The following is a 288,358-nucleotide window of genomic DNA, read 5'->3' on the forward strand; positions in this document are numbered from 1 at the left end:
TGTATGAATTTAATGTCCTCCCTTTCGGGCGGCGAAATGCACCCGCCACCTTCCAAAGACTTGTAGATGGTTTCCTAGCGGGATTAGGAGAATATTCAGTCGCCTACCTTGACGATGTGGCCATATTTTCGGATTCCTGGGCAGAACACCTGGAACATCTACAAAAAGTCCTTGAGCGCATAAGGGAGGCAGGACTAACTGTTAAGGCTAAGAAGTGTCAAATAGGCCTAAACAGAGTGACTTACCTTGGACACCAGGTGGGTCAAGGAACTATCAACCCCCTACAGGCCAAAGTGGATGCTATCCAAAAGTGGCCTGTCCCAAAGTCAAAGAAACAGGTTCAATCCTTCTTAGGCTTGGCTGGTTATTACAGACGATTTGTACCGCAATACAGCCAAATCGCCACCCCACTAACAGACCTAACCAAAAAGAAATAGCCAAATGCCGTTCAGTGGACCAAAAAGTGTCAGAAGGCCTTTAACAAGCTTAAAGCGACACTCATGTCTGACCCTGTACTAAGGGCCCCAGACTTTGACAAACCGTTCCTAGTAACCACGGATGCGTCCGAGCGTGGTGTGGGAGCAGTTTTAATGCAGAAAGGACCTGATCAAGAATTCCACCCTGTAGTGTTTCTCAGCAAAAAACTGTCTGAGAGGGAAAGCAACTGGTCAGTCAGTGAAAAAGAATGTTACGCCATTGTCTACGCTCTGGAAAAGCTACGTCCATATGTTTGGGGACGGCATTTCCACCTGCAAACCGATCATGCTGCACTACAGTGGCTTCATACCACCATGGGAAATAACAAAAAAACTTATTCAATGGAGTTTAGCTCTCCAAGATTTTGATTTCGACATCCAACACATCTCAGGAGCTTCTAACAAAGTGGCTGATGCACTCTCCCGTGAAAGTCTCCCAGGATCAACTGGTTAAAATCGTCCTTGAGATGTGGAAAATATTGTTAGTCTTTATGTACTTGGTAGTATATTTAGAGGTGCGTGTGTCTTATTAACTCTGTTTTTCCTAGAGCTCCAGGAAGAAATCCCAGCCAGCGTTTCACCCTAGCTGAGATTTGGGGGGCGTGTCATAAATATAAAGGAAAGGGTAAACCCCTTTAAAATCCCTCCTGGCCAGAGGAAAAATCCTCTCACCTGTAAAGGGTTAAGAAGCTAAAGGTAACCTCGCTGGCACCTGACCAAAATGACCAATGAGGAGACAAGATACTTTCAAAAGCTGGGAGGAGGGAGAGAAACAAAGGGTTTGTGTCTGTCTATGTGCTGCTTTTGCCCGGGATAGACCAGGAATGGAGTCTTAGAACTTTTAGTAAGTAATCTAGCTAGGTATGTGTTAGATTATGATTTCTTTAAATGGCTGAGAAAAGAACTGTGCTGACTAGAATGACTATTCCTGTCTGTGTGTCTTTTTTGTAACTTAAGGTTTTGCCTAGAGGGATTCTCTATGTTTTGAATCTAATTACCCTGTAAGGTATCTACCATCCTGATTTTACAGAGGGGATTTCTTTACTTCTATTAAAAGTCTTCTTATAAGAAAAGTGAATGCTTTTTCATTGTTCTCAGATCCAAGGGTTTGGGTCTGTGGTCACCTATGCAAATTGGTGAGGATTTTTACCAAACCTTCCCCAGGAAGTGGGGTGCAAGGGTTGGGAGGGTTTTGGGGGGAAAGACGTTTCCAAACCTACGTTATTTCAGGAACCCAGATAAAGTTTGGTGGTGGCAATGGAAGTCCAAGGGCAAAGGGTAAAATAGTTTGTACCTTGGGGAAGTTTTAACCTAAGCTGGTAAAAGTAAGCTTAGGATGTTTTCATGCAGGTCCCCACATCTGTACTCTAGAGTTCAGAGTGGGGAAGGAACCTTGACAAGCCCCTGGAGCATCCCACCTCTAGGCAGCTGTTATGTATTTTACATATGGGGAAACTGAAACCCAGCAAAGTTGTGCTCTTCCCATGGCCATTAGTAACAAGACTTTGCATCCTCAGTAACTTACCCACTGCTTTACGCCTTCCCCGTCCCCAATAGATGCAGTTTAAGTCTCTATGTCTCCGCTAGAGCTGGAGGGGTAACTTCCAGCTCATGTAGACTAGAAATACCCATACTAGATGTATCCTGTGTTTCAGACAGGATTGTACTTGAAGCACTTTGCTCCTCCCACCACTTGTGTCACTGAGGGCACACTGCTGTTTATAGTGTACTTGTTCAAACAGAGCTAGGGCTGGTATGTCTACTCGAGTTGGAAATGACCCCTTCCATGGCAAATGTACCCTAAAAGTGAGACAAGACAAACAAATGCCAGGCCAGATGCAGGAAAACAGTTTGGGAGAGGCATGGAGAAGCCAGGCCTTTGATTGCCTTGTGCGCTCTCCATTCCTGGTGCAGATGGCAGCATCTCGGAAGTTTTACAACTCCGCATTCTTCTAATGGTGTCGCTGATGTTATATGGCCAGGATGGGCCTGTGGAATTTGTAATAATAAAGCAAAAACTCAGTACAAAGAATATTTAGAAGAGATGAATAAATGAAAGTATTGCTCTTTTTTTCAGCAACATGCAAATGAACCTGGCAGTACATCACAGTGCAGCCATGTGTTTACTTCACAACCTCCAGCAAGCAGCATTCATTATACCATGCTGTAAATCCAGCTTCTTTGTTTGCTATAAATTAGGGAGAAAGTGGACTGGATTCTAATTTATGATCCTCAGAAAAGGATTTACCAGAGTGCTATCGCACAGTTTGCTACAGTTACAAAGGCAGCGACATGCACATTACATGGGCAGGAGCATTTTAATCCTTGGACAGCTGGAGAGGAATTACTGGCATGTTTCAATAATTCTCAGAAGCCTCCGAAGAAAGGTCATTAGTAATCAAATAATCAGTTCAGTTAACACTCTTCAGTAGCTGAAGTCTATCAGATTAAACTGCCCAAGATTAATGGTTGATCTCACTATTGTCTGAAGCCACCCGCTTCAATATGATGTTGTTAAGGACAACAGACCAAATTCTCCATGAACTTTCTGATGGGGAAAGAAGGAGCAGCTGACTTGCAGTGGGCCTTTTCTGAGGCTGGATATGGGGAAGTTATGCTACCTGCACAACTGGCCTGGAAGACTACTGTTACAGGTCATCAACTGCTAAAGCCTGAGCTGACGGGGCCTGAGCTGACAGGGCCAGTGAAGCAATGACCATCACTTGGGAGCTGGCAGAGGTGATACCACAAATGGATGTATTAACCTAGCATGCAGTTTCTCTGATCAAATGCTTCTTCATAACTCCTCATTGGATACTGGGTATGGGACATTAAGCACCAATAAATGAAATCCCTTAAGAGACAGGCTGTATCATCTTCCTATCACATACTTCAAAGCTGCAGGCCTGGCTAAGTTTCTTAACCCTCTTTTGCTAATTGTAGTCATCCTGCCCTGAGTGGTAGTGTTTTTGTCTCTTTCAAGTCTACACAGGATGATCTGGGCATGTTATATTACTTTGGGGCCAATTTTTAGGCCTGTGTCTACAATCCAAATGAAGTCCTTGGCTTCCTAGCTAACTAGAGTTGTATGGTAGCTCTCCTCAGCTTGTCTCTCTTGCTCCTTCAGTAATGTGAGAATGCCCTATACACAGTGGTGAGCTGGAGCTGGTTTGCACCAGTTCGCTAGAACCGGTTGTTAAATTTAGAAGCCCTTTTAGAACCGGTTGTCCTGCGAGGGACAACTGGTTCTAAAAGGGCTTCTAAATTTAACCGGCCAAAAGTGGCGCCTTAGGTGCCGACTCCACGGGTGCTCTACCCCTGAAGCACCCAAGGGGAAAATTTGGTGTGTGCAGAGCACCCACCGGCAGGTCCCTGCCCCACCCCCGGCCCCAACTTACCTCCGCTCCGCCTCCTCCCCTGAACGCGCCACCCCGCTCTGCTTCTCCCTCCCCCCCGGCTTCCCGCAAATCAGCTGTTCGCACAGGAAGCTGGGGAGGGCTGAGAAGCAAGCCATGGCTTCCTGCTCAGGCCCAGGGAGGCAGAGCGGAGGTGAGCTCGGGCGGGAGTGGGGGCACGAGGAGGGTCGCCCGCGCTGCAGCAGGTAACCCAGGGGGTGGGGCACGCAGGGGAATCGCTCCCCGCCCCAGCTCACCTCCACCACACTCGGCCTGAGCGGGAAGCCACGGCCTGCTTCTCAGTCCTCCCCGGCTTCCCGCCGAACAGCTGATTCGCAGAAAGCCGGGGGGCGCAGAGAAGCAGAGCGGGACGGCGTGTTCAGGGGAGGAGGCAGAGTGGAGGTGAGCTGGGGCCGGGCTCAGGGCGGGGAGCTGCCGGTGGGTGCTCCAGCCCCGGAGGACCCAGGGAGTCAGCGCCTAAGGTGCCACTTTTGATGTGATCAGTGGAGGGAGTGGCTGCTCCCACCGCCCCTAGGAGCCAGAGGGACCTGCCGGATGCTTCCTGGGAGCTGCCCCAGGTAAGCACCACCGGGACTCCCCACCTCGTCCCCCAGCAGGTGCCTCTGGCTCTTAGGGGTGGGGTGGGCACCCACTACGGTGACCCACAAGACCCTCCTGCATGGTTCTGGGGGCAGTCAGGGGACAGGGGAGGGGGGTTGATGGGGCAGGGGTCCTGGGGGGGGCGTCAAGGAATGCGGGGGATTTGGATGGGACAGGAGTCCTGGGGGGCGGGGGTGGGCAACGACCCCCTCGTGGGGTGAGGAGGGAACCCGTTAAGATTTTGGCAGCTCATCACTGCCTATACATGAAGTGTGGGGGTGGGGCTGGATGGCTCTGAGCGGGGTGATGTGCTGGGGCTCTATGGAGGGTTTCAGGGTGTGACCCAAAGACCTCTGAATGCCAACTGACAGAGGGTGCAGAGGGGATCCCCTGGGTCAGGGATATGCATAATAATTCACAGATGGTGACCTGCGAGGTCTCTCTCTCGAGCCAGTAGCTCACTGAGCCTCCTAGTTATTGCACAGTGTACGTATGGATGGTATCTGGGGAGTTATGTGTCAATACTGAAAACTGTGTTCTTAAGGTTCGTAAGCTAAGACAGGTCACCAGAAGGGGATAAACAGGCTCTGTTTGGGGGCGGGGGTAGTAAATGCTTCTCTCTCTGTCTGGTAACTGCACTGTGCAGCGTATGTCTTATGGTGTAAGTCTATTTACATTACTGAGCCTAATGCTAATGAAGAAATTGTGAATTCACATAAGAGATCTGCAAGGAAAATAAAAAACAGTGGGGGTGGGGAGTGTCCTGCTTCTGAATGAAGACAATGGATTTTGGGAGCATACCTCGGGGTACAGATATTTATCTGGGATCTTTCACTGAGGAGACAAGTTGAGAGCATGGCTTATTTCATGAAAAAGGGATCACTCTGTACCTGGCTGAAAAAAAGCAGCTAAACTGTGACTCCTGTGAGTGTCCTGTGGAGCAGGACCTGGCCATTTGAGGGGGACGCCCTGAGGACTCAGGAGTTGGAGTGTGCCAATTGCTAATCTGTAGAGAGACAGCAGGGCCTGTGGGGCATAGAGGGCAGCACTTGTGTTGATGTGGTCGGTAGAGTTGGGGAGCTGATCCCTGGCAGGCACAGACAAGGCTTCCTCATGCTAAGGGCATGTGGTAGTGAGATGCCCACAACCCTGGGCACCTCCAGGAAGCATCCCACCTGATCCCAAGGAGAGAGAGGCTGGAATGTCAAAACAGACTGGACTTGGCTGTCTCTGTAGAGCCCCTGCAAGGCAAAGGTTTTTCCTCGAGGCATGCTCTGGGTCCTGCCCATACTGTTCGACCCCTGAATGCATCTCCGTCAGATCACGCAGTGAAAAGCAGCAGGTGGTGAAATGCCAAAGCAAACCAACCAAAGAACACAAGCTCGGCCTTTCTAACAGCACAGAGGGCACTTGCTGACACATCCAGTGCCACCTCTCCTGCTTTCCCAAAGGATCTGAGATCAGCAGCAATCCCTAGAGGCTGAAGGACAGAGCAGAACAGGAGAACATCTCCTGAACTCTTGGGGCATGACACACTGCAGTATACTGGCTGGAAAATAGAGTTACACCACATCTGCTGAAATTAATGAGGGAGATAAGCGTGTGCCAAGTACTGAAGGGAGGCTCCATGGCTTGGCTCAGGGGATTTAGAGAAATATTCAGAAAGTGAGACACAACAGCAGTTACTGAGAGAGGCCAGTGTAGGCCTGGACTGAGGAATATTGAACATCCTGTGGTCACTTTCTGACAGCAGGGCCAGGGAGCGGGTCCTCCAAAAGCTAGGACAACAACAGAGAACTTTTTGGGGTGGGGCTGGGGCAGCTCTTTCCTGACCTCAACCCCCCACATCCAGCTGAGATGGAAAGAGCTAAAATGCTGTGGGCAGGGGAGTCTGGGTTCAATTCCCTGCTCTGCTACAGACTTTCAGTGTGAACTTGGGCATGTCACTTAGTGTCTCTGTGCCTCAGTTACTCCTCTATAAATGAGAATAATAGCACTGCCTGCCTGACGGGGGCTGTGAGGATACATATGATAAAGGTGCTCAGACACTACAATCATAGGTGCGGGAAGTAAGGCTGCGGGGGGTGCTGCAACATCCCCAGGTTTTATGCGGGGCCACTGGCCCTGTGCCCCGGGCTCCACTCCTTGGCTTGGGTTCCAGGGGCCAGCCCACTCCCTGCTCCCCAGCCGCAGGCACCATGCCTGGGGCCCTGCTCCTGGCCCTCCACCTGGGTCTTGGGTCCCAGCCACCGGCCCTGTTCCCAGGCCGCTGGCCCCACATCCCATGCTCTGATCCCCACTCCTAGGCCTCCACTCCTGGGGACCCACACCTGGCCCCCTGATCCCAGGGCTCCACTCCCAGGGCTCAGCCCCATGGTTGGGGCTCTGCTCCTGGCCCTGCATGTGGGGTTCCAGCTGCTGGCCCCTGCCTGGGGCTCTGCTCCTGGCCCCACCCCCAACCCCAGCTGTGGTACAGCCTCAGCCTCCTTACCTCTGTCTGGGTCCCCCCTTCGGAGTCACAGCCCTGCTCCCAGCCTCAGCTCGAGGAGTGGGGTGCGGACAGGGGACTGGCTTTCAGTACTCCCACTACTAAAAATGTTCCAGTGCCACTGACTACAATAATGGGTGCCGTACATGTACTAAAGCTAGAAGACAGGAACTGCCTAGTGGTTTCTTCCTGAAAACACCATCTTGGCCACCATGGATGTAAAAGCTCTTCACACCAATATTCCACATGAGGATGGACTACAAGCTGTCAGGAACAGTATCCCAGATGAGGCCACGGCACACCAGGTGGCTGAACTTTGTGACTTTGTCCTCACCCACAACCATTTCAGAATTGGGGACAACGTATACCTTCAAGTCAGTGGCACTGCTATGGGTACCTGCATGGCCCCACAGTATGCCAACATTTTTATGTCTGACTTAGAACAATGCTTCCTCAGCTCTCGTCTCCGAGCACCCGTCTTCTACTTGTGCTACTTTATGACATCTTCATCATATGGACCCACAAGAAGGAGGTCCTTGAAGAATTCCACATGGATTTCAACAATTTCCACTCCACCATCAACCTCAGCCTGGACCAGTCTACACAAGAGATCCACTTCTTGGAAACTACACTGAAAATAAGCAATGGTCACATAAACACCACCCTATACCGGAAACCTACTGACCACTATACTTACCTACATGCCTCCAGCTTCCATCCAGGACAAATCAGACGATCCACTGTCTACCTTAAGCCAAGCCCTAAGATACAACCGCATTTGCTCCAGTCCCTCAGACAGAGACAAACACCTACAAGATCTCTATCAAGCATTCTTAAAACTACAATACCCACCTGGGGAAGTGAGGAAACAGACTTACAGAATGAGACGGGTAACCAGAAGTCACCTACTACAGGACAGGCCCAACAAGGAAAATAACAGAACACCACTGGCCATCATGTACAGCCCGCAGCTAAAACCTCTCCAGCACATCATCAACGATCTACAACCTATCCTGGAAAATGATCCCTCACTCTCACAGACCTTGGGAGGCAGGCCAGACAGCCCCCCAACCTGAAGCAAATACTCACTCACCAACAACTACACACCACACCACAGAAACACTAACCCAGGAACCAATCCCTGTAACAAACCCCATTGCCTACTCTGTCCCCATATCTACTCTAGCAACACCATTAGAGGACCCAACCACATCAGCCACACCATCAGGGGCTCATTCACCTGCACATCTACTAATGTGGTATGTGCCAGCAATGCCCCTCTGCCATGTACATTGGCCAAACCAAGTCTCTACATAAAAGAATAAATGGGCACAAATCAGACATCAGGAATGGTAACATACAAAAGCCAGTAGGAGACCACTTCAATCTCCCTGGTCACTCAATAACAGACCTAAAAGTGGCAATTCTTCCACAAAAAAATTTCAAAAACAGACTCCAATTAGAGACTGCTGAATTGGAATTAATTTGCAAACTGGACACAATTAACTTAGGCTTGAATAAAGACTGGGAGTGGATGTGTCATTACAAAACTTAAATCTAATTTCCCCAATACTAATTTCCCCCTACTGTTACTCACACCTTCTTGTCAGCTGTCTGAAATGGGCCACTCTCATTACCACTTCAAAAGTTATTTTTCTTCTCTTAGTATCCTGTTGTCAATTGAATTGTCTCGTTAGACTAACCTCACACTTGGTAAGGCAATTCACATCTTTTCATGTATTTATGCCTGCTCCTGTATTTTCCACTCCATGCATCTGATGAAGTGGGTTCTAGCCCATGAAAGCTTATGCCCAAATAAATTTGTTAGTCTCCAAGGTGCCACAAGGACTCCTCATCGTATTTCTAACAGTGTTTTTTCTAAATGTATTTTCCTCATTTTAAAAAGAATAATGAAGAAACAAAGAAATCCCACCCGTGTGCTAAACAGCAGTAGAACGCCTCTCGCTGCACAGTATGAGTCATCATTGAAGAAGGCCCTCTGCCTCCTTCTACTGGCATATTGTTAGTTTTATCATATAACACACACCAGGGTGCCTTGGCAAAGTTAATTCCAATAGACTCATTTGACCTAGGCAATGTTGCAGGGGTGAGATTTTATGTAATGAGATATAAATACAATAATAATGCATGGCACCCATATAGCACCTTTCATCTGAGGATCTCAAAGCATTAAGTAGGCTTCCTGAAAGCTCTGGGACATAGGTTTTGTTGCACTTGTTTACAGAATGGGTCCAGCAAGGTGAGCTGACTTGTCCCGGGTCAGTAGCACAGCTGAAAATGGAACTCGGGTCTCCTGACACCTTCTAAAGATGGTGGCATCTGGAGCCTTCCATATGTACTAGAGTGTCCCTTTGCATAGGAAGTTCTTGGCACTGAGCAGTTATGTTAGCACCACAGAAAGCTCTTTTCTGACATCCCTGCTTTACTCAGAGAATCTCCAGAGGCAACCCTCTCCCATCTCCAGAGAGGTTTAATGAATCCTTTCCCTGTGGGATTTGCATTGTTTTTCCAGAAATAAGAAATGGAAATAGCATCTTTAAAGGAAACAAAAGGTAAGTGGGGAAGTTTGAGCTTGGAGGACAATACAGATATAAAGAGTGAACCTGTCAGGGTTCCCTCCTCACTCTGAACTCTAGGGTACAGATGTGGGGACCCACATGAAAGAACCCCCAAGCTTATTTCTACCAGCTTAGGTTAAAACTTCCCCAAGGCACAAATTCTTTGCTCTTCGACGGTACGCTGCCACCACCAAGTGATTTAACAAAAGAATCAGGGAAAGGACCACTTGGAGTTCCTATTCCCCCAAAATATCCCCCCAAGCCCTTACACCCCCTTTCCTGGGGAGGCTGGAGAATAATATCCTAACCAATTGGTTACAAAGTGATCACAGACCCAAACCCCTGGGTCTTAGGACAATAGAGAAATCAGTCAGGTTCTTAAAAGAAGAATTTTATTTTTAAAAAAGGTAAAAAATCACCTCTGTAAAATCAGGATGGAAAATACTTTACAGGGTAATCAGATTCAAAACACAGAGGATTCCCCTCTAGGCAAAACTTTAAAGTTACAAAAAACTGGGATAAACCTCCACCCAGCAAAGGAAAAATTCACAAGCTAAAACAAAAGATAATCTAACATGCCTTGCCTGGCTTTCCTTATTATTTTTATAATATTAGAGACTGGTTGAGGATTGATTTATAGGAGAAGGAGTTTTCTGACCTGAGGCTTCTCTGCTTCCCAAGAGAACACACTCAAACAAAGCCTCCCCGCCACAAGATTTGAAAGTATCTTCTTTCCTCATTGGTCCTTTTGGTCAGGTGCCAACCAGGTTATTTGAGCTTCTTAACCCCTTACAGGTAAGGAGGAATTCTAGGCTACCCTTAGCTGTATGGTTATGACAGAGCCATACCCTATCATGCTTGATATTACAGATGAACACAGTTCCCATAGCGGCGATGCTGTGACAATGAACTTCTAAAGGGCAAACTTCACAATTCAGAGGAAAATGGTGAGCAGCAGGCTGCCTGAAGGGTAAAGGATAAATCTTTAAAAGCATTGAATCTGCTTTGCAGCTATGTAAGACAATGTTCTAGCAGGACACAGATGGCTCATGCATCCACGAGCAGGAAAGAAAGAGGAAAAAGAGGACAGTAAAACCCATATGCTTAATCATAGAAGTGCCCAGTTTATTAGAGCTCACAAAGCATCCTTAAAAGAAATGAAAATCATGCTTAAATTGCACAGATAAACTGGAACCATTCAGTGCTTGGTCGGTCCTAAATTGGGAGTGAAAAGGGAAAGAGATGAAACAAAGAACTGATTGCCTGGGATATTCAGCTAAACAAAAAAATCTTCTGTAGATCTGATAGACCCAATGCTGCATGAGTTCAGGGGATGAGTAAATAAGAGGGCGGAGTCACAGAGCTGTTATATACGTTGGTATTTTCTGTAGTGGAGTATGGGGAACTTTCCATCCCAAAAGCATTTTGTTTGGGAAGTCTGAGTGGTTTCTAAGGAGAAGGAACTCAATTGCAATAAATCATCAAGGCTGGGTGGTAGTCATCCAGGAATTCCAAAGGAAATACAGTGTGAAACATCAGAGACCCTGACAGAGACATGTTTACTCCTCTACCACAGAAAACCACGTGGAGAGAGCAGAGATCTACCAGGAGATGGCAGGAAAGTGGCTTGCGGAAGAGGCACACTAGCATCCCATCTGATATATGCACAGTCTCTAAATGTGGAGGGGATCGTGGGTCTGGCATATTGCCAATAGCCACACTGTATTTGGGGACTTCCTCCTTGTCTTCTTTCAATGTGACCTGCACAACAAGTGAAGTAACAGTGTCACCACTAGAGGGAGCTGTCGTACTAACATGATGGAACACTGCTCCGTCCTGTTCATCATTGCAGCTTCCCTTTGTAAAGACTCAGGCTAATAATTCTAAGAGAACTCCATTAATGTTGTCTGATGCATTTTCTCCTAACTTCAGCAAGAACATGTCCTACAGAGTCACTACAGCATGGGTCGGCAACCTTTCAGAAGTGGTGTGCCGAGTCTTCATTTATTCACAGTAATTTAAGGTTTCGCATGCCAGTAATACATTTTAACGTTTTTAGAAGGTCTCTTTCTATAAGTCTTTAATATACAGCTAAACTATTGTTGTATGTAAAGTAAATAAAATTTTAAAAATGTTTAAGAAGCTTCATTTAAAATTAAATTAAAATGCAGAGCCCCCCCCCCCGCACCCGGTGTCCAGGACCCAGGCAGTGTGAGTGCCACTGAAAATCAGCTCGCGTGCCGCCTTTGGCATGCGTGCCATAGGTTGCCTACCCCTACACTACGGCAAACATATATGTATGTATGTTTGTGTGAGTCATTAAAAGCTTGACCTAGGCATAAGTAACCAACCACATCCACGCTTACCAATTCAGCATTCCTTTTATTGTGTTTGTAACTTTAAAGTGAGAGCAAAGGTTACATTCTCATGACATCAGAGCATATTTGCCATAGAGAACTGTTCTCTTTTGAGAGGTGCACTTTAGTTGTATGTCACTCAGGGGCTACTGAACCCCTCATTTTCCTTGATGCGTGTATGGGCCTGCTTGGTCTTGCCATCAACAATTGGTCACTCCTAGCTAACAAAAGGAGTGGCTTTTCTGTCCGTTTGTAATAATTTGCTTCATCTCTTCACAAGCTCTCAGCTGCTTCTTAACGGAGTCACTGTTGCTTGGTTTGAGTAAGTGAACTGCAATTAGCAATCCTCTTTTCAAATGTCTGCCCACTGGCCTCCCTGGGTATATTTTTGTATACAAAAATAGCCAAAGAAAGATTCTGATTGTCCTCCTTTACTTTCTCGAGAATATGTCTGGCAGTCTGACAAGTTCATTCTGCTAATCCTTAGCTACTTTGGACTTAGCGTAGCAGGCAAAACTTTTTAAACAGTTTGCATTTTCACACAGATATTGTAGGTCATTATCTGAAGACATCTGATCAATAAGGCAGATTTCAGATGGCTGTTCTTTTTGTTTCACTCAGCATATTATAGTCAACTCTCTGCCAAACAGTAGCCAGTGTCAGGGCTTTGCAGGTCAGTTGCCTGTTGGAGGAGACATCAGTTACATAGGGTCTGGGTGTTTTCAAAATATAACTTGTATAACTGTATACACCAGTCCCTGAACAGAGGTAGAGGCTGCCCTAGCTATAGGCAAACTAATCAGCTGCCTAGGGCTGGAAGATTTCTGGGAGAAGAGATTTGTTTTGTAATGCTTGATGGTGAATGAAATGATATTTGAAAATGAGTGCTAGGGATGTAGTCTCTGTGAGGTCCGCGCATGCACAACTATGACTGTTCCTCCTCCCCACTGCTGCATGCCACAATCTGTGCATGTGCAGGAAGGGTTGAATGGAGGGGGGTTGGGGGTGGCAGCAAAGTTTTGCCTAGGGTGGCAGATTGCCTTGAGCAGAGGTGGTCACAAACAACTGGCAGGTAAATCCCTCTTTCAGGAATTGCATCCTAAACCTCAATGCCAGGTTCCCAGAATCAAATCTGCCCTAGGAGTTTATTCTAGATAGAGAGATTATGGCAGAGAGCTAACTCTCCTGCTGTTTGCAACAGCTCTCCCAAAAAAGAACTACATCACAAACCTAACAATACAGAATTTCTTTAAACGCTGCCCACTGCTAGCACACCATGAAAAAGAACCTGTCAGGATAAATGTACCAGCACCATGTGTTGACTCTTGCCATAACATTGTAGTAGATTTCACTCAAAAGAGCTTGAATACTAGTCTGCTTCCGCTAAATGGTCTTTGCATTCAAAGTACGGTAAAAGAGGTCAGTCAATACATTTTGCCAGTGTCTCATCTAGTTGAGTGTCAGGTCTTACTTCTCTCGGCCAATTAACCATTTTCAAAATACTGAGCATTCCCCATTGGTATATAATCTGGGAGTGATATTGCTCTAATTGCATTGCTTATTGGGATGAAATGATGTTTGTCTTCCAAATGGGCCTCTTCAGCTTGCTCTGCCTCCAGCTTTAAGCGGTCAGTACTTAGCAGATGATTAGTGGCTCTCTCCCTGGCACACCCCTGAAGGGGTCTCCAGGGCCTAACACTTCCGAACCAAGGTCCCAGTTCTGCTCCTGGTTCTTTGCACATGGATTGCTCCTGCACATGTGCAGAGCCCCAGTAGTTCACACTGGTTGAACTAGCCCAGGATTGCCCAGATAAAATGCAGGGGTGTGATGGGGGGGCTATAGAACCATCCCAGTCTGGAAAGGTTAACTTGCAGCCAGAGGCTCCCTGGTTCACCTGTACTGGCTGCTAGGCCTGGGTGCAGGATTTAAAATGGAAGCAGCCCAGCTGCTGTGGGGAGGAGGGGAGAAGGGCTGATGGGCTGTTCTGTGGGTGAGCTGGCAGCCTGACTGGAGACAGGCTCTGAGGAGCTGCAGCCTGCCTGAAACCCTGACTGAGGGGAGCAGTGGGCTGGCTGCTGAGCTGTGGGTTGGCTGAGGCCCAGGGGCCTGTGATTAGAGAGGAGGACAGTCTAGAGCAGCAGATGTGAACCTGTGATGATCTGGCAGTCAGCTGAGCCCAGCCATGTTGAAGGTTTGGTTGTTTACACATATCTGTTAGACCTTGGTAAAGGCCTCTTTGGCTCCAGAAGTGGTCAAACTCTGTCAAGTGGTCTATCCAGATGGCCAGGTCACTCCTGTGGCTGGAGTAGACCAAAGGACAGTGGGGAAACTGAGGCAGAGTTGCTGCATCACTACCTCCAGCCACAAGGGGGCAGGCTGTTGTGCCAGATTTGCTATGAGGAGATATGGAAATTGAAAGAAGGGAGTTGTCTGGAGGAGCTGGTTAATTACACTAGGCTAGAGCAAGGTCTCACTGAGACAGAGAGAAGGGCGTCTTCATCCTAAATAAGTAAATACAGTTTGACAACTACTACCAGTCCTGCTGTCTGGTGCGGTGCCTGAGGAGGCTGGCTTGGAAACACTAGCACATGTTAGAGTCTGATGAGGGATTGGTACTGTGTTCAGAGAGAGAGCTCAGTTAATCTATCAGGGTGAAATTCACCCCGTGTGGAGGCAAGCACTTAGATCACCCTCATTGATGGCTATGGTGGGGTATGGTTCCAGTGCGCCCTGGCTGTGATACTGGGAGACATTGCCTCTCCCTGGATGAGGCCAGCAGATGGCATTTCCCAGGGTGTTGCTTTGCATCTGATTCCTTTCAGTGTCAGTTGTGAGGGGTCTGACTTGGGCGATTGCTCAGTGCTCCCCAGCGATACTGCATATTGCTCTGCCTTTTGCCTCGGAGCAGGATTGGTGAGGCATAAAGGAGGGCATTGCTGATACCAGAGATGGCTGAGAGAAAGCCGTACTTAAACCCTAATGGAAGTGAACAGTCGCTGGTTTGGAGAGCAGCAGTTCCCCAGGCAGCCTTGACTGGGCTTCAGAGGGACACGTGTGACTTCTGGCAGAGCCTGACTTTATACACTCCATTCTCAGCCGTGGCCCAGGGAGCTATTTACCATTTAAAAATGATTACCAGGTGGCTTGCTGTTGTCGTCATCATCTATTTAGTGTATTATGGTAGCACAACTGAGCCCCCGTGATGGACCAGGACCCCATTGCACTAGGTGCACTAGAACAAGAAGACAGTCCCTGCCCCAAAGAGGTTACAAACGAAGCCAAGAGACAGTGGCTGGCTACAAACAGAGAAGGAAGTACCAGGAAATAGAGACAAGCTTGCAGCTTTTCCTTTCTCCCCGCCTCCGACCTGGTGCCCATCACACACCCTGCCTCTGTGATATGGAGATTGTGCTCTGTACGTAGATCTGCTGAAGTGACCAATCCATCACTCTCCCAGTTAGCATACAGGAGGACGGCCCCGTTACTCCTGCCTCCCACTTCTTCACTCCCTGCAAGCATTAGTTTCCCTGGGAGTCCTGCCCCATTCTATCCCATAGCAAAGCGATGTCCTACCAAGCTGTTCAAAGATGGTGCAGATAAAGCCGAATGTCAGCAGGGAAGAGCCCTCCATTCAGCTGCAAGTGGAAGGTTATACTGACTCTACTGTCTCTGAATTGGTCTGCCCACCCCTAATTCTCCTAGACCTTTTGTGTGTTTTGTTTTTTGGAGAGGGATGGGATTTATTGGGATAGAGGTGATGGGGATCTCAGTTCATCTATGTTCTTCTCTTATGCTGTCAGCCTTCTCTGAATTTCCACCACTGCATGTGAAGCACGGCTTGTGGCATCAACATGCTGAGCATTTCAGCTGGCTTGAAGGACCATGGGGCAATATCGGCTGTGACTGTTTCTGATCGGTTTGGAATAATCTGATGTATGGGTCATTGTAGACAAACTAGTAGGGGGGAAGCTTCCTCTGATGACTTCCTTTTGGCAGGTTAAAATGTTTGATGACTAAATCTAAGGTGTGGAGGAGGGCAGTTGTGTGGCAGCTGCCATCAGGCCATGGGGACACTACAGTCAGCTTTCTCACGTCTCTCTCAATGTGTGATGCCAGGCATGCAGCAGCACCAGCCCTTTGCTGTCACTTCATCCAAACGTTCATCCAACAAGGGATGCCAAACGGATTTGGCTGGGCTCAGTGCTTGGTGAGGAGCTGGAGTTTCTTGCTTAGTTAAGCTGTCTTGGAACTATTTATTGGCTCCTGCTTTGTGTGAGATTTGTCCTATCTTCAAACACCTTGGGAAAAAATAAATTCAGTTATAAATCCTCAGCACATCTACTCTGCCAGATGAATGATGTCAGATCATCTGTCTCTGCTCAGATGCTAAGGCTAGTCTATAAGGACCAGAGTGCTGGAAAGGCCAAGAGAAGCTCTCTTTGTCTTTGTCCCTCCAGACAAAATGATTATGTTGTTCATGCAGCTGAAACTGCTGCAAACTCTGGTGTAGATCCTGCTATAAAAGTCTCCTTTTAGAGCCCTGAATTGGCTTGCAAGGATGTTTTTCCCCTTAGCTCTGCCCAAACGGGTGTGACTAAATAGAGATCTAGGGCTAATCTACACTAGAAGCACTACAGCGGTGCAGCTGCGCCACTATAGCACATCTGGTGAAGATGCTTTAAGCTGACAGGAGAAACTCTCCTGCTGATATAGCGCTGTCCATGCCAACGTTGCTCGGGGGAGTGGTTTATTCACACCCCTGAGTGACATAAGTTATACCGACATAAGTGGTAGTATAGACATAACCTTAGTTAGTTGGGGGAGTGTCTAGTTTTGGAGTTTCCAGAGGGGTCATCTGTGGGTGTAGTTCTGGGTAGCTACCCTCTCCTCATGCCCTGAGTTGGCTTTTTGGAAGGAAAATCCTGGCAATATGAAATTAGAAGGTATCATTAAGAGGCACCAGGGGAAGCCCTCAGCTGATGACATTTGCTGTATTTTTTTCCTATCAAAGGGCTTGTTCTGTCCCATTGTGCTGTCTTCACATCAGATTGCCAATGGCTTTGCTGATTGGATCCCAACTCTTTCATACAGGAACCAAATGGCAAAAGCCAAGTCTAGTCAAAAGCAGGACTCTGATGGCCACATTGCATTTCTGAGCTGGAAGCACTGTTACCTGGATACTCAGTGCTGCCTTCTACTTTCTGGAACAGGTGGTTCTGTGTGTGCATCCTTCCAGCTTCAGGAAGGCATTGAGTGTGTCTGTAGCCTTCATCACTACTGTAAGCGTAGCTGGAGTTTTTGTAATGCTCAGACTGGTCTTACGAAACACTCTTGTTCCATAGAAGCCTGTGCTCATTCCTGAGACCCTACAATCCAAGTAGGCATCTAGATAGCCTGCCATTTTGCTGCTTAGTGCCCCGAGCCTGAATTTAATGCGTGAATGGACTATAAGGTGGATAGAAAGCTGGCTAGATTGTTGGGCTCAATGGGTAGTGATCAATGGCTCGATGCCTTAATGGATGATTGGCTCGATGATGGATCAACGGCTTGATGTCTAGTTGGCAGCTGGTATCAAGCAGAGTGCCCCAGGGGTTGGTCCTGGGGCAGGTTTTGTTCAACATCTTTATTAATGATCTAGATGATCGGATTAATTGCACCCTCAGCAAGTTCGCAGATGACACTAAGCTGTGGGGAGAGGTAGATATGCTGGAGGGTACGGATAGGGTCCAGAGTGACCTAGACAAATTAGAGGATTGGGCCAAAAGAAATCTGATGAGGTTCAACCAGGACAAGTGCAGAGTACGGAAAAATCCCATGCACCACTACAGGCTGGGGACTGACTGGCTAAGGGGTAGTTCTGCAGAAAAGGACCTGGCGATTACAGTGACGAGAAGCTGGATATGAGTCAACAGTGTGCCCTTGTTGCCAAGCAGGCTAGTGGCATATTGGACTGCATTAGTAGGAGCATTGCCAGCAGATCGAGGGAAGTGATTATTTCCCTCTATTCGGCACTGGTGAGGCCTCATCCGAAGTATTGCGTCCAGTTTTGGGCACCCCAATACAGAAAGGATGTGGAAAAATTGGAGAGAGTCCAGCAGAGGGCAACAAAAATGATCAGGGGGCTGGGACACATGACTTACGAGGAGAGGCTGAGGGAACTGGGTTTATTTAGTCTGCAGAAGAGAAGAGTGAGGGGGATTTGATAGCAGCCTTCAACTACCTGAAGGGGTTTTCCAAAGAGGATGGAGCTCGGCTGTTCTCAGTGGTGGCAGATGACAGAACAAGGAGCAATGGTCTCAAGTTGCAGTGGGGGAGGTCTAGGTTGGATATTAGGAAACACTATTTCACTAGGAGGGTGGTGAAGCACTGGAATGGGTTACCTAGGGAGGTGGTGGAATCTCCATCCTTGGAGGTTTTTAAGTCCCGTCTTGACAAAGCCCTGGCTGGGATGAGTTAGTTAGTGTTGGTCCTGCTTTGAGCAGGGGGTTGGACTAGATGACCTCCTGAGGTCTCTTTCAACCCTAATCTTCTATGGTTCTATTATTTGCAGGTGTTGTACAGGCGAAACAGCGCTGCTGTCTGTCAGAGTAAAGTGTCACCTTGTGACACTGGAATGTTGTGTCCTCTCCGACGTCTGTGCTGGGTTTAAAAAAGTCAGTTAAAATTGTTTCCAAGTTGATGGAACGCAGAGTAATAGCCCTGTAACACCCAGTGCTTCCAGCACCAACCCGGCTTCCCACAGTGAAGAGAGACTGGCTTCCACACCAACTAGTTCTGAGTGTGTACATTACTGCTATCAGCTGTAGGTCCCATTCTTCCATCTGTTAAAGACAGTCCTAGTCTCAGTTTGCCTAAATCAACCCTTCTTTTGCCTGTCCCCAGGGCTCTGTGTAGCTCGCTGCACAGGGTTATTGTTGTGTGCCACACCTGAAAGGGATTCACTTGATCCCCTTCATCACCTGCATAGCCAGGGGACAAGGAAACCAGCCACCAAGAGGAAATGGTCTCCTGGATGCAGCAAAGGAGGCAGGAAGCAAAACCAGATTGTTGTCTCTATTCAAGCCCAAAGAGTGCATCCTCTCAATGATGTGGGGATGGGGGCTCCCCTTTTCTCTCAGCCGACAGAGAATGCTGGGACTTGTAGTCCAGGGGCTGCTGGGACTTACAGGTGAGCCTGGCAAGGCATGCTGGGAAGAGTGCAGGATATTTAAGCAGCTCTCTTTCCTCAGAAGAGGGAGAGACTGTTGTGGAAATTGAGTTCTCCCAATGACTGGAGAAACCCTGCCTGCCCAAGCACTGGGAAGTGACTGAGTTCTCCATACAGATGCTGGGAAGAAAGTAGACCCTGTGGAAGGGCTGGTTTCCTTTGCTTTAGAGTTTGTTCACACTTGGCCTCTGACTTCTGGGGAGAGTCAGGGGAAATGCTTACAAGGCAGAAACCTCTGGGCAAGGGCCACATTACTTTTAAGGGAACGCTGGGGGAGGGGGTGGGGACTTCTGAGCCACTGTTGTGAGCCACTCGGAAGGCTTTGTGCTTTGATAACTGGAAAGTCACCTCATGATGCTGGATATCCAGCCCACTGTGGGGCTTATGCCCCCTGCCACACTTTACACATTGGTCTAGGAACCACTCACCACAAACTACACATGCCCCATGACCCAGCTGTGACAGCCATGAGACCTGGCACGTGTAAGGAGTTCAAAGGACTATATGGAAATGTGCCAGATGGACATGGACTTTTGGGACAATACGTGTTAAGTGGGTTTCCTGGGGAATCGCTGGTTATGCAGAAACCCAGCCATTTGAAGGTAGGGCCTGAGGAGGGAGACATTGGCTGGTGATGACCTGGTCCCAGGTCTGAGCTGTGTGAAGAAACAGCCGAACTCTCTAGTGGGGGTCTGGTTCCTGATCGAAAAGCTGACATGAACTTGGGACCAAGGGCAGACCCAGCTGAGGGGTTTGAGAAAATGATTCCTACCAGAGCCCGAGTTGCTTTGTGAAGGCTGGTTGTTAGTTGGTGTACGCTGTTAGAACCTGTGCAGAGAGTTACCCACAGATGCTGGACCCCGGTCAGACCTGCTGGGGAATCAATGAGATACAGAGGGCCTGCAAACCTAGTCCCCCACAGACTCTGAAGGGAGAGAGATGTGGGTTTCCACCCCAAGAGAGGTGAGGTCCGGGACCCTGAAACTTTAAGTGGGTGCCTTCAAGGAAGACCATGAGGAGTCAAAGGTGGAGTTAACTGTGTCACCAGCTACAGTGCCTCCCGCCATTAAACCATTCTTTACACCAGGGGTGGGCAAACTTTTTGGCCCGAGGGCCACATCTGGGAATAGAAATTTTATGGCGGGCCATGAATGCTCGCAAAATTAGGGTTGGGTTGTGGGAGGGAGTGAGGGCTCTGTTTGGGGGTGCAGGCTCCAGGGTGGGGCCAGAAATGAGGAGTGCAGGGTACGGGAGGGGGCTCTGGGTTGGAGCGGGGGAGTGGGGTGGTGGTGAGGGCTCCAACTGGGGATGTAGGCTCTGGGGTGGGGCTGGGTATGAGGGGTTTGGAGTGCAGGAGGGTGCTCTGGGCTGGGATCAAGGGGTTTGGAGTGCAGGAGAGGGGAGAGGCTCAGGGGTGCAGGCTCCGGGTGGCGCTTACCTTAAGCGGTTCCTGGAAGCAACAGCATGTCCCTTCTCCAGCTGTTACATGGAGGCATGGCTTGGCCACCAAACATATGGTATTTCCCTCTACAGACACCACTCCGTGAGATAGACAGACCAGTAAAGTCCCCCACCCCCACATACTAGGAGCACCGCTGTACTTAGCTTAGACCTTGTCAGCACTGGGGATTTCAGCCACTACCATAGCTGCCCCATTGCAAATTTTATGCCACACCCACAGGTGGGTTATTGGCAGCAGGGACTGAACTTCTCACTCACAGCAACCCACAAGCCTCAACTGTTCTGTTATCTGAGGCTGTAGAAGGCTCACCAGCCTCTGTGTGAGTGTGACGTTCCCCTCTGGTGTTATCTGGACTGGTAATCTGCTAGGTAACTCCAATCCTTGACTCTGGGAGCCAGCCTTACCCTGCTTTGCTGTGAGAACCCCCACTCCTGGGCTATTTCCCTCACCCAAAATAAACAGAAAATAACAAAACTGTGACCTCCTCCTGACTGTTCTTAGCCCTGCACTTAAGACTCACTTATAATCACAAATATCAGTGCTTAAAGCGTGAACTTCACTTGAAGTAACAAGCCGTACATACACCCTACTCGCTGCGGCACTGTGACATTCCCCTCTGGTGTTATCTGGACCGGTGATCTGCTAGGCCTCTCCAATCCTCAACTCTGGGATCCAGCCTTACCCTGCTGTGCTGTGAGAACCCCCACTCCTGGGCTGTTCACGCACAGCCTCTGGCATGTAAGCTGCTCCTTTGATTGTGCAACTGAATGACACTAGCATCTCTGGTCCCAGACACAATCCTAGAAACCTCCATCTCGCAGTGTCCAGTTATGCCCGCTGGACACTGCAAGCTTATATGAGTTCGTCAATTTAACAAAGAAATTGATATGTACCAGGCTTGCTATCCCAAGGGGAGTCTCTGACATGCTTCAAACTAAACACACTGCTTCAGGTAGAATAAAGAAACAGATTTATTAATTACAAAGATAGATTTTAAGTGATTATAGTCAAAGCATAACAAGTCAGCTTTGGTCAAATGAAATAAAAGCAAAACATATTCTAAGATGATTTTAACACTTGCAATGCCCTTATAAACTTAGATGGTTCTCACCACAGGCTGACTGGTTGCCCTTCAGCCAGGCTCTCCCCTTTCATCAGCGCTTCAGTGGTGTGGTTTCTGTAGACGTATGTCAGTGGTTCTCAAACTTTTGTATTGGTGACCCCTTTCACACAGCAAGCCTATGTGTGTGGGACGCCCCTTATAAATTAAAAACACTTTTTTAATATTTAACACTATTATAAATGCTGGAGGCAAAGCGGGGTTTCAGGGTGGAGGCTGACAGTTCACAACCCCCCACGTAATAACCTTGTGACCCCCTAAGGGGTCATGACCCCCAGTTTGAGAACCACTGATGTAGGTGGAAGAGAGAGGAAGAGCATGGCAAGCATCTCTCCCTTTTATCATAAGAACATAAGAACATCCATACTGGGTCAGACCAAAGGTCCATCCAGCCCAGTATCCTGTCTACCGACAGTGGCCAATGCCATGTGCCCCAGAGGGAATGAATCTAACAGGTAATGATCTAGTGATCTCTCTCTTGCCATCCATCTCCACCCTCTGACAAACAGAGGATAGGGACACCATTCCCTACCCATCCTGGCTAATAGCCATTAATGGACTTAACCTCCATGAATTTACCTAGTTCTCTTTTAAATCCTGTTATAGTCCTAGCCTTCACAACCTCCTCAGGCAAGGAGTTCCACAGATTGACTGTGCGCTGAGTGAAGAACTTCCTTTTATTTGTTTTAAACCTGCTGCCCATTAATTTCATTTCTTATATTATGGGAACAAGTAAATAACTTTTCCTTATTCACTTTCTCCACACAACTCATGATTTTATATATCTTCCTCATATCTCCCCTTAGTCTCCTCTTTTTCAAGCTGAAAAGTCCTAGCCTCTTTAATCTCTCCTCATATGGGACCTGTTTCAAATACCTAATAATTTTAGTTGCCCTTTTCTGAACCTTTTCTAATGCCAGTATATCTTTTTTGAGATGAGGGGACCACATCTGTATGCAGTATTCAAGATAAAAAGAAAAGGAGTACTTGTGGCACCTTAGAGACTAACAAATTAAGTACTCCTTTTCTTTTTGCGAATACAGACTAACACGGCTGCTACTCTGAAATCTGTCAGTATTCAAGATGTGGGTGTACCATGGATTTATATAAGGGCAATAAGATATTCTCCGTCTTATTCGCTATCCCTTTTTTAATGATTCCTAACATCCCGTTTGCTTTTTTGACTGCCGCTGCACACTGTGTGGACGTCTTCAGAGAACTATCCATGGTGACTCCAAGATCTTTCTCCTGATTAGTTGTAGCTAAATTAGCCCCTATCATATTGTATGTGTAATTGGGGTTATTTTTTCCAATGTGCATTACTTTACATTTATCCACATTAAATTTCATTTGCCATTTTGTTGCCCAATCACTTAGTTTTGTGAGATCTTTTTGAAGTTCTTCACGGTCTGCTTTGGTCTTAACTATCCTGAGCAGTTTAGTATCATCTGCAAACTTTGCCACCTCGCTGTTTACCCCTTTCTCCAGATCATTTATGAATAAGTTGAATAGGATTGGTCCTAGGACTGACCCTTGGGGAACACCACTAGTTACCCCTCTCCATTCTGAAAATTTACCATTTATTCCTACCTTTTGTTCCCTGTCTTTTAACCAGTTCTCAGTCCATGAAAGGATCTTCCCTCTTATCCCATGACAACTTAATTTACGTAAGAGCCTTTGGTGAGGGACCTTGTCCAAGGCTTTCTGGAAATTTAAGTACACTATGTCCAATGGATCCCCCTTGTCCACATGTTTGTTGACCCCCTCAAAGAACCCTGTTAGATTAGTAAGACATGATCTCCCTTTATAGAAACCAGGTTGACTTTTGCGCAATAATTTATGTTCTTCTATGTGTCTGACAATTTTATTCTTCACTATTGTTTCAACTAATTTGCCCGGTACTGAAGTTAGACTTACCGGTCTGTAATTGCCAGGATCACCTCTAGAGCCCTTCTTAAATATTGGCGTTACATTAGCTATCTTCCAGTCATTGGGTACAGTAGCTGATTTAAAGGACAGGTTACAAACCATAGTTAATAGTTCCATAATTTCACATTTGAGTTCTTTCAGAACTCTTGGGTGAATGCCATCTGGTCCCGGTGACTTGTTACTCAAGTTTCTCAATTAATTCCAAAACCTCCTCTGGTGTCACTTCAATCTGTGACAATTCCTCAGATTTGTCACCTACAAAAGACGGCTCAGGTTTGGGAATCTCCCTAACATCCTCAGCCGTGAAGACTGAAGCAAATAATTCATTTAGTTTCTCCACGATGACTTTATCATCTTCAAGTGCTCCTTTTGTATCTTGATCATCCAGGGGCCCCATTGGTTGTTTAGCAGGCTTCTTGCTTCTGATGTACTGAAAAAACATTTTGTTATTACCTTTTGAGTAGCTAGCTGTTCTTCAAACTCCTTTTTGGCTTTTCTTATTACATTTTTACATTTAATTTGGCAGTGTTTATGCTCCTTTCTATTTACCTCACTAGGATTTGACTTCCACTTTATAAAAGATGCCTTTTTATCTCTCACTGCTTCTTTTACATGGTTGTTAAGCCACAGTGGCTCTTTTTTTAGTTCTTTTACTGTGTTTTTTAATTTGGGGTATACATTTAATTTGGGGGATACATATCATGTCCTTTCTTCCCTCTTGGCTTTGCTCCCCCCCCCACTTCAGAGTCAGGTGATCATTACCTCATTGCAGTCCCAAACTGACCAAAGGAAGGGGGGTGACTCACTCAAGAGTTTGTTGTTGTCTAGGCCAGTGTCCTTTGTTCCTGTGAGGCTGGGCTGGGTTTGTCCCATACATGCCCTGGTGAGGTGTGAACTTCCCCTCCCATTCTGGAAAGCTTTTGCCTGGGCTTGCTTTAAGCCATGGGGACACATTTTCACCCTCATAACTATATACATGAAATTACAACCTATAACAGCACTATAACAACAATGGTCAATGCATCATGAGCCTTCCGAAGACACCCGACATGAGAAACTTTGCATTAGATACCACACAATCATATTATAAGGATGAACATGGGGGTGCTGGGTGTTCCCCTGAGGTACAGAACGTCACAGTGTGGACTATCCACCACTAGAGGACAACAGAGTGCCACTCTGAGCCAGTTACACAAAGCCACAGTTAGCTGCAGTTTGGACCAGTGTCACAAGGAAATTTAGATAAACACATGAAGCCCTGGACACTGAGCTCTCTTTTTAACGGACAGTGTTGTTTGACGCCCTTGCAGCTTTTCAGCTGGAGGCTGGAAATGTAGTTGGTTCTCACACTTTTTGGTTTAGTTTGGTTTAAAAAGGAACAGGCTGGATTTTGCCAGCAGGATTTGCCATTTTGCAGAGGGAAGAGTTTGCCAACACGCCTGCTCAGCACAAAGCTGAAAGGTTACAGACTGCTTATTTTGAATTGTTCCCATTGCCTGCTGCAAAATATAACCTCCACCAAACAAACAGCTGAGACAGGCACCAGTAACCCAAGCATCTGGCCTGATAAACCTGTTGAAACATGTTACTGAATCTGTGTCCAAATTTCCAGACAAGCCTTCTCCATTGACCATGGCTCCTGCCTATGTCGATGAGTTATCTATCCTAATGGATTATCCCACATGCACCCTAACCTAATTCTTCATTCATTTCCTCCATCAGCAACAACTGATCTCGCTGCTTTTTGTAGCCCACTTTCGTTTGCTGCAGGATCAGCAATATATCCACCTGACAATGAGCCTGTCCCATAGGCACTGGTGTCAGCATTATCTTCCAGGGATATTGAGCTGTTCTCCAAGAGCAGACTTAACCAAGAGGACCACTGTTTTACAGATTGCAGCTATGCCAGCCCTCACTCCATCAGAATAATAGAATCATAGAAGATTAGGGTTGGAAGAGATCTCAGGAGGTCATCTAGTCCAACCCCCTGCTCAAAGTAGGACCAACCCAAACTAAATAATCCCAACCAGGGCTTTGTCAAGCTGGGCCTTCAAAACCTCTAAGGACGGAGATTCCACCACCTCCCTAAGTAACCCATTCCAGTGCTTCACCACCCTCCTGGTGAAATAGATTTTCCTAATATTCAACCTAGACCTCCCCCACTGAAACTTGAGATCATTGCTCCTTGTTCTGTCATCTGCCACCACTGAGAACAGCCAAGCTCCACCTTCTTTGGAACCCCCCTTCAGGTAATTGAAGGCTGCTATCAAATTCCGCCTCACTCTTCTCTTCTGCAGACTAAATAAGCCCAGTTCCCACAGCCTCTCCTCATAAGTCATGTGTCCCAGCCCCCTGATCATTTTTGTTGCCCTCCACTGGACTCTTTCCACTTTTCCCACATCCTTTCTATATTGGGGTGCCCAAAACTGGACGCAATACTCCAGATGTGGCCTCTCCAGTACCGAATAGAGGAGAATAATCACTTCCCTCGATCTTCTGGCAATGCTCCTACTAATGCAGCCCAATATGCCATTTGCCTTCTTGGCAACAAGGGCACACTGCTGATTCATATCCAGGTTCTCATCCACTGTAATCGCCAGGTCCTTTTCTGCAGAACTGCCCCTTAGCCAGTCGGTCCCCAGCCTGTAGCAGTGCATGGGATTCTTCCATCCTAAGTGCAGGACTCTGCACTTGTCCTTGTTGAACCTGATCAGATTTCTTTTGGCCAAATCCTCCAATTTGTGTAGGTCACTCTGGACCCTATCCTTACCCTCCAGCATATCTACCTCACCCTGCAGCTTAATGTCATCTGCAAACTTGCTGAGGATGCAATCCATGCCATCATCCAGATCATTAATATAGATGTTGAACAAAACGAGCCCCAGGACCAAACCCTTGGGCTCTCTGCTTGATACTGGCTGCAAACTAGATATTGAGCCCAACGATCTAGCCAGCTTTCTATCCACCTTACAGTCCATTCATACAATCCATATTTCTTTAACTTGCTGGCAAGAATACTGTGGGACACCGTATTAGAAGCTTTGCGAAAGTCAAGGTATATCACATCCACTGCTTTCCCCATATCCACAGAGCCAGTTCTCATCAGAGAAGGCAATCAGAAGTTACTAGATCGCAGGCCCTGGTTCTCATGGGAGACTTCAATCACCCTGATATCTGCTGGGAGAGCAATACAGCGGTGCACAGGCAATCCAGGAAGTTTTTGGAAAATGTAGAGGACAATTTCCTGATGCAAGTGCTGGAGGAACCAACTAGGGGCAGAGCTCTTCTTGACCTGCTGCTCACAAACCAGGAAGAATTAGTAGGGGAAGCAAAGTGGATGGGAACCTGGGAGGCAGTGAGCATGAAATGGTCGAGTTCAGGATCCTAACACAAGGAAGAAAGGAGAGCAGCAGAATACAGACCCTGGACTTCAGAAAAGCAGACTTTGACTCCCTCAGGGAACTGATGGGCAAGATCCCCTGGGAGAATAACATGAGGGGGAAAGGAGTCCAGGAGAGCTGGCTGTATTTTAAAGAATCCTTATCGAGGTTACAGGGACAAACCATCCCGATATGTAGAAAGAATAGTAAATATGGCAGGCGACCAGCTTGGCTTAACAGTGAAATCCTTGCTGCTCTTAAATACAAAAAAGAAGCTTACAAGAAGTGGAAGATTGGACAAATGACCAGGGATGAGTGTAAAAATATTGCTCGGGCTTGCAGGAGTGAAATCAGGAAGGCCAAATCACACCTGGAGTTGCAGCTAGCAAGAGATGTTAAGAGTAACAAGAAGGGTTTCTTCAGGTATGTTAGCAACAAGAAGAAAGTCAAGGAAAGTGTGGGCCCCTTACTGAATGAGGGAGGCAACCTAGTGACAGAGGATGTGGAAAAAGCTAATGTACTCAATGGTTTTTTTGCTTCTGTCTTCACGAAGAAGGTCAGCTCCCAGACTACTGCACTGGGCAGCGCAGCATGGGGAGGAGATGACCAGCCCTCTGTGGAGAAAGAAGTGGTTCGGGACTATTTAGAAAAGCTGGACGAGCACAAGTCCATGGGTCTGGATGCGTTGCATCCAAGAGTGCTAAAGGAGTTGGTGGATGTGATTGCAGAGCCATTGGCCATTACCTTTGAAAACTCATGGCGATCAGGGGAGGTCCCAGATGACTGGAAAAAGGCTAATGTAGTGCCCATCTTTTAAAAAGGGAAGAAGGAGGATCCTGGGAACTACAGGCCAGTCAGCCTCACCTCAGTCCCTGGAAAAATCATGGAGCAGGTCCCCAAGGAATCAATTCTGAAGCACTTAGAGGAGAGGAAAGTGATCAGGAACAGTCAGCATGGATTCACCAAGGGCAAGTCATGCCTGACTAATCTAATTGCCTTCTATGATGAGATAACTGGCTCTGTGGATGAAGGGAAAGCAGTGGACGTGTTGTTCCTTGACTTTAGCAAAGCTTTTGACACGGTCTCCCACAGTATTCTTGCCAGCAAGTTAAACAAGTATGGGCTGGATGAATGCACTATAAGGTGGGTAGAAAGTTGGCTAGATTGTCGGGCTCAACGGGTAGTGATCAATGGCTCCATGTCTAGTTGGCAGCTGGTATCAAGTGGAGTGCCCCAGGGGTTGGTCCTGGGTCGGTTTTGTTCAATATCTTCATAAATGATCTGGAGGATGGTGTGGATTGCACCCTCAGCAAGTTTGCAGATGACACTAAACTGGGAGGAGTGGTAGATACGCTGGAGGGTAGGGATAGGATACAGAGGGACCTAGACAAATTGGAGGATTGGGCCAAAAGAAATCGGATGACGTTCAACAAAGACAAGTGCAGAGTCCTGCACTTAGGACAGAAGAATCCAATGTACCGCTACAGACTAGGGACCGAATGGCTCGGCAGCAGTTCTGCAGAAAAGGACCTAGGGGTTACAGTGGACGAGAAGTTGGATCTGAGTCAACAGTGTGCCCTTGTTGCCAAGAAGGCCAATGGCATTTTGGGCTGTACAAGTAGGGGCATTGCCAGCAGATCGAGGGACGTGATCGTTCCCCTCTCTTCGACATTGGTGAGGCCTCATCTGGAGTACTGTGTCCAGTTTTGGGCCCCACACTACAAGAAGGATGTGGAAAAATTGGAAAGAGTCCAGCGGAGGGCAACAAAAATGATTAGGGGACTGGAACACATGACTTATGAGGAGAGGCTGAGGGACCTGGGGATGTTTAGTCTTCAGAAGAGAAGAATGAGGGGGGATTTGATAGCTGCTTTCAACTACCTGAAAGGGGGTTCCAAAGAGGATGGCTCTAGACTGTTGTCAGTGGTAGCAGATGACAGAACAAGGAGTAATGGTCTCAAGTTGCAGTGGGGGAGATTTAGGTTGGATATTAGGAAAAACTTTTTCACTATGAGGGTGGTGAAACACTGGAATGCGTTACCTAGGGAGGTGGTGGAATCTCCTTCCCTAGAGGTTTTTAAGGTCAGGCTTGACAAAGCCCTGGCTGGGATGATTTAGTTGGGGATCGGTCCTGCTTTGAGCAGGGGGTTGGACTAGATGACCTCCTGAGGTCCCTTCCAACCCTGATATTCTATGATTCTATGAATCAGGTTGGTCAGGCATGACTTGCCCTTGGTAAATCCATGTTGACTGTTCCTGATCACCTTCCTCTCCTCCAAGTGCTTCGAAATGGATTTCTTGAGGACCTGCTCCAGGATTTTTCCAGGGACAGAGGAAAGGTTGACTGGTCTGTAGTTCCCCGGATTCTCTTTCTTCCATTTTCTAAAGATGGGCACTATATTTGCATTTTTCCAGTTGTCCAGGATCTCCCCCAACCACCATGAGTTTTCAAAGATAATAGCCAATGGCTCTCCAATCACATCAGCCAACGCCCTCAGCACCAGTGCATTGCATCTAGCCCCATGGATTTGTGCATGTTCAGCTTTTCTAAATAGTCCTTAAACTGTTCTTTCACCACTGAGGGCTGCTCACCTCCTCCCCATACTGTGCTGCCCAGTGCAGCAGTCTGGGAGAAGACCTTTTCTGTGAAGACCGAGGCAACAAAAGCATTGAGTACTTCAGCTTTTTTCACATCATCTGTCACTAGGTTGCTTCCCCCACTCAGTAAGGCTCCCAAACTTTCCCTGACCTTCGTCTTGTTGCTAACATACGTGTGTTAGGGGGCTTATTCCTTCACCCTCTTACTTCCCTGGTCCTTCTCGCATGAACAGAGAGCAACAATACCCGAAGTCCAAAGATGCAAACAATTCGATGTTTATTGGGGTGAACTTCCAGCAAGCATGATTCCAGTTTCCTTCCTTAGTGTCCCCCTTCCCAGCTCTGACACCACAGAGCCTTACACCTGTGTCCCTGTTCCCATTCCTGCCCTTAGCAAAACATGATTCCAATTTCCCCACCTCCATTCCCTGTTCCCATTTCCCCCAGCTCCTGATTGACTGCAGACTATATAGTAAAACTTGAGTTCTGCTTTGCTATACCTTAACCAATCATTTTCCTGAAATTTAACTAACCAATCCTAACACATTGTAACATGATTATTTAACCAATTATATCCCACCACCTTAATTAGTTTACACACAGCAAAATTAATTATACTGCAGACAGAAACAATCACAGAACCAGACAGAGATTATACAGACAAACAATGGCAAAGTGGGAACTATAATGACAAAACAATACAGAAGTGAGGATTTCACAAAAGACCAAGGCAAAAAAAAGCATTGAGTACTTCAGCTTTTTCCACATCATCTGTCACTAGGTTGCTTCCCCCACTCAGTAAGGGTCCCACACTTTCCCTGACCTTCTTCTTGTTGCTAACATACATGTAGAAACCCTTCTTGTTACCCTTCGCATCCCTTGCTAGCTGCAACTCCAATTGTGCTTTGGCCTTCCTGATTACATCCCTGTATGCTCGAGCAATATTTTTATACTCTTCCCTAGTCATCTGTCCAAGTTTCAACTTCTGGTAAGCTTCCTTTTTGTGTTTAAGCTCACTGAAGATTTCACTGTTAGGCCAAGCTGGTTGCCTGCCATATTTGCTATTCTTTCTGCATATCGGGGTGGTTTGTTCCTGCGTCCTCAGTAAGGTTTCTTTAAAAAGGCTCTCCTGGACTCCTTTCCCCCTCATATTAGCCTCCCAGGGGATCCTGCCCATCAGTTCCCTGAGGGAGTCAAAGTCTGCTTTTCTGAAGTCCAGGGTCTATATTCTGGTGCCCCCCTTTTTTCCTTTTGACAGGATCTTGAACTCGACCATCTCATGGTCACTGCTGCCCAGGTTGCCACCCACTTCTACTTCCCCTACCAATTCTTCCCTGATTGTGAGCTGCAGGTCAAGAGGAGCATGGCCCCTAGTTGGTTCCTCCAGCACTTGCACCAGGAAGTTGTCCCCAACACTCTCCAAAAGCTTCCTGGATTGTCTGTGCACTGCTGTATTGCTCTCCTAGCAGATGTCAGGGTGATTGAATTCCCCCCATGAAAACCAGGGCCCGTGATCTGGAAACTTCTGTTAGTTGTCCGAAGAAAGCCTCATCTACCTCATCCTCCTCGTCTGATGGTCTATAGCAGACGCCCACCATTACACAACTCTTGTTGCTCTTGCCTCTAAACTTAATCCAAAGACTCTCAACGGGCTTTTCTCCAGTTTCATACTGGAGCTCTGAGCAATCATACCACTCTCTTACATACAATGCAACTCCTCCACCTTTTCTCCCATACCTGTCCTTCCTGGACAGTTTATACCCATCTATGACAGTGCTCCAGTCATGTGAGTTACCCCACCAATCACATCATATTTCCTTGACTGTGCCAGGATTTCCAGTTCTTCCTGCTTGTTTCCCAGACTTCTTGCATTCATGTACAGTCACCTAAGATAACTAGCTGATTGCCCTACTTTCTCAGTAAGAATCAGGAGGCTTCCCCTGTTGCACCCTCTTCCTTGTGTTTCCTCCCAGTATCCCAATTCCCCCTTACTTCAGGGCTTAGGTCTTCATCCCCCAGCAAACCTAGTTTAAAGCCTTCCTCATTAGGTTAGCAAGCCTCCCTGCGAAGATGCTCTTTCCTCTCTTTGCACGGTGGATTCCATCTCTTCCTAGCAATCCTTCTTCCTGGAAGAACATCCCATGGTCAAAGAATCCAAAGCCCTCTCTCAGACACCACCTGTGTTACCATGCATTTATTTCCACAATTTGATGGTCTCTTCCTGGGCCTTTTCCTTCAACAGGGAAGAATGTTGCGGCCACAGAGAAATGTCTCAACATCTTGAGCGTCTCAAAAGCAGGACTTTAGCTTACCAAGATATTCAAAAAGGAGCTTTTTTCAAGCACTGAAGGAGAACAAGAAGGGATCAGTGCATCACAGAAATTGGGGCTATTGTGCATGGAGCAGAGCAAAAGAGTGCACCACAAGAAAACATAGGGGATGAGGTTTTCAAAGCTAACTATAAGATTTGGATGTGCAATTCCCATTCAGTTTACTGGTACTCAAATCTCTTAGGCAACTCTGAAGGCATGGGGCAGAGGTGGTGCAGAACATCCTGGTGAACACTGATGGAAGAGCTGATAGTTGTTAGCAGCTTTATCCCCATCAGGAACAGAAAGATTCTGCCTCAGTGCAGGCAGGTCTTTCTTCCTTATGCACCATGCTGTGAATACAGGGATGCTGGAACTATGGGTGCGGGGGATGCTGTGGCATCCCCTGGCTTGAAATAATAATAACAATCCAAATACATGGTTTCTGCCTTCAACACCCTCACTATAAAAATTGTTCCAGCACCCCTCTGCTAAATGATAGCTAAATGATGATCTTGTCTCAAGAATGAGCTAGGTCAGATTGATGGAATTCTGCAGGAGATTTTTCTGTGCATTTGTTGACAAGAAGTTGAAGACTTGTCAGAAATCTGGTCTGCAAACTGCACAGTAAGCATGCAGCACCGTTTAGAATCTGCTGAGTGAGGGTGCTGTGGGAGAAATATGTCACAAAAGTCTCCAAGAGTTCAAAGTTTGTGTGTGTAAATGGCTCTCTGAGATTACTGTATGTCTGAAGCATCCCCAGATGTCTTCCATAAAGATGCAATTCATTTGCATACTCTTTTGCTTACTGGTTCAATCACCCACCCAACTGCATAATCCCTCCCCTAGATGCAAGATCAGCAATCGGCAGCAAAAGACATGTTGTGTGTACTGCCATTTCATGCACGTCCATGGGTGGGATCAGAAGAAAAACAGGGGCCACTTGCCTTCGAACCAAAACACTCCTTGTGCTGACTAAATAGAATGGTTCTTTTGTTCTGCTTTAGAAAAACTTCAGCGCCCCATGAGAATCTTTGGCCACGTTTACTCTGGAAAGGGTATGCAGGTAGAGCAATACTGGGCTAGTTATTCATGTGAACCCTCCTAGTGGAGACACAAGGATGCGGGCAAGATTCTTTTATCAGTATAATTTATATCAGTTCTGTAAACAAAATAAGCTACACTTGGTAAAAGCACCTTTTTGCTGGTATAACTGTGTGTACACCAGGGCTTTTGCCAGCACAGCTATGCTGGTTATGGGGTTGATTCTTTTCACACTCCTATGACATGGCCATGCTGGCAAAACTTTTCCATGTGGCCCAGGCCTTACGTAGAGTCACACCCAGTAATGAGCTGCCAAAATCTTAACAACGGGTTCCCTCCTCATCCCACAAAGAGGTCGTTGCCCACCCCTACCCCCCAGGGACTCCTGCCCCATCCAACCCTGCCGCATTCCTTGACGCCCCCCCCCCAGGACTGCCCCCAGAACTGGGCAGGAGGGTCTCGTGGGCCACCGTAGTGGGTGCCCACCCCTAAGAGCCAGAGGTGCCTGCCGGAGGGTGAGGTGGGGAGTCCCTAAGGTGCTTACCTGGGGCAGCTCCCAGGAAGCATCCGGCAGGTCTCTCTCGCTCCTAGGGGCAGGGGAGCGTAGCTGGGGAGGAGCAGGGGGAGCGGCTGCTCCCCCACTGATCACATCAAAGGTGGCGCCTTAGGCGCCGACTTCCTGAGTGCTCCGGGGCTGGAGCACCCACGGGGAAAATTTGGTGGGTGCAGAGCACCCACCGGCAGCTCCCCATCCCGCGCCCAGCCCCAGATCACCTCACTTCTGCTCCACCTCCTCCGCTGAACGTGCTGCCCCGCTCTGCTTCTCCGCCCCTCGGCTTCCCGCGAATCAGCTGTTTGGCTGGAAGCCTGGGAGGACTGAGAAGCAGGCAGCGGCTTCCCACTCAGGCCGAGGGTGGCGGAGGTGAGCTGGGGCGGGGAGCAGTTCCCCTGCGTGCCCCCCCAGGTTACCTGCCGCGGAGCGAGCGGCCCTCCTCGCGCCCCCCTGCCCCAGCTCACCTCCGCCTCCCTGGGCCTGAGCTGGAAGCCGCGGCCTGCTTCTCAGCCACCCTGGCTTCACACCCGATCAGCTGATTCACGGGAAGCCTGTGGGGGCGGAGAAGCAGAGTGGGGCGGCGCATTCAGGGGAGGAGGTGGAGGTGGAGCGGATGTGAGCTGGGGCCAGGGGTGGGGTGGGGAGCTGCTGGTGGGCCCACCCACCAAATTTTCCTCTTGGGTGCTCCAGGGCTGGAGCACCCATGGAGTCGGTGCCTAAGGCGCCACTTTTGGCCAGTTAAATTTAGAAGCCTTTTTAGAACCGGTTGTCCCCGTGGAACAACCAGTTCTAAAAGAGCTTCTAAATTTAACAACCAGTTCTAGCGAACCGGTGCGAACCGGCTCCAGCTCACCACTGGACATCCTTTCCTTGCTTTGCACAGGTTTCCCCTGGTCTTTTTCTTTCCACAGCAAACCTCAAGCTTGTCTCTGAATTCCAAGGAACAGCTTTAGCTCTCTGCTCTTCTCTTTTTATTGCCTGTGCTGAGCAATCTGATAACAGTGGCTTTTATGGACACATTGACAAGAAAGGATCGTTTAGCTGGGTAATGAGTGTGCTGCGCAGGGGGATGCTATTACTGCTACAGATGGATTTTTAAAAGCAGATTAGAGGCTTCCTGACCACTGACCTTTGCTACAGTTTGGGCAGCGCATGTACACGCCAGTCAGCAGCCACAGTCAAATGGCTGAGGGTCCAATACTCTTGTCATTGAATCTTGGAAGTGGATCAGAAGAAACAAAGCTCATGACATGGCAGAAGAAAACAGATGTTGTCAGGGTTATTGTGGTCAGTGCCTGTCTCTCTGACACTGGTGATGAGTGGGATGGATAGATACACAGTCGGGAGGGACAGACCCTTGAATGAACACCCACCTAAAAGGGACACTTGTTACTTTCACATAACACAGAAGTTGGGCAATAAACATAAAATGACCTTGCTGGGAGATGGCAACGTAACATGCCTTCTAGTCTTAGACTCCAGACCAATAATACACATTAATCAAAATCAGAGAGAGATAAAGCAGGCTGCACCCTAATGCAACAACCAAACTCACCCCACCTTACTCTTGGCTGGCTGGCTGCAGACTGACTCTGATCACATGCTTCCCAGCAGAGCCCTCCCCCTAGCCTGCAGGCAGGACCAGGAACCCCCAGCCCTTCCGAAAGTGATAGGATGTCTTTCCAACACAGTCTTCAATACACCACAACTCTGTCAAATCAGAACTCATAGGGGACCCAACTCTCCCCTCACTAAAGGGCCTGGTCCAAAGCCAATCAAGGGGAGTCTTAAGTTTACACTGAGTTCAGTGGGCTTTGGCTCAAGCATGCACCACCTGTATCATGTTCACTGGAGTCAATGGAACATAATCTGTGTAAATGACAGGAGAATGGGCACATTGCACTGAAAAAAAATCCTTCACTCTGTTACTAATTCAACCCCGATACTGTCAAGGTGGAACCTGATGAGTGGGACTGGGGCAGGCCAGGCAAGTTTTGGTGGGACCTACTTTGGTGTGACACCTGGCTCTCCTGTTTGCAAGCTGGGGCCAGGCGGCTGCCAAACAAACATAAGCCTCAGCATGTGACCCTGGCCTCTGTGCACGCTCAGGAAAGATCTCTCAGCTACAGTCCTGGTTCCCTGGCACACTGCTAAGGAACCAGAAAGTGCTGGAATAATTTGTGCCTCGCCAGTGAGCTTTTTGTTTCTTTTTAGCTCTTCACTCAGGAAAACTGAACTGGCTACTTCCCTCTGTATTTCCAGGCCCTTGCAGGCTGTGACCTTCTGGCACTAGGAAGATGCTGGTGTGTTTTGGATTCTCAACACTGCAGGAGAAGGATTAGGTAGCAGAGGCCAGTTTTTCACAGTCTTCAGGTGCCTACAGAGGCAGCTTGGTGCCCAGTGCAATTCTGAAATGCACCTAAGCAGGCTGAGTGCCTAATGCCATTGATTTCAAACCCTGGGTGCTCAGTTGCTGGGTATTATCTGTAGTCTGTGACCACGGTCCCCAGGAGCAGGGAGCAAGTAAGCTTCTCTGTCTATCCAGGCCCAGCAGGTGGAGGATGGCGGCTCAGTACACCAGCATGTTAAGCCATGCTCTCTGCACCAGCTCAGCTGTGTGGCCCAGCAAGCATGGGGGAGGGAGGCAGGCCAAGGTCCTGTCTGTTCCTCCCCATGCCATGCTGCCTGTAAGCCTATCTGCAGCTTCTGAGGGCCCTCTGTGCCCAGGCCCAGTGGCTGCAGACCCTGCAGGTGTGTGTATGACGAGGGAGGGGGCCTGCTGTCCTGTGTGGGCAAGGGAGCCGAGCCAGAGTCTAGTCCTAAGGCTGAAAAATCACGGCTTGTGAGTCCAAGCTGAGCCCTGAATCTGGAGCCCAGTGCCATCAGACGCCAGGGAGGCTTTTGGGGTAACAGAAGCACACTTGTTTGGGTAATGGTATGGGTTTTGTCAGGCACGTGTTGTGTGTTTTATGACCTATGCATTTTGTGTGTAATGCGGGGTATGTTTTATGGGGCACATGGGGTATGTGTTGTGGGGCACGTGGAGTATACTTTGTGACCTGTGCATTTTGTAGGGCACGTGGGGTGTGTTTTACGGGGCATGTGGGGTGTGTGTTATGGGGCATGTGGGATGTATTTTGTGACTTATGCATTTTGTGGGGCACATGGGGTGTGTTTTGTGACACATGTGAAGTGTGTTTTGCGACGCATGTGCGGTGTGTTTTGTATACTATATGTAATTAAAAAGTTGCTTTTTCAAACCCCTGTAACCTGTGATTCTCACTAACGTTTGTCACTTGTCCAGCTCTTGTGTCGCTGTTGCCCTAACAACTTCACACAGCACCGGCATGGGTGAGGGCTCTAATGTACATACTTTTATCTACTCAGGATAGTAGCTTAAAAAATCCTGTCCTGCTCCCTAGTGCCACACCCACAATTCCATCCCAGCTACTGGGGGCAGCGAACTGACAGCTGGGCCAGGGTGTGTGAGAGATGTGGGAGTCAGAGCCTTGCAAGAGCCTTAGCAGGTGGAAGAAGAAGTACCTGGAGCAGGTCCCTCTTATCAGCTAGACATGAATTGTGCTACCTCTGGCTGGCAAACTCTGACCACTGGATTACTAATAAGCCTGCCTCTGAGGGGGTCTGTGGGCAACATTCTCAGAAGTACGTAGGCAATTTAGGACCCTATGTTTCATTTTCAAAAGGGAGTTAAGCATTTGGGGCCAGGTATTCAAGGTTTTTAGGTGCCTAACTTCTACTGAAATCAGTAGAGGAGGGAAGTCATTTATTGCTGTTATGGGCCAGTATTGCATCTGTCAGGCTTCCCTCCGCACTCTGAACTATGGGGTACAGATGTGGGGACACGCATGAAAGACTCTCTAAGCTTATATTTTACCAGCATAGGTTAAAACTTCCCCAAGGTACAATTCCTTTCCTTGTCCTTGGACGGTATTGCTGCCACCACCAAGTGATTTACACAAAAAATCAGGAAAAGGATCACTTGGAGTCCCTGTTCCCCCCAAAATATTCCCCCAAGCCCCTTCACCCCCTTTCCTGGGGAGGTTTGAGAATAATGTCAATACTGACCAGACCCTTTGTTTCTAGGACACTGAAAATTAAACATGTTCTTAAAGGAAGAACTTTATTTAAAGAAAAAGTAAAAGAATCACACCTGCAAAATCCGGATGGAAAGTAATTTTATTGGGTAATAAAAAAATTTAAACACAGAGGATTCCCCTGTAGGCTCAGCTTCAAAGTTACAAAAAACAGGAATAAAACTCCCTCTTAGCATAGGGAAAATTCACAGGCTAAAACAAAAGATAATCTAACGCATTTCCTTGCCCTTACTTACAATTTCTGTAATTTTATATGTGTAATGTATTAGGAATGTTTTCAGGACATGTTTTACCTGCCTCTGTCGAGAGAGGGAACAAACAAAGAAAGCACAAACAAAACCTCCCCCGCCCATTTGAAAATATCTTCTTTCCTTATTGGTCCTTTTGGTCAGGTGCCAGATTATTTGAGCTTTTTAACCCCTTACAGGTAAAGGAGGGATTTAATGCTACCCTTAGCTGTATGTTTATGACAGCATCCTTTTCCCTTCTCCCCTGGGAGGGAGAAGGGAGTGAATTGGGGCCCAGAAGGTCTGTGATTCACAGTGCCCCCTGGCAATGCTACCATGCTGGTGCATGTTGTTCAGGGCTGTGTTCAAGTCATGAGCTAGCCCTAGCTGTCTGGTTGTGTGGAGGCTGAATGCACTCAGAAGCATTTGGTGCTGGGCAGAGTTAGCTTGTTTGTTAAACGTGAATGTGTGTGACCTTGCAATGGGTCATTTATATGTCACAGGACTGAGTCAAGGGCTGGAAAACCTGCCTCAGCATGAGATGAGTTTAGTGAGTTCAGTGAGAGGTGACTTGATCACAGTGGGAAGAAGATTTCTGATGCTAAAGGGCACCTCAGTCTAGCAGACAAAAGCCAAACAGGCTCCAGTGGCTGGAAGCTGAAGCGAGACAAATTCAGACTAGAAGTTGGGTGCATGTTTTTAACAGGGAGGCTGGTTCACTATTGGAACCCCTTATCTGGGGATGCAGTGGGTTCTCCATCACTGAGATCTCTAAATTGAGACTGGGTTGTCGCTTTCCAAAAGATCAGCTCTAGCTCCACCAGAAGCTCTGGGCTGGATGCAGGAATCCCTGGATGAGGGTCTCTGGTCTCTGCCATGCTGGTCAGATGAGATGGTCACAGTGGGCCTTTCCCCCCCTTAAAGTCTATGAATCTATGTTACTGTCACTGGTCATTTCCATGCTTCCTAATCCCTCAGTGTTTTGCTTGTAATGTCCTTGTGGTGCAGTTTACAAGAGGCTTGTGGTGTGTAGGAGATCAGAGTAGATGATCCAACTGTCCCTTCTGGCCTTCGACTCTGTGCATCTGTGTTACCTGCTGGAGGAATCTTGGCCATATCTTACCAGTGGCGTGTGCAGGGGATCCCAGCCAGCACAGCTGTGGGGGATGATGGGCTACATTACCTGTAACATCCCAATTCCTCTGCCTAGCAATGAGCTGTTCGCAGGGAGCAGCAGCAGCAGCGGAGGGTTAGGGAGCAGATCTGTGAGTGCAGGGCTGGGCAGAGCTTAAGGTGTTACTGTGGGTGCCAGTGGCAGCTGGTAGGAGCATGAGAGGTAGGAAAAGGCAATGGGAGGGGGAGAAGGGTTAGCACCCTATGTTGTGGGCAGAGTGAAATCACTGGGCTTAGGCACTGCTTAGCCTGAGCGAGGCCAATACAAGGGCCAGAGTCAAACCAGTTACACTGTCATTTTAGGGCTAGAGAGAAGACTGGCTTAGTGGTCAGGGCAGTAGCTGAGGACTTAAGAGACCTGGGCTCAAATCCCTACTCTGCCACAGACTGCCGATGTTACCTGGGGCAAGTCACTTAGTCTTCATGTGCCTCAGTTTCCCATCTGTACAGTCGGGATAATAGTTCTGCCTCATAGGGGTGTTGTGAGCAGAAATACATTACAGATTGTGAGGCACTCAGGTGCTATGGTAATGGGGACCATATGGATGTGACACTCTGTGCCTCGGGGGAACCCCCTGCACCCCATGTTCATCCTTATAATATGATTGTGTGGTATCCAATGCAAAGTTTGTCGTGTTGGGTGTCTTCGGAAGGTTCATGATGCCCTGAGCATTGTTGTTATAGTGATGTTATAGTAATTGTTGTTACAGTAATGTTATAACTGTTACAGTATGTTATAATTGTTGTTACAGTAATGACATGCATCCGATGAAGTGGGTATTCACCCATGAAAGCTTATGCTCCAATACATCTGTTAGTCTATAAGGTGCCACAGGACTCTTTGCCAGTAATGACAGGTTTCAGAGTAGCAGCCGTATTAGTCTGTATCTGCAAAAAGAACAGGAGTACTTGTGGCACCTTAGAGACTAACACATTTATTTGAGCATAAGCTTTCATGGGCTACAGCCCACTTAATCGGATGCATGCAGTGGAAAATACAGTAGGACAATTTTATATACACAGAGAACATGAAACAATGGGTGTTACCATACACACTATAACAACAGTGATCAGTTAAGGTGAACTATTACCTGCAGGAGAGAGAAAAAAAACCACCTTTTGTAGTGATAATCAAGATGGGCCATTTCTAGCAGTTGACAAGAACAGTAGGGGGGAAAAATAAACATGGGGAAATAGTTTTATGTTGTGTAATGACACATCCACTCCCAGTCTTTATTCAAGCCTAATTTAATGGTGTCCAGTTTGCAAATTAATTCCAATTCAGCAGTCTCTCATTGGAGTCTGTTTCCGAAGTTTTTTTGTTGTAATATTGTGACTTTTAGGTCTGTAATCGAGTGACCAGAGAGATTGAAGTGTTCTCCAACTGGTTTTTGAATGTTATAATTCTTGACGTCTGATTTGTGTCCATTTATTCTTTTACGTAGAGACTATCCGGTTTGGCCAATGTACATGGCAGAGGGGCATTGCCGGCACATGATGGCATATATCACATTGGTAGATGTGCAGGTGAATGAGCCTCTGATAGTGTGGCTGATGTGATTAGGCCCTATGATGGGGACATCACTATGATGGGGACTGCTGAATTGGAATTAATTTGCAAACTGGATACCATTAAATGAGGCTTGAATAAAGACTGGGAGTGGATGTGTCATTACACAAAGTAAAACTATTTCCCCATGTTTATTTTTCCCCCCTACTGTTCCTCACACGTTCTTGTCAACTGCTGGAAATGACCCATCTTGATTATCACTACAAAAGGTTGTTTTTTTTCCTCTTCGGCTGGTAATAGTTCACCTTAACTGATCACTCTTGTTATAGTGTGTATGGTAACACCCATTGTTTCATGTTCTCTGTGTATACAAAATCATCCTACTGTATTTTCCACTGCATGCATCCGATTAAGTGGGCTGTAGCCCACGAAAGCTTATGCTCAGATAAATTAGTCTCTAAGGTGCCACAAGTATTCCTGTTCTTTTTGCCGGTAATGTTATAGTAATGTTGTAGGTTATAATTTCATGTATATAGTTATGAGGCTGAAAATGTGTCTTCATGGCTTAAAATAAGCCCAGGCAAAAACTCTCCAAGAGCAGAGAGGCAATTCACACCTCATCAGGGCATGTATGGGACAAACCCAGCCCAGCCTCACAGGAACAAAGGATGCTGGCCTAGGCAGCAACAAAAGGATCCGTTGGACTCTCGAGTGAGTCAGCCCCCTTCCTTTGTCAGTTTGGGACTGCGATGAGGTAGTGCTCACCTGACTCTGAAGAGGGGGGTGGGGGCAAAGCCAAGAGGGAAGAAAGAACATGATAAAAGGGAGAGATGTTTCCCAGGCTCTTTATTTCTCTTCCACCTCCATCTATAGACATCACCATCAAGCCTCTGAAGCACTGATGAAAGGGGAGAGCCTGGCTGAAGGGCAACCAGCCAGTCTGTGGTGAGAAGCATCTAAGTTGGTAAGGGCATTGAAAGTGTTAAGATCATCTTAGAATACGTTCTGCTTTTATTTCATTTGACCAAATCTGGCTTGTTATATTCTGATGTATAATCACTTAAAATCTATCTTTCATAGTTAATAAATTTGTTTATTCTACCTGAAACAGTGCATTTGGTTTGAAGTGTGTCAGAGATTCCTCTTGGGATAACAAGTCTGGTACATATCAATTCTTTGTTAAATTGATGAACTCATATAAACTTGTAGCGTCCAGTGGGCATAACTGGACTCTGCAAGACGGAGGTTCCTAGGGTTGTGTCTGGGACCAGAGATATTGGCTAGTGTCATTCGATTTCACAATCCAAGGAGCAGCTTACATGCCAGAGGCTGTGCATGAACAGCCCAGGAGTGGGGGTTCCCACAGCAGAGCAGGGTAAGGCTGGCTCCCAGAGTCAGGGATTGGAGTGACCAGGCAGATCACCGATCCAGATAACACCAGAGGGGAACATCACAATGGGGTCTGTCCACACTGCATTGTAAATCTGGGTTTACAGTTGCTGGACCTGGGTCTCACAGCCATGCTGTCACACTGCACTACACAGAACTTCTGACTCAGGTCTGTGGCTTGAGCAGCGTCCATGCTGCAAAATGACAAGGCATGGCCCTGAGTTACAGCAGGACTCAGGCTCTGACTCACCTGCCTTTCAGGATCCTGGGTCCTGAGTGCGGGCTGACCCAAGTTAGACTGATTTCCATGTGGACAGAAGCCCAGGAAGTGTGCATACCCTGTAAGTGCATACCCTGTAGACAGATAGCCAGAAGAGGCCAGAGCAGCTATCTGTCCTGGAGTAGTAAGGAGGTTGTAGGGACACCAGCAACAAGCATGCCCTTCCCAGGACGGCAAGGAGGGGGCAGCACCCAATGTTTAATTTGTGCCAGAGCTGAGCCTACATACCTCTAGGCTTGGCATTTCATGGCCCCAGCATGTCTGGGCTTGCTGCATCAATTCTGAATGTAAAAAAACTATTTGCGCCCCAGCACCTCTTTCATTACAAATGAAGCAGTGCCTGTGTAACCCACACACCTCCTGGGTGTGGTATTGTGTCCCATGTAGTGGCACCGAGACCACTTAAAGAGAGAGAGATAAAATGAGTCTGCTCTACGGCCTTAGGTAAGAGGCAGTTGGCTTTTAGCTCATGTGGTAGAGGCTCATGAAATCCAGAGGCCCCAGGTTCAATCCCACCCACCGATGACCAGGGTCTGTCGGCGTTACACCTGCACCAGATTGTGGCTACAGCTCTCAGTGTTCTCCGTTCAGCTAGAAATTGAGCTAAATTCTGCCCTGGCCCTGCCGCTCCCTCTCCCTTCTTGGCAAGGGGATTGGAGCCTTCGTTGCTCGGGAAACATTTTGAGCTCCTCCGGTAAAAGGTGCTGGAGACATGCAAAGAGCTGGGGTCAGGCTGTTACTCTGACATTCCCTTTGCCTGCACGCAGCAGAGAGGTGCAGCAGCTGTGGCTCACGGGCAGTGCTCAGTGAAGATGTCTTCTGCAGAACTTCCCAGCAGTAACTTTTGGATTGACTGACCGGGATGAGGGAGGGAAGGCAGTGAAATCAGACTGCAGACTAGCTGCAAGTTCTGTGTCTGATGACTTATGGCAGCCTGGAAGGTGGGTCTGTATGAGTGCTTAGTGCAGTGGATATCCCTTTGTTCTGATCTCCTGGATGCAGGAGTTACTCTGTGTCCCATAAAAATTACTGACCCGTGTTCCAAATGGCAGTAGCCATCATCTGGAACACGGTTAGCGCTCATGTAGCATCTTTATACAGTACCAGTGCCAGAGGCATTGCAGGAGTTTGAAGGGTCGGTAGGTTTCCCATATATCTATTATGGGAAAAGCTTTAAAAGAATGGGACATAAATTAATTAGACACCAAAAAGAGGGGCAGAATGTTATTAGGTACTTGGGAGTTAATTGCACTGATGCTAATCATGATGTATTCTAATGACATCAGTAGGGTTATCATGTAATTCCAGAGTAATTTAGCAATTTAATTAATTTCTGCTAATCTATTTTAAATACCTGCTCTTCTCTCTCTTGCTCTCTCTAGGAAGGGAATGAGATGTCTAATCTCCAGTGCTACCCACTCTACTTGGGGCTATTTGAAAGTCGTTTGATTTTTTTCCATTTGCTTTTCTTCCTTCCCTGTTTTTATCCCAGTGGACAAGCCCCTACAACATCACCCAGGAGGGAAGTGACCTCCACAGAGTTAACAAACATGAATAGGGAGATGTGTCCCATTGAGACTAGATTCAGGTGTGAGGACAGCTGGGTGGCTGGAGTGGTCTGTCAGCACAATCAGGTAGCAGAGAGAGTCCCCAACAAGGTAGCAATGTTGAGCAGACTGGAGTGGCTGCTTTCACTAGGAGCCTAGATCTCTGCCCTGTGTCACCTGGATTGGCTGGGCCCTTAGGACTCGCAGGTAATTCTTCAGTCTCAGAACACTCCCCACACTAGATCTGGTACAAGCCCCACAGCAAGATGGAGCATCACTTACTGTGGCCCATGTTCTCAGAGAGGTGGGAGCAGGGGTGGGGGGGTACCTTTCTGTTTCAAGAGGAGCGCAGCTGTCACCAGCTCCATTTAGCACCAATTATATGGCCTCGCCAAGATCCCGGCAAGTTGCCAACATGACCTTTGTGTGAGATGAATTTGGTGACTCTGACCCAGCGTGTGGGGTGCCAGCTAACCATAGGCATCCACACTAACCAGGGACATCATATCCCCATGTCCCCACAGCCATCTAGGGAGCATCTTCTGTGTGTGGGGAGGTAGCACTTTTGTTGGGGTGTGAATGGAATCTCATGAAGGAGCTTTGTCTCGTTACATCTCTGAGGAACCCTGGTCACTGAGTAGGCTCGGTCCCAGCTTGTACAGGGGGGTGGCTTGGGTTGGAGTGGGTGAGGTGAGGTGGGACAGGGTAGAGAGAGTGGCTGAGAATGTGTGTGTGGGGGGTGAGGTGTAGCTTTTCTTTCGAAATCCCATGGCCATGAGGGCTCACACTAGCTGTTCCTAGATGACCGTGCTGTGGCCTTGTCCCTGTATGGTCAGCGCTGGGAGGCATCAGTACAGATTGCCCATAGCTGTGCAGATAATGAGTGCCGGCTCCAGCTTTCCCAGTGCGCTGCAGTGAGATGTGCTAAGTACAGGCCCCCTGGGTGCCCATGTGGACAAGGCTGTTGTCCTGACTAGAGATAAGCTTAAACCAGTCCTGGGCCCAATCCTCTGCCTTGCCCTGCCCTCTTCCCGGGGGTGGGAGGAGCTCAGATCCAGGTCTGAACGTGGTAACTGGGACAAGTTCAACCCCCCCCGACTCTGGGCGAAAGCTCCCACTCGGTGCTCTGTGCCCAAGCCCTGGCTGTGACGGGCCAAGCCCACACCCTGGTGTGGGCACCTGCAGGCTCGATGATATGCAGATCCAGGCCCATCTCTCACCCTGACAGCAGCTTGCTGAGCTCTCTGAAGCAAGAGGAGTGATGGCTGCCTTGGCAGGCTGGTTGCAGAGGAGACAGCGCTGCCTGCTGGGGTTCCCAGCGGCCTGAGCGTTGTGCCTGGGCCCCCCATGCACAGAGACCAGAGCCAGCCCTGCAAACCCACGGTCCTGCCTAGCTCAGGAACTGGCGGGAACTCCCACCCCTGCTGTCCTCCTCCCATTGCAGGGTGGGGATGGCATGGGGAAAGGGTCTGGGTAGGCCGCAGGGAAGGCAGGGCCCTGGTCAGGGACTGTGGAGCTGCTGCTGGAGGGCACTGGGAGTATCGTGGGGCTGCAGTGATTTCTGGGTGAAGCCTGGAATCCCAAAGGCTGTAGAATGGGACTCCAACCCATGGCAAGGTCTGGTGGTTCGGCACGAACTATGAGGAAGGGCGCCTTCGCTGCAGCAAGGCTTCACAGCAGAGGCCACAGGGCTGCAGTGGCACCTGACAGGCCGTTCCAGCCCAGTGATTCGGGACTCCTGGGGACAGATGGTGTCAGGGCCACGAGTGAGCAGAGGAGGGCAGCAAGCAGTAGGGTGAAGTGCCCCAAAGGGGGCAGGGCGGCAGTTGCGCCATGGCACTGCGAGGAGGAGTTGTCTGTACATTGTCCTTGCACACTGAACCTCTCAGGGAAGGGTGGCATGTCCATAGCTCAGTCCATAGCTACTCAGGGAGCCTCCCCCATCTCCTTCAAAGGAAGAGCGTCAAAGCCACCTGCGGCTTTCAAGAGAGCTGAGGAACTGCTGCCCACCCTCTGCCTCCCGCCCTCCCTGGGGGATGTGTGCAGCACCCCAGAGGGCAGGCCATATAGGAAATCTAGGCATCTGCGTCTGAAAACATTGCCTTGCCCGCTGATGGATATCTGCACTGCAGTGGGCTGGCCACTGCCTTGGCTGACCCTACAGTTGAACCCAGGTCACCCAGCACTAAAAAGCACACGCTGCTGCAGCGTGTGCTGAACAGCCAACCTCTGAAGGGGGTGGTGTGGAGCAGCCACGGACTCACAGCCTTTGGGGGTCAGGCACAGGGGATGGTAACAGTGTGTTACAGTAGCACTATAGCCAGTGAGGATCAGTTATTGCCTGATGGCAAACTAGATTCCGTGGGCACCTGATCAGGGTAAATAAGAATCTGTGTCATGCCAACAATGCCCTGCCATCGCCTCGGTGCTCTGCATTGTGTATGTTCCCCTGAGAAAAGCAGAATGAGAGACTAGTTCACAGGGTTTTGAAGTAGGGCTTCCTGGGTCAGGGAGGAGAGCAGAGTCAGCAGCTATGTGCTCTAGGGTGGGGAGGGAAGCGAGTGGCATGACCATGCTATTTTGGGGGTTAGCAGTACCAGCATGGGTGTATTATGGTGGGTAGGGGCAGCAGGAGAGAAATCAGAACATCTGGCCTGTGGGACATTCTGAAATTTTGAAATTTGTTTTCATCCAGTATTGGGATGTAAAGTTGAAATTTTCACAGAATGGAAATTCTGAAAAAAAAATCTCACTTCTGAAACATTGAAACAACCTAACTGAAATGTTTAATTTTGATATATTTAAATACCATATAATATTAAAATTTATATTTATAATGTAATATAAAAATCAAACTGAAACAAGAAAATCAGAATGGAACAAAATGGGAAACGCAAAATGAAATGAGAAAGTCAAAGCAAAAAACTCCATTTTGAAATATTTTTATAGAAAACATCATCAGAATCAACACATTCCCATGAAACATTTTGCAATCAATGAAACACCATTTTCTGATGGAAAACTGTTCCATCAAATTTTTTTCAACCAGCTCTAGGCAGCAGAACAAGCAAGCTATGGCACCCGGGGGAGGCCATGAGACACACCATGATTGTGCTCTCTGGGGAGAAGAGAGCACAGCCATGTGCTCTGGAATCAGGATGGAGTAGCAAGAGAAGATGTTGTGGAACTTGGCATGCTGGTGGCAGGAACTGCTGTGGGTTCAGGAGATCCCAAATGAGATGGGACACCAGCAATGTTGCAGTACTACGAGCCCTCCACATGCCTCCAAACACAGACACAAAACTACAAATCCGGTTTGTTCTCATTGGGTTTTTATTTTTATTATTCAGCTGCCCCCCAGCAGCGTGTATGAGCCATTTGGCATGCCCAAAGGGGAGGAGATCTGTACATGGTGCTGGTTCCCAGCTCTCCCATGGTCACGCGGCTCAAGCAGCACTTCTCTCCATTTTATGGAAATATTTTATTTTTAAAAATATAGTAGCTGTGGAAAGCAGCCCTCTTTATAAACGTTGATGCTGGAGTGAAATGCATCATCATCATCGTCATTATTATTAGCTCTCCTCGGCATCTGCTTCCACTCATGCTGGCCATGGTTGGACTCACCAGGCCAGCTGCACTGCACCATCTGTTGTAGTCAGGAGCGTTCACACTACCAGAGCGAGCGAGAGAGATATCCTTCTAAAAATAGAAATATTGTGCTGAGTCATTTGAAGTGAACAAGATACATAAAACACCAGCATTAGATTAACATTAGCTTGTCAAATACTGCTACCCGCTGAGTTGGCTTAGTGCACTAGCAGAGATGGATATCCCTGCTTCCCAACCTGTAGCCTAAGCCGAGTAGCAAGAGAATGAGAGGAGAGACATAGCTGTTTATAGTGTTGGGTGCTACTTTTTGTGTCGTTCCTGCTGGGACTAATAGCAAAGGGAGCTGTTCCAGTGGATTACAAACCAAAAGAAGCCAGACCCAACAATGGGCATTCCCAGAAAGGATCAAAGAAGAGACAGTTATAAATAGGGAACAGTAAACACAACCCTTTGGAATAAGACACATCTATAATCACAGGATTCACTGGTGCAAACGCCCCTCCCCCCCATTCCCATTCCATACAAAGGACTCTGGTAACAATATCTTCATTCCAGACTTGGAGCGAAGGTGAGAGTCTTAAGGAACAAAGAAATCTCAGCATCAGGGAATTTGGTTGGGCAGGGGAGGAGTGGGTGAAAGGAAGGGAAGGAAAACAGAGGGTGTAGCTCGTTCAGGTCCTTTGCAAGTTCATTTGGTTTTCCTGGAGAACTCCTAGGGCTATACCTGAGATGAAGAGGTCTAGGAAACACTCCATAGTTTGATTAAAATGTGGTAAGTGTTTTGTGCCTGGGAGAGCTCTCCTTGCTGGGACTTGTCCATCACGCATGCCCCATACAATGGGAGAGCAGCTTCTCTCCTCCCTACACCTCTAATGCAATGCAAGCCAATGCTGATGTCCGGAGGTGATCTGTCATGTAACCAAAATTTCCCTGGTGGGTGACTGCTCATGAGAAATGCCCTGTGTACTGTGGATAGTCTGATTGTGAGAGATTGAGTTCTGCTGGAGCTCCAGGGCAATAGCATTCTGGGGGAATTCTTTCACCTGTTTCTTATACTCTAAGAAAGTGCATGCCTTGGTGGCTATGGCAATGATGTTCTTGCCAATAAAGATAGTGGAGACCCTGCTGTCCTGGAACAAGACCATGTTAATGGCCCGGATGAATATGGTTACAATGTTGATGGTGACCAGGCTCAGTACAGGGTAGAGCATCATTTTCTGCGGAGCAATGTGCTCCCCTTGCATGCTAATCTCACTAAGAGAGACACAAGGCAGGATCAAGAGCAGTATGTAACAATAGAAGAACATGAGTCCTTCTGCCCAGATGGGAAGCCCAGTTTTGTGTGGCTCCCACAGGTTGGCCTGAATGTCTAATATATCCAGCAGGTCCAGGGCCACCCAGAAAAGGCGTCCCCGCAGATCCTCCTTCTTCCTGAAGGTTCGTATGTACTCCATGCTGTCTAAGGCCACCAGCACCAGGTAGAGCCCTGGCACACAGATGGACAGGAGCAAGGTCAAGGCCTTCCTGGCCACCGTCTCCAGATTCTTCTTGTCTGCTTTGTAATTCTGAAATATAAAATACAGCTTAATCTCCAGCACAAAGATGTAGAGAAACCACAGGATCATGGCGTAGCCCCGCTTGGCTGTTTTCACCTCAGCCCCCACCCATACCGCCACATAGCGCAGCACGATGAGGAAGCAGATGTCTCCCACCAAGACGATGATGCAGACGCCAATCTTCCGTGGCCCTTGGTTCTGCTCCACCAGGTAGGCGTCCATGAAGGCCATACTGGTCATGATGACAATGGTGGTCAGACACACGTGGCGCTTGTCAGGCGGCGGCAGCACCATGGTGAGGTGAGCGCCTCCTTGTTTCACTTCAAGCACAAGCGTGCATCAAGGGAGGAGGCCCATGGGCAGAGTGAAGAAGCTCATCAGTTATAGACAAAGCACCAAGGCCACCAGGAACAACCCCCCCTAAAAAGTCCCTGAAAGGACAAAGCAATAGACGATCCCGGCTCTCGAGGGTCTCACATCAGGGTGCTGCAGCAGAGAAATGCACCAGAAATTCCAAGTCACCTTTCATAACAGCTGATCCCAAAGGCTTAAATCCAGTAGCTCTGCTCTTTAGGCAGCAAAGCTGGTCCCACACTGAGCCCTCAGACAGATCCTCCACGACATCGCCTAACACTCTCCAGTGCTGTTCCCAAGGGCTACACAGGGGTTAAACACATGGAGCCTTCATTAAGAAATCCTCTGCCTCTTTGCTGGGTTTTCCATTGTGGTCAGTAAGAGGGGAAAGAATGCCCCTGAATGGCCTGTGGGCAGCAAGTTAATGTCTCTAATGCGCTTCCTAGCACCAAGCCGGAAATTCTCCTCCAGATCCCTGGAAATCAGATTAATAATCAGGCAAGTGAGTCAGATCTGTACTGCCAGGACCCAGTTGGGGTGTAAGAAAGGCAAAGCAGCTCAGGAAATGGTGCTTTCCTCCTGGTGAATGGCTCAGGAGTCAGAGATTAGGGGCTTCTCACTACCTCCACTGGAATCTCATTTGTATTATCCATGGTGAACCTTGTTCGTTCTTCCTGGCATAGGGTTTAAAACCTTCACCTCTGGCCCACCATTCACTGCGATCTGGAAGAGACCAAGAAGAATACTGGTTAAGGGCCTACCAGTCACAAATACCAGGGGTAAAAAGATGCATTTGCGGATGTTCCTCAGCTTTAGAGGTGATGGGTAGGCTCTGAGCTGGACTCCCTGCTTGTAACTGAGACTCCAAGTCCCGCACACTCAGTCTGCCTTAAACCTGTGTTCACCAATGCTACCAGAGTGTGCAGGAGGCTAATGTCCCTCTTCTCTTCATGCACAACTTAAATAAGTACTAATATTAGAATGCCTGCCTGTGACTCTGGAAGTACAGAATATCTTTCTATTCAGGGAGATGCACAGCAGGGTGGTGCAGTTACATGGATTTGCATAGGAAATATGCATCAAATGGCAGAGGAATAGAAGCCTCTTCCTAAGAACCCCAGCCCACAGGTGCAAGAAAATCCCTGCTGGTCTCTATCGGACAGCAACACAGTGTGATGACTGGCCTATCAATTTACCCTCATTGTGAGCTCAGCTGTGAGAAGGGAGGAGTGGAAGGTCCTAAGGTGTCACAATAACCTAAACAGCTAATGCTGTGGGAAAAGGTGAAAAGGAGAGACAGAGGGACTGAATCCAAACGAAAAGGCTATAACTCAAGGACTGTGTTCAGCGCATGCCTGGTAAACAGGAACAGCGTGAGACTGAAAGTCAATGAGCCAGTATTGGTGTGTCTGATATTAGGCTCAATTGGTGGATGAAATAATGAGGGGATGGGCTGCTCTACTCACCACTGCCTTCAGGGTTCCTTACAGAAAGAGACTTTGGGAGAAAAACTGGCTACTGGAGTGACTTTCACCATCATGGCTGCCACCCCCACCATCTCCTGGGCCCAGCCCTTCTTTGTGCTAATCCTGAGAGGTGTCCTGACCCAACCAGGCCGGAGAGAGGGATCCCAATGACATCACCACCTCCACCAGCTGTGGCTGAATCCCAGCCGCCACCTGGGCTGTGGGACTTTGCCAGCTTTGTGTATTCTTTTCCTTCCCCACTTTATTTCTTCTCTTTCCTATTCCTCTGCTTGTCCCTTCTGTCTTAATAAGAATTTGATTTAGCTGGCCAAGACCATCCATTTTACAGCACTGCTGTGCGCCTGTGGCCCGACGAAGGTAGCTAAACCAGAGCCTTGAATAGCCTGATGCTGGTACAAGTTTGCTAGGTCTCGGTGTGGCTGGTCAGACCATGTGCTGGGCCTGTGTTTTTCCAGCAGTGAGGTTGCATGTCAGAGTCAACCCCAGAGACAGAAGCTGCATTTTCTGCCTTTGCTGTTCTTTTCTCTCCCCTCTTGTTTGTCTTGTTGTGTCTTCTTGGGAAATGAGATCCTATTTAACAACAGCAACAATGACAGCCCCAGCCCCTCTCAACTAACTTCTTCTCTTTCCCCACAAATGGACATTTCTTACCATCTAAAGGATTGTCAAACAGGGGCTTTTTCACTTTAAAGACTCTCTCTAGCTGCAGGGAAAGGGAACAAGGGATGTTGTTAAAAAGAAAGCCTAACTTAAAACTTTGCATTTCAAACACATTAACTGTTTTCCTTCCTTTCTATATCTTTAGTAAAAGGTTTAGAAGACTGTTGAATGGGGTGTTTGCCATGGCACTGAGCAGGTCTCTGTGTACCAAACCCTGAACCTTGTTTAACACTGTTTAATGCTGGGCAGGGTCTGGTTATGCCAGCACCTTATATTCCATCCCAATTAACACACCACCACCTTTCAAATCATGCATACAAAGAAGCATGGGCGACAAGTGCTGTCCAAGAGGCTCTGTGCGCTTTAATGCATATGGGCTCCAGTTCAGGAGCTGTACCAGTGTGGAAAACTAGGAGGCTCCCTCGCTCCACAGAAAAGCAACAGTACACAAAGCCATGGTTCTGCCAGTGGCACAGCTGGGCATCAGCATTCAGTGTAGAATGGGCTGGGTGATAGCTACAGGGCAGATCACTGCCACATATGTGGTGGCCCCCAGCTTGGCCAACACACTGGGGGTTGAACCAGGGGCCACTGGAGCTAAAAACAGGAGTGGCTACAGCGAAAGAGTCAGGCAGTCGGGGCTGGGGCTGTAACAAACTCCCATTCTCTGTGGATCAGGTACAGCGAGGAACCTGTAGCACACACTCACCAGTAGGTTACACGGAGCCCTGGCCAAACTCAAAGCAAACAGGAAGTTTAGCTTTTACGTCATTCTTGTCCCTACAGTCCTAGTGCTGGATGTTACAACCTGGCCCAGTCCCCCTCTGTACGGGCACCAGTCTCCTGCAAGTGGACCTAATTGCTGGGTTCCATGGACTTCCAAGCCATTTGGGTCGAGTCCAGTCCCTGAGTCGCTAGACTGTAGCTCACAAAAGCTTATGCTCAAATAAATGTGTTAGTCTCTAAGGTGCCACAAGTCCTCCTTTTCTTTTTGCGGATACGGACTAACACAGCTGCTAGTCTGAAACCCAGGGATATACTCTCCGCGATAGTCTTGAGGGAGTCTATTTCCTAGCCATTACCTGCACTAATTTGCAGAAAGTTTGGTAGGAGTTGTAATAGAAAGAAAGCCTGGGACATGAGGCCTGGAAAAAGAGGCCAGGCATGAGGTGTGAGGCATGAACTAATGTAGTGGCCAGGCCTTGCGAATATAAAGCCGAAGTCAGGCTGTGAGCAGAAGCCAGGCTCTGCCTCCATGCACGTTCACAGTACCTGGCCAGAACAGGGCTGGGATTACCAAAAGACACACATTCCTGTGAAGTGCTGGGCACCGGACACTCGAGCAAGCACATTCCAGAAGGGTGGTAGCAAAACACCGCGATACCTAGTATGGAACAAGCACACTCCCCGAAGATAACAGGGACGCACTGACTCCCCCAAAAGATAAGGTCAGGATGACAGTGTGACGGAGAGAGATGTTTTAATTGAACCAACAGGTACAAGGTAAAGGGTGATAACTAGCCACGTCAGAGGAGCAAGACGTAACTTGTTTGTATTGGTGTATAAAGAGAAGTCTCAGCGGGAGTGTCTTTGTCTAGCCGAGGGGGGAATGGAAAGTCCCGCCGTTCTCTGAGCTTGTCCATTGTGAAAAACATACATGTGTTAGTGCTTCTGTAGAGTCTACAGGATACTAGGACTGTGCTTCATTAACAATAAATCTGGCTGGGTGCCTTCGCTACTAATCAGGTCTTGTGGTCTTTGTGGGCAGTTTGATCGAGGTCTGCTGTGTCGGCTCTCTGGCCAGAGCTGAGGCAGCACACAGAAAGAATACAGGCGCAGCCGATGACTGACAACAGAAGTCATTTATTTTGGCTGGCCCTGGTGCTGGTATTTGCGCTAGTGAAATACTGTGCAGCAGTTTGGGGAAGAAGTTGGCATACTCATCACGTGATTCAGATCTGAACCTGTACCATTAGTGGTTGCCTGAGCCGTACATTAACATCTAATTTCTATGTGTTGGCTCTAATAGCTCCCCCAAAACTTTAAGACAAGATGCCTTCACCCTTATAACTGCATGGAGGGCTGTGCCAGATGAAAACAAGCACAAAGGGGGTGAGAAAACCTGGATTTGTGCTGGAAATGGCCCACCTTGATTATCACGCACATTGTAGGGAGAGTGGTCACTTTGGATGAGCTATTACCAGCAGGAGAGTGAGTTTGTGTATGTATGGGGGTGGGGGTGGGGGTGAGAAAACCTGGATTTGTGCTGGAAATGGCCCACCTTGATTATCATACACATTGTAGGGAGAGTGGTCACTTTGCATAAGCTATTACCAGCAGGAGAGTGAGTTTGTGTGTGTGTGTGTTTTTGTGGGGGGGGGGGTGAGAAAACCTGGATTTGTGCTGGAAATGGCCCACCTTGATTTTCATACACATTGTAAGGAGAGTGGTCACTTTGGATAAGCTATTACCAGCGGGAGAGTGACTTTGTGTGTGTGGTTTTTGGAAAAAAAAGGGGGGAGGGGTGAGAAAACCTGGATTTGTGCTGGAAATGGCCCAACTTGATTATCATACACATTGTAAAGAGAGTGGTCACTTTGGATGGGCTATTACCAGCAGGAGAGTGAGTTTGTGTGTGGGGGGGCGGAGGGTGAGAAAACCTGGATTTGTGCTGGAAATGGCCCAACTTGATTATCATACACATTGGAAGGAGAGTGATCACTTTAGATAAGCTATACCAGCAGGAGAGTGGGGTGGAAGGAGGTATTGTTTCATGGTCTCTGTGTATATAATGTCTTCTGCAGTTTCCACAGTATGCATCCGATGAAGTGAGCTGTAGCTCACGAAAGCTTATGCTCAAATAAATTGGTTAGTCTCTAAGGCGCCACAAGTACTCCTTTTCTTTTTGCGAATACAGACTAACACGGCTGTTACTCTGAAAAGTGGACGTGTTGTTCCTTGACTTTAGCAAAGCTTTTGACCCGGTCTCCCACAGTATTCTTGCCAGCAAGTTAAAGAAGTATGGGCTGGATGAATGGACTATAAGGTGGATAGAAAGCTGGCTAGATTGTCGGGCTCAACGGGTAGTGATCAATGGCTCCATGTCTAGTTGGCAGCCGGTATCAAGTGGAGTGCCCCAGGGGTCGGTCCTGGGGCCGGTTTTGTTCAATATCTTCATAAATGATCTGGAGGATGGTGTGGATTGCACCCTCAGCAAGTTTGCAGATGACACTAAACTGGGAGGAGTGGTAGATATGCTGGAGGGTAGGGATAGGATACAGAGGGCCCTAGACAAATTGGAGGATTGGGCCAAAAGAAATCTGATGAGGTTCAACAAGGACAAGTGCAGAGTCCTGCACTTAGGACGGAAGAATCCCATGCACCGCTACAGACTAGGGACCGAATGGCTCGGCAGCAGTTCTGCAGAAAAGCACCTAGGGGTTACAGTGGATGAGAAGTTGGATATGAGTCAACAGTGTGCCCTTGTTGCCAAGAAGGCCAATGGCATTTTGGGATGTATAAGTAGGGGCATTGCCAGCAGATCGAGGGACGTGATCATTCCCCTCTATTCGACATTGGCGAGGCCTCATCTGGAGTACTGTGTCCAGTTTTGGGCCCCACACTACAAGAAGGATGTGGAAAAATTGGAAAGAGTCCAGCGGAGGGCAACAAAAATGATTAGGGGACTAGAACACATGACTTATGAGGAGAGGCTGAGGGAACTGGGGATGTTTAGTCTTCAGAAGAGAAGAATGTGGCGGGATTTGATAGCTGCTTTCAACTACCTGAAAGGGGGTTCCAAAGAGGATGGCTCTAGACTGTTGTCAGTGGTAGCAGATGACAGAACAAGGAGTAATGGTCTCAAGTTGCAGTGGGGGAGATTTAGGTTGGATATTAGGAAAAACTTTTTCACTATGAGGGTGGTGAAACACTGGAATGCGTTACCTAGGGAGGTGGTGGAATCTCCTTCCCTAGAAGTGTTTAAGGTCAGGCTTGACAAAGCCCTGGCTGGGGTGATTTAGTCGGGGATCGGTCCTGCTCTGAGCGGGGGTTGGACTAGATGACCTCCTGAGGTCCCTTCCAACCCTGATATTCTATGATTCTATGATTCCTGAGGAAATCACACACCACCATTTTGATACAGCTGAATAGAGGGATACTGACTCTAAACTCCGAAGGCACCATATACCAATGTTTGTTTGCCAAATGAACCATTTTATCAACCATTCTTTACTGACAAGCCCTTATAGAATAACGTGTCAAAACACATTATAGCCTCTGGATTATTGGTTAATTGTTGGGAACTGGGGGTAAGGGGGGGACTGATACCAGGCCTAGGGAGTTTTAGGACACTGAAGATATTTTCCTGTCCTCCTTTACACAGGAAAGTGCATTAAACTTGGCAATGTGTATGGAGCCCAGATTTAATAAAAGCTGGTTTCTTTCTTGCTTGAGGGAATGAGAATGAGAGAATGAGAATGAGAGAGAAGCTAGATTTATTGGCTGTCTAGCAGAATTGACATGGATTTTTCTCTGTTCCCATTAATTCCAGGTAATTGCACGTGCATATATGTAGTTATGCCCCCCAAAGGAACCAGAATAGCTTATAGAATGGGAAACTGGGTCTCAGACAGCAAATGACTTTGTCAAGGTCAATAAGTATGTCACTGGCCAAGACAGAACCTGAATTCTGGTCTTTTGAGTCCCTGGGTAATGCCTTAACCACAAACCATTCCTCCTGCATCATGTGTTCATGGGTGTTTTCCCTACACAGACCTCAGAGAAGCCACTTCCCCGGCATCACACCACAAACTAGGGGTAGAGGAGAAGACAAAACCCAGTTCTTCTGGGTCTCAGTTTATTTCCTTAGCTTTCTTTGCTGCTGCTGCCTCTTCTTCATTCAGTACACACTATCACTGCACTCAAACGCCATCCTGTGTGACTACTGGCCAGGCAATTCAGCTGTATGTCTCCCAGACCACAAATCCACCTGCAAAGGTGGCAGACTTGTTCCCAGGGGCAGCGTAACTAGGCTAAACAAAACTTGGCTCCGTGATATTAGTGCTGTGTGTTCTACCCCCAGCTAGGCTGAGTGTGATCTAGGCAACCTCTGTTACTTTGTCTGGTGAATGGGGGACACAGGCCTTGGTCAGAGGGAAGAAGGCCCACAAGTGGTAATGGCAGAACTGGCTGAAAATGAGAATTTCTGTGCTTCAGGAAAGGCTGACATTTCAAAATTTGTTTAATCTTGAATTGGGACGAAAAGTCAAAATATCAACATTTGTCACAGAACAGAAAGTTCCTAAACATTTCAGTTTGCCATTGTGGAAACATATTTTGGAGTGGTTCAGCATTAACTTGTGCTGCCATGAGTTGCCACAGGGGTTCATGGAACTTGTAGTTTGGGTTTCCCCATTCTCCTTTATGGGCCAGGCTCCCTGGCTGGACTACATCTCCCAGGATGTAGCATGTTTATGCAACTGTCATGATTCATAACTGTGCTTTAGAAGAGAAGAGACTGCAATGTATTGTGGGAGATGATGTCCAGCCATGGACCCCAGCCCATAGAAGAGAACTGGTCTATGAGACATCTGAACAACTCCTCTGAGGCAGCTCTGGTGCACACAGATGAATGTTAAAATGCCCTGAAATGAAACATTTTGATTCAGTTGGACACACTGAAATATTTTGATTCAGGATGACCTGCCCCAAAACAAAACATTTCATTCTGATTTTCCTGACAAAATTTCAACAAAATTGAAATTTTCCCACAGAAAATTTAAATCTTGCAGTGACTGCGTTTGTGATCAAATAATCGTTTCCATGTAAAACGCCCAATCAGCAATTAGAAGGGGAGACGTGAACACGTGGCCTCCAGATACTCAGCTGACTGTGTTCCTATTAGGCTGGAGGGTACTTGTTGCAGAGGGTCTCTTAGATGCCTCACAGGAGCACATGTCACACTGCAAACATTTCACAGGTTGTCTGAAAATGAATGGAAGGGTCCAGGAGTAACAGCAAATGGAGCTCCCCGTTGTGACTGGTAAAAATTTGCAAGCACTGTTCAGAATTACTCATGTGCTATGTGAGCTGCAGACAGCACTTAGCATTGCACTCATCAGCATGAGCATCCTCCTCACACTCCTTGACTGTTCCTTGCTGCCATCAGTGCTGTGATTAGTTCTCTCTGGAGGTTTCAGATAAAAATATATAGCCATTTCTGTAACTGCATTTTAAACTCCTGCCAGGGTTTACTGGGGATTTACAGCCGGGGATGGATAATTCCAGATACATTAGGTCTCTCAGGAGGAAATGGTGGTTTCTACCTTCAAGTATTTCTTCTTTCAAAAGACACTGATTATTTTAAAGTCTGTGTATGCCTTGTAAAGAAGCTGACGGCACCATTTTATTTAGAAACAATTCTGCTTGTACATCCTCAGCTTTGCACTTCCCTTCCTCCATTCTGTCTTGCCAGGTGCTATCCAGCCACAGCTGCCTCCGTCTGAGGAATGGGCAGCTAGGAGAACAGCAGAGGTTTCGAAGAAGCACAAAGCCTCCAAAGAACATCTCATGCTTTAAGGAAAATTGTCCTTGGGCGCAGAAGCAACCAGAAATACCCAAATTATAATTCACTGCAAAACTGTTTCCCAGTGGAGGAGTCAGCAGTGATGGAGAAGGTGTAAGTCCTAAACACAGCACCTGTTCACAACAGTGGGACACTCTTCAATCCTTGTGTGGCTCCCCCTAATGCCCTTGTGGGCGCACGTGCCAAAGGTGGTGGGAGAGCTGGGGCAGGTTAGAAATGCCTGCAGTGCTGAGCCTGAGGTGGTAATTGGAGCATTTGCTATACTATGCATGCACACTAAAAGCCAAGGAGACAGTCTATCAATCAAGTAAGGCACAAGTTTGCAGGCCATGGCTGTGGAGGGATACTCAGTATTAGCCGTGGGCTGGAGGCAGTGATGGATGGGGAAGCCTTACAATCATTGAATATGTGTAGCTTGGCTGAGCTACAGCTAAGGAAGTGACAATGCTAAGTAGGCACAGTCCTTCCCTGAGTGTGTGGGCTGCACGCCAGCACACCCAGGGTGCCCTGTGCAAGGGTGCAGGATGGAGCAGGACGACAGACCAATGGCACCCCGGGGTCACTTCCCTGTGCTCCAGGATTGGGTACTGGCTCCAACCAATGACAGGTCTAAGAGGCAGAGCCCTGCTGTTACACTCTGAAGACAGGTACTGTCCTTCCTGCCTAACAAATATCCCTAATAGAGCCGGTTGGAGACCTTTGACTGAACCATTTTCCACTGGAGAATGTGGTTCTGTCAGAATGGAAATGCTTCGCAAAATTGTGTCGATTTCCCTAAAATCTTGTTTTGGAGAAAAAAATGGAAAAAAGTTCCCGTTTTGACATTTTGGGAAGGAAACATTTTGATTTTTTATGTTGAAATGACTTTGCCCTATAGGCTGTTTTTATTTTGTGTAATATAATATAATGTGATATAATTTACAAATTCAAAACTGAAATGGAACATTTTGATGTCATCAGAACAAAATGCTTTGATCAACCCAAACATTTTTTCAGAATTTTCTTCCACAGAGGATTTAGAAATTTTTGGGTTTCATTCGAATTCATAAAGAAGCCAAATCTCTGAAACTTGAAATCCTTCACAAACCAAAATGTCCATACTCTGTACAGCTCTCATCCCTAGTATCCAGCCTCTGCCTCCAGTGTCTCCCATAAGCCTAGCAAGACATGAACAGGAATACACCACCCTATCTAGACTGGTGCTTTTAGATTTCAGACTCAACTTTGTTTGAACAACTCACTGAACAACAGAAATTCAAAATGCATCATGATCTCATTATTTCCAGTTACTGCCTTCCTTCCACATCAACCCAGACTGGGTAGGGTACCAGAGCCAACATCATGGGTTGGAAACGAAACACAGACTCAAAGAGCAGACAGACCTAAAAGACCAATTGCTGCTCTCTATGCAGGTGTGAACAGCAATGTAAGGAAAGTCCCCACACATAAAATACTATGACTCCTTGGCAAAACGCGAGTCCCCACTGCTAGTTCCATGGAGAGATTTCCAATGAACACTTGGCTGGGCACTTTTATATAGAAACCTACTCAAACAGTAGGCCCGAGAAGTCACCAATACAATTAACCAGCCCCAGTCCTCTGCTGAAGATCATGTGGGCAAGAAAATCTCAGACAGTCTGCGATTCAGGAATCAGAAATGTCAGTCACACCTATGCAAAGGCATACAGAAGTCTCCCGACTTCATTTAGACTAAAATCCAGCCCATTGGAAGGTATTTATTCGGGATATTAACAATATCAGCAAGGGATTTCATCATTGCTAGAGCTGAGTGAACTATTTAGAGCACACAATAATTTTGGTTTGTGAATTATTCAGGAACAGGTTATAATGATTTTTAAGAATTAGTTTGTTTGTTTCAGCTGTTCACCGTATGGTTTGGAGGAAGAACTTTTAGCCATGTGATTGGTGAACTAAGTAACATGATTTGGATTCAGTTCCTTCTTTGTTTGATTTCAGCACTACGAACATTCATGTTGGACCCTAAAGGTTCAATACCCGAAGGCAAATGAAAAGAACCTAAAATGTACAGGCAGTCCTCGACTTCACAACATTCGACTTACGACAAATGGCACTTATGACGTTTCTGAATTGATACCCTGATTCGACTTACAACAGTTGGTTTCGCCTTTCCGATTCTTGGTCCTGCAATGGAGTGTATTGCGGTTCCGATTTACGACATTTCAACTTATGACGCAATTTAAGTCCAAGGACTGCCTGTATCATTTTTAAAAAAAACCTCATGATTTTAAACCAGTCTCTTTTATTCTGGGTGTCTGACTCCAGATTTTTGAATGATTCAGGGTGACAGTACTGCAGTCATAATTGCCTGACAAATCTGTTATGTAAGTAATAAAAAGAGCGTCTCAGAATGGCCACAAGAGATCAGCTGGGACAAATATTTATTCACATGAGTAGTCATCAAACTTTTGCTTCCCATAAGAATTCTTGCAAATAAAACCCAGCTCACGTGACTGCTCCTAAATAATGAAATTAGAAGGTCAAAGGTAAAAAAATCAACAGTTTTGTACTGGAAACCACGAACCTGTGATTGGCTAACACAAGCTTTCTGGGAATGCTGTTGTAGGGGCTTATGTACAGAGGCAGTGTTGAGATTCACTCAGAAGCCTTGGCACAGAACAGGTATTTCTGTGATAAACTAAACCACTGCAAATATGGGACGAGCCAAGTATAGACTTAAATCAATATGTTAGATAATAAGTTGCTCTACTGCTAATAACTTATGCAAATAGCAGAACAATTACATTGGCACACTCAAGTGCATTCCACAACCTTCCTAATCAATAACGGTTTTAACTCAGCTGGCCAAATGTGTCTGAAAATTCAGTTCCCTAAGTACACATTGTGATAATGACAAAGTGATCCAATGCAATCAGCGAGGGAGCTGAGGTGTGGAGGGGAAAACAGCAATCCCAATCAGAATATCCAGCCTCTTCACTGAGGGGCCAGAGGAGGGAACGGCACACCCTGCAGCGTAGAGTAGCCTGCTTGCTCAGTGCCCATGGCCATTTGAGTAGAACGGAACCACACACTGCAGAACCTCAGCCTGTTAATTATGCCGCATGATCGTTAACTGTATGTTCCCCAAGGTGCCAAGTTGAAGGGCGAGGAAATGTGCAAGGTGATGTATAAGTCACTGATGTGTGCTCCAGATCCCCCTCCATGCTGATTCACAGAGCCTATGACTTATTACAGCCCCTAGCTATAGAGCCTTGGCTTGTTCACTCCCGCTGAACCAGCTCATGCTTTTAGCTCCAGAGGTACCCCATGTGTCGGTCAGGATGGCAGCCATCACAAATGTACGCTGGAAGGCATGACTTCAGATACCCCTACAGGCTCTGGATGAGCAGCAATCAAAGGCCGGCTCTACACACCGATTTCATACCAGTATAAATCTAATGGTAAGGGTGTGATGCAGTTAACACAAGCCCTAGTGTGGCTGCAGTTATACCAGTATAAAGGTACTTTATCCCAGGCTAGCTATACTGCCTGTGTGGGATTAGATACAAAGCACCTTTATTCCCGTATAACGGTGTGCACATCAGGGGAATTGAACTTTTGAATGTCACCTAATTCCACTGGCCGCCTTTGAAAATCTCACCCTCAGCGCTCGACCCTGCTCCCAGTGAGTAAACAACAAAAGTCACATTGACTTTGAGGGACACAGGAGCCTCAAGGAGCACTGCTGCCATGGGGCAGACTTTTTAGAAAGTGAATTAGTGCTAGTAAATTGTCAGTGGCTATCTTTGATCTGCAGTTCAGTTTCTCTGTCATGCGGCCAAACATTTAATTCAGGAGACTGGGAGTCAGGTTTAGAAATGCCTACAAAATCAAAACTTTCTTGTGAAAAATTTCATGGGAAACATGTCCTGTTGAAATTTGTCTGCTGAAAAACTCCAGTTTCCTGTGGGAAATTCCTCAACAAATTGAAAGCAATGTTTTCATTTTATCTAGTTCTGAGACACTTCAAAATGATGTTTTTGTTTAGTTTTGGCTTGAAACATTTCCTTTCAACATTTGAAAAATAAGCATTTCAATTTTTCATTTTCAGTTTGGGGATTTTTAGGTTTGTTTTTTTTTTCCTTTTCTCGCCCTTTTTTCCCACTAGAAAAAAGGGGAGGAAGATAAAAAAGAGGGAGAAAAGTGAGGGGAAAATAATGTTTGCATTTTTTTTTTACTGTTTTTGAAAAGCGAGGCAGAAAGAAGGAGAGAGAGGGGAAAGGTCCAGTTCCTCCAAATAAATCTTTTCCCAGACATTTGAATGACTCAATGAGTCAGACGACACTGGGCAGGGGCAGAGAAGGGAATGGCTAGAAAGAGCAAGGCAGTGCTTTCATTGACTGGTTTGATTTTCAAGACAAGGCCCCAGGCTAGCAGGGTAATTGGTTACAGGTGCACAGCAAACAGGCTGGTGCAATATTCAGGCCGATGTAACTGCAGTTGTCCCAGTGTTGGGTTCGCTCCTCCCCAGGGATGTGATGAAGACCAGCAAGGAGGGGCATTATTTGAAGAGTGAGATGGCAGCGGCATGGGCACCATCACAGGGCTTTGGATACCACAGGAGCTTTCCTTCTGCCCCTTGACATTTGAGCTCAATCATCGCTTCAGACAGCAGAGCTAGCTCTGGCAGCAGGAGATGGCATGTGGCAGGACACGTTGCTGACAGAGGCCGGGGTGTCAGGCTCAAAGCTTCATGCTCTTCTATGGATTTCCAGCTCTGTTTGGAGCCTGCTCCATTCTGCGGGGACCTAGCCCTTGGAGAACAAGCACATCCGCACTAGCGCACAAGGGTCCATCCCATGTATTGAGCGTTGGTCCTGCAGTCTCACTGGGGGACTGAAGTATCAGACATCTGGGAATGATGATTTCCCACGAGCAATAGAACACTCAGCATGTGTGACCCAGGTACCACTCTATCTCATTGGGGTGGGGGGCCTATGCTTGTAGCCACATGTGTCAGGGAAGGCTCGTTGTGTGGGGATTTGCAGCTTGCTGTCAGGCAAATAATTGAGTGTGGGGGTGATTAGAAAAAGCCCTGCTAGGACAGCACAGCTGGCTCTGCAGCAGGGCCTCACAGAAACCATGATGAACAAACAGCCAGAAATGTATTCCTCTTCACCAACAGCCTTGGATTCAGCTATGCTCCAAGCCCCTTTGCATTGGATTCCAGGGAATATTTGGGCACTGGCAGTTTGCTAAAGGCTAATGCAAATCCTCCGCACAAGCCCATTTTAAATGTGAATGCTTCAATCTCCCCTGGAAGAGAATTCTAAATCCCATGTTTGTCGTGTTCGAAATTCATGCTGTGTTGCTTAGTGACCTAAATCACCAGTCAGGGAACAGAACCAACACAGTGGAGATTTTGAAGGTAGTATGTTAAATATTTGCAGTGTGGCTCAGTGGTTGGGGTCCTGTCTCATCCCCTGCTCTCCTCTCACCAGCAGCTCCTTCCTTGCACCATCAATGGTGCATCAGTGAAAACGGGAGTGGGGTCTTGTGAGACTCCACCTTTCTTTGTACAGACATCACTAACTACCTCGACTCCTTCACACACCTGTGCCAAAGGCAGGGACTTCAAACCCAGGGAACTAGGCAGCTTTGAATTTGCTTTGCTGACCCTTGTTCTGTAGAGTGAGAGGAGACCCCTGGCCAGACTGGCTCCCCAGCTCCATTAGGGTGATAACCAGGAGGAACAGGTGTGTACCTGGGACCTTCAGGGCCTGGCTGAAATGAGCTGGCACATATAACAGGTGTGGGCAGCTGGGAAGACAGAGCTACTTTCCAGTTGTGAATTTCTTAACCATTTTTGGATTAAACCCAAAATTTTACATAGGGCACTTTTGTCTTCTTCCTCCTTGGGTTTTTCTACTTTCCCCAGCCTGTCTTTCACCTCAGTCTCACAGATGGTATCTATCTAATCCAGCGGTTCTCAAACTGTGGGTTGCGACGCCATTAAAATGGGATTGCGAGGGCCAGCATTAAATTTGCTGAGACCCAGGGCTGAAGCTGAAGCCCGAGCTCCATCCCCTCCCGGGGGGCAGGGCTCAGACTGTGGCCCCTTTTCCCCCCACCCAGGGTGGCAGGGATTTGGCTCCAACCACCCCCCAGGGATCATGTACAGGAGGGGGTCACAGTGCAATGAAGTTTGAGAACCTCTGAGTTCTAATCTAATCTATCTATCTATCTACCTATCTATATATCTATCTATCTAATCTATCTATCATAGAATCAGAGAAGATTAGGGTTGGAAGAGACTTCAGGAGATCAACTAGTCCAACCCCCTGCTCAAAGCAGAACTAACCCCAACTAAATCATCCCAACCAGGGCTTTGTCAAGCTGCGCCTTCAAAACCTCTAAGGATGGAGATTCCACCACCTCCCCAGGTAACCCATTCCAGTGTTTCACCACCTTCCTAGTGAAATAGTTTTTCCTAATATTCAACCTAGACCTACCCCACTGCAACTTGAAACCATTGCCCCTTGTTCTGTCATCTGCCACCACTGAGAACAGCCGAGCTCCATCCTCTTTGGAACCCCCGTTCAGGTAGTTGAAGGCTGCTATCATATACCCCCTTACTCTTCTCTTCTGCAGACTAAATAAGCCCAGTTCCCTCAGCATCTCCTCATAAGTCATGTGTTCCAGCCCCTTAATCATTTTTGTTGCCCTCCGCTGGACTCTCTCCAATTTGTCCACATCCCTTCTGTAGTGGGGGGCCCAAAACTGGACGCAATACTCCAGATGTGGCCTCACCAGTGCCGAATAGAGGGTAATAATCACTTCCCTTGATCTGCTGGCAACTCTCCTACTCATGCAGTCCAGTATGCCGTTAGCCTTCTTGGCAACAAGGGCACACTGCAGACTCATGTCCAGCTTCTCGTCCACTATAATCCCCAGGTCCTTTTCTACAGAACTGCTGATTAGCCAGTCGGTCCCCAGCCTGTAGCAGTGCATGAGATTCTTCCGTCCTAAGTGCAGGACTCTGCACTTGTCCTTGTTGAACCTCATCAGATTTCTTTTGGCCCAATCCTCCAATTTGTCTAGGTCACTCTGGACCCTATCCCTACCCTCCAGCATATCTACCTCTCCCCCAACCTTAGTGTCATCCGCGAACTTGTTGAGGGTGCAATCCATCCCATCATCTAGATAATTAATGAAGTTGTTGAACAAAACCAGCCTCAGGACCAACACCTCCATCCATCCATCCATCCATCCATCCTCAAACACACCAGTGCCCCTTAATCATGACCCATAGTACCTCATTCTGGTTCAGCTCTACGAATGCTACTCAGTTCAGACCCACAACACCTCCTAATAGGCTAGCCCTGGGGTTCCTCATGCCCAGCTCTGCTGATGCCTCTCAAATGTGACCGACATACCCCAGTGGTATTTCAGCTCTGGGCTCCCACACATACAGCTCTGCTGATGCCCCTCAATCCTGACCTACAGCTCATTCTGTTATTTTAGCTCTGGCTCCCCTGGCCCATGACCTTCAATCATGTCCCACAGCCCACCCTTGGATGTCCCAGCCCAGAACTCCCCTCTGCAACTTCCCTCCAGCTCTGCTAACACACCTATTACACTTGGGACGAAATCTCTTTGTCAAGTTTCTGCCCTTGCCTCAGACATACCTGATGAAGTGAACTTAGCGACAGAGTGTAGATCTCACTTGTAATTGACTGAACTGTGCTCCCTCAGCCCTTGCCACCTGCCCTGTAGCCACGGTTCATGATCAGTGCACAGTTCCCAGGGATACAATAGCTGGGTTTTGCTTTTTCTGTTTTTTGCACTAAGGCCCCATTTTCATTGCTCTGTTTCTTGTTACTTAATGGGAGCATCCCTGCAGCCTCTGCCCCCGGTGCCACCCGGTCCAGCCCCTTCCTGCACAGATACATCCTGCACCAGTCAGAGCAGTGCAGGCAGGTTGCGTCTGGCTGGCGAAACGTGGCTTCCAAGCAATCCCAATAGCTCTTTGATTGATTATTTCTTAGGCAAGTTTTACAGCCAGTGCCTGGAAATACCCCTGCTCTGCTCTTGTCTAGGGCAGGAAATCTTGGGCTGCAGAGGATTTACAATCAATCAGCTTGGGCAGCGGCACTGCATGCTGCCAGGGCCAAAATGCACCGGTAGCTGAATGTCAGCTTCTGCGCAGTCCCAGGGGTCTGTGTGTCCTGTTAGCAAGGGGATCAGTTGTGTGGGGTCTCAGGGCTGGTTAGACTGATACGGGGCTTAGCCTGCACTAGAGTGTGATCTTTAGCCCTTGCAATCCTGCCTTTCAAAACCTCACACTGCACTGGCATTGCAATGTAGTCTGGCCAGGCAGCACCGTCTGCCACCTTTCTTTTGTTTGCTCTTTTGTTTGGTCTTTGAAGGCCAGAACATGATTTGAACCATCTCCTTTTAAATCCATTCTCTGCCACTGACAAGAGTCAGCCAAGTACCGGCTGCTTTACTGTATAAAGAACTAAGACAGACTCATCTTCCTCCCTACTATGTTTTGAGCAAGAAGACACATTAGATACGAGCCCTACTACTCCTTTCTAAGGGCAGGTCTACACTACTGCTTAAGTCAATGTAAGTTACGTCGTTCAGGGGTGTGAAAAAAATCACCTCCCTGAGAGATGTAACTTACATCGGCTTAATGCGGTGTCTGCACCACTGTATGTCAGAAGGAGATGCTCTCCCGCTGATTTAGCCTCCTTTTCTCATTGAGGTGGATTAATTATGTCGACGGGAGAACGCGCTCCTGTCAACATAGCATGTCTTCACCAGATGTGCTAAATCAACACCACTGAATTCTGATTTAGCGTGTTAGTGAAGACAAGCCCTAAGTGAGGAAGGGAAGCTGAGTGCCCAGGTATTTATTGTTTGTATCTCTTTTTTAAGGTGGTGTTTCCCACCCACCATGGTCACAGACTCCTAGACTTTAAGGTCAAAAGGGACCATCATGATCATCTAGTCTGAACTCCTGCACATCGCAGGCCACAGAACCTCACCCACCCACTTCTGTAATAGACCCATAACCTCTGGCTGAGTTACTGAAGTCCTCAAATCATGATTTAAAGAGTTCAAGTTACAGAGAATCCACCATTTACTCTAGTTCAAGCCAGCAAGTGACCTGTGCCCCAAGCTTCAGAGGAAGGAGAAAACCCCCCAGGGTCTCTGCCAGTCTGATCTGCGGGGAAATTCCTTCATGACACCAGAGATGGTGATCAGTGGGTGAGACCACCAGGCAGACACCTAGGAGAGAATTCTCAGTAGTAACTCAGAGCCCTCTCCATCTAGTGCCCCATCACCGGCCATTGGAAATACTTGCTAATAGAAGTTGCAAGATGGCCCATATGCCTTTGTCAACCTTATCAAGCTTGGTCTTGAAACAAGTTAGATTTTTTTTGCCCCCTATACTCCTTCTGAAAGGCTGTTCCAGAATTTCACTTCTCTGATGGTTAGAAACCTTAATCTAATTTCAAGCCTAAACTTGTTGATGGTCAGTTTACAGCCATTTGCTCTTATGCCAACACTGGCTCTTAACTAAAATAACTCCTCTCCCTCCCTGGTGTTTACCCTCTGATGTATTTATAGAGAGCAATCCTATCTCCCCTCAGCACTTTTGTTAGGCTAAACAAACCAAGCTCCTTAAGTCTCCTTTCATAAGGTAGATTTTCCATTCCTTGGATCATCCTAGTAGCCCTTCTCTGCACCTGTTCCAGCTTGAATTAATCTTTCTTCAACAGGAAAGACCAGAACTGCACATAGTATTCCAGATGAGGACTCACCAGTGCCTTGTATAATGATACTAACACTTCCCTGTCTCTGCTGGAAATATCTCGCCAGAGGCATCCTATGATTGCATTAGTTTTTTCATGGCCACATCACATTGGTGGCTCATAGTCATCCAGGTCTTTCTCCTCTCTGTCACTTCCAACTGATAGCTAAAATGCTTGTTGTTAGTCCCTAAACTGCATGACGTTGCACTTTGCACTATTAAATTTCATCCCATTTCTACTAATCTAGTTTTCAGGATCATCCAGATCTTCTGATATTCCAGTCCTCCTCCATACTGACAATACCTTCCAATTTTGTGTCATCTGCAAATTTTATTACCACACTCCCACTTTTTGTGCCAAGGTCATGAATGAAAATGTTAAATAAGGTTGGTCCCAAGGCAAATCCCTGAGGAACTCCACTAGTAACCTCCCTCCTGCCTGACAGTTCACCTTTCAATATGATCCATTTTAGTCTTGCCTTTAATCAGTTCCTTACCCACCTTTCGATTCTCTTATTAATTCCCATTTTCTCCAGTTCAACTAAGCTGGAAACACGCTGTGAGGGAGGGGGGCCTCCGGCTCGCTTGGCCCTGTCCCCTGCATCCAGGCCTGGGTGGGGAGTGGACGGGGTGGGCCACCGCCACATTCCCAGCTGGGTTCTCGCAGGGAGCCACTGTGCTGCACAGAGCAGCAACCTGGAGCGGGACAGGGGCCGAACATGCCAGGGAGCAGGTGCAGAAGGAGAAGGACAGAGCCACTCTACCTCCCTCTGCCCTTCCCACCCAGGCTGAGCATAAATTTGGGGGAGGGGGGCACTTGACCTCGCATGCCCCTCCCATGCATCGCCAATGCCTGTACAAACACTGAACCAAAAGACAGTCTATGGTGAATGTGGGAATTTTGGCAATATTTGTATGAGTCCTGTGTTCACCTCCATTTCTCTGTGAGCTTTGCATTGCTATTCACTCTGTGATGGGAAGGGATGAGGTGTTTGATTTGGGTAGTGGCCCGGTTAGAGACAAGAGTTGTTAACAAACTGACTAGACTTTACATCTGTGACTGGAGGACCCGGAAGAGACAATGGGAATCCCAATGGCTGGGACTTTCACACCTTGAGACCACCAGCCAAGCGGAAAGAGTTTCCCCCACCTCTCTGCAGGGAAGCTGGAGAACAAAGAGGAAAGGTGTCAGGCGTCGGGGTTAAGTGCTGAGCTCACAGGGTCTGTCTACACAGCTAAGAAAACCCCCCGGCTGGCCCATGCCAGCTGACTTGGGCTCGTGGGGCTCGGTCTGTGGAGCTATTTCATTGCTGTGTAGACTTCCGGGCTCAGGCTGGAGCTTGGGCTCTAGGACCCTGTAGGGTATGTGACAATGTCCCTGCCCCAAAGCGCTTACAATCTGAGTGCCACACAAGAGACCAGAGATGGATCCAGACAGACAGGGAAGTACAATGAGACAATCTAGTCACCAGGCCAGGCAGTGGTATCAGCACACCAGCATCTTCACTATTGTCACATTTTCCATAGGCACCAGGGCAGAGGATTTTTGAGGAGAGATTTGAAGATGGACAATGCGGAGGGTGACATTTACAGGCAGCCTCCCAAGCGCGGGGGGCATCCTGGGAGAAAGCATGAACAGACTGGTCTGAAAACATAACAAATGGGTGATGGGAGTAGATCAAAGCCTACGAGGGACACATTAGTGCACAATAGCAGGGTCAAGATGGCCAGTTACTGCAGGGCAGGCTAGAGCGCTAGAGTGTTGCAGATTTACACCCCAGCTTGCGTCCAATAAGTCTCTGTGTGGACAAGCCCGAAGACTTTGATTCATTGTGATTTGATTTATTACAGCTAGATACTTTTAATGCACAACGCTATCTTCATCCTCTTAAGCTTTATAAACACCCTCCTATAAACTAAAAACAATGAGGAGTCCTTGTGGCACCTTAGAGACTAACGCATGTATTTGGGCATAAGCTTTTGTGGGCTAAAACCCACTTCATCAGATGCATGGAGTGGAAAATACAGTAGGGAGGTATAAATACACAGCATATGAAAAGATGGGAGTTGCCTTACCAAGTGAGGGGTGGGTGCTAATAAGCCAATTCAATTAAGGTGGAAGTGGGCTATTCTCAACAGTTGACAAGAAGGGAGGAAAAATCACTTTTGTAGTGCTAATGAGTTCAATGTAATCAAGGTGGCCCATTTCAAACAGTTTACAAGAAGGTGTGAGTATCAGCAGAGGGAAAAATTAGTTTTTGTACTTTTGTTCCTTTGCTCTCTGTCACTGCTTATCTATCTTTAAATTTTGCTTTGGTGAATAAAACCTACATATTTATAGCTAGGCTTGGAAGGATTCGATTTTTATTGGTCAATGTTGGTAAATGTCCAGTCACCGTACACTCAGAAGCCAACAACAATATTTCCAGCAATGATAATTGAAATGTACAGCTAGGCTAAGTAAGAAAAAATGCTGCTTCAGAACTTATTAAAGTTTTATTTATTTACTTTCTATATTGTGACACGTGACGCTGACAATCTGTGTTTTAATGGCTATAAAGCTTTAACTTTTTGAATCTCAATATCCACTGTCATTAATTATTGTCCAACTGTCCCTATTACCTGACCTCCTTAATTTCCTACAACTGTGAACGTTTAAATAGATAAACATAAAAAAAATGCTTAAAACCCCCCATTTTGTGCGGGTGCCACAATTTCTATTGATCCAAATAGAAAAAAATCTTGAAAAGAACCATTGATATTATCAGTCTGAATGAATTCCGCCAAGCCTGTCTCTAAGATCTGGAGCCTGTTTTTTAGAAAAGCACCTCAGAATTCAACCACCACTGAAATGGGCAACTGGCCCATTAAAACTCCTGCAGCCAGTGTGCCTGCTTTATACCATATTCACCCTCATGCTTCGCCACCAGGCTGATGCCACGTCTCAATCCCTCTGCTAAAACTTCTTCGCTCCTGGTACATGGTTCCTTTGCTCTCCCACAGCTGGGAGGGCTGAACTAAGCTTTCTTCAGAGTCCCATGGATGCTGCTGCTGGTTGGGCAGGTGGCATCGCTGGGTTCACCCTCCCACGTGCTCAGAGTAAGCCCGCTGCACTTCCCTCATCCATGTGTCAGCCTTTGGGGGAAGGGCTCAGCACAGCATGTGATATGGGGGTCCTGGTGTTATGCCCACTGGGGTCACAAATCACCTAGATGTGCCAAAACCACTGCTCACTCTTTGACTGAGGCATCCCAAGATTTGTGGTGTCCTCAGCTGTGATTGAAGCCTGGCGCAGATAATCCACAAGGCTGCAAGTCTGTTTCAGGAAGCTAGGGGGTAGAGTGGGAGGGGAAGTTCATCTCACAGACAAGCTCTATACCCCAAGGAACAATCCTGCTTCGCCTTCCCCTTGCACCAGGAGCTGGACTGGAGGGGACCCTATAGCCCTTTCCCACATCCAGCTGGTGTGGGCCCGATCCCCAAGTTACCACCCTGACTTTCTCTGGCCAGACTCCTGTTGAATCCTGGATGGAGTGTGGGCCCTGCCATTCCAGGAACTGCTATGTGACTGAGAAGCTGTGGCTGGCCAGGGACTGGAAATGCATCTCCCGCTTCTCAAAGGCAAGTGCTCCCAGGAACCAACAAAAAGCGAAAGTTGGAAAGAGCTGCGTGCAAAGGTATAGCAACAGCTGAGCTGACTGCAAAAGACAGTCTCGTTAGTGGAAGCAGATGGCTTCTGAACCCAGCTCTACCTGGCAAATTAGATTCAATTATTTCAGTGATTTCAATTCTGCTATTAAAAATGAGAGAAGCAAAACCCTGCAGAACATATGTCACCCGGTTAGTCAGGATGCGTAAAGAGTCATTTTCCCTTTAATTGCCTTGATTTATTCCAGATTTACTGGATGTAAATCTGAAGCCCCCCTTCATTTAGTCTTTCATTAGTGAAACAAACAGATTCTTGTAGGCCTCAGACAATCCTCTCCGCTGGGTTTGTTTTCTGATCAGGTTCCTACTGCAGCGCTATGCTCTGAGCAGCTGTTCAGCATCCAGGCAAAAAGAAGTGGCAGCCTGGTCTAAGTGGAAGGTCGAACAGCTCCTGGAGAGGCAAGTGACCTGTGGTCCTACCATGAGGCTGTATTTTACAAGGGACACAGGTTAGCTTTACAACAATTGCCAGTATTCTCTTTTCCTCCTTGGAAGCTGGTGCCACATTTGCTTTTCTCCAATCTCTGGGGCTTTCCTGTTTCTCCAGAACTTTTCAAAAAGATTTGCCAGCATTGTCTAGAATCCTAGAGCTAGAAGGGATCACAAGGGTCATCTAGTCTAACCCCCTGCCAAGATGCAGGATTTGTTCTGTCTAAAAGGTTCATCATTAGTTGATTCCAGCTTCACCCCAGGATGCATGTCCTCTAGACCATTTGATTTGTCTGGGCATTGGCTAAAGCCAGAGAAATGAATTGCCATTGAGTTCAATGGGATTTGGAAAGTACACATGCTTTCCAAATTCAAAAGCTCAGTATGTCAGCCATTCTTGAGTCATCCTTAATTTACCACTCTGAACCCCTCACTTTCTTTTTACTACATCTTTTCCTGTTGATAAATGTATTAAGAACTTTCTCATTCTCCTGTCACTATATCTCATTGTTCTGTTTTGCCCCTCCACACCAGAGCTGACTTTATGTGTCCTTGTTTGATTATCTCCTTGCTTTTCCATTACCATTTCAACGGTTTCTCTTACCCTCAAAGTCTTTGGTGGCCCTGCATGAAGTCACGTTGGCTGCTCGTTGTTCCTGGTGTTCTTTAGCAGAACCATTGCTTGTTTCAACATAATTACGACATCTGTAGAATTGCCCAGACTCCTTCCTTCCCTTGGACCTTGCTCACAAGACACCACACTCTGGCTGGCCTCTGCATTTGGGCATACTGGGGTGGAGTGCACAAGATGCCACCAGCCATCACTTGTGCGTCTCATGTTGCCATTGGCCACAAGCACACTACACACTCTCCCCTTGGTGCTAGACACCCAGGTAGGAGCAGGGCATGGCATTTTAGGAGCTGTTCTCTGGGGGTGGAATCTGGGCCCCACTGACATCAGTGGGAGTTTTGCCATTGATGTTGGTGGGGCCAGGATTTCACTGCTGAAGCTTGCTCCACACTGCAGCAATCCAGGTCAGTGGATCTGCACAGGAGCCCATCCCTGGCCTTTGGTCATTCCTCTGAGTAAATCCCAGTCAAAGGCAGGTCAATGCCTGGGCAGTGGAGATTCTCTACAGGTTTTGTTCTGTTCAGAGCCTTATTCCCCTTTCACCTGGCGCTAACATGACCCATGTGTTCCAGTGGGATCAAGTTTTTCTCCAGCATCGGGGGGAGGAGAACCTGGAACAAAAATCCAGTGGCTTTTGAGTCCTGCCTTTCCCACAGGAAATGAGCAGTAAGGCTAAGAGGACCTTGCACCCTGAGTCTGCGGGATCCTGCAGCAGATACATCCTTACCCCTTGCGGCATTTCCTTTCCGTATGATGCCATCTCCAAGTGACAGCAAAGATCCTGCAGTAACAGGAAGGATGGTGTTGTGACTAGGGCATGGGCCGGGGGCTCCAGGGTATCCGGGTTCATTTCTTGACTCTCTGTGACCTTGGGCATGTCACTTTCCCATCTGTGAAATAGGGAAAATGGCACTTCCCTACCACACCAGTGTGCTGTGATGAGAAATTCCCAGCTACTTACTGCATGGAGGACTGAGCAGAGCTGGTAGCAAGGATTTCCACATTTGTTTTCACTCTGAATCAGAGCAGAACATTGAATTATCAGCATTCATCACAGATAGAAGCAAGCTTTGGTTGGGAAATGTTTCTTTGTCAGGCAGCGTTGAACTGTGCCCGCCTGAGCTGCCATATTCACCGCTGACCCTCACTCCCATCCCAAGTGTAAGCAGAGTCAGGATGAGCTCCACCCTGACATCTGGTGGTGAGGTGTGGCAAGTTGTGGAAAAGAACTTCAGGGGCCGATCTCATTTGCATAGGCACACCCACCCTGCCTAGAATGAGGCCATAGCTGCCCAAATGGTCACTTTGGCTGTTGTGGGATCCCCAGTGTCTCTGTTATTGGGGCTGGAAGAATAAATTGTTATTACCCTGATTATGGAAACTGTGCTTGGAACTGTACTTGGCCTTTTGTTATGATGGAGGGACTCACCATCAACTAAATAGCACTCGCTAGGCAAGGGACATGGGTTCCAAAACTCTATGAATTGAGAGAGAGGCTTGAGATAGGTATTAGTACCTGGTGGTATGGGCCCCCTTTGTGAGGGCCTGAAACACCAACTGTACCTCTGTCTCTCTCCACTGTGGAATGTCAGAGCTAATTTTGGGTCTATTAAGAGTCTTGCTACAGGTACTGTGCAGAATTCACTTTGGCCTTATGGTGCACCAGCACTAAGGCTCCCACTACTATAAGCTGAAATCACTGAGCACTGTGTCAAGTAGTGGGGAGCTGGAAGATCTAGAGTGCAGTGGTGCTGTTCGTGGATAGGCTGGTGGAGTGTTCGTGAGATGGTGAGGTGAGCTGTGCAGAGCGGAGCCGTTTGTGAGATGGTGAGCTGTGCAGAGTGGAGCCCTGTGGGGCAGTCAGCTTCAGGTCACATAAGGTGCCCCTTACCTCTTTCCCCCCACACACAGGCACATTTTTTAGCCAGACTGGGGAGTAACACTCTGCAGATGAACTTTTGAACTCTGGGGCTGGACTTTTTGGACTTTGGGTGATTTGTGGATTGCTGGACTCAAGAGATGTTTGGGTTCTGGGACTCAAGAACCGGAGGGAAAGGGTGTGGCCCAATTTGCTGGGGTGGGTCTTTGCTCATGGTTTGGTTAATGAACACTAGTTGTGGTGTTTCCCCAATTTAATGCTGATGTCGTTTACCTCATGTTATTAAAGATTCTCTGCTACACCGAGACTCTGTGCTTGTGAGAGGGGAAGTATTGCCTCTTTGAGGTGCCCAGGGGGTGTGTAAGATTTTCCCAGGTCACTGGGTGGGGGCTTGAGCCAGTTTTGCATTTGCTTTGATGACAGGGAACCTTTGTGTACTGAACCCGGCCCTTGCTACTATCAACTTGGCCTGGCAGAAGGGTTACACAAGGAATCCGTTGTGTTCTGGGCTGTATGACCCCTCCCCTTGGATGAACAGGTAAGCTTTTGATTTTCACCATACTCAGGCCTAACCTCCCAGGCTGCCATTAGGCTGAGCTGCCGCAGTGCCTCATGGGAACTGTAATCCAGGTGCCACATGCCCCATTCTCTCTTATGGGGAGGGCTACATCTTCCACAATGCATCATGTTGGCTCAGTGGGACATTTCGATGGCAAATTTCTGACCAGCCCAAGTGACGGGCACCATACAAACGCCTAGACAGACATGTTACAACAACAACAAAAGAGTTGATGGGTTGTTCTGCCAGCTGCTCTTTCTGTTCTGAACGTGATTTCTTTGAATGGTTTTAACAAGCTCTGCCATGCACAGAATCTCTCCTTCACTGTACATAAAGTTCTGCCTTCCCCACTGCCTGGTCCTGATGGCTAATAGTGTCTTGCTGCCTTGCACGGAGATTAAACAAAGCTACAGCACAGCCTTCTAGGTGACAGTATTACTCACAATTCAGCTGATTGTTCCTGGGAAATGCAATCTATTAATGATAAAGCCACCTACTTGCCACAGAGGTCAGAGCTGAACAGTGGTGATAATTGCTTCTACTTCCTGTGACTGATTGAATAATTTGCAGTCCCTGATCACAACACTGCCCTGAAAGAAAAAACATAAATCCTGCTCCCCCAACGCCCACACAATCACTCACTTCCACTTACCCACTCTGGACACCATCATTAAACACCTGCTTTCACACTAGTCAGTTTAGAAATTCACTGCACAAAACTGAAAATAGCCACAGATTTGGGGACTCTTTGAAATTTCTCATCAGCTCCACATGGTTTCTTCCAGAATTCACCATGATCTTCCCCAAATCCTCATCCTTTGCATGAACCATGGATGTGACTTTCACAGGTTTGAAACCACAATTTGCACCTTATACCTCCTGATCCCATTTTCACCAGAGACCTTTTCATGCAAGTGTAAATGGCTGACATGAGAAGGCAATTATTGCTGATGAATAAAAAAACAACCTTTTGTCTCCTTTGTGAGGAAACAGTGAAAAATCAGAGGTGGAGTGGGTTGCTTTTCAAAACACTGCAGCAGCTTTGCTAGCAGCAAGCATGCTTTTTAACAACACTAATTATACATTCTCCCTGTTAACACTCTTCATTGATAAAACCAAATTTTAAGCTGCTAGTACTATGAACCTAAGAATGGACACCCTGGGTCAGAAGAATGGTCCATATGGCCCAGTATCCTGTCTTCCGACAGTGGCCAGCGCTGGAAGCTTCAGATAGAATGAAGAGAACAGGAAAATTTATTAAGTTATCCATTCCCTGTAATCCAGTCCCCACATCTGGCAGTTGGAGGTTTAGGGACACCTGGAACATGGGGTTGTATCTCTGATCATCTTGGTTAATAGCATTGATGAACCGATCCTCCAGGAACTTATCTAATTCTTTTTTTAACCAAGTTATATTTTTGGCCTTCACAACATCCCCTGGCAATGAGTGCTGCAGGTTGACTATGCATTATTTGAAGAAGTACTTCCTTTTGTTTGTTTTAAACCTGCTACCTGTTAATTTCATCTGGTGACCTTTGATTCTTGTGTTACGTGGAGTAGTAAATAACACTTCCTTATTCACTTTCTCCACACCACTCATGGTTTTATAGACCTCTATCATATCCCCCCTTAGTTGTCTCTTTTCCAAGATGAACAGCCCCAGTCTTTTTAATCTCTTCTCATAAGGAAGCTGTTCCATATGGCTAATCATTACTGTTGCCCTTCTCTGTCTCTTTTCCATTTCCAACATATCTTTTTTGAGATGGGGTGAGTAGATGTGCATGGAGTATTCAAGGTGCAGGTGTACCAGAGATTTATATAGTAGCATTGTGATATTTTCTGTTTTATTATCTATCCCTTTCCTAGTGGTTCCCACTGGTTCCTAATGATTCCTAATGGTAATCTGCTGCCGCATACATACACGGACTTGTGGTTGCCCATCAGCTATACACATGGCATCAGGGAATAGCTCTCATGACCTCTAGCTCCAAAAGCCATGGCCTCTACATCAGATAAGTGAAAGGAAAGTCCCCCATGCCTCTCTGAAGTAATGGTTTAGAGTCTCTTTGCAGGGTACAGCCACCACAAACTGACATAATTGAGCAGATCTGCACCTGAGAGAGGGCAATAGCTCTCTCTCTCTCACACACACACACACGTATATTAGAAGCTATGAACAAGGACACAACATCCTTGTCCCCACCATGCCCTGCTGCCTTTCTATGTCCATTAATTGCCATGTTGTGGTTCCCCACAGAGCTGAACTGCATGTCCCATACCCGGCAATGGTCAGGCATTGGTCTATGGCAAGATGGCAGAGGTGCTGTGGGTTGTGGGGGGCAGAGGAGGAGAGGCGCAAGAGTGGGGGCAATGAGAGACAGGACAGAGAAGGGGAAGGGGCCAGAAGAGCAGGTGGCCAAGTGAGAGTAGGCCTGGGGAGGGATACCTCAGACTTGGAGAATGGGTGAGGGAGGGCTGGCCGAGGTTGGGAGGAAACCGGGGTGGTGTGCTCCTTCTGGAAAAGGAAGCAGTTGGCAGGATCCAGGGGCGGGGAAGCTTTGAGGGAAAGGCACGCTAGTCCTACGGCACAAGGGCTCAACTCCTCGGAGCAGCACCACGTCCATTTCCCACTGCTCTCCTCGCAGCAGGCTGGGAGATCCATCTGGTACCAATGCTGCCGCTGCGTGTAGCTTGGAGCCCTGTGGTTGGAAATGTAGCAGACATACCTCTCCTTGGGGCTGCTGTGCAGCACCAAACACAGGGAGAGATTAGAGCCCTTCTCCCCTTGCAGGTCAGGCTTGGCATGCTCACTCCCAGTTAGCCCACAGATCCCAGCACGGTCTGGAGAGGAAGGAGCTGTGTGAGTGGAGGGAGTGTGGCTGCAGAGTACCTGTTTACTCATGCAGCATCACTTCACCTTGCTACTCTGCCTCGCAACCTCTCGGTGCCCAGCAAGGCGCACACACACAGTGCCCAGGGCAGGTGCCAGACTGCAGCTCCTGCTCAGCTCCTTTGCCCGGGAGATGCTGGGACCCACGGATTTATATGCTCAGGCTTCCCAGTGCTCCCTTTCCAGCACCTTCCCTGCCACTGCACTGATGCAGACTCCTGCGGACAGCGAAGCCAGGGGGTCAGTCAGGAACACGCAATCTCCCCAGGTCCTAACCCTGGCCTTGCTGAGCTGCTCAGTGCTGCTCAGCTGCTGAGTGGGTGAGTACAGCCCTCCAGCTGGGGGCTAATCTGGCCTGTGGGTACCTGCCACCGTCCAACCCCCTGACAGATTTTAAAAGATCCCTCACCATGTATCTTCGGCTCTGTGTGCTGCTCAGCCCACCCATGTTTCTAACGGGCTGTCTCCTTTCTCGTGTTTCCCTGTGCCCTGTTACTGGCCCAGCAGGCCTGGGAGCACCCACTCTGGGGAGGCACACATCAGAAGTCTCATTAGAATGCCCTGTTTCAGATGCCCGCTCCTTTCTGAAAAGCCGGGCCCAGTCCCTAGACAGACGTGACTCGTGCACAGGATGAGTAGAATGTGTCCAGCCATTCTGGAGGAGAAGGAGGTTAATACAACCCACATTCTTCCCCTCTGAGGAGGGCTTCTGGCCCACACATCATACCCCACATCCCAAGCCTTGGGCCCTGGCCATGACCTGGATGGGACTGATGCCCTCTGGACCCAGCCTGCTCGTTCTTTGCAGGAAGACAGCAGAAGAGCTGCAGAGCTACAGAGCTGGCCAGGAGCAAAGGGTGGGGGATGGGCTGTGAGACAGAAGCCTCCGGAGCAGAGGGCAGGAAGCAAATGACAGGTGTAATAGGGTGAGAAGGAGCAGCTCAAGCTGATGGGAATAAGCTCCAAGGAGGACCAGACTTTGGAAGACAGAGCCTCAGGTGGGAGGAACTGGGTCCAAGGGGGTCAGGGTGGAAGAGCCTCTTTGTACTTGAACTTTGAATGGAACATTAAAGAGAGGCCAAGTCCCTGAGGAGCTTGAGGCTGGGATGAAGACTCTGGGGGCTTGTTTATCTTTTGGGGACTGGCGTGCTCCAGAAGGGATGATCTTTTTGTTAAACAACTTAGAAGGAACAGCCAAACTATGCTGGTTTGTTTTTTTGAGAAGGCCTGAGAAGGGGAAACTGAGCCACCTCCATTCACGAGGGGGCACTCAGGAGGCAGCAGCCTGGCCACAGCAGGGTTTAATTGGGATGGGATCAGCTAAATAGAGAGCCAAAGGATAGGAGAGGGTCCATAGGAGGCAGAGGGTGATGGGGACAGGACTAGGATGACCAGGTGTCCAGTTTTCAACTGGAATACCTGGTTGAAAAGGGATCCTGGTGGCTCCGGTCAGCACTGCTGACTGGGCTGTCGACTGTCCGGTTGGTGGCGCCACACAGCGGGGCTGGCAGGCTCCCTGCTAGCCTCCGCGATGCATGACTCCCAGGAAGCAGCCGGAACATCTCCCCTCCAGCTCCATGGAGTCCCCGCCACAAGCGCTGACCCCGCAGCTCCCATTGCCTGGGAACCATGGCCAATGGCAGCTGCGGGGGTGGCACCTGAGGACGGGGCAGCGTGTAGAGACGCCTGGCCGTGCCTCCGCCTAGGAGCCAGAGGGTGGACATGCCATTGCCACTGGGAGCTGCTTGAGGTAAGCGCTGCCCAAAGCCTGCACCCCTGACCCCCTCCCGGACCCCAACCCTTTGCCCCAGCCCTGATCCCCTTCCTGCCTTCCAAACCCCACAGTCCCAGCCCCACCCCAGAGCCCACATCCCCAGCCAGAGCCCTCCCCCCCACATGCCCCAACCCTCTGCCCCAGCCCTGATCCCCCTCCCACCTTCCCAACCCCTCATCCCCAGCTCAAAGCCCCCTCCTGCACACCAAATCCCTCATCCCCAGACCCACATCAGAGCCTCCCCCCCATCCGGAGCTCTCACCTCCCCACCCCAACTCCCTGAGCCAGTCCAATGAAAATAAGGAAGGGAGTGAGGGTGGGGAAAGTGAGTGACAGAGGAAGGGGGGATGGAGTGAGTGGGGGTGGGGACTCAGAGAAGAGTTGGGGCATGTGTGGGGCCTCTGAGCAGGTGCAGGGCTGGGGGTGGGGCAAGGATGAAAGTAGAAAGTTGGCAACCTTAGACAGGATGGGGCTGGTGGAGGGAGGGGAGCATGTGGGGCAGGTGCAGTGGGGCTGAGGTGAGGGAGGGGCCTGGAGGGGATTGGAGCAAACAATTAACCAGCACAGGGCAGAGAAAGTCCAGAGTCACAGGCATGCCTGTTACCCTCCCCTTTACTCAGGGCTCAACCTAACATTTACACTCGGTTTCAGGCACACACAGCTGGGACATTGGCTAACACCGACAGATATCACCCTGACTCAAGTGCTGCACTTGCACGGTAGCGCATAACTGTGGGGAAAGCATTCCACAGACAAACTTTCCATGTTGTAGTAGAAAGAGAGAGCCTGAAGCCTGAACCAAAGTCAGCATGCTATGAGCAACAGTCAGGCCCTGTCAAAAGCAGATGCTTGCCAGCAAATCAGTGTCCAGTACACGAACTCGGCACCAGTATTGCTAGCACTGCTAAAACACACTGAATATGTGACCACATTCCAGCAGGCCAGTACAAGAACACCCCAACCTAGCACACAATAAAATGGTTCGACAAAAGTGATGGATAGTGATATTTTCTCTGAAACATTAGGAATAAAAGTACAAAGACAGGTGGTGAATAGGGATGTTTTGTTTGAGACATCAGAAGAAAAGTACAAGGGGAGGTAACAAACATTTCATGAAACACATAAGATGATATGTTTCAGAGTAACAGCCATGTTAGTCTGTATCTGCAAAAAGAAAAGGAGTACTTGTGGCACCTTAGAGACTAACCAATTTATTTGAGCATAAGTTTTCATGAGCTACAGCTCACTTCATCGGATGCATACTGTGGAAAATACAGCAGATGTTCTTATACATACAAACCATGAAAAAAATGGGTGTTTACCACTACAAAAGGTTTTCTCTCCCCCCACCCCACTCTCCTGCTGGTAATAGCTTATCTAAAGTGATCACTCTCCTTACAATGTGTATGATAATCAAGTTGGGCCATTTCCAGCACAAATCCAGGGTTTAACAAGAATGTGTGAGGAACTGGAGGGGCGGGGGGGTTAGTTAGGAAAAAACAAGGGGAAATAGGTTACCTTGCATAATGACTTAGCCACTCCCAGTCTCTATTCAAGCCTAAGTTAATTGTATCCAATTTGCAAATGAATTCCAATTCAACAGTCTCTCGCTGGAGTCTGGTTTTGAAGTTTTTCTGTTGTAATATCGCAACTTTCATGCCTGTAATCGCGTGACCAGAGAGATTGAAGTGTTCTCCGACTGGTTTATGACTGTTATAATTCTTGACATCTGATTTGTGTCCATTTACTCTTTTACGTAGAGGCTGTCCAGTTTGACCAATGTACATGGCAGAGGGGCATTGCTGGCACATGATGGCATATATCACATTGGTAGATGTGCAGGTGAACGAGCCTCTGATAGTGTGGCTGATGTTATTAGGCCCTGTGATGGTGTCCCCTGAATAGATATGTGGGCACAGTTGGTAATGGGCTTTGTTGCAAGGATAGGTTCCTGGGTTGGTGGTTCTGTTGTGTGGTATGTGGTTGCTGGTGAGTATTTGCTTCAGGCTGGGGGGCTGTCTGTAGGCAAGGACTGGCCTGTCTCCCAAGATTTGTGAGAGTGTTGGGTCATCCTTCAGGATAGGATGTAGATCCTTGATAATGCGTTGGAGGGGTTTTAGTTGGGGGCTGAAGGTGACGGCTAGTGGCGTTCTGTTATTTTCTTTGTTAGGCCTGTCCTGTAGTAGGTGACTTCTGGGAACTCTTCTGGCTCTATCAATCGTTTCTTCACTTCTGCAGGTGGGTATTGTAGTTGTAAGAATGCTTGATAGAGATCTTGTAGGTGTTTGTCTCTGTCTGAGGGGTTGGAGCAAATACGGTTGTATTGCAGAGCTTGGCTGTAGACAATGGATCGTGTGGTGTGGTCAGGGTGAAAGCTGGAGGCATGTAGGTAGGAATAGCGGTCCGTGGGTTTCCGGTATAGGGTGGTGTTTATGTGACCATCATTTATTAGCACTGTAGTGTCCAGGAAGTGGATCTCTTGTGTGGACTGGACCAGGCTGAGGTTGATGGTGGGATGGAAATTGTTGAAATCATGGTGGAATTCCTCAAGGGCTTCTTTTCCATGCGTCCAGATGATGAAGATGTCATCAATGTAGCGTAAGTAGAGTAGGGACGTTAGGGGACGAGAGCTGAGGAAGCGTTGTTCTAAGTCAGCCATAAAAATGTTGGCATACTGTGGGGCCATGCGGGTACCCATAGCAGTGCCGCTGATTTGAAGGTATACATTGTCCCCAAATGTAAAATAGTTACGGGTAAGGACAAAGTCACAAAGTTCAGCCACCAGGTTAGCCGTGACATTATCGGGGATAGTGTTCTTGACGGCTTGTAGTCCATCTTTGTGTGGAATGTTGGTGTAGAGGGCTTCTACATCCATAGTGGCCAGGATGGTATTATCAGGAAGATCACCGATGGATTGTAGTTTCCTCAGGAAGTCAGTGGTGTCTCAAAGGTAGCTGGGAGTGCTGGTAGCGTAGGGTCTGAGGAGGGAGTCTACATAGCCAGACAATCCTGCTGTCAGGGTGCCAATGCCTGAGATGATGGGGCGCCCAAGATTTCCAGGTTTATGGATCTTGGGTAGTAGATAGAATATCCCAGGTCGGGGTTCCAGGGGTGTGTCTGTGCGGATTTGATCTTGTGCTTTTTCAGGGAGTTTCTTGAGCAAATGCTGTAGTTTCTTTTGGTAACTCTCAGTGGGATCAGAGGGTAATGGCTTGTAGAAAGTGGTGTTGGAGAGCTGCCGAGCAGCCGCTTGTTCATATTCCGACCTATTCATGATGACAACAGCACCTCCTTTGTCAGCCTTTTTGATTATGATGTCAGAGTTGTTTCTGAAGCTGTGGATGGCATTGTGTTCTGCACGGCTGAGGTTGTGGGGCAAGTGATGCTGCTTTTCCACAATTTCAGCCCGTGCACGTCGGCGGAAGCACTCTATGTAGAAGTCCAGTCTGCTGTCTCGACCTTCAGGAGGAGTCCACCTAGAATCCTTCTTTTTGTAGTGTTGGTAGGGAGGTCTCTGTGGATTAATCCTCCCTACCAACACTACAAAAAGAAGGATTCTTTATGGCTGACTTAGAACAACACTGGTCCAGTCCACACAAGAGATCCACTTCCTGGACACTACAGTGCTAATAAACGATGGTCACATAAACACCACCCTATACCGGAAACCCACTGACCGCTATTCCTACCTACATGCCTCCAGCTTTCACCCTGACTACACCAGACGATCCATTGTCTACAGCCAAGCTCTGCGATACAACCGCATTTGCTCCAACCCCTCAGACAGAGACAAACACCTACAAGATCTCTATCAAGCATTCTTACAACTACAATACCCACCTGCAGAAGTGAAGAAACAGATTGATAGAGCCAGAAGAGTTCCCAGAAGTCACCTACTACAGGACAGGCCTAACAAAGAAAATAACAGAACGCCACTAGCCGTCACCTTCAGCCCCCAACTAAAACCCCTCCAATGCATTATCAAGGATCTACAACCTATCTTGAAGGATGACCCAACACTCTCACAAATCTTGGGAGACAGGCCAGTCCTTGCCTACAGACAGCCCTCCAACCTGAAGCGAATACTCACCAGCAACCACATACCACACAACAGAACCACCAACCCAGGAACCTATCCTTGCAACAAAGCCCGTTGCCAACTGTGCCCACATATCTATTCAGGGGACACCATCACAGGGCCTAATAACATCAGCCACACTATCAGAGGCTCATTCACCTGCACATCTACCAATGTGATATATGCCATCATGTGCCAGCAATGCCCCTCTGCCATGTACATTGGTCAAACTGGACAGCCTCTACGTAAAAGAATAAATGGACACAAATCAGATGTCAAGAATTATAACAGTCATAAACCAGTCGGAGAACACTTCAATCTCTCTGGTCACGCGATTACAGACATGAAAGTTGCGATATTACAACAGAAAAACTTCAAAACCAGACTCCAGCGAGAGACTGTTGAATTGGAATTCATTTGCAAATTGGATACAATTAACTTAGGCTTGAATAGAGACTGGGAGTGGCTAAGTCATTATGCAAGGTAACCTATTTCCCCTTGTTTTTTCCTAACCAACCCCCCCGCCCCCCCAGTTCCTCAGACATTCTTGTTAAACCCTGGATTTGTGCTGGAAATGGCCCAACTTGATTATCATACACATTGTAAGGAGGGTGATCACTTTAGATAAGCTATTACCAGCAGGAGAGTGGGGTGGGGGGAGAGAAAACCTTTTGTAGTGGTAAACACCCATTTTTTTCATGGTTTGTATGTATAAGAACATCTGCTGTATTTTCCACAGTATGCATCCGATGAAGTGAGCTGTAGCTCATGAAAACTTATGCTCAAATAAATTGGTTAGTCTCTAAGGTGCCACAAGTACTCCTTTTCTTTTTATAAGATGATACATAAGCTGTTTATCCCAGATTGTTTGTCTCAGTCTATAAATGTTGGGACACCTTAACCCTTCAGCTGGCCTAGGGGGCAGTGGACAGTCCTGCCACTCACTGAGCTGGTCCATTGTCACGGCATACATGTCTTAGTATCCCCATACGGTTTGCTGGGTGCTATTACCGTGCTTTGTCAACAATAAACCTGGTCAGGTGCCTTTGCTACTAACTGTGGTTATTGGGCAGTTCGACTGGAGCCTGCTGTACGGGCTATCTGGCCAGAACCAGTGCAGCATGCAGAAAGAACATGCGCGCACAGCCAACATCTGACGACAAATGTCTTCAGCTTTCAGCACAGAAGTGGGTAGCTTCTGAGCCCAGTGCTGCTCCAATGAAATCCCCCATAATTTCAGTGGGGTCGGGATCAGACCTGCCACGCTGTACACTCTGCAGGAGGACCCTGTGGCAAGACCCCAGCCAATCACTTTGGGACTTTTTAAACATTTTTTCTTTCTTGAAAAAGAGAAAATAATCCAGGAAGGTAAAATACAAGCACCCAAGTCACTAAACATTTGCCAATGCACCATGATAGCTGGTAAATTAAATGGTCAGAAGTCAGGAAATGTGAACATTTAGGCTGAACATGAAACTGTATCTCTGTCTCTTAGTGCTCATGCATTAGGGTTATCTTTAGTCACTTGATTACAAGCAGTACAATTTCCTCATGAATGCTATCAAATATAGCGTCCTCTTCAAAGTCCATGGAAGTGCCTTGGATTTACACTGGGCTCAGTGAGACCCGAGTTTGCTCCACCACCTTAGCACCCCACAGTTTTGTACAAATGCATTGGTTCAGAACAAGGCAGACTGGACCACCAGCACTGCTTCTCGCAGTATCTATGTGCACCTTGGCAGACTCCCATTAAAGTACTCACGAAGCCGAACCCTGCTTAATATCTGACAGCTGGGCATATAATAGCCACAGGGGTGACTGCCTGGAGAGCTGCAGCTCAGTAAAGAATTCAACACATAGGCTCAGAATGTGACAGTCTTATCTCCCAAATGTTATTGCTTCCACTGAGAATCATAGAAGATTAGGGTTGGAAGAGACCTGAGGAGGTCACCTAGTCCAACCCCCTGCTCAAAGCAGGACCAACCCCAACTAAATCATCCCAGCCAGGACTTTATCAAGCTGGGCCTTCAAAACCTCTAAGGATGGAGATTCCACCACCTCCCTAAGTAACCCATTCCAGTGCCTCACCACACTCCTAGTGAAATAGTTTTCCCTAATATCCAACCTAGACCTCCCCCACTGCAACTTGAGACCATTGCTCCTTGTTCTGTCATCTGTCACCACTCAGAACAGCCAAGCTCCATCCTCTTTGGAACCCCCCTTCAGGTAGTTGAAGGCTGCTATCAAATCCCCCCTCACTCTTCTCTTCTGCAGACTAAATAAGCCCAGTTCCCCCAGCCTCTCCTCATAAGTCATGTGCCCCAGCCCCCTAATCATTTTCGTTGCCCTCCTCTGGACTCTCTTCAATTTGTCCACATCCTTTCTGTAGTGGGGGGCTCAAACTGGACACAATACTCCAGATGTGGCCTCACCAGTGCTGAATAGAGGGGAATAACCACTTCCCTCGATCTGCTGGCAACACTCCTACTAATGCAGCCCAATATGCCACTAGCCTTCTTGGCAATAAGGGCACACTGCTGACTCATATCCAGCTTCTTGTCCACTGTAATCCCCAGGTCCTTTTCTGCAGAACTGCTGCTTAGACAGTCGGTCCCCAGCCTGTAGCAATGCATGGATTCTTCCATCCTAAGTGCAGGACTCTGCACTTGTCCTTGTTGAACCTCATCAGATTTCTTTTGCCCAATCCTTCAATTTGTCTAGGTCACTCTGGACCCTATCCCTACCCGCCAGCGTATCTACCTCTCCTCCCAGTTTAGTGTCATCTGAAAACTTGCTGAGGGTGCAATCCACGCCATTCTCCAGATCATTAATGAAGATATTGAACAAAACTGACCCCAGGACCAACCCCTGCAGCACTCCGCTAGATACCGGCTGCCAACTAGACATTGAACCATTGATCACTACCTGTTGAGCCCAATGATCTAGCCAGCTTTCTGTCCACCTTATAGTCCATTCATCCAGCCCATACTTCTTTAACTTGCTGGTAAGAATACTGTGGGAGACTGAAACAAAAGCTTTGCTAAAGTCAAGATATATCATGTCCACTGCTTTCCCTATATCCACAGAGCCACTTATCTCATCATAGAAAGCAATCAGGTTGGTCAGGCATGACTTGCCCTTGGTGAATCCACGTTGACTGTTCCTGATCACCTTCCTCTCCTCCAAGTGCTTCAAAATGGATTCCTTGAGGACCTGCTCCATGACTAATACAGAACTGTCCAAATACTAGTAAGCTCCTGGGACATGACCAGGAATTGAACTCAGATCATCTCAGTCCCAGCCCTGTGTCAAAATCATAAGAGTGTCCAATACATAGCACAGGGTCAAGTCTGGCTGGCATACTTCTTATACTTAGATTGTAAACTCTTCCAAGCAGGGACCCTCTCCATGTGCTTTGTTTGTATGGAACCTAGCACAATGGGTCCTGGTCCATGGCCGGGGCTCGTAGGCACTACCAGAACACAAATAAATAATAATGTTAATCATGAATTGTTTGTGGTGTGTTAATAAAAAGTTCCATTCAGCCACCCAACAAGAACCATTTCAGTCAACTAGCTTTTGCCAAAGTTGTAAGAAGGTGCAAATTGGGAATGCGAATGAAAGCAGCTATGTTGGCGGAAAGATGGACCAGAATTATGAATGCAAATTGTGACTCTGTGCATCTGACAGCTCCAGTGTTTCACAAGCACCAACAGTGGCCAGTAGGCAATGGGACTCAAAATGGAATGAACGATCAAGGCCACGGTCACTGAATCTCCAGACTTGGCTGCGATGGGATCAGACCCCACAGGGTCACAGCTAATCTCATTCTGACAGATGCTCAGCATCTTTCCAGTGAAAATCTCCCCCCGCTTTCTGCTGATCCCTTTCGCAGCTGAAGCTTTTGCTAGAACATAAACGAGGTCCCCTCTCACCAACCTTCTCCCATGCACTCTCCCTGAGTACGCTGTGCCAATGCTAGAAAGACATGGGAAGATGAGGTGTCTGTAGGCCACCGTGGAGAGCCCGTTCCATGTCAGAGCCCAGCCCCCTGAAAACGGGTGTGCACAACACACACCTGCCAATAGAGCAAGTTAGCATTCACCATGCCGCTCCTGGCGGGCGAGCTGGCGTTCTGAGTGCATATGTGCAGGGGCTGCTTGCTCATTTACATTCCATGGCTTTCCCCTGTAAATCCCTCACTGCCCTTTTTCTGGCACCTTTTCTCTTCCCTCTCTGTCGCTCTCCTTGCAGTCACTCCTTGGTTCTCAGATACTAGTCCCTTTGTCTGGGCTGTAGGCAGACAGCAGCCAGAGGAAGCACACAGGGAGCACTGGTGATGTTACAGTTTAGCTTTGAATCAGTCAGCATGTTCTCTCCTGACAGAGATGGAGACCCGCAGCTCAGAACAAAGCCTAGGGACAGAGGAGATTCCCTGCCTGGGCCATCAACACTCTCTTGCCATTCTTCTCTAAGGAGAAATAATTTGTCCTTCTAGAAAGCTTCCCTCAAAGCACTTGGCAAATATAGATTAGTTGAGCCCTGCACCCCCCGCTTTGAGGAAGGCCCAGTAAATGTCCCTTTTGCAGCAGAACAGACTTCCTCAGAGTCACACAGGAAGTGTGGCAGAACTAGGAAGAGAACTTAGGAAACAGAACACCCACACCAGAAGCAATGACATGGGTTGAGGATAGGTGCTTTTCCTCTATACCTGGCTAGGGCTGGCTATTGGGGCTTGGTTGCGCCCAGTCAGTTAAAAGGATCTGAAGAGTTTAGGAGGGGGTTTTGTCCATAGAGACATAGGCAGTGTTGGCAACTGTAACTGGTCAAAATATTTTCAGCAAATAGTAAATTTGCTGAGAAATGCATTTTTGGGGCACTGAAATTATTCACGAATTTGGGCAAATTCAGCAAACTGTTTTGGCCCAGATTTTTTTGGGGGAAGGGGAAGATGTTGAAAGATTTTATTTTGACACTTTCAAAATGAACTGTTTTGATATTTGGTTTTGAATCAACATTTCATTTCAAAATGTCATTTTGTTTTGAAATGATTGATTCAAAATGATTCATTCAGCCCAAAGAAATGTTGTTTGCTTGTTTAGTCAATACATTGAAAAAAAAGTCCATTTTAATTTAAAACTAACCAAATTTGAGATTGTTCAGATTGGTCACCAAACCGAGACTCAGTGCTTTGCTCAGCTCTGTTGGTGACAGTTCTGGCTGGAGCATTTGACCACCTGTCTGTTTTAACTTGTGCTCTGAAAGTGGGGCTACTCCAGTGCAAATGTCACAGCTACTTTTGTTCATTCTTGTTGTTCAAGGCAATAATAGCATCTATGTGCAGCATGTGAAGGACAATAAACTAGGAGAGATTATCCTGAGCCTCCGAACAAGGACATAACCTGCTCCCTAATTATTATTATTACATGTGATTTAATGTGCAATCATATGCCAAAATCGAGTGAAGTTACATAATTTGCCAAGAATCTGCCCAAACTCCAATCTGCCCAAACACAATCCAGCCGGGCCAAATGCACTGAGTGTCCAGCAGGTATAATTTGGCCTTAAATATGCTGATTAAATTTCCAGTTGGCACTTTACAGTCACTGTGCTGTTATTCTGCTCATCTTCGATTTATACTCCCCAACAGATCACGCAACTACCTGCATCTCAGTGTTGATAGTGTTGTACCACCTGCTAGTCTTGTGTTCACACTGTATGCACTTGGAATGGCCTACTTAATGTAAGAGTAACTCTTGAAATTAATACCTATTGCTTACACAGCGAGTGCTGTGGAATTGCTCACTTAATGTGGAGTGTAAATCCCCAAACAACACTGACTGAACTCCCTTGCTTTCCATCTGAACATTTCATGCTTTAAGCTGACAGCCTGAATCTGCAACTGAACAAGGTGAGCACTTGCACTGCAGTGTGTCCATGCTCATCTGGGTGTGGGTTTACCTCACTTCCTCTGCACAAAACCAGTGCAGTCACACTGCCCACTGGATAGCTAGTCCACAGGTCCCAGACAAACCCCTCAAAGAAGTGGCTCATGGGATATTTGGAAAGGCCTTCTGGGAGCCCAAAGGGGACTGTGGGAGAAGGGATCAAACTTCCATAATTCCCAGGGAAAACTCAAAATGGAGGCCAGGATGAAGAGTCAGATCTCGCTTGCTGCTGAGCAAGAAAAAGCACTGCTGCAGCAGCATCTGAAAAGGACCTGTGAGGCAGCACGCTCTTGGAATAAGGCATACGTTTTTAACGGTGAGTGTAACATACCATTGCAACAATGTACCAAGGGTCGTGGTGAAGTTTCCTTCACTGGTAATATTTGGGGGATGTTCTCTTGCCTGTGTCATACAGGAGGTCAAACTAGATGATCAATGGTCCTTTCTGGCCTTGGAATCTACGGGAGGAAAAAAACAGTGTCCCTCTGTGTCATAAATATAAAGGGAAGGGTAACAACCTTTATGTAGGCACTAATATAAAATCCCTCCTGGCCAGAGGTCAGAATCACTTTACCTGTAAGGGGTTAAGAAGCTCAAATAACTTGGTTGGCACCTGACCAAAAGGACCAATAAGGAAAGAAGATACTTTCAAACCTGGGGGTGGGGAGACGGGGGAGAGAGAGAGAGAGAGAAACCAAGCAGGTAAACCATCTCTCACCAGCTGAAATGATACATCTAAAATTACGGTAATTGTAAGTAAAGGCAAGGAAATGTGTTAGATTAACTTTTGTTTTAGCTTGTGACTTTTCCTTATGCTAAGAGGGAGTTTTATTCCTGTTTTTTGTAACTTTGAAGCTAAGCCTAGAGGGGAATCCTCTGTGTTATTAAATCTTTTTATTTACCCTGTAAAGTTACCTTCCATCCTGATTTTGTGGGTGTGATTCTTTTACTTTTTTTTTTAAATAAAATTCTTCTTTTAAGAACCTGTTTGATTTTCAGTGTTTTAAAAACCCAGGGGTTTGGTCTGTGCTCACTTTGTAACCAGTTGGTTAGTATATTATTCTCAAGCCTCCCCAGGAAAGGGGGTGAAGGGGTTTGGGGAAATATTTTGGGGAAACAGGGACTCCAAGTGGCCCTTTTTCCTGGATTTTTGTCGAAATCACTTGGTGGTGGCAGCAATACCATCCAAGGACAAGGAAAGGATTTGTGCCTTGGGGAAGTTTTAACCTAAGCTGGTAGAAATAAGCTTAGGGGGGTCTTTCATGTGGGTCCCCACATCTATACCCCAGAGTTCAGAGTGGGGAGGGAATCCTGACACTTTGCATGCCCCAAAGCAGAGCCTGCCTGCTCTTCCATTCCTCTCCCCCTTTGGTGTATCACTAATTTGACTATTTGTGATCTCAGACGCATGCCCCCTTGGCTGATCTGTAGGGTCTGGTCATAACACGGCTTGTGAGGAAAGCTGATGAGACATTTTTGCTGGAATAGTTTTGCATCAGAAAATGCAATTTTGCCAAAATCAAAGCATTTTGTGGAAAAGTTGATTTCAATGACTTTTTTGATGGAGAAGTGTTGAAATGAAGTGTTGTAGTAATGCTGAAATGTTTTGGTTTAATAAGGTAAAAATGTTTCTTGTTTACTTTATCATTTAATTTCATTGCCTGAGTAATTACTCAGGGGTCAGGGCAGCTTGTACAGCCTGCACTGATATGTCACTGCTCCAGTAACCAAGCTAGGTAGATTAAGACTAGCTTACCTATGTGTCCACAAGCTGCAGTCAGACCCTGTGAATGCCGAGTAAATATACCCTCTGGTTAGATTGTTATATTATATTATATTATAGTTCATATGTTTTATAGTATAATACTTCAACATGATCAGAACAAAATATTTTGATGTTTGCAGATCAAAATTTTTCAGAATTTCCATTCCATGAACATTTTTGAAGTTGTGACTTTTTGTTCTGATTTGGAATGAAAACAAATTTCAGAATGTTGGCCTTTCCTGTGGGATGGAAATTCCATTTTCTGACTAGCTGTACCTGCTAACATGAGGAATAAGAAACTTCAGGGTTAATAATAACTATAGTGATGGCTCATCCATCCCTGGGACTACCAAAGACAGAGAAAAAAGGTGTGATAATTTCTGGTCATATTTGAATTCCTGGGCCTTCCTGCAAAGGGTTAAAAGTGGTGAGGGCATCAAGGTAGTGTTCAGTTACACATGTAGTAAGACCGTACTGGGGAGAGGAGAGGAATACTGCAGGAACTGGAGCCATGAGGTGGCATTCAGTTCCAAGGGTCCAGAGATATTTGCTTATTGCAGGCAAACAGGATCTTTGACAACATCTGTGTGCAGAGGGGTCCCAGCAAGGGAATGAGCAGGCCTGTCTGAGAGTGCTACTCATGCTGCCTTCCCTCCTCCTGCGCACTCCCTGGCCCCTCCAGTCCAGCTCTGCTCCCTCCACTCCTCTGAAGCCACCCTCACCAAGTTCACTAATGATCTCCCCAGCTGCGTCTGTTTCTCTTTCTCATCTTGGCTGTCTCTCTCCTCTTGACTTCTGGGACTGCATTGTCTACACTAGAGCTGCTGCAGCGGCACCTCCCTGAGAGGCGGTACCTAGGGTGATGGAAGAATTCTTCCCTTGATCTTGCTGCATCTATACTGCACAAGGCATGAAATATGTCACAGCCCTGAGCAATGCGGCTGGGTCAATCTAATATTTAACTGTAGACCAGGCTTTAGTCTCACTGCAAAGTGATGCTGGCTTAGCTACGTCAGCTAGGAGTGTGAACCAAATCCCCATCTACTCCTTGCCTCTCCCATTGTGCACAGTCTGACTTCTCTGCCAACCCCTTGGGAGCTCCCTCTGCCAGCTCACATTCCCATGCTACAGGGAGTGTATGTTCCTGAAGTGCTTTTACAGAACAGAGTCAGAACACGGACCCTGCAGAACATTTACACCAAGTGTGAGATATCACATTCAACCTGACATTACAGCAAGTGCTAACAACACCTCCAGGGCAGGTGCGGGGAAAGGAGAACAAGCTGATGGTTCAGATCCCAGGAGTCCCTGTTCATCCCCATATGGATAAAGACAAGTTTGAGGGAGCAACCTTTGTAGCAAATGGGAGGGCTGAACCAGGGGAGGGAGATGTACAAAGGGGCAAGTGGTTAAGAGGGGCAGCAGAGGCTGTATGAGCATCAGCATAGGGTACATCTACACCGTGATAAAAGATGCACAGCACAGCCCCGGTCAACTGACTCGGGCTTGTGGACTATCACATTGCAGCAGGAAGCTTTTGCAGTAAAAGCAGTTGAAGTGAAGGTCCCATTGTCCTGCAGGGAGAAGCAGGGATGTGGCATATACCTGAGCTCATCATAATTATCATGGGCAGGGCCAAACAGGGGCATTATAGACAGAGATGCACTGCACCATGGAAATCTCAGAGGGGATTGCACAGTGGAGACAGTCACTCCACAAGCACCCCAGCAGATGGGGGTGAGGGGGCACATCTGTATCTGCTAAACAGTGTGGCCCTCCCGGTTATTGGGAGTAGGGCTGGGCAACATGTTTTTGACAAAACTTTTCTCTGTCAGAAACAGCCATTCTGTCAAATGTTTTGAGGAAATGCACTGGGCTCAATTAACATGGCCTCAGGAATGTGTCCCAGGCCATGCAGCAATTCTGGGGGGCTCTCCCTGGCTATGTGCTATTCCGAGGTAATTGTCTGACTCTCTTGTGTTTTTTCTATGAAAAATTTCAAAAGGTTTAATTTCTGTTCCACAGCAGAACAAAAATAAATTGCAAAACCTTGACTTTTTGGCCAGACAGAATTGTTGTTTTCCAGGCCGGCCCGGTAGTGCACACTGCCACATGACCACGTGCTGTACAAATTAAACAACACATGGCACCTCCCCCACAGGGTGGAAGGGCTAGGCAGAGACCTGACAAGACAGGCTGACACAACACGGGAGGTGGCTGGCTTCCATTCCTGGCTCTGCTGCTGATCTCACGTGTGACCTTTGGCCAGTCACAACCCTCCTGCCTCTTGTCTGGTTAGGTCGTCAGCTCTTTGGTGCAGGGGCAGGCTTGCAGTCTGGGCTGGCGCCTCTAGGTGGCACAAATAAATACAAGGAGGCAGGTGAAAGGAGTGACGAGGGCTCCAGCTCCAGAGTGAGCCTGGTGGCAGGGCAAGCTGGGGCTGGATGACAGGGGATGGATCACTCGATGATTACCTGTTCTGTTCATTCCCTCTGGAGCATCTGGCATTAGCTGCTATCGGCAAACAGGATACTGGGCTAGATGGACCATTGGTCCTACCCAGTGCAGCCGTTCTTATATGGAATACAGCTGTGTTTGTGATTCATATTCATGCATAATGGGTGTATTAGTGTGAGCACCATAATCGGAAGACAAGCTCCCCCTTTTCTTGCTCTACCCCATTGCCTTCCTCTGGTGCTTGCTCTGTGACAGCAATGGTGTCTGGGGTTTGCAGCCGTGGCAGGATCTTTTCACCCCACTGTGCCATAGATGGGTCAGTAGAAACCCATTCTTATTCCGCTGCGTTGGAGGGAGCAGCAACATTAGTGCCCTGCCCTTTGCACAGCACCTTTGGAGACCTGGGCCTGTTTGTTTGACTCTGTCACAGTCGCAAGGGCACAAGCTTTTTGGCACATGCTGTGAATCTAAATGGGTGCTGCCTCTGGCTCTGTTTGATGGACAACAGTTCTGCACGAGCATTCTTCCTGCCAGCCCCATAAAAGCTAGGACCTGAGTTGTGCTGCTGTGGTAATTATTTTCTCTGCAGTGGCAGACAGCAGCATCTCTCTCTCTCTTTTGTTGTAGCTGGGTGATGGGCAGCTGCAGGCACTGGGGAGGAGAAGGGTGGCCTGACCACTTAAAAAGGACTTTTGCCAACTTTGATTCTTTGTAGCCAAACACAGTGGTTGAAATGACAGCGCAGGTGCTTTCTAAAGACATGACACAGGGATGAGGGCCTGGGAGCTGCTGAGACCTGTATCATCTCCTGGGACTGGGTGATGAGAGACACAACTGGAGCAACTGCCCTGATTCTCCCTCCTCAAGAGAAGCAGCTGGAGCCACATATTTATAAAATCTACTAATAGCTGGCCACCAGACCACCCCAGGGCTTCCTGGTGGCAGGGAGGAGGTCCTAGGAGGTCCCGTGCGAAGTTAAAGCAAAGAATTGGAGTCAGGATACCTAGGTTCTATTCCTGGCTGGGCTGCTAATCTTCTGTGTGACAGTGGGCAAGTCCCTGCCCCTCTTTATGCCTCAGTTTCCCCATCTGTAAAATGGGGGCTAATGATCCTGACCGTCCATGGCAAAAGGCTTGGAGATGTGCTGTATAACAGCTGGGTAGTATTATAATGTGGTAAGGCCTTGATCCTGATGGAGGCCAATAATCACTATCACAATGCAAATAATAGTGCACTCCCAGCATACCTTTGTACTAGCTCTGTCTGTTTTTGGAAAACATTTTATAATCAGCCTGAGTTACTCAGAAGTATTTGTCATTTGGACAATATGAATAAAGCTCACTGACAGGCAACTAGACTGAGGAAAATATAGACTACTTCAAGCTTCCAGAAATATTCTTCTGCCCAAGATCATACAATTGGTTTCATTTTGGGCAGAGGCAGAAGCAATGCGTGGGAAGGACATGTGGGGTCACGTCTCCCCTCCCCCTGATTTACTGCTTGGCTTGTACTGAGCATGCTCACACTGCTGCCCCTCCCCCCGCTATTAGCAGGCACAGGTCGTCCCGGGGTAGAGAGAATGGGCTTGGTTTAACTTGGTCTTACAACGGACAGCTAGCTTCAGCCTTAACTCTAGAGAGATCATAGTATCATAAAATATCAGGGTTGGAAGGGACCTCAGGAGGTCATCTATTCCAATCCCCTGCTCAAAGCAGGACCAATCCCCAATTAAATCATCCCAGCCAGGGCTTTGTCAAGCCTGACCTTAAAAACTTCAAAGGAAGGAGATTCCACCACCTCCCTAGGTAACGCATTCCAGGGCTTCACCACCCTCCTAGTGAAAAAGTTTTTCCTAATATCCAACCTAAACCTCCCCCACTGAAACTTGAGACCATTACTCCTTGTTCTGTCATCTGCTACCACTGAGAACAGTCTACATCCATCCTCTTTGGAACCCCCTTTCAGGTAGTTGAAAGCAGCTATCAAATCCCCCCTCATTCTTCTCTTCCACAGACTAAACAATCCCAGTTCCCTCAGCCTCTCCTCATAACTCATGTGTTCCAGTCCCCTAATCCTTTTTGTTGCCCTCCGCTGGATGCTTTCCAATTTTTCCACATCCTTCTTGTAGTGTGGGACTCAAAACTGGACACAGTACTCCAGATGAGACCTCAGCAATGTTGAATAGAGAGGAATGATCACGTCCCTCGATCTGCTGGCAATGCCCCTACTTATACAGCCCAAAATGCCATTAGCCTTCTTGGCAACAAGGGCACACTGTTGACTCATATCCAGCTTCTTGTCCACTGTAATCCCTAGGTCCTTTTCTGCAGAACTGCTGCCTAGCCATTCGGTCCCTAGTCTGTAGCGGTGCATGGGATTCTTCCGTCCTAAGTGCAGAACTCTGCACTTGTCCTTGTTGAACCTCATCAGATTTCTTTTGGCCCAATCCTCTAATTTGTCTAGATCCCTCTGTATCCTATCCCTACCCTCTGGTGTATCTACCTCTCCTCCCAGTTTAGTGTCATCTGAAAACTTGCTGAGGGTGCAATCCACGCCATTCTCCAGATCATTAATGAAGATATTGAACAAAACCGGCCCCTGGACCGACCCTTGGGGCACTCCACTTGATCCCGGCTGCCAACTAGACATGGAGCCATTGATCACTACCCGTTGAGCCCGACGATCTAGCCAGGTTTCTATCCACCTTATCGTCCATTCATCTAGCTCACACTTCTTTAACTTGCTGACAAGAATACTGTGGGAGACTGTAACAAAAGTTTTGCTAAAGTCAAGGAATAACACGTCCACTGCTTTCCCCTCATCCACAGAGCCAGTTATCTCATCATAGAAGGCAATTAGATTAGTCAGGCATGAGTTGCCCTTGGTGAATCCGTGCTGACTGTTCCTGATCACTTTCCTCTCGTCTAAGTGCTTCAGAATTGATTCCTTGGGGACCTGCTCCATGATTTTTCCAGGGACTGAGGTGAGGCTGACTGGCCTGTAGTTCCCCGGATCCTCCTCCTTCCCTTTTTTAAAGATGGGCACTACATTAGCCTTTTTCCATTCATCCGGGACCTCCCCCAATCGCCATGAGTTTTCAAAGATAATGGCCAATGGCTCTGCAATCACATCCACCAACTCCTTTAGCTCTCGGATGCAGCACATCCGGCCCCATGGACTTGTGCTCATCCAGCTTTTCTAAATAGTCCTGAACCACTTCTTTCTCCACAGAGGGCTGGTCACCTCCTCCCCATGCTGTGCTGCCCAGTGCAGTAGTCTGGGAGCTGACCTTGTTCGTAAAGACAGAAGCAAAAAAAGCATTGAGTCCATTAGCTTTTTCCACATCCTCAGTCACTAAGTTGCCTCCCTCCTTCAGTAAGGGGCCCACACTTTCCTTGACTTTTTTCTTGTTGCTAATATACAGAAACTTCTCACTTAAAGTCATCCCGGTTAATGTTGTTTTATTGTTATATTGCTGATCAATTAAGGAACATGCTCATTTAAAGTTGTGCAATGCTCCCTTCTAAGGTCGTTTGGCTGCCGCCTGCTTTGTCCTCTGCTTGCAGGAAGAATAGCACGTTGCAGCTAGCTGGTGGGTGGTTGAAGTAGGGTGGACTGGCAGCCCCCCTATCAGCTCCCCACTCCCCTAAATTCCCTGTGCAGCAGCTGCTCAGCAGGCTATCAATTGCCGGCAGTTCAGCTGTCCCTCTCCCACTGCCATGTGCTGCTCCTGCCTTCTGCCTTGGAACTGCTCTCCAAGACTCCTGCTTGCTGTGTGGGGGGGAGGAGAAGAAGAGGGGGGCTAATATCAGGGTGTCCCCTTCCCCCCTGCTCCTGCACCCCGCTTACCCCATCTTCCATAGAGCAGGGGGGACACACGGATGGAGGGAGCTGCTGTCCGGTCTCAGCTTGCTGATCTAATTAACAAGGCAATGTACTTCTGACCCCACTCTTCATACTTAAAGGGGAAATGCGCATCTCTATCTCACAAACACACACAGGGTGTGCGTCTCTGTTTCTGTCTGCCCTCCCTCCTTTCCTGTAGAGTGTGAGAGTTAACCCTTGAGGGCTCAGCCAATTGCTAGTTCATCATTTAGCAGTAAGGCATTACCTGGGAAATATCCCACCCTCTGACTTCACCACCTCAACCAAGCTTCACAATCATCATCACTGTGTACCAGTATTAAATTGTTTGTTTAAAACTTATACTGTGTGTGTGTGTATATATATATATATATATATATATATATATATATAGTGACAAAGCTCTGTCCTTGTCTCCATGGGTCCCGCGTTTCCTGACGGATTTCGCTAGCCTCAGAGGCTCACTGTCACCCTCCACGTAACCCTTCTCTCTCTAGAGACAAGGTTCACAGTCTACTGAGCCATTTTCATCATAAGCCAGCAAGGGAGGTGAGGAGAAGTTATCCTTCCTTGCACAGTCTCTGTTGTCTCCTAGTCTCAGTGATTAATCAGGGGGCAAAGGGGGGAGGAAGCCCTGGCCCACACTCTACTCCGGGCTCCAGCCCAGGGACCCTAATAGTATCAGCTATGGTAGCTGACCTTTTAGAAACATGACATGTCCAGTTCCCTGGGCTACTTCCCCCACAGCAGCCCTCATTTCCTCAAGCTCCACTTCACCTTTACCTCAGGGCCTCCTTCCTTGTGCCTGATATGGTGTGTACTGCTCAGCCTCTCCAACAGTGCAACTTCCTTCCACAGCTCCTGACATGCACACCCACCTGACTGACTGGGAGGCTTTTAACTAGTTTCAGCCAGCCCCTGATTGGCTTCAGGTGTCCCAATCAACCTAGCATTCTCCCTGCCTTCTGGAAAGTTCTTAATTGGCCCCAAGTGTCTTAATTGACCTGGAGCAGCTGCCATTTCACTTATCCTGGTACCAGGGATTTGTTTAGCCTGGAGCTAATATATCTATCTCCCACTACTTTTCTATAGCCATCTCACCTTGCCCCATCACTATATATATATATAGTCTTTTGTCTGGTGAAAAAAATTTCCCTGGAACCTAACCCCCTCATTTACATTAAGTCTTATGGGGAAATTGGATTTGCTTAACATCATTTCCCTTAAAGTCGCATTTTTCAGGAACATAACTAGAACGTTAAGTGAGGAGTTCCTGTACCTGAAGAAACCCTTCTTGTTACTCTTAATATCTCTTGCTAGCTGCACCTCCAGGTGTGATTTGGCCTTCCTGATTTCACTCCTGCATACCTGAGCAATATTTTTGTACTCCTCCCTGGTCATTTGGCCAATCTTCCACTTCTTGTAAGCTTCTTTTTTGTGTTTAAGAACAGGATTTCACTGTTAAGCCAAGCTGGTTGCCTGCCATATTTACTATTCTTTCTACACATCGGGATGGTTTGTCCCTGTAACCTCAATAAGGATTCTTTACAATACAGCCAGCTCTCCTGGACTCCTTTCCCCCTCATGTTATTCTCCCAGAGGATCCTGCCCATCAGTTCCCTGAGGGAGTCAAAGTCTACTTTTCTGAAGTCCAGGGTCTGTATTCTGCTGCTCTCCTTTCTTCCTTGTGTCAGGATCCTGAACTCGACCATCTCATGGTCACTGCCTCCCAGGTTCCCATCCACTTTTGCTTCCCCTACTAATTCTTCCCGATTTGTGAGCAGCAGGTCAAGAAGAGCTCTGTCCCTACTTGGTTCCTCCAGCACTTGCACCAGGAAATTGTCCCCTACACTTTCCAAAAACTTCTTGGATTGTCTGTGCACTGCTGTATTGCTCTCCCAGCAGATATCAGGGTGATTGAAGTCTCCCATGAGAACCAGGGCCTGCGATCTAGTAGCTTCTGCGACTTGCTGGAAAAAAGCCTCGTCCACCTCATCCCCCTGGTCTGGTGGTCTATAGCAGACTCCCACCACAACATCACCCTTGTTGCTCACACTTCTAAACTTAATCCAGATGCCCCAGAATCCATAGCTGTGCTGTAGGGAACAGGCCTGCATTGGCTGGAAGGAGGGAGGGACAGACTAGATGTACCAGACGAGGTCTCCTCCACCTCTGACGTCTGTCAGCCAGATTCTGATCTCAGTGATGCGGGTGTCTGATTCCAGTGACACACGTGCATTGGTGGCATCACGGTGAGCAAAGCTGCCTTCTAAGACCTGGTCCACACTAGAAAATTCAGCTATATCAGCCAAAGAATTCTTCTGTCAACCCAGCGCCCACCTCCTGGGTATTACCTGTGCTGATAGGAGAACCCTCTGGCTGTGCAGGGAGTGTCTCCACTGCAGCACTCCAGCAGTGCTGCTGCAGCGGCCCTGCTGTAGTGTTTAGGTGCAGACAAGCCCTATGCCGTTCACCTGTGTGTGATTGCCAGCATGGCAGAGGGCTAACTGAGGAAAGATTGCTGGCTGCCTAGGTGGTAACCTGCCTTATGGGGGTGGGAGGGTAAATACACTGAAGACTGAAAGTGCTCAGATACTATGACAATGGGGCCAGATAAGTGCCTTGGATACATTGGTGTAAATCCCTGATTCACTTCACTGGCCTTACACAAAACCCACAGGCTGGAACTCAGAGGAGAAATAGGCCCTTGGCAAACCCCAGGAGAGGCACCAGAGATCAGTTTAACCTACCAGAGGAAGCTAATGCAGGCCCTGCCCAAGCACCAGAACCCAGAGCCCATATGCTGCAGCACAGAGGGGTGCATTTTTACTCACTGGAAGGCTGAGGGCTGCAGCTAATTTGCATAAATTATTAAATCAGAAATAAACATGCACGTTCCTAGCTGTGGTTTGTGCTTGTGGTCTCCTGTGTAGTTCAACCAAAACTGAATGGTGGTTAGCTTCACCAGCACGAGATACCTGCAGTTGGGGTTATCCACCTAACCCCAACTCCAAGCCAGCCCAAATGGAGCGCTTCAGATCTGGATCCAGATTCGAGGGCATGAAGCGATACTAGCAGCATCACTTGATTCATGGCAGGTCAGGGTCGGGAAAGGCTGGCATCTTACTGGACTCAATGGATATTCTCCCTTGGCAACTGTAAAGCCCTGCAAGTGGAGCACTGAAAAACTACCAGCTCTTGGAGATGCTCATCCTGATGCTCATAAGAGTTAGCAGGAATCATGGACTCTCCCAGCAACCCCAGTGTCTGCACTTGGAAACTAACAGTTTTGTGTTGACGACTTATGTTTAATTCCCCAGTCTCATGGAAGAGGCACAATGGGATCCAATGGCTGGAAGTTGAAACTGGACAAATTCAGACTGGAAATAAGAGTGAGGATAATTAGCCATTTTAATTTAAGTTATTTTAATTTAAGTTTTAATATAAATAATTTAAGCTAGGGTAATTAGGCATTGGAACACACCTACAATGTGGTGGAGTCTCCATCACCAGCAATGATTAAATCAAGATGGGATGTTTTTCTAACAGACCTGCTCTAGTTCACACAGGAAGTACTTTTGGAAAGGCCTGTGTTATACAGGAGCTCAGACTAGATGATCACAGCAGTCTCATCTGGCCTTATCACCTAAGAGTCTATGAAATTTGACCACAAAGATCACTTTTTTGTGGGCATCCGTGGCAGTTTTACTTGGAGAAGCTGGGTTAAAAGTTGTATGGAAAGCAGCACCAGGTTGGAGGGGAAACTGTAAAATGCTTTACTTGTTATGGAGCGGGTGAAAATTTGATTCCTTCCCATCTCTGCCATTCAGCAGGCAGGAGGCCTACAAGACTTGAAATTGGTTAAAATGGCATGAAAAAATGGTCAAGATAAATGGCAATTTACTGCGTTGTGAGGAGGTGCTTAGGGGGTCACCATAGGGACAGCATAAGGACTTTTCTTATTTAAAACCTTTGTTAGCGATTAGAAGGATGATGTGAACAATGAGGACATTAACAACGTTTGCAGATTATTCTAACTTGGGGAGAATTACAAATGTCAGAGAGGGCAGAGAAATGGCACAGTGGGATCTAGTGCAGGGGTTAGAGGAATGCTAAGCCCAACTATGGAAAATGTCAGTTCCAAATGAATTATTTTGAGCAAGTTGTGAGTTGATGTAAAAGAAGCGACTTTGTGTGTACAAAGTGCAAGCTGGTCTCCATATTGTAAGAGAAGGTTCAAGGTCTGGAGCAACAGGTATCGACCCTGCGTTGCATAAGAGAAACTGAAGATTTCCTGGACAGACATCAGGATATGCTTCTACAGGCACAAGGTTCTGAAGATTCAGAGCAGCGCGGACAGGAGGACGGTGAAGAAATCTGGCAACATGTGACCTCCAGAAGAAGAAGGGGGAACGTCCATTTACCAGCAACGTGGATACAGGTAAGTAACCGTTTTCATGTTCTCTCCACAGGTACCATTGCGGGGAGTGGCCCAGATGATACGTCTGGGGGAAAGGAGCAGAATGAGACTCCACCAGTTGAAAGGCATGAGATGCACTGTCCTAAGGTTGGGGGTTCCACGACCACCACTCCCAAGAGAAGGAGGCGGGTGGTGGTGGTCAGGGACTCTCTCCTCAGGGGGACTGAGTCATCTATCTGCCGCCCTGACCGGGAAAACAGAGAAGTCTGCTGCTTACCAGGAGCTAAGATTTGCGATGTGACGGAGAGTCTGCCGAGACTCATCAAGCCCTCGGACCGCTACCCCTTCCTGCTTTTCCACGTGGGCACCAATGATATTGCCAAGAATGACCTTGAGCGGATCACAGCAGACTACGTGGCTCTGGGAAGGAGGATAAAGGAGTATGAGGCGCAAGTGGTGTTCTTGTCCATCCTCCCCATGGAAGGAAAAGGCCAGGGTAGGGATCGTCGAATCGTGGAAGTCAATGAATGGCTACGCAGGTGGTGTCGGAGAGAAGGCTTTGGATTCTTCGACCATGGGATGGTGTTCCAAGAAGGAGGAGTGCTAGGCAGAGACGGGCTCCACTTAATGAAGAGAGGGAAGAGCATCTTCGCAAGCAGGATGGCTAACCTAGTGAGGAGGGCATTAAACTAGGTTCACCGGGGAAAGGAGACCAAAGCCCTGAGGTAAGTGGGGAAGCGGGATACCGGGAGGAAGCACGAGCAGGAGCGAGTGAGAGGGGAGGGCTCCTGCCTCATACTGAGAACAAGGGGCGATCAGCGGGTTATCTCAAGTGCCTATATACAAATGCACAAAGCCTGGGAAACAAGCAGGGAGAACTGGAGGTCCTGGCAAAGTCAGGGAATTATGATGTGATTGGAATAACGGAGACTTGGTGGGATAACTCGCATGACTGGAGTACTGTCATGGATGGGTATAAACTGTTCAGGAAGGACAGGGAGGCCAGAAAAGGTGGGGGAGTAGCACTGTATGTAAGGGAGCAGTATGGCTGCTCAGAGCTCAAGTATGAAACTGCAGAAAAACCTGAGAGTCTCTGGATTAAGTTTAGAAGCCTGAGCAACAAGGGTGATGTCGTGGTGGGAGTCTGCTATAGACCACCGGACCAGGGGGATGAGGTGGACAAGGCTTTCTTCCGGCAAGTCGCAGAAGCTACTAGATCGCACGCCCTGGTTCTCATGGGCGACTTCAATCATCCTGATATCTGCTGGGAGAGCAATACAGCAGTGCACAGACAATCCAGGAAGTTTTTGGAAAGTGTAGGGGACAATTTCCTGGTGCAAGTGCTGGAGGAACCAAGTAGGGACAGAGCTCTTCTTGACCTGCTGCTCACAAACTGGGAAGAATTAGTAGGGGAAGCAAAAGCGGATGGGAACCTGGGAGGCAGTGACCATGAGATGGTCAAGTTCAGGATCCTGACACAAGGAAGAAAGGAAAGCAGCAGAATATGGACCCTGGACTTCAGAAAAGCAGACTTTGACTCCCTCAGGGAACTGATGGGCAAGATCCCCTGGGAGAATAACATGAGGGGGAAAGGAGTCCAGGAGAGCTGGCTGTGTTTTAAAGAATCCTTATTGAGGTTACAGGGACAAACCATCCCGATGTGTAGAAAGAATAGTAAATATGGCAGGTGACCAGCTTGGCTTAACAGTGAAATCCTTGCTGATCTTAAACACAGAAAAGAGGATTACAAGAAGTGGAAGATTGGACAAATGACCAGGGATTTTGCTCGGGCATGTAGGAATGGAATCAGGAAGGCTAAATCACACCTGGAGTTGCAGCTAGCGAGGGATGTTAAGAGTAACAAGAAGGGTTTCTTCAGGTATGTTGGCAATAAGAAGAAAGCCAAGGAAAGTGTGGGCCCGTTACTAAATGAGGGAGGCAACCTAGTGACAGAGCATGTGGAAAAATCTAATGTACTCATTGCTTTTTTTGCCTCTGTCTTCACGAACAAGATCAGCTCCCAGACTACTGCACTGGGCAGCACAGCCTGGGGAGGAGGTGGCCAGCCCTCTGTGAAGGAAGAAGTGGTTCGGGACTATTTAGAAAAACTGGACATGCACAAGTCCATGGGGCCGGATGCGCTGCATCCGAGAGTGCTAAAGGAATTGGCGGATGTGATTGCAGAGCCATTGGCCATTATCTTTGAAAACTCATGGCGATCGGGCAAAGTCCCGGAAGATTGGAAAAAGGCTAATGTAGTGCCCATCTTTAAAAAAGGGAAGAAGGATGATCCTGGGAACTACAGGCCAGTCAGCCTCACCTCAGTCCCCGGAAAAATCATGGAGCATGTCCTCAAGGAATGAATTCTGAAGCACTTAGACGAGAGGAAAGTGATCAGGAACAGTCAGCATGGATTCACCAAGGGAAAGTCATGCCTGACTAATCTAATTGCCTTCTATGATGAGATAACTGGTTCTGTGGATGAAGGGAAAGCAGTGGACGTGTTATTCCTCGACTTTAGCAAAGCTTTTGACACAGTCTCCCACAGTATTCTTGTCAGCAAGTTAAAGAAGTATGGGCTGGATGGATGCACTACAAGGTGGATAGAAAGTTGGCTAGATTGTCGGACTCAACGGGTAGTGATCAATGGCTCCATGTCTAGTTGGCAGCCGGTACCTAGCAGAGTGCCCCAAGGGTCGGTCCTGGGGCCGGTTTTGTTCAATATCTTCATTAATGATCTGGAGAATGGCATGGATTGCACCCTCAGCAAGTTTGCGGATGACACTAAACTGGGAGGAGTGGTAGATACGCTGGAAGGTAGGGATAGGATACAGAGGGACCTAGACAAATTGGAGGATTGGGCCAAAAGAAATCTGATGAGGTTCAACAAGGACAAGTGCAGAGTTCTGCACTTAGGACGGAAGAATCCAATGCACCGCTACAGACTAGGGACCGAATGGCTAGGCAGCAGTTCTGCAGAGAAGGACCTAGGGGTGACAGTGGACGAGAAGCTGGATATGAGTCAACAGTGTGCCCTTGTTGCCAAGAAGGCCAATGGCATTTTGGGATGTATAAGTAGGGGCATTGCCAGCAGATCGAGGGACGTGATCGTTCCCCTCTATTCAACATTAGGGAGGCCTCATCTGGAGTACTGTGTCCAGTTTTGGGCCCCATACTACAAGAAGGATGAGGAGAAATTGGAGACAGTCCAGCGAAGGGCAACAAAAATGATTAGGGGACTGGAACACATGAGTTATGAGGAGAGGCTGAGGGAACTGGGATTGTTTAGTCTACGGAACAGAAGAATGAGGGGGGATTTGATAGCTGCTTTTAACTACCTGAAAGGTGGATCCAAAGAGGATGGATCTAGGCTATTCTCAGTGATAGCAGATGACAGGACAAGGAGTAATGGTCTCAAGTTGCAGTGGGGGAGGTTTAGGTTGGATATTAGGAAAAACTTTTTCACTAGGAGGGTGTTGAAACACTGGAATGCGTTACCTAGGGAGGTGGTGGAATCTCCTTCCTTAGAAGTTTTTAAGGTCAGGCTTGACAAAGCCCTGGCTGGGATGATTTAGTTGGGATTGGTCCTGCTCTGGGCAGGGAGTTGGACTAGATGGCCTCCAGAGGTCCCTTCCAACTCTGTTATTCTATGATTCTATGAAGAAGGGTTAGAACTAACTGATACTGACACCACATTTTTCCAACAGTGAGGTTAATTAATCATTGGAACCACTTACCAACTTACTAACGAATATGCCCTAGCTTGACCAGAAGTTATGGGCTCAAAGCAGGAATCACTGTGAAATTCTCTGGCCTGTGTTATGCAGGAGGTCAGACTGGATGATCATACTTGTCCCTTCTGGCCTTAGAACCTATGAGTCCATGTCTTTTACTCCTCTTAAGGAGCTTGGATTCCAACCCTGACAACCAGAAGAACATTGCAGAAGACCATTGAGGGCCAGCCTCAGATCTGGGGCCTTCTACTTTTGTGTCTTGTTACTTTTTCCACTACTAACTGCTTATGCTTGGTATTTTAGACAAAGATAAGAGCTCTAGAAGAACCAGAAGGGGCAAGAGGTAACCACTGAACTGATAAAACAGATTAATCTCAGTTAAGGCTGTGTGTATGCTTGGGGATGCTCTGTTCTTATTATATCCAAACTGGTTCAACCATCATTAGTGAATGATTCCATATAGCTCATTGTTGGTTCATTCTAATGACAAGGAGAACCTTTCGTGCATTACCAGATGTTGTGACTTAGGCCTGGTCTACACTACACAGTTAGGTCAAGAAAACCATATCGCACAGGGCTGTGAAAAATTTCACACCCTGTGCAACATGGTTAAGCCAGCCTAAGTGCCAGAGTAGACACTGTTAGATTGATGGAAAAATTCTTCCATCAACCTAGCTACCTCTTCTCAGAGAGGTGGATTGAGTACAGCAATGGAAGAACCCTATTTGGTCTACATTACAGTGCTATAGCCGCAACTGCACCACTGCAGCTGTGCTGCTGTAGCGTTTCTTGTATAGGCATAGCCTTAGCGTGAAAGGGAATAAGCAGGATTTACAAAAGCAAGGATGCTTCATCCCTCAGCATGCTTAGTTCATTTATTTTGGCAAGTGTGATTGAGTTCTAATTATTGGTGGCAATATCTCATTGCCTACTAGTAAATGTGCTGCAGTATATTTTATAAAAGTCATCAATTCTTAGCGTTAGGAGATTGCTCAGCAGCTCGGCCTCTGTTAGATGGCTATTAAACCTGTTGCTATTAAATCTTGGTTGAGTCCTGGGTTGGATTTGATGAGGAGCGTCAGATTTGCAGAGTGGAGGCAATGCACTCTGCTGTATTTATTTGCATTTGTAGCTTGAGAAGAAGCATGCAGGCCAGTGCAGCACCTGCACTTTACAGACACTTAGAGATGAGAAATTTTCTGAAAGCTGTGGCTGTTAAGACAGCTGGGGCTGGGGTGATGCTGGGTTTCAGTTACCAAAGAAAGCAGGAAGCAGTGAAGCAGGTATCCAAATGGAAAAAGGTTCTTGCTGGTGCCTTTCTCAGGGTCTGCTCCATTGTTTGATAGGGAGTATTGTGGGTGGTGGCTGCTGCAGCATTGGCTGAATGACCTGGGGAGCAGTAAATATTCCCTCTACACATCACCCCATCTTCATCTAGGACAAGAAAAATCATCCCAGCCCATAAGTCACTGAGGAGTCACTTCTCGTCCTCTATTTTCCAGCCTTCTTTCCTACCAACCATCTAATAAATCTAGTAAAATCTGTCTAATTCAATCTGTCTAGAATGGTGTCTAATTCAATTCCAGCTTCCTGACAGCAGAGTTCCTATATCACTCACAGGTCTAACCAGCTGCATCAGTGGCATATGAGCCAAGCCAACAGGCTGCTGCATGCTGCTCAAGGAAAGCAATTACTTGGAATGGGAACTTGCTCACCTGATCGATTATAGGTTTATAGGCTTCTCTGCAGTTAGGTCTAATTGAATTATCAGGAGCTTTGAGCTCCAGGGTCACAAACAGCTGACTGCTTCTAGCCTTATGTCTGGGCAGCAAACAAGTTGCCACATAATTTGTGTGGAGATGAACATCACACACCACACTCTGTCTCGGTACTTACAGTGTCTGAGCACCTCACTATCGTCTATGTATTTCCTCACAACCCCCCTGTCAGGTAGAGCAGGGCTGTTATCCATGATACTGATGGGAAACTGAGGCACAAAGAGACTAAGTGACCTTCTCAAGCTCACAAAGGAAGTTTGTGATAGAGCAGGGAACTGAACACCATGCTCCTAAGTCCTAGCCTAGTGACCTAACCACTATCCCATCCTTCCTCTCCAACACTAGCTAGTAGCTCCCCAACATCCGAACGAACTCCTCCCTTGGGGAACAAACAGTTGCAGCTGCGATTCCACTCCACAAGATCTACTCTGTTCCAAAGCATGGGGGACCTGGGCAGGCATCAGCTGTGCTCTCTAATGTAAGAACCAGAGCTGGAATTGTGCTGATCAGATCTTCAGAAGCTTTGCTTTCTGTCAATCTCCTGGACACAACTTCTGCTGCTGTGAGGCAGGGAGATGGACAGCACAAGATGCATGGCTCTGAATGAATGATTTCCCTCCCTGCTGCGTGGCTCCCAAAAGCATATCTGAAGGAGGCTCTCGATTTCATTAGCTTCAGAGGCAAAAATACCCACACCTGGCATACAGCGTTAACAAGCCTCAGCGCATCAAAGAATGGGAGCGATTTGTACAACTCCAAGGGTCTCAAAGTGCTTTACAAACAATTCAATAATGATGCTTCATAAAAACCCGGCACAGTGGAGAAGGGACATAGAGTCATTTCCGACTTCCCTGAAATTCACTGGCTTCTTGGGAACAGCACAGCAGCTCCTCCACAGGGCACAGCAACACTGCATGAGAGTGAAGAGGAATACCATGTCTCATGGAAATTGCAGGGGTGATTTAAGGTTAGCTGAATATAATTAACTGAGCTGTACACTGGGATGAATATTCCTGCTCTTAGGGGAAAAATGTGCCAGGTGATTTAGATGACCAGAAATCGTAAGGGTGTGGATTTTATGCCTCATGCAAAGCCATCACTACATGATCCCTTACATCTTGTCTGGAAACATGTTCAGTGCTAGATCAAAAGAAAGAATGCGTCACGGACCAGGATGCAGGCACTCAGAGCAGTAGTGGTCATGCGTAACTCTCAGAGCAGGAGTCAGGAACCAGAGCCAGGGATTAGAGCCAGAAACTGTCAGAAATCAAACCAAGGTTCAGAGCCAGAGTCAGTAGCCAGCAGTGGGGCATAGAAGCAGGGATCTGGAACAAAGCAGGAGGGCAGGAACCAGGAACAAGGCAGGTATCAGGAGTCAGGCAAGAAGATAAGATCCAATTTAGCAGCCAGCCAGGAATTCACCTAGTTGCTCAGACAACTTCCTGTGCCTTCTTCTGGCTTAAACAGTGAGTCTGAGCCAATCGGAGAGACCAGATGTCTTCTCCCATCAGGAGCTTCATGGGCGGTGCCTCTGGTAAGCTGGGGTCCACCCACTGACACTCCCTGCTGGCAGCAGCAAGCTGCCGGATGGTGGCTGCGGCCCGAGGACTGCCTCGGACCCACGACCCCTCAAAGGATGCCATTAACAGTATCTCCAGCTAGTTAGGGGAGCACCTCATTGTTCTTCGGGGGACTTCTACCCTCACTGGGTCTGCCTCTAATTAGTGTAGAGTAACTAATGGGATTGCAGCTCCAAAGGCTGATTGCAGGAATGACTGGCAGCTAGCTGTTAACTCTACTCTCCAAAAGTGCATGGAAGTGTATTTAATGCGAATTTGCACTCCAGCCTCTGATGTTGTCTCTGCTACTGAGAGATCAGCAAACAACTCCTCCGACAAGGGAGGGGGTGACTCCCAGGTCAGCAGGGAATTCCTCAAAGGGTATGCTGCTGGCCTCACATTTCCTCCCTTGTTAGTTCCGAGAAGACACCAAGGGAAGTGGGTGGCACTTACAACTGCACAAATTCTCTAAAGCGGGCTCCAAATGGGCAGTTGGAAAATTCCTGACAATTCCCTGAGCCTAAATCATTCATCCACTTCCAGAGTATTATTTCCAGACTAGCAGAGAAGGTGTCAGGCACTATGTTAATCAAATCAGGAACCATCAATGTACAGAACGTACATTGTGCACAGGCAGGGAGAACTGGAGGTCCTGGTGATGTCAGGGAATTATGACGTGATTGGAATAACAGAGACTTGGTGGGATAACTCACATGACTGGAGTACTGTCATGGATGGTTATAAACTGTTCAGGAAGGACAGGCAGGGCAGAAAAGGTGGGGGAGTAGTACTGTATGTAAGGGAGCAGTATGACTGCTCAGAGCTCCGGTACGAAACTGCAGAAAAACCTGAGTGTCTCTGGATTAAATTTAGAAGTGTGAGCAACAAGAGTGATGTAGTGGTGGGAGTCTGCTATAGACCACCGGATCAGGGGGATGAGGTGGATGAGGCTTTCTTCCGGCAACTCGCAGAAGCTACTAGATCGCACGCCCTGGTTCTCATGGGTGACTTTAATTTTCCTGATATTTGCTGGGAGAGCAATACAGCGGTGCATAGACAATCCAGGAAGTTTTTGGAAAGCGTAGGGGACAATTTCCTGGTGCAAGTGCTAGACGAGCCAACTAGGGGGGGAGCTTTTCTTGACCTCCTGCTCACAAACAGGAAAGAATTAGTGGGGGAAGCAAAAGTGGATGGGAATCTGGGAGGCAGTGACCATGAGATGGTCGAGTTCAGGATCCTGACACAGGGAAGAAAGGTAAGCAACAGGATACGGACCCTGGACTTCAGGAAAGCAGACTTTGACTCCCTCAGGGAGCAGATGGGTAAGATCCCCTGGGGGACTAACATGAAGGGGAAAGGAGTCCAGGAGAGCTGGCTGTATTTCAAGGAATCCCTGTTGAGGTTACAGGGACAAACCATCCCGATGAGTCGAAAGAATAGTAAATATGGCAGGCGACCAGCTTGGCTTAATGGTGAAATCCTAGCGGATCTTAAACATAAAAAAGACGCTTACAAGAAGTGGAAGGTTGGACATATGACCAGGGAAGAGTATAAAAATATTACTCGGGCATGTAGGAATGAAATCAGGAGGGCCAAATCGCACCTGGAGCTGCAGCTAGCAAGAGATGTCAAGAGTAACAAGAAGGGTTTCTTCAGGTATGTTGGCAACAAGAAGAAAGCCAAGGAAAGTGTGGGCCCCTTACTGAATGAGGGAGGCAACCTAGTGACAGAGGATGTGGAAAAACCTAATGTGCTCAATGCTTTTTTTGCCTCTGTCTTCACTAACAAGGACAGCTCCCAGACTGCTGCGCTGGGCATCGCAACATGGGGAGTAGATGGCCAGCCCTCTGTGGAGAAAGAGGTGGTTAGGGACTATTTAGAAAAGCTGGACGTGCACAAGTCCATGGGGCCGGACAAGTTGCATCTGAGAGTGCTAAAGGAATTGGCGGATGTGATTGCAGAGCCATTGGCCATTATCTTTGAAAACTCGTGGCGAACGGGGGAAGTCCCAGATGACTGGAAAAAGGCTAATGTAGTGCCAATCTTTAAAAAAGGGAAGAAGGAGGATCCTGGGAACTACAGGCCGGTCAGCCTCACCTCAGTCCCCGGAAAAATCATGGAGCAGATCCTCAAGGAATCAATCCTGAAGCACTTACACGAGAGTAAAGTGATCAGGAACAGTCAGCATGGATTCACCAAGGGAAGGTCATGCCTGACTAATCTAATTGCCTTCTAAGATGAGATTACTGATTCTGTGGATGAAGGGAAAGCAGTGGATGTATTGTTTCTTGACTTTAGCAAAGCTTTTGACACGGTCTCCCACAGTATTCTTGTCAGCAAGTTAAAGAAGTATGGGCTGGATGAATGTACTATAAGGTGGGTAGAAAGTTGGCTAGATTGTCGGGCTCAACGGGTAGTGATCAATGGCTCCATGTCTAGTTGGCAGCCGGTGTCAAGTGGAGTGCCCCAGGGGTCGGTCCTGGGGCCGGTTTTGTTCAATATCTTCATAAATGATCTGGAGGATGGTGTGGATTGCACTCTCAGCAAATTTGCGGATGATACTAAACTGGGAGGAGTGGTAGACACGTTGGAGGGCAGAGATAGGATACAGAGGGACCTAGACAAATTGGAGGATTGGGCCAAAAGAAACCTGATGAGGTTCAATAAGGATAAGTGCAGGGTCCTGCACTTAGGACGGAAGAACCCAATGCACAGCTACAGACTAGGGACCGAATGGCTAGGCAGCAGTTCTGCGGAAAAGGACCTAGGGGTTACAGTGGACGAGAAGCTGGATATGAGTCAGCAGTGTGCCCTTGTTGCCAAGAAGGCCAATGGCATTTTGGGATGTATAAGTAGGGGCATAGCGAGCAGATCGAGGGACGTGATCGTTCCCCTCTATTCGACATTGGTGAGGCCTCATCTGGAGTACTGTGTCCAGTTTTGGGCCCCACACTACAAGAAGGATGTGGATAAATTGGAGAGAGTCCAGCGAAGGGCAACAAAAATGATTAGGGGTCTGGAACACATGACTTATGAGGAGAGGCTGAGGGAACTGGGATTGTTTAGTCTGCAGAAGAGAAGAATGAGGGGGGATTTGATAGCTGCAAAGAGGATGGTTCTAGACTATTCTCAGTGGTAGAAGATGACAGGACAAGGAGTAATGGTCTCAAGTTGCAGTGGGGGAGGTTTAGGTTGGATATTAGGAAAAACTTTTTCACTAGGAGGGTGGTGAAACACTGGAATGTGTTACCTAGGGAGGTGGTAGAATCTCCTTCCTTAGAATTTTTTAAGGTCAGGCTTGACAAAGCCCTGGCTGGGATGATTTAATTGGGGGTTGGACTAGATGACCTCCTGAGGTCCCTTCCAACCCTAATATTCTATGATTCTATGATTCTATGATTGTGTTAACTGGAATAATAGTGCATGCAAGGGGAGGGGAGGGTACACCCCAGCAAGTCAGTCTTGCTAGCAATTGTCTGCTGCATGACAGGGTCAGTGGATTCTTGTGCCACCACCACAGATCCACGGCTCCATGGATCATGAGACCAAAGCAGCCTAAATGTTTTTGATCTCCTGAGGGGTGGCACCTCTGTGGATTATTTCAACAGGTGAGTTTGTAATGTGAAGTGACCTGGTGCCCATTCATATCTGCTGTGTGTTTTAGCTCTTAGGTCTTTGGACCACTAGAGTCAGGTGTATGTTTTCTAATGCTGGTTAAAAAAATGCCATTTATTTTCCACAGGAAATTTAGATTTTTTAAAAAAATTCATGTGATCAATTTTGAAAACTAAAAATGTGCACCAAAAGAAAAAAAGTTTTTCATTGAAAACAGAATGTTTTGACACATGTACAAAGTTTTAAAATGTTTAAAAATGGTTCAATGACAAAATGTCTAGCAGCTCCAGTGCTTTGATGGTGTTCTTCTCTGAATGATTGATCCACCACGTGTATGGAGCACCAATCACTGCAATATCTGGCGAATAGTGGTCAAAGAGGATTGGCTCTGGAGTGAATGTACCCTAGGCAATGAACCATTGGAATCAACTGAAGGGAAGTGATGGATTCTCCATCTTTTGCTATCTTCAAATCCAGCCTGGCTGCCTTTCTGCAAGATCCATTAGTCAAACACAGGATTTTGGGCTCAATACAGGGGTGCCTGGGGGAAATTCTTTAGCCTGTGATATACAGGAGGTTCATCTAGATGATCTAATGGTCCCTTGTGACCTTAACATCTATACTCAGGTCGAGACTGGAGGATAAGGCACCGATCTTGTGTGTTCTGAGCTCACTCCAGACAACCCAGGAGCTGCCAACTGGAATGATACTGCTCCGGGAAGTACCAGAAATGGTGCTTCCTGGAAAGCCATCACGACTATTTTATTTTACAGTATTCCAAGTGTGCTAGCTTCCTGACAGTGCCAATAAAGAGACAGGACCCTGCTTTGAAGCGGTTACTCTCTTCACAGATACATACTCATAGACTGTAGCTGCCCACTCTGCGCATCTAGTCACAGTATGACTGACCAGTTGTAGAAAGGTTCATGGTGGACTGGAATGAAACACACGCTAAGGTAAGTGGGCACTGCCTAATGTTAAACCTGGATGCATCTCCCAAGCCAGTGGATGTGGCACAATGAAGATCTGATTCTTATCTGTCTGACCGATGTGATGGTCCTTGTCTCAGGCCAAACTGAGCAGCAGCAGGGCTCACTGGGAAAGTCACCCTGGAGCAGCCAGAGCGTACAATAATCCCAAGACTGCATCCCCATGCAACACCAGAGAGCGTCAGAGTCCCCTTGCCCCAGAGAGTGTAACATGGTGTGAAAGTTAGCTGTACTGGAGCTCATTGTCAAGGAGATCAAATATTTATGGCTGCATTCTCCTGCTTCCAATTTTAAGCCGTGCTGCCTTATTTGTTACAAATTTACACAAATGTTTAAAGACATCTTTACATTCTTTCTAAGTACAAAAGGCTTATTTCTCCATGTAGCATTTTGTTAGTTAGACTCAAACCTCGACATCTCATCAATGAAACCTGCATTCATCCTTGTCTTCAGTGCACTTCTTTTCCTCTTAGTAATGATTATCATTATGCTGAGAAAAATGGGTCATTTAGAGCCATTTCTTTACTCCCCAAATAAAAGGCAATGGGATGCAGGATATCATTAAAATTCTAAACCTGACTTCCAACCTCAAAAACAGCCTTCTTGGTATTCATATGTCTTCTCTGAGGCAGGCAGGAGGGGAGGTAGGAGGGCAGAGAAATAACTTTTCACAGTTTTCCAGTGAGACATGCTCTGTCTGCAGCGAGATGCATTTGCATGCAAGATCCAGCATGATCATTAAGTGATGTGTCAGGAGAAGAAAAAGAACAGAGCCATGGGCACAGTCACTGGCAAACTGAGAGCAGACTGGCAGAGCTGTGGGCATAGTCACAACCTGGTACAATTCCAGTGACTTCAATAATGCTATGTGGACTTATGCCAGCTCAGAATCTGGCCCCAGGATATTAAGTAAGACTGACCCTGTGACCAGAATAGTGCTGCTTATTACTCTCTACACACAGTCTCTACTCTACTCTCCATTCAGTTTTCTTTGGGACAATGTTCATACTAGAACAAGTCAAATTCATTTTCATGGTAGGATTTTGTGGGACACAATATCAACCGATTTACAAAACTCTGGATATATTATATTTCCGATCCCAGTTCCAGGATAAAAAATGATCTCAGTTTGGTGGATCTCATCCTAGTTCTAGTACCATGACTGACAAATATGGGGTGTATCTCAGCCTGCTGCTGCCCATGGTGATTTCTGTATAAATGTTTGTGATTGAGAGCTTTCTAATAGGGGACTGTCTGGGATGGCCCAGGCAGGAAGGAGGAGATGGCTCAACATAGCCATCTAACATCTTACACTTAATGGTGGTTAAGGGACAATGACAGAATTATTAGCTCCGCTGTCTCTAAAATCCCCTAGTTACAGTGGTGGATTAATTATTTTGCTGCCCCTAGGCCCAGAAATAATTGCTGCCCCCCCGCCCCCCAGCTCACCTACGCTCTGCCTCCACCTCCACCTCCTCCCCTGAGCACGCCGCTGGGTCCTGCTTCTCCCCGCTCCCTGCCAGTGCTTGTGCATGAAACAGCTTCATGAAGGAGGGGGGAAGGGGGGAAAATGCGGCACGCTCGGGAGAGGAGACGGGGCTGGGGCAGGGATTTGGGGAAGGGGACCAATAGGGGCAGGGAGGGGTTGGGGACTGGGGGGTGGGGAAGGGGTGGAGTTGGGGCGGGGCCGAGGACAGAGGGCACGAACCGGCACCGGGAGAAGCAGCCTGTGGCTGCTATTATAAATTTGCCAGTGTCATAAATATAAAGGGAAGGGTAAACCCCTTTAAAATCCCTCCTGGCCAGAGGAAAAATCCTCTCACCTGTAAAGGGTTAAGAAGCTAAAGGTAACCTCGCTGGCACCTGACCAAAATGACCAATGAGGAGACAAGATACTTTCAAAAGCTGGGAGGAGGGAGAGAAACAAAGGGTCTGTGTCTGTCTGTATGCTGCTTTTGCCGGGGATAGAACAGGAATGGAGTCTTAGAACTTTTAGTAAGTAATCTAGCTAGGTATGTGTTAGATTATGATTTCTTTAAATGGCCGAGAAAAGAGTTGTGCTGAATAGAATGACTATTCCTGTCTGTGTGTCTTTTTTGTAACGTAAGGTTTTGCCTAGAGGGATTCTCTATGTTTTGAATCTAATTACCCTGTAAGGTATCTACCATCCTGATTTTACAGAGGTGATTCCTTTACTTCTATTAAAAGTCCTCTTGTAAGAGAACTGAATACTTTTTCATTGTTCTAAGATCCAAGGGTTTGGGTCCGTGGTCACCTATGCAAATTGGTGAGGATTTTTACCAAACCTTCTCCAGGAAGTGGGGTGCAAGGGTTGGGAGGATTTTGGGGGGAAAGACGTGTCCAAACTATGTTTCCCAGTAAACACAGTTAAAGTTTGGTGGTGGCAGTGTAAATTCCAAGGGCAAAGGATAAAATTAATTTGTACCTTGGGGAAGTTTTAACCTAAGCTGGTAAAAGTAAGCTTAGGAGGTTTTCATGCAGGTCCCCACATCTGTACCCTAGAGTTCAGAGTGGGGGAGGAACCTTGACAGCCACCCCTGCAAATTTGCCGCACTAGGCCTAGGCCTTGTCGGCCTAGGCGTTAATACGCCGCTGCCCAGGTAGACTGCGGAACTGATTTGATGGGAGGGGCGGCCAAAGCCTGCCGACACTTAGAGATGCCTCACGGAGAACAAAGATCCCAGCATGGCTTGAAAAGATACACTCATGCACAGGAACCGGAGTGAAATGGGGCATGTCAAGGAAGCAATGCCTGCTAAGAGCACCCTGCTGTGATGGCAGGACCTTAGCTAAGACAGATGTGCACAGGCTTTTTGTTTCAAAAACCCTAATGCTTTGTTCCAACTGATAAATAAAAACCATTTTGTTTTAAGGAAGCTGTCGGTCACCATCTCACTGGTCACAGTTCCCAGAGAGAAGAAAAGTGGGCCTGAAATCCAGTTCCCCCCTGGGCAGGGGGCAAATGGCACTCCCCTACCTCACAGGGGTATTGTGAGGATACATACAGTAAAGCCAAGGCAGCTGCTGGAGATGCGGTGAACCAGATTCTGAGCTCCCTAAACCACACCAGGGACTGCGCCAGCGTAGAGATGGCCCCTGGACTAGGGAGCTGAGAACGGCACTCCCAGTGCATATTGAGCACAGCTGGGAATTGAGGCCACTGCATCTCCAGCAGCTGCTTTGGATCACTCAGTGAAACTAATCAGGAATAGTGGGTTTCCCTTGTGGTGGCTTGCACTTCCCATAGAGAAGATCCACATCCCTTCACAGACAGCTGCCAGCCCAAATGCACATCAGCAGAGGAGCTGCTGGAGCAACAGCTTCAGAGAGGGAAGCTGTTTATTCACAGAGTAGCAACTAGTTTCCCCTGCATGCCATTTGCCAATGCATCTCAGCTGTGAGCAGTATGGCCCATCAGGAGCTCAGGTGCCATAGAACATTGAGTCCTTAAAGCATAGAATCATAGAATATCAGGGTTGGAAGGGACCTCAGGAGGTCATCTAGTCCAACCCCCTGCTCAACGCAGGACAATCCCCAACTAAATCATCCCAGCCAGGGCTTTGTCAAGCCTGACCTTAAAAACCTCTAAGGAAGGAGATTCCACCACCTCCCTAGGTAACCCATTCCAGTGCTTCACCACCCTCCTAGTGAAAAAGTTTTTCCTAATATCCAACCTAAACCTCCCCCACTGCAACTTGAGACCATTACTCCTTGTTCTGTCATCTGCTACCACTAAGAACAGTCTAGATCCATCCTCTTTGGAATCCCTTTTCAGGTAGTTGAAAGCAGCTATCAAATCCTCCCTCATTCTTCTCTTCTGCAGACTAAATAATCCCAGTTCCCTAAGCCCCGGTCTACACTAGGAGTTGAGGTCAAATTTAGCAGCGTTAAATTGATTTAACCCTGCACCCGTCCACACGATGAAGCCCTTTTTTTTTACTTAAAAGGCTCTTAAAATCAATTTCCTTACTCCACCCCCGACAAGGGTATTAGCGCTTAAATCAGCCTTGCCGGGTCGAATTTGGGATACTGTGGACGCAATTAGACGGTATTGGCCTCCGGGAGCTATCCCAGAGTGCTCTATTGTGACCGCTCTGGACAGCACTCTCAACTCAGATGCACTGGCCAGGTAGACAGGAAAAGGCCCACAAACTTTTGAATTTCAATTTCCTGTTTGCATGGTCATCTGCAGCTTGCCACGCTGGCCAGAGCTCATCAGCAGAAGTGACCATGATGGAGTCCCAGAATCGCAAAAGAGCTCCAGCATGGACCGAACGGGAGGTACGGGATCTGATCGCTGTATGGGGAAAGGAATTCGTGCTATCAGAACTCCGTTCCAGTTTTTGAAATGCCAAAACATTTGTCAAAATCTCCCAGAGCATGAAGGACAGAGGCCATAATAGGGACCCGAAGCAGTGCCACGAGAAACTTAAGGAGCTGAGGCAAGCCTACCAGAAAACCAGAGAGGCAAACGGCCGCTCCGGGTCAGAGCCCCAAACATGCCACTTCTATGATGAGCTGCATGCCATTTTAGCGGATTCAGCCACCACTACCCCAGCCGTGTTGTTTGACTCCTTCAATGGAGATGGAGGCAACACAGAAGCAGGTTTTGGGGACGAGGAAGATGATAGCTCACAGCAAGCAAGTGGAGAAACCGGTTTTCCTGACAGCCAGGAACTGTTTCTCACCCTGGACCTGGAGCCAGTACCCCCCAAACCCACCCAAGGCTGCCTCCCAGACCTGCCAGGCAGAGAAGGGACCTCTGGTGAGTGTATCTTTTAAAATACTATACATGGTTTAAAAGCAAGCATGTTTAATGATTAATTTGCCCTGGCATTTGCGGCTCTCCTGGATGTACTCCCAAAGCCTTTGCAAAAGGTTTCTGGGGAGGGCAGCCTTATTGTGTCCACCATGGTAGGACACTTTACCACACCAGGCCAGTAACACGTACTCGGGAATCATTGTACAACAAAACATTGCAGTGTATGTTTGCTGGCGTTCAAACAACATCCGTTCTTTATCTCTCTGTGTTATCCTCAGGAGAGTGATATCATTCATGGTCACCTGGTTGAAATAGGGTGCTTTTCTTAAGGGGACATTCAGAGGTGCCCGTTCCTGCTGGGATGTTTGCCTGTGGCTGAACAGAAATGTTCCCCGCTGTTAGCCATGGGGAGGGGTGAGGGATGAGGGGCTAGCCACGTGGTGGGGGGAGGCAAAATGCGACCTTGGAAAGAAAGCACATGTGCTGTGTATGTAATGTTAACAGCAAGGTTTACCGTGAAAGAGTGTACCCATTGTTCTAGAAAATGTGTCTTTTTAAATACCACTGTCCCTTTTTTTTTCTCCACCAGCTGCATGTGTTTCAATGATCACAGGATCTTCTTCTTCCCAGAGGCTAGTGAAGATTAGAAGGCGAAAAAAACGCACTCGTGATGAAATGTTCTCTGAGCTCATGCTGTCCTCCCACACTGACAGAGCACAGACGAATGCATGGAGGCAGAGAATTTCAGAGTGCAGGAAAGCACAAAATGACCGGGAGGAGAGGTGGCGGGCTGAAGAGAAGGCTGAAGCTGAAAGGTGGCGGCAGCATGATGAGGAGGCAGGATTCAATGCTGAGGCTATTGGAGGATCAAATGAATGCGCTCCAGCATATGGTTGAGCTGCAGGAAAGGCAGCAGGAGCACAGACCGCCGCTACAGCCCCTGTGTAACTCCTCCCCAAGTTCCATAGCCTCCTCACCCAGACGCCCAAGAACGCGGTGCGGGGGCCTCTGGACACCCAGCAACTCCACCCCAGAGGATTGCCCAAGCAACAAAAGGCTGGCATTCAATAAGTTTTAAAGTTTTAAAGTGCTGTGTGTCCTTGTCCTTCCCTCCTCCACCACCCCTCCGGGTGCTTCTCTCCTCCACCACCCCTCCCAGGCTACCTTGGCAGTTATCCCCCTATTTGTGTGATGAATTAATAAAGAATGCATGAATGTGAAGCAACAATGACTTTATTGCCTCTGCAAGTGGTGATCAAAGGAAGGAGGGGAGGGTGCTTACCTTACAGGGAAGTAGAGTGAACCAAGGGGTGGGGGGTTTCATCAAGGAGAAACAAACAGAACTTTCACACCGTAGCCTGGCCAGTCATGAAACTGGTCTTCAAAGCTTCTCTGATGCGCACCGTGCCCTCCTGTGCTCTTCTAACTGCCCTGGTGTCGGGCTGCGTGTAACCAGCAGCCAGGCGATTTGCCTCAACCTCCCACCCCGCCATAAACGTCCCCCCCTTACTCTTACAGGTATTGTGGAGCGCACAGCAAGCAGTAATAACAGTGGGAATATTTGTTTCGCTGAGGTCTAACCAAGTCAGTAAACTGCGCCAGCGCGCTTTTAAACGTCCAAATGCACATTCTACCACCATTCTGCACTTGCTCAGCTCCTGACTACTGTCCAGGCTGCCTGTGTATGGCTTCATGAGCCATGGCATTAAGGGGTAGGCTGGGTCCCCAAGGATAACTATAGGCATTTCAACGTCCCCAACAGTTATTTTCTGGTCTCAGAAGTAAATCCCTTCCTGCAGCTTTTGAAACAGACCAGAGTTCCTGAAGATGCAAGTGTCATGTACCTTTCCCGGCCATCCCACGTTGATGTTGGTGAAACGTTCCTTGTGATCCACCAGTGCTTGCAGCACTATTGAAAAGTACCCCTTGCAGTTTATGTACTCGCCGGCTTGGTGCTCTGGTGCCAAGATAGGGATATGTGTTCTGTCTATGGCCCCACCACAGTTAGGGAATCCCATTGCAGCAAAGCCATTCACTATGACCTGCACATTTCCCAGGGTCACTACCCTTGATATCAGCAGATCTTTGATTGCGTTGGCTACTTGCATCACAGCAGCCCTCACAGTAGATTTGCTCACTCCAAATTGATTCCCAACTGACTGGTAGCTGTGTGGCGTTGCAAGCTTCCACAGGGCTATTGCCACTCGCTTCTCAACTGTGAGAGCTACTCTCATCTTGGTATTCATGTGCTTCAGGGCAGGGAAAAGCAAGTCACAAAGTTCCATGAAAGTGCCCTTACGCATGCGAAAGTTTCGCAGCCACTGGGAATCGTCCCAGACCTGCAACACTATGCGGTCCCACCAGTCTGTGCTTGTTTCCTGGGCCCAGAATCGGCGTTCCACCACATGAACCTGCTCCATTAGCACCATGATGCCCGCATTGCCAGGGTCCGTGCTGTGAGAGAAGTCTGTGTCCATGTCCTCATCACTCTCGTCAACGTGCTGACGTCGCCTACTCGCCCGGTATCGCTTTGCCAGGTTCTGGTGCTGCATATACTGCTGGATAATGTGTGTGGTGTTTAATGTGCTCCTAATTGCCAAAGTGATCTGAGCGGGCTCCATGCTTGCCGTGGTATGGCGTCTGCACAGAAAAAAGGCGCGGAACGATTGTCTGCCATTGCCCTGACCAAGGGAGGGGCGACTGACGACATGGCTTACAGGGTTGGCTTACAGGGAATTAAAATCAACAAAGGGGGTGGCTTTACATCAAGGAGAAACAAAAACAACTGTCGCACAGAATGGCCCCCTCAAGGATTGAACTCAAAACCCTGGGTTTATCAGGCCAATGCTCAACCCACTAAGCTATCCCTCCCTCTCGTATTTCAGGCAGGACTTCATGGAGGGAGGGAGGGGGGAGCAAATGAATACAAAACAAATCTGGTCTATTTCTTGTTTTGATCCACTCCATCTATCTTTTACATCTTCGGCTGGCAGCAGACGGTGCAGAAGGACTGCAAGCCATCCACATCTCCTGCCTGCCCGGCAAAAGATGGTACAATAGGACTACTAGCTATCCACATCTCCTGCCTGATCACCATAAGATGGTACAATAGGACTGCCTGCAGGGCTAAAGAGAGTGACCTGGTTGAGTCACTCCTAATGTAGCCCCTGCACCCATGTCTGCCCAGGCGCTCCTGACCGACATGGCCAGGAGCACCTCGGACATGACGATGATGGCTACCAGTCCTATCGTACTGTCTGCTGCCACAGGGCAATGTGTTGCTGCTGCTGTGTAGCAATGCAGTACCACGTCTGCCAGCACCCAGGAGACATACGGTGACAGTGAGCTGAGTGGGCTCCATGCTTGCCGTGGTATGGCGTCTGCACAGGTAACTCAGGAAAAAATGCGCGAAATGATTGTCTGCCGTTGCTTTCACAGAGGGAGGGAGGAAAGGAGGGCCTGATGACATGTACTCAGAACGACCCGCGACAATGTTTTTTGCCCCATCAGGCATTGGGATCTCAACCCAGAATTCCAATGGGCAGCGGAGTCTGCAGGAACTGTGGGATAGCTACCCACAGTGCAACACTCCGGAAGTCGACGCTAGCCTCGGTACTGTGGAAGCACTCTGCCGAGTTAATGCACTTAATGCACTTAGAGCATTTTGTGTGGGCACACAAAGACAGAGGCAAAAAAAGCACTGAGTACATTAGCTTTTTCCAAATTCTCTGTCACTAGGTTGCCTCCCTCATTCAGTAAGGGGCCCACACTTTCCTTGACTTTCTTCTTGTTGCTAACATACCTGTAGAAACCCTTCTTGTTACTCTTAACATCCCTTGCTAGCTGCACCTCCGGGTGTGATTTGACCTTCCTGATTTCACTCCTGCATGCCTGAAGAATATTTTTATACTCCTCCCTGGTCATTTGTCCAAGCTTCTACTTCTTGTAAGCTTTTTTTTGTGTGTGTGTGTGTTTAAGATCAGCAGGGATTTCACTGTTAAGCCAAGCTGGTCGCCTGCCATATTTACTATTCTTTCTACACATCAGGATGGTTTGTTCCTGCAACCTCAATAAAGATTCTTTAAAATACAGCCAGCTCTCCGGGACTCCTTTCCCCCTCATGTTATTCTCCCAGGGGATCCTGCCTATCAGTTCCCTGAGGGAGTCAAAGTCTGCTTTTCTGAAGTCCAAGGTCCATATTTCTGCTGCTCTCCTTTCTTCCTTGTGTCAGGATCCTGACAGACTCCCACCACGACATCACCCTTGTTGATCACAGTTCTAACTCAATCCAGAGACTCTCAGGTTTTTCTGCAGTTTCATACTGGAGCTCTGAGCAGTCATACTGCTCTATTACATACAATGGGAGGGGAAAGGCTTCCTGTTTCTCTTCATCTCTGCTTGGTCAGTGAGCTGGTGTACGATGCCTTCAGGATTGAGACAACACTCTCATTTCTCCTCAGAGGGATCATGGGACAGATGACTAGGCTTGGAAGATGTCTCTGAGAGGGGGCTGGTCAAAGGAGGATTAGTGGTATGGTAGAAAGGACTGTGTTAAGTGCCCACGGACCAACCTCCGCTGGACAAAACATCTGGTGGCTCAGTCTCTTTAAAATGAAGGGCATACTTCTGCGTCCAGCTTTGGTCTTACATTTGTCCCCGTCACATTGTCTTTGGCCTATCTTCTCCCTTCCTTTTCCAAGGCTTGCTCCCTGTTACTTACTGTCTGCTGAATTCTCACAACTGCCTTGACACAGCCTCACAGGGAATATGTCATAATCAGCCTCCCTCTGGGCCCATGTATGGGATGTGCCAGCTCCCCCAGGAGGTCTGCATTCTCCATCAATCTCTTACTCTGTGATGCAGGAAGGGTGGTCCAGTGGGGAGGTTCTAGCTGGGGACTAGAAAGAGCTGAGTTCAATCCCCTGTTTGCCACAGACTTCCTGTGACCCCGTGGCCAAGTAACTTGGGCTTTGTGTAACTTAGTTCCTCATCTGTACTATGGGGCTAATAGCTCTGCCCTGCTCATGTGGGTGATGTGAGGTTAAAGACTCTGAGGTGCTCAGATACCATGGCAATGGGGCCATCTTGGTACCGCAGATAGAGTCTGTTAAGCAAAGAACTGACAATGAGGTCTCCTTCCTCCAGGCAATACCCCTCTTCCTGGCTGCAGTAGACCTCAAGAGATTTTGGTGCACACTGTGTGACACCCTGGTACCCCCTTATTCACCAGTGTCATGTAATTAGGATATGTTTTGCACAAAGTATGCCTTGTGAGGTATCATTCTAAAAGTCTTGATCTGCTAGACATTAATATCTTGTTGGATTGTATGTGCTATCGTTTATGTGAAGTTATGAAGTTTGGCTATGTATGTGTTACTGAAACATGTTGTGAGGTTGAAAACACCCACAAGCAGCCTTTCAGGTACAACAGTAAAAAGGCCAAACAATGTTAATGGCTTATTGAGGAAATACACACAAGCACAAGGATTACCCCAGGAACTGTGTACAACAGAAACCTCTCAGAGACAGCACTACACAGTGGGAACTGTTTGACCCAGGTCACAGCAAAAGAGCTTTCTAGCAAGTGGAAAGAAGACATAAAAGGGGGAAATGACATCATGATGGTACCTCACTCTACCTACAACACCACACCTGGAAACTCCTGAGGAACACAGACTGAACTGGGGGATGTGATGGTCCCAGACTAAAGGGATTTCTAGCCTGTGTATGAAAACCTGGGAAACCCATGCTGAAAAGCAAAGGCAGCTTGTGCCCTAAGAATCTGCCCGGCTGTTTATCACTCAGGGTGAGAATTTGCTAATTCATATCCTATCTATCTAGTATGTTAAACTCAGTTTGGGTTTTTGTTTACTTACCAGGTAATCTACTTTGATCTGTTTACTATCACTTATAATTGCCTAAAATCTATCTTTTGGAGTTAATAAAGTTGTTTTTGCTTTATCTAAACCAGTGAATTGGAGTGAAGTGTAGGGGAATCATAGCTCAAGGGGCAAAGGCTGTTGCATATTCCTCTCCACATTGAGGGAGGGGGCGAACTTTATGAGCTTACACTGTACAGTTCCCTATGCAATGCAAGACAATATAATTTTGGGTTTATACTCCAGTGGTGGGTGCATGTCTATGGAGATGGGAGTTGCCTTGGTTGTAGTCTTCCTATGCAGGGGCTGGTCAGTGAGCCTGCATATAACTGCAGCTGCATGTGTCCCTGCCTGTATATATGCTGGTGAAAGTGCAGGCTGGAGGGCTTTGCAGCTTGTCACAGCAGTACAGTGTAAAGAGGGAGCTCAGGCTGGTGGGTCAGGGGACTCAGTAATACCCCAGTTCCAGGTGGCACCCCAGGGGGAACCCCATCACACAATGATCCTCTGCCCCACTATTAGTCTGAAACTCCTCCCTCAAAATCAGGGCATGGGGTGAAGGAGGGTAAATGTACAAAATCTTTGTACAGTTATGGGGAGCTACCTGCCCCCAGCACAAGGAGAAGGAGAGCCCAGCAGACACTGCACAGCCGCACACTGAGATATCTGAAATGTCCTCTGAGCTGCTCTGCTCCCTCCCTCCACACCCAGGGTTGTGATTCCCTGAGGCCTTCTCCCCTGCCCCCACCCACATGAGAAAGGCTTCTCCTTCCACCCCACTTACTTACTCTGAGTAGCACTGTATGCTGGACACAGTCCCATTGCTTTCAAAGGGCCAATTCAAGGGGCTGGGTGACATTTAGTAGGAGGAAGAACCTGATTACAAGGAATGATTTAGAACTAGAGCTGGTGGGGAATGTTCCAATGCAGTCAAAACTGAAACTGTCCACGGGAAAGTTAGTTCCAACAAATGTTTTGACTCAAAAAATGGAAAAAAAAAGTTTTGAGAATGTTGTTTTGTCATTTTCAAATTGAAAAACTCTGGTTTTCCAGTTCAAAAGAATTTTTTGTTTAGAAATTTTAACTACTTATAGTAAAAACATATTTTGATGGTCAAAATTAAAACAAAATGTTCTGAAATGATCAAAATGGCTCATTTTGATTGACACAAACTGAATTTTTTTTTGAATTTTCAGTTAATTAAAAAATTGAGATTTTAAGTTTTCATCACAATTTGAGATGGGAAAAATGTGCTATATCTTGAAATTTTTCACAAGATGGGAAAGCCATATCTTGCCCATCTATATTTACAACTGCTTGAAAAATAGACAAAATATCACCTTAAGTCCCAAACTTTTGAAGTTCTTTCTGCAGGGTTCAAAACAGATTCCTTTTTAAAATAAAAATGTTGTGAATTTTTTAATTTTTTTTAATCAAAAGCATTCTTGAAATTCTTATAGAAATTTCCATTTTATCCTAAGTCAGGTTTTCAGTCAACAAAACAAAACAAAAACGTTGCCAAGTTGCCAACCATTTCGGTATGAGCTTCTGGTAAAAATTTAGATGACAAGTGTAATGAAAATTTGTTATTTGTCTCTCTCACCAACAGAAGTGGGTCCAATAAAAGAGATTACCTCATCCACCTTGTCTCTCTAATATCCTGGGACCAACACGACTACAACTACACTGCATACATCTCCTGATATTTGGTGTTTTTTTAAAGCCCCAGCTCCTGGGGTCATGTAAATACAGTGGAATCTCAGCTTTCATGTAATGAATAAGTAAGTGCATAGTTGCACAGACCAGCTTGAAAACTTTGTACCTTGTATATTGGGTGACCCAGGGATACCCTAAAGACTCAAACTCAAAAGGTAAATAAAAAGAATGACAAATCTTTTAATTGTTCGGCCAGTTTAATGAATTTGGGGGTCCTAACTCAGGGTGTCTAGTTAGCAGCCGGTATCAAGTGGAGTGCCCCATGAGTCAGTCCTGGAGCCGCTTTTGTTTAACATCTTCATTAATCATCTAGATCAGTGGTTCTCAAAGCCGGTCCGCCGCTTGTTCAGGGAAAGCCCTGGCACACCGGACCGGTTTGTTTACCTGCCATGTCCGCAGGTTCGGCCAATCGTGGCTCCCACTGGCCGCAGTTCACCGCTCCAGGCCAATGGGGACTGCGGGAAGTGGCTCGGGCCAAGGGACATGCTGGCCGCCCTTCCCGCAGCCCCCATTGGCCTGGAGCGGCAAACTGCGGCCAGCGGCAGCCGTGATCAGCCAAACCTGTGGATGCGGCAGGTAAACAAACTGGTCCGGTGCACCGGGGCTTTCCCTGAACAAGCGGCGGACCGGCTTTGAAAACCACTGATCTAGATGATGGGATGGATTGCACTCTCAGCAAGTTTGTAGATGACTATAAGCTGGAGGGAGAGGTAGATATACTGGAGGGTAGGGATAGGGTCCAGAGTGACCTAGACAAATTGGAGGACTGGGCCAAAAGAAATCTGATGAGATTCAACAAGAGCAAGTGCAGAGTCCTGCACTTAGGATGGGAGAATCCCATGCACCGCTACAGGCTGGGGACCGACTGGCTAAGGGGCAGTTCTGTAGAAAAGGACCTGGGGATTACAGTGGATGAGAAGCTGGATATGAGTCAACAGTGTGCCCTTGTTGCCAAGAAGGCTAAAGGCAGATTGGGCTGCATTAGTAGGAGTGTTGCCAGCAGATCAAAGGAAGTGATTATTTCCCTCTATTCAACACTGGTGAGGCCACATCTGGAGTATTGCGTCCAGTTTTGGGCCCCCCACTACAGAAAGGATGTGGACAAATTGGAGAAAGTCCAGCAGAGGGCAATGAAAATGATTAGGGGGCTGGGGCACATGACTTAGGAGGAGAGTCTGAGGGACCTGGGGTTATTTAGTCTGCAGAAGAGAAGAGTGAGGGGGGGATTTGATAGCAGCCTTCAACTACCTGAAGGGGGGTTCCAAAGAGGATGGATCTAGACTGTTCTCAGTGGTAGCAGATGACAGAACAAGGAGCAATGGTCTCAAGTTGCTGTGGGGAAGGTCTGGGTTGGATATTAGGAATAACTATTTCACCAGGAAGGTGGTGAAGCACTGGAACGGGTTACCTAGGGAGGTGGTGGAATCACCATCCTTAGAGGTTTTTAAGGTCCGGCTTGACAAAGCCCTGGCTAGGATGATTCAAGCAGTGGGTTGGACTAGATGACCTCCTGAGGTCTCTTCCAACCCTAATCTTCTATGATTCTATGATTTTGAACACTGGGGGTTGGCCACATTACTGCAGTGACTCCTAAGGAGTACAGATCATGTTCCTATGTCCATGTCCCTAGCGACACACAACCAAGGAGAGAGAAAAAAATCAGGTTATTGTCTTTTAATGGAATCTTTGCCAGAGTCCCTGTTAATGAGTCTCCAGGCTGGATGACATTCTGCATGCCATATGCCTGGCCAAGCCTTTGAAAGCTCTCCATTTTCCCTGCCTTCCCCCCAGGAAGCAGACTTCCTATGTCCCTCAATGTAGAATGCCAAGGCCCATGGGCCAGGAGTCGGGAAGGTTGATTAGTAGTTTCTCTGTGTTAGCGGTTGCCCAGCCACACATACTGGGGTTCCTCTCTCCAATTCCCCTTTGTTTGGCTGGTTTTTGTTTCTCACTGCAGCTGGCAGCCTCCTAGAACCATCACTGATGCCTGCTGCAGAAGTCTGAACAACCTTCTTTTTAGAGGTCATTCTGCTTGCATCTCTGTTGCTGTCTGGTCTGTCTCTCTCTCCCTGGTTAGTCAATGAGGTGTATTTGAATCGAAACAGACTCCCTGCTGTTTAACAGTCTTCTCATCTTGTTTTATTTCCCACCTGAGGCCATCTTTTAATGGTGCCCATTGCAGACTGCTGAGTGATACCCTCCTGCGGACCATCTCCTAGAGGACTGTCCAGTTATTAGGCACACATCCCGTGGCACTGAATGAAGGGGAAGCTGCTCCTCTTTTTTATCACTTTGGTAGCCACTTTGTGATGCAGGTTTAATGAAATGCAAGACAGTGTGGATAGAACACTGGACTGGGACTCAGGAGACCTGGGCTCTGCCACTACCCTGCTGGGTGATCTCGGGCAGGGTCATCATTCTGTGCCTCAGTTTCCCCATCTGTAAAATGTGGAAATGACACTGACCCTCTTTGTAAGGCACTTTGAGAGTTACTGATGAAAAGCTCTAGAGAACAGCCAGGTATTATTATTATTGCCTCTACCCCAACTTGAAAAGCTCTGTATGGACCCTCTTATTCCAGTTCAACAGTAGTTTGTTTGGCTCAGCATAAAGTCAGGAGCAAATGAGCCCAAGTCCCCTTCTCCTGCTTTAACTGGAAGGCCCCACTTCCTTCTGCTCTTAGCAGGGTGTCCCACTAGTTCTTACCTCTGCAATGAAGCTAGGTATCAAACCCAGCCAGTGTTTGGCAGGGAAAGCCAAACTCCACAGCCCATCTCTTCCCTCACTGCCAAGCATAGAGAAACTGAGCTGGACTCAGCTAAGACAGACTCTTTCCTTAGGGAGAGCACATGGGGGCTGCAAGGAATGAATGTGAAGGGCTGGGTGCAGGCTCGGCAGGAGATGAGTGTGAATAAGGAGGGCGGAGGGGAGCATGGGAGCTGATGGAGTATGTGAGTGCACTCAGTGCATATCCTAGTGTAGGGTGGATGAAAACCTGTGTATATCTGGTGTGCATCTGTGAGCTGGAGCTTGCGGGGCATTGGGTGAGAAAGCCTTAGACCAGAAACTGAAAGCTGTCCTCAGGAAAAACCTAAACTGAATTATTCATTTTGAGTCACTTTGGCAAAAATTGGTGTCAGTCTGAGTGGCCACAATGTCTTATGAAAGTTGTTGTTTGGGCGACTCGTCCCTGGCTCCCTGGCTGGACTACATCTCCCGCTTCCACTTTCGTACAAGGTCATCCATGGCCAGAGGACTATTTTTTGCCCAACCTTGCAGGGGTTTGGATACTTTGTTTCTGGGATATGGGACTGGCATGATACTCAAACCAGGCCCAAACCTATGTTTAAATGGCTTTGTTCTAGAACCTTCAAGTGAGGCTAAATCTCAATCAGTAAGAGCTAAAGCAGAGGGCAGCTTATTGGGAAAGAGATCCACTGGTGCATTTGCAACACCAGAATGGGATGTCAGGCTCCCTGGGGTTTTTTCATGTGCCAATGAGCCCTGTGAACACCACAAGAAGAGAGAATAAATTGCTAAAACCACACTAGTTCCCAGGGCTGGCTCCAGCTTTTTTGCCACCCCAAGCGGTGAAGGAAAAAAAAAAAAGAAAACCCGATTGAGCTGCCGCCGAAGTGCCGCCAAAGAGGAAGAGAGGGAATGAAGAACCCACCGCCGAATTGCCACCGAAGACCAGGACGTGCTGCCCCAATGACACATGGAGTGCCGCCCCTTTCTATTAGCCGCCCCAGGCACCTGTTTCCTTCGCTGGTGCCTGGAGCCGGCCCTGCTAGTTCCACCTCTGTGGTGACTCCATGAGAAATCCCTGAAACTCAGAGACAACATTCTCTCTCCAAAACAAACAGTTCCCTCTCCTCCCAGACTAGGATGCTTTACACTTAAGGACATGTTCTGCTCAGGAATAAAAACAGTATTTGCGCATTCCTGATTAGACAAACTAGGGACTGAATCCACTCATTACCCTCTCTGCACTAAGACACCAAACATAAAAAGGGCCATTACACACAGAGCTAGTGTATCCGCATAGATACAGACTTCCTCAATCTGAATCATGAAGTCATGGAAAGAGCCAAGATAACAGTGAGCTTTAAGAATCAGCCGTAGTAGTGGAGACAGGTATGTATGAAATCAAGTGTAATGCTAAAACCCTGTACTAAACCCCACCTGGAAGTTGTACTGTGCTTTCTCCAGATCTAGTAACAATAATTACCCACAGTCAGACTTCTTTAAAACCTGTATGAGAAAGGTGATGGAAAACAAGATGGGAGGATCATAGAATCATAGATGATTAGAGTTGGAAGAGACCTCAGGATCTCATTTAGTTCAACCCCCTGCTCAAAGCAGGACCAACCCCAACTAAATCATCCCAGCCAGGGCTTTGTCAAGCTGGGCCTTCAAAACCTCTAAGGATGGAGATTCCACCACTTCCTAAGTAACCCATTCCAGTGCTTCACCACCCTCCTAGTGAAATAGCTTTTCCTAATATCCAACCTAGACCTCCCCCACTGCAACTTGAGACCATTGCTCCTTGTTCTGTCATCTGTCACCACTGAGACCAGCCTAGCTCCATCCTCTTTGGAACCCCCCTTCACGTAGTTGAAGGCTGCTATCAAATCTCAAATGAGGATAATCCATACAATGGCCTTTCCATTTTTTACAGCTGCAGGCTCAATGAGTTATCATGTGCTTGAACAAGTGTTTTGTGTCTTTTAGAAAAATTAATTTCTGTTCCTAAAGCACAGGGAATCAAATGAGGGAGTAAAAGTAACAGGATGCGATGCAGGTGACCAATCATGCAGTACAAAAAGCAGATGGTGAACACTGCCAGCGAAGAGTTTGTAAATGATCCGCCTTCCGTTGGGTCAGGACCATTCCTCAAACAGTTGCAAACGAGAGTAAATTCAGTAATATCATGTTCTGCTCCTGGAAAAGGGGTTAATCTATCCCATAAAAAATGGAGGGGGAATAAACATCACATGCATCACATGCATTACCTTGTAAGGCCATATTATCATGCTACTAGTTTAAACCATTTCTGTATTTGCTCACTGCAGGCCATGCTATTCCTTCCCATGCTGCATGATACCTAGATCCCCACAGGACGGGTGCCTTTTAAATTCCTCACTAAATTGAAGTAGCCAGAAAATGTTCTGCTCCATAAACTGAGTGTTACACAGAAAACACCCTTCTCTCCTACCCTACCCTCCAGTATTGTTTCATTTCAACCTGTCAGACTGCAATCTGCAAATGAATTAGTACCAGTGTGATGGAAAAGGTGCAATATCATCTCTGATGTTGTAATCCCACCACTCGGCAAGGAGGGGAGAGGTTCACAGGATAGCAGCAAAGGGGAAGGAGGAAAGGAGAAGAGGATGGAGGAGATGGATTAGTATCTAACCTAGCTCTTCATAGGCAGATGCAGTGACAGGAGGGGAGTGTGTGCTCAGACCCACTCAGCCTGGCGCTCTGTCTCCTCTGCTGGTGGCTGATGAACCTGCTACCGTCTTGACTAGCACAGCTGAGTCTTTTCGCTCAGGCAGCAGACACTTCCGCTTTAAGATTTCGAGATCCCAGGTTTTATCCCTGCTGCACGGGCACTGTATTACAAGGGCAGGAGGAGGGGAGGGCATTCACAGGCCCAAGGGAACCGCAGTGGTACTGGGGATAAACACAGCACTTCCTTCTCCAGGGCTGCTGATCCAGGACCAAAGCCCCTTCCAATCATGTTAGTGAGAGGGATGGGGTTGTACACACTGCTCTCCCCTTGCCTTCCCGGCTCTGGCCACCTGCAGCAGCATGGCCTTCCCATCACGAGTAAAGACTCAGGCTGCTACACTGGACTATCAGAGCACAGACCCTTCAGCTATGGCATCCCAAGCATAGTCACCGACTCAGTGGGTGCTCCAGGGCTCAAGCATCCACCAAAAAAATAGGGGTTGCTCAGCACCCACAAGCCACCAGTAGGAGCACATATATGGCGCACAGTGAAACCGGAAGGCGGAAATACCCACCAGCAAAAACAAAAGTCAAAATCTATGACCCCAAGTGACTGCAGATTGCTTCGCAATGATCATGTTTGGCTCCAACAGGAACTCCCAGGGAGGCTGCTGCTCTGTGGCTTGGACAGAAATCATCCTGTATTTACTTTGCAGTTCTATGGCACTTCCCATATAATCATTTAACTAATCACTACTTAGTGACTGCCAGCCCCGTAACTAAAGTGGTCCAGTGCCCTGAAAGGGCAGGATTTACATAACACTTACATCTCCTGACCTGACCAGACAGCTATTACCTTCGCTTCGGGAGCGTGGCCTGTCACATGCTGTTCACACATTAGAACGGGGTGGCCAACCTGTGGCTCCGGAGCCACATACAGATTGTCAGAAGTTAATATGCGGCTCATTGTATAGGCACCGAATCCGGGGCTGGAGCCACAGGGGCCAACTTTCCAATGTGCCGGGGGTGCTCACTGCTCAATCCCTGGCTCTGCCACAGGCCCTGCCCCCACTCCACCCCTTCCTGTCCCCTCCCCTGAGCCTTCCATGCCCTTGCTCCCCTCCCCCTCCCCCCCCCCAGCCTCCTGCATGCCACGAAACAGCTGATTGGGAGGTGTGGGGAGGGAGGGGGAGGCGCTGATCGGCAGGGGCTGCTGGTCGGTGGGAGGCACTGGGAGCGGGGGGGGGGAAGCTGATGGGGGGGCTACTGACATATTACTGTGGTTCTTTGGCAATGTACATTGCTAAATTCTGGCTCCTTCTCAGGCTCAGGTTGGCCACCCCTGCATCAGAAGATGCTTATGGGCTTGTACATGGTCCTCACCACCCCTTAACCCTTCCCATGCTGCAGTGGGACCTTCCTTCATCCTCCCATCCAAACTGGGCTACTGGGCCATTTTCACAGTGATGTAAAATAGAAGTTTGATGTGGGAGCAAACCAGTGTGAAACTGAGTGAATCTAGATGGGAGTTTCTCATCTGTTGCAAAGTGTTGTTTGCCCCAGAGCTGTATTTAGAGATGTGATTTTCTTCTCTCTGATATGGGTGTTGACTTATCTCAGACAGCGATACCCCTCCCTCTCAACTAGCCAGCTGTCCCAGCAGTGCTGCCTCCAGAGAGCTGCAACAATAGGACACCAATCAGCCATGAACAGAGGATTGCAAGCCTGGGAATGTCTTTCAGTTAAGAGCTGCTTTCCCAAATGCAGTTACTGCCAAGACCTGCCTTCGTGCAGCTGAAGTGGCGCTAGTGTTGGCTCAGCTCGCACACAGGGTCTGTCTATACTTTGAGCTGGGGGTGTAATTTCCCAGCTCAGACTGAGCTAGCGGGCTGGACACAGACTGTATCTGTGGTGGCATGGTGACACCATGGGCTAGCCTCCCCAAACACCTGGCTATTGATTTCGATGGGATCGTAGGCAGGGTGGCTAGCTCCTCCTGCTGCTTGTGCCACTGCAGCTATGCCCTATGTTTAGCATGCTAGCTCAGTCAGAGCTAGCCAAGGTACATGCCCTTGGGCTGGGAATCACAGTCCAGCTTAATGTGACTGGTGCAGAACCAGTGTAGGAAAGAGGCTCCGGGGGATGGCACCTGCTCCGGGGGATGGCACCATGGGGCAGCAAGTATCTAGCCGAAAAGGAGTAACTGGAGGTCACAGAGAGGAACAGGCCCTGGTCTCTGACATGCTCTTTGTACCTCTGCTTTCAGCCCAGTGAGACATGGATGCCCCCACCCTCACTGGGGCCTGAGTCTTAGCAGTGCCGAGTTGCAGCTTTCCCGGTGGTCACGGCAGCCCTAGCCTGGGTTGCAGCCCAGTGTCTGGGTTGCATCCAAAGGGCTCAAGGGAGAAAATGTCCATCCTCCCCTCATCTGAGCAGCTCAAAGCAGGTGGCAGATTAAGGAAGCTTTTGCCCCTCCAGGGGAGACTGGGATCCATTTTACAAAGTGGGAATTCGGGGCACAGACAGGTCAACTTACTTGCCCCAGGGCATCTAGCAAATGGAACCAAGAGACATGACTCCAACACCCTGACAACATTCCCTCGTGGATAGCCAGGTACCAAGCACCACAGGAGAGTGGTTTCCTTCTGTGCAGCCCTGTGCACTGATGTCAGCTTCACCTGCACTCTCAGGGTCTACGCTGGGACTAAAATAGAAGAGCTGCTGCTGATACCTGGCATACCCGGAGGCAGCTGCTGCAGAGACTGTCAGGGACTGAACAGTCTCTGCACAGCAGTCCTCAACCATTCCTTCTCCATTAGTGTCAGCACAGTCTGTACCGGACAGGCTCAGGGGAAAGTCCGGAGCTGCTGAGGAAAGTCTCTCCTTGGCCTTTTCTTGTGCAGGACACATGGTGAAGTTTTGGAGAGGGGGCAGCTGGGCTTGGGCTGTGCTGTCAGCGGCCCCAGCTGAGGCACTGTGGAGCATCCCCAGTCATGGGCTGGCTGAGAGCTGCTGGTGACCTCCTTGGGGGTCAATAATCCAGACTGTCCTTATTGGGCCTTTTCTATCCTCACGCTTTCCTATCCTCTAATGCATCTAAGGCTGCTGAGGGAATTGGCTGATGTGATTGCAGAGCAATTGGCCATTATCTTTGAAAACTCGTGGCGATCGGGGGGAGGTCCTCAAGGACTGGAAAAAGGCAAATATAGTGCCCATCTTTTAAAAAGGGAAGAAGGAGAATCCGGGGAACTACAGACCGGTCAGCTTCGCCTCAGATCCTGGAAAATCATGGAGCAGGTCCTCAAGGAATCCATTTTGAAGCACTTGGAGGAAAGGAAGGTGACCAGGACCAGTCAACATGGATTCACCAAGGGCAAGTCATGAGATAACTGGCTCTGTGGATAAGGGGAAAGTGGTGGACTTGATATATCTTGACGTTAGCAAAACTTTTGATACAGTCTCCCACAGTATTCTTGCCAGCACTTTAAAGAAGTATGGATTGGATGAATGGACTATAAGGTGGACAGAAAGCTGGCTAGATTGTCGGGCTCAGTGGGTAGCGATCAACAGCTCAATGTCTAGTTGGCAGCCAGTATCTAGCGGAGTGCTCCAGGGGTCGGGCCCGGGGCTGGTTTTGTTCAACATCTTCATTAATGATCTGGATGATGGGATGGATTGCACCCTCAGCAAGTTCGCGGATGACACTAAGCTGTGGGGAGAGGTAGATATGCTGGAAGGTGGGGATAGGGTCCAGAGTGACCTAGACAAATTGGAGGATTGGGCCAAAAGAAATCTGATGAGGTTCAACACGGACAAGTGCAGAGTCCTGCACTTAGGACAGAAGAATTGCATGCACCGCTACAGGCTGGGGACCGACTGGCTAAGTGGCAGTTCTGCAGAAAAGGACCTGGGGATTACAGTGGATGAGAAGTTGGATATGAGTCAGCAGTGTGCCCTTGTTGCCAAGAAGGCTAATGGCATATTGGGGAGGGATAGCTCAGAGGTTTGAGCATTGGCCTGCTAAACCCAGGGTTGTGAGTTCAATCCTTCAAGGGGGCCATTTAGGGATCTGGGGCAAAAATTGGGGATTGGTCATGCTTTGAGCAGGGGGTTGGGACTAGCTGACCTCCCGAGGTCCCTTCCAACCCTGATATTCTATGATTCTATGATATTGGGCTGCATTAGTCAGAGCATTGCCAGCAGATCTAGGGAAGTGATTATTCTCCCTCTATTCGGCACCGGTGAGGCCACATCTGGAGTATTGCATCCAGTTTTGGGGCCCCCACTACAGAAAGGATGTGGACAAATTGGAGAGAGGCCAGCGGAGGGCAATGAAAATGATCAGGAGTCTGGGACACATGACTTTTGAGGAGAGGCTGAGGGAACTGGGCTTATTTAGTCTGCAGAAGAGGAAAGTGAGGGGGGGATTTGATAGCAGCCTTCAACTATCTGAAGTGGGGTTCCAAAGAGGATGGAGCTAGGCTGGTCTCAGTGGTGACAGATGACAGAACAAGGAGCAATGGTCTCAAGTTGCAGTGGGGAAGGTCTAGCTTGGATAATAGGAAAAACTATTTCACTAGGAGGGTGGTGAAGCACAGGAATGGGTTACCTAGGGAGGTGGTGGAACCTCCATCCTTAGAGGCTTTTGAGGCCCGGCTTCACAAAGCCCGGCTTGGATGATTTAGTTGGAGTTGGTCCTGCTTTGAGCAGAGGGTTGGACTAGATGACTTCCTGAGGTCTCATCGAACCCTAATCTTCTATGATTCTATGCTTTATATTTTCCACGATGAAGATTGCAAAACAGAATTTTATTCTGCAATGCCTTCTTTTCAATTAAGCACAGTGGTGTGAGTCTCATCCATCTACCTACCCATGGCATTGTAAAATGCCCATCGCGGTAGCATTTAATTGGCCAAACCTCAATCTCAAAACCTTTGCAAGTGAGTTTCAAACATGCTCATCCAGTACCTCTCCAAAGCTCTCTGATCTGGAAACAGGACCTCCCGCATCCTAGTGCTGAGTCACATGCTGCTCAGGAAACATCTATGGCTGCATAAATACAGATGACAGCATTACCAGCAAACAGGCATCAAGCAAAGGTACAATCATGAACTTCAACTCCAAATCCACCAGCCTCCATCAGATATTATGCAGTGACAAGTCCATCTAATAGATAAGACCTAAGGAGTCATAACTTGCAGTCACACACTAGGCCTCTGAGCCACGTTCCTTTTCTAGGTGACCTGGAGTGTTCACTCCTCCAGAATACAAGCAACTAACAATAACTCTCATCTCTGGCTCTTCCATCAGTAGATCTCAAAACAGTTCACAAAGGAGCTCAATATCATTATTCTCACACCCAGGGCATGAAGAGGCAAAGTGACTTGCCAAGGTCACTGGCAGAGCTGGGAACAGATCCCAAGTCTCCTGAGCTGTAGTCCACTACTGTATCCACTAGGCCACACCACCTTCATAGCTTGCAGCTCCCACACTCGGTTTCCGAGGCGCATTCCCACTCTCGGCAATATGAGGAGTACAAAGAGACAGCTGAGCACTCTTGTGAGAATAACCCTGCCTGGCTTACATTCAAAGAACTGCAATGATTCGGAGCTGCTAAACCCCATTACTACTCTCTCCGAGGCTGCTCATCTTGGCTTGTGTAATGCCCCCACCAACAGATCGCTTTGGAAGCATTTGTTTCCAACTGTAGTTAAAGAGAATCTCTCTTCGAATCATCAGTAGGAGGCACTACAGCCTGTGTGGCTCTACAAACTGAGTGGTGGCTGGAGTACTTCTTAGCAGTAAACAGAACTCCAGCTTCCACTGTTGCTATCGCTGACGGACCTGCACCAGTCAAGAATGACGCCTCCAGTTTTTTCCACTGTACTCTAAGATCAGCTGCTAGTTTAACCCATTTTGCAAAGCACATATCTACCAGGCAAACAGAGGAGAGCAGAGACGACCCATGCCAGCCAATGGGGTGAGGCAGAGTGAGGGCAGCCGTCTTCAGCAGAGTTACTGAGCATGCTCAGTCTGTGTGAGCATGCTCAGTGCAAGTCAAGGAGCAAATCTGGGCAAGGGATGTGACCCCACATGCCCCTCCCCCCACGTGTCAACTCTGGAGGAGAGCACGGGACAGTTGGTATAACTTAGTATTACAACAGCGCATGGAAACACCGAAGGTTAGGGATAGAGATGAACTCATATGCACTTAGCCTCTCCCTTGCCCCTGATTACGGGAGCCTTGCCTTTCAGTAGTGAAGATAACCCAGTTCCCCATTTTAATGCAGGAGCATTAAATGCATTAATGCAACCGCCAGCATTTAACCCTGGCGGGGAGAAAGAACAATGTCTACCACCGAGCACCTAGAGCCCTGGACATGCGAGAGGCTGATGTTAGCTTCTGAGCTCAGAATCAACCCAAGCGACATAGCTAATACTCACTGCTCAAGCCACTGACCAGCGAGAGCTACCCCCCAAGGCAAGGTAGCTGAGACTGATTAGTGTTTCCTACCACTGATATGTGCTGCATGGAGCTGAGCCAGCAATTATGGAAATGTCTGGGGCCTGTTGCCTCACCAACCAAGCCAGCTTCACTCTGCTGTGACTCAGAGTGGCTCTGGCAGCCATGTAGCATAATGCAGCAGGGAAGCCAGCCTCTTATCTATCATTCTGTTCTGCCAGCCCGGCCAATGGTTTGTTTGGAGAGTCTGATCCCTGTATGCTTGGGACAGAGGCTACATATCCCATCAGGGATATCTGTAGGCATACAAGTTAAAGAGAATCCATCCATAGAGGTTTTTAAGGCCCAGCTTGACAAAGCCCTGGCTGGGATGGTTTAGCTGGGGATTGGTCCTGCTTTCAGCAGGGGTTTGCCGTAACCATACAGCTAAGGATAGCCTAGAATTCCTCCTTACCTGTAAGAGGTTAAGAAGCTCAAATAATCTGGCTGGCACCTGACCAAAAGGACCAATGGGGAAAGAAGATACTTTCAAATCTGGGAGGGGAAGGCTTTGTTTGTGTGTTCTCTGGGGAAGCAGAGAAGCATCAGGTTAGAAAACTCCTTCTCCTAAAATCATCCTAAAATGAGTCTCAATATTGCAAAAAGAGTAAGTAAATAAGGCAAGGCGCGTTAGATTATCTTTTGTTTTGAGCTTGTGAATTTTCCCTGTGCTAAGAGGGAGGTTTATCCCTGTTTTTTTGTAACATTAAAGTTTTGCCTAGAGAGCAATTCTCTGTGTTTTGAATCTGATTACCCTGTAAAGTTACCTTCCATCCTGATTTTACAGAGGTGCTTCTTTTACTTTTTTTTCTTTATAATAAAGTTCTGTTTTTTTAAGAATCTGGTTTACCTATTTGGTTGGTAGATTATTCTCAAGCCTCCCCAGGAAAGGGGGTGAAGGGGTTTGGGGGGATATTTTAGGAAAACAGGAACTCCAAGTGGTCCTTTTCCTGAATCTTTGTCTAACTCACTTGGTGGTGGCAGCAGTACCCATCCAAGGACAGGGAAGGATTTGTGCGTTGGGGAAGTTTTTAACCTAAGCTGGTAGAAATAAGCTTAGGCGGTCTTTCATGCGGGTCCCCACATCTGTACCCCAGAGTTCAGAGTGGGGAGGGAACCCTGACAGGGTTGGATTAGATGACTTCCGGAGATCTCTTCCAACCCTAAGCTTCTGTGATTCTATTATTCTATAAGTGTGCAATACAATGCAATGCACTGGATGGGGAGCACATGTCACGGTACCATTGGAATCCTGTTGCCTATTTTTGGCTGATACCAGTCCAAGTACTCATCCAGTTGTCAAGATCATTGCTCCATTTTTCTAGTTTACAATTCAGTACACACTGTTCTCACCCCGTCAGTGTCGCTGTTAACCACCCACTGCCGCTAGCCAGAGATCCTGACATGCCCATTGTAATGGAGTACTCTGCTCCCAGGCTCTGTGCCGTCCTGGCTAGCGAGAAGCTCATCACTCCTGGAGAGTGGAAGCCAGGTTCTTTCAATGCATGCTAGAGGTGACTCTAGTGCAAACAATGGAAAATCTGGGTCCAGGTTCCATTCCTGATTTAGATCACAAGTGAATATTATTGGGGTGAGTCTGCTCCTTTAGTCCCTCGTGGACACTTGGTCTGTAGCCCCAAACTGACAGTAAATCCAGCTGAGTGGGGACAGCAGGTTGGGTTCGAGGGGCACTGGCAGAGCTGTGGGGGAGCAGGGGGCTGGGAGAGCATGGAAGTCAGAATTGAGAGGCATTGGCAGAGCTGTGTGTGGGTGAGGCAATCAGGCCTGGGATAGCAGAGTCAGAAGAGGGGCAGAAGAGAGGGGCATCCACAGAGCTATGTGTGTGGGGAGCCTAAGACTGGAAGAGCAGGGGGTGCTGGAGGTTAGAGGGATGGTGTCGTTATTGGCAGAGCTGTGTGAGGAGAGCAGAAGTGGAAAGTGTCCTGTACATCAGGGTTGAGTGCCAGTGACAGAGCTGTATTTGGAGCAGCCTTTCTGCAACCTCCTTCTAACGCATGCAATTACCCTTGTACAGCACGAGCCTTAAACTCACCCAACCAGTCCTTTTAAAAATCACCTCATTTCCTACTATCCTTGGATGCTGTGAATCTACTGCTCCACTGCTTTGTCTCTCCTGAGAGGAGAGCTGGAGGGCCCCACTCCAGAGGTCTGTTGCCAACTATCATTAACTGAAAATGTTTCTGCAAATTGCATTGATTAACTGCAGCAAGTAACCCCCAACACAGGTCAGGCAGTGTGACAGACCTTCTGAGGGGAATGCCAGGCAGCCATAGATGGGGGCTGCACAGAATGCCTCTCTCCTTGTGGCGCCGGAAGATCCAGGAAGCCAAATGCTGGTGAAGCCCAGACGGCTGCACTGTAGCAGTCCCATAAATAACAAGAAAAAAATTAGCCTCCAGTGTGATTAATTCCTGGCCTTTCAGGGTGCTTGATTCATCACCAGAAGCTGAATGGGAATGATAAGAGGGGAGGAGTGTTGCATGCTGCAGTCCTGGCTTATGGCAGGAGTTCCCAGGCCTGGCGTCAAAGCCTGTGGGAGAGAGTTTATGGGGTGACACTGATCTGACTGTCTCTGTCCCCTCTCTCCACCCAGGCCACAGCTATTGGGATGAGAGTCACGGATGGGGGTCTCCAAGGCTGGGACAGCTGAGGTGTTCCAGGGGGACCCCGGTGGGAGACGAATGAAAGAGCTAATGGGACTGGACAAGCGCTCCAGCCAGGGCCCACCTACACTAGTGAAAGGACAGTGTCAGGGCTTGTGGGATAACATGGCTTACTCCTTTTATATAAACCCAGTCTATTATAACCATGTCTCCATGAGCCACATTACAGTTCTAGGACACAATCGCCTAGCATGGCAGTGACCATGAGATGGTCGAGTTCAGGATCCTGACACAGGGAAGAAAGGAGAGCAGCAGAATACGGACCCTGGACTTCAGAAAAGCAGACTTTGACAAACTCAGGGATCTGATGGGCAGGATCCCCTGGGAGAATAACATGAGGGGGAAAGGAGTCCAGGAGAGCTGGCTGTATTTTAAAGAATCCTTATTGAGGTTACAGGGACAAAACATCCCGATGTGTAGAAAGAATAGTAAATATGGCAGGTGACCAACTTGGCTTAACAGTGAAATCCTTGCTGATCTTAAACACATAAAAGAAGCTTACAAGAAGTGGAAGATTGGACAAATGACCAGGGAAGAGTATAAAAATATTGCTCGGGCTTGCAGGAGTGAAATCAGGAAGGCCAAATCACACCTGGAGGCGCAGCTAGCAAGAGATGTTCAGAGTAACAAGAAGGGTTTCTTCAGGTATGTTAGCAACAAGAAGAAATTCAAGGAAAGTGTGCACCCCTTACTGAATGAGGGAGGCAACCTAGTGACAGAGGATGTGGAAAAAGCTAATGTACTCAATGCTTTTTTTGCCTCTGTCTTCACGAACAAGGTCAGCTCCCAGACTGCTGCACTGGGAAGCACAGCATGGGGAGGAGGTGACCAGCCCTCTGTGAAGGAAGAAGTGGTTCGGGACTATTTAGAAAAGCTGGACAAGCACAAGTCCACGGGGCCTGATGCGCTGCATCCGATGTGATTGCAGAGTCATTGGCCATTATCTTTGAAAACTCATGGCGATCGGGGGAGGTCCCAGATGACTGGAAAAAGGCTAATGTAGTGCCCATCTTTAAAAAAGGGAAGAAGGAGGATCCTGGGAACTACAGGCCAGTCAGCCTCACCTCAGTCCCTGGAAAAATCATGGAGCAGGTCCTCAAAGAATCAATTCTGAAGCACTTAGAGGAGAGGAAAGTGATCAGGAACAGTCAGCACGGATTCACCAAGGGCAAGTCATGCCTGACTAATCTAATTGCCTTCTATGATGAGATAACTGGCTCTGTGGATGAGGGGAAAGCAGTGGACGTGTTGTTCCTTGAGTTTAGCAAAGCTTTTGACACAGTCTCCCACCGTATTCTTGCCAGTAAGTTAAAGAAGTATGGGCTGGATGAATGCACGATAAGGTGGGTAGAAAGTTGGCTAGATTGTCGGGCTCAACGGGTAGTGATCAATGGCTCCATGTCTAGTTTGCAGCCGGTATCAAGTGGAGTGCCCCAAAGGTCGGTCCTTGGGCCGGTTTTGTTCAATATCTTCATTAATGATCTGGAGGATGGCGTGGATTGCACCCTCAGCAAGTTTGCAGATGACACTAAACTGGGAGGAGAGGTAGATACGCTGGAGGGTAGGGATAGGATACAGAGGGCCCTAGACAAATTAGAGGATTGGGCCAAAAGAAATCTGATGAGGTTCAACAAGGACAAGTGCAGAGTCCTGCACTTAGGACGGAAGAATCCAATGCACCGCTACAGACTAGGGACCGAATGGCTAGGCAGCAGTTCTGCAGAAAAGGACCTAGGGGTTACAGTGGACGAGAAGCTGGATATGAGTCAACAGTGTGTCCTTGTTGCCAAGAAGGCCAGTGGCATTTTGGGCTGTATAAGTAGGGGCATTGCCAGCAGATCGAGGGACGTGATCGTTCCCCTCTATTTGACATTGGTGAGGCCTCATCTGGAGTAGTGTGTCTAGTTTTGGGCCCCACACTACAAGAAGGATGTGGAAAAATTGGAAAGGGTCCAGCAGAGGGCAACAAAAATTATTAGGGGACTGGAACACATGAAAAGGGGGTTTGAACACGGCTGATATTTTTCAAATTCCCTCCAGACTCTGACAATAATCACTGAGCCAACTGACAAAGAGAGACACAGCACATGGGGAAGGGGCTATGTCTAGCACCAGCACTCGGCTCCCACAAGGCCTAGATCTCTGTTCTCAGAGGGCTTTTGTAGCCGTCTAATTGGCGGGGAGGAGAAGGGGATGGGGATGGGAATTGCACCAAACAGCTTTAGGGGCTGTGAGAGTCTGAGACCCAGCGGTTCTGTTCCCCATTAGCAGAGAGGTTGAGAAATGTCCTGACCATCTAGTACGCAACTTTGCAGCCATTAGAAAATGCAGAGCTAGAAATGCGCTCCCCCTGGGGCTGATGTTGTGTCTGGGACTCCACTGGGCCAGTCTCACTCTGTCTTCAGCCACTAATTTGTCTGTCAAAAAAAAAAGAAGGCAAACTTGCTCCATCCTATACAAAACCTGCCTTCATATTGCTCATGAGACCATTCCCCTCCCAGAAACTGAATGATTTTTTTCTTTTTATCCTGAATATCTAATATTTTCCCTAAAAACTGTTTTTAACAGATTTTTTTTAACAAAATGAATTTTTTTGTGAAGTGTATCTGCTTTCCACAGAAAATTTCAACTTTTCATTAACCCCCCCCCCACCGCACTCCCCCGCCCCAGAATGAAGAAATTCAATTAGGAAATTCTGCTGAAGTGCTTCATAGGAATTGTAGTTTGATGCCAACACTCATATTTTCCTGTATGGGTCCAGTTATCCAACCAGATCATGTTTCCTGTAATGCATTCAGCAATGTGGTGCACCATGGGAGATGTAATCCAGCCCTGCAGCATAGCCCAAAGGGGAGAATGTCGTCATTAGGCACCCAAACCACAACTCCCACAAGGCCCCACAGTGACATTTCTGGATCAGTTTTCTCAGTTTGCAGCTGAAATGGTTGGGCTTTTGATTTTTGATTTTTTCTGACCAGCCATACTTATTATGGATTAATTATTTTACTGGGGATAAAATGTATGAAATGTTAACTGCCAAGGTCACACTTCTTTCCTTTCCTGAAGCTCAGTGCTACATTGCTGTTCTCTACTCATCTGCTACTTCCTCCAGCATCCTCTCATTGTTTGCCTGATGCATCTTCTAGCTCCCTGCCGAGGTAGGTACTGCACTGGAAGTGGCAGCACAACTTTCTCACATGCCATTGCCCAGCAGCGGGTCTCCTGACCAGAGGGGCCACGCATAGAGAGGGGATCCCGGTTGCTGTGTCCATTCAGTCCTTTGTTTCCCCGATGAGGCTGCCAACAAGAGCAATCTATTGGGAACAATGGGAAGTTGCATTCAGTCTGTTGTCACCTATATCATTCTATGGTAACTTTGTGGCTCATTCACAGCACCTTCACACATTTCTCTCTGTGTCTCACAACTGTCACCAAAAATGTATACGTGAGCAGCACTGGCAGTGGATAAATGCTGCTGTATGGGTGAGGGTGGAGGGCAGACCTGGAGAATTGGGACATCCAGAAATTTAGTGTTTTCCCAGCCTTTCCACTGCTCCTTCTTTAGCCAGGATTACGCGAGCTCTTTTCATTGTCAGCATGTCAAACCCATATCTTTCACCCTGCCCCTCATCAACCCCAGATACTTTCCACACAGTTCCAGCTGGGAAAGCCATTTCATATCCCATCTTAGGGTCCTACACAGGGGCCATCACACAGATGTCTCTGATTAACATTCACAGGCATTCAGCTCTCCTAACAGGAGAGTAGAACAGACCCTATATGTTTGTAAATACACAATCCTGTATGCAAGGTCTGCTCTAACACTGCTTCCTTACCGAGCTACCTTCCTGTATTTAGCTTATTTACATGGTGCATATTGTATCGCTATCTTGGTAGTTAATTAGTATGTAACTAGGCAGCTAACAGCTGTCATGTAAGTATCATAAAATTCATGCCTTGTAGCTTGATGAATTGTCAGAATGAATAAGCATGTACTAGCCTCTCAAAAAGGAGACATCAGTGCATTTCAGAGGGGAAGAAAGGCGCCAAAGTGACAGCTCTTGGGAGCAAAGTCCCCTCTTTATACACAGAGCAGGCAACAGCCGTACGCGTTTTCTCCAGGCTGCCCTTTGGCCAACATGCCTCTGCTCCAACTTGCAGGGATATTCCCATGACCTCTTCAGTCCTTAACCTGTGTTCTGAGGCTGCCAGGAAGAGACCACTTTGGCTTTTCTGGTGGGTTTGGGATATTGGGTGCCTGCCCCCTGAGAATTGAACTGAGACCCTCAACTTGCACAGGCAGCCAAAGAGCTATGATATAGCAATGACCTGGATTTGAATTGGGCTTCATAAGCAGCTTCTAATGCCCTGGGCCCTAACATCCCCTCTGCAGTACCATTCAACTTTGATATGACAATATCCTGGACAAATCTTATGGAACTAAGTGTTTTAGGGGGTCCAGTATATTAAAAATGCAATTGTTTATGTATTATTGTGGAATTGTATGTAACTTCTCTAGGAGATGTCATTAATGCCATTTCTACGAAGTATTAAGAACTTCAAAAGACTTCTGGGGACAATACATGTGACATGGATTTCCTAGGAAATACTTGAGGTGAGGGGAATGCAAATAACCCACCCCACTTTTTAAGCTTGACCTTGAGCATAAAACCTGGCTGATTACCTGTTCACAGTCTCCTCAAAGGCTCAAACTGGCTAAATGAATGACTCACAGATCCGTGAGGGTTCTTGTTCTGGGCAAAAGGGTGTTATGAACTTGAAACTACAGGAACCTCCTATGTGGGGTTGTAGGCCTGCTCACCTGCCAGAATCCATGTTGGAGTTTGAATTTTATTGTTTTTAATGTTTTCTCTGTAACACTTTTACCTTAAGAATAAAATGTGCTTGCTTAGAAAGAGCTGGATGGTAACATATACCTATAGCAATGACACTGTGTATCATCTCTGAGGAGAAGCCAAAAGAAGCCAGCTTTGGCAGACTGTCTTGCTGGGGATTTCACAGTATAGTCAGGGCACTGTGGAGCCTGGAAATACCCTAGTAAGAAGGCAGAGAGATGTATGTCTCCACCTAAGAGTGGCAGTGGCTGGGGAGGCAGAAGCCTGAGGGTGGGTGCCCTTGCTGACCACTGAGGGGAAATACAGGTGCAGTTGCCATGAATCGTGAAAGCTTCATAAGCAGCTTCTAGCCACATGGGCTACACTGTTCCCTGTTCAATGACACTCAGTGTTTTTGGTACTCATGGGAGAGTGGCCAGCCAGACCAATGGCCTTTCTAAGCATGTCACTGATGAGAACTTGCCAGAAGGCAGCCAATTAAACCATGGCATTGAAATCACTGGAACACATTGCAATTCAGAGTCCTCTCTCCCAGAATAAACATGGCCTTTCACCTCCAGAAGCTCCATTCCTGAGGCAGTGGCTGTGCCAAGACAAAGAAGCAATACAGCCTGGAAGTCTTTCCAGTGAAGAGAGAAAATGCTACTTGCCCCCTACGGCTCCGAGCTGTTCCAAGACTTTAGGGCCAGATTTTAATTACACTGTTGCAGGCTTCAATTAATGGAGTTAGTCCATTCCACAGTGCTACTGTGATGATAATCTGGGCCCAGGTTTGCCCCTCCTACACCAACCAAAGAATGTGCAAGAATCTTAGCGCTTGTCTACATTTAAAGCACTTCAGTGAAGACACAACCCACACCAACAGGTGGGGTTCTCCCATCATCATAGGTACTCCATCTGCTCAAGAGGAGGTAGCTAGATTGGCAGTAGAATTCTCCCATTGATGCAGCACTGTCTACAATTGGAATTAGTTCGGTTTAGCTGTGTTGCTCAAGGAGGTAGATTTTTCATACCCGAGCAGTGGAATTATAAAGACATAATTTCCTAGTAGACTAGACCTTAGACATGAAAGCAAAACCAACCTCTGTACATTTAGCACTGGTGCTGGGAATGCTGAATTTCTTCCTAATTCTGTGCTGGCCCTCATCTGTCTGTGCCCCCACACCAATCAGAGGCTGCCACTCATGTTTCCCTTCAGCCCAACACAGATGGCTGGAGGGGTACAGCATCTCTTTCCCCCTTGTTCAAAGCCCTCCATAGCAGTAACGCACCTTAGGAGAGCCCCAACTGAGCTCTTCATCACTTAGCTCAGCATTGTGCTTACTAATCACTGTTTCCTGCCAAAGGAAATATTAGCCTATGGACACTCTTGGATCTTGCTATGACACTCATGCTTTGCTCCCAAGGGTCACATGTATCTGTCTGACCTTTCAGGATCCTCCCACTCCCTGCTTTCCCCCACCTCTGCACGCTCCTTAGCTAATGGTGGGCCATGGAGAGTCTCTCTTCAGAACGGCTATGTAGTCAGCTAGAGGCGGCCCCTTAAGTTTTTTGAAGCAGTTTCCCTTTCCCTGACATCCAGACTTGTATGGCCAGGATTTCGTTTCTGCGTGAGGGCCTGTATGTCTATCTAGCCAAAGTATTTCTAGAACATCTGAGCACCTCACAATCTCTACTGTATTTATCCTCACATCACCTTTGGGAGGCAGGGCAGGGCTATTTTCCCTTTGTACAGATGGGAACCAAGGCAGAGGGAGACTAAAAGACTTGCCCAAAGTTTCACGGGATGCCTGTGGCAGAGCAGGGCATGAACGTCGGGCTCCAGAGTCCCATGTTAGTGCCCTCACCCCTTGGCCAGCCTTCCTTTTGAGTTTTTCTCCATTTGCAATTGCTGTCCAGTTAGCAGTAGCCATAGCCTTAGTCCTTTGAGCTTAATGGGGAGCTGGGCCTGTTTTGCTAGAGACCTTGCTCTTCGTAATGGATCTGCCCTTGCTTCGACACCTCTTAGAGCACTGAAACAGTAGGTGCTAAGCGGTGGTAAGAAAGACACGTGCTTCTCACTTCTCACTAGCTGCTAATTCTTTCCTCGCCACGATTACCTGTGTATTAGCTCCCAGAGGAAGAGCACCAGAATTATACCTAATACAAAAGTAATCGTGGTGAGAAAAGAATTAGCAGCTAGTGAGAAGTGTGTCTCTTACTTACCACCACTTAGCACAGATGGTTTCAAAGTGCATGAAGAGGAGGTGAAGCAAAGAATCAAGATTTGACAGAGTGTCAGAAGGGCATATGCCCAAGACACAGTTCTCCTCCATTAGAGGAGACTGACTCCATAGTAAGGACTTTATACAGACATCCTTTGTGCTACTTACTGTTTTCCCAGTAGAAATTCCTATAGATTTTGTACTGGTGGCATCACAGAGTGGATTTCCCAACTGGCCTTGCAGTAGTGGGGCACAGCCAGCTCAGCCATGGAGTGCCACGCCAGATGCCCTGAGCTACTGCTTGTAAGTGACTCAAGTGGTGAATGGGGTTTCACATGGTGGAGTCGTGGTTGTCAGCAGGACTTCCAACTACTGGAACCTTATTAGTACTGGAGTGGGGTGAGGGGGTTGAATAAACTCCCACTGTGCTGATTTGGGATTCTTCCTTTTACATCTGTAACTACTGAGTGGTCTGAGGGTTGTGTTTCTGTCTGTGTTCCATTTCCCTTTCAGAGAAGATTGCTTTGTTCAATACACCAAGACCCATGGGTGCTTTTGAGTGGGAAAGAACTACCTGCTAAGGGGGACCAGCAGAGTTCTCTTTTTTCCAGAGCTGAGCTACAAGTAAGACTATGGGTGGGAGCTTGAAACGTTTGACTTAGTTGTTTTCCAAAAGGCACCCCTAAATACTTTGAATCTGGTCATTGTTGCTGCCATCAACACCTGGCAGAATAGTTCCATCTAGAGCCAAACTTGCACCAGTTTAACTTTAAATTGGTTTAAAAACCATTTTAGTTAAAGCACTGCAAACTGTTATGTGACCATTCTTAACTGGATTTATAGGGATTTAGCTTGTCAGTTCCTTACCAAATTAAAGTAAGTCAGTACTGGCCAGCTTTAAAATGAATTAATAGTGGCCACACTGGAGATTGCACCAGATTTACTAATTTGATTTTTTTTAAAAAATCTTTATTTAAATCAGTGAATATAGACAAGGCGTGGATGAGACGATGGTGTAGGGAGGAGGGGTCTAGATTTATTAGGAACTGGGGAAACTTTGGGGATCAGGGAGCCTATACAGGAAGGATGGGCTCCACCTAAACCAAAGTGGATCCAGACGGCTGGCACTTAACATTAAAAAGGTTGCAGAGCAGTTTTTAAACTAAGAGATGGGGGAAAGCCGATTGCTGCAGAGGCACATGTGGATCAGACAAAGACTTCTCTTAGAGGAGAGTCTATTGATAGAGATTCTCTAGGTTTTAGTCAGGAGGAGACAATGGAAGAGGATAAAGTATGGGCCAGATCAGGTGAGAAACATTCACATAAAAAAAAAGTGACATATCAGAAAAGGGCAGACAAATAAACAGTGACAAGTTTTTAAAGTGCTTGTACACAAATGCTAGAAGTCTAAATAATAAGATGGGTGAACTAGAGTCCCTTGTTTTAAAGGAGGATATTGATATAATAGGCATCACAGAAACTTGGTGGAGTGAGGACAATCAATGGGACACAATCATTCCGGGGTACAAAATATATCGGAAGGACACAACAGGCCGTGGGGGGAGAGAGGAAAGAAGTGGCACTATATGTGGAAGAAAATGTAGAATCAAATGAAGTAAAAATCTTAAATGAATCCACATGTTCCATTGAATCTCTATGGATAGTAATTCCATGCTCTAATAAGAACAGTAGGGATCTATTATTGACCACCTGACCAGGACAGTGATAGTGACTATGAAATGCTAAGGGAGATTAGAGAGGCTATCAAAATAAAGAACTCAATAATAGTGGGGGAGTTCAATTATCCCCATATTGACTGGGTACATGTCACCTCAGGACGAAATGCAGAGACAAATTTTCTCAATACTTTAAATGACTGCTTCTTGGAGCAGCTGGTACAGGAATACACAAAGGGAGAGGTAATTCTTGATTTAGTCCTGAGTGGAGCGCAGGATCTGGTCCAAGAGGTAACTATAACAGGAACGCTTGGAAATAGTGACCATAATATAACAACATTTAACATTCCTGAGGGAAGAACACCTCAACAGCCCAACACTGTGGCATTTAATTGCAGAAAGGGGAACTATGCAAAAATGAGGAGGTTAGTTAAACAGAAAATTAAAAGGTACAGTGACTAGAGTGAAATTCCTGCAAGCTGGATGCACATTTTCAAAGACACCATAATAGAGGCCCAACTTAAATGTATACCCCAAATTAAAAAACACAGTAAAAGAACTAAAAAAGAGCCACCGTGGCTTAACAACCATGTAAAAGAAGCAGTGAGAGATAAAAAGGCATCTTTTGAAAAGTGGAAGTCAAATTCCAGTGAGGTAAATAGAAAGGCGCATAAACACTGCCAAATTAAATGTAAAAATGTAATAAGAAAAGCCAAAAAGGAGTTTGAAGAACAGCTAGCCAAAAACTCAAAAGGTAATAACAAAATGTTTTTTAAGTACATCAGAAGCAGGAAGCCTGCTAAACAACCAGTGGGGCCCCTGGACGATCGAGATAGAAAAGGAGCACTTAAAGATGGTGAAGTCATCGCAGAGAAACTAAATGAATTCTTTGCTTCAGTCTTCACGGCTGAGGATGTTAGGGAGATTCCCAAACCTGAGCTGTCTTTTGTAGGTGACAAATCTGAGGAATTGTCATGGATTGAAGTATCACTAGAGGAGGTTAAAGACAATAAAGACAGGTTTCAGAGTAGCAGCCGTGTTAGTCTGTATTCGCAAAAAGAAAAGGAGTACTTGTGGCACCTTAGAGACTAACAAATTTATTTGAGCATAAGCTTTCGTGAGCTACAACTCACTTCATCGGATGCAAACTGAATGCATCCGATGAAGTGAGCTGTAGCTCACGAAAGCTTATGCTCAAATAAATTTGTTAGTCTCTAAGGTGCCATAAGTACTCCTTTTCTAAAGACAATAAAGTCATTGCCGAGAAACTAAATGAATTCTTTGCTTCAGTCTTCACAACTGAGAATCTTAGGGAGATTCTCAAACCTGAGCCATCCTTTGTAGGTGACAAATCTGAGGAATTGTCACAGACTGAAGTGTCACTAGAGGAGGTTTTGGAATTAATTGAGAAACTTAACAGTAACAAGTCACCGGGACCAGATGGCATTCACCCAAGAGTTCTGAAAGAACTCAAATGTGAAATTGTGGAGCTATTAACTATGGTTTGTAACCTGTCCTTTAAATCAGCGTCTGCACCCAATGACTGGAAGATAGCTAATGTAGCGCCAATATTTAAAAAGGGCTCTAGAGGTGATCCCGGCAATAACAGACTTGTAAGTCTAACGTTAGTACCGGGCAAATTAGTTGAAATAATAGTAAAGAATAAAATTGTCAGACACATAGAAGAACATAAATTGTTGAGCAAAAGTCAACATGATTTCTGACAAGGGAAATCATGTCTTACTAATCTATTAGAGTTCTTTGAAGGGGTCAACAAACATGTGGATAAGGGGGTTCAAGTGGACATAGTGTACTCAGATTTCCAGAAAGCCTTTGACAAGCTCCCTCATCAATGGCTCTTACTTAAATTAAATTGTTATGGGATACGAGGGAAGATCCTTTCATGGATTGAGAACTGGTTAAAAGACAGGGAACAAAGGGTAGGAATAAAAGGTAAATTCTCAGAATGGAGAGGGGTAACTAGTGGTGTTCCCCAAGGGTCAGTCCTAGGACCAATCCTATTCAACTTATTCATAAATGATCTGGAGAAAGGGATAAACAGTGAGGTGGCAAAGTTTGCAGAGAATACTAAACTGCTCAAGATAGTTAAGACCAAAGCAGACTGTGAAGAACTTCAAAAAGATCTCACAAAACTAAGTGCTTGGGCAACAAAATGGCAAATGAAATTTAATGTGGATAAATGTAAAGTAATTCACATTGGAAAAAATAACCCCAACTATACATACAATATGATAAGGGAAAATTTAGTGACAACTAATCAGGAAAGAGATCTTGGAGTCATCGTGGATAGGTCTCTGAAGACATCCACGCAGTGTGCAGCAGCAGTCAAAAAAGAAAACAGGATGTTAGGAATCATTAAAAAAGGGATAGAGAATAAGTTGGAGAATATCTTATTGCCCTTATATAAATCCATGGTACGCCTACATCTTGAATACCGCATACAGATGTGGTCTCCTCAGCTCAAAAAAGATATACTGGCATTAGAAAAGGTTCAGAGAAGGGCAACTAAAATGATTAGGGGTTTGGAATGGGTCCCATATGAGGAGAGATTGAAGAGTCTAGGACTTTTCAGCTTGGAAAAGAGGAGACTAAGGGGGGATATGATGGAGATATATAAAATCATGAGTGGTGTGGAGAAAGTGAGTAAGGAAAAGTTATTTACTTGTTCCCATAATATAAGAACCAGGGCCACCAAATGAAATTAATGGGCAGCAGGTTTAAAACAAATAAAAGGAAGTTCTTCACATAGCGTACAGTCAACCTGTGGAACTCCTTGCCTGAGGATGTTGTGAAGGCTGGGACTATAACAGGGTTTAAAAGAGAACTAGATAAATGCATGGAGGTTAAGTCCATTAATGGCTATTAGCCAGGATGGGTAAGGAATGGTGCCCTAGCCTCTGTTTGTCAGGGTGGAGATGGATGGCAGGAAGGAGATCACTTGATCATTACCTGTTAGGTTCACTCCCTCTGGGGCACCTGGCATTAGTGACTGTCGATAAAAAAGATACTGGGCTGGATGGACCTTTGGTCTGACCCAGTATGGCCATTCTTGTGTTCTTATGTTCATAGAGCCATGCTGTAGGGAGAAGCTATTCTCCTGCGGTTTCTCCTGGAATGAAAAGCATGTGTGTTGCCATACAATCTGGCTAGGATACAAACAAACTTTGGGTTAAATTCTCCACTGGTGAAGTCACGGGAGCTGCATCCAATTTACACCGGCCAAGAATTTGGTCCCATATGCCTAGTGAAGAGTCTTGCATAAGAAAACAATACAGCTAAGCTGGAGCAAATCACCAAACCCGTTAGGATACATGCATGGTGTAAATGCCTACATTTTCTCTGGCTGATAGACATGCTCTGTTAAATGCCATCACCTAACTTATCCCAAGGCTTGCTAGGCAGGATTGAACAGGATAGCGTGAGATAGAGATGGCCTGTTAGAACTGAGAGTAGAAGCTCAAATAGCATTACAGGCATCGTTTCTTCTAACAACAACTGGGAAATTTATGTGCAAAAGTTTTATTAGTGTTTATGAGTTACCTGTGATAATAGAGCTCTCTACTGTCAAATTATACAGACCTCTGTGGGCTAAATTTAGTCCATAGCATCAATGAATGTTACAGGAGTTTATAGAGGAGGGGAATATATCTCCTCCACATTTCAACACGATTGTTAATCAGGGGTGCTATTCCTGATGGTTTCTATAGACGGAAGTCAAAGCATTAAAATTTTGAGCACTGTTCACATATTTGGTTTGGCAAGTCTCTAATTTTGGCAAGTCTCTAATCCCAAATAAAAACTAAGAACCTGGGGAAGCTCATTGTAAAATGGGTTTCATGGGGTTAATTGGGTTACCCAGAGTATTAGGGAATGGAATCATGCTCCACCCCTCCCTTACCTTTTGTTTGTCAGTGGAAGTTACTCCCTTCTCAGTTTGTTGTGATGCAGTTGAATAAAGCAGAACATTCCCAGCCTGCAATCCTGTGAGTAGAGTGTTATTTTTGTTGCATTGAGCGGTCCCTTTACAAAGCTCATAAGGTCCATTGTCCAGGCATTTTTGAACAGAGAAAAAGCAATATCAACTCCTAGAGAGTCACAATTCCATTTCTATCAGGTTATGTACAGCCAAACGGAGGGAAGCCCAAAGCAAATGATGCATCAGAACAAGCTGAGCTTTGGGCAGTTTAGATCTGAATCCACACTGTGGACTGGGCCAGTCTCTAACTTAATTTAGAAATCTGCTCAACTCACTTCAGAGAATGGGGCTGCCAATGTCATGTTGCTGGCAGTGGCTAGCTATGGCTCAGTATATCCCTGAAAACTAATCCAGAGAAAAATGGGAGGAGGAATTTAATCCTATCGTTCCGGCAGCAAAGCATCAGATGAACCTGCTCATCCTCTGCTCTAAGTTTAACCCCAAACAATATAAAGAGATACTGTTGGGTTCTGGACTGACCCGACTCACAGACACAGCAAAATGTTGGAATTGGAGTGGGAGTGGGGGTGGGGCCTGGGGCGGAGGGGGAGTCGAGCACCCCTGGGTAGAGAGGAAGTTGGCACCTATGCTCCAAATCCCATTGAAAGTCAGATTTCTGACAGTAGCGGGCTTTTTATCCTAGAAGACAAAACAAGCGCAACTACTGGAAATTGAAGCTAGATAAATTCAGAACAGAATTATCAGACATATAGAATAATACAGTGTGTTGGGGAAGAGTTGACACAGTTTTTATAAAGGGAAATCACGCCCCACCAATCTATTAGAATTCTTTGAGGGAGTCAACTAACACGTGGACACTGCTGATCCAGTTGAGACAGTGTACTTGGAATTTCAGAAAGCTTTTGACAAGGTGCCTCAACAAAGGCTCCTAAGCAGAGTAGACAGTCATGGGGTAACGGGGAAGGTCCTCACATGGATCAGTAGCTGGTTAAAATCTAGGAAACAAAGGGTGGGGAAAATGGTGAATTTTCACAGTGAAGAGAGATAAATATCAGGGTTCCCCAAGGATCTATACTCAGACCAGTGCTATTCAACATATTCATAAATTGTCTGGAAAAGGGGTAAACAGTGAGGTGGCAAACTTTGCAGATGATATAAATTTACTCAAAATAGTTAAGTCCAAAGCAGAGTGCAAAGAGTTACAAAGGGAATCTCACAAAACTGAGTGACTGGGCAACAAAATGGCAAATGAAATTCAACACTGATGAATGAAAAGTAATGCAGATTGGAAAAAATAATCCCAACCACACATAGAAAATGATGGGATCTATATTAGCTGTTACCACTCAAGAAAGATATTGGAGTCATCATGAATAGTTCTCTGAAAACATCCACTCTATGTGCAGCAGCAGTTAAATAAGCTAACAGAACCATTAGGAAAGGGACAGATAAGACAGAAAATATCATAATGCCTGTCATAAACATAGAGATACAGGTAGCATAAAATCCCTCCTGGGCAGCTGTACTGAATTGCTTTACTGGTAAGGGGTTGGCACCTGACCAGAAGGACCAATGAGGAAAGAAGATAATTTCAAATCTTTGGGGGAGGACGCTTTGTTTGGGTTCTCTTTGTTTGTTCCCTCTCTGGACGAAGAGAGAAACCAGGTACAACATCTCCTGAAAACATACCTGAAATGAACCATCTAAAATTACAAAAATTGTAAGTAAGGGCAAGGAAATGCATTAGGTTATCTTTTGTTGTGGCTTGTGAATTTTCCCTATGCTAAAGAGGTAGTTTAAGTCCTGTTTTTGTAACTGTGAAGTTGAGTCCAGAGGGGAGTCCTCTGTGTTTTAAATCTTTTTATTACCCTGTAAAGTTACCTACCATCCTGATTTTGCAGGTGTGATTCTTTTACTTTTTTCTTTATAATAAAGTTCTTCTTTTAATAACCTGATTGATTTTAGTGTCCTAAAGATAAGGACACTAAAATCTGTAAAAGTCTGTACTCACATTGCTAAGGCAATTAGTTGGTATATTATTCTCAAGCATCCCCAGGAAAGGGGGTGAAGGGGCTTGGGGAGATATTTTGGGGGGGATAGGGACTCCAAGTGATCCTTCCCTGAATTTTTGTGTAAATCACTTAGTGGTGGCAGCAATACCATCCAAGGACAAGGGAAGGAATTTGTGCCTTGGGGAAGTTTTTAAGCTAAGCTGGTAGAATATAAGTTTAGGGGGTCTTTCATGCGGGTCCCCACATCTGTACTCCAGAGTTCAGAGTGGGGGTGAACCCTAACAATGCCACTATTTCAATCCATGGTACACCCACATCTTGAATACTGTGTGCTGATCTGGTCTCCCTAGCTCAAAAAAGTTATATTAAAATTAGACAAGGTACAGAGAAGGGCAACAAAAATGATTAGGGACATGGAGCAGCTTCTATAAGAGGAGATATTAAAAAGACTGGGACCATTCAGCTTAGAAAAGAGACTACTGATGAGGCAATATGATAGAGGTCTATAAAATTATGAATGTTGTGGAAAAAGTGGTTCTTCACATAACATAAGAACCTGGGGTCACCCAATGAAATTAATAGGCAACAGGTTTAAAACAAACAAAAGGACATACAGTCATCCTATGGAACTCGCTGCCAGGGGATGTTGTAAAGGCCAAAACTGAAACTGGGTTCAAAAAGGAAGTAGATAAATTGATGGAGGATAGGTCCATCAATGACTATTAGCCAGGATGGGCAGGGACACAACCCCATTCTCTGCATGTCCCTAACAGTTTGATAGCCAGAAGCTGGGAGTGGATGACAGGGATGGATCACTCGATAACTGCCCTGTTCTGTTCATTCCCTCTGAAGCACCTGGCATTGGCCACTGCTGGAAGAAAGGATACTGGGCTAGATGGACTACTGGTCTGACCCAGTTTGGCCGTTCTTATGTACCCAAGACATCAGAGATCCTATGAAAGACACCCAGTTATATCCTAAGGGCCAAATACACACACTAAAGCAGTGGTCACCAACCTGTAGATTGTGATTGACTGGTTGATCCTGGAGCCTCTGCCAGCTGATCGTGATCTCTGGCCATTAAAAGTCTGGCAGCGCAGCGGGGCTAAAGCAGGTTCTCTGCCTGCCCTGGCCATGTGCTGCTCCCAGAAGTGGCCTGTATGCCTCTGAGGCCCCGGGATAGAAGGGGGGCAGAGGTCTCCATGTGTTGCACCTGCCTGCAAGCGCCGCCCCCGTAGCTCCCATTGGCTGGGAATGGGGAACTGTGGCAAATGGGAGTTGCGGGGGCAGTGTCTGCAGAGAGGGATAGCACACGGACCCACATCCCCCCCAGGGGCTTCAGGGGCGTGATGGCCACTTCCAGGAGCTGCATGGGTCCAGGGCAGGCAAGGACCTGCCTTAGCCCAGCTGCACTGCTGACCGGGAGCCACGCAGGGTAAGTGCCACTCGGCAGGAGCCTGTGCCCCTCCAACACCCCAACCCCCAGCCCTGAACCCCCTCCCTAAGCCAGCACCCCATACCCCCTTCTGCACCCCAAACCCCCTCCTGCACTCCAATCCCCTGCCCCAGCCCTGAGCCTCCTCCCAGCGCCAGCACCCCATACCCTTTCTTGCACCCCAACGCTTTGCCCCAGCCCAGAGCCCCCTCCTGCACCCAAACTCCCTCCCAGAGCTTGCACCCCTCACCCCTCCTGCACCCCAACCCCCCTGCCCCAGCCCAGAGCCTGCACCCCCTCCTGAATCCCAACCCCTTGCCCCAGCCCAGTGAAAGTGAGTGAGGGTGGGGGAGAGCGAGCAATGGAGGGAGGGGGAATGGAGTGAGCAGTGCATGGCCTCAGGGAAGGGGCGGGGTAAATCCCATGTTGCACTTAAATTAAAAAAATTATCTTGTGCATAAAAAGGTTGGAGGTCACTGCACCAAAGCCACTTTCTGCTGTTCGGGCAGTGTAAAGGATCCTAAGGGTGGAAGTAAGGTCATGCGTTCACCCACTTTAAGGCCTCTCTATGCTGTTAGAGTGGTGCAAAGTGGGAATCAGGCCTCAGGTGTTTCACTTGGCCACTTAGTGTATGTCCAACTGTGCAGCTGGGAGTGAAGCTCAAGCCTGCACACTAAAAATAGCCATGTGGACACTGCAGCTCTGGCGGAGACTCAGGCTGCCACCTTAGCTTGGACCAGGGTGTCAGGCGGGTTTGACGTGGGCGATTATCCTGAGCCTTTGCCAGAGCTGCCTTGACCACACTGCTATTTTTAGCATGTTACGTTGAGCTAAGCTAGCATGAGTCTGACTACTCATGCTGTCAGGTGCAGTGTAGACATACCCATAAAGGCCTGATCTTTTAGCCCTAGAGCAGACAAGTCAAGGCCCCAAGAACAGCCCCAACTGGGTAGCCAGTTTCCTGTACGTTCTTTCCACCTAGAATTTACTGTTACTGAACATTTCTCTTTCTATCTGGGTCTGCCTTGATTTAGAACAGCCTTTGTTTTCCTCTTCCTTTTAGAATAATAAACAAATCTGTCACACTTTATAGAAAAGGTACAAATTACAAATAGCATATCAAAGTTCCATAAAGGATTATTACGTGTTTTAATGAATAGTTAATTAATTGTTACAAAGTCCAACAGGTCAGTGGGTTTCTTATAACCAGCTACAGCAATTTCTACTGATGTTCTTATAACCATCTAAAACAGAAACTGCTCAAGTCTGCAAAAGGCTTATAACAGCAATTCATCATTTGTTACCTCTTTATACATTGTTTATACATGTACCCTTAATTTAAACCATGAGCAGTAAACCAAGAATTGCATCAATGAAAAAAAGCTAACAGAAATTAGATCTCATCCTTGTCTTTGATAGAGACTGGTTTAAGCTCTAACGCATGAGGTTCAATGTCCCTGTGTGATGGGGTGTACTGGCCCTGCACTGGAGTGGAAGGGGTTAAAGCAGTGCTCTTCGCAACAAAAGCCAAGTCCTCCCAACCATGGTGGGCATGCTCCAACTGCTGGTGCAGAATAAAAGGAAGCTCAGTCTGGGCTGGCCCCCGAAGAGGAAGGATGTACCTCACTGGCTCCAGCCCAGGAGCAGCTAGGATCTCAGACCGCGGCAGCAAGAGATGCCGAGGCCCAGGCAGGGGCCCTGGTACTTGTGGACACCCCAGGGAGATTGCAGTCATCACCTGAGGGACCCAGAGAGTCCAAACACACCCCAACTTCAACTGCAGGAGTTATGGTAGGAAGTAGCCCAGGGAGGGACTAGTCACAGTCCCGACAGTAGTTGGCACGTTGCGGGCGGATTCCCTGACAACTTAGTGGTGAACTCATTTTCTATTACCAGGGCCCTGGTCTGGGAACCACTGGAGCAGGGAGGACCCAGGTCCCCCTACCCTGTCGCCCCCTTTAGGGGGTGGCCAACCGAACCCCCTCCCATTGACTCTGGTCATTAAACCGTGCTTCCCCATAGCCATTGGGCTGTGCTTCCCTGCAGTCCAGGGGAGTCCTATTAGCTTTAATCACAGGCCTACCCCACCCTTGCCTCAACCTCAGGGGGACAGGATGTAGTGGACCTGCGACACTTGGTGTAGAATGTGAGCAATGATCAGGACCTGTTAACAGGATCCGAGTGAGGGGAGACCGCCTGAAGCCAGCATAGAGTTCCCCAACTTGGTAACTGCTTGCAAAGCAAGATGGAGACAGACAAAGTATTGAAGTGGTTCTTAGAGAACCAACAACTACAGGAGACTCAGCAGCACCAGTGCCAAGCACAACTGATGCAGCAGATCACCACCCAGCAGCAACAGCTGATGCGCAAGCTGGCCGACCAGCACCAAACTCAGCAGGAGCGGTTGATACAACAAATGGCACAATTGTTGTGGCCCGGAGGAGCCCCTCTCTCCGACCCAGCAGGAGCAAATGCAGGAACCCTACCTGCCAACCTCCCTGTCTGACTCACAAAGATGGGGCCTGGAGATGACCCGGAGGCCTTTCTAGTCACTTTTGATGGGGTAGTCATGACTGCTCAATGGCCTCCAGAACACTGGGCCACCTTGCCTGCCCCGTACCTGATGGGTTGGGCCCAGACCGCATACTACAATCTGGACACACTGGACGCCCTCGACTACCAGAAGGTAAAGGCTGCTATCTTAGACCAGGCAAGCATCAGTCCCGAGACCTACTGCCAGCTTTTCCGCTGGAGACAATACTCTCTTGGGGCCAGGCCAAGTGTGGTGGCTCAACACCTCCGGGACTGCGCCTGGCAGTGGCTAGAGCCTGAGAAACAGTCGGGGGCCCAGGTGGTTGAAAAGGTGATCCTCGAGCAAGTGACCCAGATCCTTCTCAGCGGGGGGGAAGGAGTGGGTACAACAGCATTGGCCCACAACCCTCACCGAAGCCGTCAAGTTAATGGAGGACTATCTGGTGGCAGAAGTCCCGGACACATGATCCCCCAAGCCGGAAACCCCAAAGGGGAAGGAGGGGCTAGCCGGAGGAAGCCCCTGTCACAACAAACCTGGTAGATCACAGCACCTCCCCCGAACCTTGGCTACGAGCTTGGGACCCGAAGAGAGGCAGCCACGTGACTGAGGACCAACCTGGAAGGAAGTAGACCTGTTGCCCCCCCCCCCCCCCCGCTGAGGATGGGCACACCCACCGAGGGAAATCAGGACTGGTGCTATGAGTGCGGGCAAGAGGGGTGCTTTCACCAAGATTGCCCATACATGGATTGCAGTTATGGCCAAGTATGGGTAGCCAGCTCCTGGGCCCGAAGGAAGGGACCAGAGAAATTTGTGGTCCCCATAAATGTGAAGGGGATCCCAACACAGGCCCTGGTAGACCAGATGCAACCAGACCCTCATCTGGGATGGGATGGTACCTAATCCCGAGCCCACAGGGAAGGGGATATAGTTTCAGTGTGTCCACAGGGACATACGGATCTACTCCCCGGCTAAGGTTAGGCTGGAGACTACCCTGCATGACACGGTCCTCCAGGTTGGGGTCACCACCAGATTAATGCACTCTGTGATCCTGAGGCATGATTGGTCTTGGTTCAAGGAGCTCCTAAGGGGCTATGGGCACCAAAACCCAGGCAGGGACAAGGAAGTAACCCCACAGAGAGGGCTACTAGGCCAACTGGTGAATCTCAACCTGGGGGAGGACCTTGTAGGCCCCCTGTTGACTCCAGAGTGACTATCACCCCAGACCGAGACCCCCATGGAGGATGCTCAGGGGGAACTCGAGAATTATGGGGATTTTGTCCAAGTACAGAGGGAAGACCCTACCCTATGCCGTGCCTGGGAACAAGCAACAACCCTCATCCCAGAGGTAAGGGATGGCACCCACCACTCACAAGGGCCCCACTTGAGATCCAGAGGGACCGCCTCTAACGGGTGGTTAAAGACCCCCAGATGCAGGAAGACCTCTGACAATTACTGGTTCCATGGAGGCTATGTCGCAGACTCCTGCACTTGGTCGACTTGGTGTGCTGGGCAGATCACCTCGGGAGAGAGAAGACCCTCCAAAGGGTGGCCTGGTGGTTCTTCTGGCCGGGCATCCACCAGGAGGTAAAGAATTACTGTGCCTCTTGCCCGGAGTGCCAGCGGACCAGACCAGAGGGGGTATCCAAGGCGCTCCTCATTCCTTTGCCCATGATAGCAGTCCCATTTGAACGTATCGGCCTGGACCCAGTGGGGCCACTGGAAAGGATGGGAAACGGTTACATCCTGGTGGTCATGGACTATGCCACTCCCCTTTCATTGGTTTTCAATATCACACCTTTTCATTTCATTGATGTCCCCTTATTCTTGTGTTATGAACTAGGAAGAACAGATGTTCCTGATCTCCCTTCTCTAGAGCTTTCATTCTTCACTGGGACACATAATCCACATCAAGGACTTCCCCCAATTCACAGATTTTAATTTTACAGCAGTGCTGTCCTATTCTTCTTCATGACAGAACTTCATAGAATACCAGGGTTGGAAGGGACCTCAGGAGGTCATCTAGTCCAACCCCCTGCTCAGAGCAGGACCAATCCCCAATTTTTGCCCTGATCCCAAATGGCCCCCTCAAGGATTGAACTCACAACCCCGGATTTAGCAGGCCAATGCTCAAACCACTGAGCTATCCCTCCCCCCAAACTTGATTGAGTACACAGAAGAATTAAGAGTAAAAATTGAATAAGAATGCCATTTAGTTTAAATAAAATGTATTTCATAATTCTTAGCAACCTAGATGCAAACAACCTTTCATAACAATCAGAGGTAATACAGTATATGAGGTTTGGCCTCTTCAACAAAAGTGCTTTATTTTCATTAAATGCTGAGGATTTGGGGATGATAAAAGTAATTAAGTGTTGAAAGTGTAATGATCCATTTGACACAGAGAATGAAAAAAAGATGAAAAATTCCACATGAAGAATATTATGCAACCACAGAATTGGTGTTAAATATCTCCAAAGTTTAAGGCAGAGAGATTTGCTTACAGCCGTGACGTTTCTAAGGCACTCGATTAGCCACAGGAGGGCTTTCCGAGTATTCCCTGAACTCACTAGCAGTGCAAGGGCAATTACATGGAAATTTTGACTTTTTAAATTAAAGACAAAAGATGAGTGAATTCAAATAAATTTAAGATGAGTGAATTCAAATAAAACCTATTCCCAGGTTCATACCAGAGCTACATGCAGAGGGAAAATTTCATGAAGATCAAGTTTAACTTACTGTGCAATTTGCTCCTTTAATTACAATTAGAATTAGACCCATCCTGTATTTTGGCTGGAATTTTCTCCCTCATTTGGGCACTTAATAATTTTCTGTGCATGCTGCTAGAGGGCAAAAGAGTGTGGTCAAAACATGACATCCAGGGACAGGTTGTGCCCTTAGAATCAGCACATGAAGGGCAGGGTTTGGATATATTACTGCCCCCATCCCTACAGTAATAGTGCCCTACTCCAGCTCTCTGAGCAGGACCCCTTCCTGCCACCAGCGCAGCTATGAAGGCCCAGCTCCTCACTCGCCCCTTGACCACAGATTCATCACACTTCAGTTTTTCCTGTGGGAGGGGAAGGTGTGGGGAGTTGTCCTAGCCAGCCCCAGTCTCTCTCTGGTCTGAGGGGAAGGGGGCAACGACCCAGTCAATCCTGGTCTCTCTAGTGAGTGGAAGGAGAGAGGTCCCGCTGTCACCTGGGGCCCACCCTTAGAGATGGAGAAGGAGCGGTGAAGCTGTCAGTGATGTGGCATGGGGGTTCAGTACCTCCTCCTTGGGCTCCAGCCTCCTGGACCCAACTCATAGAATATCAGGGTTGGAAGGGACCTCAGAAGGTCATCTAGTCCAACCCCCTGCTCAAAGCAGGACCAATCCCCAATTTTTGCCCCAGATCCCTAAATGGCCCCCTCAAGGATTGAGCTCAAACCACTGAGCTATCCCTCCCCACTTCCCAGAACCCCAGGCTGTCATCTCCTCATGCTGCCTCCTCCACCTCTTCTGTCTCTGGGCCTGCTCCGGAAGGAGAGATGACAGCTCACTCGGCAAGGATGTACATGTGCTGTGTGGTAATGTGATAGGGGGAGCCCCGCAGACATGCCCACACCTCTCAGAATGCAAAGCATGCATAAAGCAGGATCTGACAAAGAAACTTGCCGGTAACCTGGCTCCCCTCAGGAAAATTCTGGTTGCACCGCCTGCCTGTCTCCTGCTTCCCAGCCTGGGACATGAGGAGATAGACTGCCTCATAGGGCACTACAAGGTAACATGCCTGCAGCTGAATTCCTTCCATTTGGCAGCAAAAACAGAGGTGGAGCAGGTGGGGGGCCAGAACGGTTCAGATACAGGGGGAGAAGGAGCCAGAGCTCCAGAGACAGAGAGCTACCTAGCTGCCATTTCTAGCCTGCACAGGAAGAGGAAGAGGGAGGATGGAGTAAGGTCCCAGTGTCTCCAGTAGGAGGATGCAGCCTTTAGAATGGGAGGGAGAAGTGAAGGGCCCTGGGGAAGGAGGAAGAGAAGACGGAATCAAAGGGGGTGACCTAGGAGGAGAAAGGGAGGCACACTGGAAGAGCTCCCAGAAAAAGGGAAAGAGAGAGGAGAGGGAAATAGATGGGGGAAACCTAAATGCCAGGAGAATGTAATAGGAATGTTGATATAATTAAAGATTAATTTAACAAGCACTGTCATATAAGGAACATTCATTAATGCCACTAAATGGTGGTGGTGGTGGGGGGAACCAAACAAGTAACAAATTTGTGCATTGTGGACCAAACATCATGCTCTCTTTTCCAGAGAGTGTGTTGAGCTGTGTTGTGGATGGTCCATCACCGGGAGACACAGCACGGTGCAGCACTCACAGCTGAACTGCTTTGGACACTGTAGCCATGTGTACACTGCAAACTTTGGTCAGTCCAAGTTATGCTGGCCTACAGCCACCCGATTTAGTACATCGCTCATGTACGGGCACATGTGGCTGCTTGTGTCAGCGCTGCACATACTCACTAGGAACATACGTGCTGGAACTAGGGGTGTGGGGGTGCTGCCTGAGGTCATCCACAAGGCTCTGATCCTGTCACTAGTTAAGTCCCTCATACAGCCCTGTGATGATTTCAGGGAATCAAGCTGACTCCTATACAGATTGTCTATGAAATGCCTGCTGTTTCCGTTCCCCTTTGCACAGCCCAGACTGTGTTCCCTGAAGTAGGCAGGGTTCGGAGAGCACCTGGCACTTCTGGGCACTCCTGTAAATTAATCATTATACACAGGATTTACAGTTTGGTTCAATGGCTCTCAGCACTCACGCTATAAAAATTGTTCCAGCACCCGTGACCAGGAATGCTTCTGTCAATGCAAAGTGCAGTGCACCACAGGTAGCTATCCCAGCATGCCACTCGCAGCAATGCCTTTTGGAGAATTTTTGCAACGCATTGTGGACAGAAACAAGTCATGCAGGGAGCTGAGAGCAAGGGGTCAAGTTCCCATCATGCAACTTTCTCCTTCCCACAATGCCACCCCTACCCCATAATTTTCACAGCTTCTTTTAAAACCTCACAAATCTGCACAGCACATTTCGCTGTCCATCCCCTCTGACAGAATTGTAGAGCCTGCACAGGTCTGCATGATTGTAATAAGTATGTTTGGAATCAAACCTTTTCTGTTGGACCTGTCTTTGACAAACATGATGCTTTTGGCTGAACAATCAACAAGAGTGTTGATAAAAGGTAAACCATTTCCTGTCTGCAGGTTCTAAAAGAATTATGTCTTGTTTATTTGAAATCTTTCACCCCAACATTTTTTTATTTTTTGGAGTTTTTTTTCTAAAAATTTAAGGAGTTTTTGCTTTTGATGTATTGTTTCCACCTTTCTTTTATCCCACTTTCCCCCACTGCATTTATTTTCTTTTATCCAATCTGCTCCAGAAAAATGGGAGGGAGAAGGAACAGAGAGAAACTGAAAAAAAAATACACTCCCCCCCATATTTTTTTTCGTGTTTGGATTTTATCAAGAAATCTGAATCTCGTCTCAAAATAATTGTTTGGGGAAAATCCTATTTTTCAGTTTAAAAATCTTTTGGATTGGAAAAATTGCAACCAGCTTTATTCCACCCCACTGCACACGGTATCCCAAGGTGGTTGCGCTCTGGGCTAACACTCGGTTACTCAAGGAACGTCTGCACAGCAATAAAAGACCCATGGCACCGAGACTCAGAGCCCAGGCCAGCTGACTCCATCTCACAAGGCTAAAAATAGCAGTGTAGACATTCAGACTCAAGCTTGAGCCTAGGCTCTGAGACCCCGTGAGGGAGGAGGGTCTCAGAGCCTGTGTTCCATCCTGTGCCTGGATCTCTACACTGTTATTTTTAGCCCTGCAGCCCAAGACGGCTGAGCTGAGCTCTGGGCCTTGCTGTTGTGGGTTCCTATTGCTGTAGATGCACTCTCAGTTGCAATTCTGCCCTACGAGCAAGACAACTCAGGACGTTTGTACTTTTAAAATAAACAGAGTTCCAGGGCATGCACTAGACAGAAAAGGAATGGGTGACACAGGGAGGAGATGGGGAGGGGGTGGCCATTTTTTGTCCAGCCCCCAGAATTTAATTCTAGAATGCAGTGTTTTGCACCATTTCAAAACCCATCATAAAAGAACCCTAACCCACTCCCCTTTAAATAAAAGTCCCTTTTTAAAGGTGAGGAGCACATTACTCATATTGTCCAGGACAAAACTCCCCTCTTTGAATACCGCCACCAGCTCCCCTTCTGCTATTGCATCAAATTAAGAATGGAAGACTGGCCATACTGGGTCAGACCAATGGCCCATCTAGCCTAGTGTCCTTCTGCCAACCGTGGCCAATGCCAGGTGCCCTAGAAGGAATGAACAGAACAAAGCAATTATCAAGGGAAAAAATAAACTTATTTTCCCCACCTGCAAAGCTCCACACAACTGTTCCTCCCCTGACAAGTTTGTATTGCCCCACCCCCTCCACTGCACCAATGCCCCCACGCTTATCCAGCCAAGGGTCAGATTTTCAGACAGTCCTCCCTGTCTGCCTCTCTGCAACCCCTTATGCCTGGTACAACCTCCCTGAGGTCGTCTGCAAGACTCCAATCCTGTCAGCAGTTAAGTTCTTCGTACAGCCCTGTGAGGCTTTCAGGGAATCGAGCTGACTCGTATATAGATTGTCTATGAAATGCCTGCTGTTCCCATTCCCCTTTGCACAGCCCAGTTCCCTGTGTGTTCCCCGAAACAGGCAGGGTTTGGAGAGCACCTGGCACTTCTGGGCACTACTGTAAATTAATCATAATAATAAAAACAAAACTGTTGATCCAATACCATATTAGGAGAGGGATGAGTTATTAATTGAATGTTACTCAGCAGCTAGTATTCAATTGGTTCAATAATGAAAACAATTGCCAGACGAATCCAGACTAGAAATAAGGTGAACAAATTTCATGGTGAGGGTAATTCACTTCTGGAGCAGATTAGCAAGGGGCATTAGCAAGGGACAGATTAGCAAGGGATTCTTTGTTTCTTGAAGTCATTGCATTAAAATTGGGTGTCTCTTTCTAAAAGATCTACTATTCTGCTCTAACTCAACCAGAAGTTATGGGCTAGTTACAGGAATCACGGGCTGAAATTCTATGCCTGTGTTATGCAGGAGATCAGGCCTGGTTATCAGTATGGTCCCTTCTGCACTTAAAATCGAGGGGTGAAATCCTTGCCCATTGACATCAATAGGAGTTTTGCCATTGACTTCAGTGGAGACAGGATTTCACTCTGTGGATCATTTGATCAGGGAGTTGAGCTGAACCCAAATCTGAAAACTGGTTCAGACAGTTTTTTTGAGTGTGTGGAACTGAAAACCTCTGATGCACTGAATCCAAACTGGAACCGACCCCCGAAACACCAAAAACCGGTAACCAGCTCAAAATAACAGGTTCAGTAATCAGGCACTGAGGGAAGGTCTTTTGGGGGTGCTGAGGAAGGGTCTCTCTCTGCTCCAACCCTAGAGAGTGAAGGGCAGAGACTACACTTCCCTGGAAGCCACTGGAGGACATGAGAGAGGGGGAAGAGAGTGCTCCTGTCTGTCATGCCCACATAAAGGACTGCCCATGGAAGAGAACTACAACTCCCAGAATATCCCCCTCTCCTCTCCAACTCCTTGTTCCTGCTATGCAAGTCAGAGTAGAAAGGGCATTTTCTGGACTGAAATTCATTTTGTCACCACAATGGTCAAATATGACTGACATGGCGTTGTACTAGTGCATGCAAATAATTTAAAACATAAGTAATTTTTCTACAGTGAAAGAAATGTTTATCATCGTATTCTTTTGCGTGCATGACAATCTGTAGGAAATGTATCTGATCTGGGTCAAGCAGGTTCAAAGTGGCTGAACTGGTTACCAAACCATCATTCTAAATCAGTGTCTGAACCAGAACCAAACGGGAGTGTTGGGAAACACTGATGAACTGGAACCTGAACCGAACCAACATTTGTAATGGTTTGATTTCCAGCATTTGACAAATAACATTATTCATTAAGGGCCCGATCCAAAGTCCATTACAATCCATGAGTCTCTTCATTGATTTCAGTGGGCTTTGGATCAGACCCCAAATGCATTAGCTGATTAATAGTATTTGACCAGCTCTGTCCAATATATGAAGGAAGTGGAGGAAGTGTCTCTCTTCAGTTCCTAGTAAACAAGTCACTATTGTTTAGCTCAGCAGAGATGCCAAAGATGGTCCCTTATTATTATTTATATAAGCATAGCACCTAGGATCCCCTAGTTATGGACAGGACCCCATTGTGCCAGGTGCTGTATAAACAGCAAACACAAAGATGGTCCCAGCTCCAAAATGCTTCCAGTTGAATTTCCCTCCTGCCTTGTAGGAAGCTCTCCCAGAGCGCTGTAGCGCTGTAGCACCCAGGGTGGAAAAGGATTTGAAAAAGAAAATAATGTACAAGTCACATCCTCCCAAAAAGAAGAATGAGTGTCTGCTCCCTGCACCACAGTCTGTGATCACTTGCTCCTGATTTATAGTATGAGAGCGTTTCAGTGGATCAACATGTCAGATCTGTAGAGCTGCCAAGAAATACCATTTTCTTTTAAGAAGCTGAGAGCAGCAGGTCATTAAGTTCCTGTAACTGCCTTGCTTTGCTAGCAAACATATGGGATCATAACTCTCCACTATGGCTCCTCCTTTCCCACTTTTCACATCCTTCTGTTCTGGCTGTCACGTTCATTCCAATAAAATGCATTGTTTCCCTTTTTTGTTTGCAGTGGTGTTGTAGCCATGTTGGCCCCAGGATTTAGAGAAGACAATGTGGATGAGGGAATCTCTTTTATGGGACCAGCTTCTGTTGGTGAAAGAGACAAGCTCTCAAGCCACAGAGCTAGGCTTGTCAGGTGTCCAGTTTTTGACACCTGACATTGAACAGAGCTAGGCTTGTCAGGTGTCCAGTTTTTGACACCTGACATTGAACGCCTGGTCAAAAAGGGACCCTGGTGGCTCTAGTCAGCACTGCTGACCGGGCCGTTAAAAGTCCGGTTGGCAGCGGAGCAGGGCTAAGGAAGGCTCCCTGCCTGCCCTGGCTCCGTGCGGATCCCGGAAGCAGCGGCATGTCTTCCCTCCAGCTCCTATGTGTAGGAGCAGCCAGGGGGCTCCACATGCTACCCTTGCCCCAAGCGCCAGTTCCGCAGCTCTCATTGGCCAGGAACGGTGGCCAATGGGAGCTGCAGGGGTGGTGTCTGTGGATGGGGCAGTGCACAGAGCCGCCTGGCTGCATTTCCACTTAGGAGCCAGAGGGGGGATATGCCACTGCGTCTGGGAGCTGCTTGAGGTAAGCACCGCCCAGAGTCTGCACCCCTGAACCACTCCCGCAACTCCTTGCCACAGCCCTGATCCCTCTCCAACCCTCCAAACCCCTCGATCTCAGCCTGGAGCACCCTCTTGCACCCCAAACCTCTCATTTCCAGCCCCATCCCAGAGCCTGCACCCCTAGCTGGAGTCCTCACCCCCCATGCACTCCAACCCCCTGCCCCAGTCTGGACCCCTCTTCTGCGCCCCAAATCCCTCATCCCCAGCCCCACACCAGAGCCCACCGCCCCAGACCCCAACTTCCTGTCCCAGCCCTGATTGCCCTCCTGCACTCTGAACCCCTCAGTCTCAGGCTGGAGCACCCTCCTGCACCCCACACCCCTCCTCCAAAGCCCCAGCCAAGAGTCAGCACCCCCAGCTGGAGCCCTCACACTCCCCAGCACCACAACCGCAACCCAAAGCCCCTTCCCGCACTCTGAACCCCTCAGACCCAGCCCAGAGCCCCCTCTTGCATCCCAAATCTCTCATCCCCAGCCCCACATCAGAGCCCGCACCCCCGAGCCAGAGTCCTCACAATCCCCTGCACCCCAGCCTCCTGCCCCAGCCCAGAGTCTCCTCCTGCATGCTGAAACCCTCATTTCTGGCCCCACCTCAGAACCCGCACCCACAGCCCAGAGCCCGTACTGCCTACCACACCCCAACCCCCTGCCTCAGCCTGGAGCCCCCTCCCATACTCCAAAACCTTCGGCTCCACCCCCACAGCCCAGAACCCCCTCCTGAACTCAAAACCCCTCATCCCTGGCCCCACCCCAGAGCCCACACCCCCAGCCGGAGACCTCACCCCCTCTCGTATCCCGACCCACTGCCTCAGCCCGGAGCCCTGTCCCACACCACAAACTCCTCATTTCTGGCCCCACCCCACAACCCGCACCCACAGCCCAGAGCACGTACCTTCTACCACACCCAACCCCCTGCCTCAGCCCAGTGAATGTGAGTCAGTGAGGATGGGGAAAGCAAGCGACAGAGGGAGGGGGGATGGAGTGAGTGGGGGTCGGGCCTTGGAGAAGGGGCGAGGTGGGGGCAGGGCAAGGGTCTTCAGTTTTTGTGATTAGAAAGTTGGTAACCCTACATAGAGCTGTTCTTCAGGTCTGGAAAATCATACTCAGAGCATCACACACACACAAGGTAGAACAGATTGTTTAGCATAAGTAGTTAACACATATTGTAAGGGACCATTCAAGGTGGAGTGGCCCGTTAACACCCCTGCAGTCAGGACAGAGAAGGGCTTAGTGGGTTACAGATTGTTGTAATAAACCATATCTCCAGTGTTTTTATTAAAACTGTGATTTTTTAGTGTCTAGCAAAGTTATGAATTTAAGATGTTATGCAGTTTTCCTTTGAGGTCGAGGACTGAGAGGTCAGCTATGGAGTGATTGTTTTGTGAAAAGTGTTTGCGTATGGGTGATAGGGTATTCTTGTCTTTTATTATTTTTTCTGGGAGTTCATTCAAGAGTGTACTGATTGGCCATTTTCACCCACTGGATGAGGTACATGACGTGTTGTAAATGACAAGTAGCACACACGCATCTTGAAAAGGTGTGTTGTGTGGGGTATTGATCATTGTGGCATAGGAGATAGGTCTGCAGGTTTTGTATCTGCTGCTATGGCAGCATGGGTGGCCAGTGACCCAGCCACTGGGGGAGGCTAGTCTCTGGCCCCTCCCCTTGTGCCTGAGGCCCCTCCCCTCCCCCTTCCCTTCCCTTCTGCCCCCCTTCCCCTGCAGGAGCCCAGAGCACCCCCATCACGGCCCACAGCCCCAGCGCTGGATGGCACTGCTGCAATGTCCCAATCCTGAAGGGCCAGGTGGTTGGGCGGCGTGGCGGCGTGGCTGCAGCTCCTGGTGCGCTGGGCGGTGCGATCTGTGTGTTGGGTGGGCAGCACGGCCTCAGTGCCAGCCACCCCGAGTCCCCACAGCAGGCTGGCCAGCCCCAGCCTCATGCAGCCTGGGCCAGGGCAGAGTGCAGGGAACTGCAGGAGGGGCCCTGGGGGCAGAGCATGGGCACACCAGGCTGTTTGGGGAGGCACAGCCTCCCCCAGCCTATGATACCCGCCGCCCAGGGTCTGGTGCTGCTTGGAGCTGCTGGGTCCTAGTCTGTGGGGAGTTTGCCTCTGGTGAGATTGGCAAGGTCTGGGGGTTGTCATCTAATGGCCAGAAGAGAAGGTCTGGGAAAGATTTACTTCTGGACATGGTCTCCAACTTACAATCTGTTAACAACTTATGCTAAACAATCTGTTCCACCTTGTATATGGCAGGGACACTGAGTACCTTTCCCAGACCTGAAGAGCTCCGTGTAGTTCCAAAGCTTGTCTCTTTCACCCACAGAAATTGGTCCAATAAAAATATTACCTCCCCCACCTTCTTACTCTTTTCCCTTTGTGAGGGTTGCGCCCCCTAAGACTGGCTCCTTCAGAGTCTTGTAAAGGGAGCTGTGAGCCCCCTAAAGTGTTAGCATCATCACAAATATTAATGCGGACAGTAGGAAGGGGAAACTCTGAATAGGGAAGAGTACTGAGATGGCTGCCATGTTTGTTCCTGCCAGTCAACTCACCATTCTGCTGTAACATGGCAACTTGGGCAATGGTGTTACACAGCCAGCCTCCTTGTGTTTACAAAGTATGTTAATGCCTCTGTGCTGTGCTCATTAATTGATGTTCCTGTCCAGGAGCTGAGTTCATACAAAAGTAGGACTTAGATATCAAATGAACTTGCATCAGGAGTGTCAGAGCGGGGGGTGGGGGCAAGGGGGCCATGCCCCCTCCCACTTTTTACTGGCTGTAAGGGCAAGAGATGGGGAGGGGGAGGGAGTGAGAAGGGGTGGGGTCTTGGGAGTGAAGTTGTGGTGCAAGGGAGGGGGACTCGGAGGGAAGGGGTGGCATAGGGGTGGAGGTTCAGGGGCACTGGGCCACAGTTCAGGCACTGGTGGTCCCCCCACTTTTAGGGAGCTTCCATTGCCCCTGACTTGCATCTCTAAGGCTCCAAAAGTGCTTCTCTGAGGAATCAATGGACCCACCACAAATTCAACCAGTGCAGTAATGGCTTAAGTGTGCTTGGCAATGCATTTAGGACAGGAAGTGAAAGATCTCATTTCCTGTGCTATGCAGGAGGTCAGAGTAGACTATCATAGCAGTCTCTTTGGCCCTTAAAACTTATGAGTTAGATGCAGTGGGGAATTTCAGTCAACACAATGGAATGATCAGAGTTGCAATTTCCAGAATTTGGGGAATATTTTTCCCATTTCGACATGGAGCAAAACCAAATTTTTTGACATTTCCTATGATATCAAGTCCTGAAAAATGGTTTCAGGTCAATCAGAATGTTGCATTTCTATAAAATCTAAACTTTCCCCCAAAAAGTGATATTATAATATACAATGTTAAAAACTGAAATGAAAAATTGTTTTTGAAACAGAAAATTGAAACATTCTGATTCTTTTTCACAGAAAGTTACGTTGAAGTCAGCACACTTCTGCAAAAGTTTTGTTTTTGACAAAACAACAAATGATTTCCATTGGAAAATTTCTGATCAGCTCTAGTCCGGATCCCTCCTAGCACTGCTTAGCTGGGGAGATGTAATTAGCCAACAGCCCAAGCTGACAGGGAACCTTGTCTTGAACACTTCTATAGCCACCATGGAAAACTCCAGCAACAGGTCCTGAGGGACCACTTGGAAACTGACTATTCCCTGCCTCTTCCCTGTACCGCCTCCCACTCACTCACCCACCCCACCCATCACAACAGCAAATTTCTTCCTCTGCATTTCCAACAGATCTCCCAACTGAATTACTGGGGAGCAGCCAGCAGTGGGGATATCAGAGGCCCGTGCATCTGTTGGTGTCTCAGGATAGGACCTTTCTCGAGAGGTGTTGTAATAATAATAGGTGTTTCTCAAGAGGTCCTAAAGAGTACCAGGGTCCCAAGCAGCTCTGGACTTCTAGCTGGTGGTGTAGCAGGGAGGAGGGAGCTCTGTGTGAGGCACCTCTCCAGGGCCAGCAACCGGTGGCGTCAGCTGAGCACAAGATTACCAACAGATAACTGCAGAGCAGGGGTTTTGTGGATCCCAGTGGGCCTGATTCTTGGATTTAGGACCCAAAGTGGCAGGTCCCTTTTGAGAGGACTGTCATCTCTGCTCCTGGATCAATTTTAAAGTCAATAGACTTTCCTTGAATATTCAGTTTCACCCTCTAGGCAGGCTGAGTCATCACATATATCGAACACAGAAACAATGGCTCTTGACTGGCTGTAATACAAATCAACTCTGTGACTGGTGTGGTGTGGCAAACAGTTTCACAATGTCCATATTTTGTGCATTTATTGCATCTTCTGCCTTTGGCTCGACATACATCTGGTGGGCTATGAATTTTGCCAGTCTTGTGCATGTAGTCTGAAAGATGTACTTAGCCTGGGAATTATTCCCTCAGCCTCAGTGGTCTTGTAATTACTTTTAGCACTTACACTGTATCTGTTTACAGCTTCTAAGCTAGCATCTTGTTTCTTTAAGTTTGGTGAGTTGCTCATGGTTTTGCTGTTTCACCAGCCCAGACTGCGTTGCTATTCAAATAGCTGTGTATAGGGCAAAGTCTGTTTTTAATTGTAGCTGCTGTGAAAGATTTTTATCTGTTAATCCAATAACCAGCCTGTCTGATATTTTCATGTTTTGCAGTTCCACCCGTCCCCCCAAAAATCAGTTTTCTGCTAACGCATGTAAAGCTGTGATAAAAGATTCAGATTCCCCAGGTTGCTGAATTCTCTGATGAAAATATGCCCTTTCATAAATCACATTTCTTGGAAGTATAAAGTATGCATCAAACATAGGCAGAACCTTTTCATAGTCACCTTTGTGACTGTCTTCAGTAAAGGTAAAAGATTTAAAGATATGCTCTGCCTGCTTAGTTATAGTATAAATTACAAAGCATATCTGGATGTTTCTAATTTCCCTGTCGAGTTTGGTTACAATTCAAAGTCTTGCAAAATGCTGCTTCCAGTCTTGTTTGGAGTTTTGTTGTAGCCATACTGGTCCCAGGATATGCTTCCACTCTGCCTGTTAAGTTCTGAGGCACTGAAGAGTAGTGCATTGATAGAGCGATGCTGCAGCCTTTGCTGCTTTTTTTCTCCCTTCTTCTACTTCCAATCTTTTTTGCCGCTTTCCTTCTGTTTCCCTCTGGCAGTTACGTGTCAGAAGTAAAGGCAACCTACCAGATATGGACTGATTACAGAGCTTCCATTTCACAGAGACACAGGAAATGTGTTCTCTTTGAGACACTTTAATGTACTCCCAGGTGTAGCTGCTGACTGCTCAGGTAAAGTGTATTACATATGGCGCCACTTCGTGGTGAAATATTTTACAGGCATTACAGGCACCTGCCTCCAGCTTGGATTTAAGTGCTGAACTGAGAGGCGTGGGGCTTAAGACACACCTTTGGTTTGACATTTCCCATTTGATATCTTAGGTGGGGAGCCTCAAATCATGCTGGCTCTTGTGCATCCTGTTCAGAGCCTCCCCCCCCCCCACACACCTTCGTTGTACAGGGAGCCTACACACCAAATTCCGGCTATGAGAATCCCAATGATTTTCTAGGTGCCTAATAGTGAGGGGTGGTGAAGCTGAGAATCGCCAGGCCTGACCTCCTGTGTGATTCTAGCCTGTAAACAATAAATGCTTAAACTGCTGTCAGTATATAGTTTTAAGGGGGAGGAAATGCTCCTTCTCTCCCCACTCCTCCCTTCTCCTCAGTGGTTTCATACACAGTAGAGGGAGATCAGCTTGAAGCAAGCCTTTGAGAACAGAGCAGCTGCTTCCTTGAGCAAATGCCCATATCCAGATCTGAATGGGAAATACAACCTGCTCATAACCAGAATGGTGAACTGGGACCTCACTGCAGCCACTGTACAAATGAGGGAGCCCTGTTGAATGGTCTAGACAGAACCTATTTAGGTAGTGCAGAAGTGTTCTTTACAGGGCACTGGCCTCTCTGGTCTTAGTTAAAATGACACAAGCAATGGGGCCTCCATGACTTCACTACAGAGTCTATTGCACAGCCAAATAACTCACAAATAGGACATTCCCCTCCTTGCCTTCCCTCTGCCTCGGATTCAGCCTCCCTTTTCCTAAGCCATCACATCTAGGAGACTCCCAGCTGGGACAGAAATCTGCTATCTGATCACAAAGCACAGAGGGAGGGCAGCAGCGTTAAAGGGAGTTCTCCAGATGCAGGCAGATGGCTTTGGGGCCATGTATAGAGTGTGTAGATTTCTCTGTTCAATTTAATCAGCTGCACAACAGCTCATAGCACAAATGACATCTACAAACTGCCTCCTCCCCAAAGGGCTGCAATTACAGCACATGGATGTTCCAGTGGGTTAACTACATTTCCTTGGCAAAGGCATCTTCTCTCTGCAGCCTACTCCATTTGCAAGGTCACCGCTGAGCTTACAAACTTCCTGGATCCTGCTACCTGTTTTATGCATCATTCTTCTTCATCGCCACCGCCACCACCAGCCAGTCCCTGATCGAACCATTTTTATAGTGCATAGCAGTAGTTCTCAAAGTGAAATAGTGAGAAATCCTGCAGTCTGGGTATGACATTCCTGAGATGCTTTCAAATGACCATTAGAAGGAAGGGAAAGGCTTTGATTTTTTTTTATATTAAAATAAAAATTCACCCATGAGGTTTAAAAAAAAATCAAGTTTCACATGGGTCAGGAAAATCCTGCTTCTCTGTGTGAGCTGGGAAAAGTGCAATGAGCCAGGCACAACTGGGGTATTAGACCAAGGGTCAGCCTGTCACCATTTGTAATTTGTTCCCCTGCCTAGTGTATATCCCCCAGTAGATACACTAACAGAAGCTCTCAGAGTAGCAGCCATCTTAGTCTGTATCTGCAAAAAGAAAAGGAGTACTTGTGGCACCTTAGAGACTAACAAATTTATTTGAGCATAAGCTTTCGTGAGCTACATATATCGTGTGATATGTGCCAGCAATGCCCCTCTGCCATGTACATTGGCCAAACTGGACAGTCTCTATGTAAAAGAATAAATGGACACAAATCAGATGTCAAGAATTATAACATTCAAAAACCAATTGGAGAACACTTCAATCTCTTCGGTCACTCGATTACAGACCTAAAAGTGGCAATTCTTCAACAAAAAAACTTCAAAAACAGACTCCAGAGAGACTGCTGAATTGGAATTAATTTGCAAACTGGATACAATTAATTTAGGCTTGAATAAAGACTGGGAGTGGATGTGTCATTACACAAAGTAAAACTATTTCCCCATGTTTATTCCCCCCACCCCCCTCTGTTCCTCACACGTTCTTGTCAACTGCTCGAAATGGCTCACCTTGATTATCATTACAAAAGGTTCCCCTCCCCCCCCCGCTCTCCTGCTGGTAATAGCTCACCTTACCTGATCACTCTGGTTACAGTGTGTATGGTAACACCCATTGTTTCATGTTCTCTATGTATATAAATCTCCTCACTGTATTTTCCACTGCATGCATCTGATGAAGTGAGCTGTAGCTCACGAAAGCTTATGCTCAAATAAATTTGTTAGTCTCTAAGGTGCCACAAGTCCTCCTTTTCCTTTTAACAGAAGCTGTTGATTTACCTAATTGCATATTGAGAGACCCCAGTGCTTCCTCATTAGGCACACTGTCCTGGGGAGAAGTCAGCTCATTTGCTTGTTAGGGAAAACAAATCTCATGCTTCAGATGGCTGCAGGGATCGGGAAGGGATTGTCTCCACTTCCAGGTGCAGCAATGCAAACTTGGCCAGGTGCATTGTGGGGTTTAATTACCTTACTCTGAAGCACCAGCTATTGGCTGCTGCCAGGAGTGAGATACCAAATATGGTGGACCAGTTCCCTGAGCCACTGTGGCAGGAGGGAGGTTATCCAAGGACCAGTGGCTTGATTCAGCCAACCCCATACGGAACATAGGCAGACGAGAGGAGATAGCCTTCCCTGCTCCCAGGCTGACCACACCCCAGCAACCAGAGCTGGGACCAGTAAGGAAAGAAACACAGCTACAAATGAAGGAGAGCAGAGTGCCCCCTTGTGTCTGGGCATAAAGTTGCCAGTATCTTCAGTGCCTGCTGCTGTCTGCCTGCCTCTGGCTCCAGGTCTCAGGCTAGTGACTCAGCCCTCTGGCCAAAGAACAAAGTTCAAAGCCCTTCCCGAGAATCACAAACAAGCCTAAAAGAAAACAAGGAAAGAAGAAATGGGACTGCGAAGCATTGAGGATAGGATGGAGTTAAGACAATCTAGGCATGGCCGAGCACCTAAACAAACACTTGGCCTCAGTTTTCAATAAGGGGAATGAAGAACTTAAGGGCAGTGGCACGGTGTCTAGTGGCAATGAGGATATGGAAGCAGAAATGACATCCGAGGTGGAAGTCAAACCCAAACAGCTTAATGGGACTAAATCGGGAGCCCAGATAATCTCCATCCCAGAATATTAAAGGAACCAGCACATGAAATTTCACGACCAGTAGCAATGATTTTTAATGAATCTCTAAACTTGGGGGTTGTACCATATGACTGGAGAATTGCTAACACAGTACCTATTTTTACGAAAGGGGAAAAGTGATCTGGGAAACTACAGGCCTGTTAGTTTGACCTCAATTGTACACAAGGTCTTCGAACAAATTTTGAAAAAGAAAGTAGTTAAGGACATTGGGGTAAATGGTAATTGGGATAAACTATAACATGGTTTTACAAAAGATAGATCATGCCAGAGCAACCTAATCTCCTTCTTCGAGAACAGAACTGATTTTTTAGACAAAGAAAATGCCGTAGAGGTAATCTACCTGGATTTCAGTATGGCATTTGATACAATTTCTCATGGGAAATTAGTTAAATTGAAGAAGATGAGGATTAATATGACAATTGAAAGGTAGATAAGGAACTGGTTAAAGGGAAAGCTACAATGAGTCATACTGAAAGATGAACTGTCAGACTGGAGGGAGGTTACTAGTGGAGTTCCTCAGGGATCGGTCTTGGGACCTATCTTATTTAATATTTTCATTAAAGATCTTGGCACAAAAAGTGAGAATATGCACTAATAAAATTTGTGGATGACACAAAGTTGAGAGGTATTGTCAATATGAAGGAGGACCGGAATATCATACACACAGATCTGGACAACCTTGTACACTGGAGTAATAGAAATGGGTTGAAATTTAATCGTTCAAAGTGCAAGATCATGCATTTAGGGACTAACAACAAGAATTTTTACTATGAACTGGGGATGTATCAGTTGGAAGTGACAGAGGAGAAAGACCTGAATGTATTGGAAATTCACAGGATGACTCTGAGCCACCAATGTGATGCGGCCATGAAAAAGGCTAATACAATCCTAGGATGCATCAGGCAAGGTATTTCCAGTAGAGACAGAAAACTGTTGGTACTAATATACAAGGCACTGCTGAGACCTCATCTGGAATACTGTGTGCAGTTCTGGTTTCCCATGTTTAAAAAAGATGGATTCAAACTGAAACAGGTGCAGAGAATACTAGGATGCTCTAAAGAATGGAAAACTTACCTTCTGAGAGGAGACTCAAAGAGCTTGGCTTGTTTAGCCTAACCAAAAGAAGGCTGAGGGGTGATGTGATTGCTCTCTATAAATCCATCAGAGGAATAAATACCAGAGAGGAAGAGGAGTTATTTAAGTTAAATGCCAACATGATCACAAGAATAAATGGATATAAACTGGCTGTGAGGTTACACTCCATATTCTTTATGGAAATATACTTATAATATGGATGTGACATAACTGAGATATACTTTATGCAAGTTGGGTCTTGTAAGGTATCACTGGAAAGGTTATGATTTACTGAATCATAGAATCATAGAATCATAGAATATCAGGGTTGGAAGGGACCTCAGGAGGTCATCTAGTCCAACCCCCTGCTCAAAGCAGGACCAATCCCCAATCAAATCATCCCAGCCAAGGCTTTGTCAAGCCTGACCTTAAAAACTTCCAAGGAAGGAGATTCTACCACCTCCCTAGGTAAAGCATTCCAGTGTTTCACCACCCTCCTAGTGAAAAAGTTTTTCCTAATATCCAACCTAAACCTCCCCCACTGCAACTTGAGACCATTACTCCTTGTCCTGTCCTCTTCTACCACTGAGAATAGTCTAGAACCATCCTCTCTGGAACCACCTCTCAGGTAGTTGAAAGCAGCTATCAAATCCCCCCTCATTCTTCTCTTCTGCAGACTAAACAATCCCAGTTCCCTCAGCCTCTCCTCATAAGTCATGTGTTCCAGACCCCTAATCATTTTTGTTGCCCTTCGCTGGACTCTCTCCAATTTATCCACATCCTTCTTGTAGTGTGGGGCCCAAAACTGGACACAGTACTCCAGATGAGGCCTCACCAATGTCGAATAGAGGGGAACGATCACGTCCCTCGATCTGCTCGCTATGCCCCTACTTATACATCCCAAAATGCCATTGGCCTTCTTGGCAACAAGGGCACACTGCTGACTCATATCCAGCTTCTCGTCCACTGTAACCCCTAGGTCCTTTTCTGCAGAACTGCTGCCTAGCCATTCGGTCCCTAGTCTGTAGCTGTGCATTGGGTTCTTCCGTCCTAAGTGCAGGACCCTGCACTTATCCTTATTGAACCGCACCAGGTTTCTTTTGGCCCAATCCTCCAATTTGTCTAGGTCCCTCTGTATCCTATCCCTGCCCTCCAGCGTATCTACCACTCCTCCCAGTTTAGTATCATCCGCAAATTTGCTGAGAGTGCAATCCACACCATCCTCCAGATCATTTATGAAGATATTGAACAAAACCTGGTGAGGCCTCATCTGGAGTACTGTGTCCAGTTTTGGGTCCCACACTACAAGAAGGATGTGGAAAAATTGGAAAACGTCCAGCAGAGGGCAACAAAAATGATTAGGGGACTGGAACAGATGAGTTATGAGGAGAGGCTGAGGGAACTGGGATTGTTTAGTCTGCGGAAGAGAAGAATGAGGGGGGATTTGATAGCTGCTTTCAACTACCTGAGAGGTGGTTCCAAAGAGGATGGTTCTAGACTATTCTCAGTGGTAGAAGATGACAGGACAAGGAGTAATGGTCTCAAGTTGCAGTTGGGGACATTTCGGTTGGATATTAGGAAAAACTTTTTCACTAGGAGGGTGGTGAAACACTGGAATGCGTTACCTAGGGAGGTGGTAGAATCTCCTTCCTTAGAAGTTTTTAAGGTCAGGCTTGACAAAGCCCTGGCTGGGATGATTTAATTGGGGATTGGTCCTGCTTTGAGCAGGGGGTTGGACTAGATGACCTCCTGAGGTCCCTTCCAACCCTGATATTCTATGATTCTATGATTCTATGAAAACCGGCCCCAGGACCGACCCCTGGGGCACTCCACTTGACACCGGCTGCCAACTAGACATGGAGCCATTGATCACTACCCGTTGAGCCTGACAATCTAGCCAACTTTCTACCCACCTTATAGTGCATTCATCCAGCCCATACTTCTTTAACTTGCTGACAAGAATACTGTTGGAGACCGTGTCAAAAGCTTTGCTAAAGTCAAGAAACAATACATCCACTGCTTTCCCTTCATCCACAGAATCAGTAATCTCATCATAGAAGGCTATTAGATTAGTCAGGTAATTGTGATTATCCAATTTGTATGCATGTATCATTTCTGTATCAAAAGTTAGGAATATGGACTATGTAACAATTACAACTGGATGTGTATTGGGAAGACACCCACCAGACAACAGGCCATCAGATTTGATGGGCCATCAGGAAGGAACAACAGGACCATGAAGATACTAATCTCTCTCCCTCCTGGGAGGCATCTGGGGACATAACTGTGACAATACTACGTTAGGTGGTCTTGTCACCTGGTACTAAACATTATCTGGGACCTCGTGTAACTTTCCACTGAAAGGGAAGGGGAGTCAAGTTTGGGAAACAAAGGATTCCCGCCTTATGTAAATCTTTTTTAAGGGTGGGGAGGAAGGCAAATGGGACTACTCCTCTCCATGGCCTGTCTGCCCAAGAAGAAAGAGTGCAAGACATCTGAAGGGAAGGCTGAGACAATGGTCCAGTCTGAAAAGAAATATAACTGGAACTCTAAACCACAGAAACTTTGCAACCTGCCTATAATAACATTTAGGGTAAGAAATTACATTTTGTAACCTGTTTCTTAAGTATATTGAGCTTAGCTTGTGTATTTTGTTTTATTTACTCAGTAGTCTGCTTTGTTCTGTTTGTTATCTCTTATGCGTAGACTGTCGGTCCTTCATCAGTTGGGACTGAACCGACCACAACACGTCTTCCAATCTTCTCTCACTCTGGCCATCCTTCACCATGCTTGTCCATACCTCCTTGTTAGGAAATCATCCCACCTCTTTGGAGGTCGACCACATGGCTGTTTATGTTCTTGTGGACACCACTCAGAAATAACTGCGGTTCATCTGTTGTTGCTGAGTCGGGCCACATGTCCTGCCCACCGCATTTTGCTGAGCCTGCTTTCAACAACAACATCTTGCACTCCAGACTGCTGCCTAATTATTTTGTTGGGGATTGATCACAGAGCGAAATGCCCAAAAATGTTCGTTCCATCGCCGTCTGTGTGACAGACTATTGATGTTCTTCAATCTTTGTCAGTGACCGTGTTTCGCTGCCATATAACATCGCTGGGAGCACGGTTGAGTTAAAAAGATTCGCACATGTTGTTTTGCTGATCTTTCCTTGGATGATGTCCTTGATGTCATTGAATGCGTACCATCCAGCTTTTTTTCTGCACAACAGTTCGCCTTTCTGATCATGGCGCATGTTGACTTCCTGGCCCAAATAAATGTATTTATCAATCCCTTGGATCTGCTCTCCTCCAAGAGTTATTTGGGTTCTTGGCAGAACATCAGATCTCATGTATTTCATTTTCGACCAGTTCATTTTTAATCCGACTTGACTACTTTTCGTGTTCAGTTCTTTAAGCATTCTCTCAAGCTGGGCTGTATTTTCGGCTATCAGCACTATATCATTTCCGAACCTGAGATGGTTTAGCCACTCGCCATTGACATTAATCCTGCCCTTCAAGTCTGCTCATCGAAAAACCAGTTCAAGACTGACTGTGAATAATTTTGGTGAAACTGTATCTCCTTGTTTCACACCTTTCTCGATGGGGATTCGGAGGGAAGTATCGAACAGTGATATGTCGTACTGCAGCCAGAGTTCGCTTCCTTTAGTAATGTGATATATTTCGCGCTGATGCCCTGTTCTGAAAGAGCTTCAAGAATGGCGTTAGTCTCTACGCTGTCAAACACCTTCTCGTAGTCCACGAAGGCAATGCACAAAGGGAACCTGTATTCCCTTGAACGCTCTAGTAGTTGGTTTAGAGTGAAGACGTGGTCTATCGTGCTGTAATTCCTTCAAAAGCCGGCCTGCTCTCTAAGTTGCTTTTCATCCAGGTTTCACGACAGTCTATTTGTTATTATTTTAGTGAACAACTTGTAGATATGTGAAAGCAGGCAGATCGGGCGAGGGTTCTTTAGATTTTCTCGATTGCCTTTCTTATGCAGCAAGATGGTATTGGACTTTTTCCAACTGGATGGTATCTTCTGAATTTCCAGGTAGAGGCTGAACTTTTGGGTGAGAGCTTTCCAAAGTTCCTGACCTCCTGCCTTAAGCACTTCTGCTGTCAGACCATCCTTGCCTGGAGCCTTCCCCTCTTTCATTTGATGGACTGTGTGATGGTCTTCACTGATGAGAACTGGGAGTATGTGTTCATCGGTTTATTGAAGTGATGGCATTGGGATGTCTATATGGGGTGCAAACAGCTGGGTATAGAAATCCCTGCAGATTGCCTCCATATCTGTTCGATCAGTTACTGATTCTCCGTCCCTGTTCTTCAAAGCTGATAATGACCTATACAACGCTAGTTCCCATTTGCATTTTTTGAGACTTTTACGATCTTCAGCACCCTTTAGGAGCTTTTCAGTTTGAAATTCCTTGAAGTTTTCCTTCAACTTCATTCGTATGAGCTTACAGAGAAGGGAGTACTCAAGCCTGTCGCTGCCATTTCTTTTAATTTTCCTCCTCTTCTCCAATAAAAGTCTTTGTATTTTCCGAGATTCTTCTGCTAACTCTTCTTGGTCTTTCACGCTCAGCTGATTTCACACACCGTTTCAGTCTCTTACTGAAGTTCTCATAATCGTTGTCGCAGTCGTCCAGAAGGCTCCAATCTTCCCTAGAAATGTTTTCCTTCAGGATTGCCTCATCAAAAGCTACCAGTTGGTGCCTTCTGTTCACCATACACAGTGCCTTTTTTTCCATCTTCACAGTGAACGTGAGTCTGGCTCTCAGTAGGCGATGGTCGCTACCGATATTGAATGATGGCACTACTGAAATATCCTGCACAATGTGTCGTCTATTGATCAGAAAGTAATCTATTTCATTTTTTGTCTTCGCGTTTGGTGCGATCCAGGTCCATCTTCTGTTGGCCTTCTTTCGGAACCAGGTGTTACCAATGAACATTTTCCTTGTCTCTGCCAATATAGCAAGTCATTCTCCTCGCGCATTTCATTCTCTGATACCATACCTTCCTATGAACTTTTCGCCCTCTCTCACTCTTCCAACCTTGGCGTTAAAATCTCCCATCACAATCGTATATGTGGAACTCTGAGCGAGGGTTTCCTGCAGTTCCTGATAGAATCCTTCTACATCATCATCTTCGCATGCACTTGTGGGAGCATAGATCTGGATGATTTTGAGGGTACTATTTTGGTTCAATCGGAGGTAACGCACCCCAATACACGATGACTTCAAATGGCATGAGACAATTTTCAAAGGCCATTCCTTGTTTATGATGAATCCGACTCCTCCAACTGTCCTCGTGCCTTCTCCTTTTCCTAGAATGACCATGCTTCCATCCCTCCAGCTGACCTCCATCTCCTTCTTTCGTCGTGTTTCGCAAACACCCAGCACATCGCAGGCTCTTTTTGCCTTTTCCTCCATGAGATGGGTTATCGATTCCTCCCTCGTCAGTTTTCTGCAGTTATAAGTGCACACTGAGAGAGTTGTCTGGTTTCCTTTTGGCGACCTGGCACCTGAGATTCTTTGCAGCCTCCTGTCATTCGAATGCCTCACTGCCTCCAGAGTGGAGATTGAGGAACATGCAGAGTACTGAGACTTGGTTTTCCATGTTGTTCTAGCCATTGTTTTCAGCCACCTGCTGGCTGGGCTGTCAGTGGCACATTTACCTCCTCAACTTAGCTAGCTTACAGCCTCAGAAAGAGGGATTATACACCCCTCCACAGAGGAAGCAACCCCCTCACTGGGCTGACAGTCTGACACCTTGATAGCATGGTTAGACTTGCCAGAGAATGCACTCCGCTACCATCGCTGTCGAACAGCCAGGGTCACCACTGCACCATATTGAGGCATCGAGGTAGGATTTGCAGCAGGTTATCTCTTATATTCACTTAAAATCCATATTTTGTAGTTAATAAACTTATTTCTTGTTTATAATCTAACTCAATTTGTGCAATTTATAATTGGGGGATGGGGGTGAATAAGAGGCTGTGCATACCCTCCTTTACATTGAGGGAGGAGGTGGATTTCATAAAATACCCTTGGGTCTGCATTCCAATGCAGGTGGACACCTGAGTGCCGGGGCAAGTCCCTTAAACTGAGCCTTCCCAGAACTGATCTCAGGGTCTGTTTCGTTCTGCAGTTGGGTGTGGCCCCGCCTGTGTGTGTGCTGGAAGAAGCTTAATAGCTTGGCTCAGCAAGACAGGTAAAAAGGGTGCCCAGGCTGGCGTAACAGGCAGACTCGGTGGTATCTCAGCACATCAGGTGACATCCTAAGTGGGGAACCAATCACACTGGCCATTAAAAGGTTAGGCTTGAAATTAGATGAAGGGATCAGAGAAGTGAAGTTCTGGAATTACTTTCCAAGGGGAACTTTGAGGGCAAAAACCCTAACTAGCTTCAAGACTGAGCTCGATAAGTTTATGGAGGGGATGGTATGATTGCAAATATCCCTCAAAACCCAGGGATGAGACACTAGATGGGGAGGGCTCTGAGTTGCTACAGAGAATTCTTTCCCACATGGCTGGCTATAGGGCCTTGCTGAAATGCTCTGACCACCATATTGGGGGTCAAGAAGGAATTCTCCCTCAGGTCAAATAGGCAGAGGCCCTGTGGTTTTTCACCGTCCTCTGCAGCATGAGGCATGGGTCACTTGAAGATCTAAGCCAGTGTAAATGGTGTATTCTCTGTACTGCCCCCCCTCTGGCTAGGAATCAGGAAGCTATTTACCTCCCCAGGTGCAGAGCATAACTACTTGGTTGCAGTCACTAGCCTTACAGGGGATGGAGATTAAGCCCCATCACAGGCCCTAAGTGACAGTGATTCAATGTTACTGTGTTATGTGAAGCTGGTAAAAAAATTGAATTTGAAAATATTTTGTGGAAAAATGGATTTCCCCCCCCCCAAAATAATAAGATTTCTCAATGTTTGTATCTTCATTTTCTCCACTTAAACAAAACATTGTGCAGACTTACACTTGAGTGTTTTCAGTGGCAAAAATCAAGAAGGGAAAAATGAGGGGAGAAATATAAAAGAGGTAGGGGAGGAAAAAATGAAAGAAATAAAAGAAAAACAAAAACCCTGAAAAAATCCCTGAAAATGGAATGTTTTCTCTAAATAATTTTGTTTTCAAATTCTGGAGAATCAACACTTTGAAATTTTGCATGGAAGATATAAGTGTTTGCGTAACTGTCTATCAGACTCATGACCCACACTGGGAAGCTGCTGGTAAAATGCTTTGGCATCACCATCCAAAAACACTGCTAGGTGCTGAGCTGCTTTCTCCTCAGTCTACTCATTCACAGAGACCGACAGCTCAAAGTCTGTCAAGCACTCACAGATTCTAGTCTCATCTGCATGATCATAGATTTCTTCTAAAGAAAAAGTGCTTTTGCCATCATGAAGCTTCTGCTAACAATTGTAATACTCACTTATAGAAGTCACAGGATTTATTGGGACATTGCAGGTAGCAAGACTAAAACTTCCTACCAAGGCCCACCCCCAGATCAAGACAACATAATATCAAAACAAGACAAGATAAATACAGATACAGCACCACCTCCTGATCATTACAATATTTCCATTTTGCGATCAGCTCTAGCATTCTGGTGTAGCTTCAGGTTTTGGCATGTAACAAGCCCTGTTTACACCCTTACCACTAAAAATATATTTGCAAATATTTCACAGGTTTTTTCAAGACTCCTGCACATTGAACTCAGAATCAGATCCATTTGCCAGCTATCAGCTTTCCTTTAGAGCATCCCAAGCAATGCAGACGAGATTTCTGGATTTAGATATACAAACCCACAGATTAGGTGACAATCACAAAATAAATGCACAGCATGAAGATTTGCTGCTAACTCAATGATGGTTTTGCATGAATGAGTCCATAGGAGCAAATTCTATCAAGAACCATCAGGCTATCAGCTAGACTATGATCCAATGGAATACTGACCTTGATTATCACGGAGAATATTGTCGCTTGGCTGACCTTTGACCTTTTCTTGTCAGATGGTCACATTTGCAGATTGTGCTGAATTGGGAAGAGTTGCAAATAGTACTTAATATACAGGAGCAATAGAAAAGGATGTTCATGGACAGAAAAACTACCTGAAGGTGATTTGGAGAGATGGAAGTTAACATACCTGGGGAAAATTAATCTGTAATGCAAATATTCAAAAGCAAGGAGGAACTGGGAACACAGTAATGCTAAAAGGCATTAAGGAGTTATAGTGGGCAGTTATAATTAGACAGGAGTCTGCAATGTGGTGGGGAAAAAGCCAACACCTAGAACTGCTCATACAAAGCAGGGAGTTATTATAATATACCCACTACTGAATGCATCCGATGAAGTGAGCTGTAGCGCATGAAATCTTATGCTCAAATAAATTTGTTAGTCTCTAAGGTGCCACAAGTATTCCTCACCCTGTCTTCAGGGGTCCCTGAGACTCCACTCAGAATACTGCACTCTGTTCTGGGCACCTCTTCAACTGAAACAATTTCTGAATATATGTACGGTGTAAGCACCATATGAGAGGAAGAGTTTAGCAGATTTGCAAAGAGGTATAGCTAGGCCTAAGGAGTGGAAAAGAGAGGCTGAATACCACCACAAACATTGACAGTGAGCAATATTAGGCTCTGGCATCATCTCCCCATGGAAGCTGGAATAAAGACTGCAGCACAGGGACGTAATTCCAATGAGGTTTTTTTTAATTTCATTTACAGATTGTGCTCTGTTTCCTCCACTAACCCCTTTGCCACACTCTGCTCTATTTATGTGCACCTGCTTCCCAGTCAAGCCAAACATCTGCAGCAGCTTTAGTTTCAGCTGACAGCGCTGCAGATATCAGAACACTTCTCTACATTTTCCACAGCCCACTGAGAAGGGGCCAATGTTGGTACCCTGAGCACATGCCAACTTCCCGGTGGCATTCCCCAAGTTCTTAAGCAGCTCTCAATCACATTATTGGGGCACTCTACCTGTTTAAGTCCACACTGCACAGCATCTGGATACTGCTGTTTCACTAAACTACAGAGCACTGAGTCATGCTTAACTAGCAGAGGCCAATTGTGACAGAGGGGAAGTCGGGATTTATAATTAAGGCACTAAACTGGAATTCAAGAGCTCTGGCTCTGTCACAGACTGTGGCCTGGGTCAACTCAGTAATGCCCCTGGCCACCATTTGTAAAATGGAGATGATAATCTTTCCTTTCTCAGGCTGGCATTTTAGATTGTAAGCACTCTGGGGAAGGGGTCCTCTTTTGCTATGGTATCTCTACACTGCAATCAGGAGGTGTGACTGCAGCACATGTAGGCATGACTAAACTAACTTGGATTAAGCCGGTGTGCTAAAAATAGCAGTGCAGCCACAGTGGCACAGGCTGTAACATGGGCTTTCACCCAAGTACATACCCAGGCTTTTGGGTAGGGCTGTATTTGAGCCACTAGCCTGGGCTGTCAGGACTACACTGCTATTTATAGCTTGGGTATTATAAGAACAGGTATGAGAAAGGAGCATCTGCTTTTTCTTCTCTGCACCATTTATTATTTTATACTTCATCATGTGTCTCCTCTCGAAATTAAGTAGTCCCACTCTGACTCTCATCTAGCTATTTTTGTTGCCCTTCTCTGGGTTCTTTCTATTTCTGCTGTACCTCTGCCAAGCAGGGATGACCAGAACTGAATACAGCCTTCAAGGTGAGACTGTGCTATCGACTTATATAATGGCATTATAACGGTTGCAGTATCACTATCTATGCCATTCTTTATATACAATATTCATGTTTATTTGTTGCTTGGACGGATGCTGCATATTGAGCACATGACTTTTGTGAGCTGCCTACAGTGATGCCCTGGTCTATTTCATGGCTACTTCCAGGTAGCTTAGAATTCAGAAGTGTGTACGGGAAGTTCTAATTACTCCTCTCAGTGCACATGACATTCCCCGTGTTAGCACTGAATTTTATCCATACTATTGTGCTGCCCCCAGCCACCACCTTGCGAAGGTAGGGGGCAGAGTTAAGGTTGTACTTTGGAATTTCCAAACTACTCTTTGCCCAACTATGTAACCTTGACTTTGCATTAACATTGTTGGTTCTTCAGTCCATTCTGCAAATACGCCTACTTATCAGTCCCTATCTTGTGTTCTGCTTGCATTGCTAAATTCCTAAACTAATGCACACACTCATCAGTAGTATATTCATATTAATATAGAATTGACTATTCATTCAAAGGTTTCAACTCATTCACTTTTACTATGTTCTTTTTTATGACTATTCTAGCAAGTGGCACTGATTCTCCTCATCTGCACTGATGTAAATCAGGAATTATTCCACTGATTTCAGCGTAGTTGCACCAGGATAAAACTGGTATAGGCAAGAAGAATATAAGACCCCGTGTGCTTCCTGGAAAGAACATTAGTTTAACCGTAAATTTTTAAGTGAATATTGCAAATTACTCATGTAAGTGAATTCTAAATATGTACGCCTGGGAATTTGCACTGAGACCCTGAGTCTAAGAATTATTCATTCAGTCACAGAACAGAAACTTGTCATTTGACCCATGTATTCAATCAAAACAGTTCATAATTTGAATATCAAACATTTGCAAAGAGCTTGCAAATGAGCTAAAACCAAGAATTTATTTATTGACATTTGAAATGTTGATCATCAAATGTGTTTGAAAAAAAACATGATCTGTTTATAGATAATTTGCAAGTGGAAAAGAAGCAAAATCCACTGACTAAATGATTCATCAGTAGGAATTATTTGTCCAGACCAAACTGTAACTAGAAGTGCAGCACAGAAAAAAATAGTATCAATGTTTCTTTCTTCAGAGAAATCCACAGGACTTCATATCACCCATTGCTTTTGTCTATAAATAGGGCTTTGTTTAGGTTTATTAATTTCATTTTTGACAGTGTATTTTTAGCAATTTGACTTTCTCCTTGTATATACCGTAATAAGTAATATTATACACATTGCTCATTACAGTAGTATATGTTATCATGGTTAATCTCTGCCAGGTTCCCTCATGTGCTTTAACGTAGTACTGTTTCAAATAACATTTAGTGCACACCAGAGGGTCTACATGGACCAATTAATGCGCAACATAATAGTTCACTTTAGAAATCAAACCCCCATCGTCTGCGTTACTGTTCCATATAGAGAAGCCCTTAGATAAAAGTAACCATTTCCAGTATTTATTGGATAAATGCTGATTTGTTTCTTTCTCTCTCCCTTAAAAAAATAATAATTCAGGGGTGTTTTATCAGTATTTATGGGTGAAAACATAAAAATCAGAAGCCCTATCTATAACCCTCCTCTTGTCACAAGCTCTGTGTTCTATTTATGTCCACTTGCCTTCTAGTTAATCTGCAGTGGCTTTACCTTCAGTCTATAAAACAGCAGACATTAACCCTTAAATACCAAGCCTTAGAAATAACTAACCTTCAGTGAGCAGCTAGACTACAGAAATGGTGGAATCCCATCACTTGGGACATTTAAAAACTAGACTCAAAACAGTCAAAAATATGCAATAAGAAGCATTGGTACACCAAATCAGGGATAGACTAAGGATGATCTACTACAGTCCTGGGGCATTAAAATTAGGTTTAATGTAGAATAACTACTTATTTTCTGTAGTTCAGCTGATATGAAGGCTCACTTACCTCCGTACATTTATTATTGTATGATTTGATTGGATAAAGCTTAAGGCATATGCACACAGTCACCATTCACAATGAATGCACAGAATCATGACTTGGATAGCAAACTGAATCCCCTTGCAATCTTTTTTCCATGGCAGAAAGCTTCATAAGCACATGACTCTTGCAGCAAAAGAAATTCAATTTATTTGCCCTATGAGAAAGTCTGTGAACAAGAGCTTGCCAGGGCTAAGAGAAAACAATGCAACAAGCAATGGAGGGGAAAACGCACCTGATTTCACACATGAACTTCTCTGGAAGAAGGAAAAACCCATCTCTTTACTGGTGCTAACAATAAGTGACTGGAATAGTAAACATTAGTGGATGATTGTACTAAGCTAAAGGACAATGTATGTCTTGTCCTTCCCTCAGAGAAAGTTTCCTATGTATTTATTTATTTCATTTCTTTAACCAAGTGCCTTTGGTGAAGGCACTTTACTGTTATCCAGAAATGGTAAATTAAACAGTTACAGTGATGTATCTGATAGCTCCTTTCCTGCCACAACTGAAAAGAGGAACAACAAGATGGGTGCCACCAGAAATTATTATTTTAATTAGAGGTTTCAGAGTAACAGACGTGTTAGTCTGTATTCGCAAAAAGAAAAGGAGTACTTGTGGCACCTTAGAGACTAACCAATTTATTTGAGCATAAGCTTTCGTGAGCTACAGCTCACTTCATGAAGTGAGCTGTAGCTCACGAAAGCTTATGCTCAAATGAATTGGTTAGTCTCTAAGGTGCCACAAGTACTCCTTTTCTTTTTATTTTAATTAGAGTTTTCATCTCCCAGTACACTCCCTCCCTCCCTCCCTCCCAGGCAAGAACTACTTCTCCCCCACTCTGCTGAGTTCAGTTCCATTGATAGGAAGAGCTCTCACACTGATGCAGTCACTCTCCTTTCAGATTTCATACTCTTGAATTCAGTTGCTTCCTTCTATTCTCTAGGATAAAGAGTTTACTATAAAGAAGGCTATAGGATAGTGTCTGGACTTGTTCTCCAAGCTTATACCACACAAATGGAGAGTGCAGCTGTAGAATTTGTATGACAGTCACCTCTAAGCCAACACAACAGGGACTGACCCAGGAGTCTCTGGAGCTAAATGCATGAATCCCTACTGCTTGAGCCAGAGCATCAGGCTCTGTAGGTGGTGGCTGTACACACATGGAAACTCACTTGTAAAAGCAGGCCCATTGACTTCAACCGAAGTCCTCTCAGGAGTTAGCACTTACAGTGGGAGTGTGGATTACACAGACAGGCACGCAGAGTGCAGTGGTGTTGCTCTTTATCCTTCTATTGTAGTTATGAGATATTTTTACTCTTAGAAATATGGTGACTGGACCGGATTACTGTCACTGGGAATGCTAGGCTGTTATAGAGAGGGATGAGCCAAACTGAGGTGGAGGTTTCTCTGAAGAAAAGCTGATGTTAGAATTCCCATCATGGGACATTTTGACCAGCTCTGCATCCCTGAGCTGGGCTGGTTCTGTCCATGGGCACCAGGTTTGTATAATTTTTGGTGGTGCCCAGAACGGGTTCAAGCAGAGCCGTCCTGTCCATAGGACTGACCGGGGCAACTGCCCCAGGCCCTGGTCTTCGGGGGCCTCTGCGCTTCAGGGGGATGCAGGGTCCAGGGTAGCCTGGGGGGTTAGCAGTGGGCTTGGTGCTGGCAGCAGCAAGCAGCCCGGCCCCAGCCCACTCCGCTCCGCCCCGCCAGCTCCTGGCATCGCTCGGGGGAGGGGATGGAAGCCAGAAAGAGGTGGGGCAGGGGTGGGGGCTTGGGTGAAGGGGTGGAATGGGGGCGGAGCAGGGGTGTGAAGAGGCAGGGTGGGGGCTTGGGGGAAGGGCTGGAGTGGGGGTGGGGCAGGGGCGGTAAGGGGCGGGGTGGAGCGGGGCAGGCTGGGGCCGGGTCACTCACTGCTGCTGGCACCAGGCCCTCGGCTAGCCCCCCAGGCTGCCCTGGACCCTGCGTCCCCGTGAAGTGTGGGGCCCCCACAAAGCGCGAGGCCCGGGGCGATTGCCCCGGTCCACCCTATGGACAGGATGGATCTGATTAAATATAAGCCCAAACATTGGTGGAGCCAGACCCACATTCCTGAATATTGGTGGAGCAAGGGCACCATGGGCCCATATAACTCATCACCTATGTTTCTGCCCTCTGGCTTTTCATCACTGTATACACACACCCCTCCAAGAGTGTTCTCTCCAGGGTCGTCTCTGCCACTGCACTGGAACATCCGGATTGATCAATATTGTTATGGTCTCATGGGGAAATCCAGCTCAGAAAGCCTTGAAAGTAGGTATGCCATGAGAACATGGTGCCACACAACAGTTCACTGAAGGTCTTGGGGGAATGATCCTGTGGGTATGAAAGTATTTTGATTTCCATTTGAAATGTGTTCAGTAGACTTAGTGCCTATTGCATACATTATAGCACTAGCTATGTGCCCTACAGAGCTTGACAGATTACTTCTATGTGCTCTTTGAAGAGGGCTGAACTATTGTTCTAAAGCCCAAGGGGAGTTTTTGAATTCCTGTTTATTTCATACAGGTTTTATTTTTTTAAATCAGATGTGGCATTTGTTTACAGCTGTCATTGTCAACCTTCATGTCCACTATGGCAATAAACATAATGATGCCTATAAATAAAATAAATATGCTACATACTGGCCCCTTCATGCACTAGATTTTTTTTTATACAGAATAGCTCAATTAAGCATGGTTGCTGGCTGACAATGAATTGCCCAGTGATGGTTTGCAGAGAAATTATATTAAGCAAGACAACATAATAGAGAAGGCCAGAAGCAGCTAGCATGTGGGATTTGGTGTTGTGTTTGCTCTTCTGAAGATCACTTGTGCCACATTTTGTCCTTATAATCTTTAGAGTCCCAGCCAAAATGATACTGTGTGGGTTGAGTTAAAAGTTACCTGTGGAGCAGAAATCCAACACATTCCATATGCACCACCAAATGCAATGGTGCACCCGCGGTGCCTGGACAGGCATGTAAGGCCATGATTATGGTTGGCTGGAAACAGACCAGGAAGACAACGGATCCACATTCACATTGCTACAGTGGCACAATGACCTGTGCGACTGATGCAGAGGGGTTGTTTTTCCATTCTATGAGTGACTGGTTCCACAGCAGCCTCATTCTCTGACCTTGAGTGGTGGTGGAGAATAACACTCCCTCACCCTTCCACCTACACAGAGCTAAATTGCTCAAGATTTCCCCATCTGAGAGTGGGATCTGGCACCCAGAGCAATATATACAATCCACTATGACAGCACAGTGAAATACCACAAACTACGTTCAGGCAACACACAAATTGTACAGTTAAGCATTGACTAGTAAGGCTATGCCAGGGTGAAGATTTCAAAGGAGACCTTTAACTTCCCTCATTGTGCAAATCCATTAAGGATTTCGTTGAATGGTCATATACTATACTAGCTAAGAAACCATAACACTGCATGCTTGATTGCATACATTCTGGGTACATTCCGATTAGAGCCATCTATTTTGCTTTGGATTCAATGTAATGTGGTCAGAAATCCAATGTTTTACAGAAGCTTTAAATATGGAATTGCTGTTGTGGAACTGACAACACCTAGTCAGAAATTCCGTGTCATGAAAAGATGGATTTCATGTGACAAGTCCCTGTTTCTATTAGGACATTATGAAGTAGACTTAAGTCCAAGTAAAATGAACTTAAGTCAGCTACAATCAATAGTCTTTGCTTTCAGAAATCAGTCAGTTGATACACTTTGCCAAGGTCATTCTGAGGATGTCATGGTTCTTTAGGTTGTTGTGACTAATTTATTTTTGACACACTGAACATTGCAAACTTGCATCAACAATGAGTGACCTACATTTATCACTGGTATAACTATACTGACTTAAGTGGAGTTTCACCAGGTATGAATTTGGCCCTTTGCCATCATCCCCACCTAGCAAAAGTTCTTGCTGGCTTCCCTTTTGTCTAATTCCAGACCCAGAGCCCATTTATGAATGTGAAATGGCATTGCTTTCCTCATGTTGTCTGGAATCACCTTTTTTAATCCTTTGTAATTACATCATCAACAATCATTAAATCAACATGAACAGACCAAAAATGATGACTAGGAAGGAGACCCCTCTCAGCTGTGGGCCATCACTCTGGTATTGTTTTGAACACTGGTAGCCTGACAACTATACACGTAATGTCATAACGCCTGGATGTTATGAGCTCACTAGGCAGATGGTCAGTAGGTACAAATTGTCAGCACTCCATTTACATCAATAAACCTGCTCACTTAGGCTTCCATATTGTGTTCCAAGCGACTCAGCATCAACAATGCGTCTACCATAATTAGAGTCTTACCCAGCACATTTCTTAGGTTAAACTAGAGCAAGTTGAAAATTTTCCAGTAGAACAGTTTTCTGCTGGAAAATGCTGATTCTAGAAAATAATAATTTTATGGGAACATATCTATTTTGTCTAAATTTTTGACAAAATATATCAAAATGCTTCTTTTCATTAAGGTTGAAGGATTTCATTTTGAATAATAAAATAGAAGTGATCAAGTCAAAAATCAAGTGCTTTGTCCTTATTGAAACAAGACATATCAATAAGGTCATTTTGATATTTCCAAAATAAAATTATTCAGCATTTTCATTTCACGGGAAATTGACTTTTTGTTTTGATTTCAAAATGCCAGAATTTTCCACAGAACTAAAGTTCTTCATTTTGACTAGCTCTAGATTAAACTGGTATCTCTGTAATCTCAACATTAACTTTTATATTATGAGGAGGTCATTTGGTTAAAGATTTTTAAAACTGATTTGCTATGGCTTATGCTATCCTGGTGAAACCTACACACAAACACAATAGCAAACACCTGTGTCAAGCTGGGTATAATTCTGCAGTTCCAGTTACTGCTCTTAAAGCAACAGCAGTCAGGGTGAGATCCTGTGTATTAAAGCAGAACCCAGTCCATTGCTGGTAGCATCAGTCAGTATGACTGGTTTGCTTTAATCAAACACCAAGTAAGAAAGTAAGTAACACTTTCATTAACAGTTCCTATCAGAACCCTAACAAGTGCAGTCAGGACCCAGGGTCAGAGTTGGGTCAAACCTGAGGCTGGGAGTAGCAGAAGAGCTCGTAGTCAGGTTCTAGACCAGGGTGAATACCAAGGGTCAGTCTGAGTCGGGTTTCAGAATCTGGCTCAGGGGGCAAGGTCCAAATCAAGCCAAGATCAAAGCCAGGAGCTGGAGAGCAAAGAGCAGTCATGGCAGCAACAGAGGACCAACACCGTTATCTGGATACTTCCCAGAATGCCCCTTGGGTTTATACAGGCGGGGGAGCCAATCAGGAGCCATGAGACTGCTGACTATCAAACCCCTTGAGGTGGGCCTTCCCATAGACTGTGACCACAGTGGGTAGTGGAGTGCAAGCTGATTACAGCTGCTGCTTGGTGACATCATAGAGCTGCCAGCTACCTAGGAGCTCTTCTGCCCTGGATTCTAGACCCCTACGGCCTTACAGTTTCCTGTGCTTCTCTACCCTATTAGTGTGGCTTGGGTCCTATAGCCATTTATAATTGTTCTGTAGTAACTCTCTGTATGACATGGTTACTCTGAATGCTGTGTTGGTCCCACGATATTAGAGAGACAAGGTGGGTGAGGTGATATCCTTTATCAGACCAACTTCTGTTGGTGAGAGAGACAAGCTTTTGAGCCACACAGAGCTTTTCTTCTGGACATTTGTTGCAGCAGGTTGGAATGATTCATGTCAGTTTCTAGCAGTGGCTGTGATTCCTGTTTATGCCCTGACATTTCACAGAATCATAGAATCATAGAAGATTCGGGTTGGAAGAGACCTCAGGAAGTCATCTAGTCTAAATCCCTGCTCAGAGCAGGACCAACCCCAACTAAATCATCCCAGCCAGGGCTTTGTCAAGCTGGGCCTTCCAAATCTCTAAGGATGGAGATTCCACCACCTCCCTATGTAACCCATTCCAGTGTTTCACCACCCTCCTGGTGAAACAGGTTTTCCTAATATCCAACCTAGACCTCCCCCACTGCAACTTGAGATCATTGCCCTTGTTCTGTCATCTGCCACCACTGAGAACAGCCTAGCTCCATCCTCTTTTGAACCCCCCTTCAGGTAGTTGAAGGCTGCTATCAAATCCCCCCTCACTCTTCTCTTCTGCAGACTAAATAAGCCCATTTCCCTCAGCCTCTCCTCATAAGTCACGTACCCCAGCCCCCTAATCATTTCCGTTGCCCTCCGCTGGACTTTCTCCAATTTGTCCACATCCTTTCTGTAGTGGGGGGCCCAAAACTGGAAGCAATACTCCAGATGTGGCCTCCCTAGTGCCAAATAGAGGGGAATAATCACTTCCCATGATCTGCTGGCAATGCTCTTACTAATGCAGCCCAATATGCCATTAGCCTTCTTGACAAGAAGGGCACACTGTTGTCTCATATCCAGCTTCTCATCCACTGTAATCCCCAGGTCCTTTTCTGCAGAACTGCATTTCCATCTTAGCCTTAGCATTATCCCTTGATACATTCCCCATGTTAGACGTTTAATATTGCAATATGGAATTTTTCTTTATTAGATTTTAAACCCTCTTGCCAGATAATATTTTTCTTAATCTCAGCACTGCATGTTTGCAGTTTCATTGAAATTCCATCTCTAGGAGACTCTACCCATGAGAGCTGGTTGAAAAATGAAATATTTTTTGAGAGAAATTTCATAGTTGCTTCCATTTTTCAGGCTCCAAAGTGGGACCATTTGTCAATTAGTTTTTTCATAACTTTTTAAAATAAAAATATTTATTAAAATTATCAATTTTCCATTTACAAAAATAGGATTTTCTGTATCCAAACCCCTCTATCCTTTTCCCTATGAAAACTGCAGGGCTTGATTCCAGCCCCACCAACTAACACTGCTGTCTTCACTGAGGTCAAGCACCCACTTTACCACTCCTGCAGTGCTTAATTTGTAATGAAAGAGGTGTAGAGATATGTTTATGGAAAACTGTGATTTTGCTCCCTCAGTTGGAGACAGTTGTTGTGAATATGAGAATTTGGAGATGTTCCCTGGAGGCAAGGTTTCGTAACACTGCAGGGCTCTGTGCAGCAGCTCACAACAGAAGCTGTCCTGTTTGTTTTATTAAAGTTTCATTCCTTTCTCATTCACTGGTTTGTTATTTAATGAACCCCAAGATCATTACATGGTGTCAGAAGTGCTGAATGAGAAGGAAACTGCAGTCATTTTGAAGTTAACTCCTCCTCCTCCGTTGGCATAGCTTCAGCACCAGAAGTGTGCCACAATACCATACATATAGATTCATAGATTCATAGATATTTAGGTCAGAAGGGACCATTATGATCATCTAGTCTGACCTCCTGCACAACGCAGGCCACAGAATTTCACCCACCACTATCTATCAACATATTAATGGTGTTAACACCTCAATGGATGACATCGTCATCTGGGGCTCAATGAAAGAGGAGCATGATTATAGACTTGAGGAAGTCTTGGATGCAATTAGAGCTGCAAACCTCAAATTAAATAGAGAGAAATGTGTTTTAGGGGTTACAGAACTGACTTCTGTTGAGGACATTATTTCCAACGAAGGTGTAAAACCTGATAAGAGCAAGATTTCAGTCATTGAAATGATGCCACGTCTCCAGTCAAAGAAAGATGTCCAATGGTTCCTGGGAACAGCTAATTATCTTGGAAAATTCCTAATTAATATATCTACCAAAGCAGCAGCTTTGAAAAAGCTTCTAGAGAATAAAAATGAATGGTATTCAGGTGCAGAACAGGAGGAATCATGGGAAGGTTTAAAACAACAACTGATACAAGAACCAGTGTTGAAGTTTGATGCAGCAGGAAGACCTATTCAAATTTCAGCAGATGTTTCACAGTCTGGGTTAAGTGCAGTGATTTTATAGAAGCATGAGGATTGTTGGCAACCACTGGCATATGCACTGAAAGCACTGACTGATGCAGGAACCAAATATGCAGAGATCGAGAAGGAGCTTTTAGGAATATTGTTTGCCTGTGAGAGATTCAGTCATTATGTTTATCGACAGATAGTGGAAGTTCGAACAGACCACAAGCCCCTGACAGCATTATTTAGCAAACTGCTAAATGACTGTACCTTATTGATTCAAAGATTGATGATAAACTAGCAAAAGTATGATTTGGTTATCTCCACACCCAGTAAATTCATGTTCACTCCAGATGCACTTTCCATAGTAGTGGCCTCCATGAAACCGGAGAAGACTTTAGACACACAGATTTAAGTCTACACAGATTTGATTGTAAAGTCAATTGCCACAGCTAACAGGAAATGGTTGTGAATCCTTAAAGAAGTGATAATTAAAGGGTGGCCTGAAGAAATAAGCAGTTGCTTTTCAAGTATAACAAACTATTGGAATTGCAGACGTGAACTTACTGTGATAGATAGAGTGATTTTCAGGTTGTTATTCCTGACTAATCTAATTGCCTTCTGTGATGAGATAACTGGCTCTGTGGATGAGGGGAAAGCAGTGGACGTGTTGTTCCTTGACTTTAGCAAAGCTTTTGACACGGTCTCCCACAGTATTCTTGCCAGCAAGTGAAAGAAGTATGGGCTGGATGAATGGACTATAAGGTGGATAGAAAGCTGGCAAGATTGTCGGGCTCAATGGGGAGTGATCAATGGCTCCATGTCTAGTTGGCAGCCGGTATCAAGTGGAGTGCCGCAAGAGTTGGTTCTCAGGCCAGTTTTGTTCAATATCTTCATAAATGATCTGGAGGATGGTGTGGATTGCACCCTCAGCAAGTTTGCAGATGACACTAAACTGGGAGGAGAGGTAGATACGCTGGAGGGTAGGGATAGGATACAGAGGGCCCTAGACAAATTAGAGGATTGGGCCAAAAGAAATCTGATGAGGTTCAACAAGGACAAGTGCAGAGTCCTGCACTTACGACGGAAGAATCCCATGCACCGCTACAGACTAGGGACCGAATGGCTCGGCAGCAGTTCTGCAGAAAAGGACCTAGGGGTTACAGTGGATGAGAAGCTGGATATGAGTCAACAGTGTGCCCTTGTTGCCAAGAAGGCCAATGGCATTTTGGGCTGTATAAGTAGGGGCATTGCCACCAGATCGAGGGACGTGATCGTTCCCCTCTATTCGACATTGGTGAGGCCTCATCTGAAGTACTGTGTCCAGTTTTGGGTCCCACACTACAAGAAGGATGTGGAAAAATTGGAAAACGTCCAGCAGAGGGCAACAAAAATGATTAGGGGACTGGAACACATGAGTTATGAGGAGAGGCTGAGGGAACTGGGATTGTTTAGTCTGCGGAAGAGAAGAATGAGGGGGGATTTGATAACTGCTTTCAACTACCTGAAAGGGGGTTCCAAAGAGGATGGATCTAGACTGTTCTCAGTGGTAGCAGATGACAGAACAAGGAGTAATGGTCTCAAGTTGCAGTGGGGGAGGTTTAGGTCGGATATTAGGAAAACCTATTTCACTAGGAGGTTGGTGAAGCACTGGAATGCGTTACTTAGGGAGGTGGTGGAATCTCCTTCCTTAGAAGTTTTTAAGGTCAGGCTTGACAAAGCCCTGGCTGGGATGATTTAGTTGGGGATTGGTCCTGTTTTGAGCAGGGGGTTGGACTAGATGACCTCCTGAGGTCCCTTCCAACCCTGATATTCTATGATTCTACCACTCAGCTACAGAAGGGGCCGCCTCACAGTCAACAGATATCAACCAGGCTCCTGAGGCTTACTGTGGGGAAGTGGACAAGCCTGACAGGCTTTTTGTGGGGCAGGAGCCTACACTTGAATGGCGTTTGAATGGGCCATGCAAACATTAAACCCAGGCTTGCAGGAGGCTCAATCGGAGTATTTTGTTCAGCTTCTCTGGGCACTCTGGTCATCTGCAGAATAGGCACAGGCTGAGCCTCTGCTTTACAGCCTGGATTTTATATCCCATGCTGCTTTTTCAGGGGTCTTTGTTTAGGTTCATCAGCCTCGCAGGGATCATTGGAACTGCAGCTGCCTTTCTAACACCTGAAGCTAGCTTTCCCAAGAAGCAGTGGGATCTATTGGATCAAGCATGGGATTAGGAGTCAAGAGATCTGCGGTCTAGTTCTCTCTCTGCCAGTAACTTGCTGGGGGGTCTGGGGCAAATCAATCACTGTCTCTCTTCCATCCCCTGTTAAAATGGAGACACCTGACTGGGGGACTATGATGAGTAATTATTTCATGTTTATTTGCTGTTGTGAGGATTAAATAGTTATTTTCTGTCCTTGTGAGGATCAATGCTCTTGTGAATGCTCTAAGCATGTCTTGCACTTTGTAAGTACTGAGCACAATATTCTGGATCCTTTCATGGTTCTAAAGCCAGATTTTAAAGGATGAACAAAGGAGGAACCCATAAGGATTGCGAGAAAACATTATCAACGGAAGCACATGAGTTGAATTTAAAGCCTGCCGAAAAGTTTTTAGGGCCCTGGCAAGAGTTTACATGTAACCAATCTATTTAACCAGCTATGTATAGAATTCTACAGCTTATGGCAAACAAGATGCAAATACTTAGCCAATAGGATTGTATTTAGAAGTGATAATGTAGTCTACAGAGCCTGGAAGAAAGCACCAAGGGGTTCCCATGGGGATGTTGGAACCTGTGCATAACCAGTTATACCGTATTTAATATAGAGCATTACAGGTTCCCTTAATTAGCAGATGGCCTCAACAGATGAGTCAGGAGGCTTGAGCCCTAGTAGCAGAGATCATGATACAAGACTGATGGATTGCAGCATAGAGAGCTATTGGTAATCCTACGCCATGGCTGTTGGGGAGGTGAATAAGAGTATCCTCTTCGCTTCCACTGGACAGTTTGTGAAATTCTTGGTGCCTTCATGCATCCAGCCTGTCTCTGCTTGGATACAGAGCCACACGACTGACCGTGAGATGCTTCCAATCTTTCCTTGCAGAGCGGACACCTGTGGTTTTTGAGTCTATTCAGCTAAGAGTCAGTGAAGTAACAGAGAGCCAGGCATAGGTAATGGACATACCTGAACTAAAGAGATCAGCTACCAGCTTAGGCCACGCGGGCAGTCTGCAGTGTGTTACAGTAACAGTAACTGCACCTTGGCAAGTATTCTGTGATCTGTAATTGTACATGCATCACGTGTTGACACTCTCTTTGTGATGTCAGATAGAACATAGATCTTGCTCTTTGTTTTGCCTTAACTATGCTAAGATGTGCAATGTGATAGTAGGATCCACTTTGATACCGACTGCCATTTTAATGCAGCCTATTCTAGGAAAAATATCTTTCTATCCCTTGCAAATGTCATCTGCACCATTGACTCGAGCCTGCACAGTGTGAGTTCTCTTAAGCAAGTGACATTGTGCACATGGAGTGAGTCCTAGCACCAAGGAAAGAACATTCTGGTCCAAAAACTCAACTTCTATAAGTTCTATACCCTCTTTTGTCTCTTGTGCTAACAAAAATTCACCTTTCAACCACTCTAAGCTACAATCCTTGCTTTCCTTCCCCGCATTGGCAGGCCAATCACAGGTTAGTGCAATGTCCTTAGCAAGAATATTATGCTATGTGCCTGTATATAATTTAAACAGCATATCTCATGTGTCATTACTACAAGGAAAATGCCACAGCCCATGCTCTCTGACTCACACCTGTGTCAGAGCATCAGCGAAGCATTTTGCATCACTCTAAGGAATCCGAGCGCATCGCTCGCTCTTCCTTTCCCACATACGTACATGCTCCCCTGTGAAGGCCTGTCCTGCACTTTCCTCCCTAAACGTGGTACCTTTTTGCAAAAAGATTAGGTTTGAGACATTCTCTACCTCCACCTCCTTCACTTGCTTACAGATAGCCCCAATGTCCACTGGCTTTTGCTTTGAATCATTAATCCCACTTTATATTAAGGGTATACTTGTAAATAGTTTATAAAGGGTTCACAAATGAGCCACAGATGTTATAACCATGTTACAGATGTGAGTAGTATGTGTTATAGATGGTTATAAGCACATAAATAGAAGTTGTTACAGACGGTTATAAGCAACCGCACTCTCTATATCTATATACAATAATCAATTAGCCATCTACTGAAACATCTGAGACTGGTTTCTTAATGCTTTATAAACTTTTATAAATGCATCCTTAATATAAAGTGGTTATATTAATTGACTTTTGAATGCTGCTTTTATTCTTAACTCCACTGTCTCACTCATTTTCTCATTACTCACTTTTCCCAAGTCAGATTTTTTTCTGCTATAACTTTTGAGCCTTCATTTATTTTATGTTTTAATATAAACTCTGCACTTGCCCTCCCCAGTTTCCATAATGTTCCCTTTCAAACTAAGTGTATTTGATGATTTCAAGGTAATTTATATTACATTGTTGAAGCTGTTTAAGCAAGAAACACACACTTCTGTTCACCACTAAGATTTATAGTCTGCTTACACTTACTGATATGTTAAACTTTACTGTGTTTCTTTTGCTACTGTTCAGCTCCTCTCTTCTTGACTTCAATGACAGCTGAACATCTCTCAAAATAAAACTGATTAAATAGAAAATAAGAAAAAATATTGTAATGTCACTATTTAAATCCATGGTGCACCCATACCTGGAATACTGTGTCCAATTCTGGTAGCCCCATCTCAAAAAAGGTATAGTGGAACTGGAAAAGGTTCTGAGAAGGGCAAGTAAGATGATCAAGGGTATGGAACAGCTTCCATGGAAGGAGAGACTAAAAGATTAGGGCTGTTCAGTTTAGCAAAGAGACAATTAAGGGGGGTATGACAGGTCTCTAAAATAATGAATTATGTGGAAAAAATGAATAGAGAAGCACTATTTCCTTTTCCCAGGATAAAATCAGGGGTCACCAAATGAAATTAATAGGCAGCTGGTTAAATAAAAAACACAAGGAAATACTTTTCACACAATGAACAATTAACCTGTGGAACTCATTGCCATGGGATGTTGTGGAGGCCAAAAGTATAACTGGGTTAAAAAAAGAATTAGGTGAGTTCAAGGAGGATAGGTCCATCAATGGCTATTAGCCAAGATGGTCAGGGATGCAATCCCAGGCTCAGGGTGACACTAGACCTCTGACTGCTGGAAGCCGGGAAGGGAAAACAGGGATTGATCTCTTCAAAATTGCCCTGCTCTGTTCACTCCCCCTGAAGCTCTGGTACAGGCCACTGTTGGTGACTGGGTATTAAGCAAAATGGACCATTGGTCTGACCTAGTAAGGCAGCTGTTAGGTTCTAACTTAGGTTCTAATATAGATTTAGGGTAACATTTTCAAAGCACCAAAGTGATTTAGGAGCCTGTTTCATTTTCAAAAGTGGCTTTAGGCACTAAGGACTTATTTACATTGGTGTAAGACAGAATGTGAATTTAAAGCACTACAGGTATTTAACTCCCTGTGTGGACATTCTTATTCTGGTATAAGAGGGCCTTTTTCTGATTTATTTTATGTCACTTTGGCAGCAGATTAAGTTAAGCTGCAAAAAGCTGCTCTTATTCTAGAGCAAGAGTGTCCACATGGGGAAGTTATACTGGTATAATGAAAGTGGTTTGAACATACTGGTAGAATTGATTTAATTGGAGTTAGGTAGCCAAGTATTTTTCACAATCCCACAAGGTCCATCTGAGCACCTAAATACCTTTACAAATCTGGACCTTGGGCCATTTTGAAAATGTACCCGTAGGCATTTAGGAACCTAAATCTTAAAGACTTTCAATGAGACTTAGACTCCTAAGTCACTTAGGCACACTTGAAAATTTTGCCCTAATATGCCTACCTTGAAAATTTGGCTCAAAGTTACGACAAATGGAGCATTTATTTCCTTAAATGTAATGCAAGGTTAATAGAAAACATGCTATGTTAGGTTAACAAAGGACTGCTGTATTTGCTGAGCTATTATTCTATGTCAAATTTTCAAATAAATTCACTTCAACAGTGGTTAGTCACCTTTCATATTTGCTTTCTGCAAATATGTTAGCACATGGCTTCACTTGCAGAAATGTTGCTAAAACTGAGGAATTTTAGCGACTATTGCAGAATGTTCAATGAATGGTAATTTCAAATTTGTGATCATGAGCATTCCCATGGGAAATCTGATTCTAAGAGTCATGCTCGGCCTGTTGGAGAACACAAACGTACCAAGCGACATAAGTCAAATTAGCTTGAATTTCAGTTTGCAAATGCCTTGTGTTTGATACAGTACTTTAAATGAACAGTTCATGAGCAATGCAAGGGCCAGAATAAAGTCACATAAAATTACTGATGAATAATGTTATATGAACAAATGCTGAGGAAAGAGCCTACATCTGAGGCCTGTCAGGTCAGCTAGGTCTTATCAGAATACTCCCATCTGAGATCTGAAACCATGAATCCCAATATGCATAGCAAGAATGAACTTGCCACACCAACCGCACATGGCTGGATTTTGCTGATTTCCTCTGGTGACAGACAACATGAATTAAAGAAGGCACAATTATTTAATGAAAGCTGATATGCAAACACAGTATCTTTGAAGACTCGACTGGGATTTGAACCAACAAACACATTCAGGCAAAACAAGAATTAAAAGCCTAGAGTAACAAGCTTGCTGGATGGCTTCTGAGCTGTAGCCCTTCGATCATGCAAATGGTCAACTGATAGAGCAATTATTTCCTAACAAATAAGGCAAAAGAGATTTTGCTACCTGGGAATGCTTCTCCAGCGTTTGAAAGTAGGAGTGTCAGCATCCAAACCAAGTCAAGGCAAACACCATTCTTGTGCAGTCTTCTGGTGAGAAGTGCTCAGGAGCTCATTCTTCTGACAACTAGGCCGGAGGAATTAGGTCCTCTCCATCATCTACGGCAGTGGTTCTCAAACTTTTTTTTTTGCGGCCCACTTGAAAATTGCTGACGGTCTTGGCGGACCACTTAATGATCTTTCCAAATGTTTGTACCATTATCTAACTATTGTAAAGTGCTTTGGATAAAAGCGCTAAATACAAAAACTTTATAATAATTAACTTTTTTTGTTCTACAAATAAAATCACACCACTCATTTTAATATCAGTAGTCTTACCTTTCTAATGTGATGGATGTGCCCTCTCTCCCCCACCATGGCAGCCCCCGAGCTGGGGCTGGAAAGCAGGGGGGTGTCTCCCTCTCTGTGAAAATCCAAGTCTGAGCATTGCACTGTACAACCTACCATACTTATTTAAATAATCGTCTTCCAGATTGTAACCTCTCCTGGGCAGAGCTTACTGTGGTATGTATCTTTTACACATGACAATAAATAACAGCAACCAAATCATCTTGCTAATTATTAAGGAGGAAACAGGGCCTGAACCAAGAGCAGATCAAGGCTTCTGCAGGCAGATCCTCCATCACTCATGACCACAACTCTCCTCAGCCCAAGCAAAGAGGAAAAATCAGCTTCCCAATAGGCAGAGCCTCTGCGGAAGGTGCTTTCCCTCTGAGCATGCTCCAACTTCTGCTTCCCTAAGGGGAGAACTGAAGTCCTGCTATTGGCCCCAACACAGCATCACTTCCACAATGCAGCCAAATGGGATTTTTCTTGCATAGCCTTGTCATCAGAGACTTCTGGCTCTTTGGCCCAGGTGGGTGAGTCTGACCTACATGCAGTTGAGTTTTCCTGACAGACAGCCCATAGGAAGAGACTACCAGTGCTTCAGTAGTAGAGATTATTGCTCCATACTGTTGCGGCTGATGACTAGTTAATGGGATGCTCATTTAAAAAAATTACTTGCCATGATGGCAGGTCATCCTTTCTGCAATTTTTGAAACCTGTGTGGAAATACAGCGATAATGATGCTTGTAGGATTGCTCTGCCTCCTCCCTAGGGTCTGAACCTGCACCGAATAAATACGTGGAATTTCAGTCTTTTCCTCGTCCTTCGTAGAAACTCAAAGCTCCACTTCTGCCCCCAGAGAGGCAACCTTTCATGAAACAAAATCTCCTTCAAATCCAGGGCTCAGCACAGATGCATCATTCCCAAGTGCTCTGTAACATGGAACAATATCCCTTTCGAAATAACCCCCTGATTTGGGCCTTCTCAGCTTAAAACAAAAAATAACCATTCCAGGTTAGAAACGGTTCAAGGAAATGGAAAACATAATGATACTGGACAATGTGTTGGAGTCTGAGGGACGCAGCTGGCAGCTGATACAAAGTGATGCTGCCGGATAGCATCGAGCTCTTAGCGAATGTTTAGGTCACTGGCTAGCTGGATTGACTGCACAGTTACTACATGCAGAGGGTCCTTCATGCTGTAGAACCAACTGCTTGTTAAAAATTTTCAATTACTGAGTAGATTTTCCGTTTTCTCTCTCTCTCAAACAGTCCTTCAGCCAAATGTCCCTAGACCTGTAATCCTTCTCCACTCCACTCTATCATTCTTATACATTCACCTTTTCTTTCTTCCAACACATGTCCCTGGCTCGTCCTGCACAAAGCAATGCAATTTATTGCCGTGTCAGTGTGGCTGGCCAGAAGGTATTGGCTCTGAATTCAAGAGAACAAGTGCTCAGCACACAACTGGCATCAACTTTCCACTGCAAAGACAGATCAAAGGAGATTTTTGCTGAGATCACCCAACGGCATGTATATTTTATGTAAGTAAGAGTGTGTGTCCATGTGCAATATACACACCAAGGCAATGTACATGCTTTTTAGGCTAGGAAAACAATGCTGTTCGTATCTTTTTACCATGACGCTGTGTAAGGCCAATATTTCCTCAAAGGTTTGGGTTTATGATACTTTTCCATGGAGTCAGTCTTCTATTATGTTGTTTACTATTTATTTATTTGTATTGCAGTAGCCACTAGGACCCCCAGCCATGGACCAGGACCCATTGTGCTGGGTGCTGCGCAAACAGAGAATACAAAGATGGTCCCTTCCCCAAGAAGTTGACCCTCTAAGTATAAGGCTCTATATATTCTAACGTTGCCCATCAACATACACTTGCATGAGGAGGAGGTGATTACGACACTGGGCTGGGACCCAAGACATCTGGGTTCAAGTCCTAGCTCTGCCACAGTGTGACCTTGCACAAGCCAGATTATGTCCCAGCCTTCTGAAGACATAAAGGGGCATTAGTGGGGGTAAGAGATCTACCTCTCCCCAGACTGCTGCTGCAGGTGATGGTGGTGGCCATATGTTTCATCCCTTTCTCCCCCATGGGCAGAAGGTGGGTGTAGAGCCCTACCAACCCTCCGGTCATCACAGTGGTCAGGGCCAAATCCAGAGTTCTGCCCCCCTGGAGCAACCAGTGAGGAATGGCAACTCTCAGAGAGGATTTGGAAGAGGTATCCACAAATGTGTAATACTTGCACTATGATGCTTTAGACAGTTTCATCAAGGCACTTGTAGTAGGAAGAGAGCCTGAGACATGAGGCCTGGGCTAAAGTAGTAGTCAAAGCTTTACTAATATAAAGCAAAGACAAGCAGTGAGCAAGAGGCAGGACCTGCTCACAGAATCTGGCAAGAACAGGGCTGATATTGCAGAAATACACATCCCTAAGAAGTGCTAGGCACAGAGTACTCACGCAAACACATCCCGATATCAAGTGGTGGCAGAATATCCTGATATCAAGGATGGTACCAAAACATTCCCCAAGGATAACAGGAATGCACTGACCCCAGTACGTAATAGAGACATTTTGATTGAACTAACATGTACAAGATAATGGGTGATAACTAACCACATCAGGGGGCAGTAACTAACTATGTCAGAGGGGCAGTACATAACTTGTTTGTATCAGGGTAGAAAAATGTATCTCAGAGGGAGTGTCCAGCCTAGGGAGGAACGAAAAGTCCCACTGTTCACTAAGCTGGTCCATTGTTACGGGCATACATGTATTAGTGGTCCGATAGAGTCTGCAGGATACTAGTACCATGCTTTTTCAACAATAAACCTGGCTGGGTGCCTTCATACATTAATGGATCTTGTGGTCATTGGGCGGTTCGTTCGAGGTTTGCTGTGACAGCTCCTCTGCACAGGGCTGGGGCAGCACGCAGAGGGAACACACGCACACAGCCAAACATCTAACCACAGCACTAAGGCTGGCAATCATTAAATAAAGGTCACACTAGATGTCTGCATTCTACTCCCCTGTTTTAAGTCCCTAATAATGCCAAAATTTTATAGGCCCGGTTTCTGCCTGAGAGGCAGTGATTTCAGAAAGTTTGAGCAAAAATAGCTCTGGTGTTTGGGAGCATAAAGGACAGTAACAACAAATACACTAGCTGATGGGTGCTACTTAACTGCAGCCTGCCAACATGGTACACTAGGCACTAAGTGTTCTTTAAAAAGGTGTTCATTTCCTCTGATTCAAACACTAAATATTTTCCCAGTGTAGGCAAGACCCAGGTGGGAGTGGTAAAAGAGGCTCAGAAAAAGGCAAAGGCAATCTCTTAAAGTGTGTAATTGAATAAAGTGAGAATGTGTTGGAGCCCTACATCATTCAATAGAAAAGTGGATGATACGGTGTCATTGTAGAAATAGTATGAGATCCTGTGATTAGCCTGTATGGGAATGCATAGGCACAAGGGCACAGTTAAGGGTGTGTGTTCAACATTAACTCTGCCATTTCCTGATTTTTGCAACCCTGGTGTTCTTTTAATGAAGGGGGGAGAAAAAACTCAAACTGCTAGTAAGGGAGGGATAGCTAGGGCCAGATCTTCTGCTGGCTGTTACAGAAGTGTGCTGTATCTGTATATATGTGAAGAGTTAATTAACAGAGAAGCTGCCACCAGATGGCACTCAGGAATACAGACAATTGTTCCTGGGTGTTGAAGGCCCAATAAAACTTCATGTTGTGCACTTGAAGCGGTTTCCTCTGGTCGCTCTTTGCATCGGCTCTTAACAGTGGCATGACCCCATTGGCTTCAATGGGTCACACTAGCAGAGTAGTTGGGGTCCCATGTTCTGTGCAATTTGCTTCAGTGGCCCTAAGTAGCTGTGGCCTGGCTACATTGCCTGTTGGGAACTTACAGTGAAAAATGGGTGTCTGAAATTGCTCCATTTTATGCTAATTGAGTGTAGGCTTCTGGGTCCTGGTTAGCTTTCCGCAGTGCCTCTGGGTTTCGGCAAGTGAGGGCACTTCATAGGTTATGGACCATGTGGGTGTATGGGAGTTACATCTGGTGCTAGCTCCTGGCAGTGGAGATATGTTTCCTGAATACTCCTGGCTATCGTCCATCTCACCAGTGCTCCTGAACTCCATGGGCACAGAGACACATTGCACTTACAGTTTACGGGAGAGGGAGACTGGAAAATATCTCGTTTCTTCCAGTCAGGTGGCTGTATGCAAAGTGTGGGACAGAACAGCAGGAGATACAGCTTGGGTTCCTGCCATGGGTGTCTTCCTCATCCTTCCTTCTTGGTAAATGGGGAGCAGGAAAGTGAGTTCAGTTCATTCACTGATGTTTCAGATATCCTATGGTGGAGACTACAGGTGATAAATGCTGCTGAGGAGAGCTCCAGGGCCCTGTTTTCTCCTGTGTGAGGCACACACAGAAAGACAAAAAGAAGGAGGGACTATTCCACCACGATGGTGACTAATCCAGGTCTCCCTTATGAGAGGATTATCCTGGGGCAGTAACGGGGGTTTGCATGAGGGCAAGGCCTTTCTGTGTGTAGGAGCATTAGTATGTTTCCTGTGGTGTCCTGCTTACCCTGAATGTTAAGCTTAAAGAAAACCAAATGGGAAAAAGCTTTTGGGGCATTAATGTATGGAGTTTGGGAGTAGAAGCCTCATCACCCAAGACCTTTAAAACTAGGCTGCAGAAATCACTGATGCATACCATGTAAGGAGCAATCCTGCACTATCCCCTGAGCTACAAACCAGGTGACCTTTACAGGTCTTTTGCATCCCTAATTTCCATGATCTCATGACTAAGTAGCTCTCTTGTCTGCAGTCACAGGAAAGTAGTCAAGGATTGAAAAACTTCTGCTGCTCAGAGCCAAAAAGCCAGAAATGCTAGGCATGGGATTACTCAGGGATACTGGGTGACTCAGCAATTAGATATGGAGTGGTCAGTGGTGCTAAACCATCCCACTCAGCAGTGGCCCAAAGTAGTTCTTGTGACAGATGTGATGTTTTGGAAGCCTGGAATATTAAATATTATATTGAGAGGTGACAGATGCAATGGATACATGGAATGTTCAAAGCCATTGTATCAACTTTATAAATGCCTTATGCATCTGTATGGGCTGGCTAGTGATTGTATTACTGGCTCAATGGGGGAGCTGATGGATGTCTCCTGGAGGAACTAAAAGCACTGAGGGATAATTAATGCAAATCCCTAATGCAGGTAACAAGTCCTGGGGAGTTTCATGCCCTGGGGAAATAGCAGAGACTGGATTGACCTTGTTAAAGGGGCCAGGAAAATAAAGAAGAAAAAACTGTGTAAAGAGACAGGTCTGATCTGGGAGAAGGGACACTCACAATCTCACACTCGATCCAAGATCTGACTTGAAACTGTGACCAGGAGTGCCAGACCTGCAGAAAGGGCCTGAAAGAAGATAGGTGACTGTCTGGTAAACTACACCTGCATATCAGGTGTTCAGTGTTTTATGGTCTGTCTTCTCTATGATGTTTTTGTTCTGAATTAATAGTATTGTGCTTGATGGAGGCTGGCTGGTCACTGGTTAACCCTGTCATTGCCCCTCAGAGAACAGTACTGCTGGTAGTGTCACAATTTAAATGGTTTTAAATACATTAAATGGATTAAAAGCTGGTTAACTGATAGGTCTCAAAATGTAATTATAAATGGGGAATCATCACTGAATGATTGTGGTTCTATGGAGTTCCACAGAGGTCAGTTCTTGGTTCTACGCTATTTAACATTTTTATCAACAACCTGGAAGAAACCATAAAATCATCACTGATAAAATTTGCAGAGGACACAAAAATTGGGGGAGTGTAAATAGTGAAGAGGACAGGTCACTGATACAGAGCTATCTGGATTGCTTGGTAAGCTGAGCACATGCAAACAATATGCATTTTAATATGGCCAAATGTAAATACATCTAGGACCAAAGCATGTAGGCCATACTAACAGGATGGGGACTCTATCCTGGGAAGCAGGAACTCTAAAAAAGATTCGGGGATCATGGTGGATAATCAGCTGAATGTGAGCTTGCAGTGCAATGCTGTGGTCAAAAGGCTAATGCAATCCTAGGATGCATAAATAGGGGAATCTCGAGAAGGAGTGGAGAGTTTATTTTACCTCTTTATCTGGCCCTGGTGCAACCACTTCTGGTAGACCATTCCCAATTCTGATGCCCACAATTCAAGAAGGAGCTTGATAAATTGGAGATTTCAGAGAAGAGCCATGAAAATGATTAAAGGATTAGAAAACCTGCCTGATAGTGATAGACTAGGACTAGGACAGTGTAAGTATCAACATGGGGAACAAATGTATAACAAATACATACAAACATATAATATGATCTCATGCCTGGAAGTTGAAGCTAGACTATTTCAAACTAGAAATAAGGTGTAAATTTTATAAAAGTGAGAATAATTAACCATTGGAACACTTTATCAAGGGTTGTGGTGAATTCTCTATCACTGACCATTTTTAAATCAAGATTGGACGTTTTTCTAACAGATCTGCTCTAGGAATTATTGTGGGGCAGTTCTCCGGCCTATGTTATGCAGAGGGTTGGTTTAGATCATCACAATGGTCCCTTCTGTCCTTGGAATCTATGAACCAAACTCAGACTGCTGAATGAATCATACTGAATTGCAGTCTGCAGCGTAAGGCCCAAGTCTAGAAGGGGAAAGCTGCAGGGCTCTGCCCTGAGAAAGGTGATGACTAGAAGCCTGAGGCCAAATTGGCGTGCATTCGAGGAGGCCACAAAGGTGTCAGAGGTGCATTTCCCAAGAGAACTCTAACAGTTCTCATTTGGAGATTCCTTAAAGACCATGTGAAAGGAGCTGCTAGAACTATCTCACTCTCATTCCCACTGGAACCTCACCGGAGTTGAGCTGTGGGAAATTCTGACATTTCAAAGGAATTCACACATTGGGACAAAAAGTTGAATTACTGACATTTTTGGTGGAACAAAAGTTTCCAAAAATAAGATAATTTTGAATTGTCTAAATGTAGTATTGCCAAAAAGCACAAATCAGGATCCCCCCCCACCCCACCCCCCCACAAATAATGAGCCTTTTTAAAATAGATGATATTGTATTTTTGTCTGTTTTAATTTTTGAACTCCCCCTGCCGTACCACTCCCCCTGTGTGTGGGGGTGACAATTAGTGCCTGCCTGAGCTGCCACGGTGCATCATGGGAGTTCTGGTTCTCCCCTATGGGCCCGGCCTTCAGGCTGGCATACATCTCCTTTCTAGCTCATTGAAGCACCCAAACCACAACTCCCATGAGGCACTGTTTCACCACAGGTAGATGCAGCTTATGTTAAACTGACTGTAAATGAAATGTTTCAGTTCAGTTCAACAAACTGACAAGCTTCGAATCGGGCTGGAATATTTCATTTCCACTGCCCCAAGGGAAAATTTAAAAATACCAGCAAACTTGAAAACCTTGATTCTGCAGAGACTGCGTTTTCCTCACAGCAATCATTTTGACAGAAAATTCCCACTCAGCTCTCCCCACAGCCCTCTGCACGTCCCTCCCCACAGAACAGTGCGTGACACACACACCACAGCTTGTGTCTGTGATGGTGGAGGTTCCCCCACCTACACACTAAAGGGTCAGGATTCTTTGTCTGAAAGTGCGCTTGGCACTAGCAAGCAGGGCGTGAATATGCCGTGGACCTTGCATGGCAGTCCCCTACCAGAGCTTCCAGCAGGAGCAATATGTTTCTCTGGGAAGCCATGCAGAGCACAGTCCTTGGGGGTGGAGGGACTTAGGGAGAGGGAATCTGCTTCTTGACTCTCACTTGTGTCCCTGCACCATCATTTAAAGCCTGTTCATAACTGCAAACACAAGTTACAACACAGCTGTCTTCATTGCCATATGTAGAGTAGGCAGGGCCTTAACGGTGTCTTGTAACCAAGCAAGGCTTAATTATAACCAAGGCTTGGTGAGAGCACCCAGTTAATGTCCAGTCTAAACTGCCAGTGGTAGCCACACTGTAAGTGGGGCCCCATCTCGGCAGTAGCTGTCGTGTGTTTGTAGCCTAGATATTATTATATTAATAACAAGGAATCTCCCAAGCCTCCCAATTCCTTGAAAAGGCCGCTCAGATCTCCAGGGCTGGTTTCAGTAGTTAGATTCCGTGCTAACAGCCCTTTCCTTCATTTATGGCTGTGTCTAGACGGAAAGTGAGGAGCTGCTATAAACATTTAATGTAACATCCCTGCCTACCTCGTAGTTTCAGCATTTCATGTCCCAGTGGTGCACACTCACACAAGCATCCTCCAGCCTATACAAAGTCACACACACACAAATCTCCCTGCCCTCATTCACAATCACTCCCTCACAGGCACCATTCACAGCCCTTGCTCATCTGACATCTGCACACAAAGACATACACAGATACAGACTGAAAGACACACATAGTAACACCCACAGGCACATCTAGGGTGACCAGATGTCCTGATTTTATAGGGACAGTCCTGATTTTGGAGGCTTTTTCTTATATAGGCGCCTATTGCCCCCCCCCCCACCCTCTGTCCTGATTTTTTACACTTGCTATCTGGTCACCCTAGGCACATCTTATCAAACATGCTCTTATACATCGATCTTCTTCCGCAGCCCTCTCATTCCCTGCTTGCCTGACAGTCCTGCACATTGACAATCAGTCACACATGCACAGACACACTCAGAAACGCACAATGCACCTGTGTTCCCTCACCCATCTCATTAGCCTCATGTTTCAGAAGTTTCAGTCAGCCAATCAGGAGGCAGAAGCAATCCCATGTGACGTAGTCAGTTTACCACACAGAAGGAATAATGAACAGTGCAGAGGTTCTCAAACTTCATTGCACCGCGCCCCCTTCTGACAACAAAAATTACTCCATGACCCCAGGAAGGGGGACCAAAGTGTGAGCCTGCCTGAGCCTCGCTGCCTTGGACAGGGGGAGGTGGGGCAAAGCCAAAGCTTGAGCCCCACCGCCCTGGACGGGGGGCCAAAGCCAAAGCCCCAGGGCTTCAGCCCCAGGCAGGGGTCCTGTAACCTGAGCCCTGCTGCCTAGAGCTGAAGCCCTCAGGCTTCGGCTTTGGCATCGGGCAGTGGGACTCAGGCTTCAGCTTCAGCCCCAGGCCCCAGCAAGTCTAAGCCAGCCCTGGTGACCCCAATAAAATGGGTTTGTGACCCACTTTGAGGTCCCAACCCACAGCTTAAGAACCGCTGGAATAGTGAATGGTCTAAGTAACCAGTCCACACAATATCCACTGGCAGAGAATTGTTCACATAAATTAATCCATTTGAAGATAATGAGCGTGCTGAATACATTGAGTGGGAACTAGGATCAGTTCAGGAAGGGTTCACTAGCCGTAGAAGGGGCAACATTTGTAACAAACATTATTTTTAATTTGACTAGATCTGACCCTGACTGCACTCACTAGCACTGCAGAGCCCCAAAACTGCAGCACACTGGCCCTGCAGCTCCTAGCTTGGCAGGTCTTTCAGGTCCAGGTCTTCTAAGAACCAACAGAAACAGGTGGAAGGAGAAGAGACCTGCCTGTCCTACAAAACTGGTTACTGAGACAAAGTACAATATTTATTGCTTTTTTGTAGAGTAATTGTTGATTAAAACAGGCAAAATTAACAGAATGGGATCCAGTCCTGAAGGTTTAAAGCCTGTCTGGGTATCATAAACGTGTTTAGTAACCCTGAAATACTGGATTTAATGTGCTGACAGCTCCAGTGATTTCACTCCAGCTGCACCTTACCCAGAGTGAGCCCCCATGCCTGGGCGTGCTGTAGAGAATGAGAGTGAAATCCTGGCCTTGTGGAAGTTAAGCTTAGTTTTGCTCGGCTGACCATCAAGGGCTAGACCTGTGACAGAACCAGGGGGCTTAATTACAGCAGTATTCGGAGCTGTCTAGTGCTGCAGTGATGTGTGGAGAGACCTGGGTCCAGCCCTCTGGCCAGCAGGACAGACAGGCTGGAGAGGGAAGAGCTAGAGAGATTCCTGGGAGAGACTCAGACAAATACCCCCCAACATAAAAACAACATTCACCATGCCAGCCTCACACTCAGCTTCTTAGCACCAGAGTGAGAGGGGCTGGCTGCTGATTAGCTGGCTGCTGATTAGCTGTCCTGCTTCATGGAGCTTTATGACTGATCCCATGAGTCTTGAGCAGGCTGAACAATGCTATGGGCCACACACAGGCAACTGAACCGTCCAATTCACTGCCTTTGGCTGAGCAGTGTCCCTTTTGGAGTCAAGTCCCTGTGGTTTGCTGGCACAGAGGGTCAGTTCTTGAAGAGCTTACTCCTCTGGCTGTTCTCAACGGGAGTTTGGCCTGAGAAAGGGCTAAGTAAGTATGTCAGGTTTTGGCCTAATCAGCACATTTCAGGGCCATATGCACAAATAACGGCGGTAAACAAGCATTATGTGTGGCACTTGCTGTGCATTCATCCAATCCAGGTACAGAACAATGCCATGTGACTTTTCAGGCCAGTCATCACGGAGCAACACAGCTCAGGTTTGGAATACCCATCATAAATTCACAGAGTAAAAGATTCCGAACAATATTCATTGAATGATTTCAAATGATGAATACATTTTAAAAAATGGTGATGTGTTTATGGTTATTCTGCCACCGGAAAAGAGGCTAATTTCATTAGATAAATTTAGCCATTGTGAATTATTCCCCAGCTCTGCTGTGTATACGTAGTCTGAATAGCACTTTGGATCCTTCAAGATGAAAGGTACTATTATGGAGCTGTAGTGACTTGCTTCCTATTATAGGACTGATTTTGACACTCCACCACCTCCCTGTCTAACTTTCTCTACAAAGCTCCTTTCTGCCATTTCGTCTTTCATCTGTGGTCTCTAGCTGGAGAAGATTTTATTTAAATTTCTTTTTAGAATGCTGGAGATTAATCAGACAAGGCAGTCTGGGGATCTGAGACTCTCACTGAGGTGTTGCTCACAAGAAGTCTGCAATTTTTATTTAGTTAGTTTTGTAAACTCCGACCTCAAAATGGCTTGGACTGAAACAATCCCCTTTGTTTTATACATTAGTCCTTGATGAGAACTGCTGCATATTTTTATTAAGGTCAGGTGGGAATTTTCAGTCATTTGATGTGCTGATATGAATTTCTGAGAGCTCTCTGCAAGGCAGCTTCCCATTAATCCTGTGGAGTTTATCACCTCCTTGGTGTTGCCTGCAGCATTTGTAAACTCTGTGGGCTTAGCAGCTGTGGCTCAGGGAGTATACAGGCCCTCTTCTGTGTCTCTGCAGGAAATGAAGCGCTCAACCTGCAGACTGCTGCAGCTTGCCAGCCCTTGACAGCAGTAGCTCCATTGCACAAAAAATTAGAAGCTCCACAGGAGAATGAGGTGCCTGAAGGACACTGAAACCCCCAGTGGGGGCTCCCTGCAAGTTATAGTCTCAGCTGGATTTATGGAAAGGATCTAATGCAAGATCAGGGTGAGGGGATAGCTCAGTGGTTTGAGCATTGGTCTGCTAAACCCAGAGTTGTGAGTTCAGCCCTTGAGGGGGCCATTTAGGGATCTGGGGCAAAAAGGATTGGTTCTGCTTTGAGCAGGGGGTTGGACTAGATGACCTCTGAGGTCCCTTCCAACCCTGATATTCTATGATAAGAGAACCCAGAGGAAGCAGCTGCTGCCTAAGGCAGGGAATGTGCCCCAGCTGCAGAAGAGCTTCCCCAAAGCACCTTTAGGCAAAGGGGAAGCCTGGTTCTCACTACAGACCCCTCCAATAACTCTATGCACTTCCTCCTGGACCTTCCCTGCTCTGTAAGAACTTAGGTGACCTCTTGCCCCGTACCGATTATGAATTCTAGACAACCCTTTCACTCCCACTGCAGAGTCATGGACACTAGGCCTTCTCTAATCCAGTCATTGGCATGCTCCCCCCACTCCAGTCACAGCCACTGAGGGCTAATGGGGGCCAATCACATACTCTTGAAATCTATGGAGCAGAGAAAGGATAGCAGCAAGTCACTGACCTGCCTGTCTCAGAGCCAATTAAGGGAGAAAGCTATCTATCTCCAATTGGAGAGAGTCCAGCGGAGGGCAATGAAAATTATTAGGGGGCTGGGGCACATGACTTATGAGGAGAGGCTGAGGGAACTGGGATTGTTTAGTCTGCAGAAGAGAAGAGCGAGGGGGGATTTTATAGCAGCCTTCAACTATCTGAAGGTGAGTCCCAAAGAGGATGGAGCTAGATTGTTCTCAGTGGTAGCAGATGACAAAACAAGGAGTAATGGTCTCAAATTGCAGTAGGGGAGGTCTAGGTTGGATATTAGGAAAAACTATTTCACTAGGAGGGTGGTGAAGCACTGGAATGGGTTACCTAGGGAGATGGTGGAATCTCCATCCTTACAGGTTTTGAAGATCCAGATTGACAAAGCCCTAGCTGGGATGATTTAGTTGGGGTTGGTCCTGCTCTGAGCAGGGGGTTGGACTAGATGACCTCCTGAGGTCTCTTCCAACCCTGATATTCTACGATTCTGTTATTGTAATGTAAACACAAAATATTGAACAGTGGCTCACTCAGTGAGCACCCTCTGTTCTGTGCTCTGAACAAGGCAGGGTCCTGTGGAAAAAATAGTATTTGATCATGTAATTAAAGATGGTATCCTAATGTATACACATGTGGGAGGGGGAGGCAAATTAAGGAAGTACAGGCAACCTTAATTCTGGTATTTCCTAACTTTTGCATGCTTGACTTTGCAACTTTAATGTTCTTTTAAGAGAGTTTTGCATGAGAGAGAGAGAGAGAGACTAGGTTTTTAAAGCAAATTGAAAAATGAGGAACTCTGTCCTGCAGAATCATATTTCAGAGTTGCAGCCGTGTTAGTCTGTATCCGCAAAAAGAAAAGGAGTACTTGTGGCACTTTAGAGACTAACAAATTTATAAATTTTGTTAGTCTCTAAGGTGCCACAAGTACTCCTTTTCTTTTTGAGGAATCATATTGACACCCACATGGTTCATCAGCAGTAATGGAACCTTTAGATCCATTGGACAGACCTCTGCCATTTGAGCTAATCGAGGAACTGATAGCACTAATGATTATTTTTTTTAACAAGGGCAAAACAACATATTTTCCCCAAATCTCGTTCTTGGAAATGGTTGAACCATTTAGGCTGAAATGTTCACACACACAAAAAAGTCAGCCTGAGGTAGACACCTGGCATGGAAAATTTCAGCCCAAGCAGTTAAAGACTGGCCAGGTTATAAGCAACTGAAAACAAGGGCTTATAATGGGACGAACCTTAAGTATAGGTGGCGCTACTATATAATAATTTGTTGAGCTCCAACAGTATACAACAGTGTCTAATTTGGACAGTTGGTGTGAATGGCTCACGGTGTCTAGGATGGAAGTACATGTAAAGCTAGGTGGTGGATGCTGCAGTCTTTTGCTGAAGTGGAAGGAGGTCTGGTGGAGCCTTGAGCCCCATATACACAGGATGTTTAGCAGTTCATAGGCTAGTTTGTATAATGGGTAGGTGGGTCACGGTTAGGAGGATGAATGTCTGGGTTCTTCATGGGAAGGGAGGGTTGGCTAGATATGGAGCATATTGCATAAGGTATTTGTAGTATATATGAGTTCGTTTCTGTCCCTCCCTCCCACAGTCTCTCTCCTCAGTGGAACAGGGGCCCAAGGACACTTACACCTGATAGGCTAGGCCGGGTTTGAAATTCAGGGAAAAGAGAAGGCCCAACCCTACTTCAGACCCATAGAGTGCCTCATTCCTGCCCTGCCCACAGAGCCCTCCTCTTGCTTCCCTCCGACTCCCTCAGCAGCCAGCCATAGGCTCAGCCCACTCCTTCCTTCTGCACTGCATGAGGCACAGCATGTAGAGGGACAGGCAGATGTGCAACATTAACTCACAGTCCCCCACATTCTTGAACCCCGCTGTGGGTTCCTCCCCTGGCTTCCCCAGAGTCACTCCCACTGTAAGCTGACACGGATGAATGGCTCCCACTAGCAGTTGTACCTGTCTATGCTGAGGCTGACTGTGGTCCTTTTTCTTGCATCATAGATGCACCAGTCTCTAGCTGTTACGATCTGGGCGACACCAGACAGATACAGGTGCCTTATGCTCCACATGAGTCTTCATGGGCAGTGTTGAGGAGGCTGCCGGTGACTTGCTTCTCTCCCCACCTCCCTCCGCACAGAGATGTTGTATCTGACTGCCCCCAGCCCCTGAGGGAGGCAGAGCAGCTTTCAACAGCCACGAGGCTGGATACCAGATTGTTTGATGTGACTGGAAGGTGGAGACAGCTCTCCAGCAGTTTACACCCATTCAGGTTTCTGTAGGGACTACTCTTACCCAGCGGCACTGGGAGAGAAGAACCAGCACGGCACATAGACCAGCCCCACCACATAAATATCACTCCCCAAATCCAAGTGCCGGCTCTGTGGCTGTCCAGAGCTGGTATCGTGATGTATTCCTCTTCCCTCCACCTCAGCCTGATCTACTGCTGCCCACCTGAATTAACCTGCCTCTGCCATAGGGGTGCAGAGCTCCATAGTCAGCTCCTCCCATTCCACTGACACCCTTTCCAGGGCTAGCATTACTGTAAGGTTTGGTGTGGGAGGGAACTCTCCACTTGGCAGAGGCAGATAGGGGTGCTCGGTGAAAATTTCCAGTCCCAGATTGATGGGATGTGGCTCATTCTGGAACAGCTCCTACCACGGCATGGGCACGTGGAGAGCTGCAATGGCAGATATGCAGGTGCTGGGAATGGGAAAAAGAAAGGACTGCAATCTCCCCTTTGCAGTGTGACAAAGCCCTGGCTGGGATGATTTAACTGGGAATTGGTCCTGCTTCGAGCAGGGGGTTGGACTAGATGACCTTCTGGGGTCCCTTCCAACCCTGATATTCTATGATTCTATGATTCTATGATGCTGCACCCCATAATGCTTTATGGAAATATGCTTATGAATGTATATATGACATAACTGGAATATGTTTTATGCTACATATGCCATGTAACATATCTCTGCAAAGGTTATGATCAACTGAATATATTCATCCTATTTGTATGCATGTGTCATTTTTGTATTCAAAGTTATGAATATTGGCTGTGTACTTGTTTGATTTTAAGTAGCCTTAGTAAGGCATTTGGGCAGCTTCTTTAGAAGGGAATTTGCAAATTAAGTGCCCAGTCAAGAAATACTTAATGGACAATGGATCTTGGAAGGCTCCAATCCACATAAGAAGTCTACCTGAGGATGTTCAAGGTAGCATGTGAACAATGGCTGCTACCTGTAAGTTCTGAGTCATACATGGACATGTGACTTGCCCATGTGACTCCAAAACTCCATCTTGTAGCTGGGATTCTACACAGGGGGAGGGAGGGGTGTCCACGCACAAAAGAAAGTCTATTTAAATCCCTGGGAGACTCCTCCATTTTGTCTTCAGCTGGCTCAAGAGATAGCTTCTGAAAGAAACTGGTAAAAAGGACAGTAACCACCGGAGGGGGTGGGAGGGTGAGTGACTGCTGGACCCAGACTAGAAGGAGGCTAATCTGTAAAAGAGGCTTATTTTACATCTCTGAGGGTGAGATTTTATCTGTGTTCAGCTTCTTACTGTATTAAGTTTAGACTTGCATGTTTTATTTTATTTTGCTTGGTAATTCACTTTGTTCTGTCTGTTATCACCTGGAACCACTTAAATCCTACCTTTTGTATTTAATAAAATCACTTTTTACTTATTAATTAACCCAGAGTATGTATTAATACTGGGGGGGCGGGGAACAGCTGTGCATATCTCTCTGTCAGTGCCCCTTCCACTTCCCAGGCAGCCTTGACTTTTCTAGCCTTAGCTCTTCACAAAGGTGTGTGTGTGTGTGTGTAGGGGCATATCTCAGCACTTTTTGTAGGCTGCCTTTATGAGCAATCAGTTTTCTCTTTAATTCTCCAGCTTTCCGTCTCATTCAAAGGATTCTTTTGTATTCTCCACACACACCATGATGGGCCGGAATCCAGGCTCGATCGCCCTCTCCCCAGAGGGGCACACAAAAATCTCAAGCATTCCCATATCAAGGTTCTAAGTCTCTCTGCTTCACAGGTGCCAGGAATGAGGGGCGCTGGCTTTGTGCTTGATAGCAATGGCATGAAGAGGTCCAGCTGAACGGGAGCCATCTGTATTTAATTGCTGTGCCTTCTCCTCAATTAGCTGCTGTTGCTTTGATAGTACACCTTGTATGTAAATATGGATCTTTCCAGAGAGTTGCTAGGAGGCACATTTGGCAATTTAGTCACCGTGGAGCAAAACTATTGTGAGTGGTTTTCAGTTGCAGAAAACAATAAAAAACAATGGAAGAGGGAAAGTGTTCAGATTTATGGAACCAAGACAAGTCTAGTTGGGTTTATCTGTTCTTCCTCGTTTTCCCTGCCATCTTGTCTAATTATCCAAGATATTTGTGTTTCCCAAGAAGCCAATTTTGTCCTCCTACCTGACCCTGAAGCAAGAGTTTTCGGGCAGAACAATCCCTTTCCCAGCAGCATTGTTTGATGGCACGGTGCCCAAGTCTGAGTTCACTGCAGGCTTTGTGGAGAAATGAATCCTGAGTGTTTGGGAAAAGAAGCTGTTAGCTGAAGATGGAGATCTAGGGGATCCAGCATAGGGCAGGCTGTGGGAAATGCTTTTTGTGTAGGATTCTCTCTCAACTCCTCCCCCTCAAAAAAGTTTCATTTCCTGGTGTGAAAAATAACGTGAGCGCCTTGTCTGAGTACCATGTCTGTGACGGGTTGGATCACAGAAAACCCCTTGGAACTGCCAACTGATATGCTGAGACTACTTCTAACCTGTTTTCCCTGCCAGCTTGGAACTCCAGTACCTTGCCGTGTTTGAGCCAGACCCGCTAGCCTGCTACAAACCCAGACCCAAGTCTGAACCACATCCCCCAAAAGCTTGCACGCTTAACTGAAAACAGCTTAACAAGTGTTCCTGTCTCCAACACCCAGATGCCCAGTTTCCAATGGAGTCCAAATCCCAAATAAATCTGTTTTACCCTGTATAAAGCTTATACAGGGTAAACTCATAAATTGTTTGCCCTTGATAACACTGACAGAGAGAAAAGGAGGACTTGTGGCACCTTAGAGACGAACAAATTTATTTGAGCATAAGCTTTCGTGAGCTACAGCTCACTTCATCGGATGTAGCTCACGAAAGCTTATGCTCAAATAAATTTGTTCGTCTCTAAGGTGCCACAAGTACTCCTTTTCTTTTTGCGAATACAGACTAACACGGCTGCTACTCTGAAAACTGACAGAGATATGCACAGCTGTTTGCCCCCCTCCCCAGGTATTAATACATACTCTGGGTTAATTAATAAGTAAAAAGTGATTTTATTAAATACAAAAGGTAGGATTTAAGTGGTTCCAGGTGATAACAGACACTTCAGGGCCTCATCCTGCTCTCCTTTCCATCAGCAAACAGTGGGAGTAATCCCAGTGATATGAATGGAATCACACCAATGTGAGAGAAAAATCAAGCCCAGACTATTCCCCATCTGGAAATGTTATCCTTGCACAATTATCATGTAAACCAGAGCTGAGGAAGCAGTATCTTGTCTCTTCCCTGTCTCCAGCCCATCCTCCGGGGAGGCAGGGCAGGACTGTACTTGGGACTGCTTAGCCCAGTCTATCTAAGAAGGATTTCAAACTGAGGAATTTCCACCACTTTGCTTGGGAGGCTGTACCACAGTGTAAACAACCTCAGCATTAGAGACCTTTTCCTGGTGCTCAGCCCCACTAATTTTCTGCTTGATTATATCCCATTATTCCTGCTTATTTCCCATCTCACTCCATTAAGTCATTCCGATGACTAGAAGCCGCTGGACAACCAGGAATCAGTGGACTTAGGGTCTATCCTGTAGTACCTGATCTAGAACCTCAGATTAATCACTTCATTTCTCTGAGCCTCTGTTTCTTCTCCCACCCCGTCTGTCGGGTCTGTTTAGACAGTAAACTCTTCAGGGCAGGAACTCCTTTCGGTAGGGGTGTATACAGCACCTAGCACAACAGAACCTGGATCTGAGTTGGAGCCTTTAGGCTATAATTATAACATAATATAAATATTACTGCTATGATATAAATAACAAAGAGGAAACTAGCGGGAATATTAACACAGCTGCATTGGACGCCTGTACAATTTATGGTGCACATTGCACAGTCACAGTAATAATATATCAACCTACATATTTAACTAGGAAACGAGGAATAGAAAATATTACATCTCTGTAGCTAGGTGCTAGTACAGAACCCTTCAACATAGCATCTGGGCAGCTCCCAGGGCTGCAGAGATTTATTCCCAAAAAACTCCTGTGAGGGAGAAAAGTTCCACCTCTTTGTTACATCCAGGGACCAAAGGCCCAGCTCCTCAAAGGTGTTTAGGCTCCTAAATTCAATCAACTTCACACAGTTGGTCTATAGCAGAGCTGGGAACTGGTGACAGATCTCCTGCATCCAAGCTTAGAGCTCCAGCACAATCATTGCTGTGGAGTAGGGGTGTCTCTCTTGGCTTTTTGAGATGAGGTGGATGGGGCAGTGTTTGAGTTCCCATCTCTACCGCAGCTATTGTTTGGCTGGAGGCAGTTTTCTGTAAAACTGGGTTAAGCAGGCAGCCGAACATCTGTTTCCACTGTGACGGCTGCATCCTTGCAATGGGAACAAGAAAGAAACCCATTTTCTATTCAATTCAAACTGTCATAAGATGCAGCAAAAATCATGGCCAGACCCTAAAATCGCAGGATCCACATTGATTTTAATTTTTGTACACCCTGATTTTTCTGTCCCTTGAGGCTCTGGCGGGGGGATTTTTTGGAGGATTTTGCTGTGTGTGTTTCTCTGAGATATTTACATTCTCCCTCATGCACATTACCCCACAGCAGCTCTGCACCTGACAGCCAGAGCAGGGAGAATGTGCATGGTGATGTCACAAAGGGGGCGGGGACTCTGCTAAAAACTTAGACAGTAGGTGCTGTGGGTGAAAGCTGGTGCTCAACATTGTGAAGATCAGCCATATCTGAGCTGAGGGCAGACCTTGTGGACATGATGATAGCACAGATAGATGGAGCCCAGACATACTGAGCAGGGCTGGGGGGTCCTGCCAAAAGAATGAGAGCTGGTTCTCCCTCCTCCATGTTATAGAAGAGGAAAGTAGAAGGACTGTCAACCTCCATGCCTGTCTCCTCCAATGGGAGGGTAGATGTGGGCACTAAATATGGGCAGGAGCCTGTTGCCAGCATGGGCCTGTATGGTGAGCTTCCCAGAGGGAGTGATATCCACTGTTCAAGGCAGGAGACAGAAGGGGACAAGTTTTTGCCTTCTTGTTTTCCCCATAATATTTAGCACCTTCCTCGGTCCTCTAACAATCTGCCTCTCTCAGGCAGGAGACAGCTACAGTGGGACATTACATAGGGGCTTAAGTCCCCAAGGCGAAAGGGAGCAAGTGATGGACGGTTCCTTGCTGATCCCTCCTCTCCCTTTTCACTGGTATAGCCCCTGGGGCACCCATGCCAGCATGAAGAGCCATCCTGATACACACAAGAAGCCTCACAGAGCCAGAGTCCTGCCAGAGCACAGCTCCGCTCCAGGGAGCCGCGGGACAACCCAGCTTCCTCCCCAGGCGGGAAGGGAAGAGCCCCTGGAGTTCTACCCACTGAAGTCTCGGGCAGGAGTGGCTGTAACTTTGCTGCCTGCTTGCAGGGATGCAGCTGTCTGTAACAAGTAGCTGGGGGAGGTGGAGAGGGACAGTGGTGTCAGATGGGCGGGAGACTGAAGCTCGGGCACTGGCTAATGCACGTTGGTGGGGTTTCATGGCCAGTTGCCTCCTCACTCCTGCAATCATGGTGCCCATGGTTATGTTGATCGATGCCACCCCTTCCCTGCCATGGGGTGCCGGGAAAGATCCAGGGAGTCCGGCTCTCCCATAACACGGAGCTTGTCTGGGAGGAGCTGTAGCTTCCCCCTCCATGTACAGTTCAGGGAAAGCCAGGCTCCCTCCCGCAGCTGCCCACGAGTCACTCAGGCTGGGCACCGGACGGGTGCAGCCCTCCGACTGGCATGCCTGCCACCCGCGGGGAGCCCCTGCCTTCGCCCGCCGAGCGAGTGCCTGGGGAAGAGGGAGCTGCCCTGTGGGAGGTGGCAGCCCGAGCCACACTTCAACTAGTGCTCGCTGTCCGAGCAGCTCCACAGGAGGCGGCAGGGGGACCCTATTGACACCCCCCGCCCCCATCCTCCCTTCGGCCGGGTCTGAGTCCCTCCCCCACCGGGAAAAGGCTCCGGCCAGCAATGCCTCTGCGCCGGAGCAGGGCTCGGAGCCCGGCTCTGCTCCACGCCAGGGAATCAGGCAGAGCCGCGGGAGGGCGGCCAGCCCCCGGCGCCCCCGAACCAGCGCGGCGCAGCGCTTGCCCCCTCTCCTACCTGGGAGCTGTCCAGAGGCTGGAATCCAGCGGCGGCTGCCGGGCTTTGCTCGCCTCGCTGCGTGCCGTGAATGCTGGCGGCGTTCGCGCGGCGGGGAGCCCCGAGCTGGCTCCTCCCGGGGCCGGAGCAAACCCCCGGCGCGCTAGGGCCCCGGCGCTGTCCCCAGGGAGCAGAGCGTGCGGCGTAATCCCCTCGCTCAGAGCCCGCCGCTCGCCACTGCCCGGCCGGCGCCCGCCGCCTCCCGAGCGCTCCCTGCGCTCCGTTTCGCTCGCCGCCGATTGGCCGCGGGCTCCTGTGCGGGGCCAGGCGGCATCGCCCGCGCCTTCAGCCTGCGCCCCCGCCACCGCCCTGCGTCCCGGCAGCCCTGGGCAGGACGCACGCCGGGGAGCGCGGAGCTGCTGCTGCTGAGGCGGGGGCGGGCGGTGGGGAGGGGGGGCACGGGGGATCTCCGCGGCTGCTGCTCTCACAGGCCGGGGAAGCCGGTCGGAGGCAGCGGAGAGCGGAGCAGCCGGTCGGGCCGCCAGCTGGGCTCCGTGCCGGGGGAAAGCCCCCAGATCCGGGGCGCGAGGGGCGTGGGCCCCGGGCCCTCCTCGGGCTCTGGCCGCAGCATAGAGCGAGGCACCGGCCGGGCCGCTGTCGTTCCGCCTGCCTCAAGTTTTCCTCGCTCGCGGGCCCTGAAGTGCCCAGGGGCCCCCTGATCGAGTCCCTCCCGCACAGAGGCCCAGACGGGCTCAGCCCGCTCCCTGGGGCACGTCCCGCTCTTAGAACTGAGCTTGGCACTTTGGAAACTGGCGCGGGGGGGAAGGGGGTCACGCTCACTTTGCAGCCGGGACAAAGCTCAGGGGGACCCAAAACCCAGCCCGGGGGAACCCAAGAGATGGGGCCAGTTCAGGTCAGAGGTCGGTGGGCTTGTGTCCCAATCAAACCGAGCTCCAGCTGTTTTCAGCGGCGCCCCTTGGTCCCTGTTGCATCACGGGGTGGACCTGTGGAGCCCAGACAAGGGCAGGGCTGTGCCACTGAGCCACTTGTCTGAGCTGAAATGTGGAGAAGACACCATCTCCCCTCCCTCGCCATCTGCACCACTCCCCTGGAGAGGGGACTGACCCATGGGGGCCCAGAGAACCTACTTGCATGGCCCACGCAATGCCCTGTGCTCTTCCGTGGGTCAAATGACACCGTCCCCAGGCACCACTGCCAGATTCAGGGGTAATCCACCCCCTCCCTCTTTGCTTGCCTTTCACCCCCTCCCTTAACACCAGGAGTCACAGAGCTACTGTCACGGAGACCCTGGGCAATGCTCTGGAACTGCTCCCTACGAAGCCAGTCAGGACTCTGGTGAAGTCTCCTCTCTGTGAGCAGACTGTCTTCAGGGCAAGAAGGTCACACGGCTTCCACCTTCCTGGGTCTGACCTCAGAGCATTCAGCATTCTCTGCCCCTCCGTGTGCTTCCCACAGCGAGTCTGCCCAGGTGAGGTCCTGGGGGTCCTGCACCCCAACTTCGCAGTCAGACGTGACTCTCAGCCAGCCAGTAAAACAGAGGTTTATTAGATGACAGGAACACGGTCTAAAACAGAGCTTGTAGGTACAGAGAACAGGACCCCTCAGCTGGGTCCATTTTGGGGGGCAGTGAGCCAGACAACGACATCTGCACTTCACTCCACATCCCCAGCCAGCCCAAAACTGACTCATCCTCCAGCCCCTCCTCCTCTGGGCTTTGTCCCTTTCCCGGGCCAGGAGGTTACCTGATTCCTTTGTTCTCCAGCCCTTTAGCTACCACCTTGTAGGGGGGAAGGGCCCAGGCCATCAGTTGCCAGGAGACAGTGTCAGCCATTTATGTACACTGGCCCTTTGCTCTGCAACAATTACACTCCCTTATCCCACCACCTAGAGATTTAAGAAATGCATAGGGGAAACTGAGGCACCCCTACAGTATTCAGAGGAAACATTAAGAACAGTCCCACTTCATCACAGCTCCTTCGCCTGGGACATCCCCGTGGCAACCTGAACTCTGACCCACAGGACACGCTGATGAACTCCCTCCCCAGAGACAGGCATGCTGGGATGATCCCCTTTTCCAGACTAGGAGTACTTGTGGCACCTTAGAGACTAACAATTATATTTGAGCATAAGCTTTTGTGAGCCACAGCTCACTTCATCGGATGCCTGCAGTGGAAAATACAATGGGGAGATTTATATACACAGAGAACATGAAACAATGGGTGTTACCATACACACTGTAACAAGAGTGATCAGGTAAGGTGAGCTATTACCAGCAGGAGAGCGGGGCGGGGAAACCTTTTGTAGTGAGAATCAAGGTGGGCCATTTCCAGCAGTTGACAAGAACATGTGAGGAACAGTAGGGGGGGAAATAAACATGGGGAAATAGTTCTACTTTGTGTAATGACACATCCACTCCCAGTCTTTATTCAAGCCTAACTTAATTGTATCCAGTATCCCTTAATTGTATCACCCCCACCCCACCCCACTGTTCCTCACATGTTCTTGTCAACTGGTGGAAATGACCCACCTTGATTATCACTACAAAAGGTTTCCCCGCACCCCCGCTCTCCTGCTGGTAATAGCTCACCTTACCTGATCCCTCTTGTTACAGTGTGTATGGTAACAACCATTGTTTCATGTTCTCTGTGTATATAAATCTCCCCACTGTATTTTCCACTGCATGCATCCGATGAAGTGAACTGTAGCTCATGGAAGCTTATGCTCAAATAAATTTGTTAGTCTCTAAGGTGCCACAGTACTCCTGTTTTTTTTTTTTGCGGATACAGACTAACATGGCTGCTACTCTGAAGCTTTTCCAGATTGTTGCAGAAGGTGTCATTTCTTCGACAGGAAGGGTGAGATCACACAAGGCCTGGGCTGGACTCTGCTGAAACACACCTGCCTGCTGGAGCCTCTCTTTAAAGAAGCCAAGTGTTAATGGTCAGCACAGGTTTCCTTGGGGCTGGTGCACAGCCAGTGCTGCAGGGGAGCGCTGCACTGACAGATCTCCTCTCCTGCAGGCTGAGGGGTGGTGGTGGTGTTAAAGGGAAACAGGGGAGACATACCGAGGAGTTGATGGTGGAGGGAAGTGGGGAAGCTTGTGCCGATATGGAAAAGTTTAAGATGCTGATCCAGAGCCCACCAGTAACAAGGTGAACATGTTCACTGACTCCAATGGGCGTTGGAGGCCTAGCTGCTCACAGCTTTCCATCTAGATACCTTTAAACGTTTTAACATGGCTAAAAGACTCCACCTTTCTCCTCCTACACTCTGTGCCAGCGCTGGTCCTTTTTACTCCCACTGCATCCCCTACACACATGCCCTCTCATCTTCCCTGCCATACCTTGCCATCCCATAGCTTGTTATGGCCAGAAGGGACCACTGTGATCATTGCTCTGACCTCCTGCATAACAAAGGCCATGGGACTTCTCTGAATTAATTTTTGCTTCAAGTCCAATACATGTCATTGAACTAGAGCAGAGCTTTTAGAAAAATATCTAGTCTTGATTTAAACTTTGCCAGTGATGGGGAATCCACCACATGCCTCGGTCAGTTGTTCCATGGTTAATAACCCACATTGTTAAAAAATGATGTCTTATTTCCAGTCTGAATTTGTCTAGTTTCAGCCTCCAGCCCCTGGTTCTTGTTATACCTTGTCTAGTCAACTGAAGAGCCCATTATCAAATTTCTGTTCCCACATAGGAACTTATACACTATGATCAGGTCACAACTTAACTTTCTCTTTGATAAGTGGCATACATTGAGCTCTTTAAGTCTTTCACTATAAGGCAGGTTTTCCAATCCTCTAATTGTTCTCAAGGCTCTTCTCTGAATCCTTTCCTATGTTTCAACATCATTCTTGAATTGTGGGCACCAGCCCTGGACACAGTATTCCTGTAGTGGTCGCACTGGTGCCAAGTGCAGAGATAATAGAACCTCCCTACTCCTACTCCAGATTCCCCTGTTTCTAGAGCCAGGGAGTGCATTAGCCCTTTTGGGAGCTCACTTTCAGCTGACTATCCTAGGAAGCAGTGACTCTCAAAAGGACTTGGGTCACGGTGGATAGAATACTCCATCTTATAAATATGGCTGACATGCTTTGTTCCTAGATGTATAACTTTACATTTAGACGTATTAAAACACACATTGTTTGCTTGCGCCTAGCTTATCAAGCAATCCAGATCTGTCTGTGTCAGTGGCCTGTCCTTTTCATTATTTACCACTCCTCCAAACTCTGTGCAATCCATAGACATTGTCAGGAATGATTTTATGTTTTCTTCCATGCCATTGATAAAAGTATTAAATAGTATAGGCCAAGAACTGGTCTTCACACCTTCTCCGTAATGATTCCTCATTTAGCATTACATTTTAGGTCCTATCAGTTAGCCAGTTGTAACTCATTTAACGAGTTTCATGTTGAATTTGTATAGTTCTCGTTTTGTAATCAAAATACCCTGTGGTATGAACTCAAATGCCCTACATAAGTCTAAGTATATACATCAACACTATTACCTTTATCAAACAAAATTGTAATCTCATAAAAAATCAAGTTAGTTTGACATGATCTATTTTGCCATAAACCCTTGCTGATTTGCCCATATGCTCAGGGTTTAGCTGATCGCCATATTTGGGGTCGGGAAGGAATTTTCCTCCAGGGCAGATTGGAAGAGGCCCTGGAGGTTTTTCGCCTTCCTCTGTAGCATGGGGCACGGGTCACTTGCTGGAGGATTCTCTGCTCCTTGATGTCTTTAAACCACGATTTGAGGTCTTCAATACCTCAGGCATAGGTGAGTTTTTTTGCAGGAGTGGGTGGGTGAGATTCTGTGGCCAGCGTTGTGCAGGAGGTTGGACTAGATGATCATAATGGTCCCTTCTGACCTTAATATCTATGAATCTATGAATCTATGTTACCATTTTTTAATTCTTTATTAAATCCCATATCAGCCATTCCATTATTTTGCCCAGGATCGGTATCAGGTTGACAGGCCTATAATTATCCAGCTCATCCCCATTTACCCTTTTTTAAATATTAGGACAACAACATTAGCTTTCTTCCAGTGTTCTGGAATTTTGCCAGTTTTCCAAGACTTATTGAAAATCAGCATAAATAGTCTAGAGAGCTCCTTAGCTAGCTGTTTTAAAACTCTTGGATGCAAGTTATCTGGACCTGATGATTTAAAAAGTCTGACTTTAGTAGCTGTTTTTAAACATCCCCCTAAGTTATTGTTGGAAATGGAAAGCATTTCATCATCATCTGATATTTACCATATCTGTCTTTTCCCAAATACAGAACAGAAATATTTATTGAGCACTCTGCATTTTCTGCATTATTGTTGACAATTTTGTCATTTCCATCTAGTAATGGACCATTGTTAGGGATCCTTTTGTTCCTAGTATACTTAAAAATCCTTCTTATTGTCTTAAACTCTTCCGGCCATCAGGTTATCTTATGTCCTTTTGCTTCCCTTACCAATTTTCTACAATTTCTAAATTCTCATTTATATTCATAGTTATCAACTTTCCTTCTATCCTAATTTTATTTAGCTATATATTTATTTATTATTGCTGCTTTTGCTTCCCCTCTAAGCCAGGCTGATTTTTGAACCAATGTAGCCTTCTTTCCCGATTGTGGGTTAATGGCTTTGGGGCATCTAGTCAAATGTTCTTAAAGTTCCCGATTATTATTCACATTTCCATTTCCATTCTTCATCCAGGCTGATTTGGCTAATAGTTGTTTTCAACTTTGTGAAATTGGCCCTTTCAAATAACCAAGTATTATATTATTGTCCCCATCTCCCTGTCCCTTCTCTCCTTCCCCTCTATGTCTGTCTGTTGCCTGCTCCTTTCCATGCTCCCCTCCCCTGCCCTCCTGTGATGTACAGTAACAGACACACATACCTCTGTTGTACTGTGCCACTCCCCTAGCACAACAGAGGCCCAGTCCTGACTGAGACCTTTAGTGCTACCCCAATTCAAATAACAAATGCTAGTAATAGTTTCACTGGGGCCTCTATTGGTTCAGAGAAGCATCCGTCCTTCTGAATTCCCCAGACCATTTGCTTTTCTCCCATGGGTAGCGTAGAGGTGTATATATGCCATGATGAGATTAACATGAGGTACAAGATCCAAGTCCTGGATCATGAACATTCTCATAATATATACCCAAAAAGCACACAGAACAGGAGACACACACAACATTCTGCAGCCCCAGAGCCCTGGCTCACTTGGAGATGAGTCCCTGGAAAATGAGTCCCTGATGAAAACTTTGGTGACTCCATTCTCCTGACAGGCAGTGTCACAGCTTTTGGATGCAAAAGTCCCCAGTTTGATATCCTGCTGAAATGGATTCTTCATGCACAGGGGTAATCCTTCACTGGCTCTTCCTGTGTTTGGCACCGCTGGATCAACTGTGCCAGGCCTCATGGGTTTTATTTCCCGGTATTTAATCAGGATGCATCTATTCTTCTCTCTGACATTAAGAGGCATTTCTGGTTTAATCTCCTCTTTTGAGAGGCTTCCAGTCACTTTGTGAAACAGCTTGTTTCCCAGGGAGAGTTTGGTTTTTGAAGTTTGAAGATGATGTGCTCAGCTGGGTTTGCAGTTTTTTTGAAACACCCTTATTGAAATATATAATTATTTCACTGCACTGGGCTGTTAGTTTGTGTCGCTTCAGGGAGTGCTGTCGCAGAGACCCCCCTCTGAGGCACAGTCCCCTTGGGGTAGTAATTTGCTACTAGCCTAAACCAGGAGCTAAGGATGAGTCTCCTGCCCTCAATGCTGGTTCAGTTATGCAGGCCAGCACACATGGGGCATGAATCCTAGGCTCCGCCCATTCCCCTGCAGCCAGGGGCATGTGCAGGAATTTAAATTTGACCTCTTTTGGAGGGGCATGTTCTGTGCCCCCGCTGTGGCCTGGGGGCTGGAAAAGCTATGTGACTCTGCCATGGACCCAGGGGCCAGAGGAGCTTGCTTTCCCCACCGCAGCCCCAGAGGAGCTCTGTGAACCCATTGATTTCTGGGGGGCCCATGCCCCTGCCTGCACTCCTGCTCACCTGCTCTGGGGAAGGAGGTTGCAGGCATGTCTCATATTCCATGTAACTGAGTAGTCCAGGCAGGAGAGTGCAAGGAGAGCCTTCACTGGCCTGGGCAGGCACAATGTAGCCCTGGGTGACTGCAAACAAACCAATGCCATTACATTTCAAAGCCTGCTCTGTTGCAGCATTAAAGGAACACGGGACAAGACACCCATGTAAAGTCATAGCCACCTCTCTGAAGGCCTTGGCATCACATCATCTGTACAGTGCTGCGAGATCAGAGCCTGTAGCCCAGAGCCCATTGGTGCCAGCCATGTCATGCTCTCTCTAGTGACAGATAAAACTGCGCTGCACGAGAGGGAAGAAAGGGGAGATCTTCCGCTCTTGCTGTGTCTGGACTTTGGACTCAATAGCACGGTGTGTTGTTTCCTCAGCTCCTACCCTTGTGCGATGATATCACATTCATGCCAAGGATGATGACTGCACACGAGTGCAGTGCTCCGGAAGCAGGCATGCACCCCATTTCCCAGCCACTCTGGGATGGGTGTGAGGGTGCTGTGTCCACACACACCCACATACCATGTACAGCCATCCTGCAGCCTTGCCCAGAGCTGGGTGGGAGTGGGGCAGAGAGTCCCTTCCACTTCTCTGCAGGGTAGGTAGAGGTGTGAATTGGAGGAAAGCAGGATCCCCGCTCCCTCCGTTGAGCCGTGGGAGACACTGGGAAGCAGGCAGGGCTACCTAGTGTCCAGCCCCTTATGTGACAGTACATTGTGGCTGCCCTGTCCCACATTCCAACAGCCCAGCTGAGATGCTCCCACATTCATCTCCAGTATGCCCCTCCCTGGCCATCAGGGGCTGCTGTGGTGCCTGGCCTCTCCATAGCTCCCACTGCTGCAATCCCTGGGGAGGTGGTGGAGCTGGTAGGGAAGGAGGGGAAGGGCTGCAGACTCACAAGTGGGAAAGGTCTGAAAAGGGATGGGCCAGAATGAGGAAGGAGAGATTATTTGCAAATATGCAAATTATTTCATTCCATAATTTGCATTAAATGTCCCCTGCGGAGTTACCCGAGGCTTGAAGACAGGCGCATATAGCTGTCCCTCAACTCCTTGGGCCTGGAAGAAGCCACAGGCAAAGGGCAATGGGGATTAGATGCCCCCTAGCCTGCCCAGTGGTGCAGGGGCACTGGTATGTGGCCTAGGGAGGAGTGCAATGTGTTTGTGATAAATGAAAGGAGGGAGGGTGAGCTTCCTTTTATGGACACCTAGCCAGCCAGTAGCTATAAAATCCCTCTTAGTAGCTGTTCTCTAATTGCTCTACCTGTAAAGGGTTAAAAAGTCTCACTGCTATGCATAGGTAAAAGGAAGTGAGTGGGCACCTGGCCAAAAGAGCCAGTGGGAAGGCTAGAACTTTTTAAAATTGAAAAGACTCCCCTTTTGTCTGTCTGTTGTTCTCCTGGGGAGAGGCGGATGGGGCTGCAGCTATGCTGTAAGAAGCTTGGGTCAGGTATGAAAAAATCATCAGTATCATACCTAGAAACTACTCATTTAAAACCCCAGATATGTAAGTAGATCAGGAAATGTCTAGGAAAACGCGGTTAGGTTTATCCCTTTTATTTCGTTATGGCTTGTGGATCCCTCTATGCTAACCCCAGGTGCTTTTGTTTTGCTTGTAACCTTTAAGCTGGACCTCAAGAAAGCTATTCTTGGTGCTTAATCCTTGTAGTTGCTCTTTTAAACTCTAGCAGTAGCCTGAGTTCCCAGATGTATTTTATTTCTTTTTTTTTAAATAAAATTTACCTTTTTAAAGAACAGGATTGGATTTTTATGTCTTAAGATGTCTGTGCACATGTTGTTTAATTAGCTGGTGGCAACAGCTGATTTCCCTTTTTTTTTTTCTCAGCTCTTTCCAAGGTGGGGTGGGGGGTGGGGTGAAAGGGCTTGAGGGTACCCCACAGGAAGTGCGCCTCCCTGGGCTCTCACAGGGGTTCTGCACTTGGGTGGTGGCAGCATCTACCAATCCAAGGTCAGAGAAAAGCTGTAACCGTGGGAATTTAATACAAGCCTAGAGTGGCCAGTATTAATTTTTAGAATCCTTGCAGGCCCACACTGTGAAGGGTTGGATCACAAAAACCCCCTTGGGATTGCCAACTGATGTGCCAAGACTACTTCTGCCCCTGCTTTTCCTACCAGCTTGAGACTCCAGCACCCTGACTTGCTGAGCCAGACACTCCACTCTGCTCCAACACAGACCCAGGGTCTGAACCACTTGCCCCAAAGCTGCAGACTTAACTGAAAGCAACTTAAGAAGTGTTCCTGTCTTTAACACTCAGATGCTCAACTCCCAATGGGATCCAAACCCCAAATAAATCCGTTTTACCCTGTATAAAGCTTATACAGGGTAAACTCATGAATTGTTCACCCTCTATAACACTGATAGAGAGATATGCACAGCTGCTTGCCTCCCCCCAGGTATTAATACATACTCTGGGTTAATTAATAAGTAAAAAGTGATTTATTAAATACAGAAAGTAGGATTTAAGTGGTTCCAAGTAATAACAGACAGAATAAAGTGAATTACCAAGCAAAATAAAATAGAACATGCAAGTCTAAGTCTAGTACAGTAATAAAACTGAATACAGATAAAAGCTCACCCTCAGAGATGTTTCAATAAATTTCTTTCACAGACTGGATGCCTTCCTAGTCTGGGCACAATCCTTTCCTCTGGTACAGCCCTTGTTCCAGCTCAGGTGGTAGCTAGGGGATTTCTCACGATGGCCACCCCTTTTGTTCTGTTCCACCCACTTATATAACTTTTGCATAAGGTGGGAATCCTTTGTCCCTCTGGGTTCCCACCCCTCCTTCTCAATGGAAAAGCACCAGGTTAAAGATGGATTCCAGTTCAGGTGACATGATCACATGTCACTGTAAGACTTCATTACCCACTTGCCAGCGCACAGGTATACAGGAAGACTTACAAGTAAAACAGAGCCATCTACAGGTAATTGTCCTGGTTAATGGGAGCCATTAAGATTCCAAACCACCATTAATGGCCCACACTTTGCATAATGACAATAGGACTTCAGAGTTATATTTCATATTTCTAGTTTCAGATACAAGAGTGATACATTTATACAAATAGGATGACCACACTCAGTAGATTATAAGCTTTGTAATGACACCTTACAAGAGACCTTTTGCATGAAGCATATTCAAGTTACATTATATTCACACTCATTAGCATATTTTTATAAAATCATATAGAGTGCAACGTCACACACACCTTCTTCACTCAAAGTGCCAGAGTGGGGAATTAGCCTTGACAGCGTTGCTGTTGCCATGGGGGAGTAGGAGAGGGGAGGGGCTGAAGCTTGGCCATGTGGGCCTGCAGGTCTGGTTTGGGTCAAAGGTGAGCTGCGGTCTGCACCACTGTCAGTATACACACTCCCTCCCCACTTCCAGCGTGAGAGTAATGGGGAAGAATAGTGATAACACCCAGCCCTGAGCTAGTGCTCCCCACCATAGATCTCCAGACACTGTACAAGGGGGTTGTCCCGCAGGCCAGTGCCATTAGAACATTAGTACAAACCCAAAGGAGTGGGCCGGATTCTGAGCTCACTGTCACGCATGTCACCTGCGTGTTACGCCACTGCCGTCAGTCCTGCATTACTCCAATGTGTGCAAGCACAGGATCAGCCTGGTGGGCTCATCACACTGCGCTTTGCCACAGTTTGGAACACTCACCAACACTTTGTCAGTCACAAAAGCTGCCAGTGGCGCTCTGAGGCTGAGATTTTAATTACTAAAATGTTAACAAACTCAGAGCTGCTGAACTGCTCCCGTGTGTGTAGCTGTAGCAGTGTGAAGGTCTCTGGTTACACTGCACAATGTCACCTGCCTGGCAGAGAACACCGTAGGGAAGAGATGGATGCTCTCCCACACCTCCTCCTGAGTCAAGACGGTATGTGGGCTAAGGGGGAATAGGGTTACAGCCACATCGAGTAGGTGTTCCTATTGAATTACCCCTTTGCTGTATGCGGGGTGCTCATGTAATGAAAGAAGCCAATCTGGGGAAATGAATAAAAGTATGGAGGTAAATTAGAAAATCAACTGTGTCCATGTGGTGAGCGTAATCCGATCAGATGCTCAAGCCCTGGGGCCATGCCCTAGCTGCGCCACAAGGTATGGCTTGGTGCAGGGGTCAGCAGGTGGAATTCACTGATCAGGAGGAGGCAGGAGACGAGGCTATATGATCACAATGCTCCCTTCTGGCCTTAGGAATTTACACCGCCAGGCAGTCAGTGCTACGTTAAGCTCCAGGATGTCCAGCAATGGCACAGAGATCTCTCTGATGTCCTGGTACTGATGCTGTGCAAAGCAATAGTATGCTCATATGCTGTGAGAAATGCAGGAGGCATTAGAGCCAGGCCCCTGGCTGCTCCTGGGCTAAACAGAACCAGAATCGACACCAGGCATCTGGAAATCCTGCTGCATCATTAACTCCTCCCAGCATCGAGTAATACCCCTCACCCTCCGCCCTTGCCCACACACTCACAGCAAAGGCTCACTGCTGTTCAGTTTGTTACTGATTGCTTTGGAGGGTGAGTGTTTGCCAGGCCCTCCAGGCAGCCAGCTTTACTCCCTCTGCCCGTGCTTCTGCAGTGCCGAACCCCCTGCCCCCACACGGGCCAGGAAAGAAGGGCACTTGTAGCCAGTCCCAGTGGCTCAGCTTCCTGGCCTCACTCCTAGTGGTGAGCTCTGCTCCTAGGGATGAACAGGGCAAGGCCCATGATCCTTTGGGGACATGAATCACAGAGTCTGCCTCCTGCTGTCCCTGGCCACTCCCTTATTGATCAGCAGGTTCCTGGTTGCAGTGGAAGGTAGCTGTCCTGGGAGGTGATAGCCACGGGGGGGGAGCAAGGATGTGTCCAGTATCCAGGGCCAATCCCGTTCCCATGCATGGCTTTGAGTATCAGGAGAGACCTTTGCTTGGCCTTATGTTCACAGGAACGCAGATAGTGGAGCCGCCAGGCCAAGGGAAGGCAGTGCCCTTTCTTGCTACACAGATGGGCAACTGCATGTTGTACCAGACTGAGCGTTTTCAGGATGTGCAGCTCCATTCCCAGCTAAAGATCAAGATCCTGACTTGTCCTTCCAGTGTCACGCGGGGAGCTAGGGGGTGCAAAGTTTACAGAGTGGCTTATCGGGATCACTGCTCTTTGGGGGCAGGGGCACAGGCTCCATGAGGTTATTCCTCCTCCCTGCACAGATGGGCATGGAGTGAGTGGAGACTTCCAGTAGCCCCATGCTCTGGCCCCCAGCCAAGTCAGCCTGAGGCATGGCGGGGGAGTTTTCCCTCTCTGTTAGAGGCAGATCTAGGGGTAACCAGAGAAGGGACGGGGACTTGAGGCCCTGTTCCTGGGGCAACACAGCCAGATGCGCCCCTTACATGGGGCGAGAGGTAAAGTCACAGCCGAGCCCATGCCGCATTGCAATAGGCGATGCAGGGAGGTCAGGAATGCCTGGGCACTAGCTCTGAGATGAGGTGCCAGCTTCTGGTACTTTTGCTGCCATGGGTTTTTGAGCATCCTGAAGCATTGTGGCATTTCAATGGGCCCCAGCAGGGGGTGGATGGCCCCTTGAAGAGGAATTAGGGCTCAGTCCACTCATGATAGGCTTCCATCTCAGTTCACGGAGGGGGGAAAGGGGTGCACATAACCTGTTTGACTTACGCACCTTTCCAATGTGGTTTAAACCTAAGGATTGTCACTTGATCAAAAGAAACACATTCTTAGATCATAAGGCTAGAATAGACCTCTGTGATCATCCAGTCTGACCTCCTGCCTAACACAGGCTATGGGAGTTCCCTGAATTCATTCTTGTGTGAGCTAGAGCAGAGCTTTTAGAAAAACATCCCATCTGGACTGAAAAATTGCCAGTGGGGAGAATCCACAATAGCCCTTCGGAAATTGTTCCCATAGTTAATCACTCCTACTATTAAGACTTTGCACCTTATTTCTAATATGAATTTGTCTAGCTTCAACTTCCAGCCATTGGATCATGTTAGACCTTTCTCTGCTAGACTGAAGAGCCCTCTACTATTAAATTTCTGTTCCCCATGTAGGGATTTATAGACTGTGATCAAGTCATCCCTTAGCCTTCTCTTTGTTAAACTAAATTGATTGAGCTCCTTGAGTCTATCACAATAAGGCAAGTTTTCCAATCCTTAAATCTATTCTGTGGCTCTTCTTTGAACCGTCTCCAATTTATCAACAGCTTTACTGAAGTATGGACACAAGAACTGGACACAGTCTTCCAGTAGCAGTTTCACCAATGCCAAATACAGACGTAAAATAACCTCTCTACTCCTACTCAAGATTCCCCTGTTTAAATGTCCATTAGCCATTTTGGCTTCAGCATCATACTGGGAGCTCATGTTCAGCTGTTTATCCACCTTGACACCCAAATCTTTTTCAGAGTCACTGCTTCCCAGGATAGAGTCCCCCAGCTTGTACGTGTCGCCTGCACTCTTTGTTTCTAGGTGTATACATTTACATTTGACTGTAATAAAATGCCTATTGTTTGCTTTCACCCAGGTTACCAAAGCATCCAGCTTGACCTGCCCTCTTCATTATTTACCACTCTCCCCATCTTTGTGTCATTTGCAAACTTTATCCATGATTTTATGTTTTCTTCCAGGTCCTTGATAAAGCTGTTAAATAGTGTAGGGTGAAAAACCGATCCCTGCAGGACCCCACTGGACACGCACCCACTTGGTGGTGAGTCCCTGTTTACAATGATGAATTGAAAGGTTGGGGGCCGGGGGTACCTTGGACAAAGGATGGCCCTGTGCTTAGGGCACTAGCATGAACCCTAGGAGGTTCATGTTCAGTTCCCTGCTCTGCCATGGACTTCCTGTGTGACCTTGGGCAAGTCATGCAGGGCTTGTGTACATGGAAAGGTATCACAGGCTAAGCCAAGGTGTGAATTTAACCTGATCTAGTTATACTAGCATGGCTCCCTGTGGACCCAGAGTGAGCGTGGCTCTTTCTGGTTGAACTTACTTCACTTTGGCAGGGGTTTAAACTAAAACAATGACAAAAATGCCATCTTTACACTGGAATAAGAGTAGACTGGTATAAATAAATTGGTTTAACTATACTAATATCCTTACATGGGTATAACTGGGGAAATGTTTCCCTGCAGACAAGCCATAACAACAACAACAACAACAAAAATCTCTCTGTGCCTCAGTTTCCCACCCATACATTGGGAATAATAGCTTTGCCCTGCTTCACAGAGGTGTTTAGATACACTAAAGACTGCAAAGTGCTCAGCTACTGTTGTAATGGGAGCCAGACAGTACGCTGGATAAATGGATGTGCTGTGTGGTAGACATAGACCTGCTATGCACCAGAAACAATCTTTCCCCACCCCTGACACAGTGTGCTTTGAGTTGATCTTTTCCATTAGAGTTTCCTTGTCTTTCCCACTCATCACCATTTGCATTTTTTTCACTCATGTTTTTCCAATGAGTATTTCTCTCTCCCGTGTTCCAGTCTCTCTGGAGCAGAACACCAGCCAGGGGATTTGAACTTTGAGTTGACTCTGCAGGACATTTAAACGGTTAAAAATCAGCTGAACAGAACTTGCAGATGCATCTTTGAAAGCACACATGAGCTAGGTATGGAAGTGCCAAAAACCTAACAATTTTCCATACTGGTGCTGGCTGAATAATTTGAGAGGTTTGTGACTAACTGATTTGCTGATTGGTGGGGGAAATGTGAATCCTTTCATCACACATCATAGAAATGCAGGCCTGGGGGGAGGACTTTGTTTTAGTTTTGGTCCCCCATACTGAGGCAGGACCAAGTAAACCCTAGATGATTCCTGAGAGAGGACTTTGTCCAACCTCTTCTTAAAACCCTCCCATGACAGGGATTTCACCACCTCCCTAGGTAACCTGTTCCAGAGCTTAACTACCCTTATACTTACAAAGCTTTTTCCTTTTTCTAACCTGAATCTCCCTTACTGCAAACTAAGCTGATTTCTTCTTGTCCTACCCCCAGCATCTTATCAGCAAAGGGGTGTAGGCTTCTTGCAGACTGAGTGCCACTGGCTTGATCTCTAGCTAGGTCCTTAAGGTGGTCTGGCTGGAGATTCAGTCTATGTCCATCATTGGTGATCTTATTGCACCACCAAAGCTTTGGTACCCACGGGATCGCCATATTTTGTTGGTCTTCCATCCTAATAGTATATCCATGCCAGGAAAGCCACCAAAATGGAACCAGCGCTGATGGAGGCAGTTGCTGGGCTCAGCTACAAATATCCTCATTGCTGAGCTTATCCTGATGTTGAATATGAAGCCACTGATGAAGACAGTGAGAACCAAAAACTTCCATCTACTGCTCTTCAGCCATCCTCAGTGCCCATGTTGTGGTGAATATTGTTTGATCATCTGTCAGGCTGGTCAAAAACTACAAAGAATTCATTGTGAACAATGTATTGTTTAGCCGAGATCTATCAGTTTCCAATGCGACTCACATGGCTGTGTCGCTTGGCGACCCCAGCAGATTTCCCTCTGGTCATTTTTAGGAAGGAATCACTAGTGCTGCCTTGAAAAACTCTTTTGAAGATTCAGGGTCAAATCTTCACTTGGTGTAATTGCTGCAGCTCCACTGGAATCTGTGGGCCAGATTCTCAGATGGGGTAAACAGGAAAAGCTACATGGACTGCCATGGAACAACGCTAGTTTATGCTGACTGAGGATTTGGCCCTCTGAGGGTGCTCATGGCCCCCGGCAATGAGGATACAGCTACAGCCTCCAGGAAGAGAGCAGCATGCTAGCCAGGGTCCCCTCTATATGTGTTCAGCTGGGGCTGCAGCTGGATGCTGAGGGCCAGTTTCCTATTTCCAATCCTGCTGTTCTGTGCCACTCAGGGATTCTGCACCTAACTCGCCCAATGAGAATTCACAGAATCATAGAAGATTAGGGTTGGAAGAGACCTCAGGAGGTCATCTAGTCCAATCCCCTGCTCAAAGCAAGACCAATCCCCAACTAAATCATCCCAGCCAGCGCTTTGTCAAGCCAGGCTTTTGTTGATTGGTGGGGAATTGTGAATAATTTCATCATACATCATAGAAATGCAGGCCTGGGAGGGAGTTTGTTTTAGTTTTAGTCCCCCATACTGAATTCCACCAGCAGGGGGAGCTCTCAGCAGACATACCGTCACCCCCTCATGGGCACAGGAAGCACATGGGGGGAGAGGAGGTGTGTCAGAAACGGGGTTGGGCTCCAACCCATCCAACCAATCCTCAGCTCCTGTATGGACTCTTAAGGACCATACGCCATGGGCACAAACTAGAGAAGTCTGGAGGCTGCTCTAACTCATGCTGGGGCCAGTTCCCACTCACCCACAGAGTCAGGAAGCCAAAACAGGCTCCATGATTCCTCCCCCCAACACACACAAGTCCCCTTCCCACAGCAAGCGGATCTCAAACACTGGGGAGCCTTGAATTGTTCAGCTTTGTGAGTCTGTCCAAAGCAGGGGAAACCCAGTGCTTCTGCACAGAACAGAAAACAAGGAGCAAAGAAGCAGAACCTGGGGCAGGAAAAGGTCCTACCCATGTGCCTGTAGCATTGGGTCAGATGGCTGAAGACAACAGCAGCCAGATCAGACTACTCCCTTTTTCTTCCGGAGGCCATATCCATGGTACAGAGGTTGCTCACAGTGAGATGGCGTGTGACTGGCAGGGTTGTGTAGCCAAATGCCCCCAGAGTAGATGCAATTCTACCATCCACACTACGCTTTTCTGGTGTAGCTCGTGTCCCCTGGGGGAGGGGCTGCAATAAGCAAGCCCGGCGGAGGCTCAGTATTGTTGGTAGAAGCTGCAAGCTCCCCAAAGCGCTTTCACAGCCCGGTGTCCTGGTGCAGCTACCCCGGCAAAGTGCTCCTAATGTAGACGTGGCCATAATAAGACCCCCTCAGAATGACCCCACCCCAGTTCCAATGGTCAGCCCCATCCCCCTAGAGGGAAAAGCCACTTTCCCTGGTACTCTAGGAGCTAGCGACAGCGCTCCCGGCCTGATGCACTATGACTGCTCCCTCGTAGTGGGAACCTGCCAGCCAGGGGGGCACTGAGGTTCCCTCTCTGCTCTGCAGGATGCCGGGAAACAGAGCAGGGGACACAAACTCTCCCAGGTCTGGGTTAACACCGCTTCGGAACAGAGCGGTGGGATCACAGCAGTGAATTGGTTTCCCATCCCACGCCCCAGGCTCAGAGTGGGTGAGTACACAGTGCGAGGGGGCAGTTCCCATGCTGCTCCCCCAGCTTTCTTCCTGTTCCTTCATCCCAGCAGCTCCTCCTTTGGGGACAATGCGGCTGCTGCTGGGCTCTGATTCCCTACTTGTTCCTTCCCCAAGGAGGTGAGTGGGACCCAAGAAGCAGGAAAGGCTGGAAAGCTGCCTCGTCTCTGTGGCTGTCACGCTGCCCTTGCTTTCAGACAGAGAGCTTTTTGTTGCCTTCTTTCTGTACTGGGAATCAAGGGAGCTCAGTGTTTTTGGGAGCCCATTAGCATCCAGCCAAGGAGGAGGGGGCAGGAAAGGCACTGCTCTGCCCATGGAATGCATGATGTACATCTTCAGGCAAAGGAAACTGCTTCTCCCTGCCCACTCCCCTTTCCCATGTCTCTTGGCCCCTGAATCCTCTCCGTGGATCCTGGGCTAGGAGCTGGCACTCCTGGCACCTAGCCCTTCTGGATGGTCTGAATGAGTCCCATCACTTCAGTGGCTCCTGCTAATCCGCAGCCCCATTCAGATGCATGGTGCACGGGGGCTGGCATCAAACCCCTGTGCACTGGGGAACATTCCCTTCCTGCCCCAGTGAGGTGCACATCTCCCATTCCCCAGTCAGCCCATGTAACAGCGCCAGCATGCACTGGTATTCGGTGGGGGTGGGGAGACCTCTTGAGGGTGGAAATGACAGTCTGGACCTATACATATGTAACCCTTCTGCCAGGCCAAGTTGATAGCAGTAAGGGCCGGGTTCAGTACACAGGGGGTCCCTCTCATCAAAGCAAATGCAAAACTGGCTCGAGCCCCCACCCAGGGACCTGGGAAAATCTTACACACCCCCTGGGCGCCTCAAAGAGGCAATACTTCCCCTCTCACAAGCACAGAGTCTCGGTGTAGCAGAGAATCTTTAATAACATGAGGTAAAAGACATCAGCATTAAATTGGGAAAACACCACAACTAGTGTTCATTAACCAAACCATGAGCAAAGACCCACCCCAGCAAATTGGGCCACGTCCTTTCCCTCGGGTTCTTGAGTCCCACAACCCAAACGTCTCTTGAGTCCAGCAATCCACAAATCACCCAAAGTCCAAAAAGTCCAGCCCCAGAGTTCAAAAGTTCATCTGCAGAGTGTTACTCCCCAGTCTGGCTAAAAAATGTGCCTGTGTGTGGGGGGAAAGAGGTAAGGGGCACCTTACGTGACCTGAAGCTGACTGCCCCACAAGGCTCCACTCCCCGTCATCTCATGAACAGCTCCACCCCGCTCACGAACGCTTCGCCAGCCTATCCACTAACAGCACCACTGCACTCTAGATCTTCAGGCTCCCCACTACTTGACACAATGGTCAGTGATTTCAGCTCTCAGTAATTTTAGCTCTTTAATGATTTCACCTTGTAGTAGTAGGAGCCTTAATGCTGGTGCATCATAAGGCCAAAGTGAATTCTGCACAGTACCTGTAGCGAGACTCTTAATAGACCCAAAATTAGCTCTGACATTCTACAGTGGAGAGAGACAGAGGTGAAATTGGTGCTTCAGGCCCTCACAAAGGGGCCCACAGCACCAGGTACTAATACCTGTCTCAAACCTCTCTCAATTCACAGAGTTTTGGAACCCATGTCCCTTGCCTAGCGAGTGCTACTTAGTTGATGGTGAGTACCTCCATCATAACAAAAGGCCAAGTGCAGTTCCATTGTCCTTGATTCCCATAATCAGGGTAGTAACAATTTATTCTTCCTGCCCCAATAACAGAGACACTGGGGATCCCACAGCAGCCAAAGTGACCATTTGGGCAGCTATGGCCTCATTTAAGGCAGGGTGGGTGTGCCTATGCAAATGAGATCAGCCCCTGAAGTTCTTTCCCACAACTTGCCACACCTCACCACAAGATGTCGGGTGGAGCTCATCCTGACTCTGCTTACACATAGAATGCTTCCGCCGACATGCACAGGCAGAAATTGTGGAAAAACAACACCGCTTGCCTAAAGTCGTGCAGAACGCAATGCCATCCACAGCCTCAGAAACAACCCTGACATTATAATCAAAGAGGCTGATAAAGGAGGTGCTGTTGTCATCATGAACAGGTCTGACTACCAAAAGGAGGCTGCCAGACAACTCTCCAATACCAAATTCTACAGGCCACTTTCCTCAGATCCCACTGAGGAATACACTAAGAAACTGCACCATCTACTCAGGACACTCCCTACACTAACCCAGGAAGAAATCAACATAGCCTTAGAGCCCTGACCAGGGCTATTCTATCTACTACCCAAGATCAACAGACCCGGAAATCCTGGACGCCCCATCATCTCGGGGCATTGGCACTCTCACTGAAGGACTGTCCGGATATCTACTCTCTACTCAGACCCTACACCACCAGCACTCCCAGCTATCTCCATGACACCACTGATTTCCTGAGAAAACTACAGTGCATTGGTGATCTTCCAGAAAGCACCATCCTAGCCACCATGGATGTGGAGGCTCTCTACACAAACATCCCACACACAGATGGAATATAAGCTGTCAGGACCACTATCCCTGATGATGCCACAGCACAACTGGTTGCTGAACTCTGTGACTTTATCCTCACGCACAATTATTTCAAATTTGGTGACAATATATACCTCCAGACCAGTGGCTCCAGTATGGGCACCTGCATGGCCCCACAATATGCCAACATTTTTATGGCTGACCTGGAACAACGCTTCCTCAACTCTCATCCACTCACTCCCCTTCTCTACCTACGCTACATTGATGACATCTTCATCATCGGGACCCATGGGAAGGAAACCCTGGAAGAATTCCACCACGATTTCAACAGCTTCCACCCCACCATCAACCTCAGCCTGGACCAATCTACATGGGAGGTCCACTTCCTAGACACCATGGTGCAAATAAGTGATGGTCATGTTAACACCACCCTACACCGAAAACCCACCAACGGCTATGCCTACCGTCATGCCTCCAGCTTCCATCCCATTCCACACGATCCACCTCAGCCAAGCGCTGAGGTACACCGCATTTGCTCCAACCCCTCTGACAGAGACCAACACCTACACGATCTTCACCAAGCATTCTCAAAACTATGACACCTGCACGAGGAAATAAGGAAACAGATCAACAGAATCAGACGTGTACCCAGAAGCCTCCTGCTGCAAGACAAGCCCACGAAAGAAACCAACAGAACTCCACTGGCCATCACATACAGTCCTCAGCTAAACCCTCTCTAACGCATCATCAGTGATCTACAACCCATCCTGGACAACAATCCCTCACTTTCACAGGCCTTGGGAGGCAGGCCAGTCCTTGCCCACAGACAACCCGCCAACCTTAAGCATATTCTCACCAGCAACGACACACCACACCATAGTAACTCTAACTCAGGAACCAATCCATGCAACAAACCTCGATGCCAACTCTGCCCACATATCTACACCAGTGACACCATCACAGAACCTAACCAGATCAGCCACACCATCACCGGTTCATTCACCTGCATGTCCACCAGTGTAATATATGCCATCATGTGCCAGCAATGCGCCTCTTCTATGTACATCGGTCAAACTCGACAGTCCCTATGTATAAGGATAAATGGACACAAATCAGATATTAGGAATGGCAATATACAAAAACCTGTGGGAGACCACTACAGTCTCCCCGGGCACACAATAGCAGATTTAAAGGTAGCCATCCTGCAGCAAAAAAAAAAAAACTTCTGGACCAGACTTCAAAGAGAAACTGCTGAGCTTCAGTTAATTTGCAAATTTGACACTATCAGCTCAGGATTAAACAAAGACTGTGAATGGCTAGCCAACTACAAAAGCAGATTCTCCTCCCTTGGTGTTCACACCTCAACTGCTAGAAGAGGGCCTCATCCTCCCTGATTGAACTAACCTCGTTATCCCTAGCCTGATTCTTGCTTGCATATTTATACCTGCCTCTGGAAATTTCCACTACATGCATCTGACGAAGTGGGTATTCACCCACAAAAGCGTATGCTCCAATACGTCTGTTAGTCTATAAGGTGCCACAGGACTCTTTGCTGCTTTTACAGATCCAGACTAACACGGCTATCCCTCTGATACTTGAGATTTACATAATTACTATGTGGTTCTGACCCTCACCAAAGGTTTATCTGCTTTACGATTTGGGTCCTCTGTTGGTCACCCAGTGGGATTGACTCGTATGCCATGACTGCAGCGTGGTCCTAATGTAGGAAAGACATTTTGGCTGTTGTACAAAAGGGGGAAAAGCACTCGTGCGTTGTTAAGGTTGGCAGCCCAAGCAATCAAAGCCAAGATATGCAGGTGCTTGGAAGCTGAGCCTGAACTTTGCCCCTGGTGCCATGCCCTAAGAGAGGGATCTCTCCTTTACAGAAGGTGATGAGGGTCTGTAACTCCAGATGAAGATGATTTAGATCGTTCTTGGCCAGATGACTCCCAACAGGTTTCTTCTTCCTTTGCCTTGCTGAAATGATCTCTTGACATGTTTGCTGACCAGTTACTTGTGTGATTGTTACTTTATACATCCCAAGACAATACCTCTTTTGATTTTCCTATTGTCCCTGTGGTTCTAGGCTCTCTCTGCTTCACCAGTGGAGCTGGTGAATTTCTTGTTCCAGCACAATGGCATTTAGCAGCTCCATTGCTGAAGCAGGCAGAGCTTTTAGGCTCTCCAAGATGAAGAACTTGATTTCTTTCCTAAAATAATGGGGACATTAAACACCAAACCCTAATGTCAATGCAACATTTATGTTGCGGGACAAGGAAATTCTACAGGAATGTGGCATAGTCCAGGGATTAAGGCTGCTCCCACAGCAGTGTTGCATGCATGTGTAAGCGGGGGAATAGTCCCGCTATTGTGGGGAACTTTCCTGGCTTCTGCACTACCCCGGTGAAGTGGGCTAGCGAAAGGATCTGAGTCCTCGCTCCCACTTCCTTTACCCAGTGGCCTCCCTGCCCTTGAGGACTCCCCTTCCACGCTCCTATGTGGCAGAGTCCTCGAAACCTCAACAAGGCTGGGCCCAGGATTCCTGGGGGGCTTGACCCCCAACTCTGCTGTGGTCACCTAGGACAGGGGCTAGGGTGTCCCCACTCCGGGGTACTCTCTCTGCATTGGGCACTTCTCTGACCCACTGATCATTACATACAATTTGAAGCAAATGCAAGTTATTTAATCAACAATTAATTTTAAAAAGAATAAGGGAAAATGGGAAAGGTTAAAGGAAACACATCAACCCACTCTGTGGCAGGGACCATCACAAACAGTGTCTCTGGAATGTCAGAGCAGTTCACAGTCTGTTCCTTGTAAGTCTCAGGCCTTCTTCTCAGGCCTTGGCTTTGCTGCAGGGATGCTGTGGGTTGGACACTCGCTCTGGTGGTGGCCACATGCTCTCAGGCTCTAGGTGGCAGGGCCCTTCTTCCCAGCATTGCCCCCGCCCTGTCAGGGTTACCAATCCCCCTCCGAGTCTGGCCTGCAGAGCCTCCTGGCTGAGGCGTTGCCCGGTGTTGGGCCCACTGCCCAGGGTCCCCCGTCGCTCTCCCCAGCTGCTCATGACACCCGGCTCTGGACTTCTCCAGCCCCAGCTCCAGCTCCAGCTCCACTCTGTCTTAATTCCAGCTCCACTCTGCCTCAGCATGGCTGCTGCTCTGCCTCCAGATCCCTGGGCTGCTTCTCTGGCCCCTCTGGCTCTGGTTGCTATAGCTCTGCTCCCAGGACAGGTCTGCTCTGCAGGCTGCTTCTGTGACTCTGCTCCCAGCACTGACCGGCTTCGTGGGCTGCTTTTCTGGCCCCTCTGGGTCTGGTTGTTGCAGCTCTCTTCCCAGTGCAAGTCTGCTCTCTCTGGGCTGTGCTTCTGGCTTTGGGGCTGCAGCTCTGCTCCCAGCACAGGGTCTGCTCTCTCTGGGCTGCTTTTCTGGTCCCTCTGGATCTGGCACAGCTCTGCTCTCCAGCTCAGCTTGGGACCCTGCTTTCTCCTTCGCTTGGCCCCACTCTGTCTGACCCAGGCAATTCCAGCTCACACGGAGGACAGGACCTCCCTGGCCTCCTGACTCCCTGATAAGCCTGCCCGCCCTGTCATTCAGGCTGACCTGGAGCATTGACTTCTCCCCATTGTTCCTAGGGACTGTGAGTCTCAGGGTCCTGATTCCCCATCAACCCTTCCCCCTTTTAGTACTGGGAGCTAGCAAGTAAAACGCCCCCACTGAATGTTAGTATAGGGGCAACAGTCCCCTTACACATGTAACATTATATATTCCTGTTTCTTTTAAAGTGTAAAGATTAATATATTGTTTAAGTCCCATGAAATATGTCCCATGTGCATCACAGCTGAGCTAAAGCTGTGCACCCAGCCTTAAATGTGCACAATGCTGACATTCAAGTGCTTAGAATTGCATTCATGCTGGCATCTTTGCCTTTAATACACCGTGTATTGTGCATCTGCTCACTCTTGCATGGGCTCAGAGTGCTGTAAACTCATTCTGCCTGAGATCTACCCTGCAATGGTAGGTCTGCAATTGAGGGTCTGAAGCAGCCAGGGGCTTTTTTGGGAAGAGAAGAGATTCAGGCAAGGGGCCCTTGAGACACACAGCGACAATGAGTGTTGCTGTGTTTTTGCTTGGTTCCCAGTCACTCCTGACAAACGTTTGTCTCATTAACGCAAGGATCCAGCTTGAGTTTGTCCCTCTCCTGCTGCTGTTCCACACGGAAGGGCTGGTGGACTGGCGTCCGGGCAAATAGCTCCCTGGTGAGAAGGGATCCCTGAGCTCTCTGGCAGCTGCTGAATGCAGGGGTGAGGAGATGGGGGAGGGTGCCCCAGCCTCTCAACTCCCCTCCCCCACTAGTCTATGCCCAGAGCATCACTAGCCCTAAAGCAGCCATAGTGCAACAGGGTGAGGGGGATCCTACCCCGTGGGCCCACCTTCAACTTGGTTCTGGGCCCTGGCTCTGTGCCCTCAGCGCCCCATGCTTCTCCCATGAGCAAGGTGGGCATGAAGAGTAGGCAGCATCCTGGCTGCACACAGGGAGGGAAGTAAGCTGCATCCTCTTCTGGCTTCAGTAAAACACCCCTCCCTTCCTCCCTCCCTCCCTCACCAGCCTCCAAGGGGTGGGATGCCCTGGGAGGAGCTTGGCCTTTCCCAGAGAGTTTCTTTCATCAGCAAAGCCTGCCAGGAATACTGGGGAGTGTATTGCCTTTCCAAAAAGCTCAAACATGCCCACCAAGGGGTCATGTCAATGTTTCCCTATGGAAATATTGCAGAATTTCAGTTCCATGAACATTTTGCATTTTTGGCTTTTCAGCCCATTTTGGGATGAATCAAATTCCAAAAACTCAACATTTTTCATGGAAAGGCAATTTTGTTTCTTGGCAAGCTCTAATTATAAACCCAACCTGAGCTCGCAAATTCCTTTCCCGCTGGAGCTTGTGAGATTTATTCTGGGACAGCTGGAAATAGGAGAGATTGGGAAAAGAGGGATTCTCCTTTCAGATCAGTCTAACATCCTGACTGGAGAAAATAGCCTACGGCTTCAGATTGTTAGCAGCCCTAGAGGGCTGTAGAGCCATAGGTGAGGCCTAGAAGGGCAGCTGGTTAATTCTGAAATGATTTCCTAGGAAGATGTGAATCTCAGAGCTCTAAACTCTAAGGAGTCAATAAACTTCTTGCTATATGGTGTAGAATTTATCTCTATAGATGTGCCATATGGAGTCTGGACATCCTCACCAAAGAGCTTGGGCTCAGACAGATGACATATTCTGCAGGTGTAACCCGAGGAGTTTACATGCCACAATGCAGACAGTCCGGTGTAAGAACGAACTGCTTCCTAGGAACATCAGTGGAGGTTACTAGCATGAGGAGCTGAAAAAGATGTTTCATTGAAGTGGGCAGCTTTAAACTTCTACTAAGCAGAGCAGCGAGTGGGCACCTTGTATAAAGACACACGATCCCAGCTGCCCCGGAGTTCTGCTGAGCACCAGGCTTGTGCTGGGGATGGACTCTGGCTCCTTGTCAAGCAGTGGAGGCTGAATTCCACCGGGAAGTTGCTACTCCTGTTTTTAGCTTTGCTCAGACTTATCTACACTATGAAGTGTTGCTGTCAGAGCTCTGCTGGCAAAAGCCCTAGTGTAGAGCCAGTTATACTGGCCAGAGTCCTTTTACCAGTGTAGCTTATGTTGTCCAGGACGTGCGTGAACTATACTGACAATAAGTTGTGTCTCTGCACAGCTACACGCACAAAGCATTTGTAGTGTAGACAAGCCCTCAGAAGTCTGCAGGAGAAGCAGCTTTACTGTTCCCAGTTCCGTTTCTTATTAAAGGTAAATGTTTAAGCAGGGCTGCTTTGCACACGCACTAGTAACAAGCTATGGCAGTGTGTCCGGGTGACACATTCATGCTGTATCCAAAGGGAGAGCAATTAGAGCTGGCTGGGAACATTTCGGTGAAATCATTTTTGCTGGAAAATGCTGATTTGTTGAAACCGAAACTTTTTGCGGACATGTATCCTCTCCCAGGTCCAGGACCAACTCCCTGGCTAAAACTAGAGAGTTACCCACTCTCAGCTAGCCAGTCACCCCGGGGTAGGGCTCTCAGCTGGGATGCGGGCAATCTATAGCCAAGTCCCTGCTCTGACCCAGGCAGAGGACAGACTTGAATGTGGAGTGCTCTCGTCCCATATGAGTGCCCTACTCCCCCACTCAGCCTATTCTGGGGGTCTCTCTCTGGTTGCTTCATAGACTATGTCCAAGGATCTTGGTTTGGTTCCATTGTGGAATGAAAACAAATGCTGAAATCTCAACATTGTTTCACAAAACTGAATTGTGGTTTCCCACCCAGCCCTACTGTCAATATCTTGTGGGAACAGGTGAATTTGCAGGGCTGAGAGTTCAGAGTGTAATACATGAATCGATGTAAACCCTTATCCCTTTTCAGTGCTAATTCAGGGGCAATGGCAACTTTCAGCTCTCAGTCATTCTGGTGCTCTAACACTGTTCGGGAGCCTCTTGCCCACCCATCTCAATTCATTTCACAGCTGAAAGCAGAATATGCAAATTGGCTTTGTACAGGGCGGTGAATGGGTTACACACATATATACCAGCAGTTTGCCTGTATTTCTTTGACTGCATATTTCTTCTTGGTAATTGGCCATTTTAGCCTATCTGTGGATTCAGTTGTTACAGGAGTCCAGCTGGCACAATAATCTACTTGTGGTGTACCTCTGGTGCCTCTTTCTATTTGGTCTTTAAATATCAAAGTCAAATATTTAGTTGTCAGCACATACAACATATGGATTTGTCACACCCTACATAGCATGCAGTGTTGTTGTAGCCATGTCAGCCCCAGAATATTAGAGAGACAAGGTGGGTGAGGAAACATCTGTTATTGGACTAACTTCTACTGGTGAGAGACAGAAGCTTTCAAGCTACACAGAGCTCTTCTTCCGGTTTGGGAAATTCACTCAGAGTGTCACAGCTAACTATAAGGTGGAACAGATTGTAGCATTGAAATATGTGCTAAGTGCTTATGCTAAACAATCTGTTCTTCCTTGTATTTAGCTGTGACACTCGGAAGACCTTTCCCAGACCTGAAGAAAAGCTCTGTGTAGCTTGAAAGCTTGCTTCTCACCAACAGAAGTTGGTTCAACAAAAGATGGTACCTTGCCTACTTTGTGTGCCTAACACCGTGTACAAAACATTTCAAAGACAAAACTACTTTATGTAAGTGCACGTCCCTATTTTTGTTTTGTTCCTGCCTCTCATGGTAGCACCCATAGATTACTTGGAAGCTCCAGAGAGCCTTTTCCCTTTGTTCTACGAATCATCCACCACACCTCTGGGCACAGGTTGAGTAACTAATGTACCATGCTGCAATGAGGCCCCAGCCTGGGCTGAGAAGCAGAGGGAGCCCATGGAAGTATCTGAAGGACAAAGCCCGTGTTTGAAGTCCCACCATGACTGAGGCACTTCTAGCAAACTTCTAAAGATTTCAAGAGGCCACTGTATAAGTGCCCAGAGCAGGCAAGGGAACATATGCACTGCCAGGCCTGGGTCAATGCCAAGCTCCATCTACCCCAGTCTCCTCACTGCAACAGTGGCCAGCATCAGTTGCTTCAGAGGCAGGGGTAGTTGCAGCTGGTGTAAGTGGGACAATTCACCCCTCACATAGATCCCTTCCTGGTTTCCAGCATCTGCCGAACCACAGCCTAAGCCTCTGCTTCATCTTGCCAGCCACCTGCAGCAATCCCATGAGACTCTGCTCTAGTTCCCAATACTCTCCCTCACTGCTATACACCTGCCCTAGAATTACCACCAGCACTCAGCCAGGTGGGGACCAGTTGTCCCATCCTGAACAAACTTTCAAGACATCAAACAATTTCCCATCCAGAACTGAGGTGAAAAGTCCAAAGCTCAAAAATGTTCACAAATGGAAAGTCTGGAAAAGTGTCACTTCCCTGCACATGGGCAGTCGTGTGGAGCAGTGCAAAGTGGGTGCCAAGCATCATGATACCAACAGCAGCGTTTCACACAGCCTGTGCTGGGGTAGCTGACTGCACGAGGTGCCGGGGCAATGCAGAACCAGCCCCTGGAGTTTATTGTCCTCTCAGGCTGGATTGATAGCCATGTAAGCTGTGTCTGAGACTCTGGTCCCATTAAAGGGGAGAAAGAAAATGGATTAGTGGCCTTTTTGTTTCGTAATGGTAGATAAAGAGGATGACTGATAGGGTCTGGTTACCTTTAGAAATAGCAGGAATATCTTACCTCATCTTCCCTTTTTCTGTTGAAGGATTTTTGGATAACTCAGCCCGCAGGGGTGCTGAATACTCAGCCAAGATCTTTTCTCCCAAGTGTGCCCTTGTCTAGACTAGGATTCAAAGGGGTGTGGCAAGCACGTGTAACTATCATGTTACAATTAACATGTCTGAAAGGTCTAGTGTAGACAAGACAGCATACCCTGTTAAGATGCTCTAGCTGATCCCTGGGATCTCTAAACTCAACCAGTTTAGCATGTGCTCAAGCCCCACACATTCTCAGTGGTCTCCCAGCAGAGCCCTAGCCAGTCCTGATTGGTAGAGGTCTCTTGCCGCCCGCCCCAGGACACATGCTGGAATATTTTCCTTAGCAGCTTCTTGTGTGTGCCTTAGTCAAAAGATCTTTGATGTTCTGATTACATGACAGCACCTGATTCTCCGGTGTTCTGTTTTCCTGAGAGACTCAAACAATTCTAGGGCAGAGGCCCCCAAGCTGCGGTTGCTGGGACACATGCTGGTGTATTCGGTCGCACTCTGCCTCTCCAATTCTTCTGCCTACAAGCCTTGTCCATGCTGTGCTATAGGGCTGGCGTATCCCTGACAATCAGAGAGGGTGTGATTATTGCTGAAGCCTGAAGGAAATAAAAACATGAGGCAGAGGATGAGCTCAGTATTCTGAGACACACTATAGCTGGACGAGCCAAGGAGGCATTTATCTTTGCAAGACTTGACACTGTGATTGTTTCCAGCCAATTCCCGGTTGCCTCGGCCCAGGCATAGTTTTCCAGTGGGTTTGATTTTTAGCTATATCATATATCCAAAGAGCTCTAGAGAGAGACTGAGTGGGATACACAGCATGGCAAAAGGAAACAGCCCAGGTAAGAATTTAGACTCAGTTGCAGACAATGTATTGTTTCAGACGCATATAGCGCATGAAAAGTAGCCACTCTCTGTCTGTGATGAGCTCCTTGGTGCTATGTCTCCTTCGCCAGATTCTGCATCGCTGAGGAGAGGGGCCCACGTGCACAAGGGTTGCTTAAGGGATCACGGTGGGTACCGGAGCATCCTCTCTGCTCACTCACCACTGGCTTGGGCATGTGTCCATCCCTTCTGCTGGGGGACCCCAGCTTACTTGGAAAGATGGCGGGTGACATACTCTGAAGTGCCTCAGTGTCTGAGGCCCCTGAGGCCCATTGACCTTCAGAAGTGACCAGCATAAAGCCACTGGGTCCATAGCTAAATCCCACGCTGTGAGGACAGGAGCGGAGCATTTTGTTTGGCCCTTCCCCTGACTACTCAGCCAGTCTTCGCTCGAGACAGAACTTTCTCCACTGATACTTGCACCATGAAGATGTCACCAGCCTACCTGTCCTTCTCCAATATACATCTATCTGTCTGAGGTACTTCTCTGGCCTCTGTTGCCATAGCATCTGAGTGCTTCATAGCCGTTAATGTGGATGTTCTAACAATGCGCCTGTACAGTCGGGCAGTGCTATTGGCCTTATTTCTTAGCTGAGGAACTGAGGCCCAGAGACACTGTTGGCCCAGGGTCACACATGGAGCCAGTTGAGCAGCGCAGAATTGGAATTGAGCCTGGGTCTTGGCTAGTGCCCCAGCCACTGGGCCACTCTTCCTGTCTAGCAGCTGCTCAGTGCGGGGCACAGCGAGGGAACTGGCCACAACTCTTTAGAACCAGGCAACGCTACCCCTTCAGGGGGCACTACTGAGTTGCTAGAGGCACATCTATTCATTCCTTCCCGTGCTCCCGGCACCAGCCGCTGTGGAAGCAAGAAGCAGGGGTTTGAATGCCACTTCCCCCATGGCCTTAATTATGATGACCCCTAGGACATCTACCTCAGCCCCAGCTGAAGGAAAAGATACTCACCTGCCTTTCACAAAGGTGGAGGAGCAGGAATTCTGAACAGCTCCAGCACAGGCAGGAGGGTGGAAGGTTGTCTGGGGCAGAGGATTCATCATGATCAGGGAGAGCCCTGATTGCTATGGCCGTTTCAGCCTCCAGAGGGATGGCCAGTCAGAAGGCATGTCAGAGAGATGAGCCTGAGCATCCTGCCTCTGCTCAGCACCCAGGGCACTGTGCGTCACAAGTCTGCTGGTGGCTTCATGGGCTGCTGAGAAGGGATCCAGACACTCAATCCTGGATAGTTGGGTAGTTGAAGCTTCCCTGAGCCTCAGCAGGCTGCAGCCCTGGCTTCTCTGGCACACTTCCTGGGCACCCACTCTCAGCCTGTTACCCCTTCATGGAAATGAAGCTCCGCAGCCCACCTGCTCTAGGACCCAGGACCAGCACTGACCCCCAAGATACCCCACCATCCTAAACACACCCTCTTCCCAAACTCCACCCAAAGGTGTGAGCCTCCTGATTTACTTCTGCAGGGGACCACATGGTGGGTGCAGTGTGCAGAACACACACACCATGCACAGAACATGCTCTTAATCACATGAGAATAGACAACTCTATACCAAAATAATAAACCCCACATGCATTTCCCTGCCTCAGTTTCCTCCCCATTCCAGATCACTCTCTGGGCTGTGGTCAGGGTCATCTGGGGCCATCCAGGGTCCTTCTGTTGCAGTGCATGCCTGGTGTGCTCTGAAACATGGGACTTTCTCCTCTAGCTCACCTTGGCTGCTCCATCCCCTTCCCCTCTTCTGGCCAAACTTCCTGTGTGTCTCTCTGTGTGTCTTTTTTAAAGCCCTGCTTTGTCCCATCTGTCTCTTTGTCTTGTTTGGGAATTTTCCATTCTCCCAACACCACCCAGTCTGCAACAGGAAAGTGGAGAGTGCTGGTTTCCTCTCAGAAGTCTTTGGCTCTCCCATGTGAGACCTCTGCAGGTGCAGATAGTCCTTACTGATCACCTGTTGTCCCTGGTCTGGCAGAGACAGACTTGTAAGCCATGGGGGATACACAGCTCTAGAGGCATGCCATCATACAGCAATTTCATAATAACAACTTCATCACCTTAACCAGAATTCTTAAAGATATCCAGGCAGATTCCCCCAAATCATCACAGTGTGACTGTCCCCTTTAAGCTTATAAATCACATATGCTGCACACTTCACCCTGAGCTAAGCTTCCTTTTGGTAAGGTTGGGAGGGGGCAGGTGGCACAGTCATATGCACATAGGTGAACTGTTTATCATTTCATGAATACTAAAATCATAGACATTGCTCAGGTGGTGTTCTCCTGTGCTCAGCTGGGTCCAGCTGAGCAGACTCTGCTGTCTTACTGAATGCCAGGCACATCAGTGGAACATGGCAGTATTTTGTTGCTGTGAAATGTCATTGGAGAGGGGAGCGATCATTAGCAATGAGAGGACCCTCCTTGGAAAAACAGAAACAGGGTGTCACCATGCCTCAGTGGGTCACGGCTGAGGATCCAAAATTCAGGATGAACTGCTGAGAAATTGGGCAGACTTACCCCAAAGTGGTGATTATTCTATTATTAGATATATTAAGCCAGTACCAGAAGTAAACTTCTGTCTCACCACACTGGTTAACAAGAAGTCCAAACGGCAGTGTCATTAGCCCTTGTTTCACCACCCAGATACTAGACTTTATGATGAGTGGTTATTGAAAACAGATTTCATTAAAAAAGTGTTCTTCTGATCTCAAAAGATCAGCCAGGTCACCAGGTCAACATATAACTCAGATCTTACCCAATAATCATGCTGTTGTGAACGCTTTAGTATCTAGTATCTAAACGTTTATTTATAAGAGAAAAGAATAAGGAGAGAGTTAAAATGGTCAAGGAAAACAAATACATACAAACATTGCAGAGTTCTTGTATCAGGTTTGAAGCAGTGATGTTACAGACTGCTGGCTTGTAAAGTCTCTGGTAACTTCCAAAATATTGGGAGGTCCTCAGTCGATTGGTTGGAATGCTCCTTTTAGTGTAAGTCCATAGTTCAGGGATCAGAGCAGGAAAGAGGCAAAATGGAGATGCTTCCAGGGTTTTATACCTTCTTCCATGTGGAGCGAATGCTGTCAATCTTAGTTTGTGGAAAATTACAGGCACAAGGTGGAGTCTGGGGTCATATGAGCAAGTCACATGCCCTTATATGCTTTGATAACTCAAAGGAGCAGCCATTGTCCATACTCTGGCTAAGGCACCCATAGGAAGGCTCACCAGATTAGGATAGGCTTATTCTATGGCCCATTGTGTTCTTTAATTGGCCATCAGCTTGAATGGTCTATTCATAATGTGCTGCCTAGACTGGATGTAAACTATCTTGTGGGATATACCAAGATACACCAGAAGCAAACCCATTTGAAATACTGGTACATAGTCAATATTCATAACTTTAGATACAAAGATGATCCGTGCATACAAACAGGATAATCATATTTGATAGATTGTAACTTTTCCATTGATACCGTACATGACATGCTTTGTACCAGATTTGTTGCAATTGTCTAACTCTGCCAATATTAATGATATAAATGGTCCTGTTTCAATCATGCAGCATCACCAAGGAAATCCCCCCCGGATCATTCTGATATGAAGGGCTATTGGGAGAGAGCTGTGATTTTTTGGTTCACTTGCAATTCTGAAAAAAAAATTGGGGTTGAAATGAAAGCTCCTTTTTGTTTTTTTGTTTTTTACATTTTCAAGGAATCACAAACGTAAAAAAATGTTGGGGGTTGAGCTAAAGGTTTTGTTTGGGTTTCAAGCATTTTTAACTGGTTTGTTTAAAAAAAAATTGAAGGAAATTTCCAAACGAAAAGTTGTTTCAAATTGAAAAACGGAAACATTTAGACTTTTTCAGAATCTTTTTTTTCCCACATGAACAATTCAGGCAAACTGACAGGAATTCATGAAACTTTTCAGAGTTGCCAAATCTGCATTTTTTGCCAAAAAAGTTTTGACTGAAAAATTTCACCCAGCTCTATTTGGGAGTGGCGGGGTGGGACTAAAGCTTCATTTCCCAGACTGAGCTGGAGTTGGAGGAGTGATCATTGTTCATGGTTAAACCATCTTTCAAAGAGGTTCCCTCCCACTCTTATTCACAACACTTTCCACGATTTCACATATGTCTTTTTTTCCTCTTACAACCAAGGAGGTGAAGCTTTTGCTGGGAGATCCATACACCAGGGGATAGAGAAGAGAGTGCAGAGGATCTGATAGTCCCAGGCATGATGCCTGATCCTGAGATGTAGAACGGCAGAGCTCAGCTCCATACTCAGAGGCAGAGCAATATGTCTGACCTGAGCTGAAAGAGTGCACCAACTGAGGACAGAGCACTGGGAGTGCTTCTGGGGACCAATGTGCATGGATGGGGTCCGAGGAGCACAGCCGACAGTGGGGAGCTCTGTGCATGCACGGAGCCTGGTGTCAGATGTAGAGCAGGGCAACATTTTTTGGTCAAAACCTTTTTTCTCCAAAAAATGAAAATTGAAGTCGACTGAAACATTCTGCAAAAAAAAAAAAAAAATCCCCCAAATCAAAATGTTTCCCTTCAACGTTTTCAAAACAAAACGTTTCGACCGTTCAATGCAAAGTGACTTGTTGTTTGAAATCTTACTTCAATAGACACTATGGGGGGGGCACCAGCTAAAGGGAAGGACACATGATCTCCGCACGTGACTCCTCCCCACCCCGCCCCCATCTTGGGACCCCAGTGCTCTCCCCTGCACGCTGGCATGCTCTGTGTGCAACAGTAGTTGGTTGCGAGAGAGACTGGCTGGGGCGGGGACAGTGGCAGCCTGCTCCCTGCCCAGGCTCGACTTCTGGAGACAGGAGCTGACTCTGAGCATGCCAGAGGGGCAGGGGGTCTCCAGCTCACTCAGTCACAGTCACCAGAAGCCGAGCCTGGGTGGAGCAAGGCACTCTCCCAGTCAGCCACTGCACTGCACCAGGCAGCATCCCAGGCGGCATGGCTAGAAGAGGCTCTGGCCCTGTCTCTTCCCTTCTGGCTCTGGCCCCGCCCCTTCCTCTCCCCACCCGGGGCAGCTGCTTCACCTTTGCTTATGTCTGCATTAGACACCATTGCATGTAGCCAGCTGTTTGAGGATGCATTATCCACATTATTGACTCTTGCTGAGGGAATCCACCGTCATGCTGCCTTCCTGAGGAATGTACCACTACTCTAGCCACAACAAAGCACCCCCTGCTATGTATCTGTCTGTATACAGGGGTCAGCAGAGCAAGCTCCTTTCATCTGACTTCTTTGTAGGACCTCTTGTCTTTGCCTCATGTTCTGAAAGATTAATGCTGGGAACAGGAAACAGATTCCATGCAATGGCCAATAAATTTCATTCTCCAACGCACTTCCCGGCTGGCTGTGCTGCTTCCAGGAATGGACAATGAGGATCTTTGTTAAGTTAGTTGAGGCAACACTGCCCAGCCGAGTCCTGCTGCCCCGTACAATGAAGGAAAGCTCAGGAGCTCCTGTGCTTTTATAACGCTCCCCAAAGCTGTTTGCAAGCTCAGGTCTGTAAGAGTGCAAAGGCGAGGATGCAGGCATGGCAAATACACTTTCAGCACACTGTCTAACAGACAGCTCCTTCTTTTTTCCACTTCAGCTCAGCTCCGTGCCCGGAATTCAGTGTCAGCAAAACCTGATGGCAACACTCCCTAGTGCAACACAGGGAGATCTGTTCCCAGGTTCCATATCCTGCTTTCCTCCTTAGTTATGTTAATTGCACTCAGGTTTTCCAGCTGGATTTTTGCTTTCAACAGTAAATAAATGTATTTGTGATGAACTGCACAACCATCTTTTGACTGACTTTCAGGACGTCAGTCTTTATTAAACAATACCTTTGCAACTGCCCTTTTCATCAGCCCTGCATTCTTTTGCTCTTTGGCCAGGTTTCTCACTGGATCCGTGAGCTCAATGTATAATACAGTGGTGCAGTGTGATGGCAGGTAGAATCCCACTTGGAATGTGCAATTCTTTTAAGGTTCTTGGTCCAGACAATCACACAGAAAGTAGAAAGCTAAAACCAAGTCTGGCAAGAACAGTCTGTCTCACCAGAGTTCTAATATCCCTGCTTCTTGGTTGCCAGAAATGCTGTGAGAACAATGTATTATGGTATTTCTGCTCTTGCACACTGGGAATCATTTGATTCATTATGAAATGAAGCCATAGCTGGGGGGTGGAGCACTGCAGTTGCTTCAGAGTGCACAGCAGCAGTACACAAGGGCTTAGGACCAGAAGGTAAGAAGACTCCCAGGAACAGCATGGAGAACTGAGGATGTCAACCGTCATCTGAGTTGGAATCTGGCCAGGACACCAGAGACAAGTGATCCTAACACTGCATGAAAATATCATCCCTTAAACCAGGGGTGGCCAACCTAAGCCTGAGAAGGAGCCAGAATTTACCAATGTACATTGCCAAAGAGCCACGGTAATACATCAGCAGCCCCCCATCAGCTTCCCCCGCCGCGCTCCCAGCACCTCCTGCCCACCAGCAGCCCCGCTGATCAGCGCCTCCCTCTCCCTCCCTGCACCTCCCGATCAGCTGTTTTGTGGCATGTAGGAGGCTCTGGAGGTGGCGGGGAGGGGAGCGAGGGCACAACAGGCTCAGGGAAGGGGGCGGGAAGGGGTGGAGTGGGGGCAGGGCCTGTGGCAGAGCCAGGGGTTGAGCAGTGAGCACCCCCTGGCACATTGGAAAGTTGGCATCTGTATCTCCAGCCCCGGAATCGGTGCCTGTACAAGGAGCCGCATATTAACTTCTGAAGAGCCGCAGGTTGGCCACCCCTGCCTTAAACAAACGTAATTGAATCTGGCAAAAGTTTCAGGTTTTGTTCACAAGATGCATAGCGGCATGGTTGGGTCTTATTTTATATACACTGGTTCAGACACATCTAATCCAGTCTGTTCAAATGGGAGCATGACTGTGTCCCCGTGGAGACCCCCCCCAAGCTCACTGGGGGATTTGGGGTGTCTCCGGGGAGATACCTTGGCTCTTGGAATGGGGGATCGTGGTGTGCCTACAGCAGCAGACAGTTAGAGGAGGTTGAACATAGCAAAGAACTAGTATCCCCAGGTGGTAACAAGAGGTCTGAATGTTCTGATTCTACTGATCCCCACATCACAATGAACCATTGTGGGAGCTGTGTGATGTGACAGCTCCCAGACTGCTGCGCTGGGCATCGCAACATGGGAAGTAGATGGCCAGCCCTCTGTGGAGAAAGAGGTGGTTAGGAACTATTTAGAAAAGCTGGATGTGCACAAGTCCATGGGGCCGGACGAGTTGCATCCGAGAATGCTAAAGGAATTGGCGGATGTGATTGCAGAGCCATTGGCCATTATCTTTGAAAACTCATGGCGAACGGGGGAAGTCCCAGATGACTGGAAAAAGGCTAATGTAGTGCCAATCTTTGAAAAAGGGAAGAAGGAGGATCCTGGGAACTACAGGCCGGTCAGCCTCACCTCAGTCCCCAGAAAAATCATGGAGCAGGTCCTCAAGGAATCAATCCTGAAGCACTTACACGAGAGGAAAGTGATCAGGAACAGTCAGCACGGATTCACCAAGGGAAGGTCATGCCTGACTAATCTAATCGCCTTCTATGATGAGATTACTGATTCTGTGGATGAAGGGAAAGCAGTGGATGTATTGTTTCTTGACTTTAGCAAAGCTTTTGACACGGTCTCCCACAGTATTCTTGTCAGCAAGTTAAAGAAGTATGGGCTGGATGAATGTACTATAAGGTGGGTAGAAAGTTGGCTAGATTGTCGGGCTCAACGGGTAGTGATCAATGGCTCCATGTCTAGTTGGCAGCCGGTGTCAAGTGGAGTGCCCCAGGGGTCGGTCCTGGGGCCGGTTTTGTTCAATATCTTCATAAATGATCTGGAGGATGGTGTGGATTGCACTCTCAGCAAATTTGCGGATGATACTAAACTGGGAGGAGTGGTAGATACGCTGGAGGGCAGGGATAGGATACAGAGGGACCTAGACAAATTGGAGGATTGGGCCAAAAGAAACCTGATGAGGTTCAATAAGGATAAGTGCAGGGTCCTGCACTTAGGACGGAAGAACCCAATGCACAGCTACAGAGTAGGGACCGAATGGCTAGGCAGCAGTTCTGAGGAAAAGGACCTAGGGGTTACAGTGGACGAGAAGCTGGATATGAGTCAGCAGTGTGCCCTTGTTGCCAAGAAGGCCAATGGCATTTTGGGATGTATAAGTAGGGGCATAGCGAGCAGATCGAGGGACGTGATCGTTCCCCTCTATTCGACATTGGTGAGGCCTCATCTGGAGTACTGTGTCCAATTTTGGGCCCCACACTACAAGAAGGATGTGGATAAATTGGAGAGAGTCCAGCGAAGGGCAACAAAAATGATTAGGGGTCTGGAACACATGACTTATGAGGAGAGGCTGAGGGAACTGGGATTGTTTAGTCTGCAGAAGAGAAGAATGAGGGGGGATTTGATAGCTGCTTTCAACTACCTGAGAGGTGGTTCCAGAGAGGATGGTTCTAGACTATTCTCAGTGGTAGAAGAGGACAGGACAAGGAGTAATGGTCTCAAGTTGCAGTGGGGGAGGTTTAGGTTGGATATTAGGAAAAACTTTTTCACTAGGAGGGTGGTGAAACACTGGAATGCTTTACCTAGGGAGGTGGTAGAATCTCCTTCCTTGGAAGTTTTTAAGGTCAGGCTTGACAAAGCCTTGGCTGGGATGATTTGATTGGGGATTGGTCCTGCTTTGAGCAGGGGGTTGGACTAGATGACCTCCTGAGGTCCCTTCCAACCCTGATATTCTATGATTCTATGATTCTATGTGTCAAGTGCAATGGGAGACATTTGATTGGAAAGCCCGGAGCGGTCTGTTTATGGTTCAGCACCATAAGTACCTATATCACCACCTCTATACTATCAGTAGTGTGGAGGCGCTTTGGCAGTGGGGAGTGGATGGACAGATGTTTACACAGGTGTAACACCTATTTGAACAGAGATAAACAAACTTTTCACTGCCAGCCTCCATCAAAAGTCATAGTGCATAGGGGCAAAGTCATCACATGGGTATGATAGCCATGGAATGAGTCATTTCCAAAGCACAGGAAAGTCCCCAAACAGCTTCTTATGGGATTTGTAACAGGCTTGTGGCAGGCAAAGGAAAATAAGAAAAAGTAAAAGTGAGCTCCATTTACTGAGCCTCGAAATAGCATTTTGAGCAAAGTTTTTTATTAGACCTTACTTTATCCATACCAGTACACACATCATCTATCTATCTTGTAGTACCATAACATATGGATTTAGACACCTAACTTTAGGCATCTCAGTTTGGCCCTTCACCTCCCTGGCCAGAATTCTCAGACTCAGTGATGTTGCATCTCTGCTTCCACTGAAGTCAAATGACAAAACTCCCAGTGAGCATAGGGCTTTTAAGAATCCCACCCACCGTGCCTTAGTTATTTCATCTGCAAAGTGGGGGTGATGACAAGTCCTTGCCCCTCAAGATGACATGGGGTTTAATGGAGAGCCTCAAATGCAAGGTCCTACATAGATACCAAGGGTCATTGTTACAGCCATTGAATCAAAGGGAATAAGGGTGAGTAACTGGCTTCAAATGCTTGAAAACAGAAACAGTTTTCTAACCCTGATACTAAATGAAAGGTGCAGCTGACATGGAATCTGCCAGCCAACTGCCCACCCTACAGGCAGGAATACATCCAGACCATAGTTTTATGCTGTATGGAAGACTGTTGGAATTGCAAGCTATCACTTTAAGAGAGCGAGAGAGTGAGTGTGTGTGTGTGAGGGGTGAGGGGGAATCCCAGTCCTCCTTACAGGCTAGGGGGCTCTGTAGCAAAGTATGTGAATGGTGCAATCAGTGTCATTCTGGGAAAAGCCAGTTGTTTAAAACAAGGTAGGGTGAGTTGTGCCTCGCTGTGTTAGGAAGCAGCCTGTTTTCTCTCTCTCTGGTTTTGGGGTCTTGTGGGTTTATCATTCTGAATTTTAAGAAATAAAGTTGTGTTATGTTGCAGCCTTTCAGCAAGAGTATTTATGTGTGTGTGCTGCGAACATAACAAGTATATTCCCAGCTAGCCCTAGTTCTTCAGAGCTAAAGTGCCAGTTCATGAGGCTAGGGAGCAGTGTGCAGCATGGGAGGTTTGGTGTGGTTTCTCTCTCTCTCTCTCTCTCTCTCTCTGAGTGAGGCACTTTGCCATTTAGCTGTTGCCCAAATTTATAAGGCTGGACATTTTTATAATGTCACAAAATGGGATTTGGTGGCAGATTTAATGGGCTTATTTAAAAGGAGAAAGAAAATTTGAATTTGCTGAAATGCTCGGTGGAGTTCCAAACTCTTATTTATTCTCCCTGTTGTGCAGCTGGGGCTGGCTCCGAGGAGCTCAGCAACATTGGGAGACATGCTGGCCACTGGCCAAAGAGCAGCTGAGATGGAGAAGAAATATCTTCCCATCAATTCAGCAAAAGAAAGAGGCTATAAAGTAAGTCACTCCGCAGCCAGAGATCATAACAGGCTTTGTGGGATGTGTCCTTTGGGTAAAAGGGCTGAGGGGTTCTGACTCCTTAGCTGTGCATGTAGTGGGGTGTTGGGAATGGACCAGTTGACCTACATGGCCATTTTCACCTGTTTCTGAGGTTTTCTATAGGCCTTAGCTCTGCAAGATGAATACATATGCTGCAGCCAGGCTTCCTTCCCTCTCAGCTAATAGATCTAACCATGACCAGCAACTTCTGTTGTTACAGCAGGGCAGGACCAGCTGGGATCAGATCTCCCATGGTTCCTCCAGCCTGCCCTTCAGTATCACGGAGGAGCTTTCCCAGAACAATGGGTACAAGACTCACTGGCAGCACTCTTCAGCAGTATCCAGGCATTGCAGCACTGTGCCATTGGGGCACATTATTCCCCCTTGATCTCTGCATGGAGAGGCCCCTCTGTGTGGCTGTTTCCCGCTTTCCATGGGGAGAAGGGATGCTGCCTCTGTTTCCCATTCCCATCTCTGCAGAGGGCCCTCGGAGATCCTCCAACAGGTGGGATGTAGGGATACACGTCATTCCCCCACCACAAGCCACAGAGTAGTGAGGAATGGGGATGCTTGGAACCCCTTGGAGTGCCCTGTGTGTGGCTGAACACCATGGAAAGGAGGTTTCAGGGCAGAGCCATGTTGACAGGGGGTGAAGGAGAGCAGGGGGCCAGGAGAAGGAGCAGAGACACAAGGTCTCCATGCATTTCCAGCAGATCCCCCTCCTGAATCTCCAGGGATCCCAGATGTTGAGACTCTCCTGCCTCGCCAGTGGAGGGTACAGACCCCCGCCTCGAGGAGGTGATCTAGGGGAGAGTCCCCCCAGGATGTGTTTTCATTGAGGAGGATGAGCTAGGAGGCCCCACAGAGCAGGGCAGAAGCAGAGACATGGGTCAATGCTGCCAGGCAACTCCCCAGTCGCTGAGGAACATGGGCATAGGTTTCCCCACACAGGGAGAGTGGATGTAATCAGGTATAGGGGAGTCTGGTTTAACTCACACCCCATCAACACCGACTCTGAGTGGGCCCACTGTTCTGAAGGAGAAGGTGTGCCTGAGATGCTGGTGTTTCAACAGCTTTTTCACTGCATGGAAAGTAAATTGGGATGACTCTGAAGGTGATGGGGGTGCTGGTATCAACCCCCACCCCTTCCATGCTTGGGGCCAGGAATTGCTGGGCATGCTGTGGCTACAGTGCTGGGGTGCAGCCGCATGACCCATGGCTGAGTCTCCCGCCAGTAGCTGTGCAGCACTTTGCAGAGGGAATTTCTTCTCAGAGTCCTTGGTGGTGAGTGGGAGACAGAGCCATGCAGAATGGCTAGGCCTCTGCTCCACCCCAGCTCCATCTCCAACAACCCAAAGGGGAGCTTCACAGAGTTTGCACAGAGCTTCACAGAGCAGTGAGAGGGGGGTTCCTGGGAGGGTGGGCATGGCGTCGAAGAGACAGCTGCTGCACAGGTAGAGGAGTTAGCAGAAGAGAAGCTCTGGCTCTTGGTTTGGCTCAGTCAGCTCAACTCCCAGGAAGTAACCCATTTTGAAGATGAGCGCAAGTGACATTCACTTGGGATTGTTTTCTGGTCACTGTGGTTTAGCAGGCATCCTCTTCCTCTTCACCTGCTGTCTCATCTGGGGATGGTGGAACATTTTCCAGGGAAACGCTTTTTTTTAAATGGGCAATTGGGTTTTTAATTAAATTCAATTTGTGCCGAATTGTCTGCTTCCCTCACAAGTGTTTGATTTGTTTACTAAAAATGCAAAAGGCAAAAACATTTCAGCCAAAAACCAAAAGATTTTTTGTCTTTTCACTGAAATGCCAAAATTCGCAGGTAAAAATTTTGATGAAAACAATTATTTTTTTCTATCTAAATTTTCTGCAGGGAAAAGCCCCTTCTTTCTGGCCAGTTCAAGCGTGCATTCTGGGACTCGGAACAAGCAGAAAACCTGTATCAGTGGCAGCTCCCTTGCTGACCCTGGGAGCCAAATTGTGCATGCCTGTGACAGCAAGAATGATCTACTGTAGGGAAGCGAGCAGTACAACTGGATCCATCAGAACATGCCAGCCTGCCAACAGACCCGTCCCTGTGAAGCCCTGTTCCACTCGGTTCTGACCACCTAAGTTCTTGTCCATCACACTCACTGGTCATGCTTCCAGATTCCAATGTTAGGGCTTTTCTCCAAGCTGCCTTGGGTTTTCTCTAACCCTCACACACCTCTGAAGAGTTGCTGCTATGAAGGGCAATAAGTTCTCTCTGTTTTTCCATTGAGAACAACAGTGGTTTTCTCAGCTGAGGTGCCTGCAGTGCCACCCATTGTGGGGGGCAGCTCACGTAATTTATGGTTTTAATTTCTATATGAAGGGCCTACAGGCTCTGCAACAGGCACCATATCAATCACTGACAGGAAGAAATCAAAGCAATGCTTGTTGGGAGGTGTCAAAGGGTCTCTCACCACACTGGCGCCTCCTGCTTGCTATTTCAGGAATTAGCTCAGTCTCAGCGGGTGTGCCATCAGGTGGTGGTGGCTCTCCCATCCTCGCCTCTGCCTGCAGACCTGTTATGGCTCCTTTCTCTCAGCATCTGCTTCATGACACAGCCGTCCAGCCATGTCACCTTCCGGTTCCCCCCTTCCCAGGGGACTAATCCAACAATAGTCCAGTCACTCCTCATAGCAGCTTGGCCTTCCACAGCCGGGCCACTCCTTCGTGGGGGAGGGTGCCCTGCAAACAGCAGCCTCCCGTTACCTCTTCCATCCAGCTCACTGTCTCTTTTCCCTGGGCCACTTCCCCACAGCCTCAGTCCCTTCTGCTCCTGCCTCTGGCTCCAGCTCCTTTGCCCTCTTCCTAGGGCCTTGAGCCCATAAATCCTGGCAACCCATCAGGAGCTCTCCCTAGCTCCCCCAGTCCCTGCTAGCATCTGTCCTTCCCCAGGTGCTGGTCTCTCTGTAGCCCCCTTGGAAGCCAGTCTTCTCCCTAGGGCTGCCTGCAGCAGACTAACTCACTCTGGTCTGCAGCTTCCTTTTATATGGGCAGGCTGGGCCCTGATTGGCTGGTCCAGCCACTGCCCTAATTGTCTGCAGCCACCACCCTAATTGGCTGTTTCCCCTGCAGCCACTCCTTTGACTGCCTGCCACTCAGCCTTCCTAGGTTGGTTTTAACCCTCTAAGGGCCAGTGCAGAGCAGGTGCCTCATCACAGGAGGTATCCAGGTATCATGGCAGCAGACTCCACCTTTCACTTACATGAACCATACAAGAGTGCTTCATGTTCTTGCTAAGAACAGCCATTTTCCAGCACCAATCTTTGCTGTATTGGTCGATGGTACAACAGCATGAGGGAGGGCTGGGCAGGGCAGGCTGAGCTGGTGTGTAATGAGCCTGAGACCAAAAACGCCTTGGTGATTTTTGATAGAAACAGTAAATCTCTTCTCTCTCATCTGAGCTATTAAACCCTAGAAGAATGAAATAGAAACCCCCAAATTCAAATCACTTTAAAAAGGGGCTGCATTTAATACTCAACATTCACAAATGTGAATTATCCCACAGCAGGGAGCTCCAAGGCTCGTACTATGTTCCTAGAACCTGATCCAAAGGTGATTGAAGCCAATGGGAAAATTCCCCATGCCCTGTCCCATGTGACTTCCCCTTACAGTTTACTGCTCCAACTCCTGCTTATATTAACTTCCACACAAAATCATTTTTCCTATACATTGTCTGACTTTTCCAGGTCTCTCTCTCTATCTACTCTGTCTGTGTTCTTATGCTGACACCCATCACTGTAGTTTCTGAGAACGGCCCAGTTCACACAGACTTCTGTGCAATCCTACTGGGACCACAGCACCAGAGCGCCTCTGTCAGTTTTGAACGAGCTTTACTATTGAGCTACATCCTAGGTTATGTAGTATGTAAATCCTAGGTCAATGTCAAAGACAAACTTCATTTCCAACCTGTGAGCAAGAGACACGTTTTCTCTTCTGGTGTTCGACATATTTGGTTTCTAAAATCGTGACAGAAAAATAAGTTGAGCTCTAGAACGTTACATTTATAGTAGAACCTCAGAGTTACAAACATTTTGGGAATGGAGGTTGTTAGTAAGTCTGAACAAAACCTTCTGGGTGTTCTTTCAAAAGTTTACAACTGAACATTGACTTAACACAGCTTTGAAACTTTACTATGCAGAAAAAAATGCTGCTTTTAACCATCTTATTTTAATGAAACAAGCACGGGAACGGTTTCTTAGCTTGTCAAATCTTTTTTTTAAAACTTTCCCTTTCTTTTTAGTAGTTTACATTTAACACAGTACTGTGCTGGATGTGCTTCTTGGGTTTTGTGGTTGTTGTTGTCTTTGCTGCTGCCTGATTGATTACTTCCGGTTCCAAATGAGGTGTGTGGTTCACTGGTCAGTTCATAACTCTGATGTTCATAACTCTGCGGTTCTACCGTACATATATTAATATTCAATGAAGTATGCTTTAGGGAGTATAGCAATAGTATAGTATTTCCATTGCACTGCTGGGAGTTTCCATTCTGCTCAGAGGAGGGTAATGCTCTGTGACTGTGAACACCACCGATCATTTTTGGAGAGGTATGGAAATGTTCTCTTCATGTTCCAGGGATAAGGACTCCCTTTCCTTTCTCTAGTGACCCTCAATTTTAACTACAGATTGACATAGCAGAAGACGAATTGTGTGTATGTGTATGATGGATGATGCACAAGTTTAATCTGAACACAGAAATATGGTGCTTTCTATAACTGAAGGGAGATAAGGTGCTGTAAGATGAGTGAGAGACAAATTGGTGTCTCATTTTCTATGGAGGAGTGCATCTATGTTGCCTGGGATTTGGATGCTCAGCGCCCAGTTGATGGGCACTATATAGTTATGTGTGGGGGAGTTAGATGTGTAAATCCCTTATGAAATTTTGAAAATCCTAGCCAATAATTTTAATTGCGGAGATTTTGTTACATTAAAATAACAACTGCAACAAATGTGGCGTATTTGTGTGTGACTACATAAAGGCTCATAATCATATGACATTCACTCCTGTTGGTCTCATTTAGAGCCCATTGGCCTTTTCACTGACTGCACTGGGCTTTGCATCAGGTCCCATGTCACTATCAGTGGTGCCTCACTGACATACCTTACTGCAAATCTACTACTATTGTTTGATACATTGTGAAATACTCAGTAACTGGAAACACGCACACACATTTGTGTCAAATCATGACAATGGTCAGTTTTCAACTTATGTGCCATTGTGAGGTTAGAATATTACTAACTGCCAGAGCAATAGCTTAGAAGAATACAGTCTGTTCACAAAAAATTCTTATATGATCTCCAGGTCACACCCCACCCCAATCTGTGATGCTCTGTGCAGAATTTGTGCCAAAGAGAAAAGCCTGTCTATGTGAACCCAATGTTAAAAGCAACAAATGATGAAGCAGGAGGCATCTGACTAAATGAAAGAATTTCTTCAACATGCAGTAAAAATGTCAGTAGGAAGTGGGAAGGCCTGTGAGATTTGGCTCAGGGTCTTGCCTCCAAATGATTCCATCAAGAGCTGGGCTCTATGTCCCGAGGACTGTAAAGGTCCCTTAATTGGTTGGTCTCCAGTTCCATGCTGCTCTCTGGATGCTTGTGGAGTCCAGGGCCCTTTGCACAGAGTCTCATTGTCTATGCAGAGCTCCTTGGCTGTTGTCCCCTCATGGCATTTCACCCAGTAGAGGAGAGAATGGGGAGCAAGCTCCATCCCAACCCACCTGATCTGTGTGCTCTCCACTCTTGGAAGAAGGAATTATACAGTGTAATTTTAGATGGCTGGACCCAGTGTGGTGTTTATCCCAGAGATATCCAAACTCCTCTCCCTGGAGCACTGGCTTGTGTGCTGCTGAGAGCTGGCTGCCTGGCTGGTCACGTGGTGCTGGCTCCTCTGTCTTTTCTCCAGCTGCTAAATTTCATTAGAAGACAATGACAAATATATGAAACTACTTCCTAATATTCGTTTCCATTCAGGCAGTCGCTGCACTGCCAGGGTCTCGTGAGATGGTAAATGGATAGGGAGGTGGCCACAAGATGAGCTCTGCATTGAAATGTGACCTTCACTAGGTAAGTTTGGGAACTCCTGGCTTAGAAGATCAGTGGGCCATATTCTCATGTTGCTTCCAGCAGGGCAAAACTGGAGTTGATTCCAATGAAGTCAATAGAGTTGCACTGGTGTGAAAGCAGTATAAGAGAACCAAAAGGCAGGTAGAATCCATCGTCTTACCCCACAGCATTTCACTCCATCTAAGTATGCTCTCTAAATTCCTTTCCCTTTTAAAAGATAGAAGGGTAAAAGGCCCATATTATGGAAGGTTTATATTGGATTTACAATAGGAACTGCAGGCTCTGCTGCTATGTATTGTATCTGTACTAGGGGACCCTGGCCCTGCTTCACTTTTCAGAAACCCAGGCTGTGTGACACTACTCAGACCCACTATTAAACAGAGGAATACAAACACACAGTGCTCTTGCTGGGGGCAGAGACACAAAAGAGAAACCCAAAATAATTGAGCATAGGCAGGGGAAACACATATGGTTGGCAATTATCAGTGATGGGAAACAAAAATACACTGTACACAGCATTCCTTGGGTGTGCCAGATAGGGCATGGCAAACAGAACATGCAGGTTGCAAAACCGCTAGAAGTGAAATTCACCCCCATGCAGGGCATATGCACCACTTAGATCCCAATTAATCTCACATCATGGGGCATCAAGGGGATGTAAATTATACCTAATCTTTGGCTGGCCCTCTTTTTATAGGGCTGAACTGCACCTTCTTTGAATTCATCTGGATAACCACCCTCTGCCTATTTCACAGCAGTAAATGCACACACCCGCTATGCTATTTTCCTTCAGTCACAGCTGGAACAGGTTAAATAATAGCCACAAATAATCCATTTGTTATTTTTTCCCTAACGGTTATTGAAAAATTATCCAGAGAAACAGTTTTTATTGTCACTTATCAGCCACATCTATCAAATATAAATCTTTTGCTATTCTTTCCCACCGATATGTACACAGTTTGTTTGGCAAAATCATTATTCAGCTAGGGCTAATTACAATAGCTTTTATTTTTGCTCACTCAGGACAAGCTGCCTCTATTATTATCCAACTGCAAAACAAGCGAACTGGGACCGCTAACAGGGAGTTTCGAGAGGAGGTTTGGAAGGGGAGTGGGAAAGGGGCAAGGTACACTTGCCATTCCTTAAAACCTTTAAACTAAACTATAATCAAAACGTCTTGATTTAAACAAAAACCCTGTCATTAACCTAGGTAACTGTAGGAGAAAATGCAGGCAGAAGCCCAGGAGCAGAGTGGGGGCTATCCTGTTTATTGCACTCAGTGTAGCATGTATGATTACCTGCCTTGTGGGCGGGTGGCGTATGTGTGCATTCGGTGCAAGGAGCTCCTGGCCCCCAGAGACCGTGTATGGGCTTTGGAGGCCAGGGTGGCGGAATTGGAGGAGCTAAGGGAGGCAGAGAGGTATTTTGATGAAGCTTTCCGGGGCACTGCAGATTTGTGCCACCTCCAGTCAGACAGCCCCTGCACTGTTAAGGAGGATGAAAGGCTCAGAGAAGGAGAGCAGTCAACAGGAACAGAGCGAAACCTTCCCATAGTTACAACAAGGAGTCTGGTGGCACCTTAAAGACTAACAGATTTATCTGAGCATAAGCTTTCATGGGTAAAAATCCCACTTCTTCAGATGCATGGAGTGAAAATTACAGATGCAGACATAAATATACTGACACATGACGAGAAGGGCGTTACCTCACAAGTGGAGAACCAGTGTTGAAAGGGCCAATTTGATCAGGGTGGATGTAGCCCATTCCCAACAATAGATGAGGAGGTGTCAATTCCAGGAGAGGCAAAGCTGCTTTTGTAATAAACCAGCCCCTCCCAGTCCCTATTCAAGCCCAAATTAATGGTGTTAAATTTGAAAATGAATTTTAGTTCTGCTGTTTCTCTTTGAAGTCTGTTTCTGAAGTTTTTTTGTTCAAGTATGGCTACTTTCAAATCTGTTATCGAATGTCCAGGAAGACTGAGGTGTTTTCCCACTGGCTTTTGTATGTTACCATTCCTGATGTCCGATTTGTGTCCATTTATTCTTTTACGTAGGGACTGTCTGGTTTGGCCAATGTACATGGCAGAGGGGCATTGCTGGCACCTGATGGCATATATAACATTAGTAGACGTGCAGGTGAATAAGCCTCTGATGGTGTGGCTGATGTGGTTGGATCCTCTGATGGTGTCGCTAGAGTAGATATGGGGACAGAGTAGGCAATGAGGTTTGCTACAGGGATTGGTTCCTGGGTTAGTGTTTCTATGGTGTGGTGTGTAGTTGCTGGTGAGAATTTGCTTCAGGTTGGGGGGCTGTCTGTAAGTGAGGACTGGCCTGTCTCCCAAGGTCTGGGAGAGTGCGGGATTGTTTTCCAGGATAGGTTGTAGATCATTGATAATGTGCTGGAGAGGTTTTAGCTGGGGGCTGTATGTGATGGCCAGTGGTGGTCTGTTATTTTCCTTGTTGGGCTTGTCCTGGAGTAGGTGATTTCTGGGTACCCATATCGCCTGGCTCATTACAAAAGCAGCTTTGCCTCTCCTGGAATTGGCACCTCCTCATCTATTATTGGGAGTGGACTACATCCTCCCTGATCGAATTGGCCCTGTCACCACTGATTCTCCACTTGTGAGGTAACTCCCTTCTCTTCATGTGTCAGTATATTTATCTCTGCATCGGTAATTTTCACTCCATACATCTGAAGAAGTGGGGTTTTTACCCACGAAAGCTTATGGTCAAATAAATCTGTTAGTCTTTAAGGTGCCACCAGACTCCTTGTAATTTTTCTGGATACAGACTAACACGGCTACCCCCGAATACTTAGTTGGGACCCTTCTTCCAGATGATGTTGGGGTATCCTCTCACACTGAACTCCAGTCATTAGGAAAAGGCAGGTGTTAGTAATGAGAGATTCAATCATTAGAAACATAGATAGCTGGGTTTGTGATGACTGGGAGAACCGTATGGTGACTTCCTTGCCTGGTGCGAAGGTTGCGGATCTCTCGAGGCATCTAGATAGACTTCTGTGTAGTGCTGGGGAGGAGCCGGTGGTGGTGGTACATGTAGGTACCGATGACATAGGGAAGGGTAGGAGAGAAGTCCTGGAGGCCAAATTTAGGCTGCTAGGAAAGAGACTGAAATCTAGGACCTCTATGGTGGCATTCTCAGAAATGCTTCAGTTCTACGCGCAGGGCCAGGTAGGCAGGCAGAGCTTCAGAGTCTCAATGCATGGATGAGACGATGGTGTAGGGAGGAGGGGTTTAGATTTATTAGGAACTGGGGAAACTTTTGGGAAGGGGGAGCCTATACAGGAAGGATGGGCTCCACCTAAACCAAAGTGGATCCAGACGGCTGGCACTTAACATTTAAAAGGTTGCAGAGAAGTTTTTAAACTAGGAGATGGGGGAAAGTCGATTGCTGCAGAGGAGCACGTGGATCGGACAGAGACTTCTCTTAGAGGAGAGTCTATTGATAGAGATTCTCTAGGTTTTAGTCAAGAGGAGGGCATGAAAGAGGATAAAGTATGGGCCAGATCAGAAGAGAAACATTCACATAAAGAATCTGAAACATCAGAAAAGGCCAGACAAATAAACAGTGACAAGTTTTTAAAGTGCTTGTACACAAATGCTAGAAGTCTAAATAATAAGAGTCCCTTGTGTTAAAGGAGGATATTGATATAATAGGCATCATAAAAACCTGGTGGAGTGAGGACAATCAATGGGACACAATCATTCCGGGGTACAAAATAAATCGGAAAGACAGAACAGGTCATGCGGTGACGGGGGGGCACTTTCTGTGAAAGAAAATGTAGAATCAAATGAAATAAAAATCTTAAATGAATCCACATGCTCCATAGAATCTCTATGGATAGTAATTCCATGCTCTAATAAGAATATAACAGTAGGGATCTATTATCGACCATCTGACCAGGACAGTGATAGTGATGATGAAATGCTAAGGGAGATTAGAGAAGCTATCAAAATAAAGAACTCAATAATAGTGGGGGATTTCAATTATCCCCATATTGACTGGGTACATGTCACCTCAGAACGAAAGGCAGAGACAAAATTTCTCGATACTTTAAATGACTGCTTCTTGGAGCAGCTGGTACAGGAACCCACAAGGGGAGAGGTAACTCTCGATCTAGTCCTGAGTGAAGCGCAGGATCTGGTCCAAGAGGTAACTATAATAGGACTGCTTGGAAATAGTGACCATAATATAATAACATTTAACATTCCTGTGGTGGGAAGAACACCTCAACAGCCCAACACTGTGGCATTTAATTTAAGAAAGGGGAACTGTGCAAAAATGAGGAGGTAAGTTAAACAGAAATTAAAAGGTACAGTGACTAGAGTGAAATCCCTGCAAGCTGCATGGACACTTTTCAAAGGCACCATAATAGAGGCTCAACTTAAATGTATACCCCAAATTAAAAAACACAGTAAAAGAACTGAAAAAGAGCCACCGTGGCTTAACAACCATGTAAAAGAAGCAGTGAGAGATAAAAAGGTATCTTTTAAAAAGTGGAAGTCAAATTCTAGTGAAGTAAATAGAAAGAAGCATAAACACTGCCAAATTAAATGTAAAAATGTAATAAGAAAAGCCAAAAAGGAGTTTGAAGAACAGCTAGCCAAAAACTCAAAAGGTAATAACAAAATGTTTTTTAAGTACATCAGAAGCAGGAAGCCTGCTAAACAACCAGTGGGGCCCCTGGACGATCGAGATAGAAAAGGAGCACTTAAAGACGGTGAAGTCATCACAGAGAAACTAAATGAATTCTTTGCTTCAGTCTTCACGGCTGAGGATGTTAGGGAGATTCCCAAACCTAAGCTGTCTTTTGTAGGTGACAAATCCGAGGAATTGTCACAGACTGAAGTGACACTAGAGGAGGTTTTGGAATTAATTGAGAAACTTAACAGCAACAAGTCACCGGGACCAGATGGCATTCACCCAAGAGTTCTGAAAGAACTCAAATGTGAAATTGCAGAACTATTAACTATGGCTTGTAACCTGTCCTTTAAATCAGCTACTGTACCCAGTGACTGGAAGATAGCTAAGGTAACTCCAATATTTAAGAAGGGCTCTAGAGGTGATCCTGGCAATTACAGACCGGTAAATCTAACATCAGTACTGGGCAAATTAGTTGAAACAGTAGTAAAGAATAAAATTGTCAGACACATAGAAGAACATAAATTGTTGCGCAAAAGTCAACATGGTTTCTGTAAAGGGAGATCATGTCTTACTAATCTATTAGAGTTCTTTGAGGAGGTCAGCAAACATGTGTACTAGGGGGATCCAGTGGACATAGTGTTCTTAGATTTCCAGAGAGCCTTTGACAAGGTCCCTCACCAAATGCTCTTACGTAAATTAAGTTGTCATGGGATAAGAGGTAAGATCCTTTCATGGATTGAGAACAGGTTAAAAGACAGGGAACAAAGGGTAGGAATAAAAGGTAAATTCTCAGAATGGAGAGAGGTAACTAGTGGTGTTTCCCAAGGGTCATTCCTAGGACCAATCCTATTCAACTTATTCATAAATGATCTGGAGAAAGGGGTAAACAGTGAGGTGGCAAAGTTTGCAGATGATACTAAACTGCTCAAGATAGTTAAGATCAAAGCAGACTGTGAGGAACTTCAAAAAGATCTCACAAAACTAAGTGATTGGGCAACAAAATGGCAAATGAAATTTAATGTGGATAAATGACAGTATTCTTGTCAGCAAGTTAAGGAAGTATGGGCTGGATGAATGTACTATAAGGTGGGTAGAAAGCTGGCTAGATTGTCGGGCTCAACGGGTAGTGATCAATGGCTCCATGTCTAGTTGGCAGCCGGTGTCAAGTGGAGTGCCCCAGGGGTCGGTCCTGGGGCCGGTTTTGTTCAATATCTTCATAAATGATCTGGAGGATGGTGTGGATTGCACTCTCAGCAAATTTGCAGATGATACTAAACTGGGAGGAGTGGTAGATACGCTGGAGGGGAGGGATAGGATACAGAAGGACCTAGACAAATTGGAGGATTGGGCCAAAAGAAATCTGATGAGGTTCAATAAGGATAAGTGCAGGGTCCTGCACTTAGGATGGAAGAATCCAATGCACCGCTACAGACTAGGGACCGAATGGCTAGGCAGCAGTTCTGCGGAAAAGGACCTAGGGGTGACAGTGGACGAGAAGCTGGATATGAGTCAACAGTGTGCCCTTGTTGCCAAGAAGGCCAATGGCATTTTGGGATGTATAAGTAGGGGCATAGCGAGCAGATCGAGGGACGTGATCGTTCCCCTCTATTCGACACTGGTGAGGCCTCATCTGGAGTACTGTGTCCAGTTTTGGGCCCCACACTACAAGAAGGATGTGGATAAATTGGAGAGAGTCCAGCGAAGGGCAACAAAAATGATTAGGGGTCTAGAGCACATGACTTATGAAGAGAGGCTGAGGGAGCTGGGATTGTTTAGTCTGCAGAAGAGAAGAATGAGGGGGGATTTGATAGCTGCTTTCAACTACCTGAAAGGGGGTTCCAAAGAGGATGGCTCTAGACTGTTCTCAATGGTAGCAGATGACAGAACGAGGAGTAATGGTCTCAAGTTGCAATGGGGGAGGTTTAGATTGGATATTAGGAAAAACTTTTTCACTAAGAGGGTGGTGAAACACTGGAATGCGTTACCTAGGGAGGTGGTAGAATCTCCTTCCTTAGAGGTTTTTAAGGTCAGGCTTGACAAAGCCCTGGCTGGGATGATTTAACTGGGAATTGGTCCTGCTTCGAGCAGGGGGTTGGACTAGATGACCTTCTGGGGTCCCTTCCAACCCTGATATTCTATGATTCTATGATTCTATAATTAATGCACATTGGAAAAAGTAACCCCAACTATACATACAATATGATGGGGGCTAATTTAGCTACAACTAATCAGGAGAAAGATCTTGGCGTCATCATGGATAATTCTCTGAAGACGTCCACATAGTGTGCAGCGGCAGTCAAAAAAGCAAACGGGATGTTAGGAATCATTTAAAAAGGTATAGAGAATAAGGTGGAGAATATCTTATTGCCTTTATATAAATCCCTGGTACGCCCACATCTTGAATACTGTGTACAGATGTTGTCCCCTCATCTCAAAAAAAGATATACTGGCATTAGAAAAGGTTCAGAAAAGGGCAACTAAAATGATTAGGGGTTTGAAATGGGTCCCATACGAGGAGAGATTAAAGAGGCTAGGACTTTTCAGCTTGGAAAAGAGGAGACTAAGGGGGCATATGATAGAGGTATATAAAATCATGAGTGGTGTGGAGAAAGTGAATAAGGAAAAGTGATTTACTTGTTTTCATAATATAAGAACTAGGAGCCACCAAATGAAATTAATGGGCGGCAGGTTTAAAACAAATAAAAGGAAGTTCTTCTTCACTCAGCGCACAGTCAACCTGTGGAACTCCTTGCCTGAGGAGGTTGTGAAGGCTAGGACTATAACAGGGTTTAAAAGAGAACTGGATAAATTCATGGAGGTTAAGTCCATTAATGGCTATTAGCCAGGATGGGTAAGGAATGGTATCCCTAGCCTCTGTTTGTCAGAGAGTGGAGATGGATGGGAGGAGAGAGATCACTAGATCATTACCTGTTACAGGCTGGATGGACCTTTGGTCTGACCTAGTATGGCCATTCTTATGTTCTTATGTTCTAAGCCGAGATTTGTACATTTTAAGGCTGGAAAGGACCACTGCGACTATCTGGTCTGACTTCTTGCATAGCACAGGCCAGAGAATTCCATTCAGAGATTCATGTAGTGAATGGGATAAGGTTGCACCTATGGAGTGGCCCAGAGATTCTGGCACTAATCTGAGATTTGGGATTATGTCTCTGCTCCATCACAGACAGAGTCGAACCTTGGGCCTCAGTTCCCATCTGTAAAATGGGGCTGCCATAATAGCTCTTCCCTATCTCACAGGGCTGATGTGAGCATAAATGTACTGAAGGCTGTGAGGTGCTCACATACTACAACGATGGGCACTGTATAGATACCTACCAGAGACAGCATGTCTCACAGAGCAGCTGTAGCCTTTCTCATCTCTCGCATACCTCATCTTTGGCCTGAGAATAAGCAGGAAAAAACCAGCCATAGGGCAGTTTTGGGGGCTAGCTATAAGCTCCAGAGAAATGGGGGGTAGAATAGAGGTGCCTCCTTGTGCATAAGCCAAGTCTCGCTGCTCAAAGCCTCCCTTATCTGGGGTCTGTCCCTGGGAAATAGCCAACAGTGGTCCTCGCTGTCTTGTTCTAACTTGGTGCACTGGACAGACAGCATGTTCTCTGCTCATGTTCTTCCTCTTGCTTTGCTTTTCCTAGCAGTCAAATCAGAGCTCTTTCTTGAAAAACCCAGGGCATATGAGTGTCTTCTGGCTGCTATTGGGTTTTGCTGTTGGAGATCAGCCGCCTCTCTCCTGGCTGCATGGTCCTGGTTCTGGTTATTTTACTCGTATACCCTCACTGTGTGGGGTAGAAATCTCACCTTAGGTTTAGGGAATGCTGGGGGAGCAGCAGACATCTAAGGCCCAGCCAGGGGCAAGGCAGTGGGGCTGAAAGCGCCATGTGTTTGCCAGAGCCCGGCAAAAAGGCCATTTTCATTATGTCCTCAAGTCTGCTCCTGCTCCCATTGACCTCACTGGCAAAACTCCCAGTGAGTGACATAGGAACAGGATCAGGCCCACTGATTGCAATGATCCTTTTCGAGGCTGTTCCCAGCCTACCTGATGAGACACCCTCATGTTAAAAGATAAGCTGATCCCCCTTTTTCAGTGCTCCCTGTAACCTGGAAATGTGCATACAAGCAGTGCCTTGGGGCCTATCCCAAGCCCCATTGAAGACAAGGGTAGACTTTCCACTGACTTCCTGGGCTTTGGATCAGACCCTGGAAGCAGCTTGTGTGTTTAACTCTAGAGGTGCCTGGTTCAATCCCTGAGGTTTCAGCCATGAGGGCAGCTGTCCGACATGCAATACCCTTATGGCTCTGTACTGACACTATAGATGGGGCTCGGCTTTGGGGGTGTTCAGATATTGGCACTTTGCTCTGGATCTGAATTCTGCAGGCACCCCAGCTCTCGTTATAACAGGAGGGACGCAACACCAGTCTGACGTTGGAGGGTTTTGTGATCTAAAACCATTCAGCCTTAATTCAGGCATTTACAAACGTTGAGGGCTTGACTTTGCAACCTTAATGTTATTTTATTGCAGGGTTCTTTTAAAATGTAATTTCTTAAGAAAACAAACAAACAAAACCAGAAACTCCATCATGTGGTACCATATTGGCTCCTATATGTATCAACCTAGACTACTTGAGCTACTGGTGTAACTGGCAACAGTAGTAGGCCGTTATACTCTATATGGACCAGCCACTGGGTGGGAGGAAGGACACACACTTTCACAGCTATTTGCTGACAGTAAGGGAATGTTGGCTCAAGGTGCTGGAAGGGTGAGGGTCTAGTGGTTATAAACCACTGCGCTCTGTCCATCCCCCAGACCTGTCGCTGTCACCCTCTGCTCCTCTCCCATGCATCCCCTCCTCCCATCACCCTGCTTTCAGTTCTGGTGCCAGAGTGGCCCCTAGCAGCTGGGAAGAGCAACTGAAGGAAAAGTCTTGCTCAGCTCCTGATGCCCCAGGATGGAGCATGCTTAGTAGCTCTGTGGGGATAGTGCGCGCTTAGTGCAAATGGAATCTTTGAAGAATTTAGCTGCCACCCTCTAATAAACCTCTACTGAGCGTGTGCAAACTGATCTGCTCAGGGGCTGCTGACTTGGCCACATTCAAACAGACTTTATTGGGATGGCAAAAGGACCATCTCTGCCCTCAGGAGAACCCTCTCCCTGTGACATTTACCATCCCAACTCCCAACATGGGGCTGCTTGCGCTGTCCAATACAACGGGGGGGAAGATTTTATTACATGGGCAAACCAGCAAGTTTTCTCCTATCCTCACTCTCAGAAACAACTGAAACATTGTCGCTGAAACTTGGGGAAAAAAATCAGCTTGAGGCAGATGCCCAGCGTGAAAAAAATCCATCTAAACGGTTTAAAGTTGGCAGTTAGAAGCAACTGAAAACGAGCTCTTTTTATGGGATGTACCAGGTGTCCTTAACCTTGGGTTTGCCAGCTCCGCTGCCTATAGGTAGCTAGGCAGGTGAGCTGGATCTGTAACACACAGTATGGAGCAGAAATGCTGTGTTTAGCATCTCTCCATTTCTCAGCCTTTCTTTGGCTCCCAGAATCAGTGCAGGGAGATAAGCTCACAACAGTGTTTTAGATCCACTTGTCCCCTCTCTGTTGCACCATTCACTGGATGTCATAGGTGCTGGCATGCAGCCAGGGTAAGTAAAAAGTCTGTAACATGCCAGTAAACATATTCCATCATGCGGGCCCACTTGCCTGCACTCTGACAGGCACTGCCCAGAGGATGCACCACTACAAAAACAAGCCACCTTGAAGGCACACTGGGGCATGGCCATGGAAAAACAGTAACCTCCCACCCTGCACGTGTGGAAAATCCAGCAGTTGTGGCACTTTCCCAGGTAGCTGTAGCCCAAGTGTTTTTCCATTCTGTTCTCTGTGACTGCAGTGAAAGGGGGGAGCTCAGGATGGGGGCAGGGAAGCTGAGTGAAAAGGGAGAGAATCGTGGGCAGCCCCGGAGCATGGCAGTGGACCCAGGGAGACCAATGGGGCATTCTAGGTACCCCAGTACTGTGTGTGATGTGCTGTAGGCATGGGAACCCAGTGTAGGTCAGTGAGCGCCCCCAGCAATGTGGACACACAGCGTTGCTGATTCACAGGTCTCTCTAGGGTGGCCATGGCGACATGTCTAGCACACGGTAGGTAGCCCACTATTAACAGTAATAAATGCACCTGACAGCAGGGAACCACCCAGCCCTGCTGCTCCTCTGGCCACCCCCATTTACTGTGGGAACCGCCCACTTTGCCCTGCTGCTCCTCTCTCTGCCCCCATTCACTGAGGTGCTGGCCTCCTTGAGCTCTGGTTTATTCCCCATTCCCCTGACTTCACACAGGCACTGTGTGCTCCACTGGTCACCTCTGTCTCTGCTACTCACAAGGCCCATGGCCACACTACTCGCCAGAAGATGGTTGTATCGGTGGAACACGTCCCCATTACTGCCCATTTTCCTGGTATGTTCCCTGCTTGTGATCACGTGGTGGGATGATGGGGCCCTTCCTCAATAGCCATGGTGTGTTGTCCGCGCTGATATCCCAGCTCTCAGGCAGTGGCTGACTCTCTATGGGAGGCTGTGTCTTCACAGCAGGCAGCCGGCAAGCCTTCTAAAGCATTTGCTTGTAATTTGCTTCTCTTTCCACTGCAAAGACTCTCTCCCTATCTCTCTGTGCTTTCCCTACCATACTCTTTGGGATGTAAAGGCAGCTTCACCTCCTGAATGACTCACTCCCTGCACAGACCAGCCATCGATGGCTTGGCTTGTGGGATGATGAGGCTGTGATTACCCCTCTGGAGCTGCATCAACATCTCTGTTACCATGTTGTGAAGAGCTAATGCAGAACTGCAAGCCCATGAGGTTAGTGCACTAGACATGGGCATTGATCAGCGGTGATGGTCACACCTCACAAGCTTGCGAATTCCGGTCTGCTCTGAAAGGATCATGAACTCTTTCCATGTATTAAATGCACCCTGGATGTGGCTGGGTCACACAGACAGTGGAGACCATGCCCTTTTTAGTGTCAAATTCTAGCCCCATTGAAGTCAATGGGAGTTTTGCCAATGATTTCAGTGAGCCAGGATTTCACCTCCTTTGTGGTTTCCTCCATGTCTGGAAGGCAAGTGGAAAGTGCAGAGGAGCATTAACATGGGGGCAGAAAATGAAAACAAAGGAAGTGAACCACAGTTCCTAAAGCCTAAGGATTTGGGAGCTTGGCTGGCTGTGAGCATGGAGCAATGGATTGGTTCTTGTCTCATTCAATTTATTCATCTGCAGTGAAGAAGAGCCCCCCGATTCTCCTCTAGCTCCACTTGTGAGGGCAGCAAGATACTCTGTTTGTACTTTGCAAATGTTCACTTATTTCATCCTGGGAAATAGTCCCTATTTCCGCCTCCTTTATTTAATTCTCTTCAGTTGCCTCTAGCCACACCCAACCCTGAATCTTTCTTCTGTGTTCTGTGCAGATGTGTTTGTACATCGGTATTGCGGGGACTCCAGGGGTTGTAATATGGGGAAGGGACCATCTTTGTGTGCTGTTTGTACACAACCTAGCACAATGGGGTCCTGGGCCATGAGAGCTACAGAAATACAAATAATCATAATTAATAAAGCAGAAGCACACAACAGTTGCCTCAGGGGAATTCAAAGGACAAGCTCCAATCCCAGTGGATCATTTTTGCAGCTGGTTGAAGAAAGGTATGCACATTCTGAGGAATAAAATGCACTGTTTTTGTTTTATTTGAATATATCCTTGACTTTTTTGACATAAAAAAAAACAAAAAACTTTTTCCCCCTGGAAAAAGGAGGAAGAAGAAAGTAAAGAAGTTGGTGAAAGTATTTCCTCCATCACACCTGAACAAAAGGGAAAAAATAACGTATTTAATTTCTAAAATTTTCAAATTATTTTTGCCAAAAAAGAAAAAACAGCAAAGAGATTGACATGCTTTTGCCGAAAGTTTTGATTTCTTCATATAAAAACATCAACCACTGTCCTTCTTACTGTGTACAGGGAGTTTTAAAGTTTGTGCCTCTATTCACAATGATCTGAAAATCCTGCACACTTGCTCTCTCGCCGATACTCATATTGTCAGAAAACCACTTCATCTTTGATTGTCACTGGCAAGGAGACATAAGGATTAGTCAGAGACAGAATCTGGAAGCCAGAAGAAAACTCATTCCAAATGTGGAGGGGAAACTAGCAGTTAAAAATAAGCTACCAAATGATCCCCTTTTCTATTAGTATCAATGACGAGGCGCTAATGGCTGAGGGAGTTAATGAAATTGACAATAACTGGAAATGGACAGTAAAAGATTCATTATGCTAAAAACTGAGAGGAATGAGAAGGAACAGAAGCAATAAAGTGCCCAATGAAGTGTGTGGAGCTTCCTGGGAGTACTGCTGGAGCTGCCTTCCTCTCCTTTGGGTGGACAGCACCAGCAGGTTTCTCACTAGGAAAAGTAGCAGGATATTGGCCACCATAGGCGTTGACTTGGTTGACAGAAAAAACATAGTGGGTGCTCAGCACCCACCAGCCACCTGCCGATCAGCTGTTTGGCAGTGGGAGGGAGGCGCTGGGGGGAGGGGGTGGAGTGGGGGGGGCGGGAAGAGTCAGAGTGAGGGTGGGGCCTTGGGGGAAGGGGCGGAGTGGTGGCAGAGCCTCAGGGCGGAGTGAGGGTAGATACCCACCCAGAAAGAAGAAAGTTGGTTGTTGTGTTGGCTACCGCCACTCAAGTGTGAGGGGCAGCATCCCCTGCAGCACGCCACGGCGCCCTCTAGTAATGTGTTAAAGAACTGACTGCGAACCAGCTGAGCAGCAAACGGCAGAGAGGCTAACAGAGGGAGTTTGCCTAGGATCTGCCTGAGGGGAGGTACGCTAAGGGCTGCATTAAGGAGGCTGTGTTGTGCTTTGTTCCAGGTGAGCCTTGAGTGGGCCTGACTGTTATAAAAAGCCAGTCAGCTGCAAACCAGCTGAGCAGCGAACAGCAGAGAGGCTAACAGAGGGAGTTCGCCTGGGGAGAGCCCACTGGGGCTTACATCTTGCCGGCTTCTCTGAGTAGTTACTACAACTCCTGAGGAAGCTCGTAGAAGGAAGGTAATATGGATGGGGAGTGTTCAGCTGTTGTGACCTGCACTGGATGTGCCATGTTTGTCTTTCTTCCACAGGACAGAAGCAACTTTGTCTGTACAAAGTGCAAGCTGGTCTCCACATTGGAAGAGAATATTCAAGGTCTGGAGCAACAGGTATCGACCCTGCGTTGCATAAGAGAAACTGAAGATTTCCTGGACAGACGTCAGCATATGCTTCTACGAACACAATGTTCTGAAGATTCAGAGCAGGCTGCACTGCAGGGACAGGAGGACAGTGAAGAAATTTGGCAGCATGTGACCTCCAGAAGAAAGGGGAGCGTCCATGTACCAGCAAAGCAGATACAGGTAAGTAACCGTTTTCATGTTCTCTCCACAGGTACTAATGTGGAGAGTAGACTAGATGATACATCTGAGGGAAGGGAACAGAAGGAGACTCCGCTGATTGGAAGGCATGAGATGCACTGTCCTAGGGTTCGGGGTTCCACGACCACCGCTCTCAAGAGAAGGAGGCGGGTGGTGGTGGTTGGGGACTCTCTCCTTAGGGAGACTGAGTCATCTATCTGCCGCCCCAACCGGGAAAACCGAGAAGTCCGCTGCTTGCCAGGAGCTAGGATTCACGATGTGACGGAGAGACTGCCGAGACTCATCAAGCCCTCAGATCGCTACCCCTTCCTGCTTCTTCACATGGGCACCAATGATAATGCCAAGAATGACCTTGAGCGGATCACTGCAGACTACGTGGCTCTGGGAAGAAAGATAAAGGAGTTTGAGGTGCAAGTGGTGTTCTTGTCCATCCTCCCCGTGGAAGGAAAAGGCCTGGGTAGAGACCGTCGAATCGTGGAAGTCAACGAATGGCTATGCAGGTGGTGTCAGAGAGAAGGCTTTGGATTCTTTGACCATGGGATGGTGTTCCAAGAAGGAGGAGTGCTAGGCAGAGACGGGCTCCAACTAACGAAGAGAGGGAAGAGCATCTTCACAAGTAGGCTGGCTAACCTAGTGAGGAGGGCTTTAAACTAGGTTCACCGGGGGAAGGAGACCAAAGCCCTGAGGTAAGTGGGGAAGTGGGATACCGGGAGGAAGCACGAGCAGGAGCAAGCGAGAGAGGAGGGCTCCTGCCTCATACTGAGAAAGAGGAACGATCAGCGAGTTATCTCAAGTGCCTATACGCAAATGCAAGAAGCCTGGGAAACAAGCAGGGAGAACTGGAAGTCCTGGCACAGTCAAGGAATTATGATGTGATTGGAATAACAGAGACTTGGTGGGATAATTCACATGACTGGAGAACTGTCATGGATGGATATAAACTGTTCAGGAAGGACAGGCAGGGCAGAAAAGGTGGGGGAGTTGCATTGTATGTAAGGGAGCAGTATGACTGCTCAGAGCTCAAGTAGGAAATAGCAGAAAAACCTGAGTGTCTCTGGATTAAGTTTAGAAGTGTGAGCAACAAGGGTGATGTCGTGGTGGGAGTCTGCTATAGACCACTGGACCAGGGGGATGAGGTGGACGAAGCTTTCTTCTGGCAACTCACATAAGTTCAGGCCCTGGTTCTCCTGGGAGACTTCAATCACCCTGATATCTGCTGGGAGAGCAATACAGCGGTACACAGACAATCCAGGAAGTTTTTGGAAAGTATAGGGGACAATTTCCTGGTGCAAGTGCTGGAGGAACCAACTAGGGGCAGAGCTCTTCTTGACCTGCTGCTCACAAACTGGGAAGAATTAGTAGGGGAAGCAAAAGTGGATGGGAGGCAGTGACCAGTGTTTTTAAGGTCAGGCTTGACAAAGCCCTGGCTGGGATGATTTAATTGGGGATTGGTCCTGCTTTGAGCAGGGGGTTGGACTAGATGACCTCCTGAGGTCCCTTCCAACCCTGATATTCTATGATTCTATGATTCTATGACCATGAGATGGTCGAGTTCAGGATCCTGACACAAGGAAGAAAGGAGAGCAGCAGAATACAGACCCTGGACTTCAGAAAAGCAGACTTTGACTCCATCAGGGAACTGATGGGCAGGATCTCCTGGGAGAATAACATGAGGGGGAAAGGAGTCCAGGAGAGCTGGCTGTATTTTAAAGAATCCTTATTGAGGTTACAGGGACAAACCATCCCGGTGTGTAGAAAGAATAGTAAATATGGCAGGCGACCAGCTTGGCTTAACAGTGAAATCCTTGCTGATCTTAAACACAAAAAAGAAGCTTACAAGAAATGGAAGATTGGACAAATGACCAGGGAGGAGTATAAAAATATTGCTCAGACATGTAGGAGTGAAATCAGGAAGGCCAAATCACACCTGGAGTTGCAGCTAGCAAGAGATGTTAAGAGTAACAAGAAGGGTTTCTTCATGTATGTTAGCAACAAGAAGAAAGTCGAGGAAAGTGTGGGCCCCTTACTGAATGAGGGAGGCAACCTAGTGACAGAGGATTTGGAAAAAGCTAATGTACTCAATGCTTTTTTTGCCTCTGTCTTCACGAACAAGGTCAGCTCCCAGACTGCTGCACTGGGAAGCACAGCATGGGGAGGAGGTGACCAGACCTCTGTGAAGAAAGAAGTGGTTTGGCACTATTTAGAAAAGCTGGACGAGCACAAGTCCATGGGCTGGATGCGCTGCATCCGAGAGTGCTAAAGGAGTTGGCGGATGTGATTGCAGAGCCATTGGCCATTATCTTTGAAAACTCATGGCGATCAGGGGAGGTCCCGGACGACTGGAAAAAGGCTAATGTAGTGCCCATCTTTAAAAAAGGGAAGAAGGAGGATCCTGGGAACTACAGGCCAGTCAGCCTCACCTCAGTCCCTGGAGCAGGTCCTCAAGGAATCAATTCTGAAGCACTTAGAGGAGAGGAAAGTGATCAGGAACAGTCAGCATGGATTCACCAAGGGCAAGTCATGCCTGACTAATCTAATTGCCTTCTTTGACAAGATAACTGGCTCTGTGGATGAGGGGAAAGCAGTGGACGTGTTGTTTCTTGACTTTAGCAAAGCTTTTGACATGGTCTCCCACAGTATTCTTGCCAGCAAGTTAAAGAAGTATGGGCTGGATGAATGGACTATAAGGTGGATAGAAAGTTGGCTAGATTGTCGGGCTCAACGGGTAGTGATCAATGGCTCCATGTCTAGTTGGCAGCCGGTATCAAGTGGAGTGCCCCAAGGGTCGGTCTTTGGGCCGGTTTTGTTCAATATC

The 288,358-nt window shown here is 47.2% G+C and overlaps 1 protein-coding gene across 1 annotated transcript; it reads right to left on the reverse strand.

Moving 5' to 3' along the window:
- Positions 1 to 46,691: 46,691 nt before the first annotated feature.
- Positions 46,692 to 226,013, reverse strand: LOC141992819 (transmembrane protein 121). The gene is made up of 2 exons (XM_074962157.1): positions 225,789 to 226,013; positions 46,692 to 49,981 (listed from the first exon to the last, which is right to left on the reverse strand). The coding sequence occupies exon 2, from the start codon at positions 49,196 to 49,198 to the stop codon at positions 48,260 to 48,262; it is 939 nt and encodes a 312-aa protein (XP_074818258.1). The 5' UTR covers positions 49,199 to 49,981; positions 225,789 to 226,013; the 3' UTR covers positions 46,692 to 48,259.
- Positions 226,014 to 288,358: the final 62,345 nt, after the last annotated feature.

Source organism: Natator depressus, chromosome 8 (genome assembly GCF_965152275.1).
Source record: "Natator depressus isolate rNatDep1 chromosome 8, rNatDep2.hap1, whole genome shotgun sequence".
Classification (NCBI taxonomy): Eukaryota; Metazoa; Chordata; order Testudines; family Cheloniidae; genus Natator; species Natator depressus.

Excerpts from the sequence above, each read along its gene's own strand:
- LOC141992819 (XM_074962157.1), bottom strand. The coding sequence starts at position 49,198 with ATGGTGCTGCCGCCGCCTGACAAGCGCCACGTGTGTCTGACCACCATT.